General features: G+C 35.2%; 1 protein-coding gene, 1 non-coding gene and 1 pseudogene across 4 annotated transcripts; all 3 read right to left on the reverse strand.

Annotated features, from left to right (window-relative positions):
• Positions 1-12174: 12174 nt before the first annotated feature.
• On the reverse strand, positions 12175-156825 carry PPP1R12A (protein phosphatase 1 regulatory subunit 12A). Of its 3 annotated transcripts, XM_077111516.1 has the most exons (26): positions 156324-156825; positions 91467-91597; positions 74774-74892; positions 69302-69461; positions 64804-64948; positions 58777-58851; positions 58020-58108; positions 57712-57869; positions 52763-52887; positions 46140-46355; positions 44844-44938; positions 43013-43117; positions 41992-42159; positions 41434-41610; positions 36598-36688; positions 34795-34995; positions 34466-34634; positions 32489-32610; positions 29892-29957; positions 27956-27972; positions 26618-26750; positions 24568-24672; positions 19958-20005; positions 17884-17914; positions 17113-17163; positions 12175-14318 (listed from the first exon to the last, which is right to left on the reverse strand). In XM_077111516.1, the coding sequence occupies exons 1-25, from the start codon at positions 156558-156560 to the stop codon at positions 17132-17134; spliced, it is 3015 nt and encodes a 1004-aa protein (XP_076967631.1). In that variant the 5' UTR covers positions 156561-156825; the 3' UTR covers positions 12175-14318; positions 17113-17131. The 3 variants fall into 3 exon arrangements, with proteins under 3 accessions (XP_076967631.1, XP_076967630.1, XP_076967632.1); XM_077111515.1 differs by lacking the exon at positions 17884-17914; XM_077111517.1 differs by lacking the exons at positions 17884-17914; positions 41434-41610.
• A 64811-nt stretch (positions 156826-221636) lies between these two features.
• LOC143642993 (U6 spliceosomal RNA) lies at positions 221637-221743 on the reverse strand. Its single transcript, XR_013156049.1, has one exon. It is a non-coding gene; the product is annotated as a U6 spliceosomal RNA (small nuclear RNA).
• Positions 221744-230838: 9095 nt separating this feature from the next.
• On the reverse strand, positions 230839-232729 carry LOC143690232 (protein FAM114A2 pseudogene; annotated as a pseudogene).
• Positions 232730-288358: the final 55629 nt, after the last annotated feature.

Genomic DNA, 288358 nt, shown 5'->3' on the forward strand with positions numbered 1-288358 from the left:
TATGTGCTGGTTTAGGTCGCGGGGCCCTTTATGAGCACGTGCAGACCTCAGGGAGGTGAGTTGGCGTCTGTCTGCTTGGGCTGGGGGCAGATGTGGCCCAGCTGGGCAGCTCAGCAGTTGCCCAGAGCTGTGGCGGGGTGTGACTGGGGACCATACACATGTGTGGATCAGGGAGTGCCATAAACTGATGTACACATGCACAAAGATCACAGGGTGGGATGGGGGGGGTGGGCAGGGTGGAGTTGCAGGACTGTACGGGCTGGAGGCGGGTATAGTCTGGCTGTGGAGGTAAGTGTCTGCAGCCATTATGTGCTGTCCACTGCCTGCAGGGAGCAGGGACTGGGAGTTAGGGAGGAGTGGGACAAGACTGTATTTTTGCTGGAGAGGTGGGTTGGGCTGGGGCAGGCATGCACATGCTTGGGGTGGGGGATAAGGGGGGCGGGTGACGGGGTTCAGCGTGTGGGGTGTGGTGTGGGTCTTAGGTCTGCTCTGGCGAGTGTAGCATGGTTAAGGAACATGGCTTGGCTTACTTTCTAGTCCCCATCTCCCCTGTCCATGCACTCCTGAGGGCTCCGGGCTTCAGCATCATGCTGTTTGCGCCAGCCTGACTGTCTCTAGGTCTCTGATTCTGAGTTCCTCAGCTTTTGCAACCGGGCTGCCCTATGTGGTGCAGAAGAGTCTCCCAGGTGGCTTACACCCTGGAATCACCATCTCAGTCGCCCTCCCCTCCCTTCTCTGTTCCTTGGAGCAGGGTTGAACTCGATCTATCCTATTCAGCCATCTTCCCAGAACTCTTCCTGGAACCCTGTGGGTGTTAACTTTTGATTAGATGGTTTCCATGGAGATGTGTCCCCACCCATTCAAGGTGGGGTCACTTACTTGAGTCCTTTAAGAAGGAACCATTTTGGAAAAAGCTTTAGTGACACCAGAGCCCACACAGCCAGAGACCTTTGGAGATGCAGAAGGAAAATGTCCCTGGGAAAGCCTTAGGAAATGAGGAAAGCTAGCAGATGTCACCACACATCTTCCCAGCTGAAAGAGGTGTCCACAAACCAGAGACCCCAGCAGACACAAACCACGTGACTTCCCAGCTGACAGAAATGTGCTAGATGGCATCAACTTTTCTTGAGTGAAGGTAACCTCTTGTTGGTGCCTTAATTTGGACATTTTCACAGCCTTAGAACCGTAAACTTGCAACTTAATAAATTGCCTTCTAAAAAGCCATTCCATTTCTGGTATATTGCATTCCAGCAGTTTTAGCAAACTAAAACACCACTGTTCTAACTAGCTGGGATAGGTTTGCTTTTGTCAGGGGCTGACACCCCAGCACTTATTGAATTTCTCTGTGGCACACAGTGATTATGCAGCACAAACATGTGGCTGTGCCTAATTGTCTCCTCCTTATGGATAGGAGGATATGTACTGTGGGGTTCCTCTGGATGCACCCTGGTGTAGCACACACAATCCCAGTGCCCTTAAATGAGCCTGTTTTTAGAGTGAGGTGAGATAACTTCATCTCAGTTTTTGTTTACCAAGGTGATACTGACAGCCTAATTAAAATAAAAACCTTCCAAAAGTTTGTAACGATGTCCCTCAATGATACAGAGCACAGCCTCTAACACTAAATAAACTTACTATAAACAAGGTGGTGCTATAAATCCCATGGCCTTGGATATACTCACACCAGGACAAGGGGAAACGTGTGTTATTAGAAACTGTGTGCTATGTCTACATTCCAGATAAAGAAGCCAAAATAGGTAACTGTGACTCAGATCAAATGAGTGATGGTCTCAAATAAAAGCTTGGTTTACAGGATGGGGGAGCTGGTGGAAAGCACCATTAATGAGCCTTTTAGGTATTGTGGCAACTGGATTTATTCTGGTGGGTGTGGGTTCTGTCTCCAATGCTCCTTAAAATGAGAAAAACAGTCTCACACAATATTCCTCTACCTGGCCCAGGGAGTCTTGCGTAAGAAGGGACATATGAGCTTAGAACTAGTGAGGGAGTGGACTGTGATATAGTATGACCTTTACCCCCCTCAGGCATTCTTCCATATAACCTTCCAGAAGCACGCTGAGCTTTGGCCACTATAACCTTGAATGCTGCCCACCTTGAATGTATCTTGTTTTGAGAAAAGAGAACATACCAAGATGTTTTCCCAAAACTTGCAAACAAGCACCAGGCATTTAGCCACCTATGTCCTCAACCATACACCACCTGTACAGCAGTTCCCACAGGTGCTGTATACTTGAGTGAACTTCTTGTCAGTCTTGCTGTCCATCACAAGCTAGGTGTGGCTCTCTGTGTGTTCCCCTAATAAATGCTTTTGGACTCATCATCCTGGCATTTAATGCAACTGGACAGTTGACTGGTTTGAAGCAGTTCCAGCTGGGTCTTCGTCTATTTCCACTTCTGGAAGGAGTCTAGTTGCTGGTTCAGCAATTCAATAATTTGTTTCCTCCTCTTTGATCAGTCTGGTTAGACAACTGTTCAATTAATTAATATTTCAAAGAACTGAGGTTTGGTTTCATATTGATTCTATTATTTTTCTGTTGTCAACTTCATTGGTTTTCATTTTCATTTCTTTCATTCTGCTTGCTTTGGTGTCAATCTGTGTGGATCACTGATTTGAGACTTTTATTTCTAATATAAACATTTAATGCAAAAATTTCCTCTGGGAATTGTGTTAGCAGCATCTCACAAATTTTCATATTCTATGCTTTCATTTTCATTCAATTAAAATATTTTCTAATTTCCCTTGTGTATTTCTCTTTCACTCATTACTTTTAAAAAATGTTTTTATTTCTAAACATTTGGGGGGATTTTACAGATATCTTACTACCACGGATTTCTAGTTTAATTTCATTTTGATCAAAGAATATACTTTGTATGATTTTAGTCTTTTAGATTTGCTAATGTTTTGTTATGGCCCAGAATATTATGTATTTTAAGAATGTTCTATAGGTACTTGAAAAGAATGTGTATTGTTCTTCTTGGGTGGATACCTTTTTTATAGCTATCAATTAGGTCTAGTTGGCCAATAATATAGGTCTTTTATGTACCTATTGATTTTCTACTTGGTCTACTGATTACTGAGAGAGGAGTGAAGTTTCCAATATAATTATGGATTTTTCTAGTTTTCCTTTCAATTATACAATATTTTCCTCTAGGTTTTGAAGCTCTGGTGTTAGGAGTACACATATTTAGAATGACGTTTTCTTGGTTAATCTGATCCCTTTATCATTATACAATATCCATCTTTATCCCTGGTAATGTTCATTGATCTAAAGTCTACTTAGTCTGATTTTAATACAGCAACTCTAGCTTTACCTCAACTACTGTTTTCACAATATATTTATAAAGTTAAATAACTAACCCACGTTGTTAAAGTGTGTTTCTTGTTGAGAGCATATAGTTGGGTCTTGATTTTTTTAATCCAATCTGACAAACTATGTCTTTATTTGGTATGCTTGACTATATTTTGTTATTAATAATACCACTATATTAAAATCTACCATCTTGACAGTTGTTTTCTATTTGTTTCATCTGTTCTTTATTCTCTCCCCCTTTCATTTGAACTGAGTATTTTGTATAATTCCCTTTTACCTCCATTAGTTTTTTTTTATTTCATTAAAAAAAATCCTTTTAGGGTTTACAATATGTATTAATCACAGTTTATAGCCAAATAATATTATACTGCTTAATAAGTAGTCTATGAATCTTATAATATGCTACTAATTCTTCCCCTTCACTTTTTGTGTTTGTTAGCATATATCTTAGTTTAACATATATATAAACCCATAATATATTGTCCTATTTTTGCTTGCATTTCCATGTATCTTCGATTGGATCCAAATTCCTTCTGCCTGAAGAATTTCCTTAACATTTTTATGTAGTGTAATTTTCTGCTAATGAATTTCCCCAGCTTGTGTTTGAGAAAAACAAATCTCTACTTTTTACTTTCAATGCAATTTTACTGATATATTCACAAACCATATAATCATCCAATCAGTGGTTCACAGTATCATCATACAGTTGTGCATTCATCATCACAATCAACTGTTGAACATTCTCATTACCCCCCAAAAAAGGTGAGAATAAAAATAAAAAAAGAACACCTAGAATATCTCATAACTGTTATCCTCCACATTGACTGTCTTTATGTTTGTACTCACCTGCCCATACAAGTTTTTCATAATCACACTGTTGCACCGTAAAAGCTATATAGTTATACAATCATCTTCAATAAAGGCTACCAGATTACAATTCAACAGTTTCAGTTATTTCCTTCTAGCTATTCTAATACACTAAAAACTAAAAAGAAGTATCGATATAATACATAAGAATAACTTCCAAAATGACCTCTCTGCTTCATTTGAAATCTTTCTGCCACTGAAACTTATTTAATTTTCTGCCCAAATTACTCTGGGATATATCAGGGCATCACATACTTATACAAACCAACAAGAACTCACTGCCTATTCGAGGTTCCTTGTAATTATGGTTTTCTAATAAAAGTTAAATCAGATGGTGTGCTATAGCAGAAACATGTGAGGAAATAGCAGGGATCAGCAGGTCCCAAGTACAATGGATAAGCTTGCCCTTGGAAAACCAACTTCATGATCATGGTTATCTCCCCAGTCAAGTAAGTATCTCCTCCATATAAAAATAAAATAAAAAAAGATTATGAAAAATGAAATAATGTGAAAATATTATGAAAAATATTTTTGCTGTGTATTCAAAATTAATAGTTCATTTTTTTCTAGCACTGTAAAGATATCACTCCATTGTCTTTTGGCTTGCAGTTTCTACGGTTGAGTCTGCTGCATTCAGCTTTGCTCTGTATCTGTCTTGTTTTTCTCTGACTGCCTATAAGATTTTCTCTTTATCTATGGTTTTTACAGCAATTCAAATAAAGTGCATCTGGATTTTTTTTTTTTTTTTTTAATATTCCTTCTTGGGATTTCCAGAGCTTTTTGCAAGTATGATTTGCCATGTTTTAACATTTTTGGAAAATTCCCAGCCACACTATCTTCAAGCATTTCTTCAGCCCCATTTTATTTTTTTTCTTCCTGGGATTCAAATTACATGTTAGACTATGTCTCCATAGCTCTTGAATGTCTTGTCACCACCCCTCCTTTTGTTTGAGCTTTTCTATTGATCTCTCTTTAATGCCATTCTTTCTTTCATCAGCTGTGTCAAATTTACCGATGCTTCCATAGAAGGCGTTCTTTATATCTGTTAACATGTTTTCTTATTATGCCATTTCCATTTGAGTCTTTTATAGTTTGTCTCTCTGCTGAATTTTGTCATCTGTTCATGCATTTTGTTCACCTTTTTCCACTAGAGTTTTTAGCATATTCATTAAAATTATTTTAAATTTCCTAATAATTCCAACATCCGTGCCATCTCTAAATTTAATTCTATTAATTGCTTTGCTTCTTGACAACGGGTTCAAGCATTTTTTGCCATGACTTTTTTTTTTTTAATGCTTGCCACACATACTGTGTAGAATGGTAGAGATCTAGATAAATGGTATTGGTGAATGAAAACAGCACCTCTTCTGCTAGTCCTGTAGATGGTGAATCAATCTGGGCAGGAACTGAGCTGGGATTGTCTTAGTGTTGTTAAGTTTTCCTTCCATGTATTACCAGCTTTAAATTCCATTAGCCTTACCTTGTGTTTAGAGTAGAAATTGGTTTATCAGATGTTTTATACCTCACTGTTAAGTAGCCTGAACTTTTACTTTAGAAAGCTCTTAAATATCTTAGTTGGATTCTTACCTGTTTGAACGGTGGCCCTGTTTTCTGCCATAGGCAAGCTAGTGTTTTCATCTCTCTCTTTGGAGATGTCTATTTTTCCTTAAATTTCAGGCTAATTTGTTCCCCAGTGACCTCAGATTTCTGCTGAGTTCAAGAAAAGTTATGACCTTGTACATTAATTTCTTGTTTGCTGATGTGGGGTAACATTTTCCCCCATTTCTACATTTGAAGTAGAACCTAGAAGGATTTTAAATGTCATATCCATCACATTCTAAATTCTCATATGTGTTTGGATCTATTTCTAGGCTTTCTACTTTATTCCATTAATCTGTCAATCTTTTCATGTACCAATTACATGAATTGTAGTTTTATTGTAAAATTTAATATATGGGAGATCACTCAACCATCCTCATCATCCTTTAAAAAAAAAATTCTAGGATATTCTTTCTTAATTCATTTTTTTTTTGTGGGGGGTGGGGGTGGGCGGGTACATGGTCCAGGAATTGAACCTGGATTTCCCGCATGAAAAGTGGGCATTCTAACCACTGAACTACCAGTGCACCTGCTTAATTTTTGTATCTGAATTTTAGTGTAGAGATTGAATGGAACTTAAATCATGCTTAAGACAAAATTCGACAGCTCTAATTCTAAAATATTCCTCATCTCTAATTTTGTAAAAAGTTGAATAACAATGTTTTGCCTTTATCAAATCTATATTTATTCACTATAGCAAAATTAGAAAATACAGATAAGCAGAAAGAGTAAAAACTGAAATTCCACTAACCAACTACACCACCGTTAAACTTGGTCTATATCCTGTGTAAGTAGACGTATATTATATGCATATTTACATAAATGTTTCCTGGTTTATGTTTTTTTTTTTAAACTTTAACTTTTAATTTATCAAGAACATTTTACAAATATATATACTTCTAAAACAGTAATTTTGTAGAAACTTTAAGAATCCTGAGAGAAAACATCATGGGCTACTTTGAGTGTGGCTGGGGAAAGAAGACTGCCAAACTGAGCATGGCTTTAGCCTACCATTCTCTTCTAGCAGAACACTTAGCTATTTTACTTATTAGGATTCTATACAAGTTACACACTTAACACTCACTACAAGAAATGGATATAACTGAAGTCTTCTTTATACCTCTTCTTCACTCCTCAGTAACAGTCACCATCCTGAACTTGGTGCATCATTCTGCCTTTTAATATTTTTATGGTATTTTACTAGTATTTTTGCAATACTTTGTAATTTGTGTCACATACTGTATGTTTCCTTCTTCAACTACTGTTTTCATTCAAAAATTTCTTTTCTGACTTTATGTTGACATGTAGCTCTACTTCATCCTTTTTTGGCCAGGGTGGGTGGGTGGTGGTGGTAGGTACATGGTCCGGGAATCGAACCCAGGTTTCCCGCATGAAAGGTGAGCATCCTACCACTGAACCACCCTTGCATCCCATCCATTTTTACTTAAACAGAAAACTCAATACTCAATTTATTCATTTCACTGTTGATGCACCGTCCAGTTGTTTTCTACTTTTGACTGCTACAAATAACGCTATAGTGGGTATTTCAATTGATGAGTCTGCGTTTGTTTGGTGTCTCTTAAATGGGTCACAGGTGGGTGGGGGTCTACAACAGATGGAGCATTAGGCTTACCCATCTGTAGTGATCTGAAAAAAACATGTTCTTAAATCTAAACCATCACTGTGGGTGCGGGTCCATTTTAATGGGAACTTTTGATGAGAGAGAGAGAGAAAGTTCCAATGTACTGGCTGTGTACAAGTCTGGTGTGGGAAGGGCAGCTTCCCCCCTTGAGGCCTGCCAGGAAAAGCTTTGTAATTGGGCTTGTAGGATCACAAATAAGATTTTGGCTTGGAGCTGGACTCAATTATGTGACTTATCATTTCACTTTATCTTTTAATACATAAAAGTTTTAAATCTGAATATTACAAAAACAGCAATATCTTTTGTATGGTTTGATTTTTGTTTAAAATTTAGGTAAGGTTGTCTCCTACATTTTATTAAAAATTTTGAGGTTTTGCTTTTCACATTTGGCCTGGAATTTATTTCTGTGTATGGAGTAACGAAGGCATCCAACTTTAGTTTTTAAAATTTAGATATCCAGCTTTTGCAATCATTGTTTACTTAATGGTTCACTATGTTACTGTTGACACTTACCAAGTTCCCACATAAGTTTAGGTCTATTTTGGGGCTCTGCTTATTTTTCTATCCTTCAGTGAATTCCACAGTTTTAAATATTGTGTATTTTATAATGGCATTGTAATTGTAATGTATAACTTCACCTTAGTCTTCAAAATTGTCTTGGCTATTTTTTGTATTTTGCTTACTCACATAAGTTTTACATTACGGGATGCAAAATCTTAACCTCAATAAAACTACTCCCAAATTTATCTCACTTTCCATTTTTTGTTATTGTTGTTGTGGTCGCTAGTAAATAGAAATAGTTAACATTTTAAATAACCCAGTATCCTGAAACCTTGCTAAATAAATGTCTTAATTCCAGTAATTGTATTAATAAGTATTAATTAATTAGTAATTTACTATTTAATTAAGTAAATTAAATAAGTATTAATTAAAACAGTTAACTAGCCCAATACTATCATTTGTCTCTTCTAAGGCAAATACGTTTTGTATGTAACACTTACAAACTCCTGCCAAAAAAAATTTGTGCTCCTTCTCCCTATCTCTCCATTTCTAAAAATAGCAACTGGAATTTGTAAATGGGTAAGACTCACTTGAGTAGGATAGGATGTCAGTGTCTCTGGAATCCTTCAGAACAGATGTGATGACACAGTTGAAGAAAGTCCTCCAAAACTCATCTCTTATACCTTTCTCCCTTAATGTTTCCAGAGTAAAAATATTAGGTATTTATGGTTAATTGAATAATTAACTGGGTAAATTATTCCATAATTTTATTTTAATATATTCTAAGAATAAACATTATGAGATTTTTTAATACAACAGAGTTCTCTTGAAAACACCCATTACAGACATTTATCAAATGATCTCTCATTAGCAAAAATAAATTACATTCCAAAGTAGTACCTTTTTAAAAGTCATAAAATTAATAATGTAAAATAACAATAAAATAACTACATCTGTTGAGAATTTATCCACCAAGCCCCAAGAAGCACTTAAGGCACTTTATACATGTGTCATTTACCTGAAAAAATTGAGGCTGAAAGGTTAAGTAATTTGACCAATATCACACAACTATAAAGTGATATAAGCTAGAATTTATACCCAGATCTGACTGAATCCAAAGTTTTTCCCACTATGTCAAGGGTTTAAAAATGTGTCCTATAGATTGGTGCTTTCTGAATCCCCAAAAATTTTGACCCAAACTTTACTTGCTAAACTGTTTTAATGTTTAAAATTTGTACTAAAAAGTATAATCAGATATATACAAAATTGTACAGTACTAGAGAACACTTATGTACTAACTAGTACTGACAAGTTACTTCATTTTTTTGTACAGAGTTTAGACTAACTTCTCTTGCCCTGTCCTTATACTTGTTTTTCTTGTCATTGTTGCTAGTAGTAGCACACTTCAAGCCAATGTGTATTCCCTCACATAAAATAGTGTACTTACTACAGCATACGTATTGCACTTTTAATAATAAAAGCAAATGTAGGTCAGGGACATTTGCTCAGCAATGCTTTAGTCACAACTTAGGAATTGTGCAGTAACAAGTGGCATTAGTAAAGCTAATGTCTTGATACTGTGTTATTATAGCATCTTTCAGTTTTGAGTTTTTTTGGGGGGAGAGGAGTCAGATCTATGAGTTATTGTAACAATGTAAATTTTTTTGTACTGTTGTATACTGAGATTCCACACATTTTTACCAGGCATAAAAATTGTGCAGCTAAAATCAAAGCATTATTGTTTCCTATTCAAACAGGGAATATAAAAGTTTCTTGAGAATTAAGTGGTTTAAGCTCTGATTATCAATTTAAAAATCTATTTTGTAGAATGCAGGAGATTCTTATTCACATAAGTATATGTAAATCTTTTACAAACTTATGAAGGACTAATCAGAAAATCTGCATCAGAAAAATCAACTAGCTGCTTGAGCATCAGAACATTCATCAATTTAAAAGAAATCCCATTTTAGGGCAGAGTGGTGTTTAGTAATTAAAAACTCCCTAAAGAAGGGAAAATGTAGCAGGTGTGCAGTTGAGCATCTTGAGCTAGAGAAAGAATATTAGGGGAAATAAAGAAATGCCAACCACAAGTATTTTAAGCCTAAAAATATAAAATGGGCTCATATTCCATGCCAAAAAAAAACACTATCAAACTAAGTGGTATAGTGGAAAAAAACCTGGATTCAGAGTTGGGAAAAACAATGGCAACCACCACTAAGTTTGAGTCAGAGTTCTACTTTGCACCAGGCTTGGTACCTCAGCTTTTACAAATGTAAAATGGAGCCATAGTCTACTCAGTCGGTTGTAAGGTGCAAATGAGATACCTATTGAAATATACTTGTAAGAAAAACTGAGGGTGAGGAAGGGGAGAGAAGATAAATCTCTTCTCTCTTTTCCATTACCACTCTCCCAGATCTACAAGCACCAAGTATATGCCACATATACATACATATAGTTATATGTATTTATTTATATATAAATACTGAAAGACAGAGACAGAGAGACAGAGGCAGAGAGAGAGAGAGAACTATATATTACTTAGGACAGAATATAATAATACTGTTCATGCTTTCAAACTTTTCCTGTTTTTTCTTCAGCTTTACTTTAAACGCAATTCTAGTTAATTTTTGTGACCTAGGTGTTTTTTAATTTAAGTAGGGGCATGTTGGGATAGTATGACTCAAAAGATCTTATTTCTAATAAACTTTAGAAAAGTCATAATATAACTTAAAAGTTAAAGTAATACGATAGTATTCATGATTTACTTTATTTCAAAAATAAAACATTATACTCCCAGCTCTTAAGTTTTTATTTTCAATTCAGCATTTTCCAATCTGGTTATTTTAGGGACATGAAACAGCAATGTGACTTACCTAAGAGAAAAAGCCCTCGGTTGTTTACATAGTACTTAACCCGAGGGAACCTTTTCAAAACAAAAAAATCAACAAATGAATTTGGTTATTGAAAGTCATATAATAGGGACATAAGTAACTATTTAATTCTATGCCCAGTACTTTTTGAACAGTTTTTATATGCATATTACTTCTGTTGAATATGTAGGCACACAGAGGTCACACACATAGAGTGTAAAACATGGATCATCACAGAAAAGATTTTGTATCAGCCAGCAATCATCTTCACAACCAAAGATATTCATTAGCTATAATAAAGGTCTAATGAATAGTTAATGACCATTAATGGGGTTTACTCTGTATACTCCTTATAACAACAAAGTAAAGGATAATTTACAAAGCCATTACATCCTCCGGGAAATACATGGTCTTAGTTTGGAAGCAAGAACTTGACCACTGGATATCTCTTCTTCTAACAACAGACAGTAAATATTGATGTTAGGGGTCATGGCTGTCTTAAAAAGATGAGTCCAAAAAGATTAAGTTAAAAAAAAACCTTTTTAAGCAAAAGAATAAAAAAGCCTAATGATTTAGTATTCACTTTGCTTTTTACATGAATAGTGTCCTAGATCTATAGCCACTTTTCATTTGGCTTTCAAGTACTTACATATCGAACCCTTTTTTTTTTATGGAGGACAAAAACTACAGTTACAGCTATGGTTTGTGAGAATGCACAGGTAAAGTACTGGAAGTAGAAAGAAAAGAGCAAATTCAATCCCTATAATAGTTAGTCAAACATAGGCTTACTACAAGTCCCCTATCAAAGTTTCAGAATTGCAAGGGTCTTTCATTTAGTTACAGATTTGTTAGCAGACTGGTGGTTGAAAGGTTGGAGAATGACCTAATATTAAAGTGAATTTTACACTGCAATGGAATACTACCTTTACATGTGTCCTCAAGCTATATCTTGCAGCTTAGTTAAAAAAAACATAGGTTTAATTAAAACAACAGCAATAAAATATTTATGGAAATGAAATCTTGTGCTACAATGCAACCACTTTAAGGAATTCACTGTTTTTTTTTTTGATTATCACTATTTTTATCCACTTATAAAAAACTAGTTCTCAGATTCACATATAGACAGCTTTATGTAAAATATATAAACATTTGTCCAAACTGGTATACAGATTGCATAAATATGGCAATTAAATTGTATTTACAGATGTGCATGTACAATGTTGTGCAAATTATCACAAATTTACAATTTTGAAAATTACTCAAATTGGTATCCAAATAAAGCAATTAGAGAAAAAATACCCATGCAGAATTTAAATGTCTCAGAACAAAATCTAAATGCCTTCAGTAAAAGTTCACACATTTAAAATAGTTTTATTCATTTTATTTGTATATGTCAAAATACATTTTTATTTCCAAAATAGTGGGTTTTGCAACTAGTTTCATGCAGAAACAAGGTCCGCTCAATACTACCAATAAAATCAATATAGCACAGTAGCTGTTCAGTTTTAGATACAAAGAATAAATAACCTAAATACAAAACATTAAAATATTAGAAACATGTATTTAATCATTCTTCACAGGCATCCAAACATCACAAATATAATCCTTAGCATGCCTAACTGTTGTGCAACCAGAGCATGTTGCAGTCACTCAAACTGATCAATTATCTGTATATTTTACCTCCATAGAAGACCATGGAAATTCTCTGTATTCAGACCCACCATTCATACAGTTCAAATATAACCAAAAATAAAATTCCCACAACTATCCTTGTACCTTTAAAAATCAAGAATCCTGAGCTTGGTAGTAAGAGCACAACCTTATATCTTCATAAAACCAATCGAGAAAGAGGACTTAAAATCCTACTTACCAAAACAGCGTTACCCAACCCCAAAGTAATCTAAAGTAGGCAGTAGAACACAATGACCTTTTAAAATGAAGGGGTACAAATTCACATTTAATATAGTATACAATACAATCAATAATACAATTCACTACTATAAGCTTTACAATGTACAATTTATTTAAATGGCAGAACTGTTCAGTGGTTTTTAAAGAGACAGTTATGTGCCAGAAAGATGTTATATTTTTTGCATGGTTTAATGGAAATATAAAAGCTATTTGTCCAAATAAAAGCCATCTTCATTATGTACTTGGTTTTGCTTTTTAAAAAGGCCACTGAAATGTATAAAATGGTTTGAACATGATGGTGGTATCAAAGTTGATGCCTCTTCACATGGCAATAACAGTGCATTTAACAGTAACTCACAGGTTAAGTCTGCAAATGATTTCATAGCATTACTTTGGCTAGCACAACAGTTTTAGACAGCACTCAGATAAATATAGGTATGTGAAATGTGAAGCAATTACCTTATGCAACTTTAACTATAGTTGAATACTATCAAATGAAAAATAAAAATAAAATTAAAAGCACTTTACAGTAGAAACCTTTTGTAAAGATAGGCTCCATATAATGTGTAATTTTTAGTCTTTGTATCACTTTGTTAGCAAATTCTGTTTGTAACACTATTATGGAGTAGCCTACTTTGCATTAACAGACATTTGAAATAAGAAAATTGTCAAGCATGCCATGTGGTGATCTAAAAATCAAAACAATACACTTATTTATATACAGCATCACTCAGTACCTGCTAAAATGAATGTGAAGATTACAGAATCTAACATTTTATTCTACAATAATAAAAATAAAACAAAAACAAAGTGACCAATGAAGGCAGAAAATAGGACTTAAAAGAATCTAATTTCAGTTGACTTTAAAGCATTCATACAAGAAATAAATGCATATTGCACAAACAGTGACAGCAAATATTCCACCAAACAATTCAGTTCTAGGTGGAAGACAACACAGCACTAGCCTAATACATAACAATCATCTGAGAAAAGCAAGTGTTCTTTTCTGGAAATGAAAAAGCTGTGAAAACATAGAAAATTCTGCCACATGAAGAGTTACAAGAAAAAAATACAAACCCAAACTTAGATGTAAAGCAAAACAATTAAATACCAAAAAACTGGAAACTGTGGCACATCAAAAAATGTTGAATAACTGTCTTCTGTGAGAGCTGGAAGTTTTTGTTGACACAAAAGTATTTATGTACAACTAAGGCTTACTGGTCAAATTTCTGAGGCGTATCTGGCCTTGAACACTTTCCTTATATGCTGGAGCTGTAAACAAGTTTTCTCAGTCATTAAAAAAAAAAAAAAAAATCTCAGCAGCTGCATTAACATGAAACAATGGTCTTGATACAAAAAAAAAATTTTAAACAAACCCTAGATAAGAGGGCATTTGGCAGGATATTCGAAAATGACAGTCTCTAAGGAATCTTCACAGGCTTCCAGCGACTGCCAATTATGGTCCACTGGGTACTAGTATGTGCAATTCCATTACTTGCTGCTTAAAAAAAATTATTTGGAAAGTTTGCTTATAACTCTGATCAAGGCCCCATTTTCATCCTTTAGCCTCTGATTGTCTGCTTTTAGATCTGGTAACATCTACAATGGGAAAACAGAGGAGTTTATTTCAATAAAAAGATAAAGTGTTCACATATTAATGTTATATTTTCACCACAAAACACATGAACGAGCTTTGACAGTTATATATATTTCTAGTGGCTAAAACATATATCAGAACAAAAAACCCCTAATATTGTGAAGCTAATTAATTTAATAAATGACTGACTGAAAGGTTCATTCTCCCAAAGTACCAACTGAAATTTATTAAATCATTTGATTTTATGACTCACAAACACGCCATGTTAGAACAGCCAAGAAAATGAAGACTACTTTTGTTAGCATACACTCTTTAAGGGAGTTCCTGTCAGCACCTAAACCAAAACCTTTTGCTTTATATACATAAGATCTAAAACCACAGTAATTACTATTGTTTCACAAGAAAACAAGCCATTCAGAAAAGTTTTGAGGGACTGGGACTTGTGCTAAACTACTAAAATTTGGTAAAGGATTCATTTACCTTACAAAAGTTTAAGTGCCTAGGACAATGTCTGATCCAAGATGGAGCTCATTAATGATAACAAAGCAATTACTATTATTACAATAGCATAAAATAATTTATAAACCAGAGCAGTAAATCTGCATTTATGAAAATATCCAGCATAGGTAAAACAACTAGTATTTGAATCAAACAGAAAAACACACTCTCACATCCTCAAAATAAAACAACTCAATTCTCTTGATTTTATAGTATTATGGAAGAGGGGGGTAGCAACATTATAGGTTAACTGGGCTTTCTACTAAGAATGATTAAAATTATATGTGCTTTGCCTAGTTTGCTAGGAAATGGAACAGCTTATATTTTGGACGTAAAAACTTGTCTTATTTAGGTATACCAGAATCAGTTTAATTTTAGAGAAATGCAAACATAGTTTTTACTTGCTTTCCTATAGATAATATATTCCTCCCCTTAAGAATCCACACTTTCTAAAGTATCTATTCTATTCTTAGAATTTCTCAGCTTTCAAAATGTATTAGATTATCTAATTAGATAAAGCAAAACTTCTATTTGGAAAACTACCTTAAGTAAAATCCTCATCTTTAGGAGGAGTTTAATTTTATATGGAACCAATCAATTCTTATCTGTGTTCAGAATATCTGTGTTCAATTATAAAATAATCTGAAGTTCACATTAAGATACTTTATATTAAGATACCTTCAATATAAAACTGAATGAATATTAAATAAGATGGCTCTGACTGAAAATTATATTACTTTGAAAAAGATAATGCATGCTTAATTTCAACTTAAAAATGTATGTAAAAATTATATTGCTTATATTCTATTTTCTTTCCAGTAAAGAATTTTAAACAACCATATTTTAAAACCCTAAAATATTCATAGAGCCAAACATTTGCATGAGCTTTGCAACAGAACAGACAAGTCTTCTAATTCCTCATTCCCTAACTTTATTGTAGTTTATCAGATGCAATATACATTAGTGACACTTTCTAACATTTTGAGAAGCCATGCATTATTAAACAGTCATATGACAAGCTCCAGACACAATGGCATTAATTTGTAAAAGTGGGCTCAAGACACGTTTACTAATATAAAAACACCCGCCTGGCTCTACCAAGAAGAAACGATGAAACTATAAACTATAGGTTCACAGACTGCAGTTGCCTACAGAACCCTGAGCGCTTGGCTACCACTCTTGTCAAGGCCCTATTCTCAGTCAGCAGTCGCTCATTTAACTCTCTCAGTGTTTCAATTTGCCTTATTTGGTGCAGGTTCTGCAGGAATCAGAACATAAAGAAATAGGAAGAAAAATAAGAAAATTGGAAACAGTACAATAAGAATATAAAGAATCACAGGTAATGAATAAAGGAGTTTAAAAATTAAGAATTTAAAAACAATATTCAAAGAGATTTAGAAAGGTACCATGTATTTCTAAAATTCCATTTCAAACAATACATAAGCAACTAAAACCCAACAGATTTGTCCCAATCTTAAAAACCATTCAGTAGTTATGTTATTCTAATAACAAGATAAACAATTCAGTAATAAAACATTTAAATCATGAAATTATAAGTCTATGGGCACAATTTCCTAAGTATTAGTTCAGTAATTCACAAATAAACATTTTGTGCAAGGCAATGCGACAAGAGGTCATCATTTAATTATGAAATTTTTTTCTACAAATACCATTCCTTTCAACATTCATAATAAATATTTCCATAAGTAATGCAGAGGTCAATAAAATATAGCTCTGCCTGTCTGATCTTCTAATGTACTTTATTTTCAAAGGAGAATATTTTGTCTATATTGATCCCCTCACCCAACCCCATGTACTCTCCAAGGAACAGGAGTATAGAAACATGTAAAAAATGAAGAATAATTTAAAAATATATATTATTTAGCTTAGCAATTATACCTTAGTCAAGGTCTACTAGTTTGACAGCTTTTAAAAGACATGGGAAATATAGTTACTTGCAATATTTCTAAAACAGACCAACATCAAATGAACGCTAAAAAGAGAAAAGGAATGGGATGATTGGTAACCAAAACAAAATTAAAATTCCAAATCTTATATCATTATTGTGTAATTTCTTTTATACCTGAACTTTAAAAGAGCTTTATACATTATTATAAAAAATGTGAGTTTCAAATCCTCTCCAAGCTTACAGCTCACCCCAAACCAGGACTCAGGAAGAAAAACAAGCACAAAATATTTATAATTCAAAAATTATTGCATCTATAAAATGTCTTCATATTATTATAAAATTTAAGCTCATGAACAGCACCTCTCTCATAAATAGCATGATTTACTTACTTTGAGCTCTTCCTCCATCTCAGATATTCTTCTTTCTAGAGCTCTTCGTTCCTAGATCAATATAAGTTACTGGTATTAATTATGTGATTATCACATTTTAAAATATTCTTCTACATGGTGAAGTAGTGACACTTTAAAATCAAAGATCAAATCAGGAGCAGTGTAGAAAAAAGATGTGACGCCAGTGATGTGTAAAGAGCTTTCCAAAATGCTATAGAGAAATAAATATGAAGATTTGTATTTTTGTTACTTTTAATAAGTTCTTTCTTTAAAGATTTGAGTTTCTGGTAAGATACTCTAAAACATGTTCAAACTGTTATTTTATTTCAGGTATAACCTAGAGAGACAGTAAATTAATACCCAGGATTGTACAGAAAAGAAAAAAATAACTCATACAAAGATGCAATTACACTACAGTGTGAGAAGCAGAAAAGCAGAGAAGCAAACGTGCCTGAAATATGTGTACTTTAAAATCTCAAAAGGAGCTAAGAGACCCTTATCTTTTCCACCCACAATATTTACTAACCATTATTTAAGCAATAAACTTTGGTTGACACTGGGTGTAGCATTAATGCAGTGAATCTAATGGAGAAGCAACTGCAGCATTTATTTTAAACTATCTCTTTTCAAAGAGTGACAGGCAAAGGCAACATACAACACATTATTGCAGTGTACTCTTTTCTTCCCCCTTAAATAATAAGCATTCTAGGGTGTTATGCAAAAAAGCAAGCAGCAGTATTTAAGTGCTGTAAAACTTTGGTTAGGTCATACCGCCCAGAAGATACTGACTCTTGCCGGTCACCTTTCAGATACAAACCATTTAAATTTAGTTTAATCATATTGAAACTATACCCAAAACATAATTTCCCAGATTAATAATTAATGTTGATGTTTAGTAAAATAGTTCATTTACTATAAATGTTAATATTTTTAGAATTGTGGTTTTTAAAAACAGAAATCTAACTTTCGTTTCATAGTTACCATGTTATTCTAATACTGGCATGCTTAAACATTACATACACAGAAATGCTTTTATATTTCTCCTAGTTAATAACAGAACTACGACAAGTTCATATAAATCACTGCATTTTTCAACACACTAGCACATAAAGTATCAAATTTGATTCTCACAAAGTTATGAGTCTCACTTGTTTTAGGTGTCTTTTTTTAACTACTTAGTGGTAAGGCAGGACAAAAACTTTGTATCAAATTGCCTGATCCCACTGGCATAATAAAATTTTATTTGAGAGCTGTAAAAAATAAAGCCAATTTTTTATGTTGAACAATTAAAGTTATTACTAATATTTAAAAAATATGGTTAAAAGATAATACATGTAAAGTGCTTAGTTTAGTGCCTGTTTAGTATATATAAAGAATGCTAAATAAATGCTAGCAGATATTAATACCATTATCACAGGTCTATTATATTGAGTGGATTAACTATTATGTAATATATCTGCATCTGACAGGCAAAAAAGGAGAAGGCTGGATGAGAATGCCAGAATGTGAATATGTGTGCATGTATAAGTCTAGAAAAAAAGATGAAGAATAGATACCAAAATATTATTAGTTATCTCTACATGATTACTACGGATGCCTTTCATTTCTTATTTTGCTACAATTTTTATAATAAACATGCCTTACTTTCACAAGAAAAATCCATGACCATTAAGTATATTATGTTACCCATCTCAACTACTATTATGGTTAACAGAGAACTAATTTTACTAATACTTATCAGCAAAATAAAATTCATCAACAATTATAGTGTTAAAGAATGTAACAATCAACGTTATATTTAATGAAGTGATAAGTGATTCTATATTTTACCATAGTTATACTAATTTTTTATTTTCCCAAACTATAATTTTCAAAATTTGCTGAAATCATAATAAAGCTGGTAGCTACTGCAAAGCTACAATTAAGCAAATGATGCAGACATTGACAGACTATGTTTATTTTTATATTCCATATTTTTCATCACTCCTTGTCTAATGAAAAATGAAAACTGGTTATTAAATGATTTATATCAACTGCTTCTGATTACTTATTCTTTGAACCTAGATATCATAGCTACCCAGGATGTAATTTCTTCTCTAACTGAAACCCTGAAAGTCTAATCAGTGCTAAATATACTCCAAACATTCTTTTTTTGCACTTTTCTTTAATTTCTGGATCATTTATGCATTCTTGATTGCTCTGATCACACTTGTAAAGTATTTCTATGGTTACTACCAAGTCCTGAGCAATAATAGAGAGAAATGCAAGTGAATATGACATAGTCAGACATAACATAAAAAAATTTCAGAAAGACATAAAATGGTAAAATTATCACCTATAATCTTTTTCTTTGGTTTAAATTTTCCTACTATAGAAATTATTTAAACACCGAAGTAAATATAAAATGTTTTAAGTGTTAAACGTAATTTTGAAAAGGTATAATAAAAATGACTGGATGTCCCCAGAATCTTAAAAAAATTTCTTCAAGAACTAAAATGTTTTAATTTTGCAACTTAAATGCTTTTGGTATAAACCATAAAAATCAAAGCAAGATAAAATGACATTTCAAAAATATCAGATTCACTATCACAATGTATATATTTCAAGATGGCTCTAATTCATTAAAAAAATAACATGGTAAATTAAGTCTATGTAACAAGGTAATTTCATACCTAGCAAAAATCCAGACCTTTAGAAAGAAGCAAAGCTATAAAGCCTATTTCCTAATCTAATTAAAACTACCATTTATGAAAACAAAACAAAACAAAGCAACAAAAAACCTACCATGGCTTCCACAAAACAACAAAGGAGAAATGATTACTTATCCAATAAGATGGCCACTTACCCTTTTTTCCATTTCTAATAGTGACCTATCAGCAAATCTTTCTTGTCTCTGCAACATAATAAAATTATAAAAGGAATGTAAGTGCCATAAATACAGTGCGAGAGAAAAACAACATATTAATTTCCCTCTAGTGAATATTAAAATAAATCACATTATGCAGATGGAGTAATTAACATACAGGTATAAGCAAAGAAAAGAGCACAGAGGATTTGTACCGAAATAATAAGAAGTAAAAAGAAAATTTACAAACAGAATGGTCTCACCTTGTATCTTATGTTCTGTATATCAGTTTTCCTTAAATCTTTACATAGTTAATTTAGCTGGGGGTGAATGAAACCCAAAACATCCTAGTTTTTCCTCAGATACTCAAGCCCTCTCCTTTTCTGAACTGCCAGGGGGAATGGATAATCGGAATGATCAGATTGAAATGTGTTTATTACCAGCGTAAGTCACTTAGCATCCACGCAGACAGACCAGTAAAAAGTTCTTTTTGCCCTCTCCTACAGCTATTTTAAGTCTTACTTATTTTCCCTAGAGTCCTCTTTTCTAATCATTCATGCTCCAGAATGGTGAGAGGATTCATGTTTTTCACTTGTGGGAAGACCTAACTAAATAGATTTTCTTTTCCTGGTGAGCTCTCGTGTAGTCTTTTTTTTGTTTGTTGTACCAAGTGAGCTTTAAAGTTGATAAAATCCTGAAATTCGGGTTTGGCTCTGGGGAGAGAGAAAGGCTCCCTTGGCTTTAAATCACATGTTGTATCCTATTTCAGAGCTCTGCATCGGGAAGTTGTACATGAGCCTAGCTAAAAAAAAAAGTGGTATCTTAGTTCTTATTTACAGCAACCTTTGTATAATCATCTCCCCTGGGACTCCTGGTCAATATATGCTGAAAATGAATTCATCAAAAGGCTCATTCTCAAGATGCCAATCTGTTAAATAATCAATTTGACCATTTTTACCAACAAAAATGTTTTTACTAACTTTAACAGGAGTGCTCCTTTAAGGTTACTAAGCAGAAGGTAAACTTAAAATATATATATCTCACCATCAATTAATCACACTACAATGTTTAATGTGGCAATTTTTTGGCTTATAGTCACTTTTTAAAATATTTCTTTATATACGTTTTTCTTTATCTACCCTGTCTGTATTTATGTCTTAGACTATTTAGGACTTTTAATCAATTTTTCTTTTAACCTTGTACCACAATTTTTAAAAACTTTTTATTTTGAAATAATTTCAACTTACAGAACAGTTGTAAAAATAATATAAACCCCATAAAGAGTACTCCAACATATCCTTGTATGTCCCCTAGGGATCCAGATTCATCAATTTCAACATTTTGCTACATGTGCCTTATCATTTTCTCTCTATCTCTATGCATGTATTTACTGAACATTTGAGAATAGACTGCATACATCATGTTCCATGAACAAGACTTCTATGTGTATACGTCAGGATATTTACTTATGTAACTGCCTTAAATGCAGTTAAGTTCATGAAATTTAACACTGATATAAAGCCTCACAGACTATATTCCAGTTTTTCATATGTCCAATAATGTCTTTTTGAACATTTTCTCCATTATTAGATCTCATCCAGGATTATGTATTTTATTTAATTGTCACTGTCACTTTAGTTTCTCTTTCTTCCTTCCTTATATTTTAAATCTGGGAACAAATACATAACATAAACTTTTTCATCTCAACCATTCCCATGTATATCATTCAGTGGAATAATCATATTCCCAATTGTACAGTACCCTCACCATCTATTATCAGAACTTTTCTTTCATCCTAAAAAGAAAGCCTACATATTATATATTAACTTAGCATCCCCTAGTCCCCTACCCTTGGTAACCTATAATACTCAATTGTCTCTATGAGCTTGCATATTCTCTGATATTTTCTTTGTGGTTTCAATGGGGTTTAATTTTAACATCTTAAAAATCTTGTAACTATCTTGTTCAGTTTGCTATCAACTTAAGTAGCATATAATTTTTTTTTATGGCTAAAGAATATAAAACTAAAGAACTAATCATAGTCACGTATCTTTACTTCTCTATTGTTTTAAAGGTTTTATGCTTTTGTGTTCAATCTTTCCGGAAAACAACAGACTCTAATTCTTGGTAGAAATTAAATTGAGAATTTCAAATATGATGGAAGTTTCAACTAATTTTGATTTCTTTTTGATGTTTTAGAATCAAACATTAAATTAAATTAAAATTAAAATTAAATTAAAATCTATATTTTAATTACTGAAATATGAAACAATACTGATATGCCATTTGAGAATCTGCAAATGAATCAATCATACAAATTTTTAAATGACATTCAAAAACACCTGAAAGAAATCAGAAATACCTGAAACCATGTTATATTTTAGATGGAAAATCAGCAATGGGAACACTTTAGCATTTTTAGGACTCATTTGCTAATTTCTTAGGCAAAAAATCAACTTCAGCTTAGTTAATATTTTTGTTAGATATTCCAGGTAAACTGTAAAAATCACTATTACTAAATCTGGTAAACTCACCGTTTGACAAAGTAATTATTCAGAAAGCAGATTTATGATGAACTGGCCTATTTCCCTCTCTTGCAGACTGTACAGTAAGGAGGAGTGGCTAGCAAATAAACTGAGACCTCAAGATTCTTAGTATGATAGTTCCCTATTAAAAATTCCATGCAACCACAAAAATTGCCACTACTATGCACATTCATGGACAGTTATGGAAGCAATGACTAAAAAAATCAGTGGAAGGAGTCACAGTACACTTAAACTCGGAATAAATGCTATAAAGTTGTCAGAGAAATTAATGTTTATCATTCTTACATTTCTGTATACTTCTAAAATTTCAAATAGCATTTACGTAGTTTTTCTAACTTAGATATTCACTATTCACTTCAAATATTTACTCAATACTTTATACTCTGAATTATGCTTCTCACTATTAACTCAGGACACTAAGTTCTTACCAAGGGAGATGCTTACTTTTTAATCCAGTGACTTGTACCTCTGACCACAAACAACAGTAACAGAAATTCGTACTAAGGCAGCCTTCCATAGGTTATCCAGTGACCTACAAACACTAGCAGGGCTGCTTCATACATACAGAATTGTAGCTGGCTAATTTAATCAGTTTCCCCTCTCTTGATGTGTTTGAATGAGAGATAAACAGAAGAGGTACATGACAATAGAGTAGGGAGAAAAGCAGAGAAACAGAGAAGGCAGTAAGTAGAAGAGATACAGATTAGTCAAGTCATGAGTGCTATAGTAGGCAATAATGGTGCATATCTTTATTTGAAGAACTTATGACCAAGTCCCTAAGGCTGAAGCTATGTTCAGAAGGCAAGTTATGTTATTATTAGATCTGTATGCTCACTAAATAATGAAACCTGAGGGATGATGACAGGGCATTAGTTTCACCCTGAAGTTTTAGCACAGCCTCCATTATGTATAGTCCATTGCTTCATAACATAAGTGTTTAACAAAAGGAAAAGGGGCCCAGTAGAAAATACAAGTGCAACATATACAATGAATTTTAAAAATTATAAAAAAGATGTGTGTAAAAGAATGGTCAAAAGAAGTATGCTGAGTTCAAGTATAGAAGTGGAGATGTCATTTTAGATCTGTGTTTTCAAGCTGGATTACAAAATTTGTGCTACAGAAATGTGTTTATCCTAGAAAGTCCTAAGTTAAAATTAAGCGTTAGTTTTCTTAAAAATTATAGGACTCCTCAAATCCTTTAACATATAATCATACCCTGTAAAAGCCCCAAGACATAGAATATGTAGCATTTCCCATTTCTTTGATCACAAAGCTTTTGATGGGGTGAGGGTTGGAGAACGCGGGGACGTGCCTATTACTACTTTCCAGAATTAATGCACCCCATAGAAAAAGAACTTAAGATAACAATTGCTCTACAGATTCTAGATCATATGCACAAGACCTTGAGTTTTGTTTGGCTATCACAATTTTATTATCTAAAATGGTCTCCACTGGGCTATTGTATAGGTAGGAGAAAGAAGGTAAGATAAGGGGAAAGAAGGTGTTAATGATTGGGTGCACAGGTGGTTCAATGGTAGAATATTCACCTTCCATGAGGGATTCCTGGACCATATATCCCCCCAAAAAGACTTAAATTATCTTCTTCCAGTACAGCTATAGTAAGTAACTTTTACTTGATCAAACAGGAAATATTTATAATAAATAAAAATTATTATAAGGAAATTTTTGGCTAGAAAGATTCTGTATAGATGCTATTAATGCTTTGCTACATTTGGTATGGTGGAAGTAAGCATTTAAATCTTTCATGCATTACATCATAGGTATTAAAAGGCTTAAAATAACCCTTACTTTCCAATATGAGGCTATACTTTTGCATTTTTTCATTTATTTTAGATTCATTTTCCAGACCATGTACCACCAACCGCACACACATACACACCCCAACACAACCGCCTGCCAAAAATTTACTTTAGAAAAGAAGTAAATGAAGTCATCAATAAACTACATCATTTCGATTCCTTCATTTCAATGCCCCCCCTTTTTTTTTGATAGAATACATGTCAACTATTACTTTCAGCATTAATAGAAAGAAAAATTACAAACCTGGGTGGCCTTTTCCAATTGCAATTTAAGATCTGTCAGTTCCATATTAGTATCATGTAGCTGTGCCTTTAACTTTTCATTCTCAGCTAGAATTTGTTCATAAAGCTATAAAAAAAAAATAGCGTAGAACAACAAATTACTTTTTGGCTCTCCTAAAAGTTTAAGAAGGTTTGCCATAGATTCCTTTGCTATAATAAGAAAGGCTAATGTAACATACGAGCTATTAAAGAATATATTAAAAATATATTTTAATACTCTGTAATTACAAGACAGAGGCTGTTTATCATGCAGGTGTTCGTCCCACATAAACTTTTAAAAATTAGTCTCAGCATTTAAAAATTAAGACTTTACAGAATCTGACTTTCTAGGTTCTCTTTACCTGCACAGTAACTACAGGCCGGAGCTTAGGAGCCACTGTGATCTTTATATGGGGTTTGTGCACTTTTCTGCTCATCACAACACTTGTATCCTTAACTGATGGAATATCAGTTGCATTTATCACTAAACTTATACTGCTTATAGTAAAGTTAAAAGAAAAGTGAACTATTTCTTGAATCAAACCCAAGATCTTCTTTTCCAATGTTTTCTTTTCTCTCTTTGATAACTATGAAATCTACTACTGTACTTCTTTTTCTTCCCCATCTCTATTACTATCACTGTAATTCTGGCTATGATCACCTCTTATGTAGACTATCCTAATAAGCAAAATGTTTTCCCTCACCTCTCTCTAATCTGAGTTAAATTTTCAAACTTAACATTTCATACTTCTGACGTGACAACCACTCCATCACTCCTCCACAAATAAGAAATCCTTCAGTGGCTGCCACCGCTCCTAGCATGAGAGTATCTTAGATGACCTGTAAGGCCCCGCACGGTCTGGGTCTGGCCCGCACATCCAGCTGCAACCTCTGCTCTACTGGCCACACTGAAACTCAAATTCCTCCAAGACACCAAGTACTCTTCCCTTACCACGTTCATATTCTTGTACTTTACTCCATCTGAAATACTTCTTCTTTTCTGCCAGTTAACTACTAATCATCCTTCTCTTCTTGGCTCAAGCCTCACTTTCTTAGGACACTGATCTCCAGGTTTCATCACTTTCCTTTCTTATATTCTTTTTTTTTTTTTCACATGGGCAGGCACCAATAATCGAACCCAGGTCTCCAGCATGGCAAGCAAGAATTCTGCCACTGAGACACCATCGTACTACCCCTTTCTTATATTCTTTTATAATTTTTTTTTCTTTACTTCAGGATAATTGTCTGTCTCCCTCACTAGATGGAAGATGCCCATGAGAGCAGGTATAATATCTCTGCCTACCTGTCCATAAGTAGAGTCACACTGCTCAGCACAGTTCAGTGTTCAGTTCTTTACTGAATGAATGACTGAATCCTATCCTAACGTAAACCATCCCCCTTTCTTCTCTTGCTGACTGAAGACTTGGCTTGTAAGAAAGCAGGTAATCCAAATAACTGCCATATACCTGGGGACATGTACAAATACCACGAGCCTTCTCTTTCTCTACCAAACTTCATCAGATTTATTCCAAGCCTATAATATGAAGAATCACAATAGTCAGAATATTAGATTTTTCATTTTCTGGGGTTTAGTCCTTAATCACTTCCATTCTCAATTCTTAATAGCACTTGAGCTACCACAAGGCTTTCAGCTGCCTATGAAAAACTATACTCTCCTATGAAAAATGAAGTTCTCTGTTTTCTGCTTCCTATTAACAAACAGATAAACAAAAGAGTGTGGTGTATCAGCATACACACAAACCTACTGATTGCCTATTTCTAATTCAATCACTTTATGGCCTGAGACACTTAAATGTGAAGTAAGAAAGTCCTGGGTACTTTCTTCTTCCCTTTAAAAAACAATAAAACAGCTATTTATTTCTACTTACCATTACTTGCCTAAAACCGAATATGAAGAACGTTATTTCAAATATTGATTTCATTATGAGATTTTAGGCATAATATCCAAACATAAAAATCTAGACACAAAACTAACTTATTTTTAATTAAACATAACTAAATAACCCAAGTACCTTTTTAAAGTCAGTTGAATCCTCCTTTTCTAGCCTGCTACTGTAAGGTTTTCTTTCTTCTAAGTAACTGTATGATCCAGAACGACCCAGCAAGGAATCATACCGATCACTAGCTGTGGAACTGGATTCATATCTTCAAAAGATGAGTTTAAATCAAAATCTTTATTACAGGTTTTCACAACTTACATTAACATGCATCCTAGTGTATATTAACTTGATAATCCAAAACAGTAGGTAACAACCCACCTCAGCTGGTATCTATTCCATTTTTTTGGTGACAGAGAATAAATAAGCTATTTTTTATATATCTGTGGTTGTATTTTTCAAAGGTCTTTGAACATGTCAGCAAATTCTATACTCTGAGAAGTTATTTTTAATACTACTAAATTTTCATTAGTAGAGTAAGGGACTCAGAATTCCTTTATTTATAAGTCAAAACTGGTTTTGCATCTAGAGATAAAATATTTTATTTGAACAATTTGAAATTGTACACCCCCCCACACACATATTTTAACATTTCGGAAATCAGGACATGTCTTACAAATGATGGTGTTTTACAGGTTAACTGGTAGCATTTTCCTTTTTCTTTGTTGTTGGTACATAGTATAGTAATGTGTTTTAAAACTACCAGCATCTTAAGACTTGATGAGATTCAACATATACAAAGTATGAGATAATGGGTTTGTTTTAAACAGGAAGAATATTACCTTACTTGTAATTGAGAATCTCTTACTATCTGGTTCTGAATTCAAGCCACATTTTCTGATAAATACTAATGTCCTGGCATTTCAATGCAATAGAATCATCAAGCATATAAAAATGTGTTCTTGATCTCACAGGGCTCTAGTTAACAACGATGGGCAAGTGAAGTGAAACGGAGATTAGATTCAAGGATATATTGGAGCCTTCTGAAGAGATGAACAATTTTGAGCTATATGACACTTGCTTTAAAGCGCCTTGTTTACTTTTGTTTTATCTAGCAGGGCAAAGAGAGAAGATTCTGAATACCTGTCCAATAAATTTCAGGCAAGAGTGGGTTTCATCAGTACTTTAATGTTAACAATGAGATAGTATCTGTTGAGGCAACTTAGGCCTAGAAAAACGTTAAGAAAAGTTAACCACTATTGTAGAGATTCAGGAAAATAAGCATCTTTCTTGGTGATCTACTCTAATTGCTGAAATAGAAGTAAAACCTTTGACTAACAATGATTATGTCATCTAAATATCCACCGATTTTTATTACTCAAAAATCATATCAACTTACAAAATTCATGAATAACATTTTTAGCTGGGATAAAAGAGAGCTAAAGGTCAATTTAGAAAAGAAATAAAACATACCTTGAAATGGAATCCGTCTAGAATGAAAGAAAGAAAAATAAACATAGGCATACCAAATTTTGATGCTTTCATGAACCTATTAACTTATATCAACACTGGTTTCACACTATTAAACTAACTTATCTATTCACTATATATGCTTTTTAAAATATGTTGTTCTGAAGAGAAGTTCTAAAACAAAGAGCTAGCTACTGTATATTTTTGCATATATAATACCATACAATTATATTAGGCAATTTACAGACATCTGTATGAGTTCCTAACAATTTCTCATATACTAATTTTTAACCAAAAGAAAAAAATGAGACTAAGAAAAACCCACTAAGCATTAGAAAGACAAATTTTATATGAAGGAATGTCATTATTATACATTTATTTTTCATTTTTTTTGTTTTTGAGGCAATAAAATGAGGCAAACAAAAATGAAAACCTAAAACATTTTATGCATAATAGTACACACATATTTTGTTAAAAATTTATTTTCTGGAAATCCAGCTGGACATTCCTTTTAAGGTTTAGAAATTAGAGAATAAGAAATTATGATTACTATAAGCTAATTTTCTCTAACAGGTGATATGCTATGCTGAAATTCCGCTAACTGTTCTTATCTGAATAGTAAAATGATTAACAGGATAAATAGCTTTCTTGGGTTTTTTTTGGTACGTGTGTCATCTGTATCTCTTTCTCCCAAAGTATTCACTGGATTTATAATTTTCTGCAAGATAACTATTCAGAAGTGGTTTGTTAAATTCCTGAATCCAGATATTTGTTTTCTCCCATTATGGTTATATTTGAGAATACTATAAAATTAGCAGGAGTCTTTGGAACTACTTCAAGTCTATTTGGAACTAAAAATGTTTTAGTAAAGTCTATTTAAATTTCTTTTGCAAATCCAATTTTGCTCTTGCTTCCTGCATTTTAAAATTCTTTCCCCAAATAAAATATTCTTTTAATTTTTTTCTGATTTTCAAGTAATAGTAATCTTGTATAAAAGTACAATGATATTAAAAGTTTCTCTGTAATTCCCCATCCCTCCATTCTCTAGACAATCACTGATAAGTTTTGTATACATATGATATCTATGTAAACACACAAAATAACTAGCTATCCATATATATTTTGTTTATCATAATAACAATGTTATTATGATAAAGTAATTCAAATGATCTGGGATGAAACTTTATCTCCATTTTCTTTTGATTTTTATTCTTAAGACAGATAGTTTGAGCTCTGTGTCCAAGTGGATGGTATCCTTTAAAGTATTTCTGTTTTCTCTGATGGGAACAGAGGGAAAATAAGGCTAGGGAAAAGAAACTTTCACCATTTACTATCTGTATAACCTTAACTCATCCAAACTTGCCTTAGTTTGAAGGAACTCAGTTCCTTCACCAGTATTAAGATAAAAAAAAAAAATCTTTTGCAGAAGATTGCTGCGAAAATCAGTTGTGATTACGAACGTGAAAGCCCTTTGGAGACTTGAGAGTTCTAAACAAACATGAAAATTTTTAAAGAGGCCTATTGTCTGCTCTAGCACATAGCCTTGTCATTTACAGCACTAAAATCTGGGCCTGGAAGGTAATCTTTGCTTCAGTATATTCTCTAGATACATTCCTTTATTCAAGGGTAGGATTTCCTTTTTCTTTTCAACTCTGAAGATTAATTTACATACCATAAACTACATCCATTTAAAATATACAATCTGATGAATTGTGACCATTGTGTACATCCATAAAACCACCACTACAATCTCTAAAATATTTTTTAAACCCCTTTCTAGTCTATCTGTAATTCCTAGGTAACCACTAACATTATATCCCCAGCATTTAGGTACAGTGTTCAATAACCATTCTGAATGAAGAAACATAAATGAATATAATTAAATAGTAATCCTGGAAAAATACGACGATTTCAAAACACAAAAAGCAATGTTATTTACCTGAGTCTCTTTCTTATTGGATCCCTCCTCTGTATCTGATTGTTGTTCTTGTTCATTTTCATCACTCTAAAACAGATTGTCAATATATTTTAGAAAAGTAAAGGTAAATTTCAAACAGTTGATATTTAAGAAGTTCAGAGCTTTTCTAACTTAAAACGACTCTTGAGAAAAACCTACCATGAAATAGATCAAAGGAAAAATTGATTCTTAAGTAGAGTTTTTCTATTCTGTTTGGTGGAAGCCTATTTTGTCAGGTGAAGAACAACTTGGTTTATGGAACAAATTCATATTGAGGATGAGGAAGTTGGAGGCTTGACATGAGAAAGAGAGGAGAAGATATTCCACTTTATATTGTAAACAGTTGTGATACTACAACTAAACTTTTTAAATAGTCAATATAAAAGTACTTTTAGCTGCTCAATTACAATGAGGCAGCAAAAAGAACAGAAATTTTACTGTTTAAGTAAGAAAAGCTAGAGTCTATAAGCTTGGCAATATTTCTACAACAGTCCTACTATGTTTGGATGGTTCGTCTATTTAAAAACTTCTTGGGTGTTTAGAGCACATCAAACAGAAAATTAAGGTCTCAGTTGACTAAAAGTCTCCCAGACTACAGGAATATTCTACTACAAGGTCTTGAAAATCTCAACAAGATTTAAAAGGTTAAAGGAAGAGAAAAAAGAAATTTACATTCTAACATACTTGGCTCAGGATCCTTTAAGACTATCCTAGGCTTTAAACTAAATCACCCTATCATTTAGTTATTTTCAGTTGTGTGATTTTGGGAACACTACTTAAACTTTTTGAGCTATCATTTCCTCTTTCATAAAGTAGGGATAAAAACCTTACAGAATTTTTCTGAGGATTAAAGAGATTCTTTGTATAAGCTACCATTTGGTACTTAAAAAAGACAGTATCTGTTAAGAAATGGACAGGGAACATCAATAATGATGATGATAGTAATATTTATTGATATGAATTCCATGTCATGAACTGATTGCCATTACCCACTGGAATCTTATGGGAGAACAAAAGACTGGAAATATAAAAGTGTAGAATCTCTGAATTTCTGAAAGATAGTAACTAAACAAAGGAACGTAATAATATAGTAGAGAAAAGAGCTGCCTAAATCACACACTGCCCTTTCTTTGACAAGAGTCCTTGGCTCTTTTTGTATGTTGTCTGCCATAGGTTCAAACTTGTGGTTATGAAGGGGAAAGGAGACTTGTACCTTGATGGCTGATTAGAACTCAATCCAATGCTGAATCAAATTAAGAAGATGGAAATTGTCAACATGGATCTCAGGAAGGATCCTTAAAATGCTGGTAAGTGCATGACTTTAGAAAGTGGAGTTTTGAAGGGAGAACTGGTCTGAATAAAAATCGGGGAAAAAAATAAGTACTAAATGACAGAGCTTTGCCTATAAAATTCCCAACACACATCAGTTATTAAGAAGATCAAGTAATTTTAAATAATAGAGTTACTATGTTACGGTGCTAAGACAGTGGGGTTTATTTTATTGTTGTAAAAATGCTACTGGATAGTCAATTAAAATCAACTAGATATTATGGACCTTCTGACGGAAGGACACAATACTCTATCAAAAAATTCTTGAACCAGAATCTCAACAATCCTTTGGACCCAACTATCAATTTACATGAAATATTAAAAGAACAGAGGAATGTGTTAAACCACACTTTGGAGATGCAGTGACTCAATTCCTTAAAAAACAAAATGGGCACAAAGGGGAAATTTACTGACTAAAAGAGACTTTAAAGGAACAACCAATAATAATATATGGTCCTTATTTGAATCTTAATCAAAACAGCCAACTCTAAAACAACAACAAAGTCACTTATGGCATGTATGAGCCAACTGGAAATTAAAACTCTGACTGGATTATTTGTATAACAGTACTGGATAAAGTACTGTATAAATTTACTGATTAGTTTTATTATATAATTTTTAAAAAACATAACTTCAATAATTAAAAAAGGGAGTCTTTATCTTTTAGAAATAATACTGATTTACAGATGAAATGATCTTCCTAGAATTTTCTTCAAAATAATGTAGGAGTTGGGGAAGTGGATAGGAATTTAGGTGAAATGATACTTGGGGAGGCTTTTTACTATTCTGTTACTTTTGTATATGTTTGAACTTTTCTATATTATGAAGAACAATGTCAAGCACACAATCAGGGGTTAGGAAAAACTTACATTGTACAGGATTAATTATTATAATTTCATGAATAAAAAAGCACTGCTTCTATCCAGCATCCCTCGAAATGGAAATAATTCTGTTATAATAATTTTATAATGATATTAGAGTTTAGTCATTATAAAATAATCAACAGATGTATTATAAGCTGGAGCTGTTACTGTTTTTACTCCAAAATTGGAACAGAACTCCAGATTTTTAGTGACAGCAAAAACTACATAGTTGTTAACTATCACTACAAAGAAGGACTCTACTGATTTAAGTCAGACCTAGAAAACATAGTGATAGTTTAAAGAATTTGAAGTACACTAAAAGTTATACGTATTTTTGAAAACATTAAAACATTATGAAGTCATGACATTTTAATAGGATTTTCTCACATCTTGTGTCCAAAATGAAACTCCGGTAGATCTTCTTTTCTCTCTTGGTCGCCGTCGTTCTCTGATTGATTTAGGTTGTGATTTATCTTCTCCTTCTTTTTCCTCTTCTCTTTTTTCTCCCTCTGTTAAGGATTACAATGATCCACATGACTGCATTGTTTCATGATAGTGTTTTGCAAGGTAAATGTAAAATCAATCTACTTTGTGAAGGAGATTCTCTGACTGGAATTCATTTTTGCTCTTCTCAGTGCTCCTATAATCTTAAAGCCTTTCTTTTGTCACTCATATCAGAATTCCATATATATCTGTATCTCTCTATAGATACAGTCTTCAGGATCAAGATGAGAACTAATCAATCATCTTCACCTTCCTATAGTGCCTAACACAAAACTTTTATTCTAAAGACATATTTCCAACAATAATACCCAGAGTTAATATTTCAAGGGAAAAGAAAATAATTCTTAATGACAGAACAGCTAGTAGGTATCATATAAAATTATGAGTTTATGCTTCTACTACTGCCAGCAATCATTACATTTCCATTGGCTGGTATCTAAGACCAATTCCCTTTCTTTTGGAAAAAAAAAATCTGTTATTAAATATTAAATATTTAATTTAAATATAAGTAAATTATATCAGTAAATATAATTAATCAATATAATAATATTAATAATTAAATCATATTAAAAATGTTAGTCTTGAAATTTCTGTTTCCTTTCTGAGACAGTTAAAATGTCTTCAGGCTTACCTACTAGATGACTATTAGGGCCTTTGAATATGCTAAAAAGGTAGAGGTATGTAGAACAAAAACAACATTAAAAATGATTTTTAAAAAGCTATGGGTTGGGGCAGGCCACAGTGGCTCAGCAGGTAGAGCTCTTGCCTGCCATTGCCAGAGACCCAGCTTCGATTCCCAGAGCCTGCCCATGCAAAAAAAAGCTATGGATAATTAGCAAGAATCATAGCAAAATAAAACCCACAATCAGTATTAAGAGGGATTTTTAAATTGTTTTAGGAATCAGTTTAGAGCAGAGATCTCTAAACTCTCCCAAATAGCTCTTCCCATCATGCAGGTAATATAAATGGGTAAAAGGAGCCAGGAAAACATTATTCAAAATGGGGTACAATTTCCTACCATTTGGTTCCAGCCAATTGTTGACATGTGAGAATTCATAACCACTATTGCCAAATCTTCCAACTTTTTAAGAGAAGTTGGAAATCTGAGTTTTTATGTGAATAGCCCTAATTTTAAATGTTTGCTTAAAATTTTTACAAATGTTATGCTGGCCTCACACCGAGAGGTTTGAAAAATGGAAACATTTCAACGATCAAGAAAAGGCAGCTAATTAGTAATTAAGAAAAACTTTCTGATGTTCATCCTAAATAATCACTGATAATATGATTACTACTATAAGATTTAGTTTTTAAATAGAAAATGCCTAAAATCAGGAATAATTTGATTTAGTATCCATTACTGAATTAAAGCAGGAATTAATTAGAATTTAAATAAGAAATGCTAACCGTGAATATCAATTTGCCAATGTATAGCTGAGGAATCTATTTCTCAAAGAGAAAGTATAAAAATAATTTTTCTGTTAAGAACATTACATGTGTTAAGTGATTTTAATTTAAAACAATGTCATAAAAAACATTTACGATCTACCCAGTAGGCAAGAAACGGCTTAAAGCATTCAAAAAAGTACTGCACTAATAAACTGGCCCAGAAATTGTCATCCACTGGTTCTTCCATATTGATTTTTCTTTGGATGTGGACATGAAGAGTTTGTGAAATCTTAGGTTTTATGAAGATATAGGTATAAAGCCCAAATAAAAAATTTTCTATTTTTGTCTTTTACTTTTATCACTCTCAACCATCACCAGTTTAAGAGGTTCTTTCTTTTCTGCTGATCTACTAGGAAGAGCCAACTCAAATGATTATTTGAAGGAAATAGTGTTTTCAAAACTTGGTTTCCTTACCTCTTTCATTTTCTTTTGTTAATCCTCTGGAGTAAGCAGATGTTATACCTACAAGACTATTTGGCCTATTTAGTTGACTGGAAGCATAGAGTGAACTGCTCGTGGTAGGAAGCGAAGAAGATGGAGTGGTTGAACTGGAAGTTGATGCTGGTCTGTAACGCTGATAAGTCTATGAAACACCAAAATTAAAACACAATGAAAAATAAAGAGAACACTTAAATTTATTTCAAAGGAAAAGTATTTACTGCTCTAATCATGCCAAGGTAATTCAGATTTCCAGTTAAAATCCTTTCAAGTTCTTTGTAGATGGTTTCTTGGTATACTATTACCTCATCATACGTTCTGGAATATTTTTGTTTATATTCATCTTCTCTAGATGTTTCTGATTCCTTCTTTTCTTCCTGTTTTTCTTTATCCTGTTTTTCTTTTTCCTCTTTTTCTTTTTCTTCATTTTCTTGTTCTCTAGTTCGGGTAGATCGACTTCTTCCTATTGTTTTTTCAGCTTCCTGAAGATCAGTCAATGTCACTCCCTATACACGAAAAAGATACATTTCTTATGAGATGCATTAATGCTCATCCAAAGGAATATTTTAGAAGATGTAGTAAGTATAAATGTATTAAAAGTCAAATTAGCATATTTGGAATTCTTCTGCAAACTGAGAAACAGATTTTCTACCCAGCAAGTCACATTTATTCAATGAAGAATCATTGTGACCAACAGATTGATAGGTCCTGGAAAAGATAAAAATATGTGTAGGAAATCATATCTACATTAAAAAAAGTAATGATATAGCAAGGCAGATGACAGAAAAAAACACCATATGAACATATAATGTTCTCAAGAAGTTCAGAGATTGGAAGAACTAACATATATACTGTTATATATATATTGCATTATATGTATTTGTGTTCCGTATATATGTATACATTCATAATATACATATTTTGTCACTCATATAAAAACTGTTAAGGTTTAGCACAGAAGATTTCAATTAAGAAATAATACTTCAAGGTTAGGCCTTGAAGAACAGGTATGATTTCAAGAAGTAAAAGGCACAAAGGAAAATTATGTTAGCAAATACTTCAGCATGAAAGTTAAATAAGCTGAAGCCAGACTGTGGAAACTGGATGAAGAGAAAGAGACAAAGGGGTATACCAGAGACATAATTAGAATGGCAAGGAGGAGGTTAGGTGGTAATAACTAGCCTGCCTGACATTTTTCTCATTCTTGCACATTAGCTGTTTCACCTACATAACATAAGAGGTCTATTTTCCCCACCCACCCTACCTCCACATACTCATAAAACTCTTCAATAATTATTAGACATAGTTATTAACATGTGATGGTTAATTTATGTATCACATTGGCCAGGCTATGGGGTGTTTGGTCAAACACTAGTCTAGAAGTTGGTTAAAGTATTTTGTAGATAAAATTATCATTTACAATCAGTTGACTTTAAAGAAGATTACCCTCAATAATGTATGTGTGTGGGGATGGGGGGGCAGTAGTGTCATCTAATCAGTTGAAAGCCATAAGAGTGAAAAACTGAGGTTTCCAGAATATAAATTTTGCCTCAAGACTACAATATCAATTCTTGTCGCAGCTTTTTTTGTTGCTGGTCTTCCCTGTGGATTCTAGATTCGTCAGACCCCATAATCACACCTAAAATAAATCTCTTAGAATACATATATGAATAGGATGTATATGTATATACACACACATATACACAGATATCCTATTGATTCTGTTTCTCTGGAGAACTCTGATACAACATTATGTATGATTAATTCATTCTAACATTTATCAAATACTGTGTTACACTATATTAAGAATAGGGGAGTATATGTTTGGTGGATATGGGATGTCTATAAATAAAATTAATTAAAAAAAGAAGAATGGGGATACAAATTTAAATATTCAAAAAAAGGGAGAAAGCATACAGCTAATTAGAAGAAATGTAACAGTGAAGGTACAGACATATTGTTATATTCAAAATGTTAGGGAGGATTATTAAAGCAATCTTTATCTTATAAATCTACTCACACTATATACTGACATCAATATCTTCACAGAAAAGGGAAAAAGAGGCAATTTATTTTGAAGCTTTATATATTATACATATTAAACATACCTGTGTTGATCTTCTAGACTGTCTTGCTTGTCTAGATCTTGCTTTTCTTTGTGATTCAGACTCTTCATCCCTAACAGGAGTGAGGTATGATCTACAGTGATAAATAAAAATTATTAGCAGGAGATATAATATCTGTAAACGTAATTATATGTGAATGTGCACGAATGAAAAAAGTTTAGCATTTTAAATGGGTTTTAAAGTCTTCAAAAATTGATTGCAACCACTCTGAAATTCAACACGGCAATCTGACAATTTCTTTTTAGATTGGAGCTAATCATTAACATGTCATATATTTCAAGTTCTTCCTAACTACACTTTGTTTTTACCATGCAACCTAATATTAAGAAGCTACATTTTAATTTTAAAAAGAAGCTACACTATTAAGAGATAAAAGTATTTCATCAACCAGAGAGGAAATTCATTTTTTGTTGTTTTTTTAACTGAGGAAGTTTGATTTTGTCCCCAAAAGCATTAGTTAAAAATGGATATCTAATCTTGGCTTTGAAGCAACCCATCCAATGCCATTTTTTAAAGTTTGTCTTAACAAAATTTACCTATTAATCACACCCCTTTAATAGGACTATTTCTATTTATTTTTTAACTCTTACTGAAAAGGGGTTTTAAAATTCTTTTCTACCTAACAGTATTTTCAAATGTTTGAAGACAAGTATCAAATTTCTTTCTAAATCTCTTACTTTCTAGGATAAACAATTCTAGAGTCTTCAATCACTCCTCACAGCTCACTTTTTGATTCTGTGCAACGTCACTGTAGACTAAATGTAAAGCTATATAGCTAAACTGTAGAATGTCAATGTCTTCTTATAGTACAATGTCCAAGACTGAATGTAACATTCAGGCTATGGGGTGATGAATGAACATGAAGTCTGTGTATTCTCAGTATACTTTGTATTAATGATGTTTTTTAGGAGGTATCACATTCCTTAATACTTTTAATTCTCTAAAAATTCAAGTGGCTTTATACATGAACTACTTTTAAACTAGCAGCTTACTTTGGAGTAACTGATTTTCTGATATAAAGAAAAGAACTTGGCATTTATCTTTACTAAATTTCATTTTATAAATCTAAACTTATGTTCCATCCTATCAAAGGATGTACATAATTTCAAAAATGTGCTATATATGTCAAGAGTTAAATAATGGATAAAAGGGTCAAGTAGGCTAAGATAAGACCTATAACACAATAGGATGACTTCCCTCCAATAACCAATATCATTTGGGAAGTTCAATTGTTACCATTTTATCTAATTATATTACCATGTAGCTCACATTTCTCTGAGCACTTAGAGAACTTAATTATCTGTATTTTCTAGAGATGGAGAAGTTGTTTACTAAGTCTGTTAAGTTTACTAAGTTCATACCATCTGCCCCCATCCTAAATCACAAGCAATGGTCTAAATGAGTTCTTCTTTACTCACAAGCTACTTTTTAAAAAAAAGACTTGCTGTCATTAGTATTCTCAATTTGTAATTCATTTTGCTCATTAGTTTCCGTGACACTATTCATATATTCAAAACAAAATTTTGAATTTATCCTGGATTTTAGGCCTAATCTTCTATTTTCTGTATAGTTCAGAGAGTACAGTCACATCTTTAAGCACCTTTAGAATAATTTACAGTTTCTTCAGAATTCTGTTTAGAGAGACTATTCCTTTCTGGTACATAGACTGCTTGTTCCCCCCCTACATACTTCCCAACTTTTTAAAATCAGTCTCTCTAAAACTAGAATTCTTGACTCATTATTCCTAGCATAGCCCTTCTTACACAATTACCCCTTAGATGACCAGGTTACTTCCCACCAAGATTCTAGTTGCCCCAATTTCATCAACTAGCCCTTACTTACTGGGCAAAATTAGTTCCAGACTACTGGTTCTCTTTTTGCTTCTACTACTGGAGATGAACTATGAGCAAGGGAAACTAAGAAATTCTCAAGAAGGTGATTTTACTTAACTGAGACATCTAACAAACTTGCAGAGAGATGAAAATTCCATCCCTACTGTGTTCTGACTTACAGTGTTTTATGACCTGGTTTGAGAAAATATCACCTGCTTCCTCTATCTGATTGGGCAATTTATGGAATTATCTTATAAAAAGATATAACTTCTTCATTCTTTTTTTTACCTTCATCTTTATGTCCCTATTTTCTAAGCAACTCATAGTATTTTTTTTAATTAAGGACCTTTTATCAATAAATGAAGTTATTCTACAATTTTTTATTTCACTGACATTTATTGAAAAATTTATATTTATTTATTTATATTATTTATATTTTGGTTAGTTAGGCAAATTACATCTTTAAAAAACTGAATTCCTAGCCTAGGTTTTCTCACTTAGCTTTTTTCCTTCTGGAGGAAGATAAATGGGCAAATGGGAACTGGCTAAACCAAGGGAAAATCGCAGAAAATAATGGTTCTACTAAAGTAACAGTTGCATGGGAATTAACTTTACAAATATGAAATTATTAGTGAGGTACTATTTTATGGTATGAAAAAAGTATGAATAATTAGGAGTACTTAAATAATAAAAGAATTTGCTATCATGTTCTACCTACTTAAAGCTAGCTGCTCCTCTCTACTACCAACCAAAAATTAATCCACTGGAAATCCTGACCAATAAAAAAAAGGAAATCCTAATTCAATCCTGATCAACTGATAGAAGAAAGTTCAAGGACATTGTGGAATTTAATAATGTTCCATAATGTCCAAATGGACATATAAGGGTAAATTATGGTATAAAAGTACTAACTTTTTCAGCTAAAATATACTCTTAAATCATCATATATACATTTTCTTGGGCAAATTTTCAACCATATATTAAGAAACCACTGATAAAATTTAATTAAAAGATGAACCTAAGAGGCCAAAATGTATTTAAAGTTGTGAACAATTATTTCACATAGAACAAAACACAAACATTAATATCACTGCAAACATTGTTGAAACAAGGTAAGACAAACAAAAATCTCTCATATAACCACGAAAAATGTCAACAGACACATTTTTTCCTTATGATATCAGAATCTGCTCTGTACTAACAATATCTCCAAATGCTTAATTCTCAATCTTAAACGTCTTCCATGATTAATTAAAAACAATGGAAACAACTCTTCTGAACGAATGAAAAAATAAGAAAACTGAGGTTAAGAATCATAATTTGTTCTGAAACAACTGACAATTCTGGGGAGCTACACATAAGACTTTGTCACTGTAGAAATCTTAAAAAGCAGCAAACAATAGACTTAGAAACGATTCTAGAAATTATGTAGCTCGAACACCTTAATTTACAGAAGAAATTCTGACCCAGAAAGAACTTTGACCTTAGGATTTAGGTAGGGCAAGGGGTAAATAACCATCAACTCAGAACTATCTTCCCTCCATTTCTGCCCCGCTCCCTACTGTCAATAAAAACAAAACCCTCAAACTTATTTTGATTAGAAGTGAATGACAGATGTTTTAAGATATTCTAATTTTTAGACTGTATAGTCGTATTGAAAACACAATGACATAAAACTGAATTAAATTTATAAAAAAATTAAAGGAAGACTAATTAAAATATATGGCCTACACAGATATTCAAATCACAAAGTATTCACCACTTGCAGTGGCATTATAGACATATCACTAGAATTTCACTATAAAAATAGAAATGAAACAAATATTTTGACAGGAATTAAAGAAGTAGTAATAGAAAAGAAAAATAAATTGTACTTTTCTAAGTCTTAATAAAGTCAACATCGAAGATTTAGCCTTTATAACAATGACGTGAAACTTGTCATACATTTACCACCAAATATTTACTGTAAGACTGCTACTACACAGGCCATGCAATTTGCTAGGCACCAAAGACAAAGGATAAATAAGATCCTGTCTATAAATGAAAAATAAATGCCAGATATAAAACAAAGTTAATCTAGCTGGTATTTCAGTAAGTAAAATATTGGTTATGTAGCTAATTTACTTTTGTAAGAATAGAATATAAAAGTAAAGTTTACAATTAGTTTCCTAAGATTTTCTTCTTTTTCAGAAGAAAAAACTAAACTAGAGACTATGCATGATATAGCAAAAAGAACACTAGAGTAATTGCTCTCTAAACTTGAGTCTAGCCTCTGTTCTCACACTAATCACACAAAAGTGGAAAAGTCACTTAACATCCCCGGCTTTCTGTTTCCTTATTTGTAAAGCAAGGGTAACACAAAAGAAAGTGGGTAAGTTCCTTTCCATATCTATGATTCCATACCATAGGCAAGGAAAATTGAGAAATGCTCTTAAATGCATTTCAATTCACAAAACAAATTCAGACTCTTTTAAAATTCAATTAATGAACTATGTTTCAGAATTAAAAGGTGAATGTAGTCAATATACTTAAAATTGGCCTACACATATGCACAGAAACCTTTACTCACCAAAATAATTTGAAAATGAAATTCCCCAAAAACAACAGCTAGCAGTTAACATAATTTCTTAAAAATGAGAGGAAAACAACGAGAAAAATGTTTTTGATGTATCTAGTTTTCCATGTGTGTACTTGCGTGTGTTTAGGTCTTCACTGCAAAAAAAAGTTTTAGTATTATAACCACCACCAAAAATCCTAAGATGACAAAGTAACAAGACAACTGTCTGGTTCACTGCCTATTGACAAAAACATCATTTCTGTCAGAGGTGGGTTACAAAGCCTAAATGCTAGTAATTGCTAGTATAAGCCGACATTATTACTTTTATTAGTCTACTGGAGAGATGGTCAACTTAAGAACGTTAAAAAGAAAAACACTTTCATCACATGGCAAGATAGTATCAGCAGTGCTATTAGGACCTTTACACACCTGCGTCTCTCCCTGACCTCTGATGTGGAGGAGACAGTGCCAGCAGTAGTTGTAGTCAGGGTTGTGGTAGAAGCTGCAGCATTTACAACAGTTGGAGCAACAGGAATGGTCACTGCCGTAGGAACACTGTCCTTTTCTTTTTCAGTACTATCCTCAGCCCACAAACGATTTGAGGTACTATAGCATCATAAGCAGCAACACAAAAAGAGAAAAGGAAAACAGCTAAACAATGAAAGCACTTTCTAGCAGCTGAAAACATGTGACTCCAGGGATGGATTTTTTAAAACACAAGGTGAGACATCTTGCAACAATGAACCAAAAAGTTCAAAAGAGAGAAATTTACATTTTAAGCAGTCTAATTCAAGGTAAGTTCATAATTCAGGAACTTATTTTTCTCCCCAACATGCATAATCACCCCTTTTTTGGAACCAATTTTTGTTCATTAATTTTTAACAAAGTAAATGAAAAAATCCAGAGCCCCACGATCTTCTAAACAAAAACACATGCACATACATAAGCACACAGTAGACCTGAACACAAAGTGTATCAGTGACTTACCTGCTTTGAATGCCTGCTGAGGAAGAACCCGTTGTAATCTTTGTAGCAGTGCTTGTGCTGGAAAGCAGGCTTTTCTGAAGCCCAGCTGCAGAGGTAACTGTTGGTGTTGATGTGGTGCTTGGAACGCTAGAACTAATCAAATCATCTTGTCTTCTACCAAAGGAGCAACTAAAGGAAAGAGTCATATCTATATAGGATGTGTTTGCAGTGTACTATATAGTAAATGCCTATACATTTTACAGATTCACAAGGTTAGGAAAAATCTTAAACACTATGTTCCTAAATACACCACTGGCTCCAGCACCAAGAGTTGCATCTACAACTAGCCAGAGTCTAGACGAATTTGGTAGTGTATCCTTTTACCCCCCTCCTCCCGCTCTCCAAGACTCAAAGATGATCTGATACTTTGCATTATTGGAAATGTTCCAGACCATATGGTCATGCCAAATTGGACTGGAGAAAAATATTTTGGTTTGGTTTTATCTGGGAAGAGTAAGACTGATATTTCTGAAGAAAACTGTTCAAGCAGTTACAGATCCTGAGGAGTGGACCATGCCTACACTATATTTGTTTTATTCATATTTCATTCTTCTTTTGGTTGCTTTCAGTAGAAAAATAATTTATACCTTTTTTTTTCTTTTTCTCTCTTCGATATATTACCAATATTCCCAGTCAAAGCATTACGATAGCTCTAAACTTCAAGGGGAGTAAAAACCCATTCAGACAACTTATTTCGGTTGCTCTAGTCAGTGATACAAGCAATTCCTATTCAATATGCTACAGTCTAAAAGATACTTCATAATATAGGCAAGTTTAATTAAACACATAATAGAAGTAGGAGAAAATTCTCACCCATATTTAAATGTATTTGTGTCTTTAAATCAAGTTTTATTTAAAGAACAAAAGCTATAATATTTAATAAAAACAAAAGCTTACATGATATTAAATTGAGGGGTTCCTTGAAAAAAACTGCCTCACACTTTTATAAAAAAATTCATAAGTTATTTAAGAATTATATTACCTTTTATAATAAGTTGGTCCTTCATTAATTGAGCTATTCTTTTTCAGATCATCATCCCATTTTCTCCTTGTATAAGAACTACTTGTCCGCAAACTTGAAGATTCTCTGTGAAAAAAACAACCTTCAGATTCTACTAGATAACTGAAAAATAGAGGTAGGACGGCTGTACGTTAATAAACATTAGAAGTAGAAACTAGTACACCCCTTTATGAAAGCAGTTTTGAATATTTACTAAGTAAAAGTATTCCAGAATATTATACCCTAAGGTATAATTCTTAATACTGGGGGAATTAGATGGTTATAGAAGTGTTTGTTATTTATGATCACAAAATAGACAGCTTAAATGTCCATATATTGGGGGAGGTGAGATGGTTACTTTAACCTCAGAAAATCTACTCTATGGAATATTACGTATTGATAAAAACTACACTTGATTTTCTCTTTCTCAGGAATAATACCCCCCTTTTTCTTCCCCCAGTACGTATCACCCCTTAGAATGTAAGTGCCCTGAGAGTAGGGACTTTTAATTTGTTTACAGTGGTATCCTTTCCACCTATCAATTAGTGAATGGTGAAAAAATTTTAGTAAAGGAATGAATTAATGGAAAGAAATTTAAAATGAAGCTACATCTTTTTTTTTCTTTTTTTCAGGCCTTCTCTATATTGTTGAGTTGAATTTTCCCTCTTTCTCACCATTCCCCCAAGGGAATTTTTTTATTCACTGTTCAAATCACTTTGAGATTTATTAGGGCATTACTCTAGACAACCTACAAAATCTCATACCCTGCTCAAGGTTCCATGTACTTATGGTGTTCAATTAAACTGGCCATATAAGTTATATCAGGAGATGCACTAGTTAAAATATAAATTTTGTGCCAAATAAACATTTTTTGCTTTAGTCTCACACGTAAGTTAAAGTTTTAAAATACGAATGACCATCTATTTTCAATGCCCTGCAATACTGACATTTCTTTGTTCTTCCTCATACAAAAATATTTTTTAAATTGTACATTTAATCACTATCCTTTACACTCTACGCATTCCTAGATATTGTCTATCTTTCCTTCTGATTTCATTTGTGTCCCCAGCACTCCTCCCTCAATCATTCTCACATTCAGCTTCATTCAGTGTACTAACATTATTGTATTACAGTTAGGTAGTATTGTGCTATCCATTCATGAATTTTTACAACCAGTCGTTTTGTATAATCTGTATTCCTTCAGCTCCAATTACCCAATATCTACCCTATTTCTATCTCCTGATGGTCTCTGTTCTTAACTGAAATTCTCCAAGTTCATTCATTAATGTTAATGAGTTCTGCCTGCTAAATAAGCCCATTTTAAAGATAGAAAAAAATAAACTCAGAAGTTAAAAATGACTTGCCCAATGTATGACACTATTATAAGGAGATAACAATGGAAGGACATATGGGAAAAAATGTATTTACTGCAACTATGAACTACGATTAATAGTTAATATTTAAATATTCTTGCATCAATAGTAACAAATGTACCACACCAATAACTATGGGTCAATAACATGGGGGAGATAAAGAGTACTGGGAGCATTAAGGTTTTCTCTTTCCTTTTTGTTTCTTTTCTGGAGTATTGAAAATGTTCTAAAATTGATCATAGAGTTTATGCACAACTATGTGATGACACCGTGAACAGTGATTCTATTCCTTGGACGATTTCTATGCTATGTGAATATATGTCAATAAAACTAGATTTAAAAAATGACTTTTCTGTAGTTACATAATTATATAATGCTCATATATTAACTCTGATGCTAAAGAATAAAGATTTTGCAGTAAAAAACATAAAGCAAATCACCTGTTTTCTTTCTCTTCAATATCAGATGTACTTGCTAGTCGTCTTGGTATCGTAGGTGCAACATATGCAAGCCTAGTTCCTTTACTATCTTTCTCCTGCACAACAGGAAAAATATGTAAGTAAACCTGCATAATGATTATAAGCTCTGCCAAAAAAATGAAGGAAAGGTTATTTAATAATGTATAATTATACAGCTATCTAAGTTTTCTTTATAGCATTTTCATAGTTCCTAGCAAAATTTTAAAATTGATGTTCATTAACAGTCATGTATTAAAAACACTACAGGGCAGTCTGTTTCAACTAATTTCCCTTTCTTTCTCCTTTAGCCTAGTATTAGATATATTAATATAAAAAAGGAAGGAAAACTCTTCTACATTTTAATAACTTTTATAAAACTTCTATAACAGATTATTTAAAGTAATGCAATGTGTACAGGCTAAAATATCCTTTTTCCTTTCAGAAGACACAACCATTTATGTTATACAAGCTATTCACAAACTTGTATTTTATGCTTTAAAAATACATCAAAATATTCAAAACAAAAAGTTATTTCAATTATATATACATATATCCAAATCTGGTTGGCAGTGTTGTGATGATGACATTCTGATACAATCCTAGTACAAAGAATTTGGAAAACAACTGGGCAATAAGTTTATAAAAACTCAAAAACTAATAAATTTTTTGACGAGAAATCACAATTCTGAATTTCAGGTACTTGTTAATATTCCTAAATATTGAGGAAGAAAATTATATCGAAAAATAGTCCAAACATTGAAATGCCATAGAAAATAAATTATCCAAATATATAAAAGCAGTGTTGAATGAATTACGGTGTATCCTATTAGATAGAATATTAAAACTCTCAAAAATAGTTAACAGAACTACTCATTAAGACAAAGTTGTTTTTTTTTTATTTTTTAATTTTTTTACATGGGCAGGCACCAGGAATCGAACCCCGGTCCTCTGGCATGGCAGGCAAGCATTCTTGCATTCTTGCCTGCTGAGCCACCGTGGCCCACCCACAAAGTTGTTTTTAATGTGTCAGATGAAAAGAGCAGATAAACTGCAAATACCTATATGTATATATTAAAATAAATTATTTCTAAACTACTGAAAACATACTGAATTATAATAAATGAACTAAGTTGTTCCTTAATACATTCTATCGTAAATTCTAAAGTAAGATAAAATATTTCTAATTTATTATAGTCCCATAATACATATTTTAGACAAAGAGTTTTTCCTAGCACTTATAATTCTGAACAGGTACATGTGGATTATAAAACAGATTACCTTTTCTTTATTATCCAAAGAGGAGGAAAGTCGGGGACTTGAAGCTGAACGCATAACACCTGCAGTGTCTTTTTCCTTCTGAGCCTCTTTAGATGCTGTGATTTCAGCAAGTGCACCATAGCTGCCAGTCTTTCTAAGCCCTAACCTCCAAGAGGCAGGAGATTCGTCCTTTCTCTCTTCTTCTTTGGGAGAAATTTTTGTTGCTGAGGTTGGAAACTGTTTTTATTTTTTAAGATAAAGAAAAAAAGAATTATCAAGACTGATCAGTGTTTAAATTGGAAAATGACAAGTTTACAGGTAAAATGCCTAAAATTACAGTTAACAATTTCAGGAGAAAACATTTAATAATTAGGTTAATATCTTAGTCAAAAATGTAAAGATCTAAAAAAATGAAAAAAAAAAAAGAACGTACTACCTCTTCAGAAGTTAGATCTAAGAAAACACATGCCACACTTTATATCACACAAAAATTATGATGCAAATATAGAAAACAGAAACGAGCACACCATCAGGACTTTTAACCATGCATCTTTGGAACCAATATTTATATTAAACTTGTTATGTTGTAACCTAACATAAATCTTGCACATAAAAATGCCTCACCATAGATTTTTCACCCTTAATGGGCACAAGAACAATGCCAGTTTTGCGCAAGCCCTGCCTCCATGATGCAGGATCTACTGATTCCACCACAGGCATGATAGGAGCAATGAAATCATACTAAAGCCAATTAAAATAAGACAGGTAAAGAAATAAAGATGGAAAGCATGAAAAGAGAATAGGGAATTTAAGAAAAAAAACTCACACTTTTTTTATTTTAGAAAGAATTTTATAATAAATTACATTCCAATAATCAAATATAGATCCAATCTTTAAAAGTCACTGCATACAAGTTCAAGTTTTAACATGAGGTGACCTGAAAGAACCTAATAAAGAAACCTCTAAAGCAAAGCACATACAGCTTGTGAGCAAACAAACTGCGTATGAATTTTGTTTTTAGCCATTTCTACACTCTGGTTAAAATTTCTTAAATCCAAAATAATCAACAAAAAAGTAATAATTGATCTATTTTCTAATTATGACACTCAATTTAATAATATTTTTACTATCATAGTCTTAAGTATACTGTTTGATTTTCCCACCAAATATAAGTTTAACATTTCAACTAAAAGCTACTTTTATGCATAAATATTTACTCTATAAGCTCTCTCATAGCCTTAAAAATGTAACATCTGTTATCTTTAATTAGTTCATTTCATCAAGTTCATTTCCAGAGTTTAAATATTCAACCACAGTTAAATATAGAGGGGCAAATATAGCAAGAGAGTATTTGCCACAAAAACAGGGTATCAATAATTTTTAAAACTCATTCTTTCATATTTATTGCCAAAGTCTGCTATAGTTAGCTAATTAGAAGAGCTTATCAAGACACCAATGATGCTGGAGGACCACTTCATAGGCAAAATTGTTCTATCTCTGATACTTCCAGTAATTAATTCCTATTAATAGGGTCTAAGATGGACACACCCTATACAGCATTTCTCCATTTTCAAACTGTGCAATGAAGTGCTCCAAGGTACCATATCAAAATCACAGGAGTGCTATGGGATAGTTTAAGGTTTTGAAAGAGGAAAGTGATATTTGTTGGACACTGCAAACTACTGTTATTAATTTATTTGCACATAACTACTTAATACATGAAGTTGTTAGGTATTTCTTTTTGACAAGTGGCACTATGAAAATATTACTGAGACACTAGGGACTAAGAAAGTTTGGGAAACTCTGTACAATTCTATACAGGTTATTGATTTTTTAATTTAATTTATAGTCATAGTAAACTAGAATAGGCGTCACATACTTTTTCTGTAAAGGGCCAGATTATAAATAATTCAGCTTTGCAGACCACAGAGTCTCTGTTGCAACTATATACTCACCTATCTACAGTAGCTCAAAAGCAGCCATAGATGACACATATATGAATGAGACTCTGTGTTCCAATAAAACTTTATTTAGGAATACTGAAATCTGAATTTGTGTATAAAATCTTCTTCTTTTGATTACTGCCCCAACCTTTAACCTTTAAAAATGTTAAAGCCATTCTTAGCCCACAGGCTGCACAAGCCATTCTAGCCCTCCAGGCCTGCTCTAGCAAACTATATCCTTCTCACCCTCCCTAACTGGAAAATTTTTTTTTTCCTCCATGATAAAATAGCCAGATGGCAGATAACATTTCCTGACTGTTACAGTAGACATGAACATTTAACAAATGTTTACTAGTATCAGGCATTAAAACTAAGCCTGTCCTTCACATCTCATTTATTTCTTACAACCATCCCCATCCTCAAATACTCTTTCTGTTATTCTAGAGTTGAGAAAAATGAGGCAATAATATCAATTTTTAAATGGACATTTGTTGCAGTGTATTGATTAAATTAGCTCTACCCTGGCTAACATGGTTTGGATCTAAGTATTGGTTTGTGCATTTAAAAACACCTTTCAGTTTTACATGTTATATAAATGAACCCTTCTGAAATACTCAAGTATACCTTCTGCCTGAAACGGGACACTATCTTGACATTCCCACTCTTCTGACCAGCTTCTCTTGCATTTTGTTTTTCTATTTGTTTTTGTTTAGCAACTTTCCTTTTCAGTCCTGCAACAAAATTGTACTACGGATCTCTTTTCAGATCTCTTATCTTCCCTTTCCACTTTCTTCTCTTGGGGTTGGGAGTAGAGTCTTCTCTATTCACTATGGCTAATTATTAATTTTATTCAGTTTATTTTCAAATTTGCTATGCTTCAATCCAGCAGGGCTGCTATATTTTCAGTCCTGAATTCCTATTTACCTGTAAAATGCACTATCTAGAACTACAGTTGGAATCTGAAACTCATCATGTCCAAAATCAAACATCTTCTACTTTCAAACTTTCTCAGTTCCTTATTTCTATTAATGACACCAATTTATCTCTCCAAACTCCTACAGCTGAAACTTCACAGTCATGTTAGATTTCTTCTCTGCCATTTTTCCTACATCTATAAATTAGGGTGCCAATACTCTAACTCTCCTCTCCTTTTTATAAGCCCACTACTACTTTCCTGGTTTTTATTCTCATCATTTTCCTCTGGGCGACTTCAATGACTTTCTAATAAACTTTCTCTAAATCAGGCTCTCAACCTTCAAATGCACCTGTACACATATGTAAGAAAGTCATTTTATAAAGAATAATTATCTCATGGTCTTGTTCAAACATCTTCCATGATTTTCTACTTATTATCAAACTATAAAGGTGTAATCCTAGAAAAGAAGACATTCCACAATTTGGGTCTATTTTTCCTGTTTTATTTTGTATACAGGTATGCTTCAATTTAATCAAACTTGATAAATGTGTTTTTTTTTTCTGCAAAATACCCTACAGTATCTCATTTTGCTACAATTGCTTCTCTTCTCCACTTTTAACAAACTGTATGATCCATTCATCTTTCTCTCTGTCAGTTGTAATACTACCTACTAATCCTTCACGGTCCATTTCAAATGTTCTGATCCCATTACACCAAATCAATTATGATTTAGTCCACTTTTAAACCATTATGCTGCATTTATACACTTTTATTGACATACATCACATACATAACCATACTATATAGCAGTTATTTGCCAAATTATTATGGTTATTAAACTGGATTCAATCAACCAGAATTGGAAAATCCCAAATGAATTTTTAGCATCCAGTAAAATATAGTTAACACTTTGTTAGACTGTATATCTACATGGTAGGGTAGGTAATCTTTTTTTAAAGATACCAACAATACTTACTGTGATGAGAGTTATATAAACTCATCGTTAATTAGAATTTAAAAGCAAAAAATCAAAGTAATGGTTTTAGGGATAACATCATTTCCTACAAATCATAGGGCCTGGTCTCACTACTACAGAAATAGTTCTTTAATTTAGCTGGAGAGTTAAGAACTTAAGGGAAGATTATTTAAAGGGAATACAACTACATTTACCTTTCTCTAACTATCATGCATCATATAAACAATTTATATATTGTTTATGCATTGGTGAAGGAAGCTAAAGTTCTAAGAAAGTTTCTCTAAATATTAAATGCAAAGTAGTGAGTGGGAACCTAAAACTAGACAGAACTCTTAATCACAAAATCTTGTAAAACACATTTATAATTTAACACTTAGTTTAAGAAATTAATTTAACAAAATTAAAAATTTAAATGCTAACTTAAATTTAGCAAATGAAGTAGTATCAGTGAACATAAAACAAACTTTAAAAGCCATATAATACTGATAAGAAAATGCCTCAAACCATTAAAAATAGTACTTGAAGCTTTAAATACATCATAATTTAATTGTTCTTGGTAAAATTTGGTCACAAAAATTTAAGAACAATGACTTAGGCAAATTAAACAAATGATTGTCACTGTCAATTAATTATACAATCAAAAGTAATTTTGATAATTATTTTTACAAGTGGTCACTGTCCACTAAACTAATTGGGTTACAAAGTATATGCTTTCAATTAGTACAGTAGGCATAAATCAAGACGTAATTGCCATAAATCTAGAGCTATCTTGAGAAAAGTAAAATTACCACAAGAATTACATTGTAATTACCAGACTTTAATAGGAAAGGGAGCTTATGGGAACTTTGACAATTCTGTAGTCCTAATAGACAATGAATCAAAAGAACTAAAAGATGCAGGCACAAATTTAGAACTCCAGGAAGAAGTACATGGGGGTTCAAAAATTAGATAAAATTTTAGTTAAAGCAGCTCATGGTGATACCTGATGTGGCATGTTAAGTCTTTAAACTTCTGCAGAGACTGCTTTTGGAGAATTACATTTTAAAGTATATTTCACTATGATCATATGAGTATGAACTCTAATTGAACTAAAAATCTCCAGTTCCTAGAATACTGAAAGTTAAAACAATTCTTTCTTATAATTTCCTTATACTGAACTGTGTATCGATGAACTCATACATCTTTGCATCTTATGCACTGATGGAAGAAGATTTTAAAACTAAGAAATTACATTACTGCTTTCTAGGGAACAGTTCTTGGTGAATGGATTTAAAAAAAAAATTCTCTAGAATTTTAAAAAGATCCATATTTTGCCCTCTTCAAGCAAAGTCCAAAGATCAGCAAGACTAACAATGTGACAGAAACACCCTGAGGATTTTAAATCAGTCCTTAAAACCATGTAAACCAAATGATAACAAAATACACAACAAAACAATAAGTCCAAAGGCAGACGACACGACAACCAAACACAATGCGCTATCTCTGACTAGACCCTTGATTTGAAAAAACAAACAGCTAGAAAAGACTTTAATAGGAGGACAACTCGCAAAATCTGAGTATGGTCTGTATATTAGCTAACACAGATAACAGTACTGTGCCAAAGTTAAATTTCCTAAGTACATTAATTTAACATTAATTTAATGGAGAACAACGCTTTGTACTCAGAAGATTTATGCTAAAGTATTTAGCAGTGAAATATCATAACACCTGCAACCAATTCTCAAATGGTTCACAAAAAAATTTTTTAAAGAGCGTGAATGTATATATATACACAGAGAGAGGGAAATGAGTATGGTTATCAAAGATAAGTAAGGGCTGGAGAGGAGAGGCCTCTAAATGAGACCAGTAAACAAAATAAAATAACAAAACAGTCAATATTTAATTTGGCAAACAAATAACAAAAAAGTCAGTATTTAATTTGGCATAGCAGGGAAATGCAAAGTCTTTAAAAAGATTAACACACTAGAAAGAATTGCTTTGGTGGAGAACAGGAGAAAAAAAAGGACAGAGAATAAAGAAAGAGAGAAGAAGAAATGGAAATAACATGTTGAGAAGACTGTCATTAGCTAGGCTCTCTCTCTCAACCCTTACAACATTAACTTACTTTTTTCTGATTTTTTGTCAAACAAGGATGATATTAAGAAATCTGCTTAAGATCATAACAATCAGCAAGTGGTGGGGCCAGGAGCTTATCTTTAGTTTGTCTGAACTTCAGAGATCATGCTCTGGCTTCCATACCATAGCTGCATGCATAGAGCATTAAACTATGAGTTAGAAAATCTAGATTCTAATCTCCTCATGGACTTGTAGTAATTTTTGTGTCTAGATTATTTAGTTGTGAAACTATCAACATGCTCTTCCACTTAACAGAGATACAGGATATACAACCTGAATTTTTCAAAATAAAATTCAACAGAGATAAAAAATACCATGGCCATCTATTATAATACTACGAAAACTCTCATTTTTCCGCCATTTATTTTTTTCTATCTACCATAATACTCTAAATTGCAAAAAGTAAAAAAAAAAAAAAAGGAATAAAAACTGGGTCAGGGAAAATCTCAGGTAAATATATTCTTCTAAAATATATCTGGGAATACATTTTAGAATATACCAGGAATAAACTGTAAAAAATTAGAACTGTTTATAATGGCTTAGTTCGAATGGAATTTGAACAGAATGTGTTTTTTTTGGTACATGATCTGGAAATCAAACTCAGGACTCCCACACGGCAGACGAGCATTCTACCACTGAATCACCTGTGCACCCTAGAATATGTTTATTTTTAGCAAACACAATTTTGGCTTACCTTTTTAATAGGTGATGTGGGTGTTGCCTGACCAGATGAAACAGTAGGTGTTGTGACAGCTATAGGAGCTGCCTGTGTACTAGAAGTATTGGCATTAGTTACAGAAGTCGTGGGTTTTGTCTTATCTATTAAAAAACAAAACAAAAAAACCATGGAGTTAAGATTATATGTTAGTTCAGTTTCAACAGCTAGAAAAATATAATTTTTTGTTTAAGGTTGTGTTGGTTCAAAAAGTTTTTTTTCCCATTATTATCCCTTTTAATATGAATTTTTAAAGGACTTTTTAGAAATGCCTCAATATGCATGCTGAAGTAAATAACGTGAAGGACTTATAACTAGGCTTATGAGAATAAAGGCACAAGGAGAACATGGCTTCTGCACTTTTATATACAAGGAAATTAAAAATATATTAAAATTTAGAATCTGAATGCCTGAATGCATTGTAAATTTTAAAAATTATAATAGCTTTGCAATTATAAAGATAAAGGATAAAGAATTTATTATTGCTAACCCAAAACTAATAGCTAAAGGATAAAGAATTTATTATTGCTAACCCAAAACTGATAGCTTCTCTCTCTTACAGGAAATATAGAAGTGCTTTCTATCAATAATTGGTTTATATTCTTGTCAAACAATACACTTAAATGTCCAAGGAGCATTCCTTCTAACATCCTAGAAAGTCTACAGTTAACTAGACATGATAACAGCTGAATCAGGTCAAACCTCTTTTTACAATAGATCAAGAAGATTTCCAACTAGTAATAAATGACTTAGGAAAATATTTTTGAAAATATTAGAAATTCAAACTGATGCTAGAAAAATTCAGACTGCATGTGAACATATAAATCAGATTATCTTGCTAATGAGGTGAGAAAAGTAATGTGCTGAACTAAACCAAAGATTAAGAACTGGTACATTTAAAAAATTGTTTACAACCATAGCTATTCAAGTAAATGGAATGAGTTAAACTAGGTCTGATAAGCTTTTAACTCACGATTAAATAATTCTTTTCATTCAATAGCTATCAAAATTATTCAACACAGTTATGTACAAATGATGTATAAGCTTATTAGACCATCTCCCTGGAAAACAAATTCATCTAACTGTGAAGAATCATTCAACAAATATGTATTGTCTCTATATTTCAAGAACTCCTAGATACTGGGGACATAGAAGTGAATTCAAAGACAAAATACCTTAAAATAAATAATAAATAATAAACAAGACAAATTAAATAGGTAGTAAATCTAGCAGGGAAATGGCAATGAGGATAAAGAACAAAAAATTCAATTGAATAGTTTTCACTTGACTTTTTCCTATTTTCTCTTAGATTAAAAATTTTAATGAAATCTACACATCAAAGAATAGGTATATATGCACATATATAGACACTTATATTTTGTTTAAAGAATAATACAGAAACTTTTCGTGTCCACCATTCATCTTATTATGTAAACCCTATCAATACTGATCAGGCCCTTATACTGATTTGATTTAAATGAAAAATGAACATTTTAAGTCCTAGGGGAAAAAAATAACAAAAACCAAAAATATGCTTCCCCTTATCATTCCTCAACTACTCCTCAAATATACAAATCATTTGGAAAGCAATTAAAAACTTCCAGTTGTGTTCCTACTTTCATCTGGTCTATGAGAAGAGAAAGAACACTTTTTATTGTTAGAAAAACTCATTTGGTAAATAATATGTGAAGGTAAATTCAGCACAATTATTATTTCATGTTAAATAGCTTCCCTAGGAAGTAACCATTCAAAAAAATAAAAACGAATAATTTAGAAATTGTCAAATCAAGCTGTCGCTCTACAGGGAAATGGCTACTTTCTCAAGCTTGCCAAATAAAGTATGATAAAGCCTTGCTGATATTTTAAAAAAAGAATGAGAGAGAAGGAACCACATGACATTTACATGGATTAATTCTTGAGATAATCAAATTTTCCTAGCATAACTACCCACTAGGTAATGTGAAGGACAAAATTATTGTAGTATAATACACTTCAGAGTATTCATTTCAGAGGAACATTTAAAGTTAGCTCAGTGAGAATCAGAGCATAGGGTAGTTGGTATGCTTATGCTCCAAGTGGTAGACTGAATATAATTTGATAGTCATTAGTTTCATTTATAGAATAGTAATACCTAAAGAACTATCCAGAACACACAATCCAATTCTTACATTCAGGAAAACTTAAAGCAAAAGAGATAAGTAGACATGCTGGTTAGTTGCAAGACATCTAAAATCGGTCTTTCTTTTAAAATGCTCCTCAATGAGTTGTATACAAGGACCAACTAAGAAAAAAAAAATAGATAAAACAAAACAAAACTCCAAAATCTCCAAAAAAGTAGTTGTCTAGACTTCCAGTTCTTGAATTCTACTACGCAAGTAGACTTGATACACAAGTTAAGAGATCTGTCTGGGTCCTAGTTCTAGCTTTGTTGTGCACATACACGTACAATTTGATTTTCAATGATACATTTTACTGAAAACTGAGGACAAAGGATGTCTCCTGGGAATGAGATCAAGTACTAAAAAATAACTTTAAACACTTGTAAAAAATAATGGATCAATTTAAGTAACAATGACATCATTCCATTTCTTAAATAAAATGCAAAAGGGAAATAGTACAAATTTAACTGAAGTGATGATTAGGTAAGACATTGAAATTTAAATTATTAGTTTAATTTTATACAATTACTATATGAAAATTAACACTTTATTATGTTTTTAAAAACTATGCATGTTGATTCTTATAAAATTTGCTTTCCTAATTAGAAATATTTTAATTAGCATGTTATTCAAATAATATCAATTATAACATTCAATGACTACTTGTTGATTTAGCCTTCAAATTTACCTATGACTTTATCATCTAGATAAAAGATTTGGTGACTCACCTGACCAGCAATGTGACAGCAATGAAGAAAAATACATCCCTAAGTGACTAGAATCATAAACTCTTTATGTATTACATGTGTTTTATAAACTCTTTGTGTATTACAGAAAAACAATTTCCTATCTGTAGGGTTAAAAGCTTTAAAAAAATAATTCAAAATACCAGAAACAAAACTAGCCTAGTACAGTAATATGTTGCTTTTAATGGGAAGCAGAATTATCAGTATGTTCCTTGACATGTGTTTATGCAGTAAACCTTAGCTTCTCATATTCTCTGAGAGGAAATTTTCATTGAGTAAAAATAAAATGATTTGAAAGTGTTGTTGCTGTGTCTAAAGTAAATACAGGAAGTCCTCTAAATTCTAGGGCTCCACTTGAGTTTATCAATGACCATGAAATTTGTTCCTAATAAAATGAGTGACAGCTATTTCACTGATCAAAATCTTAATGAAAAAGGAATTTTTTCTTCTGATAAATGCATGGGATAAAACACCAACTTATTGGTCTCTTGTATCTTGGAGCAACTAGAGGTAAAAACCTGAAATTGTGGAATTAAAACCCATACCAAACTCTGAACTCTGTTCTACAACCAATCGTTACAATATGCTTTGAAATTTACTGATTTTTTTAATGTTATTTTTCAAAAAAAGAAAAAAAAGTCAACTGTGATGATAAATGCACAGCAATATGATGATATTGTGAATCTCTGAGTGTACACTTTGGATAAGTATATGGTATGTGAATATATAATATCTATCAATAAAAAATTTTAAAAATAGAAAATAAAACACATCAATTTACATACTTCAAAGAGAAATACTGGTACCAAATGCTGTTTAGAAGTTGAGTGGCTAGCTGATACAGACTAAGAAAATAAATGTTATTTAATAAAAGCAATTTGGTAAACAAAATCTAGGAAAACATGCAAGCCACAGGAAAAAAGGCAGAAACCATATTCTTGTTGGTAAAAAGGAAAGGGATACATTGTTATATTGACTCTGTAAAACAATTTGGCAGCAATTATAAACCTGAAAGTGTATGTAACCTTTGATTCAATAATTCAATTTCTAAATACATCCATTAGAGAATCTTATGATGATATATAAGGAAATAAACCATTAGAAAATCTCTTATAATGATATATAAGGAGATAAGTACACAATTGATCACTGTGCATTATTTGCAACAACCAAAAACTGAAAATAAGGTAAATGCTCATCAGAAGGGAAAGGCACATATTCAAAGTAATCTATAAATTACATTACAACTAAAGAGATCAAATTATGCAGATAAAGATATATAGGCATGGACAGATCTGAAACATAACTTGAATGAAAAAAGCAAGTTGCAGAACAATTCTTAAGAGTTATGAAAATAAAAACAAAAGTTATAATTACTATATATTACTTATGGAAGTACATATATCACAGAAAAGTATAAAAATAGATTGGATGATTACAGAAAAAAACTCATGCTAGTGACTGCCTTTAGGAAGAAAAAAAAGGACAGAAACTACAACTGGTGTTTAATGATGCCTACCTCAGCATACTTCCCTGTATCTTTAAAATTTCTCAAAACCAAGCAAACTTCTGCCACACCCACAGGAAAGTGTCTTGACTCAGTACCGATTTTCTAAAATTTTTTACTGTTTCTTAGGGAAGAACTCTGGAGGCTGCTAGGACTGGTTTCCTGGACTTCTAGACATCAGGGAACAGAAGGAACATTCTTGAATTGCTGGGAACCTATTTACACCCTTTCTGCACCATCCTGAGGGACTCTTAGAAACCTCTGCACCTTCTTCAAATCTAAAAATATAGGTTGGCAAAATGCAGAGATGAGCAAAAGCCTCCATGTCATAGGAGACCAATAAATCTACAACCACACCTAAGCGTCTAATTCTCACTAAAAAGTAATTTACTGGCTTTGGCAAGTATCCAAGCAAGGAGCAAATTAACCTGAAAAGCTTAAAATTTAAATCCTAATTTCATTTTACTTTACACTGTATCAAAATCCAATGAAAATCCCTTATCCTTTAACTGTTACCTGTTTCAGCTTCTGATTCTGAGTCATCTTCATCATCTTCTTCACTAGAACAGCTAGACTCATCTTTCTTTCCTTCTTCTTCTTCATCAACCTTTTCTTGCTCCAGAGATTCAATACGGGATGCATTTTTCTCTGGCTCAATAATCAGTGTCTCTTTGCTATGGGAGGAAAATAGCTTTCAAGTAATTATATATGCAAAAGGTCTAAAACAGATTAGTTTTTCACACATCAAAATTAAACAATCTTGACTATGGCCATTATGCCAACTCATTCATAACAATAAGAAATCAACTTAACATTTTACTTACTTTTTAAAGGTCTTCTGTGATTGATTATTGTCCATATTGGCTGTTGATTCAATTAGAGGAGACTTCTTATCCCGTTTTTCACTATGAAGCTTTATATAAATTTATACAAAGAAAATTAATATTAATAATCAAATAATTAAAGCCATTAATAATATTAATTAGTGAAATACAAAGTATAAAATAATGTTTAATGTTTTTCAAACACACAGAGCTAAAAGATTTAAGTTTTACCTGTGTAAAAAAGGACTTAGATGAAGAAGAAAAATTATCTGATAGCTTAAAAACTCCACAAAGGACTAACTCAGAGTTCTTAGATCCCTCCTGCTTTAGTTCCTGACTGAAAGAAGTCAGGGTCCACTAACCATTTAGGATAGCTGATGGTATTTTACTTAAAAATTTGTTTCCTACATATATAACTCCAAGAATCTAGGGCCTGCTATTAGAAATCTGAGATTTTATAGAGGTGCCAACACCTGAGAAAACGTTCACAAGAATTTACAAAAACATGCTATTCTTGGGAACATAAACATTATATAAGTATTCATTTTGTAAAGGAGAGGAAATAAAAAATGGGGATAAGCAACACGACAGACGACACATGAACAACAATCCTTTATTCTCTTTTTTTGTTATTTAGTTTGATTGTTGGGAATAATGTAAAACTAAGAAGTAGAAAACATCACAACAGTACTTTATTCAAAGTTATTAAGAGTATTTGCTAATACCGACAACATTTTTAGACAGTCATCAAACATACCAGATTTTGTTTCTTTTGCAACTCTTCTAAATATCCTAAAATGTCTTCATCTGCTACATCAAAGGCTGTTTGGCCCTAAATAGGAAACAAGGAAGATGGTGGTAATAAAAAGTCATTAAATTATAAAATGGCTTTGGTGATTTTGTATGCAGTATATATAGAAAGAAAAATTAGATAATGGTTTTTATGGTAATCATCAATAACATCATACTTATGACTCTAAGATGTACAATAAGTCCATGTAAGAGAGAAGTAGTAGAACACACCTCCCCTCATTTCTGTTTTCTAAGACAGTTTATTGAGATATAATTCACATACCACAAAAATCACCCATTTAAGGTATATAAGTAAATGGTTTTTAGTATATTCACAGTTGCATATCATCGCAATCAATTTTAGAACATTTTCATCATCTTAAAAAGAAACACTGTATCCTTTAGCAGTCACCTCCCATTCTCCCTCTATCTCCAGCTTGAGGAAACTACTAATCTATAACTACCTCTGCAGGTATGCTTAACTCAGAACATTTCATATAGACAGAACCATATAATGTGAAGTCTTTTGTGACAGGCTTGTTGCAAATAGCATTATGTTTTCAAAGTTGCAGCATGTATCACCTTTTTATTGCTGAATAATATTCCACTGCATAGATATACCATATTCATCAGCTGGTGCATTTTCATTTTTTTCGCCCCTTTTGGGGGCTATAATGAAAAATGTAGCTATCAACACTCATGCACAAGTATCGTGTAGATATCTGGTTCCATTTCTCTTGGGAACACAATTTGGAGAGGTCATGTGTTAAGTCTAGGTTTAACCTTTTGAGGCCCTTATTTCTTTTAAATACCTCCCTAAAATTTAATGCAATTCTTAACAGAGTAATAACATAAAAATATATATTTCTAAACTGCTTAAAGTCCAGCCAGTCACAGTTATGACTTAGAAAGTTTCAAAAATCAGTCCAGATGAACGTCAGCCATTTGTATTTATTGTAGAAAAGAAAATTTCAAAAAGCTATTGAGCAGAGTAATGATTTTTTTGCTGTCTGTATCAATCCTTATAAAACTGTACTGAAACAAGTCCTAAAATGCCAAAAATTCATTATTTATAATATATTCTCTTATACATTGGCCAGGAAGAAAAAACTATTTTAAAACTAGAAAAGAGATCATACAAAATTTTTTAACAGTACTTCCATACTCACAACAAATGTATAATCATGACTTCTAAAATTACACTTATTCTTCTATTTAGAAACAAACAAAATTACTGACCTCAATTTTACAATAACACGAGAATGCTGACATGTACTCAGAATTACATTCTAATCAGTGTCAGACTTTAAACTACTTAATATCTGAGCTAGTTCTTCCCTTGTTGATTAATAAAATAAAAGATATGGTCACGAAGTATAAAGAGCTACTTTATCAAGCTAGGGGAGTATGGGTATTTGAAACTTACAACATTCAAAAACATGTCTTGTATTTGTCTTTTCTTGCTAGAAAGCTTTGCCAGTAGAAATTTAAAAGAAAAGCTGTCTTCAACCCTGGACATTAAAAGGCAAAACTTAAATTCTTGAAGTATAAAATGCTCTGAAATAGAATAGCTAGCATAAAATTTTAAGGTAATTTTTGGAACAGCAATATATGCTAATTCCAGATTTGTTATATCTTTGTATAATTATTCTACAATGTTACAAATGCTGTATTTTTAAAGCACATCATGTTTAAGATTGTGTTATTAAATGAAAATAACTCACTGACTTTTAAAAATACCATTTTTAGGCATTCATCAATACTTTTTCATGAATGAAATACTTCTTGAAAATTTTATTGAATTGTAATTAAATAGTAAGCAGCACTTAAATACAATGGGGTTATTTTAATAATCAAGGAATTTTCCTTTTTAAGAATAAGAAATTGGATCCCCTTACTTATCTTTCTTTCCACTTTCTCCCTTAAAAATGAGTCTACTTTGTAAAGAGCAGCTGATAGAGAACAAAAACTAGAGAAAAATGTAGGCTATAAACAGAGAAACTGTTACTAATTTCAGAAAACCTAGACCAATTGACTTAATAACTTAACTGTGCTTTTTTTTTTGTCGGACAGCGGGGTGGGGGTGGGCAGCTGTGCATAGGCCAGGAATTGAACCTGGGTGTCCCGCGTGGCAGCTGAGCATTCTACCACTGAACCACCATAACCATGCTCTTTAAACAGTATATCACACAGTTATGAAACTAACAATTATGAAATTATCAACATTACTTGATTCTTAGCTACCATAAAGCTACTCTGCTTTAGCAGGCCCAATATGGCATATAAGTAGAATTACTCAAGGCAACCAGCAAACAACAGAGGACACACTGTTGGGATATGAGAAAGTAAGGGAATTCTATCAATCTGGAGAACTATCTTAAGAGGAAGAAAAAAAAAGATCTGTTTAAAATCAACTGAATTAATCTGTAAATTACCAGAGCCATCATTTAAATCTAACTTCAAAGTCTCTTCATTTTATTTCTCCACTTATTCTAACTGAATCATTTCTGCACAGGTATGCTCTCTCTCTTCAGTTTCACAACAACCAGTGGAACAGTGAAATAGTCAGGACAAGAACTGGCATGATTCCCCTTTTACAGAAGAGGCAACCAGGCTCTGAATAAAAACACTTGTCCAAGGTCATGCCAGATAATCAAGGGAAAATAGAAGTAGAATTTAGGTTTCCATGTCCTTTTATCTTTACAGAAAGTAAGAATAACCTCAGAAAGAATCAGAAAGAAAATTATTTGTGCCACTAATAGCACAAACAGCTCGGTTATTCATTTAAATCTTTATTATCTTAGGTATCAAGTAAGAAAACCTGTCTGCTCATCATTGCTTTAATGCATTAGAGAAAATTCTAACTAGAAAGTTAATATCGAAGGGGCAATATCTGCATACATTCTAATAAAACAATACTTTCAATAAATTAAGGAAGCAAAATAACAAGTACTTTTATATTTAAAATCTACATCACATAATTTACTTATACTGAATAAAATTGACAGCAAACGTTTTTTACTGTTTGCAAATAAGTTAAAGAAATGAGACACAGATCTTTAAATATTTGTTTTTAGTATATTTTCCTCACTTCCATGTAGAAAGACTTCCAAATTTTCTGATACAACTTTCTGTCTTTTCTAAACAGATTTTTGCAGATAATGTTTTCTAATACTAAAGAATTCATATAACTCTGATAGTACCTTAGTACCTTTCTTTCATGTCATTTAAAAAAGAACTTTAGTAAAAATTTTAACCCCCAAGATCTGAAGAAATATCGAGTGACAAGATAACAAATTCATAAGTAACATCAACAGGTAAGCCTACACGATTTATGCTAATTTGTTTTGACTGAACATGAAGCATGACACATTATTTTAAAATATCAACAACATTATCATTTCGAAATGGCCAATAAAATCAAAGACAAGCGATAGCCTAGCAAATATAGGCAAAACTATAAAATAATTGAAATTGTAAAAATAAGAGAAAAATTGTAAAAATAAAATATCATTACTATCAAATACAGAATTTCTCAAAAAAATATTAGAGTAAACCTATGACATGAGAGTCCTTAGAATGCTATATACAAAGTGAAAATTTGATATTTAAAATAATATTTTTATAACCTTAGTTTCTGAAAAATAAAACATATCAAGAAACTAAAGCTAAGAAAAAGTTGCAGGAGAATTTAGCAGAATAAAAAGACCACAATTAGAAGGACCTTAGGAAAATTACTCAACTTTTCTGATCATGTTCTCCAATCCTAAATTCAAATTAACAACTTCACAGGATTACTAAAAAGATAGCACTAGATAATACATGTGAAAATAGTTGGAAGGTAAAAGGTTCTAAGGAAAGGAATTATGAGACACAATTCTTTTAAGAACATAAAAATCCACTGAAATGATGGAATGAGGAGAAAAACATACTGTTTAATAAAATTTAGGGTAACAAGATAATCACAGTAATATAGAATCAAAAAGGTATTAAGCAAAATAATTCCTAGGTACTCTTTCTTCTAGAGCAGAATATTAAACTGTTTGGCATAGAAATTAGACAAAAAATAATCTTTCCTCATACATAATATACATTGATTATTTTAACTAGCACACTGATTGAGCATATTTAATTCTCCATGTTTAAACTAGAAGATGATATAATTCTTTTTTTGGGAAAAATGTTTCAATTAATGAAGTTTTCTCTTTTTGGCCCTTAACTGGGGGCCACTAGCTCTGAACGAACCTATTATCAGCATTGCCCAAGTGAGTGGACAAGTGGTCTTTAGGGTACACTTAAATACTGGTCTGCAGATCGGTGACAGGAATGCAGACTCAGAGATAACTCAGGAGATAACTCATGTCTACTAATTTCTTCAGAAAAATCCCAAATGCAGGGGGAATTTCTACATGGAAGGATAGGAAATAGGAATTATAAAGCTAAAATAAACTAGACTTTTACTCGAAGTTAGTATCAACATTTATTTTTCTTCTAATGGTAACCGATTACAAAACAGAAAACTGTTATAATAAAAAGCAAATGATTGGGGCAGTGCGACGGTGGCTCAGCAGGCAGAATCCTCACCTGCCATGCCAGAGACCCCGTTCGATTCCCAGTGCCCACCTATGTTAAAAAAAAAAAAAAGTTCTGACGAAAAATTTAGATTTTTATATATTTAAGTGCAAATCTATATTTATAGATGGCTTATTCTCAAATATTTTTTATCTTGACTTTCCTGAAGATTTTCACCACTTCCTATGCTTTTCTTGCCTGTACATTTCTTACACAAAATTCACTTATGAATCAATTAATGAAACACCTATCTATTTAGGGCAGAGGGCTTCTTTATCTGTTCATGCCAACAACTAAGACATGAATCTGCTCTATTAGTCTTAACCTTCAACCAACTTATTCACAGGCAAATCTTGAGCATATGTGATGTTGCAGTTACTCTCATCCCTTTGCAGCTCCCCAATGAGAAACTGCCATTTACCAGGGCAACCAGCCTCCACATATCACCCCATCCATTATAATGGACACAACAGAAATAGATAGTCCCATTTGACTAAAGATAAGATCATTTTAGGAACTTAAGTAATCTACTACATCCACCTGTGAAAAAGGCAATATACAAGGGAAATTCTATGGAAAGTAAATAGTAATTAATATCATTAGAGGAGACATGTTGACCTCTTCAATAAAGGTTGCTTAGACTTGTCTCAACATTTATTATCATGGTGGGAAGGGACTAGCAGGAGTATTGGTGATACTGGTTGACTGAATTTGAAAGGGAACAGAGAAGAAAAATCTAATCTTGAGACCCCTCAATCTTTCCATGACTTTCCGAAAAACACTTGCATGACATTCACTCCCATCCCTCCCTCTACCTAATCGGGTGATATTAAGCACATATTTACCTTGTCTGTAAAATTTTGCTTCTTAGTTCAAATCCTGTCTCCCCTCTATGAATGAACTAGGGCAAAATAAAAATTAATTCTCTATGGTCTCACCTGGCATAAAACTATGATTTCTATTATCCTCGCTTGCTATAAGACTCCAATGTCCATGCCACTTAAGATGCTACTGTAAGTAAGCTAATAAAGCTTCTCAGCTAAGAAAACTGGACTCAACCTTTTGTATGTGTTCCAACTCATACATAAAGTGATGGCAGAAAAAATTCACAATGAAATACAAATTTTTTGTAGTTTATGAATTCCTAGGCTATAATATCAATGGAAGTACCAAAATCTACTCTATAAGTTTAACATGATTATTAAAGAAGACTTCTTTCTTTTCCGAAAAAGGCCAGACTTGGTCTTCAAATAACTGATGAACAATTAACCATTAATTAGTAATAAAAATCAATTAATGATTGGCAATGTTTTTGCAGTTAGTAGCAGATAGATATATAATTTATATTCTTTTAATATTTTTGAGACTAAAACTATATTTCTAAAAACTGAAATATTTAAAATATATTTAAAAGGCCTACCACTTTGTTGACCATCTCCATATCACAAAGATTGTCCACTAAAATTCGACATGCTTCTTCTTTACCCCAATGGGCTGCAGCATGAAGAGGTGTCCAGCCATCATAATCTTTAATATTAACATCATAGCCTGCCTGTATTAAAAGTCTAAAAAAATTACAGCGAATTAGACAAATAGTAATTAAAATCTTGAAATGAGCAAACATGACCAATACTTTCATACCATGCAAACTAACCAAAATTGGCAATATATTTTGTTTCTTATTCATATCCCATCTCCCCACTACAAATGAACTAAGGCAAATAAAAATTAATTCTAAGAGAAAGGCAAAGATCTTTAGTTGCTGCATAATAATGCATTCCATTTTAATTAAATTAATTCCTATGATTATCAGTCTCATGTTTGATGGGCCATTAATTTTTGTTAATATGACCTACGATTGAAATTTCCACAGGGGAAGCCTACCATTTTTCAATGTGTGACCAAAACTGATTTACTATAGGAACTATCCTCCGTTGTCCCATATAATTATATCACCTCAGATTAAATGTGTTCTAAAAATATCTTGGGATCAAATAAGCTTATTTTTAGTGGGTTTTTTGTTGTTGTTGCCCTGTAAATGATGAACTGGTCTGTGACAGCTTACGTGAACTCCTATGATCTACCGTGGGAAATTTTCAAAGGAAAATGACAATCTGTTAGAAACAAAGCAATATGAAACAATATTTCAAGGGATAGGGTCTACTTTTCCGCAGCAGCAGAAAGCAGATAATCCAATAATCAACAAGCTAGAAAACAGGAATACTTATTAATATAAGACAAAAAGTTGCATAACTTATGTTAGTAGGCCCTCTAATTGTATATTGGCATCAATCTTTATTTTATTTAGAAAATTAACTCAGCAAAACTGGGTCCATAAATTGCACAGAGCACAGCCGCACACACACAGGCGAACACTAAGTACTTTACAACTCATGAATCCGGTTGACTTTTACCTTACTTTCCAAGATGCTGAGCTTGAGAAGGGCTTCTTTTTACCTACAGGAGGTGGTAGTGATAACTAATGTATAACCCTTCAATTATTTGTTTCAAGAACTGATCAGCTATTTCCTAACAAATTCTAAAGCAGCTGTTTCCAATCTTGGCTCTAAAACAGAACCATCTGAAGAGTTTGTTAAAAATACAGATTTCCCTGCTCCAACTCAGTCCTGCTGAATTAATCCACAAATAAGGAGATGGGCCCTGACAATATTCTTAATAAGTTCCCTGTATGATTTTTATATCATCTGCCTGTCACCTGTTTGCAGACCAATATTTAAAGGACACCAATAAAAAGAATACGGTAAGAGATACAAGTCCAGCGGTATAAGTTAAAGAAGTATCTCTAGTGACATATATATTTCTCAGAAACTTTATTAAGAGAATTCATACTGTAATATAAGATAATAAAAACACATCCTCCATTGGAAATATGAGCTATAATAATGTTAGATATCCTAAGCAACATAAGATTATAAATATTTGGGAATCTGTGTGGAAAGAGAAGAGAGAGCCGGGAAGGTAATGTCGTGCCAACCCTCCTCCACCATCCCCACCCCAAATATCTCGCTCTCTGTACATGCCAAGCCCTTCAAGGATACTTTAAAAAAATAAGACAAAGTACCTACATTTACAGAGTTTCTTAATGGAATGTAAAAGTCAAGTAAAACAGCATATACCTCTCACTGACAGGTTCTGTGACGGAGATGCTGAAAAGCATCAGAATCAAACTGAAGGGGTTTATTGGGGAAAGGAGGGTGCAGGATGGGGGGGATGGGTAAGCAGGAAGTTAACATTTGAATTAGATCTCTTATTTTTATTTATTTTTCATTTTATTCATATAGTTTTCTTAAATAATATATTCATAAGGTTCAAAAATGAAAAAAAAAGGATAACAGAATATACAGGGAAGCCACTCTCCTGCTGCTGACCTTTGGCCAATCAGTTTTCCCATTTGCCAGATAACTATATTATTAATTTTGACTGTACCCATATAGAGATTATAATGCATATACAAACAAATGCAGTTTTCTTTATTTACTTTGTAATAAATGCCAGTAATGCACACTTCTATCCTTGGTTTTGACACTTAATACATCTTAGCACTCTTTCTATATCAATATAAAAGGAGATGTTTCCTTCTTTGTTAAAAAACTGAAGGGTATTCCAGTGAAAGGAATTATTCATCCATTCTCTTACTCCTAATATAAACAATGCTGCTTGCCCTTACCTTATTCCTAAGTGGGTAGGAACATCTCTTAAAAAAAAAATTCCAACAGGTAGAATTGCTGAACTTAATTGTCATTTATATCTCCACAAGTAATGCAGGAGTGCCTTTCCCCCACACTCTTGCCAACACAGTATGCCAAATGTTCTGATCTTCCTCAATATGAATAGATAAAAAATGATAACTGTGGTGGTCTGAACTTGTATGTACCCCAGAAAAAAATGTTCTTAAATTTAATCCATTCCTGTGGGTACAACCCCACTGTAAATAGGATCTCTTCTGATGAAGTTCCTTCAGTTAAGGTATGTCTTGCCTCAATCAGGATGAGTCTTAATCCTGTTACTGGAGTCTTTTTACAACAGAATGAAATTCAGATGGTAGACAGATAGATAAGATAGAGACAGAGAGTTAGGATAAAGAGAGAGAGAGAGAGAGAGAGAGAGAAAGAGAGACAGACAGACAGACAAACAGACAGACAGACAAAGCTAGTGCATCACAGGAAGTAAAAAGCTGAGACGGAATCCAAGAGAAAGAGACCAGGAGATGCTGCCTTACCATGTGACACAGATACCAAGGATCAATGGCATCCAGCCCCAGAATGCCACAGTCTTTGGGGAGAAAGCATCGCTTTGAGGATGCCTTCATCTGGACACTTTTCTGGCCTCCAAGCCATAAACAAATAAACTCCCATTGTTTAAGCTGAATCATTTCACAGTATTTGCTTGGGCAGCCTAAGAAACTAAAACAGTAACTCATTATGGCTTTATTTGTACTTATTATGAATGAGACTGAACTTTTTTTCATAGCTTAAGAGCCTTGAAGTGAGTCAAAAGAATTCAAAGGAATTTGCCAGTTAAAGAGATGGTAGATGAAGGTGTCTAGACAGACAGAAGAGCTTGCATTCAGACATCATGACAGAACTTCCAGTAGATCTCTACAGGGAGAATAATGCATACCCAAGGAGCAAGGATGGCAGTTTTGCTTAAAAGAGCAGACAGTGGTCAGATGATAAAGGGTCTTATACACTAAGTTGAGGGCTTTAAAATTTATCCTGAACTCCACTGAGAACCTTAATGAAGGACTTAAAGAGACTGCATAACCTAATTATAAACATCAAGTGGAAGCAGTCTAGAAACCAATTTTACAATGCAATCCAGTACTAATATAATATGTTTATAGCAAAAGTTTTCAGAAACAATACTTAACGTTTACTATATGCAATATGCTTTAATATTTTTTGACATTTTCTTTCTTTCTTTTTTGTAATGCCATTTGCAACTTGCCAGTATTCACATCTCACAACCCACTAATGGGGTCTGAAAAGTTTTAGATTAGAGGGAAACAGAAGGGGGACAGGAAACTAAAAGGCAACTATTACAAAAGAAGGCTTATATTACTGAAGCAAGAGCAGGGCTAGAAAAGAGGAGGAAACTTGGAAATAGCTGACCCACTTAAACTTCTTTACTGTTTTTACTGAAGACAGGGGATAACAAGAATAGGATGATACTAGAAGCCCAAGTGAAACAAATGCAAGAAAGGTTCAGCAGAATTTATTGAGCGACAATCTTATCTACTTTCATATGCATAAAGCAGGAGTTATACACTGAAATACATTTTTCACATAGCTTCAAACACAGACACCTCTGTACTGCATTTGAGTAAATACAAAATAAATAAAAACATTTATTGTAATATAAAGGAGCTTTGTTCCAAGGAAATTTGCTTATCAAGTCCAAGTTGCTTATGGTGGCTTGATGTTTAATATGCTAACAATACTATGATTTACAATGTTCATGTGGCAGGAAGAAAATTGTATTTTATACAAATTACATGTAAAAAATTAAATACTCAGCAGGAATCAAGCTCTCAGGATATGATGATATGTTTATATTGTACTTAGTCTCAGGAATAAAAGAAAATGGCATCTTTAACTGACACTGTAAAAATTTATTAGCCTGGAATATAATATCTAGTGGTTGACAGGTACTTATTTAACTTTTTGGAAAGCTGCAACTGGAAAAAACAGAATAATCAAAATTCAAGAATGAAAAAAAGAACTTTAGATATAGTTAGTTTTCCCTTTTTCTCTGAAAAAAGACATTAAATAACCCTCTTATAAGTTGTTGCAAAATAATGTTTGCAGATATTTTAAGAAAAGGAACAATGAAGGGAAGAAAACAAATCAAGAGTAGAAGGATGACTATGTAAAAACAAAACAAAAAATCCAACTTACTTTAAGACTTCTGTATAGCCTTTTGCAGCTGCTACATGAAGTGCTGTACCTCCAGATTTTGCATGCCGGACATCATTTATATGACCACTGTTTAGCCACTGTCTTGCATCTCTAAGCATTATCCGTTCTTCTTCCTTTCTAGCTGCTTCTATATCAACCCCTGATAAAATAAAAATAATTCGCTTTATTTTTTTCTTTATAGAAAATGTTTCTTGCTATACGGGGAAATAAAATGATCTAAAACAAAAAAACAAAAGTGAAAATACATTTTTGGAAAATGAGCTGCTTACAAGCTGGTTAAGAAATGAAGGAATATTGTGGTATTTTATTATACTCATCTACTCATTATTTAGTTTTCGTCCCACAACGTTATAGTGGTTTTCTTTCTACCTTTTTTAATCATTCTTTTGGTTTCTTAAAATTTGAACGTTTTCCAAGGTATATCTTTGGTATATACCTTTTCTTTTCTTTTTAATCAATCATATATGAGTAAGTCTAACTTTCTGTTTACTGCTTTCAACAATTCTCATACTCTATTCTCATATGCAAATTTTACTGAATACTTCCACTTGAACGTGCCGTCTATATCCAAAATTCATCAAATCTCAAAACAGATTTTAGGTCTAACAGTACATTCTTCAAACTATTTGTGTTAGTTTTATAATTTTAATAATAGTTATACAGATGTTCATTCATTTAAAAGAATTTAAGTACTGTGCTAGGTTGAGGTGCTAACCGTGGGAGGAATACAAAAAAGGGACAGGATATTCTAGTTCTCACCTTCAAAGAGTTCAACATCTTGAGGAAAAAGTTAAAAGATAATACAATTCCTGCTAAATGATCTCTTGTCTTATGGTTTCAAATGCTGGCTATGTAATAAATGACACATACTGGAATGCATTTATAATTTATCTTACCCAGAAGAGTATGCGCTTATTAAAGGTAGGATATTATCTTTTTATCTTGTATCTCACTCTTTGGCAGAGTTCCTAATATAATGTAAAAGTGATCAGTAAATGTTTATTAAATGAATGATGAATTAATAAATGATTAAAAACAAAAAAATCTACATGAAAGTCGATATGTAAGCCAAATCTCTCTCCTAAAATCCAGATCCATACATCCAACTGTGTGCTCAACAGGTTTTTCCATTCATTCTTTCATTCATTCATCCATTTAATATATATTGAGTACCTACTATGTGTCAGGTATTTTATTAACGTGTCAGGTATTTTATTAATTGCTATAAGTACAAAGATATATACCAGAAGATGGTACATTTCTATGATGAAAAAACAGAGTAAAGGGACAGAGGGTAATGAGAGGAAGTTATTTTATTTCATTCAGTAAAGAACAGTTTCTTTTATAAGGTGTTATTACAACAGAGAATGAAGGAAGTTAAGAGCCATACTTTTATCTGGGAGAACATTTTGGGCAGAGGGGAAAGTGCTAGTCATTTCTGAAGTGGGACCGTGGTTAGCATATTACTCTATGTTTAGAAGGCCAGGTTGTCTGTAAAGTGGCAAAGACTTTCAGCAGGGTGACACAATCTGACTTAAGAGGATCTCCTGACTACTGCAATATTCCCGACAAGAAATCATGCTAATTTTACCTAGGATGGTAACAGTGAAGATAATAAAGTGGTTGGATTTTGGATTTTTCAAGTCACACTAACAGAATTTGCAGTATGTTTGGACATGGGGAATGTGAAAGAAAAAGAGAGAAGGATGCATTAAAGGATTTTAGCCTGAGCAACTGGAAAAATTAAATTGCCATTAACTGAGATGGGGACGATCAGTTCAGTTTTAGAAATGTGAAGTTTGAGGTGTCTAACAGACATCAAGTTGGAGAAATCAAGTAGTCAGTTGGAAATCTGAGCCTAGAGGAGAAGAAAGAGGTCAAAACAAGGGAAATAATGTAATAATATGCTATGGGTACCTCACATTCAATGCTAAAATTTTAACTAAATTTTCCCCCAGCCAATCTGCTTGCTGCCTGTCTTGTATTTCCTATATCAGTTAATAGTAACTCTCCTCACTCAGCAATCTGGGAGTTATCCTTAATTCCTCCTTTTACCTTACCCCCTCTGACAACTTTCTAGACTGTCTTCTAGATGATCCCAACCACCATTTTGGTTCATGTCTTGTATCTCATACTTTGACTACTGATCCCTTAACTCAACCAGGCACAGTCCTTTCAATTCATAACCCACAATGCAACTTTTTTAAAATATAAAATGTGATTATTGTACTTCTCTAGATAAAATTTGTCAATGGCTACCCACCTCCAATAAGACAAGTTCTTTAGAGATTGTTAATTAAGATTAAATTCTTTAGTGTAGCAGACTAAGTCTCCTATAATTTGTTCTCAATGCATTTTTTAGCCTAATCTCTAGTCTTTTTTCTCTTCTGTTACCCAGTGTTCTAACCCATCAAGATTTCCACTTAGGCACCCAACTGCACCATGCTCTGTGCCCTTGTGTAAGCTATTATCCTACCTGAATCATCATGTCTGTTTAACAAATTATCATTTGTTCTTCAAAGAAACAAATTGTTCAATACCCAACTGAAGTTCAACTTGAAAAAAGTAGCCCATAATTTAAAAATATTTTTAAAACCCCAAGGTTACTTAAGTACAGATTATAGTATCTCATTACCACATTGAAAGAAACTTGCAATAAGCTTTTCCAAATAGACTTTATAAGATCACAATCAATTATAAACACTAAATATGTGATGAATAGAACTATTATAATTTTTATAAAAATAAAATGCCACCAATTTTATATTAAAGAAATTTTACATATAAAAATTCTTTCCTTACAGAAAAATAGATAGCCAAAAGATAATCAGTCCATTTTATTTAAGATGTGTTCTAACGTCATGCATGAAGGAAATCATAAAGCCATAATTATAACATATTAAGAATAATCCTTTTACTAAATGATTTGTCTCAGACTGATCTATTTTACTTTAGCATGCTTTATTCCATGACCATATATTTTATATGTTTTATCTCTTTGCTACCCCTTCACTACTGCCTCTACCAGCTTATTTTTTATTTCAAGTTCAGAGGAAATTTGGAGTAATAAAAATGATAAAAATCAAAATACATATCTATTTTCTACTTCCGGATTTATCCCATTTTCACACTATCATTACCTAATTACAAAGCACTTATCCTCTTCTGCCTCCAAATTGTGCTCCAATTGTGCTCATATATAAACAACAAAAAAAAGTTTAAAGCATATGCAAAGAGAAAATTCTAACATTTAAGAAAATTTAAGTTTGAAAAGAATATTCTTCTCTCATAAAAAATAGAATTAAATATAACTGATTAGCATTTACAGACCATGCTTAGTACATTAAAGATTTTTTTTAAAGCTCAGTGTATTATATATTAGGAGACTGCTTTCTAATTCCAATGCAATGCCTAACTAGACAGTAACCTTGAGAAAGCCATAACTTAGTTAGATATTAGTAGAATGGGTTAAGAACACAAACACTAAACCTAGACTGGCTAGGTTTGAATCCCTTGTCTTGGAAAAGAGACTTAATCGATACTTCAATTTCTTCATTTACAAGATGAGGATAACAGGACCCTACACTATTGGGCTGTTATGAGGATTAAATTAACAAATAAACGCACAGTTAGGTCAGACCAAGTATTAAGGTGTTAATAACAAGTTACAAAGGCCTATTGTTTTGGTTCTCATTTTTGCTTTACTGTCTAACAGAAATAAAAACTTACAGTGCATTTGATTGGTCCTTAATCCACTTACTATAACTGAAAGGCCTTCAAACAATGAAAATAATAGATATGATATAATGAAGTGATAAGACTATTTACTTAACATCTGTCACTACTATTTAAAAGCAGCAATTATAAGATTGACGGGTAGCCTAAATTCTTAGGTGAGAAAAAAATGAAACAAATCTGGAATTTGGTCAGCTAACCTATAAAAGCTGATCTGGTCCCTAGCTAAATAAAGAAAACCGCATTAAAATATAAACCACAAATGCTTTTAGGTACTGTTGAATCATTACTTCTTTTGAAGGCAATGTACTTATAAGCATAACTAGTTATTGATCAAATATATCAGAATAAGAAATATTTTTGAATGAATGAATGAAAAGGCTCTACTTTGGAGGTATTAGTGCCCTCTATCATTTTTACATGGCATTCTTATAGAAAATTTATACTTTTTCCAAATAAGGTACAGTATCCTCAAGAAGTGTACTGATAAAGTCACACACACAAAAATACTAATATTTACCATCTATTACTTAAACATAAAGTTTCAAGGAATATGATATAAATCATAGGTATTCAATACACTGATGACACAATTTAATTAGAAGGAAAGTGTTGCTACACTGAAACTGTATTTAACAGGTTGAAATAATCTGAGTAACAGGTATTAAAAATCAGCAAGGTAATAATTTATGCAATAGAATATTTTAAAGTAGACACTATCAAGAAATGAATTGGCTATGTTATAAACATTGCTTTAAAATTACAAAGCATTAAAAATAGTCTTAATAAAAGGGAAATAAAGACAATGTATAATTTATTTTGACCATTTATATATAAGTATAAATAATCCCAATTCTTCTATCACATGAGGGAATTTTAGCAATCCTCTAGTTCAACTTCCACAAATGCAAGAATACTTTTAATAATTAAACTACGGTCCACAATCCACAGCCACATACCATACCATTCTTTTATTCCCCACAATAGCCTTACAGATAGGCAGTATTACCCATATTTAACAGCTTGAAATAAAGATGTCAAAAGAGGTAAATGATCTGCCCATGCCCCAGCTATTTAATTGATACAGTATATGGTAGCTCTGCCTGTGGGCTCCAGAGCTACACCACCAGGGTTCAAATTCTGACTTCATCTTCCAGTGGCCCACAATGTCTTTGTGGCCTCTGCTACTTCTGTGACCTCCTCTCTTATCAGTCTCTTCTTTGTTGCACTTGCTCCAGCCACACTAGTAGAGTTGTTGATAATCTGAACATACCAGGCACTGTCATCCTTATACACATCGCTCTCTATGCCTGGAATGCTCTTTCCTCAGAGCCACAAGGCTCATTCCTTCATTCAGAGCTCAGCTTAAATGCCTCCTTATCAGTGAGTCTTTCACTGGCAGACCTATTTAAATTTACATCATGCAACATCCATCTGGGCATTTCCAATCTCTGCTGCCTGTTTTATTTCTCTTCAAAGCTCTTATTACCATATACTTTTATGCCTGATCCTGCCATTCATAATATTTCTTTCAATTTTAAAGAGAGTTGAGAACTGTATACTTTTTCAAATGGAGTCATATGACAAACATTGTTCAGATAAACTTTTTTTTTCACTCAAATTATGACTGCACTCAATATCAATAAATACTTTTACTGAAAAAGTCAAGTATTATATTTTAAACATTTTTTTCCATTTAGGTTGCTTTTACATTACCTTGCCGATTAACTTCATTTTGAAGTAGCTCTTCCATTGCCTCCTCTTCAGCAATATCTAAAGGTGTGTCCCCTTCACTGTTGACAGCTCCTACATGTGCTCCCTGACCAATTAAAAACCTGTAAAATCAAACGGAAGATGGTTAAGGAAAGATAATATTACTGAAATAAAAGTGCTCAACCAATGGGGAAAGGTCCTATCTAAAAACAGAAATAAAAAACAAGGATAGAATATGTATTATAAAAATTTTAAAAACTACGTACAGTGGGTTTTCTTCTCTTTTTAAAATTGTTATTTTCTTATTTTTCTATAATATAGACATCTTGCTTTACTAATGCAAAAAGCATTCACTTCTTAATAATAATTAGAATATCATGCATAGGATCATTTCGCACTGCCTCCTCTAAGACTTTTCATCAAACTGATCTTCATGCTCCCAGTCCCATCCACAAGCAATAATGGTTTGCACCAGAGGGTCTCACGTTGCACCTAAGGGTCCATGAGAAACTCAACTGATGCAGGTATCTTAAAACATTGTTTACACTTATTATGATTCTGAAATGAGAATATTTATTAAATCTGCCATTAAATCTTTTTATTTAATGTGCTATTAAAGAAGCACATATAAAACTATACCACAAATATTTTTCCTCATATTTTCATAAATGAAATTCCAATATAATTGGTTTCCTTCGTATTTTGCACTTTATGTATCTAAAACAAAATTCTCAGAAAGTATTCATAGGCAAACCTGTTAAAGTGATGCAGATACAAAATAAACTTCTCTCATTGTATCAACTGCACACCTGATAGTCATCTATTTAAAATGACCAAAGTCAATTTCTAACTTAAAAATCTTTTAACAGCTCTATCATGCTAAGAGAAGACATATATGGCCCTCAACGATGTGGCCTTGCTTCTTTTTCAGCCTCTTCCCCTCTATCACACTATGCTCCAGCTATAAGGATTAGTTAGTTTCAGATTATATCATGTTCTTCTAGGCTTTCCTGGTTTTGCTTTTTCATATACAAAGGACACTTTTTCTCTACATCCCTAACCAATTTAATTCTATTCAGTATCTTTAGACCACATAAAGATATTCTCATCATAAAAGAATAAAAATTTATAAAAATCCAAAGTTAAAAACAATAACAACAAAAAGAATACCTTTATGCCTCTTCTACTACCATTTCCCCTCCTCAGAGGTAACCATTATGAACAGTATGGTAACTATCTTTCTATATTTGCTATGACTTTATATGAGCATACATATTTAGATTCAGTTTTGGAGTTCTTTTTACAAATAAAAAATAAAAAGAATTATTCTAAAGGGATTAGAAGGCAATATTTTTATTCTAGCAGCTGAAAAATATCCTGGATTCGTACTTTTATTTAATACTAACCTTCTTAATGGACATTTAAATTCCTTGCCAACACATGACATTATCAATCTTTAAAGGTTTCCCAACGTGATGTGGATAAAATACCTTATTATTGTTTTAAGTTATATTTCCTGATTACACATGAAGCTGAAAATATTTGTATGTTTATTAGAATTCATATTTCTTCTTTTGTGAACTGCTTATTTACATCCTTTTTCTCTATTTCTAATGTGTTCAATAATTCAACAAGTATTTATAGGGTGTTTAGAATGCATCTGCCACAATGTTACATGCCAGGAATATAATGGTAAGCAAAAATAAATACTACCTTTGACTTCAAAGAGCTAACCGTCTACTGAGAGCTACACATTAATTGACTAGTCATACTAATGTAAAACTATGATAAGTCCAAACAGATTATTAAGTGGTGCCTGGGAGTGAATAATAGGAAAATGAATTTAGTGAGGCCAGGAAAGGTTTCTCTGAGAACAAGGAGTCCTGAAGAATATTTAGGCACTAACAAAGAGAATGGAATGACTCTATGTTCCAGGTAAAAGACAACAAAAGGCATCAAATCCCTTTGACAAGAACTGTGTATGATTTGGCAGGAGCCCGCTTCATTTTCCAGAGAGTAACTGAAATACATTACAAATTGATCAGTCTCTACATCTTTTTTTCACTAATACCATCCTCCCCACTCCCCAAACTAAAAATAAGGTTACTGAGTATTTTATGAGGTGCTGAAATGCCAGATAAGTGTTTCAAAAGATCACTCTGTACTATATGGATAGTAAATTGGACGGAGAAAGAAGGAAAGTAGATTGAGCAGTTAGGGGCTACTATAGTACTCATGAAAACTTATGTTGAAAGTTTGAATTAGATAGAAAAAAAGGATGGATATCAGAATCTAGGAGACATGCTGATAGAATCTGAGAAGTGAAGGCAAGGAAGACTTTTAGGATAAACTGAAATCTCTGGCTTATAATGATACACAGATGATAGTGTCATTCAATGATATACAGAAAACTAGGTTATCCCCTGCCTCTAACAGATGTATTGCAAATACTTTCTCCCAATCTGCCACTGTATATTTTAACTTTTCTAATAACATTTTGTATCTTACTCAAGTTTAAAGCTTTTATGAAGTTAAATCTGCTAATCTTTTGCTTTAAGGTCTTCATCATCTAGCTAAATGCATCTACAGAGATATGTCATTTTGTATTTGAACACAAAAATGGCCATCATACCATCTTGTAGCTTGACTTTTTTTTTAGACTTCATAATATATTGTAAACATTTCTCCCTATAAATACAAAGTAATGTTTTATTTTTATGATTTTCAAGGGAGTTCTAGAGAAAATTGTGACTGAATTGAGGCAACATTTTCGTTTTCATATATTCTTTTTAAATGTAATATAAAACTAAGAACATATCCTTCCAGCTACAAATAAATAAAATGAACCAGAAGCAAATAAGATAGCAAAAGAGTAAGAAGCTATGCTATGCTCCCCGAGAATATGTAGTTATTATTCTGTCAATCAAACAGTTAAGGAATTTACATAAAAACACTTCTATTCTTCTTGAGGTATTAAAAAATCATTTATAGGATATTAAAAACTGAGAATAAAGGGAACGCCTCAGAGTGGCTCCACTGCTTGCAGCAGCAGAAGCATGGGAAGCAGAGTATGAAGGAAATACTAGGTCAAAGCCAAATGCAGACAATCCAAACTTCATATAAACAGGAAGGATGTTAATAGAAACTAACAAGGGTAAAGTTCCTGAACTGCTGGTGGAAGATCGGGCCTGGAGCAATTTCTGAGTCAAAAGTTCAGGTATGTATACATGTATAAACATATGCGTGCAATTGACGAACCTCTCTTGCATTCCCGAGCTGTCATTTACAAATATAAATATTTTCTAAAGACTTATTAGGGAAAAAAAAACCCATGGTATTCATTCTTATTTACTCTGAATAAATTAAAAAAGCTATGTAAAGGTTACCAGAGGTGAAAAAAAATCATAAACCTTTAAGTTTTTCAGATTCTGGGTTCAGCTCCCACCTCTGCCACTTGAAAACTATATGAAATTTGTTACATTAAACACTGGAAGCCTAATTAGATAAAATACGAAGTTTAAATAAATGTTCAAAAATAAAATAAGCACAGGCAAAATGATTGCACTTAGAAAGCAATGCTTAAGCTAATGGGAATCAAAACACAGGATACCTGTTGTGCATTTTACTAAAGTGACAGTTATTTATTTAGGTCTTTAATTGTACCATTTAACATTTTTTTTAACTAATACTTTCATATCACCTAGAACATAGGTATATTACAAATAGCACTGTGAAATGTGAGTTATAGAACCAACTTCTAACAATATTCTATCAAATTAGCAAGGGGGAAATATTTCCTAAATCTTGTGAAAATTTTATGAGCTGCGCAGATACAAACATGAAAAGATTTCAAAAATGATTTTTTTAAACTTTTTTTATTAATTAAAAAAATTAACAAAACATTTAGAAATCATTCCATTCTACATATATAATCAGTAATTCTTAATATCATCACATAGTTGCATATTCATCATTTCTTAGTACATTTGCATCGATTTAGAAAAATAAATAAAAAGATAACAGAAAAAGAAATAAAATGATAATAGAGAAAAAAAACTATACATACCATACCCCTTACCCCTCGCTTTCATTTACCACTATTTCAAACTGAATTTATTTTAACATTTGTTCCCCCTATTATTTATTTTTATTCTATATGTTCTACTCTTCTGTTGATATAGTAGCTAAAAGGAACATCAGACATAAGGTTTTCACATTCACAGAGTCTCATTGTGAAAGCTATATCACTGTTCAATCATCATCAAGAAACATGGCTACTGGAACACAGCACTACATTTTCAGGCAATTCCCTCCAGCCTCTCCACTACATCTTGAACAACAAGGTGATATCTACTTAATGCGTAAGAATAACCTCCAGGATAACCTCTCCACTCTGTTTGGAATCTCTCAGCCATTGACACTTTGTCTCATTTTACTCTTTCCCCTTTTGGTCAAGAAGGTTCTCTCAGTCTCTTGATGTTAATTCTCAGCTCATTCTAGGGTTTTTCTCAGTCCTTTGATGCTGAGTCTTAGCTCATTCCAGGATCTTTGTCCAATGTTGCCAGGAAGGTCCACACCCCTGGGAGTCATGTTCCACGCAGCGAGGGGGAGGGTGGTGAGACTGCTCATCATATTGGCTGGAGAGAAAGGCCACATCTGAGCAACAAAAGAGGCTCTCTTGGGGGTGACTCTTAGGCCTAAATTTGAAGTAGACTTGACCTATCTTTTGTGGGGTTAAGTTTCATGTGAACAAATTGCAAGACTGAGGGCTCAGCCTATAGCTTTGGTTGTCCACACTGCTTGTGAGAATATCAAGAATTCAACTTGGGGAAGTTGAATTTCTCCCCACTCTCACCATTCCCCAAAGGGGGCTTGCAAATACTTTTCCAGTCACTAATCAAAACATTCTGGGATTCATCGGGGGATCACTCTGGACAAACCAACAAAATCTCATGCGCTACCTGAGATTCCAAGTACTTATGACATTCAATCAAACTATCTACTCAAAAATGATTTTTAATAGTAATTATATCTTCTTTTGCCCTAGGCTTCACTTTAAGAGGAATTTTTAAAAATCTTCCTTGAAATACTGAAGTTAGAGTTAACAAATACCTGCTCTAAACTGCTGAATGATACCAAATTTCCATTTATAAACGTTTACTATTACAATGGGAGTAAAATATAAATGATTACCACACCTGTTATAAAAAAAAGGAAAACTTTTGCAAAGCCTCAATAAAAATACACTTTTCTTTAAATACCCTCAACTGATGAACAGATACACAAAATATGTAATACAATGAGATATTATTTGGAAACAGCATGTATCAGTACTTCATACATGCTGTAACACAGAGGAACCTTGAAAACATTACACTAGGTGAAAGAAACCAGACACAAAATACCATAACATATTGTATGATTCCATTTATATGAAATGTCCACAATAGCAAATCCACAGACACATAATGTAGATTAAATTAGTGGTTGCCAGTGACTAGGGGAAAGAGGAAATAGGAAGTGGCTGCTAATGGGAGTGAGGTTCTCTTTTTGGGTTGATGGAAATATTCTGAAATGAGACAGTAGTGATGATTGTACAACTTTGTGACTTTACCAAAAACTACTGAACTGTAAATTTTAACTGGGTGAACTTTATAGCATGTGAATTATATATAATGTAAAATATAATTATACTATTATTATAGTATAATATTACTATTATAAAAATTCTGTATCCTGCAATCATTTCAACACCAAAAACAGTATTTTAATTGGACACTTCAAAATCCTTTAAGTACAGGCAAAGCACCTAAAACTCCATAACATTGACAACAACAAAAAGCACCTGAAATTACTCCCTTGGTTTTTCAATTTTATTTGGAACAAGGTGTGGCATGCAAACACACTACTTCCTTCTTTATTACCTTCTATTATTCTTCTATCACTACCTTCTATTATATCAACTTTGCCTTGCAGCTAGTCAGGTAGGTACTTAAAATCTAGAAAGACGTTCATGTAAAGAAGTATACATGTTATACTTGATTGATATTCAAAAGTTTCTCATATATTATCAAAATGATTCTTCAGGCATAAATTTTCAATTTTATGTGGTTTCATATACGTTTATTATATTTATAGTGCTTAAGTATAGTTTTATTATATACCCTTTATTAAGTTTATTCACTTCAGTCAGTAGCTACTTGTGAAAACACTGGCATTTGGAGGATTTAGGGGTCTGTGGGGATAATAGCTTTCTAAAACAGATAGTCTTAGAATATCCTATACATGGGTCATTGTTAAGTATTCATGATAAATTGCTCTGCAAATTTTTTTATGAAGTATTTTAAATAATATCCAATTCTGTTTCAATATATATGTGCTAGTTAAAGGAAAACAGCATCAAGATACCATTTTATCTCTCTAGAAAATAAGGCTTTATTTAAAAAGTCACTAAATTCCTATAAAAATCTCTCCATTAAAATTTTTCTTAGTTTATTTTTTAATCAACATTTTTATTTTGAAATAACTGCACATCTACAGGCACTCTGAGGAACAACACAAAGATCCGATGTGTCCTCTATCCAGTTTTCCCCAGAGTTCTTTTGTTGGTCTTGCAAAATTGTGGTATATCACAACCAGGATCTAAGGACTCCTCACCTTCCCCTTTCTATCTATCTATCTACTCTGCTTTCTATCTCTACGAATGTGCTTATCCTAAATATTTCATATGGCTAAATCATACAATATTTGTCCTTTTGTCTCTGGCTTATTACCCTCAACATGACATCTTCAAGGTTTATCCACGCTATAGCAAGTACCAGCATTTCATTTCTTTTTATGTCAGAATAATATTCCACTGTATGAATATACCACAATTTGTTTACTGATTCAGCTATTGTATACATTTGGGTTGCTTCAACACTTTGGCTACTGTGAATAATGCTGCAATAAATATCAGGTACAAATATGTCTGAGTCCCTGCTTTCAATTCTTTACAGTATACAGCGAGCAGGGGAATTGCTGGGTAAAATGGTAATTGCATAATTAATTTCTGAGGAACTGTCAAACTTTTCCACTAATGGTTGCACCATTTTACATGCCATCAACATTGTACAAGGGTTCCTATTTCTCTGCATACTTGCCAACACTTACTATTATTTTTACAATTTTTAAATAGCCAGCCTAGTGGATGTGACGTGGTATTCCACTGTAGTTTTCATTTGCTTTTCCCTACTAGGTAATGATGTTGAACATGTCTTTGTATACACAGTGGTTATTTGAACATCTTCTTTGAGGAAATGTTATTCAAATTCTTGGTCCTCTTTTTAATTGGGTTGTTTACCTTTCTGTTGTTGATTGTAGGAGTTCTTTATATATTCTGATTATTAAACACTTGTCAGATGCATGGTTTCCAAATGTTTTTCTCTTATTCTGTAGTGGCCTTTTCAATTTCTTGATAATGTCCATTTTATCTATTCCTTCTCTTGTTATATGTGCTTTTGGTGTTAAATCTAAAAATTTATTGTCTAGGGTTCAATTCCCAGAGCCTGCCCATGCCAAAAACAAACAAAACAATGAAAATCTATTGTCTATTACAAGGTCCTGAAGACATTTCCCTATGTTTTCTTGTAATAATTAGTGCCTATCTTTACGTTTCATTTTGAATTAATTCTTGTATATGGTGAGAGGCAGTGGTCCACATTTATTCTTTTGCTTATGGATTTCCAGTTGTTTCAGGACCATTTCTTAAAAAGACTACTCTTTACTCATTAAATGGAATTAGCACCATTCTTTGAGAGTCAACTGGCCATAGATAAGTGGATCTAATTCCAGATTCTTAATTCTATTCATTGGTCTATATATCTGTCCTTATGCCAGCACCCCACTGTTTTCAGTACTATACCTTTGTAGTTAAGTTTTGAATCAGACTGTGAGTTTGCCAACTTTGTTCTCACTCTCTCTTTTTTAATTCAATACTGTTTTGGCTATTTAGAGCCCCCTACAATTCCATCTGAACTTGAGGACCAGCTCTTCTATTACTGTAGAAACATCTTTCAATCCATGAACATGGGATGCGTTTCCATTTATTTAACGCCCTTCAGCAATACTTTTTAGTTTTCAGTATGCAAGTTTTTCACTTTCTTGACCAAATTTATTCCTAGGTATTTTATTCTTTTAGATGTTGTTGTAAATGAAATGGTTTCTTGGTTTCCTTTTCAGATTGTTCATTATTGCTGGATAAATTCAACTGACTTCGGCATATTTATTTTATATCCTACAACTCTGCTGAATTTAATAGCTTTAGTAGTTTTCTTGTGGATTCTTTATATATAGGACCACGTCAACCATGAACAGGAACAATTTAGCTTCTTCCTTTCCAATAAGGATGCCTTTTATTTCTTGTTCTTTACTGACTGTTCTGTGTAGGACTTTCAGTACAATGCTGAGTAACTATGGTGACAGTGGGCATTCTTGTCTTGTTCTTGATCTTGGGGGAACACTATCAGTCTTTCAAAATTTAGTATATTTGCTGTTGGTTTTTCATATATGACTTTTATCATGTTGAGAAAGTCCTCTTCTATTTCTACTTTCTTGAGCATTTTTATCATGAAAGGAGGCTGGATTTTGTTGACTGCCATTTTGCATCATGCATTTTTTTCCTCCTTTTATTCTATTAATGTGGTATATTACACTGATTGTCTTATGCTGAACCATCCTCGCATTTCTAGAGGAAATCCCACTTGATCATGGTATACGTGCTGGTTTGAAAGTATTTATGTACCCTAGAAAAGCCATGCTTTAATCCTAATCAATCTTGTGGGAGTAACCCCTTCTTTTAATCCCTGTTCAATAATATAGGTTGGAAACTTGATTAGGTTTATCTCCATGGAAATATGACTCACCCACTTGTGGGTATTAACCTTTCATTAGATGGAGATGTGACTCCACCAATTTCAAGTAGGTCTTGATGACTTTACTGGAATCCTTTAAGAGAGGAAGCATTTCGGAAAAAGTCTGAGAATGAGGAGAGAGCTGCAGAACCATGAGGCCAAGAGTCCGCCAGCCAGAGACCTTTGGAGATGAAGGAAAACACCCCTGGGAGAGCTTCATGAAACAAGAAGCTTAGAGAGATAGCTAGTGGATGTCGCCATGTTTGCCATGTGTCTTTTCAGTTGAGAGAGAAATCCTGTATGTTACCAGCCTTCTGGAACCCAGGTATCTTTCCCTGGATGCCTTAGATTGGACATTTCTATAGCCTTGCTTTAATTTGTACATTTTCACAGTCTTAGAACTGTAAACTAGCAACTTGTTAAATTCCCCTTTTAAAATGTCATTCCATTTTTGGTGTATTGCATTCTGGCAGCTAGCAAACTAGAACAGTGTATAATCCTTTTACTATATGGTTGGATTGGGTTTGTCAATAGTTTGTTTAAATTTTTTTTTTTTTGCACTTAAATCCAAAACAGATATTGGTCTGTAATTTTCTTTCCTTGTGCTGCCTTTATTTGGCTTTGGTATAAGGGTAATGCTGGTCTCACAGAATGAGTAAGGAAGTAATTCTCCCTCTTCTATTTTTGGAAAATATTTGAACACATTGGTGTTTTTTCTTTAAATGTTTGGCAGAATGCAGCAGTGAAACCCATCTATTCCTAGACATTTTGTTTTTCAGAGATTTTAAATTACTGATCAAATCTAATTGTAATAGGTCTATTGAGATTTTCTATTTCTTCTTGCACCAGATTAGATCACTTGTATGCTTCTAGAAATCTATTAATTTCATCCAGATGTTCTAATTTGTTGGCATACAATTGTTCATAGTACCCTCTTACAGGTATTCTAAGGTTGATAGTAAATCCTTACATTCAATCCTGATTTTAGTTCTTTTTTCTTTGTCAGACTGGTTAAAGGTTTGCCAATTTTATTGATCTTTTCAAAAAACTAAATTTTGGTTTTATTGATTAGTTCTACATTTTTCTAGTTCCACTTCTGCTCTAATTTTAATTATTCTCTTCCTTCTAACTTTGGGTTTAGTTTGCTCCTCTACTTCTAGTTTATTTAGGTATGAAGTTTGGTTACTGATTTGTGATCATTCTTCTTTTTCAATGTAGGCATTTAGAACTATACATTTCCCTTGGAGCACTGCTTTAGCTATATCCCTTAAGTTTGAAAGGAGGCTGGATTTTATTTGATAGCTATATCCCTTAAGTTTGTTTTGTTTTTGTTTTTTGGGGTGGGGGAGTACATGGTCTTGGAATTGAACCTAGGTCTCCCACATGGAAGGTGGGCATTCTAACCATAGAACTACCTGTGCACCCCTCCTTAAGTTTTGACATGCTGTGTTTTCATTTTCATTTATCTCAAGATATTTCCTCTGTGTCCCATTTGTTGTTTAACAGTGTGTGTTTAATTTCTAAATACTTGCAAATTTTCTAGCTCTCTGCCTCTTACTGATTTCTAGCTTTATTCCATTATGATCTGAAAAGGTGCTTCGTATGATTTTTGGTATTTTTAAACTTATTAAAATTTGATTTGTGGTCTAAAATATGGTCTATCCTAGAAAAAGTTCTACATGCACATGAGAAGAATATATACTATCTGATGCTGTTGGATGGAGTGTTCTACATATTTCTGTAAGGTCTGACCGGTTAATAGTGTTGTTCAAGCACTCTACTTCCTTACTGGTGTTCTGTTTAGATGTTCTATAAATTATTGAAAGTGGCGTATTAAAGTCTCCAACAATTATTGTAGAGCTATCTATTTCTCTGTTCAATATTTGTCAACTTTAGCTTTATATATATTAGGGTTTACTTAGTACCTAAAGTGAACATATATGAATGATGCTTTTTCATCCAACATACCAATTTCTGCCTTTTAATAGAGGAATTTAATCCACTGACATTAATAACTGAGAAGAAAGAATTTACTTCTGCCATATAACTATTTGTTTCTTATGCATTTTATGTTTTTTGTTGTTTCTCAATTATTCAATTACTGCCTTTTTTTTGTACTTAGTTACTTTTTTGTAGTGTCCTATCTTGATTCTCTTCTTCTATTTTCTCTATATAATTTTAGTTATTTTGTTAGTGGTGGTAACCCTTGACCATCTTACTCTCAACCCACTTCGAGTACTACCAACCTAGTTTCAGTAGTATACAAACTCTCTACTCCTATATATCTCCATCTCTCCCTATTTAAAATACTTTCTTTGTCTAAGACTATATTACACATTGTATGTGCATTAAGAAATCTTAAATTTTATTTGACACATTTGTCTTTTAAGGCCTAGTGGGGGTCAGTCATAAACCAAAAGTACAATAACACAGGACATATTTTCTCATGTAGTTACCTTTTTCAAGTTCTTTATTTCTTTTTACAGCTTTGAGTTACTGTTCAGCATCCTTTTATTGCAGCCTGAAGGACTCCCTTTAGCATTTCTTGTAGAGCAGGTATTCTGGTAATGAACTCTTCCAGATTTTGTTTATCCATAAATGTCTTAATTTCTACTTTATTGAAAGATAATTTTGCCAGTTATAGAATTCTTAGTTGACAGGTTTTTTTTTTTTCTTTAAGAACTTTAAATATGCCATCACCCTGTCTTTTGTCTCTGTGGTTTCTGATAAGAAAACCCACTGTACTCTTATTGAGGATCTTTTGTGATATGACAAGTTGCTTTTTCTTTCACAGTCCTTTGTCTTTGGATTTTAACAATATCACTATAATGTGTCTTCTGGATCTCTTAAGAATTTATCCCTACTTGGAGTTTGTTGAGCTTCCTGGATGTTTATATGTATATCTTCTTAAGTTTTCTTTTTTCTTGTATGCTATATGGCGGGGTCACATTTCATTATTTTTCCATGTGCATATCCCATTAGTGCAGCACCATTTGTTGAATTTTTGTTCGTTTTTGCTTGCTTGTTTGTTTTTTTGGGGGGCAGTGCATGGACTGGGAATAGAACCCGGGTCTCCCACATGGCAGGTGAGAATTCTACCACTGAACTACCCTTGCATCCCCTCTGCCATGACTTCTTCAAATACTTTTCCTGCTCCTTCTCTTCTGTTCTTCTGGGACTCCAATGATGCCTATGCTGGTATACTTGATGGTGTCTTAAGGGCTCTCAGGGTCTGTTCATTTTTCTTCATTATTTTTTTTTTTTCTGCTCCTCACACCGGGTAATTTCAATTGTCCTGACTTCAAGTTCTCTGGTCCTCTTTTCTGCCTGTTCAAACCTGCTGCTGAATCCATCTACTGTCTCCTTTCATTTCAATTACTGAAATGTATTTTGCAGCTCCAAAATTTTAGTTCTTTTCTTTAATTTCTCTTTATTTTTTTCAGATAATGAGTTCTTAGTTTCTTTTAGTCCTTTTTTATATGGATTCCTTTAGCTCCCTGAACATATTCAAGATGGTTGAATGAAAGTCTTTTAACTTACAGTTTCAATGTATGAGCTTCTTCAAAGATGGTTTCTGGGAAGCTTTTTCATGTCTAAGGCCCATTTTCTGTTTCTTTGCGTATTTTGTAACTTTCTGTTGAGAACTAGACATTCTGAGGATTACTTTGTTATAACTCTGGAAATCTAGCTCTCTGAATCCTAGAGTTTGCTAGGGCTTTGTGGTTGTTGACTGCTGGAGCTGTCAAGTTGTAACTTTTCCAAATTACTTTTGCTCCCAAATGGGAAATAAAGAGAGAAAAAGAAAAGCAGATAATACCTCTTTAAGACTTCTCCACCACTTCAACCTGAGGGGGACTGGAACAATGGCCACCCTCAGAGCCAGGGCCTCAGTGATCTACTGACCAAAAGCAGTGATTAGACACTTACTGACAGCCTCCATACACATACAGATTTGGGAATCCTAGGTCCTTATAGTTCACCCTGGCTCCGTCAGAAGCCTGGCTGTAGTCCTCACTGCTGCCTGACATGCATTTGGGAATGGAAGGGAGGGGATGGTAGCTGCCACACATAGGTTGAAATTCACCAATATTTACCACATTTTATCAGACCCTTCTTCCAGCTCTTCCCTGTTTGCTGTATTTGTCTCCCTGTGCCACTAGACTCTAGAGTTTCAAAATAGTTGATTCAAACAGCTCCTGCCAGTTCAAGAGTTATTTTAGTGGAGGGACTGATTTCTGAAACTTCATCTTCCCACAATCCTCCAAGTATCTCACTGTGTTTTGATTTGAAGTTCCCTTCAAATCAATCCTACCATTTTCCCACAATCCTCCAAGTATCTCACTGTGTTTTGATTTGAAGTTCCCTTATGACTAACAGTGCTGATAATCTTTTACATGCACTTTTTGGCCCTCTGTAAATCTTCCTTAAAGAAATGTCTGTTTAGATCGTTGGCCCACTTTTTTTTTAATTGTTTACATCTTGAATCATGACTTGGAGGAACTGCAGGGGCAACTGCTGACCTGAGTGGTTAGAGCCCAGGGGTTTCCTCCACTCTTGTCAGTCAGGCCAGCACCCACTGCATCTTCCTAGGGCTTTCTGCCCTAGGACACCACCACACACCTCTCCCGGGCCTGGGAAGCACCTATACTGTCCATATTTCCACCAATATTGACAATACATGTATTCTCCAAGACAACAGAAACTCTCTATAGCTAAAACTGTATTTCTGAGGCCACAACAGAAAAGCTCTTCAAGTCCATATTTATGCCAACAGCCTTTTCAAAACAATCTAGGATTTTTCTACCAATTGCCTCAAAATTCTTTCAGCTTCCAACCACTACCCAATTCCTAATGCCTTTCTACACTTTTAGGTAGCTGTAATAGCAGTACCTCAGTTTCCAATACCAAAAGCTATCATCGTTTCCCAGAGCTGCTGCAACAAATACCACATAATGGACTGTCTTAAAAAATAAAACTTTATTTGCTCATGATTTTAGAGGCCAGATGTCCTATAGTTCAAAGCATCAACAAAGCTAAGCTTTCTCTTGGGGTCTGCAGCATTCTCATGAAGGCTTCCTGGAATCCTTGGAGTTCCCTGACTTGTATCTCTGACTGCACCGCATAGTAATGTCCTGTGACTTTCTCTGAATTCTGGTTCCTACTAATTTCTGGCATCTTCTCTTTCTGGTTTCTACTAACTGTGTCTGAATTTCCTTTCTTCATAAGGCCTCCAGTCATATGGATTAAGATACACTCTGGTTCAATTTGCTGTAACTTAACTAATAATAATATCTTCAAAAGGTCTTATTTACAAATGGGTTCACACACACAAGAATGTGCATTACGACTTGAACATGTCTTTTGTAGGGTACATAGTTAAACCCCAAAACTACGGTTTCTTTTATTTTTTTTCACTCTTTAGAAAATTAATTGCTGAAAGAGATTATGCACATTATTAAAAATAATAAGGCATTCAAAGGTCTGGGCTATTACCACCTTAACAACAGCTAAAATATCTTTTCTAAAAACATTTTCATTAATAAAAAAAAAGAATCTCAGGTGTCAGAAAGAACAAAAAAAAAATCATCATTCTTCTAATTTTAATTCCATTCAAAGAAACTGAATTTAAACACTTCAGTTATACCACAGCCATAAATTCAAACTGCCTACACAAAGGTAATTAAAAGCTGACAAAACTCTAAATGACCCCATCTCAAACAGGTCACTTTTTTCTGTACAAGTCCTATGAAGTATATATGTATCCTACATTCCAAACGACAAAAATAATTATCCTAGTGATAACATTCATGACTGCAGCAGACTGCTTACCCCTTTCCATACTTAATTCTGCAGTAATAAGTACAATATATCAAATACTTGCTTTTCCAAGCCTCCCTTGCTGCTAGGGCATGGGCAAATGACCAAGTCCAAGTCAGTGGAAATTCTTTATACAGGCGTCTACTGTAGGCAGCGGACTCCCTTGGAAAGGTTATAGTTCCTGATATACATAAGATGTGAAGAAGGAAATTCTCCATACACCACTTGCATTTACTTTGCTCTTCCATGTGGATACGTAAAAACACATTTCTGGAGTTGTGGAAATTATCCTGTGACCTTTAGGGGAGAAAGCTAAGAATCAAGTCAGTATCTGGGAAAGGCAGAAGACAAAAATTGAAAGACCCCAGGTTCTTGATGGCATTACTGTGCAGTTTAATAAACTTGAATGTCTTTCCTCTCAACTACATATTATCTTGCCAAACAAATGCCTTTACTCTTTAGTTCATTTTAAATTGGGTACACTGTTACTTGCAGTTAAAAGTACACCAAATTACACAATGAGTTATCAATCAAGTCCATGAGAAGAAATTATTCAGGGGGAAACACTTGCATTTTCAAACTCAGAGGCATGAATAAAAAAGGGAACAGAAAAGATAAACATCTAAAAGGGTTAGGTTTTTATTTTCCCAGAGGAGAGAAAAAAGATAATGGTCATAAAGTTAATATTGATATTTTCTGTGTGCCAAGTATTGATTGATGGATTACTTTAATTAATCCTTACAACAATCCTAAGGAATATTATTCCCATTTTACAGAGGAGAAAACTGAAACTTAGAAAATTAAGCAACTTGCCCAAGGTCGTAAGGTCATACGACTGTGACAGTGATTGAGGAGGCATTTATAAACCACATCTAATCTTTAAGCAACTAAAATTTAAGGACAGCTGAAGACAAATGCATATTATTTTTTCTACGAAGTAGAAATCCAAGCCCTCTGTTGAGCATGCAAAGTAGAGAAAAGAGGTAAAGAATTTGAGAACCATGATTAAAAGTTTGAGCAACCATTGTAGGCAATGACAAAAGTTCTCATCTTACAAATAAAGAAATCAAAGTCCAGAAAGAAGTAATAAAAAATTTATCTAAAAACGTAGTGCAGTTAGTAGTAGAGTGAGCAACAGAACTCAAGTAACTCAGATCTTCTGATTCCCAGGTCAGAACACTTTTCATTTGACTGTACACTACCTCACCTTGAAATTGATACACCTTATCTCCAAAACACATGTGGGGCAAGAAAGTGAAACTATATGTATAGAAAAGTGTGAAGCATTACTAAGAGAGATTCGCAAACTAGAATTGCTACATTCAGTAATTTATTTGTGGGATAAGCTTTAATACAGGTATATAAAACAACAAACCCATTTATAGTATGTATACACAAAATAATAAAAAGGGAAAAAAAATAATTTAATGAAAAAAAATTGTGAGACTATCTACATTCCTTGCTGAAAACTTAAAAGAATCAGATTTTCTTGAAAAGTATCTACCCACTACATATCTATATAATTATATAAAAATACATTTTTAGAAAACAATCTTAAAAAAACTAAGCAAACAGAAATACACTGACTAATAGAATGGATCATATTTTCCTTGTATCAGAGTAATACAATTTAGAATTATCATTAGTTTTCCCCAACAACTCATGATTACACAGTGATAGACTAGACTGCTAAATATTAATGCTGAATTATCTGACAATGCTCCAGCTGTCCTCAGAGGAAAGGGAGATGGAGAAAGTGCTCAGTTACTCATATAAATACAAAATGCCAAAGGCTAAAAGGAAGAAAATCTGACACCAATATTCTAAATATTTGGATTCCAATGTACCGCTCATTCTGTTTCCTGGGAAGAATAAATTTCCTAGATTATCGAGTAACATAGGAATTCACTCATTTATCTATAACAAGGATTTCTATAAAATTTTAGGTCTTGAAAATAATATATGGATAAAATACAGAACTGGCTTACTCTGCAATATCAAGATATCCACAGGAAGCAGCTGCATGTAGCGGTATCCAGCCTTCATTATCAGGTTGATTAATATTCGCTCCATTTTCTACCAGAAATTTCACCATATCAACATTGTCATCAATGCAAGCCTAAAAACAAAACAGAAAGCGTGATTAGAAAAATTTTGAATCAATACACAAATAATACACAAGAAGAAAATCCCAATTTTGTAGCTTTAAAGTATAAATATTTTCTGTAAATTAGTCTGCTGCTATCTTGATTGTACTGTCAAACAGGTCAGTTGTACTAACTGAAGTGTAAGACTCCTTGCTTAGACATTCATAAAACAATACTGTATGTATGTGACTCGATTCTTTATGGCAACCCAATTAGGAAGCAAGTACGTAATAAAACAAAAAGAATCAAACTGTTAAAATTAAGCATCAGTAACATCTCCTATAGCAGTTTCCCAAAATGTGGTACCCTAGGGTACCACAAGATCTATTTCAAGGAGTTAATGAGGTCGACATTATTTTTAAAATAATACCAAGACATTATTTCCCTCTTCAACAACACGTTTTCAACATGAGCACTGAGGGTGCAAATACTGGTGGTAAAACTGATGGTGCCTTAGCATGGATCAAGGCAGTGGCAAAAACTGTACTGTAAGTATATACCGCTAGGCAGCTATTTTTTATTTTAAGCCACTTTTACTTATAAAATGTCTTTGACAAAGCAGCAAAAATTATGAATCTAATTAAATTTTGGCCCTCTGGTTCACATCTTTTTAATATTCTATAAGATAAAATACAGACAGCATTTCTGTTGTACACCAAAGTATGATGGCTGACTTAGGAAAAGCACTTGTAAGACTAAGTTGCAAACCTAACTTGTTACTTTTTCCATGTAATACCACTGTTAACTTGTAAGAATGACAAACCATGGTTATTATAACTGGGTTCTGGCAGACATTTTCTTGAAAAAGAATGAAGTGAGTCTGTCACTTCAAGAAAAAAAAAAACTAGCAGTATTTATTGCCAATTATAATTCCAAGCTTTCAAAAGAAAAATTTACTTTAAATTTTATTCATGTAACATGGGTAAACTGCTATTTTAAATGAATGAATAAATTTAACACCTTCAGTTTTAAACTCCTCTACTGTAAATATTAATACATATAACCCACAGAAACAAAAGTTCTTTGCGGTTGTCAATTATTTTTGAGTATAAAAGATTCATGAGAACTGTAGCTTTATAGTAAATAAGAAGGGATTTTTTTTATCACTGCTTATTTTGTGTCAAATACTTTATTTTATTGATGTATGTACATTATTCTCACAAAAACCCTATTTAAAGTAATCATTATTTTCTGTAGTTGTTCCTAAACTCACCATGCATCAGCCACAGTGGGTATTTTTCTAGTCTTCGACCATGTGTCTCATGCCTTTGCCCTTGCTGTTCTCTCTGCCAGGAAGTTCTGCCCCTAGATAGAGGCATGCTGATTCCTTTTTATCAGGCATGTGTCAGCACAGATGTTTCTTCTTCAGAAAGGTCCTCCAGGATACCCTTTAAAAGTAACTCCTACTTTTCTATCACATTACTGATAATACCTATACCCACAATTACCCTATTTATATTTATTCTCTCTCTTTCTCTACTAGAATGTAAGCTCATGAGAAGTGAACTTGTCTACCTTGTTTATCACCAGAGATACAACAAGAATGGGCCTGGTACACAGAAAATTATCAATAAATATGTATTTTTCAAATTCATTTTTTACTATTCTCATGTACATACCCTTTATGCAGTCAACTGCCTCACTGTGCTCTATATTTCATGCTTTTCAGCTTTGGTGCCTTTACTTATTTTTACTTATGAAACTTCTGCTCCAAAAGACAAAGCATAGCAAATTCTTCTCATCCTTCATACCCCAAAAAATGTCGCCTTATCTAAGAAACGACCCAGCCAACTGGAAATAATCTCTTCAAAAGCAGTATTTGGACCTCTCATAATAAGCCAATATTGCCTTTGTTGTATTATGGCTACTTACATATACAGTCTTTCTAAAAGGAACCAATTTCTGAAAATGTACTATGTGACGGATACAGTATAAAGCACTTTATAGGGTGGGCCATGGTGGCTCAGCAGGCAGGAATGTTTGCCTGCGATGCCAGAGGACCAGGGTTTGATTCCCGGTGCCTGCCCATGTAAAAAAATAAAAAAGCACTTTGTATGTCCTATGAGATAGGCTGCATCCATTTACTCTCGAAGGTTTTCTGAAATTGGCAGTGCTAACTGAATATGGTTCCTGTGGAGATGCACTCACCATATATTACAAAGACTCCTGTCTAAGAATATGAAGACTGTGCCGTGCGCAAGGGTACCTGATTTGTGGGGTTAGGAAAGTGGGATGAAATCCACTCAAGGAACCAAGGAAGTCACTATTCCCTCAGAGAGGAGAGCTTTCTCTACTTGCCCTCCTCCAATTTGAGGAAAAAGGAATAAACAAGCTAATCAGGCCTGTTTCTAATCTACAATCAGATTATAATTAACATATAACTAGGAGTATAGTGGCTGATAACTGTCCTTTCCACAGTCTTTAAAAGTGTTTTAATAGATTTGATAGACCTAGAGCATTACCTTCATCCACCCTTCCTCTTACAAGAGGCTTAAAATCTGCACTTTAACACCTAGCCAGTACTTTAACCATCAACTGAGTCCCTGCTTGTTTACACTTGGGAACTGAAAGCACCTCTTTGGTAAGGTCTTCCTCGTATCACCATTCTATATATCTGCTTTATTTTTCTGCACAGCAGTCATCACCATGACATACCAGATATTTTGCTTATTTATTTGTTTATTTTCTGTTTTCCCCACTCCTGGTATAGGGGCTTCAGGAAAGCAGGAATTTTGCTGATTTCCCTGGCAACTTGAACAGTTCTTGGCATATAGTAGGAGTTCAATATATGAACGGATGAATGAGGAAGCTAAGATTCTCAAAAGATTAAGCAGCTTGAATGAATCACATAGCCAGGAAGTGATAAAGCTGGGATTCTACACAGATCTTTCTGATTCCAAAGAATAAGTTCTTTCCACACTTAACACACTACTGTCCACAGAAGTTATTCCCTATTCATCAACATCTCTCGCGCTAATTTGCAATGGTTCAACTACCACAGGATAAATTACATTTTAATCATTTAGTATTTGTTCTATAAACAAAACCAACTTTCCTTACCTATCCCAGAAAGAAAAGGAACACTCAAATGCTACTATACTAGCATTTCCCAAGGGAAAACAATAACAATTCGTTCCAAGAAAAGCACAAAGGGCAAAGTACTTTATACCTAAAGTTGAAAAGCACTCAGAATCCTAGCTTTTGGCTTAGGTTCTAGTTTCCAGTCAGCTACACAAATTTTGTAGCAGTAGACAAATAATTTAATCTTTCTGGGGTCTGGGGTCTCTGCCTTTCAAATGGAAAGAAGCTGGAAGGTTTTATATCTCTAAAAATTCCTATCATGTTTAACATTCTTATGTATCTATGATTCTACCATATGGAACAAGTTATAAGCAACCTGATGACACAATCTCAAAGTACCCAGAGCAGTAGTACCTTTTACATAGCAGATGGTAAATGAACATATAATTAACACAGATACGAGTTTTAAATATATATTGTTACGGAAAATAACTGTAGTTTTTCATGCAGTGGTGGTTAAAGAAGGAAAGGGTAAAAGAGACTTGAATAGTAAAGTTATCTAATAATAAAACAAAAAGAAGAAACATCAAAGTTCTACTGTATTAGATAGTAGTTTATAAAATTTATTTGAAATAAGCTAGTGACTCAATGACTTATAATAATATTAGGCCTATTTATAAGGTTAATCATTAATTGTCTTTAACAAATGATAGATTAAATTCTAGTCTCCTTTTCTTTCAACTTCTTATAATTTCCATATGCCAAAAAAGTATCCTGATTTCTTTCATCAACATAAAAATTCAAAAGTCTAGTGGATAAATGCATACAATACAAAAAATATGATGGCTGCTTTTAAACATGAAGAATAATGTCTAATAAATAAGAAAGGATTCTTTGTAAAAGGACATGGGAAAATGCTCACAACATATTAAATTTTAAAAATAGGATGTAAAAGTTTGCTAATACGATTTCAACTTCACTGAACAATGTACAAAAAGAGACTAGAATAATATATACTGAAGATTAACAGTCATTATCCTTGGTTGTGAAACCATGAATAATTTTTTCTTCTTCAAATCTTCCTTAATTCTCAAAAGGTCCACAACAAATAAGCAGTTTTTATATAAAAAGAAAATCTAAGGCTTGATTCATAAATGAAAATGACTGTATCTACTACACTATAGTATGGAACAATAACCAAATTGCTGGTAGAAATGTTGAAAAATCCATACAACCACTTTCGAAAACCACCTGACAGTATCTACTAAAGTTATATATATACCACATGATCCAATAATTCCATCCTTGGGTATATGACTAAGAAAATAAGTGTTTACATTCAGCAGAAGATACACAGTGTTCTAGTTTGCTAGCTGCTGGAATGTAATATACCAAAATGGAATGGCTTTTAAAGATGGGAATTTAATAAGTTGCTAGTTTACAGTTCTAAGGCCAAGATAATGTCCCAATTACAAATCTATAAAAATGTCCCATCAAAGGCATCCAGGGAAAGATACCTTGGTTCCAAGTAAGCCAATGATGTTTTGGGTTTCTCTCTCAAGTGAGAAGGCACATGGCAAACAAAGAGTTTCTCTCTCATCTGTAAAGGCACATGGTGAACACGGTCAGGGTTCTTCTCTCATCCAGAAGGACTCATAGTGAACACAGCATTATCTGCTAGCTTCTTCTCCTGGCTTCCTGTTTCATGAAGCTCCCTGGGAGACATTTTCCTTCTTCATCTCCAAAGGTCGCTGGCTGGTGGACTCGGCTTCTCATGGCTATGTCATTCTGCTCTGCTCTCTCTGAATCGCTCTCTTTCCCCAAAATGTTTCCTCTTTTATAGGACTCCAGAAATTAATCAAGACCCATCCAAATGAGTGGAGATACATCTCCATCTAATACAGCTTAACAACCACTCTTGATTAAATCACATCTCCAAGGAGATTGTCTAATTAAGATTGTCTAATTACAGATTCAAACATCGGTATTGAATAGGGATCATTCTGCCTTTATAAAATGGGATTTAGATAAAAACATGGCTTTTCTAAGGGACATACATCCTTTCAAATCAGCACACACAGAAAGATGTTTTCTGGCTTTATTCATAATAACAGTAAACAACTAAGAACAACCCAAATGCCTATTAACAACAGAATGGATAAACATATAGGCTGTGTGTGTAAATACTATTCATGTCATGGAATATAGCTTGATGAAAAAGAACATCAAACCTAAAATAACAAACTACTGCTACCTTCAACAACATGGATGAAACTCAGAGAAATAGAAATGAGTGAAAGAAGACAAACACAAAAAGGAGTTACTGTTTGCTCCCAGGCAAAACTAATTAAAAGTGATCAAGGTCAGAAGTGGTAGGAATGGTATTTAAATTCTGTGGCGGAATGATAGGAGGATCATGAAGGAGCTTTCTGAAGAGTAAGCTCCTTTCTGTTGAGAACTGAATCACATCCACCACAAAAGACATGTTCAGGTCCAAACCCCTGGTCATGTGGGTATTAACCCATTTGTAAATAAGACCTTTGAAGATGATATTATTATGTCCAAACTGAGTGAGGATGAGCATTAATCTAATATGGCTGAAGTTCTTATAAGCAAAGGAAATTGGACACAGGAGAGAAAGTTACAGACAGCAGAAAGCTGGAAGTCAATGGAATTCAGAAGAGAAAGGATAGGATATCACCATGTGACAAGAAGGTCAAGAAACCCAAGGATTTGATTGTCAGCAGCCAATACCAGAACAGCACAGACTTCAGAGAGAAAGCATCACTTTAACGATGTCTTGTGCTGATTTGAAAGGATTGTGTACCCTAGAAAAACCATGTTTTAATCCTGATCTATCTCATGGAGGCAGCTGTTTCTTTTAATCCCTATTCAGCACTGCAGGCTGTGAAGTTGATTAGATTATTTTTACAGGGATACGGCTTGTCCATTCCAGGTAAGTCTTGATTAGTCTACTGGAATCCTATTAAAGAGGAAGCATTTTAGAGAAAGAAACAAAGCCACAAGAGGAGAGCCACAAGAACCAGGAGAGCCCATGCAGTCAGAGACCTTTGGAGATGAAAGAATGTACCTCTGGGGGAGCTTCATGAAACAAGAAGCCTGGAGAGAAACCCTGAATGTCATCAGCCTTTCTTGAGTCAAGGTAAGTAACCTCTTGCTGGTGCCTTAATTTGGACATTTTTAAAAGGTTTGCTTTCATTTGGACATTTTCACAGTCTTAGATCTGTTAACTAGCAACTTATTAAATTCCCCTTTTTAAAAGCCAATCCGTTCCTGGCATATTGCATCCCAGCAGCTAGCAAACTACAACATGCCTCAATTTGGGATTTCCCCTATCCTCAAAACTGTGGGCCAATTACTATCCATTGTGTAGAACCAACCCACTATGTGTTATTTGTCATAGCAGTCTGGAAAACCAAGGACACTATCTTTCTTGGGGTGTTTTTTACCTAGGTAAAAACCTATGTAAAAATGTACTGAATTGGGAGAAATTCAACTTCCCCAAGTTGAATTCTTGATATTCTCACAAGCAGTGTGGACAACCAAAGCTATAGGCTGAGACCCCAGTCTTGGGGTTTGTTCATATGAAACTTAACCCCACAAAGGATAGGTCAAGTCTACTTAAAATTTAGGCCTAAGAGTCACCCCCAAGAGAGCGTCTTTTGTTGCTTCGATGTGGCCTCTCTCTCCAGCCAACACAACAAGCAAACTCACCACCCTCCCCGTCTACGTGGACATGACTCCCAGGGGTGTGGACCTTCCTGGCAACATGGGGCAGAAATCCTAGAATGAGCTGAGATTTAGCATCAAGGGACTGAGAAAACCTTCTCGACCAAAAGGGGGAAGAGTGAAATGAGACAAAGTGTCAATGGCTGAGAGATTCCAAACAGAGTGGAGAGGTTATCCTGCAGGTTATTCTTATGCATCAAGTAGATATCACCTTGTTATTCAAGACGTAATGGAGAGGCTGGAGGGAACTGCCTAAAAATGTAGAGCCATGTTCCAGTAGCCATGTTTCTTGAGGATGATATGATTGAATATGGCTTTCATAATGTGACTGTGTGATTGTGAAAACCTTGTGTCTGATGCTCCTTTTATCTACTTTGTCAACAAACAAGTAGAACACATGGAATAAAAATAAAAAATAAGGGGAACAAAGGTTAAAATAAATTTACTTTGAAATGCTAGTGATCAGTGAAAGCTAGGGGTAAGGGGTATGGTAGAATCTTTTTTTTTCTTTTCTGTTTTCGTTTTATTTCTTTTTCTATTGTCTCCTCATTTCTTTTTCTGAATTAATACAAATGTTCTAAGAAATGATGAATATGCAATTAAGTGATGATATTGTGAATTACTGATTATATATGTTAATGTTTTATTTGGTTTAATTTTTAATTAATAAATAAATTTTTAAAAATGCATCCAAAAAATGTACTGAATTATATACTAAAAAGTTGTGCATTTTATTGTATGTAAATTATACCTCAACTTAAAGCAGTTAAAAAATTGGGAGGTTACCATTTATTGAAAACTTATAGATCACTTCTAGTACAAAACCCCTTTATCTTCTAGTTGTTCATGTTACATCTTCCTTTAACTGCTATTTCCTGCTTCCCAGAGCACCACAAATGAAATGGATTCACTTTATTAATCAATAACCTTTGAATACAATGAAAATCTCTTTTCCAAAAATACCCACCTATTCTTTTTTTTAGGCTAAACATAATATGCTAATAACTATTTATGCCAAAGTCCTAGGACTAAAGAAAAGGAAAATTATCATATTATAATACAGGAGCCTCGTCCATTAACACATAGCAAAGAACATAAAAGGGTCATGATAGTAGTGGATAGAGAGCACTAAACTGTGATTGGGGAAACAGCAACTTTTTTCTGACTTAAGGGGCTCCATACAAGTCTCATTAATGAGTATACATTTGAGAAAGGTTACACCAGAATTCAACTAACAATTCAACTGGTAAGAAGCCAAGACTGAACCTCACTGAGCAAAGATAACATGATTAAAAATGCAAGGAATAAACAACAGCAAGATAAAGTGTGGTATACAGTATCTAAAAGCTAAAAACAGGATAATGCTATGTGGTATAAAGTCTAAACAAAACACAAGTAAAAGGTCTGAATATAATGCAAAGGTGACTGGATTTGAAACAGATCAGTGGTTTTCAACAAATTTTCTACTCCCACACATCAATGTAAATTTCTACATTCCAATCAACAACAGTGGCTCACTTCAGCAGTAGAAGGTGGGAAGAAGGTTTTAGAACTTCAGGAAGATGATGTTTACAAAAGTCATTGACACTTTAATAGAGAGGTATTTCAGAAAGTTTAACAGAAGCAATGCAATGAGGTAACAGTCTGAGCTGAACAACAACTGTTACTCAAGACGAAACGAAATTGAGAGAAACTTGGGAGAAAATGGGAAGGCTTAATGGACATGAAGGGTGAAAAGGGCAGGGATAAAACACCACAGGACTGAGGAACAAGGTGGAGAAATAAAGATGATAATGTAAGCTTTAGATATGCTGAATGTATAGGTATCTATAAACCTTCACTATGTACATCCAGTAGCCAGTTGGATATGCAACTCTGAAAAGCTACCACATGCAACACATTAATACATGATTTGCTGGCTTAAAATATTTGACTAAATTTGGTCAGTTTATTGAACCACATATGGAAAAAAACACAATGACTTTAACTATACTTCTAAGATTTATCTGAAAAAAAAATTGTATCTGACATGGTTTATCTTAAGTTTTTCTTGAATGCATAGCCAGTGCAATTATCACTAATAAATGGCTGTGTGAAGATACTTTGGTCGTTTAATTCCAGTTACAGGCAGATTTGTCAACTTCAGCTTTTAACTAATTCAATAAACTAGGTCAAGGACATGTTTTTAATGAAAAAAGGCCTAACTTAGTTAACCTCCCAGCAAGTTCATTCATGGTCAAGTCTGTCCCCACATATTAGGGGGTATATATATAGCTTGAAAAATCACTGAATTTCATTCTTAATACCGATAAAAAAAAAAAAAAAAACCAAATGTGTTAAGCCACTGTATAATTCAATCAAGTGAAATTTAAAAAATTAAAAAATCAGGAAAGCTGAAAATAAATTCTGATACATATTTCCTTTCATGAAAGTGTTTGTATTAAAAGTGCAGACTCTAGAGCCAGAAAGTCTGGGATCAATCCAGTTCTGCCACTTACTGGCTGGAGGGCGTTGGGCAAATTGCCTTTGTGACATAGTTTCCTTTGGAAAAATGAGGATAATAATATTATCAGAAGTTTACTGTAGGCTGGGTAGTTGACCAAAACAGCGGCATAAAATGCTCCAGGATGCCCTTCTCCAACAGAATCTTTGAAGAACTCGCAAAAACTGGCAGAGCCATCCACCTTGGGACTCCAGAAAACAGTTAAAAAGTTGCAGTAACTGGACAAGGGCAGAATCAAGAAAACAACAGCTTTGAAACTGGTAGTATATCAGACAAGGATTTAATTTCCTGTATATACAAAGAAATCATACAACTCAACAACAAAAGAACAAACAAACCAGTTATAAAATGGGCTAAAGATAAGAATAGGCATTTTTCTGAAGAGCAAATACAGATGGCTCAAAAGCACATGAAGAGATGCTCATTTTTACTGGCTATATGGGAAATGCAGATCAAGACTACAATGAGATACCACTTCACACCTATAAGAATGGCTGCTATTAAACAATCAAGAAACTATAAATGTTGGAAAGGATGTGGAGAAACTGGGACACTTATGCACTGCTGGTGGGAATGTACAATGGTGCAGTCACTATGGAAGACTGGCAGTTCCTTAGGAAACTAAGTATCAAGGTGTCCTATTATCCAGCAATGGCACTACTTGGTATATATCCAGAAGAGCTGAAAGCAACACTGATGTTCACAGCACACTGATGTTCACAGCAGCATTACTCAAAAATCACCAAAAGATGGAAACAAATCAAATGCTCATCAACAGACAGGTGGATCAACAAAATGTGGTATATACATACGATGGAATATTATGCAGCAGTAAGACAAAATGACATCCTGAAGCACATGACAAGATGGATGAGCCTTGAGGACATAATGCTGAGCAAAATTAGCCACAGACAAAAGGACAGATTTACTGTACAGAATACAGGGGACTTAGAGATACACAGAAGCTAGAGATGGGTGAACTGTTAGCTAATGAGATTGAACTCCAATGTAAGGGAATAGATAGGAGTGAAGGTGATTCTCTAGTAGGTCTAGAAGTAATATTACCATATTGAAGATGAACAAGATTAAAAGGGGTTGCAGAGATGTATGTGTCCCACTAACTCACACTAGAAATATGAATGAGTTCTTGTAAGAATTACTTCAAAGATTCTTGTATAAAGAGTATTTAAGTCCAGGGTACAGGAGGAAAACTGCTATTGCATGTCATGACCTATGTGCAAAAGGAAACCATCAGCACTACCACAGCAACAGCAGAGGTAAATAATGGGGTGAGGGACAAGAGTTAAGAGGAGGTTTAGATCTCCTGTTTGGTGAGGGTGTGTTTATTGGTTTTCTGTCTCTTGAAAACAATGAAATTATCTAAAATTGAGAATGTTGATGGACTGTGGACTTAGGTTCCTCTACATATGGCCCGATAAATACAGGTGGCTGAAGGATACACTGATGGAGAAGTAGAATGGTGAATGATGGTGTATACTTATGAATCAAGGCTGTGCTGCTACAAAAAGGAACACTGTGTGAGGCATGCAATGATGTGAATGAACATGTGGGATATTTGGTGAGACAAAATAAACCAGAAACAAAAAACAACAATGATAATGGTCACCTTTAGAAAATGCTTATAAGGAAACAGGGGCCTAGATTGTAAGCTTTTACAGCAGACACATTAAGTCTGGAGTGGTGATTATTATTTCTGGTTTTAGAGGGGCTGTTTTATATATATATAACCTGATATTTAGATATAAGAATGAAGCTGAACAGGTTGGAGTTAAAGTAATTCAGAACATAGGGGTAAGGAAGACAGCGTCTATATTTTAGAACCACACTCTTTGAGACCAGTGGAAGAAAAGTTTATTTTATCTAGAACTGAAAATTTCTATAGTGCATAATCTAACTCAACCTATCTGTATAGCTCATTTGAACAAATGAAACACAGAGAGCACAGAATGTGAAAGAGCTCCTTTAATCCTGTACAGATTATTGTAATGCCTGGAAACACCCTAGAGTATACTAACCAGATAATCATAAAGTATTGGCAAAGTCCCCGGGGGAGAGAAGAAAGACTATGCAACTATTAAACCTTATCATCAGGGAATGCCCTGATACTGTGTCAAACTTTAGGGACACCCCAATCAAGAGGCCATGCCCTCGATCATGAGGCTTACTCTTGTGAAACTTATGCAGGTAGTATAGAAGCTCAGACTACCAAACAGGCATGCCTAAGAGCTACTTCTGGATGATCTCTGCTGTTGCTTAGATGTGGCCTCAGTCTCTCTCTATGTCCAACTCTGCAAGTGAAATCATTTCTCTCCCCCCCTACAAGGGACATGACATCCAGTGGTTCAAGTCTCCCTAGCAACATGGGAGAGGATTCCCACGGATGAATCCAGACCTGGCACCGTGGAATCAACAATTCATCCTGACCAGAAGGGGGAAAAGAAGTGTAATTAATAAAGTATCAGTGGCAGAGAGAGTTCAAATAGAGTCGAGGCTATTCTGGAGGAAGCTCTTAGGCAAGCTTCAGGTAGACCTTGCTACCAATCACAACCTACCAACTCCTAACCAGGAGCATTCCAGCCAATCCTAAAGAACATGTAGGGCAATTTATAAGATTCCACAAGACTTCCAGCACTAGAGTAACTTGTCAGAAACCTACAAACTCCAGATGGGTCCCTGGTCCAGATAAGCTCTGGAACCTAGCCCAGTCTCTCCAGAACATCATATAGTTCCATCTCCCTACCCCATTAGAGACAGACCCTTACAATATCAAAAATTTAGAATTGCCATAGCCCAAACAATCCCATTGAGAGATATGGGAAGATCAAAGGTGATGGTGGAATTATACATAGAAGACAGGATTTAACAAATGAATATGAATGCTGAGCCATTAAATTGATATCTTTTAGCCTACAGTATTTTAGGGAAGCTAGAAGTAAAAACCTAAAATTGTGAAATTGTAACCCATGTCAAAGTCTGAAATATGTTCTGTAACTGATTGTGGTGCTACACTTGGAAATTTATAGCTTTTTTGCATATATGTTATTGTTCACCAAAAAAAGGGAAAAAAAATTGATTGTGATGAGTATTCAAGTCCACCCTTATATTCTGGAGCAGCTAGAAAGGCCAACAAAATAGACAAGACTTAGGACATATTCAACAAAGACTTAAAAAAAAAAAATAGATCTTCGATATGTTCAAGGAACCAAAGGAAAATACAGAGAAAGAACTAAAGAAAAACACAGAGAAAGAACTAAAGGATATCAGAAAAAAAATGATGAATAAGAGAATCTCAATAAAGAGATAAAAATTTTTAAAAGGAACCAAATAGACATAATGGAGATGAAGATCACAATAAATGAAATAAAAAATTCCCCAGAAGATGGGAGCTGATAAAAGTAAGAGCCAGTGTACTCAAAGACAAGATAATTGAAATAATTTCAAGCTGAAGAATACAGAGAAGAAAGAATTAAAAAAATAATGCCAGCACTATTCTGTTGTGTTTTATGGTAAGTAATTCCGTTTTCCACTTCTTACAGGTTCTAAAATACAAATGCATAAAAATATTGCTAAGTGTATGACTCCTGGATACAGAATGAATAAAGATATAATCTGTAACAAGTACAACAAAAAGGTGGGGAGACTGAGGGGTACACAAACAGTATGTGTGTGATATGCTATTAAAGTGGTACAAAATCAAGGGTGAGTCTTATAAATTTAGGGTATTAAATATTTAGCCTCATGTTAACCACAAAAATGAAAAATAAATACAGAAAGAAATGAGAAGGGACCCAAAATGGTATGTTACAAAAAAATTAATTAATCAAAATAAATTATGTAGCATGCAAAAGAAAAAAGCATAAGAAAAGACAACACATTGTATAAAAATAATTATAGCAATTTAGGTAAAAATGCAATTATAGTCAATTACCTGACTGCTTACAATTTGTGTCTAATCAAGTGTTTTAGTTTGCTGAGACTGCTGGAATGCAATACACATGAGATGGACTGGCTTTTATAAAGGGAATTTATTTAGTTACAAATTTACTATATTGTAAATGTAGTAAACCATCTGTCAGGTTTCTTGCCCTGCTTCTGGGTTCAGATGGCTTTCCCCGAGGCAGTTCCTTCCTGTAGTTCCAAACATTTGGGTCTGAGCCAGCTCTGAGTTCTAAGCTAGGCTGTGTTGAGCTACTCCTCCCTCTTCTGATCTCTCCTTTAAAGCCTCACTCATTGCAGAAGGCACACTACCCTTAGCCTACCACAGATGTAATCAGCCATAGATGAATTTTACATGCTGATAATTTAAGCCCACACAAAAGAACTGGACACCATCACCAGGCCAAGGTTCATCTGACCCTATCACATCAAGAAATAGTTATCAGTAGGTAAGTGACAAATTATCTGAGGACAAAAATTCTCTTAACACATTTCTACTTCACAGAACAATCTATTCTTGCATTCTTAGGAAGGAAAAGCTTAAGTGGTGGGGGCAGAAATTTGTAGTTATACTAGAAAATAGGCTATGACCCAACCATACAGGATAACTGTGCTGACTAGGAACACCATGTTTTAACCCTAATCCCAATTTGTAAAGGCAGCCATTTCTTCAAATCCCTATTCAGTACTGTACGTTTGAAACTTTATTAGATCATCTCCCTGGAGATGTGACTAAAACAAGAGTGGTTGTTAAACTGGATTAGGTGGAGACATATCTTCACCATTCTGGGTGGGTCTTGATTAGTTTACTGGAATCCTATAAAAGAAGAAATATTTTGGAGAAAGCAGGAGATCAGGGAAGGATGACAGAACACTACAGAATCACGAAGCAGAGAGTCCACTGGCCAGCAACTTATGAAGATGAAAAAGGAAATGCCTCCCAGGGAGCAGATGACACAGTGTTCGCCATGTGCCCTTCCAGCCGAGAGAGAAACCCTGACTGTGTTTGCCATATGCCTTTTCACTTGAGAGAGAAACCCTGAACTTCTTTGGCCTTCTTGGACCAAGGTATCGTTCCCTGGATGCCTAAGATTGGACATTTCTATAAACTTGTCTTAATTGGGACATTTTCCCGGCCTTAGGACTGTAAACTAGCAACTTATTACATTCCCCTTTTTAAAAGCCATTCCGTTTCTGGTATATTGCATTCCAGCAGCTAGCAAACTAGAACAGTGACACAGGTATCAATAAGTACTTTCAAAGAGGAACTGAATAGGAGAATGTCCAAGCAACATTTTGGTTCTATTTTAAAGAAAACAGTAGCTGGATATTTTGGAAGAATTATTATGGATTTGGATTATATAAAAGACAATGGGGCGGGCCGCGGTGGCTCAGCGGGCAAGAGTGCTTGCCTGCCATGCCGGAGGACCCCGGTTCGATTCCCGGCCCCAGCCCATGTAAAAACAAACAAACAAACAAAAAATATAATAAAAAATAAGAAAATGTTTAAGATGTTTCCCTTTCTTCCTCCCTTCCTTCCTTCTATCCTTCCTTCTCTGTCTTTCCTTCCCTTCCTCCCTCTCTCTTTAAAAAAAAAAAAAAAAAAAAAAGACAATGAATATCAAGAAAACAGAAAATGATAAGTGCTGGAGAAGACATGGAGAAAGAGGCACACTTATCCATTGCTGGTGGGAATGTAAAATGGAACAACCACTAAGGAAAGCACTTTGGCAGTTCCTCAGGAAACTAAGTACAGAAATGCCATATAATCCAGCAACCCTAGGATTGCTAGGTATCTATTCAGGGGACATGAGAGCAAGGACACAAACAGACATTTGCACACCTAGACATTATGTTTACAGCAGCATTACTTACAATTTCCAAGAGATGGAAACACCCCAAATGCCCATCAAAGATGAGTGGCTAAACAAGCTGTGGTATATACATATGATGGAATATTATGAAGCTATAAGACAGAATAAAGTCATGAAGCATGTAACAACATGGATGGATCTTGAAGATACTATGCTGAGTGAGATTAGCCAGAAACAAAAGGACAGATACTGTATGGTCTCACTGATATGAACTAATACTAATGAGTGAACTTGTAGAATTTCAGTTAAGAACACAGGTTATCAGGAGATAGAACTAGGGTAGAGATTGGGTAATTGGTGTTGAAGAGATACAGATGTACACAAGGATTGTAAAAATTCAGAAATAGGTAGCACAATAATGTAAATACACTGTATGACGCTGAATGTGAAAATGACAGAGGGAGGAGGGCTGGGGGCATGTATGAAACCAAAAGAAAAGATAGATGATAAAGACTAAGATGGTATAATTTAGGAATGCCTAAAGTGCACAATGGTATTGACTAAATATACAAATAAAAAAATGCTTTTGCATAAGGAAGAACAAAGGATGTCAGAATTGCAGGATGTTGAAAATAGATGGTCACTCATATTTTAAAACTTCAACTTCAGAGAAGAGAGGATTTAACAAATGAATCATTAAACTGATATCTCTTTTAGTCTCCAGTATCTTAAAGCAGCTGGAAGTAAAAACCTACAATTGTGAAATTGTAACCCATGTCCAACTCTGAAATCTGTTCTACACCTAATCGTGGTGCTGTGCTTTGAAATTTATTGTTTTGTATGTATTTTTTTTTTACAAAAAAAGTTTTAAAAAAAGGTCGATTGTGATGATAAAAAAATATTTACAACTTCTAGCCTCCAGTGTTCTGGAGCAGCTAGAAGGAAAAATCTGAGATGATGCTATGGAAGCTCATGACAAACTCTGAGATCTGTCCTGTAACCACTTGTTGAAGAGTGCTTTGAAAACTACTGTTTTTTTCTTTCTTCGCTTTGTATGTATGTTATATTATACAATAAAAAAAGTTAAAAAAAAAAAAAAAAAGAACCTGTATTTCATGTACTAATATTATCAGATTTGACTTTTGCCTAGGCATTTCCATCCACAGGAATCCCAAAGCCTTATATGGTCAAGACTTAGGTTTTATTCTTTCAGTGAAATGAAGGCACCACTCCAAAAAACTTTTGAGCTGGCTTTCACTTGTTCTTCAGCGTTCTCTTCTTGCCTCCCTTTATTACCACAGTGGCTAAATTACTTAAGAACCTTATGTGCACTGGGTGTCTGTCTTTCTAGTGGAAAGAATTCTTTTGTGGCAATGGTTTTATGTTAGAATGCTAAAGTTATTTTAACAAAATATTACACATTACTAGCTATATAACTTGACTCTTTAAAAAATGAAGAGTTAAAGCAGTTAACTTAAAAAGCAGTTTTAAGTAAAGCAATTTTATCTCACTAGGAGATTATATCTACATGTGGGTTCCTTAAGAAGTACATTTTCATTGATAATAATAGTAAATAGGTAATAGGAAAGGTGAAAGTGAAATTATTGATTTGGAATCTTTCCTAACCCCAAACCCCGCCATGTAAGTAAAGAATAAAGGTGAAAAACGCTAGAAAATTCAAGAGCAGCAGTGATAACAATGAAGGGCTGCTTTGGATAATGACATGTCGATTCTGGCTCAGTATTATTTCAGTGCTGGTGCATCCTCTCTCTGCTTTGAAGAGTATTTTCTGAGTGATCATGAGTATCACTTATACATATAACTCCAAGATAATTTAATATATCTAGGTGCTCTCTTGCTCCTACACATATGCTATCAACAAGCAATGCTAGATGATAATAGTCTACTAAAAGAATTTTAAAATACATCTCTTTTGCCTGAATTCCTACTGCAGTCTATTAATGACTCTAAATCTCCTACATTCTCCTTAAGATCCCACTGATATTAATTCCCTCTACTCCACAACTCCACTGAAAAATACCCAAAAGCCATATTCCCAGCTTTCAAGTAAACTATCATGGTCAATGGCAATTCTCTAAGGTTACCCATTCCTTCCACGTGAAAAGCTTTTACATCTTTCTACTTCTCTATTCTTTCCTACGAAGAAAAAATACCATCCCCAAACTGCATTTCCAATGACTTCTTACACAAATGCCATCTATTTTCCCATCTTCATGTTTCATTTTTTTTTATCCTAACTACTTACTAGTTCAATTCAATTCTTATCCTGGCATTTCTTCCAATGCCACTTCCTCCTCCTAGAATGCCCTCCCTACACTACTGCCTATATCTTCCCCCCTCCTCCACACACACATAAAAAACATTTATATCCCTCTGTATCTTAAAAACTACATAAATAGAAACATTTCCTGATGCTATCTTCCAAACATAAATTTCCCTTTCTCCCTCCCCATATTTTATTAGAAAAATGTTTAAACATACAGCAAAACTGAAAAGAATTTTACAATGAATACATGTAAACCCACCATCTAGAATTTACCATCTGCTTTATCACCTTGTCATTCTTTTACACATCCATTAATCCAGCTACTTTGGAATACCCCTAAAAAATAAAACTGTAGACCTCAGTACACTTTTCCATTAATACTTTAGTATGCACATCATTAAGAAGAGTTCAATACTGGTTTATTTTTCTTTTGATGTAACATTTACATACAATGAAATACAGAGATCTTAAATCTATAGACAGCATATAGAAGTGTCCTGTTTTTTAATCCATTCTGCCAGTCTATGTCTTTTGATTGGGGAGTTTAATCCATTAACATTTAGTGTTATTACTGAACGGGTACTTCTTTCTTCTACCATTTTGCCTTTTGGATTTTATATGTCATATCTAATTTTCCTTCTTTTTACCTTTACTCATAGTCTTCCTTTCTACACTCTTCTCCACACCTCTCTTTTCTGTCTTTTTGTATCTGTCTCTAGTGCTCCCTTTAGTATTTCTTGCAGAGCTGGTCTCTGGGTCACAAATTCTCTCAGTGATTTTTTTGTCTGAAAATGCTTTAATTTTGCCCCCATTTCTGAAGGACAAGGACAATTTTGCTGGATATAGAATTCTTGGTTGGCAGTTTTGCTCTTTTAATAATTTGAATATATTATCCCACTGTCTTCTCGCCTCCATGGTTTCTGCTGAGAGATTGACGCATAGTCTTATTGGGCTTCCCTTGTATGTGATGGATTGCTTTTCTCTTGCTGCTTTCAAGATTCTCTCTTTTTCTTTGACTTCTGACATTCTGATTAGTAAATGTCTTGGAGTATGTCTATTTGGATCTATTCTCTTTGGGGTATGCTGCACTTCTTGGATTTGTAATTTTAAGTCTTTCATAAGAGTTGGGAAATTTTTAGTGATAATTACCTCCATTAGTTTTCCTCCTCCTTTTCCCTTCTCTTCCCCTTCTGGACACCCACAACAAGTATATTCATGCGCTTCATATTGTCATTCAATTCCCTGAGTTCTTGCTCATATTTTTCCATTTTTTTCCTACATTTTCTTTTTCTTGTTGGATTTCAGATGTTCCATCCTCCAGTTCACTATCTTCTGCCTCTCAAAATCTAACATTGTAGGTTTCCATTGTTTTTTTCATCTCTTCTACTGTGCCTTTCATTCCCACAAGTTCTGTGATTTGTCTTTTCAGACTTTTGATTTCTTCTTCGTATTCATTCCTTGCCTTCTTTATATCCTCCCTCAATTCATTGATTTGGTTTTGATGAGGTTTTCTATGTCTGTTCGTATATTCTGAATTAATTGTTTCAATTCCTGTATCTCATCTGAATTTTGGTTTGTTCCTTTGACTGGGCCATATCCTCAATTTTCCTAATGTGATTTGTTATTTTTTGCTGGTGTCTAGGCATTTAATTACCTTAATTAGTTTATTCTGTAGATTGCTTTCACTTCTTTTACCTACAGTTTTCTTGTTGGATGAATTTGTTGTCTGTTCTTTGGCATTCAGTTCAGCATTTTCTGGACCTCTAGCTTAGGTTTTGTTTAACAGAGGAGAATTTTTCAGTTGTTTTCTTGTTTCTTGCCCTGCCTATATGGTGCCTTTTTCCCCCCACCCTTAGGAGGGTCTACTTAGGTATTATAGACCCCAGCCAGATTTTCCCAGACCAAACTGGCCTCCTATCAGGAGGAAAGAGTCACCTGCATCAGTTTTCCCTAAGGGTGAGACCCAGGAAGTTGAAAGACTTTCTTGTGAAGTCTCTGGACTCTGTTTTTCTTATCCTGCCCAGTATGTGGCATGTGGCGCGTATCTGCCTGCAGGTCCCACCAGCATAAGATGATGCAGTACCTTTAACTTTGGCAGACACTCCCAGCTGGGGGTGTGATGAAGACAGAGGAGAGCTTGTAGGCTAGTTTTAATGGCTTCAAATTACCAAACCCTGGTGTCTGAATTCCTTAAGGGAGGGATTCCACCTGAGCTGCACTTCACCCCTCCCCTGGGGAAGGCACAGGCTCCAGACAAGTCCTCAAAGCAGCTTGTTTCTGCCTGTGCCTGGGGCAGTTGCAGCCTGAGAAGTCCTGCTGCTGTATCCAAAGGCACTCAAGCCTTTGTAGAAACAAAGTCACAAAAACCTCTGTTTCTTTTTCTTTTTCCGTCAGCCCTGCCCCCTTGGCGCCGGGGCAAAAATGAGTGACCTCCACTTTGACCAGGTTCACTTGAGCTAGGGGCAGTATTTGCTAATTAATTCCACAATTGGCGTTTGGTTGGGCTCAGCCCCTGCTGCTGGTAAAGCCTCTTTCCTTTCCACTCTGGGAAGCAGCCTGTGGGGGAGGGGTGCCAGCCACTGCAACTTGGGGAACTCACGGTTCTGGGGCGGCTCACAGATGGTCCAGCTGGTCCAGACTGGGGTATGCTGTGTCTGGTCACTGACATTGCCCCAGGAGCTGTTCTGTACTTTTTCTGGTTATTTAGTAGCTGTTCTGGAGGACAAACTGACTCACGCATATTGCTAAGCTGCCATCTTGGCCCCTCTCTTGAGATCTTAAATCTACATTCACTGAGATTTGTTTCTGTCTGTGCCTGGGGCAGATGCATCCTGAGAAGTCCTGCTGCTGTATCCAAAGGCAGTCAAGCCTTTGTAGAAACACAGCCACAAAAACCTCTGTTTCTCTTTCTTTTTCTTTTTCCGTCAGCCCTGCCCCCTTGGCGCCAGGGCAAAAATGAACAACAAAAACATAAACCTGCATACCCCAAACATCAAGATTTAGAACATACTATCAATACAGAAAGTTCCTATTAATTCCCTTCTTCCTTCCTTCCCAATTCACAGACAATCATTGCACTGCTTTTTGGGGTTTTTTTTTGCTACCTTCAATAAGATTTGGTCATTCTAAAATTTCATGTAAATGGAATCTTACCATATGTCCTTACTTTATGAAAACCTTTTTTCTATACCATAGTTTATTTATACATTCTTCTATTGATGAACACGCCAGCTATCTCCTGTTTTCATGTATTAAGAACAGAGCTGCTGTATTTTGTGCATAAATGTTCTGTAAACCCACTTCTCTAGCAAAGGGGAAAAAAAAACACAGCTGCTATGAACATTCTGGTACACATCTTTTTACAGCATGTCTCCATTTTTCTTGGGTAAATATTAGGAATAGAATTTCTGAATGGGCATCTGCTTACTTTTATAAAATGCTGCCAACATTTTTCCCAAGTAGTGATACCAATTTACATCTCCACCAAGGATAAGAATTCCAGTTGCTCCACATCTTCACCAACATCTTGTGTTATTTATTCATTTATTTTAATTTTAGCCATTCCAATTCATGTAACATTCCCCTTTTAACATTACTGTTATTATGTATGTGGCTTTCATTTTATTTAGCATGGTATTAGTTATGTGTGGACTTGTCTTGCCTCTATTAAGACTATATACTTCTTGAAGTTATGAACTGTTTTAGTCCTATAATATTTATAGTAGAGTGTTTTGCACATGCTAGAACAATAAATAGCACTTTGACTGAATTGTTTAATTTCATTTCTTTGTTCTTCCTGCTCTGGACAAGAGAAGGAAAGAAAAAGGCCCAGAAGACTGATCTGTGAAATAAGGCTACAGATAATCAAGGGCTGGTAACCACCTCCTAATTTTATTCTATTCTTCTGCTAAAACACAAAAATACTCTTAAAATCATTTATCATGTGGCCTATTCCACTATAGTGTCATAATTAGACATATACATACAGAAACATACAGAACTAGAACATAAAATCCAAGTTACTCTACAAGGCAGGATTCTTGTCCATTTTGTTCACTGATGTATCCTAGGGCCTAGAACCGTACTTACCACAAATAGGTACAGAATTATATGTCCATAATACTGATGAACGTATCTTTCCAGATACAGATGGGCATCTCTGTTCAGGATTTTAAAATATTTTCTGAGGTGTATCTCATACAACCTGGTACAGTGATTTTCTTTGAAAATTAAAGAAAACACACTGAAATTTAAAGGAAGGAAGAGGCTCCTAAAAATCAACTCAGCAATCAATGAGATGTTACATATGATAGTTTAGTATGATTGTTTGTCTAATAATAATCTGAATTTAACCACTCATCTGGGTATCCATACACCAAATAAATCAGAAATAGCCATCTCCAAATTTCCACTTCTATTTAAAGACCTAAGAAGAAGTCACTGCAATGGGTCATTGTTTAGAGACTCCTCCATTCCTTTAAACATTTCTTGAATATACAGCAATCAACATTCTAGGTATAATACAAGGTTCTAGGGCTACAAAGACAAAATCAAGGATCTTATATTTTAGTGGAGACCATCAAATAAATAAACAATTAGAGAAGCATTATAGAAATATGCAAGAGTACAAGGACAACACACAGGAAGGGCTCTAGATCAGAACAAATTAGGATAAACGATCAGAACAAATTAGGATAAACTCCTTGGTTTAACGGCTGCTTGAGATACCTTATCATGTGGGCAAATGAACAGGTGTAATCCCTGAAGAAAAACTTTAGTAGCAATCATGCTCAAGAGCCAGCTTTCTCCAGAGAAACTTATTCCTTGTCAGAAAGAATTCTGTAGTTACTGAAAGGACCAATGACAGACATCTAGGTTGTTGACATGGCAGCTGAAGGGCATTTGGGTTGTATATAGTTCTTGGTAATTATAAAGCGCTATAAAAATTTGCATACAGGTTTTTGTATGAAAATACGTTTTCATTTTTCTTGAATATTCAGAAAAGTAAGCTTGCTTCAATTTAACTACTTCACTTTTTGCATGGCATCACTACCAAAAACAAAAAACAAAACCAAAAATAACCCAAAATGTATAGGACAAGTGCAAAGCTTCCCTAAGGCAAGAATTATCAAACAGTAATAAGAACAGTTATTAACTATTTGACACTACCAATGTTAAATGCACACATATACCAATTTAAAGAATTAAATCAAGATCCAAAGAGAGGCTACTGAAATATTTTAACTTTATCATTCAACAATTATTTACTGAGAATTCACTGTGAGCCAGGCACTGTGTTAAATGCCTGGGCTATACTGTAGACAAACAAACAAACAAATTCATATTAAGAAAAGGTATAATAAAAAAGAACAGGTGCTAACAGGGAAAGATAAGTTTGGGAGAATAAAATCTCAGTCAGTGAAGGCTTCTGTGAGGAAGCAACAAAACCTAAAAACTGAACAGGAATTAGTCAGAGGATGGTGAGGGTAAGGGACAGAGAGAATGTTCCAGGCAAAGGGAAAACATACACCAGGGGATGGAGATATTAAGAGCTTAGACTATTTAATGGTCTGAAGGAAGCATGGCTAGAACATAGATGAACAAAAGAAAGAGACTAAAAAAGCCAAGAGATCCCGAGAGATCTTGTTAAGGATTTGAGATTTATTTCCTAACAACTTAGTTGAACTTGGAGAGAGTGTCAATTGTTTTACATATGTGACAAGTCTTTTACAAGGGATATAGAAATTCAAAGCAGATTTCACTTTCAAGTCTGTAACTGTTTTCTCTGAGCTTCAACTGTTAATATCAGCACCAGTGTTAATGTAGAAAACTTTACATTTCCTCTTAAGTTTCTACTTTATGTACCACTATTTAATAAATTCAGTATTTCATCTGGTTCTTGCAATAAGTTGGTCCATTTTTTTCTAGAAAATGCTAAACTTGAAATATAGCCCCACAAATGGAAAAAATGTGGGATTATTTTAAAATTAAATTCGCTTCAAGAATTTACCTGATATAATCAGTTACCAGATGGTTTTCAAAGTGAAATATGGATACCAAACTTTCAAAGTACTTCAAGTACTCTTTTCTAAAATTCTTGTTTCCACGCTGTTCACCCCTAAGTTACTTTTAGCTGTTTCTACCTAAAAATACCCATCAAGCAGAATCTGAATTTCTGTATTTTTCTAAATACCATAATCTGGGTCTTCATTATATAAGTCTATATACCTTGCTTTCTAGTCTCACTCTAGTCTTATGCTATTTTCTATTTTCATTTACCATTTTCCCTATTACAATTAATTCTCTGAGAAAATGAAGGCAAATGTAAATATAATCATGAATTCAGTTCTTCAAAAGAACAAATGTAAAACCACACTACATACAAATATTACTATCTAACCCACTTTCTCTTCTGATAAAAAATTCTGCCTCTCCCCATACCACACGGATAATGTCTTTTTTTCCCCAGAAAATCTAATCGTTCATATTATCTACAAACAGGAAAATAATTACTTTTATGTAAAAGGTCTTCCATTTTCTTCCCAATTCTGCTGGACTAGAATAAAGCAAGATAACATTTATATGCACTGCTTCATTAAACCGAGAAAATGTTCTTTAGCCATTGCAAATCCATTCTCATTTTGTATCCCCTAAGACAGAAACTTTGTATATGTGTCCCAGTACTTGAGGAAAGTTTGTAACAGAGTAGGTATTAGCTCCCCTTGCCTTGATGGGAAGGACTGTCCTAGACACTTACACATATACCATCTCATTTACTCTTCCTGAGAACCCTGCTGTAGCATATTTTATCCTCATTTAAAAGATTCTGATGAAGAAAGGAAGAGAGGTGAAGTGGCTCATTTCTGAGGCGGAAGTTCTTCTATCTATACTTTATTGGATCTCTGTTAGCCACTTACACCAACCTACAATACCATAAATAAACATTTTATTCAGCAATCGGCTCTTTTAGTAAACCTGAAAATATCTGCAGATTTCACTTTCTCCATATTTAACTCTTTGAAAGGCAACAGCTTCAGGTGACTGGTGCTTACAAAGGCCAAAAAAGTGATCTATAATCAATAAACGTACATGTGATATAGAAGTGAAAGAGAGAGCAAGGTGGGGAAAGAACCATTTCTTAATTTTTCAAGACATGTTGAATTATCATCATTTTGCTTTAAGTGAATAATACCAAGATCAAAATTAAGCTCAAAGATAAATACAAAAACAGTTCCAAAACCAAAGACAGCAAAATTCATGCTTGAAAATCCACTTTAACATATTATACTGTAATTCATTCACACATGCCTTGGCTTACTCTTTTTCCAGGTTCCATGTTATTAAAATAACCTTTCTTTGCTAGGCTTCATCTAATTCTATTCAGATTTTACTATAGCTATTATTTTCTGGCGTGGCATACTTAAATTTTCAAACAATTTCTTAAAGATCACTCAGAAAAATTCTAATAAAATAAAACTGAAAATCCCATTAAACCTAAAGACAGCAACAATAATGACATACACTAAAGGCAACAATAAATGAAAGATGGTGCTACATGCTTAAAATGTTGTTCAAATATCCTATTCTGTAATCTTTTTTTTTTTGAAGGGGAATCATAAAGTACCTGTATATTCCAAATCTTCTTTCCTGCCATTCCTGACAATCATTTTCCAGGTTTGCATTATCGACATTTTACAAAAGAGGAAAAGGTTTGGAAGATTTACATAAGCACTAATAAATAGGACGAGGGGATTTAAACCTGAGACAGAATCAGTGTTCTTTCCTCTCCTTATAGTCCTAAATTTGCCTTCTTATTGGCTATTATAACTGTCTTTCCAACTAAATATATTTTTATTTGAATATCTGTGTTGCAAAAAGCACAAAAAGCAAAAATTTTTGTGTATTTTTTTGGTAGTTAAAACAAGAACTGCTTTATGATGTCTCATGATTTTGTATGCAGAGAATTCAGGCTAGGCTTAGGTGGTTGATTATTCTATTTCATGTGGCACTGACTGGGTCACTCAATGATATTCAGCTGGTGAGCAGTCTTGTCTAGAAAGTACAAGATGGCTTCACATTTATGCCTACTCTTCACAGGGATGTTTGGAGGCTCAGATCAACTGGGTCCTCTCCTTCTGCATGTGATCTCTCCAGCAGGATAGTTGGACTTCTAACCCACTGACAGCTCCTGTTATAAGAGCAAGTGTTCCCAGAGACAAAATGTCGAATTTGTCAACATTTGAAGAAAGAGAAACTGGCACAGCAACGCTTCTGCTGTATTTTATTGGTTAAAACAGTCAGAGAGTCCACCCAGACTCAATGGGAAGGCACATAGAACCTCACCTACAGAAACTTACCTTTTGATGGTAAGTCTTTATCCCATGACATCACAATTATATTCCTGGAATAAATTCATCTTGGTGCAAATATATTCTGTTTTTTATACTTAAGATTTAGTTTATTGATATTTATCTAGAAATCTAGCATTTACATGTTCATGAGTGAAAACAGCTTCTAATTTTCCTTTTTTTGTACTGGTCTTTGCTAGGTTTAGTTTTGAGATTATGGTATAAGTATATTTAATTATGATTTTGAAAAAAGCATTTTCTGTAGAAGAAATCACTAAAATATACTGTGAAACATATTTAATTCATACATATTTTTAAAAATTTACAGAATTCATCTGTATTTAGATGTTAAAAACTATTCATATCTCTGTACTCAACTGAGAAGGGCCTGATACAACAGCCTCTTATTTCTAGTGGGCAGTTAGACTAGTATAACCCCTTGGAAGTAATTTGGCAATACTTAAAGTAACAGTTTAAATATTCCTTTGCTTTGATTCAGAAAATTCAATTCTGAGAATATATGCTAAGGAAATAATCATAACTTCACTGAAAAGAACTCCTATGCAACAAGATGCTCATCAAAATTGTGCCGTATCAAGCAAGCAAGAAATATTTGCTAGCTGAATGAATAAATAAATGAATGAGTGAGCTAGGAATAGTGAAAACCCAAAAACAGAAATGAAATGGCTAAGAAAATTATAAGCATTCAATTAAATATTATTTAACAATAAAATTAAGAAAATCAGCTATATGGTAAGTGGTATAAAAATCTTATCTATACAATGCTCGCATGTGCATAAAAAAATGCACAAAATATACACCAACACATACCTTTGCAGGCAGAAAGAACTACAAGGCACTTTAAGAGTGTTAACATGGGGTAAAAGGACTTTGGTAACTTTTTTTTCTTTTCTTTATTAAAAAAAAATTTCTAAATTTTTTATAGGGGATTTGTATAACCCTTAATTTTTTAAAATAAAAGGCAAAAAACTTTATATTTTAGCAAATAGCAATAGAAAAAATCAACTTCTTTTTCATTGCTTATTCTATATACGACTGATTATACTTCATAAATTACCTCAGTACATTTCTAAAATTAAATTTTAAAATGTATTTCATTGATATCAAGTACAGATTAGAATCATTCCCTAGCCCCTCTCACCCAGTGGTTTCTTAGGTACATAAGTGAGAGAGAGACAGAGACAAAAAGGGAAGGAGGGGGTCAGATGAAACAGGGCCGGGTGGGAAAATGTAGCACCTTCTAGAAAGGAGCACTTAAAGAAAATTAAAATGTCTTATTGAAACTCATTTGCTCATGATTTTTAATTTACAATAACATTTTGGCTTTCAAAGACAAAAACATAAAATAAAAACTAAACTCTAGAGCTACTTCAAAATTATAGGGAAAACTTTGAGTATCCAAAGAGATTTAACTTTATACCAACAAAAAGATTATGAAGTTAAAAAAAAAACAAATTAAAACAAAAATTTTAAATCAGGTAGTACAGTTCTACTGTTGTCTACTTTCACTAATGGTGGGCTACTTTAATTTCATTACTGCATATAAAAAGTAACAAATCTATCTTTAAAAATTAGAATAAGACTTTTACTTGAGACAGTAAATTTCTGATGGATAGATTTCTTCATATAAATGGGCTTCTGTCTGGGACTGGAGATGCTTAGTTAGGATATTAACTCGTAATTGATTTTTCAGATAAGAAGATTTCTGTAAGCAATGTTAAAATTTACAATGTCTTCTTGCAGAATAAAGGGCAGAATCTCCCCTGAAAATTCACTTCTATTTAAAACAGTGTGATGATCTAAAGCATTATATTTAATCATTTCAGATCTTCAAAAGCATACTGTTTGTAACATTACAAGTCTCTATAATAACAACCATACCTAAACTAGGCTCTAGCTTTACTTTTATTCCAAAATAGGAAAGAGAGCAGTCAATAGAAAAAAAAAAACAGATGCCTTTGAATTTTTTGCTGAAAGTAGGAACTGCTTTTCTTGTAGTCTTTCGTTTTTATCTCACTGTCATCCACAGTCCTGTAAAACATAGAATTCTATACTTGGAATCAGAATATCCAATAAAAACAAACAAGCTTTTAGTAATGGAAAAAATGACTTAATACAAGAGCAGAAGCTAGTAGAAAAGCAACTGAAATTTAAATTGAAAATGAAACAGAAGCATTTCATAAGGCTTTTACACAATGTTTTCTGGTAAAATACCATTTTAAAGAACTTAAAAAATATATAAAATGCTGGGCGGGCCATGGTGGCTCAGCAGGCAGAGTTCTCACCTGCCATGCCTGAGACCCAGGTTCATTTCCTAGTGCCTGCCCATGCAAAAAAAAAAGATAAATAAAAAGCTAACATAAGTCTGTGACCTTCCAGTTCTGTTTATACTTTGGTCATTGTAGGTTCAGTTAACATTTTATCAGGTAAAAGTATTCAGAATCAAGATATGTTAATATAAAAAGTTCACCATATCCAACATTGTCATGTCTTCTCCAATAGCACCTACACTACACTCATAAATAAATTCCTGGAACAGTAAAGCATGTTAGCTGGCAAAAGGTGCTGTTACTTGGCATTCCATTTTGCATCCAGGAAATTTCTGGGAACTACCAAAACCAACTGTTTTAGGATGTGCTCTGGCCTATCTATGGTCCTATAAATAAACCCCAGGGATTCCTGAGGATACCATGGGGATAGAATCTGGTGATTACTTGAATCTCTATTATTCAAGTAATAGAGAGACAATATAGCATAGTGGCTAAGAGAATGGTCTCCAAACTGCTCAGGTACATTTGTCAGTTCTAAAACTTAAGAGTTTTTTGTGACCTTGTAGGCACAACCACACCTCATTTTCTTCATTGGTGTAATGGAAAATCATAATAGTAATACTTATAGACTTGTTCTAAGAGGATATAATTGCTTTAAAAAAATAACTTTTATATAGTACTATTATGTGTTTACTATTTATTATTTCAACCAAACAGATTTCTCTGAAGATGTAGAAATAGAATCTCAGAAGTTATCTCCTACACTTCTTATAATCTGCTGACTTAAAAGTTCTATACCCAAACCACGGCCTCTTTTTTAATGCTATATTGTTTCCACAATAAAAGGGGGAGGGATTATTTTACAAACTAACAGCAAATCATATTTATCATTTAGGGGGGAGTAAAGAGGAAAGGAGCTTATTGTGTGAGAAAATGACCTATGTGAGTTAGTATACAAAGGCCTAACTCAAATAGAATGCAAATTATAGGAATAACTTTGGCATCTATTAAAATAAACCTTTAAAAATATATTTTACATTTCCCGGAGCCTGCCCATGCCAAAAAAAAAGTATATTTTAATATAAAATGCTAAAACTTCTCTGGAAGGCAGTTTGGTGGGTCTTTAGGAAGCTAAGTATAGAATTGTCATACGATCCAGCAATCCCATTATAAGGTATATATTCAGAGGAACTGAAGGCAAGGACATAAGTGGACACTTGCACACCTTATAGCAGCATTATTTACAATTGCCAAGAGATGGAAACAGCCTAAATGTCCATCAACAGACAAACAGTTAAACAAGTTATGGTATATACATATGATGGAATATTACACAGCTGTAAGACAGAATAAAGTCATGAAGCATGTAACAATGTGGATGACCCTTGAGGACATCATGCTGAGTGAAATTAGCCAGAAACAAAAGGACAAAAACACTGTATGGTCTCACTATTATGAACTAATATTAATAAGTGAACTTTCAGAGTTGAGATTAAAAACACAGGCTATCAAGAGATAAAAAGAGGGTAGAGATTGGGCATTTGGTGCTGAAGGACTACAGAGTGAACCACAGGACTGACTGTAAAAATTCAGAAATGGATAGCGCAATAAATGGATAGCACTGAATGAGGTTGAATGTGAGTATAATTGAGGGAGAACGCTGGGGGCACATATGACATCAGAAGGAAAGATCGAGGATAAAAACTGACATGGTATAACTTAGGAATGCCTAGAGTAGACAATAAGGGTGATTAAACATATAAATAAAAAAATATTTTTGCATGAGGGAGAAATGAATGTCAATATTGTAAGGTGCTGAAAATGGATGGTATACAGGAAAAAGTACAAACAATGCAAGTCAGAGTCAACATTAACATTGTAATATGCTCCCACTAAATGTAACAAAGGCATTATGCTGAAACTAAATGTCAACAGGCAGGGGGGAATGAGGGAGGGGTATTGATTCTTTGTAGAAGAAAAGGAAATGCCTTCATACAGATTATGGTGGTGAAAGCATATCTATTTACTTAGGTTAGATTGTATGATCTGCAAATAAAATTGTTTAAAAAATGAACAGAGAGGGCCAAGGTGGCTCAGCAGGCAGAGTTTTCGCCTGCCATGCCAGAGGCCCAGGTTTGATTCCTGGTGCCTGCCCATGCAAAAAAAAAAAAAAAAAAGTCAAAAAAGAACAGAGAGAAACAAATGCTAGAGAAAATGTGGAAAAAGAGATCTAGCTATTCACTGTCGGTAGGGAAACTGAGAGGTGTAGCCCTTTGGAAGGCAGTGTGGTGGTTCCACAGGAATCTAGGGGTGGGGTTGCCATACAATCCTGCAACCGTGCTGTTCACTATGTACCTGCAGGATCTGAGTATGGGGACACGAATGGATATCTGCACACTGGTGTTCATGGCGGCAGTGTTCGGGATTCACAATAGATGGAGGCGGCCTAAAGGTACAACGACTGAGGAGTGGAAGGGGGATCTGTGGTGTATACACATTACAGACTACCTGAATGGCTGCAAGAAGGAACTAAGTCGTGAGGCTGCAACTAGGTGAATGAACCTTAAGGACTGATGTTGAATGAAATGTCAGAAACAAAATGAGAAATATTATCATGCCTTACTCATATGGACTAACTATAATAAAAAAATTAGTGAATTGAAGTCGAGACTATAGGTTATCAGGTTGGGGCCTATTGTAATGGGTCCTAGATTGTAAGCTCTTATGGCAGTCACTTATATTCAGGAGTTGTAACCGTTATTTCTAAATTCAGAGATACTGAGTTGTTTGAATATAACCTGGTCATTCCCAGAAACTTTGGGTATTTATGTGACACATGAGACTTGGAGTTAGAGCTCTGAAAATATGAAAGTCAGTACTACTCCTTACGGGAACTGTTTAAAAGGCTGAAAAAGTAATCAGACCTCAACTAGAGATATGAGTGAAGCTGATCTGGGTAGGACTGGATAGATCAGAGTACAGGGTAAAGGATGATACCATCCATATTTTAAAACTTCAATTTCTGTGTGAACCAAAGGGAGAGATGTTTATTTGGCACAAAATTTATATTTTGGGTAGCACATTACCTAATTTAACTAGTGTGCTGGTTTGAAAGTATTATGTATCCCAGAAAATCCATGTTTTAATCCTGATTCAATCTTGTGGGAGTAGCCCTTTCTTTTAATCCTGATTTAATACTGCAGGTTATAACCTTCTGATTGAATTATCTCCAGGGCGATGTGGAAAACCTAGTTGTGAGTGTAACTTTTTATTAGCTGGAGATGTGACTCAACTCATTTAGTTTACTGGAATCCTTTAAAAGCTGAAACATTTTGGAGAAACACCAGAAACCACAGAGCCGACAGAGAGACGACAGAAACTTCAGAGCACAGCTGATAACAAATGCCAACATTTGGAGAACAGCGACACAGATATCTGGAGATGCTTGGAGCCCAAAAGATGTTACCATAAAATGTTAAGAAAACCATAGCCTGGAGAGAGCCAAGGGAAGCCAAGAGATGAAAGCTAGCCCCGGAGAAGCAACGTGAGGAACTCCTACGAGGGATCAGCAGATGCCAGCCATATGACTTCCCAGAAGACAGAGCTACTCTAGATGCATCAGCCTTTCTTGAATTAAGGTATCTTTCCCTAGATGCCTTAGTTTGGATATTTTCATAGGCTCAGAGCTGTAAACTTGTAACTTATTCAATTCCCCTTTTCAAAAGCTATTCCTAGTTCTGGTATATCGCATGCCAGCAGCCTGCAAACAAACTCAACTTGTATTGTCAGTTCAGCTGAACACCATAAATAAGTACATGGAATCTTGAACAGGACATGAGACCTTGTTGGTTTGCACAGGTTAGTGTGATGCCCTGATACATACCAAAGTAATTTGCGCAGTGAATACAGAAGTATTTGCAAAGCCCCTTGTGGTACTGGGGAGAAGAGAGGAAATATTTAACTTCTCCATTTGGGAAATTCCTGATATTTTCACAAGCAGTGGGTACAACCAAATCAATAGGCTGAGCCCTGGATCTTAGGGTTCACTCCTATAAAACTTATTCCTGCAAAGAAGAGGCTAAGCCTACTTATAATTATGCCTAAGAGTCACCCTGAGAGAACCTCTTTTATTGTTTAGATGGGGCCTCTCTCTCTAAGCCAACTCAGCAGGTGAATTCATTGCCCTCCCCACTACGTGGGACATGATTCCCAGGGGTGTAAATCTTACTGGCAACATGGGACAGATCTCCCAGGATTTGCCAGGACCTGTAATTACGGGATTGAGAAAGCCTTTTTGACTAAAAGAGGGAAGAGAGAAATGAGACAAAACAAAGTTTCAGTGGCTGAGAGATTTCAGAGTCAAGAGGTTATCCTGGGGACTACTCTTATGCATTATATTGCTATCCCTTTTTAGTTTATGGTGTGTTGGAGTGGTTGGAGGGAGTACCTGAAGCTGTTGAGCTGTGTTCCAGTAGCCTTGATTCTTGAAGATGATTGTATGACGATATAGCTCATACAATCATGTGACTGTGTTGATTGTGATAACCTTTTATCTGATGCTCCTTTTATCTAGGGTGTGGACAGATGAGTAAAAAATTATGGATAAAAATAAATAATAGGGGGAATAAGGGGAAAATAAATTGGGTAGATTGAAACACATTAGTGGTCAATATTTCTTTTTCTGGAGTGATGTAAATGTTCTAAAAATGATCATGGTGATGAATACATAACTATGTGATAATATTGTAAGCCACTGATTGTACACCATGTATGGACTGTATGTGTGAAGATTTACCAATAAAATTATTTTTTAAGTATACTTTAAAATAAAATCTCCATACACTATTTCTTCAAAAAGTATTTTCTCATAAAAGCTACAAAAATTAAAATGCAGTAAATCTAGTTTCCTATGAATTTCATTCCTAATGGAAAACTGAGTTAACTATTAGAGCATACCAAAGCAAAACAAAACCCTCTAATTTCAAGGGTTATTTACAGTACATACATGAATACTAATAGTTTGATTACTTAAAAAAATGTCAGCTTAGTGTTAGGTATTAAAACAGAAAATGTAGCTAAGAAAGTTAATATTACTGATTTGAATGGGAAAATAGGAAAAAATTATTAATTACTACCTTCTTATAGTTTCTAATCTATCACTTTGTAATTTAAGACGAGCATAGAATTTTGAGGATTAAAATTATAAAATAATGATCCAAAAACAACTCCTTTTCAGTCAATAGAAAAGTTACATAATCAAATTGAGTGAGACTGAAAGGAATATTTTAATCTCTACTACTGACTATTGAAATGTTTCCAATCTATGTCCTAACCTATTTTTCACAACTACTAAATTAATCCTCCTACAGTAGACTTCAGTTAGTTCACGCCACTGTTACAAATGCTTTACCAATTTACAAATTGAGTTCACACTTACAGACTTGCTACAATACATTCTTCCAGCCTTTTTTATTTCACATACTATTATTCCCCATGTTCAAAAATCAAACCTCTTTTAGCTCAGACATACTGATTCCATTTCTATCACTTGGGTTCACAGCTTCTTCCTCATCCTCACTCACCTTTGCATTTTAAGTATTGAAAGAAATTCTGGTAGAACCTGCTTAACCTTATTTAAGGGAGTACCTCTCAAACATATGTGAACACAGCATTCCTTTTTTTTTTTTTAACCTTAGTACAACTATTAAACTACTACCATAATGTCTGGAACTGGCCTCCTGGAATTAATCCCTTTTTCTTTCCTTTCCCACGCTCCAATCCATTCTGTAGACAGAAGTGGTCTTCTAACACAACTCTGATCACATTAAGATAATTACTGCACTCCAATGGAATTCTAAGACTCTTAGTATGAAAATGGCCTTCACAAGACCCCTAGGTCCTACAATATTCAATTTCTACCTTCTTCTCTACCTCTTGTGACATCATTTTTCCCCTCACCAACTATGCTCCAGTCATACTGGCCTTCTTCCAGTTCCTCCAAAGGGCCTGGCTATGTACCCCCTCCCTGCTAGGAAGAACTTTTATATATTGTTTCCTTTACCTGTACCATCCACTCTTTACTCAGTTAGATCTACTGATTCTTCAATTTTAAGCTCAATCATCGCTTACTCAGAGATGACTTCCAAACTCTCAAAATGTTCTGCTCCCTTATAACTTTTATACTTTTCCTTTAAAATAGTTATTAACACAACTTGCATTAAAATATTTGATTATGGATCACAAGGCATTGTGTTGTTTTGCTAATTTCTGCATTCCCTAGATCCTAGAGCTGTGGCTGGCAAATACAATATGCTCAATAAATATTTGTTTTATTAACGAAACAATAATAAAGTCCAACCACCAACTAATCAGTATAAGAGAATCCCTTAGTATCTATAAACATAAACTCTAACATTTTAATAATGAGCCAATTTAACTAGGAGCCTTAACAGTCCCTTGAGAAATTTTAGCTTCAAAATAGGTTCAATCCTTAGAGTAAATGTTTTCATTGGTATTATGTCTAACCCAGCAAGAGATGGACACATTTTTAATATATCAGAGATCTCACCTAGGTCTTATACCAGCAGTGTACGACAAGCCTCATTTATCCACATCTGTATCAGTAAGGATTCTCTAAAAAAAGAGAATCAATAAGATATATATTTAAGGCAACTGTTCAATCGCCTCAACAAATGAGGTATCTCATTGTTGAAGGCATTTTCTTAGTTCAGTCTTAATATAATCAGCCATTCGGTAAATGTAATCAGCTTAACCATGAAATATCCTCACAGTGACAATCAGGCCAGTGCTTACTTGACCAAACAACTGGACACCATAACCTGGTCAAGCTGACACAGGAGCTTAACCATCACAACATCTTTCCCAGCATTTGGCCTTATTTGTCTTTTTAATTTTAGCCATTCTGGCGGCTATGTACTGATACCTTATTGTGGTCTTAATAATTCGCATTTTTCTGATGAATACTGTCATTTAGACATTTTCTTTTGTGATGTGCCTGTATTTCTTCTTATTGACTTGTAGTTAAAAACATGTTTATCTGAATATAAGCCCTATGTCAATTATATATAAGACATATATGTATATCTTCCCATTCTGAGGCCTCATCTTCTGAGCATGAAAAGTGGGTCTGGCTTGAATTGAGGAGGAAGAACCGCTCTTTAAAAAGGTAGACATGCTCTTGGACACTGCGGTTGGGAAAGAGTTGAATGGCCTTTGTATTAGTTTCCTACTGCTGATGACTGATTACAGACCAAAACAGCCCAAATGTATCATCTAACAACTCTGCAGGTTAGAAGTCTGAAATGGATCTGTGTCAGGAGGGCTGGTAACTTCTGGAGGCTCTGGGGACGCATCCTTTCCTTTCCTTTTCTAGCTTTCAGAGACTACAGACAGGTTTATAGCCCATTTCCATTTTCAAAACTAGCTCCATGGGGCCAAGTCCTTATGCTGCCCTCTCCCCAGCTCTCACTTCTGCTTCTCTCTCTTCCACTTTTTTGTTTTGATTTTTAAAAATTTTTTATTGAGAAATATCCCCACACATATAGTCCAACCATATTATACAATCAATGACTCACAATATCATCACATAGTTGTGTATTCTTCACCATGATCATTTTTAGAATATTTCCATTACTTCAGGAAAAGAAATAAGAAAAAAAAAAAAAAAGAACTCATACATCCCATACTCCTTACCCCTCACTCTTACTGATCCACAGTATTTCAATTTACCCTTTATCTTCCCCTATTATTTATTTTTTACCCTAACTTTATTTTTTTACTCACACTGATAGATTTTTTAGTAACTAAAATCCATAATTTACATTAGGGTACACTGTGTGTGTGTATAGTATTATGGGTTTTGACAAATGCATAATGCATTGTACCCATCAATAGCTTCACTACCCTAAAAATACCTTGTGCCACCTATTCATCCCTGCCCCCTAAACCTGCGGCAACCACTGATAACTTTACTGTCCTATAGCTTTGCCTTTTCTACAACGTCATATTGGAAACATACAGTATATAGCCTTTTCAGATTGGTTTCTTTAATTTAGCAGTATGCATCTGAGGTTCCTCCATGTTATTTAATGACTTGAGAGCTCATTTTTTAAAAAAAATCAGAGAATATTCCATTGTATGGTTATGCCGAAGATTATCCAATTACATATGGAAGGGCAACATGTTACTTCCAATTTGGGGTAATTATACATAAAGCTGCTATAAACATTCACATGAAAGTTTGCAGACCTGAGTTTCCACCCCCTTTAGTAAATAGCTAGGAATGCAATTGCTGGGTCCTATGATAAGCCTGTTTACCTTTATAAGAAATTGGCACAGACTTTCAAAGTCAGCAACAGGCGAGAGTTCCTGTTATTCCACATCTTCCCTAGCACTTGGTGATGGGGTTAAGTCTTTTTGGGTCTTAGCAATTCTAATAGGTGCATGTAGTACCTCAATGTTTTAATTTGCAATTCTCTAATGATTTATCCTATTTAGCATCTTTTCATATGCTTATTTACCATCTGTATATCTTTGGTGAGGAGTTTATTCAGCTCTCTTTTGCCAATTTTTTAACTGAATTGTTTTAAGGATTCTTTCTGTATGTTGGATACAAGCTCTTTATCTGATATTTGTTTCGCAAGTTTTTTCTCCTAGTCTGTGGCTTGTCTTTTCATTCTATTAACAGTATACTTCGCAGAACAGATGTTACTCATTTTAATGAAGTCTAACATTTTTTTCCTTTCATGGACCATATTTTTGAGGTTATATCTAAGAAGTCATTGTCAAACCCGAGGTCACTTAGCTTTTATCCTGCAGTATCTTACAGAAGTTTTATAGTTTCGTACTTTACATTTAGTTCTATGATCCATTTTGAGTTGAATTTTTGATGAAAGATGTAAGGTTTGTGTCTAGAGTCATTTTTTTGGCCTGTGGCCGTCCAGTTGTTTCAGTATAATTTGTCAAAAAGACCATCTATTCTACATTGAAATGCACTGGCTCCTTTGTCAAAATCGGGACCATATCTGTGTGTGGCTCTCTATTCTGTTCTACTGATCTACTGTCTATTCTTTTACCAATACAATACTAATCATGATCACTGTAACTTTTAGTAAGTCCTGAAGTCCGATTTTGTTCTTTTTCAGTATTATGTTGGCTATTCTGGTCTTTTGCCTTTCTATAAACTTTAGAATCAATTTGTCAATATCCACAGAATAACTTGCTGGAATCTTGATTGATACTGTGCTGAATCTACAATAATAAAGTTAAGAAGAACTGACAAAGTATCCTATTAGGCTATTTCCAATGGGTTTTTATTACGTAACGTGTATATGAATTCCTTCTACAATTCTACTAGTTGGTCTAACACGTGGGTGAGTATGTGGCTTTGGAAACTGCCTCCCTTCTTTGCTCTTCAAAGGCCTCAAAAAGCAAATGGTTGAGATGATGATTTTGGAGCATCTTAGGATATTTGAAAGATCCCAAGTGTACGTGCTTGCATGTTTGTATATCTATGTACAAATTTGGTAAGAATTCTATGAAAAGTATTTGGAATACAAGTTTATTTTCTTTATAGAACTTAAGATTGTTATAATGAGCCATTCCCTTGGTAGATAAGCAAAAGGGAGCTGGGACTGGTAAGATGTGGTGGAACGGCAGACATAAATACCTCTAAAACTAGAATTAGTCTTAGTTCTCAGATGTGATCTCACAGTATAGAAGAATTTTTTTTTCATCTAGCTTTAATTCAGCTTTCCACTGAATTATAGTGCTTTAAAGCCATTATACTATGCCAGACACTGGGCTTACTGTTAAACTTTCAGTTTCTCTTATGTTTGTGAAAAATGATCCTTACCAAACAATATTAATAATATCAATTATTGCTGCGCAATTCTATATTAGTAGCCATTAACTCTTCATCATATTGATAAAACCCACTATTTTATGCTATCTTTTTGAAGTTCTCTCTCAGATTCAATAGCTTCTATTAAATTAAATTCTATTAAAATGCTAAATAGGGTCAAGATTAAGACCAGGAGGACAAAGGTATCAAACCCCATCCCTATATAGAAAGTAGATAGAGAAGCTTCACGGCACCACCACCCCCAGCAGAAGCTTTGAATAACTAGCAAGAACAGCCAAAAACATCTTACTCAAAGCTTCAGAAAACAGTTAAAGGATTGCAGTGACAGGGAGAGAGTGAAATCAAGAAAAAGGCCACTTAAAAGATGCAGGCTCTTAGGGTACACATGCTGGTTCCTCCTCTATTGTTGTCACCAACAAACTTGTGCTCCTAGTATGGGTCCCTGGTCTCAGTACCTGAGGAAGAAGAGTAACCTTCATGCACATCCCAGGAATATGTATATTTGGTTCAAGATGTCTGGCAGCAGCCTGAGGGAGAGAACCAAGACACATGTTGTGAGACTGCCATCTCAGAACTTGTCTGACATGTAGAAGGCAGCTCACAGAGCTCTACTATAGAACACTAAGGGAGAGCAATCAAATCATGTCTATCTAAGACAAGGGACTGCTGGCTGCAGGACATACAGTGCAATGTCCAAGACTGAAAAGAAACTGTTTCCTAGGGAAGAGTGGACATTTGTATCTATGTAAACGGAGAATTCCTAAGGCCACAGCCCATGCCCAAGACAAGACATAGCTTCAGGAAGGATCAAGGAAGCGCTTACACCTTGGCACTGAGCTATTCTCAACATTCACTGTATGGATGAGCTCTGAAGTTAATGTAAAGACTGGGAAAGACATTTTCTTTTTTTCTTTTTTTTTTTTTTGTTAGCTCCTGACATTCAAGAAAAGCTCTGTCATATCACTACCTGGACACAAGCCTAAGGAACAGATCCCTCAGAGTCTAAATTCCACGATTAGCACATTAAAAATACTGAAATGTCCAAGTTTCAACAAGTAATTTCAAAAAACAAAGAAACAGGAAGCAATGGGCCAAGTAAAGGAATAGATTAAAGCATTAGCAACCGTCAATATGGAGGACCAGAAATGGGACAGACCAAACACTGAAAATGTGGCCCTGAATATGCTAAAAAAGTTAAAGAAAAAAAGACAAAGAACTAAAGAAAATTAGGAATACAACAGATGAAAAGAAAGAGACTATCAATAGAGAGAGAGATGGAAATTATGAAAAAATTATGAAAAAGAACTAAACAGAGCTGAAGATCATTGTAACAGAAATTAAAAATTTCCTAGAGGGCTTCAACAGCAGATTGGTGTTAGAGAAGAAAGAATCAGTTAACTTGAAAAGAGAATTGAAATCATCCAGTCTGAGGAGCAGAAAGGGGAAAGGATGAACAGAGCCAGAGGAACCTGTGAGGTATATGCATATACACTATGGGAGTCTCAGACGGAGAAGAAACGAGGAAAAGGGCAGAGAAAATAGTCAAAGAAATAATAGCTGACAACTTCCCAAATATGAATACACAAATCTAAAACATTCAACAAACTCCAAACAAGAAAAACCCAGAGACCCATGCTGCGCCAGGTTAAAATCAAACTGCTAAATTCCAAAGATATGGGCAACATCTCTCTCACAGGAGAGAAGCAGCATGTCACACACAAGGGAGCCTCAATAAGATTGAATACCAGAGAAAGCGAAAGGAGCAAGAAGCTGAAATCACCAGAACCTGGAAAAGAAAGAAAAGACCAGCAGATGTCACTGCCATGTGCCTTGCCAGATGGTAGAGAAATCAAGGATCACAGGCAGCTAGTCTTCAAGAAGCATGTTTTACCTTAATGATGCCTTGATTTGGACATTCTTAGGTCCTCAAACTAGTGTGACTTCAATGCCAACATCATGTTGCTACACTTTCATGTAATGTACCAAATCTAGTACAAATCTTGTCCAAAGGCAAGAAATTACTGATTTCATACTGCAGGGAACCACAGGATGGACTGCTATGCCCTAGTGTTCAGAAGCAACTCTTTCATCATCTTTCTCATCCAGACTGGTTTTCACTAGAATTGTGATTAATAGGAAAGGACAGAGCGAGAAAAATCCAAGCTCAGAAGTTTCAAGAATTTATTCTGCAGTAATTGCTGGTATTTTTTCTGATAAGAAGCACTTACATAATCTCATTAACTAACATCAGAAAGATGGCACATTCCACTACTGGCCAGAATCTACATGGCCCAGGACAAGAAGAACCATGGGATACAAGCAAAGGTACCAAAATCTAATTATCAACGCATTTCTCCTGGCCTCTGAGCATCTTCCTGGTATATCACCAAAACACTCTCATTGAAATTTTATGGTACTAAGTAATAGTATTTTTATATTCATCAGGATACCTTTAAACTATGGATTCCAATGAACTTCATCAAAAATGTTACCCATATTAAAGCAACCCATCTATAAGTTACTAAAATATCATTGCCACCACTTACAGGGTCATGTAAATACGACTCAGCAAACCAGAATATGGTTTTCTGCAATCAAGATGGGTACAATCTACCATTAGACTCCAAATAACCTTAGAGTGGTCACTAAGTCTCTGTATAATGCTAAATGGAGTAATGAGTTACAGATTTTATCAAAACAATAATAGTTAAAGATTTTTCTTCTTATTCTGAGCCATTCTCTATTTTACTTTCAATTTTCTGAGAGAACTATGTTGTCTGATCCTTTTTCCAAGGAATTTTTTTCAATTCTGAAGTGCTAAAATATTATTCATCAGCTGGTTATTTGATTTTTCACTGTAATTTATCGCTAATTTGTTAAGCTGTGTTTTCTGGAGACTCAAGCCCAGAAACAGCTTTCAGAGACTCTTATTTTTCATCCTTGGGGGAATCACAAATCATAGCTTTATGATTTAATATAGTATAAAGCCTCTATTTTTATAAAACTTTTGTGTATCTCTCTATATAAGAAAACTGAGATGAAAGCTTAATTCTGAAGAGGCATCATTTTGTTCTAAGCCATTAATATTAAAATCAGTACTCTTAAAAAAAAAAGCTAAGATTGAATATCAATTTCTCATTGGAAACACGAGGAAAGAAGGCAGTAGACAACATATTTAAAGTGCTAAAAACAAAAAAACTGCTAGCCAAGAAATCTATAACCAGAAAACTATCTTTGAAAAACAAGGGTGAAGAGCCACTAGAACCAACAGGGATTGGGAGAGTTAAGTGCATAATGGGTGTAGGGCTTCTATTTGGGCAGATGGGAATGTTTAAATAATAGAAGGTGGTCAGGGTACCGCAACACTGTGAATGTGACTGATTTGACTGAATGGTATTCTTTGGAGTAGCTGTGATGGGAAAGTTTATGTTGTACATATGTTTCCACATTTAAAAAGAGCAACTAAAGAGACAATGAATTAAATGCAATAAGGGATTTTGGATGCACTCTAACAAGGAAAGGGAAAGGCTCAAAACGACATTATTTTGACATACGAAAATACAGACTGTAAACTTTCTATCAGTATTAAATTTCTTCAACTTGAAGAACTTCTGGTTACATAAATGAATACATCCTTGTACTTAGGAAATGTACACAGCAAGCAGTATTAAGTGTTCAAGAAGCATGATATATTCAACTGTTAAGAAAATGAAATGATAAATGGATGGACAGATGAACTGATGGATGGATAGAACAGTTCCGCAAACATGGCAAAATGCTAAAATTGGTGGATCTGGGTATCTGTGGGTTTAGGGCATGTTGGAGTTTTCTATATGGATTTAGTATTACTTTGATAGCTGTCAAGAAAGTATGTCAAAATAAAAATTATATAAAAAATTGAATACATAGACCACTAATTTAGTGTCTCCTCTGGGTTGACAGTCAATAATCAGCAGGGTGATGTGTATGTCCATCCAGCTGCTAATCCACCTAATTCTTGTAATATTCAAACCAGAATTTTGTCACCCTAACCACAAAGATATAACAAGATTCTTTCCAAGTGCTTTATTAAAAATCAACCTACACTAGGTTTGCAACATTTCTCTCATTTAAATTTACCAACCTTGCTTAGAAGGGAAGATAAGAAAGGTCAGAATTACTTGTTTTCAGGGAACTCAAACTAGCATAAGTGAGCAACACAAAGTTTTCTAAAACAATTTAATAATGAATATTAGAATTTTGCCAGTCATTTAAACAATGTACAAGTAAACAAAAATACATGTAAATTAAATGTTCTCCCATCAAAGCCTTCCTTCTTCCTATTCTTGCTGTAATTCATTCTTTAAAAACTCTCTTTTCATTGTCTTTGAAAATGTTTTCACAAAATGCATGTAATTCTGAGCTTCAACATTTCTGATTCTATTCTGAGAGATTTGCAGATATTTTCCAACTCATTCTTAAAACAGATATTCCTTGTCAAATATTTTTGTATATTTATATAAAAGAAGGCAAAAGACCTATTGCATAAAACCTGCTTTTCTGGGTCTTTTCCTCCGCATCAATCCCATTGTAATCGTTTAAAATTCTAAAATCTAAATTTTGTCTTTAAAACTTGTTTTATCTCTCAAAAACTTTATTTGCCTTTTTGGGAATTATGCTTATCTTTTCTCTGACCTTTTTGTAGTCCACCTGTCAAAAGCTACAAAATACATCTACCTATACCCAGAATTAATTTTATATATTTTTAAACTCTCCTAGGATGTCCATCACATTGGCAATTAGTCAGATTCATCTTGTTTTTTCCTAATTGTTGTAAAAAGATTCAAAGATAACAATTCAAAATCTGCTATACTTCCCTCCCAGATATAACCACTTTTAACAGCTGGGGTATACTTCCAAGATTTATTTTCTATGCAAATAACTTTATTCCCCAAATATAATCATACCATATATACTGTTTTGCAACTAACTCTTTTCATTTAAGTGATTTTTTTAAAGCTCACAATTATATACATAATTTCATACATAATACAAACACACACATACTCCCACAACAACACTGACTGTAAATGCTCAAGGTGGGTTAAAAACGGAAAAAAGAATCCACGTAAACTTATAATTAAATATATAATAATCTTCTCCTGTTTCATTTATCCTGAAACAAGTGTAACAAAGCTTGCTCAAGGTCAAAATAACCACAAAATCCTTTTGCACAACTGCTAATTTCCTCAGTACCTATGCAACTTTAAAGAACATTAAATATGCAAAAAACCCATACTCAAAGCAATCTTAGCAATATTTTGAGGCAAGAAGAAAGAAAACAGTACAACATACTAGGCAAAAAAATATATATATCTAGGCATAGGTTTTAGTTAAAACAATGATTTCACCTTTATATTCCCTGAAAATGACACTTAAATCTAAAAACAGAGGGAAGTTAGAGATTGCTGAATGGATTATTTTATTGTACAATTCTTGGCAAAGTTCAATATGCTCTGAGAAAATGTACTCTAACCTACAATTTTAACCTATGACCTTATATTCACAACGCATTATTATAGGCAATAAAAGACGGGTAGATTGTTGCTCCTACCACTCCTTTATTTTTCTCCAGTAGTTCTGTGCTAAGCCCCTCCCACATCCCCTTAAAAGTGCATATCCCCTGCCCCACACATATAAAACATTATCATAAAAGTAAATTGATTGTACTTAGAAGCTCTTAACTAATTCTTTTGAACAGAAAAGTACAGAAAACAACCACAAAATTTTCCATGTTATTCCAGGTAGTTCACTGAAACCCCAAATTTATCTATAAATCCTCATCCTGTGCTTTTCCTGTTGCTTCACAAATTGTTCTTTATTTCGTCTTCAAAATTCCAGAAAACTAGAATGACCTTACGAGAATAGGCTAAGTCTAAGCCAAAAAAAAAACAAACTCTAAATAAGACTTTGATATATTATTTATAAATTAAGCTGCCCCTCCTTTATGCTAGTACAAAGCATCCTGTATACCCCCTTTCATGAATATTTCACACTTGATTGTAATTTCCTGTTTGTGTGTCTCCCCACAATATCATCCAAATATACTGTATACTAATCCTGACCTATATAATAAGTACACAATAAATACTTACTGAATTAATGTATGCTGTAAAAAGAACCCACATTCTATTATCCAAACCAGAAAACAAGTGCATTTCTTCGACTCCTACTCCCTCAGACCAATCCACCTCCAATTCCTACTAATTATTCTTCTTAAATATATCTTGAGTCTACTGTTCTCCAACCCCACTGCCGTTAAGCTATTTCAAGTCACGGTCATCTCTCTCATAAACTACTCTAACAATGTCCTAAACTGGTGTCCCTCCCCTTCAGCCTTGTCCTCTCTTCAGTGCATTCTTCATGCTGTAGCCCAAGTAAGTTTTCTTAAGAAGAAAATTTGATTGTCTCGTTTACATGATTAAAATCCTTTGACACTTCCATTCTCTTACAGGTCTACATATATGCTATTCCCTTTCTCTTAAATAGTTTCCCATACCCTTCCCTCAATCACAAACAGATAACTTCTTTCATCACTCAGATAGTAGCTAAACATCACATTCTCCAGAAAATCTTCTCTCCCCCCAAATCTAAATGAGATGTACTTTCACAAACTCCCACAGCACTCTATACTACTAACATTATAAAATATAATATCACTTACGTACGTTAAGTGGTATATATATCTGTATATTTATCTACATACCACAAAAAGACTAAGCTGCATTTTGGAAGGAGCCATGTACAGCTGTTTTTTATTATTAAAAGCACAGTGACCAAAGGCAAAATTAGGTTGGGTTAGGGGAATTGGCAAAAGTTAAGTATAGCCTCTATCAGTGCCTCAATTTTTAGCATTGAACACTGATAAACACATAAGTAATTTCATTTAAATATATTTGTGTTTGAGATAATTCACATTCCATATAATTTACCCACTTAAAGTATACAGAGATTCTATATTCACAGAGTTATACATCCAGCACCATCATCAATTTTAGAATTTTCTTCACTCCAAAAAGAAATGCCATATCCATTAGCAATCACTCCCTCATTTCCCCTCAACAGTCCCAGGTCCTAGCAACCACTAATCTAAATTGTGTCTATAAATTTGCCTATTTTGGACATTTCATAAATGTAATCAGACAATAAATGGTTTTTTATAACTGGCTTCTTTTATTAATCATAATATTTTCAAAGTTCATCCATTTTGTAACATATATCAGTTCACTATTCCTTTATACTGACAAATATTCAACTGCATGGAAATACCACATTTTATTTATACATTTATTAGCTGTTGGGCATTTAGGTTGTTTCCATTTTATGGCTAGAATGAATAATGCTACTATGAACATTCATATACAAATTTTTGTGTAGATACACGTTTTCATTTCTCTTTGGTTTATACCTAAGAGTGAAATTGCTAGGGCTTATACATACGCTACGTTTAACCTTCTTAGAAACTGCTGGACTATTTCCTAAAACAGTTGTACCATTTTATATTATGAGCAGCAGTGTATGAGGGTTCTAATTGGTCTACATCTTTGTTTGTTATCTGTCTTCATTGTGGTTTTGTTCCACATTTCCCTAACGACTAAGTAATTTCATTTCTGTAAACTCTATGAGGTAGTTTTGGTGTTTTTTTTTTGCTCAAAAAATGTACCCCCCTCAGCAATAAATAGTGCCTGGCACATAGTAGGTCCTTCTATTTGTTAAATGAATAAATAAAAGCTAATATGCATTTAGGAATATTTCTTTTTCAGGTGGTGATGGGGAGATTAACTTATGTAAGAAGTGAAGGTGAAAACAGAGGATGCCTGAGACCTTAGTTTGGTAAATGGAAGTTTGATGTGTTGAAAATAAGATATGGATCATTTGAGAAGATTGGGAGTCAATGAGTTTTGTTTTGGATAACCCAAAACTGAGAAGGTGGCTGGGAGATTGTGACAAACATATCCAGCAGGCTAGTAAACAAACATATCTGGCACTCAGGTGGGAAGTAAAAAAAAATGGGGAGATATTTGTAAAAAGAAAACAGCTGAGATTATGGAAGTGAATGACATGAAAAAAAAAAAGAAAGAGAGAGAGAGACATGAGAAGCTTGAAAACACTCATATTTTAAAAAAAAAGAAAGATAAATAAGAAAAACTGAAAAGAAGCTTACAGAAGATCAACCAGGAGAGGTTACATCATCAACATGGCAATGTAAGGCATCCCCTAGAAAAGTCTCTCTTCAGAATCAACTAATAAAAAAACAAATATCACTTGTTTGGAACTTTGTAGTATGATAGATAGTGACTGGAGAAGGACTCCACAAACGCTAAATTGAAGAAAGAAAAAAAAAACCACAACCACCAAAATCAGGTAGAAGAGTTACATCCCTGACATACCAGTCCTGACCCCTTCCCTTCACTTGGTCCAGAGCAGCTTAAAAGTCAGAGGCAGCACAGCTCAGGTACCTCCTGCACTCCTACAGAACCACTCACAGCAGCAAATTAGAATTCCATGCATATGCAGGCACAGGAATCCCAAGTACACACAGAATCACGGCAGAACACAAGCTGCTGAGGAGTGTGCCACATACAAAAGTGGCCCCAGGGAAGAAAAGCTACGAAGGCAGAACCATTGGCAAAAGATGCACACATTCAATCCAGTTTCCGTATACTGGAACACCTAAATGCAAAACATAGCTTTCTGGATTGACCCTCATCTGGTTCTCCAGGGCAGGATATCCTAACTGAGAAGACACCAGAGACAGAAAAGCCTAACAAAAAAAATGGGGATGGTGGTGAGGGCACTGAACAGTTCTAAAACAGGACAGGTTTCAGACCTGAAAAATGTAATGAAAAGTGGAGCACTGAATAAGGGAGAGAACTTAAACAAATCATAAGAACTGGGGAGAAAATTCTGCACAAAAACAAATGAAGAGATCAAGATGCCTAGAGAAAGAACAAAGGAAAGGAAGCTTTCTACTGGAGATCAAACAATAGCACACAAAAGGGCAATCCTTAAAATTGTACCACATATCCAAGGCAAGAATGAGATGCAGAAATACTGGGAAAATCTGAACCGTAAGCATGGGCTACTGTAAAGATTCACAATAAGATGGACCAAGCCTGAAAGAGGAATCTTAACACAAAGTCAATGAACATTAAAACCCTAGGCAAGAGGGAGAAACTGAATTTCAGAGTTAACACATCAAAACAGTAAGATGCCCAGACATCAGCAAGAATAAGAAGTCATATTAACAAACAGGAAAACATGTCTCAGTCAAGGGAACAAACTAAAACTTCAGGAGACACAGAATTTGGAAAAATGAATCAAAGATTTTTTAAAAAATCACTTAAACCAATTCAAGGAGATAAAGTAAAATAAGGATAGAGATAAACTAATGGTTGACATATAGCTACAGAATATTAAGAAAATAATGCATGAACCAAAGGAAGATTTCAAAAGTTTAAAAAGAAACATAAAAATACGGAGATGATATATTTAAGGTACTGAAAGAGAAAGACTGCCAGCCCAAACTTCTTCATCTGGAAAAAACCGTCCTTCAAAAATGAAGGAGAGTTAAAATATTCACAGATAGAATGGGGGAAAATCCAACCTTCCCAAGTTGAATTCTTGATATTCTCACAAGCAGTGTGGACAACGAAAGCTATAGGCTGAGCCCCCAGTCTTGGGGTTTGTTCATATGAAACTTAACCCCACAAAGGACAGGTCAAGCCTACCTAAAATTAGGTCTAAGGGTCACCCTCAAGAGAACCTCTTTTGTTGCTCAGATGTGGCCTCTCTCTCCAGCCAATACAACAAGAAAACTCACCACCCTCCCCCTGTCTACGTGGACACGACTCCCAGGGGTGTGGACCTTCCTGGCAATGTGGGACAGAAATTCTAGAATGAGCTGAGACTCGGCATCAAGGGATTGAGAAAAACCGTAGAATGAGCTGAGACCCAGCATCAGGAGACTGAGAAAACCTCCTCGACCAAAAGGGGGAAGAATGAAATGAGACAAACTGTCAATGGCCGAGAGATTCCAAACAGAGTCGAGAGGTTATCCTGGAGGTTATTCTTACATATTAAGTAGATATCACCTTGTTATCCAAGATGCAATGGAGAGGCTGGAGGGAACTGCCTGAAAATGTAGAGCTGTGTTCCAGTAGCCATGTTTCTTGATGATGACTGTATAATGATATAGTTTTCACAATGTGACTGTGTGATTGTGAAAACCTTGTGTCTGATGCTCCTTTAATCTACCTTGTCAACAGATGAGTAGAACATATGGAATAAAAAATAATAGGGGGAACAAAGGTTAAAATAAATTTAGTTTGAAATGCTAGTGATCAATGAAAGGGAGGGCTAAGGGATATGGTATGTATAATTTTTTTTTCTGTTTTCATTTCATTTTTCTGTTGTCTTTTTATTTCTTTTTCTGAATTGATGCAAGTGTTCTAAGAAATGATCATGATGATGAATATGCAACTATGTGATGATATTGTGAATTGCTGATTATATACGTAGAATGGAATGAGCATATGTTGGGAATGTTTGTGTTTCATTCTTGTAATTTTTTTAAAAAAAAATTAAAAATTAATAAAAAATTTTTCTTTTTAATTCACAGATAAATAGAAACTGAGAGTTCATCAACAAAAGATCTGCCATACAAGAATTGCTAAAGTGAGTTCTTAAGGTTTAAAGGAAAAAACAGGACAGCGTGGCTTGCAATAGTGTGCAGAAATAAAGATTGCCAATAAAGGTAACTAAAACAGTAAATGCAAACCAAGTAGTACTGAATCCTCAAATATAACCCTACTTTTTAATTGCTATAATAATCAGAAAAGAACTAAATAAATGTCAGTTCCTGGTAATGAATATGCAAAATATAAAGAGGTAACAAGAAACAAAAAAAATTAAAGGGGAAAATAGGGATATGTGAAGAGAGAACACGTATGCTGTTGAAGCTAAGTTGGTATACTTCCAAATTATTAGGCTATAGATGCAGACTGTGTAATATAAACCCCAGGGCAACCACAAAGAAAGCATTTTAAAAATACAGAAACAGATATGGGAAAGGGATCAGTCAGACACATCACAAAAAGATCAACTATTTAAAAAAGGAGGATGGGGGTGGGCCACGGTGGCTCAGCAGGTAAGAATGCTTGCCTGCCATGCCCGAGGACCCGGGTTCGATTCTCATGCCTGCCCATGTAAAAAAAAAAAAAAAGGATGGGCCACAGTACTAGTAGGCAGAGGTCTTGCTTGCCATGCCAGAGACCCAAGCTCGATTCCTAAGAAGAAACTGAACAACTATATGTCAAAAAATCAGGCAACTCAGATGAAATGGACACATTGCTAGAAATGTAGGAACAACCTACACTGACTCAAGAAACAGAAGATCTCAAGAGACCAATTACAAGTAAAGAGATTGAATCGGTTATCAAAAACTTTTTTTTATTTTTATTTTATTTTTTACATGGGCAGGCACCGGGAAACAAACCCGGGTCCTCTGATATGGCAGGCAAGCGTTCTTGCTGCTGAGCCACCATGGCCCGCCCGGTTATCAAAAACTTCTTAACAAAGTAAAACCCAGGGCCAGATGACTTCACAGGTGAATTCTATAAAACATTCCAAGAACAAGTAAGATCAATCCTGCTCAAACTCTTCCATAACACTGAAGAGGAAGGAACACTACTTAATTCAATTTATGAGGCAAACATCACCCTAATACCAATCCAAGACAAAGATAATAAAAAAAATTACAGATCAATTTCTCTTATGAATATAGATGCAAAAATCCTCAAGAAAATATAGCACATTGGACCCAACAACACACTAAAAGAATAACATACCATGATCAAGTGGAATAAATTCCAGGCATGCAAGGTAGTTAGTTCAACATAAGAAATATAATATGGCAATATAATACATAACACTAACAAAACCAAGAGAAAAAAACCACATGATCATCTCAATTGACAACAGAAAAGGCATTTGACAAAATCTAGCATCCTGTCTTGATAAAAACACTTAGAAAAACAGGAATAGAAGGAAACTTTCTCAGCATGATAAAGGGCATATATGAAACACCTACAGCTAACATCATACTCAATGGTGAAAGCTGGAAAGCTTTCACTCTAGATCTAGAACAAGACAAGAAGTCCACTGTCACCAATGTTATTCACTGTACTGCCAAAGCAATTAAGCAAGAAAAAGAAATAAAAGGCATCCCAGTTGGAAAAGAAGAAGTAAAACTTTCACTATTTGCAGAGGACATGATCCTATATAGTCACAGGAAGTCCCCAAAAAATCTACCACAAAGTTCTTAGCACTAATAAAAAATTGAGCAGTGGCAGAGTACAAGATCGCCATGCAAAAATCAGCAGTTTTTCTATACATTAGTAATGACTAATCTGAGGAGGACATCAAGAAGAAAATTCCATTTACAATAGCAACTAAAATAATAAAATACCTAGGAATAAATTTAACTAAGGAGGTAAAGGCCTTACACATGGAAAACTACAAAACATTGCTGAAGAAAATCAAAGAAGACTTAAATGGAAGGACACTCCGTGTTTACAGATTAGAAGACTATATATTAAAACATCAATTCCATCTAAATTGATTTAGATTCAAAGCAATCCCAATCAGAATTCCAGGAGATTATTTTGCAGAAATGGAAAAGCTAATCATCATACATATTTGGAGGGGTAAGGCTACTCAAACAGCCAAACCATTTTGAAAAAAAAAAACAAAAAACAACTACACTGGAAGACTCACACTTCCTAGATTTAAAACTTAACACAAAGCTACAGTGGTCAAAACAGCATGGTACTATCACACAGACAGACATACAGACCAATGGAATCAAACTGAGAGTTCAGAAAAAGACTTTTCCATCTATGGGCAACTCATCTTTTTAGAGCAATTTTACTGAGGTAAATTCACACAGAAACCATCTGAAGTGGCCAACTGATTTTTGACAAGTTACCAAGTCATCAATTGGGAAAGAATTGTCTCTTCAACAAATGGTGCTGGAAAACTGAATATCCATATGAAAACGAATGCAGGAGGACCCCTATCTCACACCATACACAAGAATTAACTCAAAATGGATAAAAAAACTAAATACGAGACCCAGGACTACAAAACTCCTAGAAAATGTAGGGAAGCATCTTCAGGATCTTGTGTTAAGCAATGGTTTGTTGGACTCTACACTCAATGTACAACCAGCAAAAGAAAAAAACAGATAAATGAAACCTCATCAAAATTAAAACTTTTCAGCACCAAAGGACTTTGTCATGAAAGTGAAAAGACAACCTATATAACGGGAGAAAATATTTGGAAAGTGCATATCTGATAGGGGTTTAATATTCATAATACATAAAGAAATTCTACAACAACAATAAAAATACAAACAACCTTCTCTAGTTTGCTAGCTGCCAGAATGCAATATATCAGAAATGGAATGGCTTTTGAAAAGGGGAATTTAATAAGTTACAAGTTTACAGATCTAAGGTCATGAAAATGTCCCAATTAAAGCAAGTCTATAGAAATGTTCAATCTAAGGCATCCAGGAAAAGATACCTTGATTCAAGAAGGCCAGTGAAGTTCAGGATTTCTCTCTCAAGTGGAAAGGCACACCCGATGAACATGATCAGGGTTTCTCTCCATTCTGGAAAGGCATATTGTGAACACAGCGGCATCTGCAGGCTTTCTCTCCAGGCTTCCTGTTTCATGAAGCTCCCCAGGAGGCATTTTCCCTGTTCATCTCTAAAGGTCACTGGCTGGTGGACTCTCTGCTTCATGGTTCTGCAGTGTTCTCTGCTCTCTCAGATGGCTTTCTCTCTTATTGTTCTCTAGCTTTTTCCAAAGTGCTTCTTCTTTTAAAGGATTCCGGTAAAACCAATCAAGACCCACCCGGAATGGGTGGAGACACATCTCTACCTAATCAAGTTTATGGCCCACACTTGATTGAATCACATCTCCATGGAGATGAGCTGAGTAAGGTTTCCAACATACAATAATGAATAGGGATTAGAAGAAATGGCTGCCTTTACAAAATGGGACTAGGATTAAAGCATGGCTTTTCTAGGGTATATAAATCCTTTCAAACCAGCACACAACCCAATAAAAAAAGGAAAAGACTTGAGTAGACATTTCTCAAAAGAGAATATACAAATGTTAAAAAACCACATGAAAAGATGCTCAACATTATTAGCTATTAGGGAAACGCAAATCAAAACCACAATGAGATACCATTTCACCTCACTAGGATGGCTACTATTAAAAGAACAGAAAATTACAAGTGCTGGAGAGGATGTAGAGAAATAGGGACACCCATTCATTGCTGGTGAGATTGTAAAATGGTGCAGTCAGTGTGAAAGACAGTCTGGCAGTTCTTCAGAAAGCAAAGTATAGAATTACCATATGATCCAGCAATCCGAAAAGAAATGAAAGTGTGGATTTCTACAGATATTTGCAAACCTATGTTCATAGCAGCATTATTCACAAGTAGTTAACAGACAGCAGCAACCCATATGTCCACCAACAGACGAACAGATAAACAAACACTGGTAGGCATATACAATGGAATACTGATCAACATTAAAAAGTAATGAAATTCTGACACATACATGACAAAATACATGAATTCTGAAGACATCATATTGAGTGAAATAAGCCAGACACAAAAGGACACAAATTGTATGATCTCATTGACATGAAATAATTAAATAAGCAAACTCATGGCGTTAGAATCAATATAGGTTACCAGGGGCTGGGTTGGGGTAGGGAATGGGGAGTTAATGCTTAAATTATATAGAATATTTCTATTTGGGTTTACTATAAAGCTTTGGTAACGGATGGTGGTGATGATAGCAAATACAATTTACAGCATTGAATTGTTTTTGTGAATGTGACTAGAAGGGGAACTTTTAAGTCACATATATGTTACCAGAATAAAAATTAAAGGAAAAAACATAGGACTGTACAACACAGTGAACCCTACTGCAACAATGGCCTATACTTAGCAGTATAATCATAAAAATGTTCTTTCTTGAATTATAGCAAATGTACCACACTAATGCAAGGTGTTGACAACAGGGTGGTATACGAGAACTTTGTATTTTATATATTTTATGACATTTCTGCACACCTGCAACTTCTTAAAAAAACTAATAAAAAATAAACTTACTTTAATATTTTTGTTTTCATTTTTCAAGATGCATTCTTAAATAAAAAACAAAATAGGAAAGAACAAGGTCATAAAAGGTTCAAGATATCTGTTAAGTTACCTATAACTTAAACATAGCTTTCTCAGGAAAGCTTCTGACATTTCGGGTCAAGTTCTCCTAATAAAAATTTTCATCTCACCCCGTATTTCTACTCACTTACTAAAAATTGTAATAATTTGTTCATGCTGTCTTTCCCACTAGAAAGTACACTGCAGGAAGAACCATTGTTTATTGTTTTTGGAGACAATTACAATTCCCAGCATATAATAGATGACATTTGTGATTAAATCACTGTTTTAAATGAATAATAGCATTATACATCTCTTAAAATATGCTTAACATTTTAAAATAACTTATAGACTTCACATCTTTAGAACACTAAAACTAAATCTAACATAAAGAGAATATGAAGAATTCTTTTTATCTCTTCCTGTTCCACAGCTTCTCTGAGCAAAATACAGTTAATTAGTTCTCTCTTACACACACACACACACACACACACAGATGCAAATGCGGACACAGAGTAATAAAGTGATAGGCTAGATTTTCCTATGGGACCTATAGAAGGAAGATGACATCATCACATTATGAATGTTACAGATATTATGTCAGCAGGAATACTTTCAAAGGCTTCTATTAATATTAGATTATACTAGAAACATTTGAAAATATTTTACATTTACATAAGAAAGTATTAAAACAGCAAGTTATTTTGGGCAAAGTATATAAAATTAAGGGTGGAATTTCTAAGGAACAATCCTAAGAATATAATAAGTACATAAAGATGTATGTAACGTAATATTCACCACTACCATACATAATTGGAAACGTACTCAATGTTCATCAACAGAAGACTGGGCAAATAAGTTCTGTAATGCATATGCAGACATACATACAATGGAATACTACATAGCCACTAAAAAGGAAAATGTATATCAATATTTACTAACAAATATTTCTAAAAATGTGTAATTTTAAAAATGGGCTATAAAACAGAAAAATAAGTATTATCCCATTTTTAGAAAATCATATCTGTATGGAGATAGATAAAAGAGCATTTACCAAAATTTTAAATGGAGGAAACTCCAGTCCTGGCAATTTGGACAGCATTTAATTTCTTTGTTCATATTTTTCTACTGTGCTTTAATTATTTAAATAATTACTATTCTTTACATTTTAAAGCATTTTTTGGGGAAAAATGCATATAACAGTAAATGAACATAAAATACAGCCATGTTTAAAACAAAAAAGATATGGGAGAAGGCAAAGTAAACATAAGAGTAGGAGACATTGTGAACTATTCTAGGCACTTTCATAAACACCACAAAGAAGATAAAACTACTGAGATCACAAACTTAAAGATATTTTACTGGAAAAATATGGTTCAAAGAATTAAATAGCAATAGACATGATGAAAGGAAAAATAACTTGAATATGTGTCAAAATATTTATGTAGATTCTTTTGTATACTTGGAAAAGATAGGAATTGCCCAGCACGTCATCTCTTCAAATCTTAAAAAAAAACCAAAAAACTATACAAGTCAACATATCTTTGGGAAAAATAATAGCTCAATGATATGGAAACAGCGCAATCAAAGTTATTTGTGATAAACACAAATATCCACAAGAAAGAAGATACTCAAATCACAAGCTATAACATTAACTAGTTTCATGCAAAATCTGGAACACAAAGTGCACACGAAGTTAATCATAATTCTGAAGCAGCTACTCCAGTCCATATATTGTAAAAAGAGTTAACTATGGCACAGACATTAGCCTCTTTATGATGATGGTTCCAATTAAGAATAGCTTTTTAGAAAATATCATGCAATCATTCATGGTATTAATTACCCAAGATCTACCTTATTTATCAGACACGTCTCCAAATGACTATCACTTCCAAAATTAAAAACTCTCCTCAAAGAATAAAATATTCCCAATATGAAAGATATTTAAAAGAATGCCCTGGAGCTGAAGTTTCCAACAGAAAAGCCCCAGAAATGTTCCAAGCATAAGTATGAATACTTGAATAAGTTTAAAACCATCTGAAATAATTTTGAAGGTTAGCATGTTTATTTGAAGGAGACTATGTTTATTATTATAAAGTAAAGATAATTGTGTGAGTGCGTACATATATTATCTATGTATTTAGCAGTCCGCAAAAATATACTTTCCTACATGGACACTACAGCTTAAGAGGGTATCAATTTACACAAAATTTAATCTCCTTTGGACTGTGCAAATATTCAAGAAAATAAAACTTTCTACAATTTTTTTGTTAGAAACATAAATAAACTAATAAAAAAAGTAATTTCAGCTCAAGTGAGAAATAACATTTAAGTCAAAGTTTTTAATTAGGTATGGCTCTCTCTGCATATCTTATGCAATGTACATAAGGCACTTAAAATAGATTACTGAAAAGGTGACAGCTGAGAAACGCTTTTACTTCTTTCCATGGTTTCTACTGAATGTCATTTCAAAAATGCCTATATAACACATGACAATGTGGAATGTCTCCATCCACAAAAGAGCATTCAAGCAAGCATACTTAGGGCAGTTAACACAGGCCCAAGTTTGCCTTTTTAAACTTAGCCAGAACAGTGAAAAGACAAACCAAAATACTAATGAGATCAGAAAATCCTGACATATAGGGATCCACAGTGAAAATGCTATTTAGAAAAAAAAAATTTTTTTTTTAAATTAAAACTGCTAGAAAATACACATTAGTTTTAAAGGCAAGTATGCTAAGGATTCTTTTTCTAAACTAATACCCAACGATTTGATTAAGGGAATTTATTTTAAAGTATGTTACATAAATTGAACAAAATTTTACTTGTTTTGATAATCCCAGTAAGTAATATATTTCATTACAAAAATAAATGTAAGATACGGCTAAATTTTGACCAATAATGGCCTCCCTCACATTATAAATATTTTAAGAGTAAGATGTCGGTATAAGTAAACTTCATTAGACCATTTTTAATATTTGTTAGCACTATTGTATTTATGTATAGAAATGGCATCATCCTGTTTTCTGTGAACTCTGCTTTTGACAAGATTAGTCTTTGAGTTCAATTTTTTTTTTAAAAAACACATTACTTGTGCACACTAAAAAGAAATACAGATACCAAAAGGAATTTAAAGAAAAATGAATGAAAGTTTCTAATTATTTAAAGAAAAATGATTCAAAGTTTCTACTTTAAGAGATTCACTATTTTAACAATAGTAAATAGTATACAAGTGCCAAACAGAGTTTAAACAATAAGTTAGAGAATCACCGTGTGCCCAAGTGGTCAAGTTAAGTCCACATTTTGTGCCCTGGGCTGTGCATTAAAGAATGCTTATGAAGTATAAGTATGAAAAGCAGTGGTTCCCAAAAAAAGAGCTTTAACGGATCTTCTGAATCTCTTCAGATAAATTCTTTTTGCGCCTTAATTGGGTAACCAGGTGCCAGGGCCTGGTATTCATCTTCTGGCCTGCTACCATTTACATTCCACCATACCTTAACTAAAAGACATTGGCAATCGAGTGTTGAAATCTTTTCACCTCAGCTACCCTCTCTACCTACATGAAAGAACATCTGTTGTCAATATACCAGTAATTCTACAGATTGATGTATGAGTATCAATTGTTCTCTACGTGGTTTTCTGGTTGTTGTTAAAATATTCTTATGAAATAATGACAGCAGAAGATGAGCAAGTAATTATTTTCAATAATCTTACATGGCAAAATAAAGCTCTCCCTTCTTTTAGTCAGAGAAATTTTCTTTTCATTGTGTGTGTGTGTGTGTGTGTGTGTGTGTGTGTGTGTGTGTGCATGAGCAGGGACCAGGAATTGAGCCCAGGTCTCTGGCATGGCAGGCAAGAATTCTGCCACTGAGCCACTGATACACTGCCCTTAGTCAGAGAAATTTTTTTAAAAATTTTACTGGTCCATCAAATGTACAGTTCTGGGAATCAATGATCAATGATTTAATGAGCAAGTAGTAAATCACATTTCAAATTAAAATTTAAAATAGTAATAAAAATTTATTGCCTTTTCAAGACTTGAAATACAATTTTGCTAAATTTTACAACATGATTTAAGAAATAGAATAATCTTATAAATTGGATATTCTTATTAATAAAAGGCTCCAAATTAAATCAAACATTAACATTAAAAAGTTTTCTTTCATTAATTCAGAAGTTACTCCAGATAACTTGATTAACATTTTCATGCAATGTCCAAGTCCTAATTATAAATCAATAATCATGTTACAGAATGGTGACTAAAACAAACTGTGGTGATGAATAAGAGGATGTTTTCTTTTAATTTTTAATACTCTGAATTGATCTTGCCTAGCTCTTTTCTTCAAGAATAACTGTGTGTGTGGAACAATTTCTGCAAATGAGTATGTAAAAATACCTAAAGCAGTAATGTATGCTGGTATTATGATAAAGAAAAATGAAGATATTTGAAGATTAAATTATGTCCTTAAATCAGGAGTGATTTTACTGCTACTGCTGTTATAACTTCCTTTGCAACATCCCAATGCATTTCGATCAAACGATCTGCACATAATGGCCTGCCAAAAACAATCTTGGCAGTTCCTAAAGTTTAGGACAGATTTTTAATTCGGAGACTAATTTAGATAAAATTCTACTGCATCTCGATTATGAACAAAAGGTCTTAAAAGTGTTGGCTTGTTAAAACAAAGTATATGAAGAAAATAATTATACATAAATGTACATATACACATATATATACACACATACAAATTATATTTCATTTGATTCTTTGTTGATTTGGAGGCAAAGCTCCAACAATTAATTACAAACTATACTGACTGAAAGATTTAAGAAAACCTCTTTCTCTGGACTTAACAGAAGACATCTAAGTTTGAGCTTTAGAATTAAACAGACCTGAGTTAGAATCCTGTATCTGTAATCCTGAACAAGAGAAATGTGAGAATTAAACTAGATACTGTTTGTAAAACCACTTACCATGGTGTTTCACATGTAATATCCACAGATACTCATCAATCACTTCAACAAGACAGTGATCAGCACAGCTACTACATATCTAACCTCGACTTAGAATAAACTCAAAATGACTGTTGGAGGTCTTCAACCTTTCATAGGGATGAACCAAAATGCCATTACCCCATCTTTCCAATCCCACAAACTTTTAAAGAAAGGCAGAGTGAAGTCCAGTTTTTTGTTTTTTGTTTTTGGAGACAGTTCGGCAATGAACATCAGAACTTCAGAAAGTGTCAAAAGGGGACATATTACAGTAGTAACAAACCAATGTCCTACCCCTTCCCCATAAAATGTTACCATATAGTTATTTTTTAAAAAAATTTTAATACAAGTAATTTTCTTATGTCAACAGCATTTGTAACAAATAGATGATGAAAAAAATTTCCTCTGTTCATCCAGTGCTTCTACCAGGCTAAGTTAGAAGATGCTCAGCAAACCCCTTTTGTTACTCAGATGTGGCCTATCTCTCAGTCAACACCAAGCAAACTCATCACCCTCCCCCTCTCTAGGTGGGACATGACTCCCAGGGGTGTAAACCTCTCTGGCAACGTGGGACAGAAATCCTAGAATGAGCTGGAACTCAGCATCAAGGGATTGAGAAAATCTTCTCAACAAAAAGGGGGAAGAGAGAAATGAGACAAAATAAAGTATCAGTGGCTGAGAGATTTCAAAATCAAGAGGTTATCCTGGAGGTTATTCTTAGGCATTTTATAGATAGCCCCTTTTTTAGATTAAGGTATATTAGAGAGCCTAAAGGGAAGTGCCTGAAACTGTAGAGCTGTGCTCCAGTAGTCATGTTTCTTGAAGATGAATGAATAACAACAGAGCTTTTGCAATGTGACTATGTGATTGTGAAAACCTTGTGTCTGATGCTCCTTTTACCTATGATATTGACAGACGAGTAAAAAATATGGATTAAAAATAAACAAATAATAGGAGGAATAAATGTTAAAATAAATTCAGTACACTGAAATACTAGTGAACAATGAAAGGGCGTGGTAAGGGGTATAGAAAAAAAAATAGGGGGAACAAAGGTTAAAATCTATTGAGTAGATGGTCAATGAGAGGGAGGGGTAAAGGGTATGGTATGTGTGAGCTTTTTCTTTTTTGTTTTTACTTCTTTTTCTGGAGTGATGCAAATGTTCTAAAAAATGATCATGGTGATGAATATACTACTATGTGATGATACTGTGAGTCACTGATTGTACACCATACACAGAATGTTTGTATGTTAAGAATGTTCATGTTTGTTTGTTGTTTTGGTTTGATAATACAAAATAAATTTTTTAAAAATTTAATACCAAAAAAAAAAAAAAAGGCTCAGCAACAGCTTGTAATCACACCATCGCTGTAGCACATGAAAGATGGGCTTGGTTATGACACTTCAAGTCAGACCACAAAACTATTGCCAGGAAGTCAAAGACAGCAACTGCAGAGAAGGCATAAGAGTAGCAGTGTGGACACGGGTGCCCTACCAGCACACCCCATATATGGTTAGGACTGTCCATTTACTTGCAGGAAGGAAGCCAGTCTGGAGTTGAGAGTTTTTTGTTTATGTTTTTTTTTAATGGATTTAGGATGATTTCAATAAAGAGTTCTAAATCTATCAGCATGAAGTATCACAGCTTTTCTACTGAGAAAATTACATGGAGAAGGTAATATTTCATTCTTTTTAATAACAGTTTTAATATACTTTAAGTGATCAAATATGTTCTTCCATGATCATAAGACCCCCCAACAACAACAACAAAAGCAAGCAGGTATAAATTATAAGATGTATATTCAGTTTTAAACAGATTTCTCATATACAGCATTAAAAAATCTCTAATAAGTAGCTCAATATTAGCTGTTTTTAAATAGGAAAGAGCAACATTGTGCAAATTGGGAATTGGGGGATGACCTTAAGAAGTCTATTAAGTGTATTTTTTTCTTCTTTTCCTAGCTAAATTGGTATTACATTAATATATATTATTTTAATCTCAACATATTTTAAAATTTGCACAAAAGATCCAGAACAAAGATTTCATTTCTGTTTCATAAACATATAAGCTCTCAATTCAACAAAATTTACTAAACACATTCTCTATGCAAGAACAATATTCTAAGTATCTGGATGTGAAGGTTTCAAAGATGTATCTAGCAACATTACAAATAACTATAAACCTACATAACTACGATACAAGGTAAAAGACACAATTTAAGAAATTTTTGGCTAGCACCAGTCATGGGCCCAGGCTCTCAAAATACAAAAATGGGAAGATAGGTCCTTACAATCTACCAGGGAAGACAAACTGATAAACAAATGCTATTCAGTAATGGGTGCTTTAATAGCAGCAGAGAGGCAGAAGATAAGGTACAGTGAGCACCCAGAGGAGAAAATGCCTCTGCAGCGTCATAGTACTATATAAATAAATTGGGTAGGGCCCTGAAGAATGACTAGGATTTTGTTTTTTGTTTGTTTTTCTATTTTCTTTTTTCTGTGTTTTGTTTTGTTTCTTATTTTGTTTGATTTTGTACTCTGATTATGACTAGGATTTTGACAGGCAAAGAAGGGAGGGAGGATATTCTAGGTGGTAGAAATAGCAAAAAAATAACGTAACAATCTTGTTCAAGGAGAAGCAAGTTACAAACTAAAAGATACAACATCCAAAGGAGATAGAACTAGTATAAGCTAAACGGTGAAATGCTTTAAGTCTGAACTTTAATGAGAGGAGTGATAAAGTGATATTGTTAAAAGAGTAGTCTGACAGTAAACGTACATTGGATCGGACCAGAGAGAACAGTGACAGAAAAAGCAATTATACTATTACTACACTCTAGGGATAAAATTAATAAAAGTACCAACTAGGTTGATAACGAGAATGGCAAGAAAAATAATTGATGCAAAGGTGATTGTGAAGCAAGAAAAGACTGAGTAAAAGATTAACTGAGTTCATGTAGACAGGTGAACGCATAAACAATAATCAAAATGTTTAATGCTCAATCTAGAGATGGATATCATTCATAGAAATAGGGGCATCAATGAAAGACACATTTTTCAGGTTGAATTTAAAGACATTCCTGACTATAATGTGAAACTTATAACAATTGAATTAATAATACTCAGACTTAAACAAGGATGTTAGCAAAGTATAAAAATTTAATACATATGTAAACTAACATTAAATCATAAAAATAAATTATAGAATGAGTTACTATTAAAATCTATGGTTGAGCAATAAGGATCTGAAGAAATTACACAGGTAAATACAGTTGTTATTCTATGGCAAAGGGGGTTGGCCTGTATTTTGTATATTACTACTTAGAGATATATTCTTAAATTAAAAAAATCACAATGCATTTAATAATACTTAATATGAAATTTATGCTTATATCAGTAGAAAAATGGAAATGAGGGTTTGGACCCCTAGAGAAAGTGGGAGCTGGAAATAATTTGGAAGTCACTGGCACAGAGGAAGTAGGTAAGATTTTAAGGTAAGAGCAAAAGGCTAAAGACAGAATTGACTTAAAGATCTGAAAACACTAGGAATAAATCTCATGCACACTAGTTTCAGTAAGAATCAGCAATAAGGCATTATATAGACAACCCTATTAGTCTCCTAAAATCTTTTAAAAATATGCTAAAAGATACAGATCACATATGACAACTCTACCAGGTAGCTATAAAATAAGAAATTGATTTTTTCCCACTAGTAAAATGAAAATCTGCCCCAGACTTTGGCTCTAGAAAATCAGAAATTATATCATATCCCTAACTTCAGAAGTGTTTTCTAGCTAAAGAGGCCGGGGGTGGGGGTGGGGGTGGGGGTGAGGGAGGCTGTCAAGGAATTTGACAAGAAACACTGCTTTTACTACTATATGCATAAAGTATTTTCATACAAAAAGAATAGCTAAAAATTGAATACGTCCTATAACATCTAATGGGAAAGCACACTCAACTATTTCATAAAGAAACCTTTAAATACAAACTGTTTATACTAAAAATGAAAGCAAAATATTAGCTTAAGAAATGTATTTTGGGTTGTAAGATTCCTGACACTTTTCTCATGACTATGAAATTTTAGACACTGGTTAAAACGAACAAAGCAAATATTCCCAAGATTAATGCAGAGAACAGGCATTCTACGATCTTTGGGGAGAAACTATTCAAGGACTGTTAAATAAATCAATGGATGATTTTAAGTTTTATAATTTAAATTATTAAAGCAAGCAGCATTCAAGAGATTTCTTCAAAGCTTAAAATTTTCTTCTGGTCCTTTTTTAAAGTTTTATTTATCACCTTTCACTATCGCTTGTCCTGAATTTGCCCAAAGTGAACTGTCTGTTCTCAATGCCACAAGAGAAAAAAGTACAAGAAGAATTGAGAAAATAAGAAATGCTGAGTAGAGAAAGCATAATAAAAATTTTAATACTTGATATTTTAAAAACTAGCTTCAATGACTTAAGGAATATGCAGACAAACTACAAAATTATGCAAATGGTTTATACATAAACCTGGAAACTTCTGCTTAAGTGCCTGTCAGTTAAAACAGAATACCCAGTAAACAATACACCTATATGATGCAAAACAAGTCACTGAATTCAATCAGTTAGGAAGGAATTGATAAGTCAAATAATTCTTACAACACTGTGCAATACGAGAGAAGGAAAAAGACCCTAGCAAGCCTGTTAAATATACTTTCTTCCCTACCTAAACAATTATTACACACATACCACTATTACATTAATATAAGTATTAGAAAATTTTCTTTTCCTCCAAGCCAATATAATTGGGTTCCTCCACAATAGTAAGTTTACAATTCTATTTGACAATTTTAATAAAAACATGCTGATGTAAAACAAACCATTATCCAATTATCCTGACCTCAGGCATACAATAACTGTCTTTTTAAATCAATTACTAAAATGTGTGAAGTACACTTGAAAGAAATGTGAAAAGATTCATCTTACACAAATATCATTTTGAATGCCAAAGCTTTTCATTCCCAAGTCCATGTTTTAAGAATCGAGAGTTATGCTATGCCCCAAAATAAATCTCAGAAAAATAAGTTTGCTATGCATTAAGGAAACTAAATTAACGGAATAAAGAAAGAGCTAAAGACTATGGTATATCTTACTGGGTGCCACATTCTGAATTCCAGATTTATCTGCAATTTGTCAGTCATTCCAATTCATCCAGTCAACTTTGTAAACAAAGGCTATAAGCCAAATTTGATATGAGAATTCAACTGAATAAAATTTAAGACGGTCATTATTCACTTGAGCAGGAAGCAGTAAAAGGAAAACTGCCTTCACACACCTCTCTTTTAAAAAACAGCAGGCTAATACCCATGAAATATTAGCCTTATGTTTCAGTTTCTTAAACACGATTTTGCTGCAATATTACTCAAAATAAAGCTCCGATCTTACACAAACATCCAAGGCAACTTTGAGATAGTGCACACCTCTTTGCACTGTAAGGGGAACTACTGCTGTAAAGTCGTTTTCTTTTAATCCCAAGTTGCCAACCAAGAAAATGGAAAGATGCTGTCTCGTCACCTATTACCATCACTTAAAAATTGCTTTTTATGCAGAACTCTACGTGGTTGTGTTGCTTTTGGCCTGTTAAAGGCAAAGCACATTATCTCTGGATTGCCAATAGTTTCTCCTTATTTGGCTAACATCGAGAGATCCCAATCAGACTACTATAAAACTTTAACATGCACAAAGCATCCATTTTGAGAAAAGTTGGTGAACAGTTTTCTTTTCTCCCACCCCCAAAAGAAAAAATAATCACATCTCGGTAACCAGCTCTGAATGGTGCCCGATACTTATTCTTCGTTTTCTAACCCCAGAGCAAAAAGACCTGGCGCTCCAGGTTCTCTGACATTGCGACAAACTCTTCGCCAAGAACCAGACTCCAGATAAGCCGTTACCGTCCGAAGGTGGGCAAGCACCTTAGAACACTACCTTATCTTGCCACTTCCATCCCCTCCCTTTCAGTCAGTGCTGATCGCTAATTACACCCCGCTTTCCCCTCCTAAGTGACCAAGAGAAAACAGGAAATCGTTCGCTCAGGATACTCGGCTTAGGACTCTTTATTATTATCATCATTTGTAATCAAGTTCTAAAAAGTACAACAAATCCAATGCCCACCTACAAGCCAAAGACATCCGTCCATATGCCCAAGTGTCCTTAATGTCCCTTGCACGTCGTTTCCATCAGCAGCCCCACTTTTCTCAAATATACGCCTGACACTGGGGCCCACGTTCAACCCCACTGCACCCTTCCCCGTCTAGACCCCAAATCCCAGACACAGGTTCACAAATGGCCGTGGGGCCTAAAAGCGACCAATGCCCTTTTCCCCTCGATCCCGGAAACCAGCCGGGTCCCAACCCCAACTGGTCTGAAGGGGGCCCCAAGTCCAGCTCCCTCCCTCTCTCCCTCGCGGGATGCCGCCCCCTCACCCCGCGGCAGGGACTCTCCGCCGCCCCCAGCCTCAGGAGGCCGAGAGCGAGGGGAGGCCTTGGCAGGAGGCCACAGGGTCAGGACAGCCCGAGGCGGGGCGGACAGACCTGGTGCAGGGCAGTGAGTCCGTCCACATTGGCGTAATTGATGTCGGCCCCACGGTGCAGCAGCTTGAGGACCTCGTCCGTGTCGCCGCTGGAGCAAGCGGCCAGGAAGACGGCGCCATCGTCGAACTTAACCTTGGTCTTCTGGCGCTTCACCACGGGAGGCTCGAGATCGGTCTCGGAGCCGATCCAGCGCTTCAGCTGCTCGTTCCGCTTCTGCTTCGCGTCCGCCATCTTCATCCCCTCTCCTGCCGCCGGGTCTTCTTATCGCGAGGGGGGGAAGAGGGAGGTGGAGAGGGAAGAGAGGGGAGGCTGGGGGTGTGTGACTGTTTCTATGAGTGTGGGCCAGAGGAGGGCTGGGAACCGGGAGGAGACGCTCAAGACTTCCAGTATCCCACAGAGCACTGGGGCGGCGCGCCCGGCCGAGCGGACCTCCCTTCTTACTACAGAAACCCTCCCGCCCCGGGCCTGGCCACCCGTCACCGGCGGCCACTGTAACGTAACTTCGCGAGATCCGGGCAGGGAGGCGCCCTTTGGCCAGTGCGCATGCGCCCCAGGCCTGCGCCCGCCCCAGGAAGAACGCTCCCGCGAACTGCAGCGGGGGCGGCCGGGCCACCGGAGGGAAGCGGGTGTGGCCGGGACCGCCCGGGTTGCGGGGGCTGGGAGCAACCTGGGAGGGAGGAGCTGGGGAAGGAAGGTTCTTCCCGGCTAAGGGTTCTCAGGTTTCCGGACGGCTGCAGTCGGGCTGCAAGTTCTGCAGGACAGATCTACCTCCGGGGTCACTTGCTCAAGTCATAGGGTTTTCCTATAGGCCTGCGTTAGTTCAGTGGAATGGAGGATAGTCTTGAGTTAGGTAATTCTCTTTCCAAGGCACTCAGATGAATTTGGGCATTTCAGTGTTGATAAGCACCTTTTTAAACGGGGGTCTGTTTAGCCGAGAGCTTTGGTGGTAGTTACCCAGATCTTCAGCGAAGGAGACCGCCTAGTGCCAAGGGTTGACCTGCGGTCGTTTCAGTGGCTTCCTGCCAACTCCGCTGTAAAAACTAAAACGTCTTTCCTTTTCTGCCTGTTTTGTTTTGTTATTTATTTATTTACCCTCACACTTATTTGAGTCCTCTTCTCCTTCTCTCAGTCCTTTAAGCCTGCCGGGTGCAAGGTACATGAATTTAGATCAGCCTTGTTTCTGGTCCTGACCTTTTAAGGGATTTCTGGTTTGTGCTCTGGCGCTTTGTAAGGATGGGGAAAGATGCACCTGCCTTAGGATTCACAAGAGATGTTAATATAGGCAATTAATTCATCCAACATTTATTGACTATCAACTATGAGCCAGTCATGTTCTAGGCCATTGGAGATACCACATTGAAGAGAATGACATGTTTATTTGAATCACCTCTTGAGGTCACATGCTCAAAAAAAAGCACACTGCAACTTACCATTTTCATTAACAAAGACTAACTTTGCCTTATGTGACTACACATGCCCCCGAAATTTTGTAAAAAGTACTAATATTTTATGAACCCATTTATCTGCATTTTCCACCAATTAATATTTTTCTAAACTGCCCTGTTGTTTCATCCAACTATTTTTAGAGCCCAAACAAGAAAAGCCATAAAATTTTACCATTGAGTGGAATGTCAGGGATCACCTAGACTAAGTCTCCAAAGAACTGACTGATTTGCTTGAAAACACCCAGAAGCAGCATTAGGGTTCATTCAGCAAATGCTCTGCACTTTTTCTGGGTCAGGCATTGCTCTATATTCTGGGGATGCAGTAGTGAACAATTCCGTTCTTCCTCCTCCCAGCAGATGCTCTATCCAGTAGACCACATTGCAGCCTCTTTTCTTGGGAGATAAAAACATTCAATAAAATCTAATTAGGAAACCACCTGTCTATAAGACTTGATTTTCTGAACCGCAATTACTAGAACAGTAATGGAACGCAGCTTAGGGGTTCTGAAAATATTGTGGGAATAGAAAGTGTACCATGGGTAAAATACACCATTGTGTTTGCATAAAATACAGGCAAAGAAGTTTGGTAGGAAGTTGCTGTTTCTGATTCAGGCATTTATCTCAGTATGTAAAAGTAACAAAACAAAAACCAGTTGTTTATTAATAAAACATATACAGTTAAGTAACCAGTCCCAAAGGCTACCAGTCAAAAAACAAAAGCAAAAACACGTTATTAACACATGCAAATTTAACCGTTTAGCTTTCCTTCTTCCTCAGCTATAGGAGCCAGCCAAGAAACTCTATATTGGTCTTACTGAACGTACTCTTAGACTGCCCCCTATTTTGCCCTTTTAGGGATGATTTTTTTTTTTCAATATTGTTATTGAATTAGTGATACTGTAGACCTATGGCTATTTCTGGGACTTTTTTTTTTAAAGCAGAACAAATTACTTCATATCAACTTAATAGTAAGGAGAACTTTAAAAATTGGCCAAGTATGGGTCTCTGAGGTTAAGAAATGCAAATATTTTCATTTCCTAGTGGCCTCTAAATAGATTGGGGTTCAGATATATCTTCCAGCTCCTTTAAACCAAATTAAGCCTTAAAATAGAAGTGCAAACTAAGCAAACTTATTAATTTGCTAATTGTATTTTCTTTACTATTGCTAGTAATCATGTTGGCTCTTTAATTTGCTTAATTATCAATTTAGAGAATTTTAAATTAAATCATAATTTTTTAAAAAGTGCTCACATGGCCTAGATTTTTCTGTTCTTTCTCTGATGTAGCATTATCTAAAAGTCCAGCATGATATTATACTGCAGTTACAGTCAATTTTATTCTTAGCAAAATCACTAGAGAATGTAATAATAAAGGCATAGAAGCTTATTTTATATATGTATATGTTTGTGTGTGTGGTCTTAGCTTAGTATTAACCTGAACAATGTGGAGATTTATTTCTATCAAGTTGAAAAGAATCATGAATCTGAATCTGAAAATATATTTGATCTTGTGAACATAGGAAAATAAAAAGAAAAATAAGTCATTTTTGGATTTAAAATCAACCAAAACATTCTCAGAATTAATATTTTGTTCAGTAAAAGTGACTAATTGCTATTTGATAAGAAACTTTATTTGCATGTTGAAAGAATCTAATCTCAGTTATAAAGAAAAGACAAAGACTCTTGGGATCTAAATTGTTTCTCTTTTGCCAGGCTTTACATTCTTTATAAAATAATAGTGAAAGTATATATCATTACTATAATGATACATACTAAAATTTCCCATAAACCAACTTTCTGTTCAATGTATTTTCTTTCCCATGAACTTTTATTATACCAATGGAAATATATTTTGGTGCAAAAATGGACATATTTATAAATACTTTTATATCATATATTTATATGCTCCTCATCCCTAATTTAAACCTGAGATTCTAATTTAAATGTATGCACTTGAGAATAGAACAGTCAACAAGTTACTTTGGTAAATATCTCATCTTATCTCTTCTACTCTGTAGCTCGAATAGGATTTCTTCCATTGTTTACTAATTTCTTTCCAATGTTCTGTTTAGGAATTCTGAAGAAAAATTAACAAACTGCTTATATCATAAGACATTCAACCCCACCCAGGTAGTTGACCTGAACAAACAAACCACCCAGTTTGCCTCAGACTCCATTTCTAGACCAATCCCTTGATATTCAGTGGGTGCTTCCACTACTTTGACACTCAACTTGCTTCTAACTCTTCAGGGTAAATTCTCTGCCTTACCTGTCTGTCTTCAGCCTAAGTACCTAATCCTAGCATAGTTGGTTGTGTTGAATAGTCCCACAGAATTCTTCTAGTCTTTACAAACTGGAAATCAGCAAGTGTTTGGCAACAATCCAAAGTGCAGGCATAGTACTAAAGAGATGACTCATCATCAATGCACGTGAACTAGCAAACTTTATCATGTTCAGTGTCAAAACATCATACATTCTTATAAATTAATTTAGTGTTAACCAAACTTTATCACAATTGAATAATGAACATATTATTTATTTAATGTTTTCATTAGCTTTTTTTCTTAACCTTAAATAGATTTGTTTTGAAAGAAAACGTCGTATCACTTCGATAAATGGAAAACTCATTTCCAATATACATAAATAAAAGAAAACCATAAAAATAAATAAAATGAAAAGAAATCAATATTAATTCCAGCTAGGTTGGCTATCAAAGATCTGACCCCAAGGGCTGCTCTCAATTTGTTAAAAAAAAAGTAATAAGGGATGGACATATTTGTATCAACCTGAGATTTTCTACTTCGTGTATTCAAAAAGATTAAAGAATATTTAAAAAAAGAATAATCTTTTGCTAAGTGTCCGAACCACTTGAAATTACCTCATATGCTGCCAGTCTACATGTCCCACACTTTTGGAAACACGGGCTGACTTTAAAGATTAAATGACTAATGTATACAAGAAATAAAATTTAGATTTTGTTTGTTTTCTTATGTTTGTTTCTTTTCCTTCCCTCCATTTAAACTGATAGCAACTCTGCCTTCTTGTCTTGGGGGATGTTTGTGGCAGGAAAGAAAGCAGAAGTTGCTTTCAACACACTTTCCTTCCTTGCATGAAATGGCCACCCCCAAATTTCTATTTAATAAGAAACTACATTTGCATAGCTTCATAGATCAATAAAAATAACAAAACTTTCTAAATTTGCATTTATCTTCACTTCACAAAAATATTAATTCATTGCATTATAGAGTATTACTTTTATTTGGGGTGGAGGAAATATCCCAGTGCTGCCATAGAAAAGAAGGACTTCCAAGAATAAAAAGTGATACCTAGGCTAAAAGGATGAAAGAGAAGTCTGTGCATATCTTGGGCAGTAAGAACTTGCTCCTTGATCCCTGGCAATGCCCTCAGAATATGACTGAGTCTCAAAGTGAATGGCTGAAAGATGTGTCAAAGAGGCTGAACGCCTGGACTTCCACTAGCCAAAAATGGCTGTGCCCCAAACTTGGCTGGAATATAGCAGTTTGATCTGAGATCAGACAACACATATTTGTTGACACCTGTTATATGTTGATCATTATTTTAGGTTGAAGGGATACAGGGACAAAACAGTGAAGTGCCTGCCCTCAATGAGCTTCTATTCCAGTGAGGAGGGAAGAAAATGAATACAATTTAAACGGACAAATAAATACATATACTGCTAAGTGTAGTGAAGAATAAAAAAATTAGGAGGATATGGTAGGTTAAGTTTTTGACCCCAGATAAAATATTTTCTTAATCTTTTTCCTGTGAGTGTGAATCCATTGTAAACAGGGCTTTTTGAAGAAGTTACTTTCAGTTAAGGGGTGGCCAACTGAATCAGAATGGGTCTTAATCCTGTTACTGGTGCCCTTATAAAGAGAAAGCCACAGGAAGGACCTGGAAGCCACAAGTCAGCAAGAAAAGGAGAAAAATGAGAGGACATCGCCAGGTGATGGGAAAGCTAAGGAACTCAAGTACTACTGAGTAGCCAGAACATTCCTGTCTCCAGGAAGAAACAAGCATTCTAGCATTGAGCCATTAAATTCCTATTGTTAAGCTAACCCTTTGTGGTAATTGTCATAGCAGCCAGGAAACTAAGACAGGAGAAAGAAAACAAAACATGATGTTTGAAGTTACTGACAGTTGGGGGGATGTTGAGTAAGAAAGAGGAGACTACTTTTTAAAGGTTTGAGTTGAGAGGGGAATTCAGGTTTTGTGGGGCCTGACATTTATACAATCTGGATATTCCTCTTTAAGAAAAAGGACAAGTTATAAATAAGCACAGGCCTTGGAAGGGGGCCCATGCAAGTGAGAGGCCCTGAAGCTTAAGCTTCATTAGTCTGTTCCTTCCTGGGACTAAATATTGACAAGAAACCATACAAGCTAGGATAGAAATTCCAGCTTTAACTAGTGTGCAACCATGACTGATAATCACAATAGCATTGTGTATGATCTCAGAAACTTGACACACAACCTTGGTGGAGGTTGGGAATCTGGGGGAGAACCACCAAGAAACACTAATATTGAATTCCCTCCCAGCCAGGTGGTAAGGTTGAAATAGAGTTCTTTCTAAAAAATTGCTAAAGATAACCTTTCTTGTAGAGTGTTATATGAGATGTATTCTCAGTACATATGTAAAGAGCCTTACATATACTTGGTAGGTAGCAAAGGGTTTGTCTTTGTGTCCACTGTTCCTGTAACAAATTACTACAAACTTAATGGTTTAAAACAATACCCATTTATTCTCTCACAGTTCCGCAGGTCAGGGTATCACAAAGCCATGCAAGGTGTAGGTTAGGCTAGGCTCTTATCTAGAGGTTTATGGGAAGAATCTGCTTCCACACTCATTCAAGTTGTTGACAGAATTCAGAACATTGCACATGCAAGAGCAAGATCCCCACTATCTTACTGGTTGCTGGTAAGGGGTCATGTTCAACTTGTAGAAACCTCTCTGTTCCTTACAGATCCCTTTTCATCTTCAAAGCCAACAAGGGTGTGTCAAATTGTGCTTTGAATCTTTCTGGCCACCCCTTTTGCCACCTACCTGAGAAAGCTGTATTTACAGCTAATGAGATTAGAACTGGTCCATCTGGATACTCTCCCTATCTTAACTGACTATATAACAGAGCCTAATCACAGGAGTGATATCTTATCATACTTATAGGTTCCAAGAATTAAGTCAGGACATATTTGGAGGACCATTTTAGAAATCCTGCTTAATACAGGGCCCAATAATAAGTATTTTCTTCCATCTTACATTTCATCTAACATTTCTTGATCACCTATTATAATCCAAGAATGAAGTTAAAGAACATTAGTAAAACATTGTCCTTTAAGTTAAGTAGTTTACATTTACTGGAGGAAATTGATACTGAAATAGAAAATTTTAAAACAATGATAAGAGCTAATACATACATAAAATTCCTGTTATAAGCACAGTATTAAATTTTACCTTATGGGGTAATAGTAAGGATACAGATAGGTACTGTTAAAGCACAGAAAAGTATATTTTGGGAGGTTAATAGGAGGGGCAGATAGGACTAACCTACCAAGGAAGTCTTTGAAAAGGTGATATATGGGAAGTTAACCTTAAAGAAGAGTAGAAGTTAGCTAGGCAAGGTACACAAATGATGAGGGGATTGGGGTGGGGGTGGGGGTTGGGACGGTGAGTGATAGGACACATGCCTATAGACAGGAAGAGGAACAGTCAATATCAGAGCACAAACTATCAAGAAAGTCATAGCAGAATACAAAGCTGCTCAGATAGAGAATAACCTAGTCACAGAAAGTATTATATGCAAAACAACAGAACATGATGCCTATAGTAAAAAAGATGGGGATGATTGAAGGATTTCAAAAAAGGGCCACACAAAACTATTTGGAGTAACACTGTTAACTCTAGGTAAAATGTGGAGAAGGATTATTTTATCTTTGAAAGTTTTCTCTCTTCTCCATGCTTTTATCCATTGACTCATTTCTGCCATTAGCAGACTTTATCATTGGCATAAACAGAAAATTAAGATCTTGGCTAATAAAACTTAAAAATATGATCTATCTCAATTAAAAATTCTTAAAATGTTGAAAAATCACCAATGCCATACCAACCCACTGAGACACTGATATCTTTATACTACAATGGACAATGTCTTTTCTTTCTATTTGGAAGGCTGGCTTCAGGCATGATAGCTGGAGCTGTTAAGAGAAGCTAATGAGGCGATGAGGCGTGTGTTTCTTGCTACTTCTGCTGTTAATTGTCCATTCTAATAGTGGTTGGAACTTCGGGTGTAACCTACTGTGTTCTTCCTAGTTGTGCCTCAGTCCAGTGATCTGACTAGGCTAAATGATTCCACAGTTCCTTGGGAACTTGCAGAGAACATTCATTTCCACTCTACCATCATTACTTAAAGATAATGAATAAATGAAGTCTTGGAACACCACCTTTAAGATAATAGAGACTCATGTTTAAATTTTATTAGTGAAAAAGTGAGGGAATATGTAGATAACCAGTTAACTTGTAAATTACAAGCATTTGCTTTGCTTATTTTTCACATCTCCTGCATCCTTTCACTCTTTGTTAATAATAGTACCTAAGCTTCTTCCCATTGCACAGTCAGGGACTATTGATCAAATGTCCCTGGCCAAGAGTAGATACATGAACCAATCAGGGGTCTTGGTTGAAAATAACAGGAACTGACACTGGCTATCTGTATTAGATTTCTATTGCTGTGTAACAAATTACCACAAATGTAATGAGTTAAAACACAAAAATTTAACTCAGTTTTCATGGGTTAGGAGTCCAGTACAGTTTAGTTTTTCCTCTGCTCAGGATCTTATAAGGTTGAAATCAAGGTGTCACAACTGGCTGCACCCAAATTTGAGGCTTGGGGTCCTCTTCCAAGCTAACTGGTTGTTGGCAAAATTTAGTTCCTTGTAGTTGTAGAATTGAAGTGCCTCTTTTTATTCTGACCATAGGCCAGGGTTTAGGCTCAGCGTTTAGAGACTACCCTGAAGTCCTTGGCACATAGATCCCTCCATAGGCATTTCACCACATGGTTGTTTGTGTAAAGCCAGAAGGAAAATTGACCTCCAGAAATCACCAAGTCTCCCTTTTAAGAACCTTCCCTGAGTAAGCTAGGGCCATTGAAGATAATCTTCCTTTTGACGAATTCAAAAATCAACCAATTTGTGACATTAATTACATCTGCAAACTCTCTTCTTCTTCACCATATAACATAACCTAATGAGAATGAATCCATCATATTTATAGTTCCTCATTCACTCAAGTGAAGGGGATTAAACAGGGTGTGTACAGCAAGGGCAGGAATGTTGAGGCCCATCTTAGAATTCTGCCTTCATATTCCTATTAGCGGAAAAGAAAAAATGTCAAATGATTGCAGAATTAGTGGGAAGACTGGAGAATGAACAGACAACATGAACGGAGACAAATGTAAGGCAGGCAATAATAAACATAGTCAAGATCACACCATAGGAGGACTGTTAGAACGTCCATTGTTGACTCCCCCCTACCAGCTAGTTAATTGTCATTACAACTGTGGCACCCAGACTCCACAGTGGCCTCCACTGTCCTCACCTTCTGGTATTCACACCCTTATGTGATCTTCTCACATTGTCCCGGTTTTGTTTGAAAATTTTCACAATAAAATGTTGAGAGAAAAAATAAATTGGGCTGTGATTTCTAATAGGGTTAGTAGCACTGCCCAGCTTTTGGAAATGTAGGTGGGGATATTTTTGGTTATCAAAATCACTGGGGACCACTGCTGTTATTTAGTGGGGAGGTGGGGGGGCAGGGATATTAAATACGTAGCAATGTGTGGGACACCCTGCATGACTCAAAATATTAATAGCTCCCCTGTTGATAAATATTAAAATTAAACCAATAAATAAATAAATAGCTCAAATAATAAATCCTCCCTTGATCCCATGTTGTACTCTAGTCGTATTTTTCAATTCAAAAGATGAATCCTGATAAAATAGCCGACATTTATGGTTCCCACTTCCTCATCTTCTAGTCAGAGTTCAACCCACTCCGGGGAGATCAAACACATCACTTTGCACCAGATTCCATTTACTCTCCTAAATCACTGGGTATAGCAGAGGAGACAAGATTGTGGTTCTGCAGTGAAGTACGAGGTGAAGACAGTCTCAACTGGAGCATGACAGTACAGATAGAGAGGAAGGTCCAGAAAGCACTAAAGCTTGATAACTAGCTGTATATGGGGGTAAAAATGGCAGACATTTAGGATGATTTCTGAGTAATGGAGGACATGGTTTAATTTGGCTAAAAATCCACATTTATCATACTTCTGAGTATAAGATATATTATCTTGCTCTAATGGGATGGACTGGCTTTTCAAAGCTATCAGTTCACTGGATGTATCTTTACCTATCCCTGGTAACCACAGATCAGTACATTATACTTTATTCTTGAGTAAAACTCTAGGAAAGATAATTAAACATAAAAGGAATGGAAGCTTTGAGAAGAACTTGGTCATCATTAAGACCAAGGGTCTTCATACATGAGCCATACTAAATTAAGTTAATCAGTTTGTTGGTTGTGTTACTAAGAATTCTGGGCTAAGTCAAGAAGGAGAGAGAGAGAGTCTAAGAGACTAAGTGCAGTTTATAAAATTTCTCTAAACTGGTTTGAATCGACAGGTACATGATATTCATTGGCTTTCTTAGTCTGAATACTTTTATTTTTCTAACTCTATCAGCTTTCCTTATTGCTTAAGTATTCTCCACATTATCCCAGTTCCTCTTTTTCAATTTTCTTTTCTAGTTTTAATCCCTTCATTTGCCTTTCAGTCACCAATAGAGTAACTTAGTATTTTTTCCCTGCATTTATTGGGCTTTAGATACATCTAGTTTCCCCAAACTATATAGCTTTTACTCAAATCTTCCAATACTGTTAAACCCATTGTACATATCTTTACCTCTTGGAGTCATAATCCCTGGCACTCTAGATGCACAACACATACACATACTACGTGCATAATTTAAAAATTTTTAATCCCCCAGTATATTAATTTCTTTCATTTTAATCCAATTCCAGATTCATCTTTTAAAATTTTATCTTCATTTATATGTTTACTGTTATAGATTAAATTCTATAACTATGAAATTATTTTCATGCTTTTTTAATAGTCAGTGCATGGTTAACCAAGTAGCTAAGAATAAAGGAACAGGTATATGCTCTATTCACATCTATGGTGGTAAAAATATGTATGAAAGATACCCTGAGAGGGATGAGGGTTATATTTGCTTATTGTATATACATTAGTAAGACATGAAAATACTTTGAAATTATAAATGAGAATGCCTTTATTCTTAATTACACCCAGGCAGGCAATCAGTTAAGATATTTCTGTCTAGAATATGTGGCTAATATTCATTTTTCTTTTAGCATAGATTAAAAAAAAAACCTGGAGTGGATAAGTAGTCCATTCCTCTCTTCTGTTTTCATAAAAGCCATTGCAATGTTCTAATCACTCAGACACAAGAAATGTTGGTACAGCACTAGATTAGTTCAGAGAAGAATTTAAGCTTGAAAATCTGTCTCTATAGTACTGTCCTTGTATTTTTATAGCCATTCCTGTGTTTTCACTGTGACATTCTCTCTGCCTTCTACCTCCAACACTTCCATAACAGTGCAACACTGTTCATTTTCTTTCTAGAAATAAAAGTTGACATGGGTGTAGTTTTCTATATTATAAAGATTTCTGGAATACTATCAACTTAATTCTGAAGACAAAAACCTCCTCTTGCCTAGGTAGGAAGGAAGAGGAAGACATACTAGTTTTGGGGAGTGATGGAACAGTTTTATATCTTTACTGTGGGGGTGATTACACAATGATATACATTTGTCCAGACTTGCAGAATTGTACACTGAAGAGTGAAATTCGCTATAGGTAAATTATACCTCGTTTAAAAAAGAAAAAAGTACCTAGGTTAATGTTGCAACTAGGAAAAAACTCACATGTCATATTCATAAATCATAATCATGGTCAGATGATAATTTTCCTATTCAGAAGTTACTAATATAACCTTCAATGTAACTCAGTGTTTTTGTAAGTTTTTTACTTACTTACCTCTTCAAAGCTTTGAAAGAAAACAATGAAGTCCTCAAAAGCCATCTTACATTCTTATGATTTGTTTGTCAGAAGTTTAAATTCAACCTTCAGTCTATGATATAAAATTGGTAACTATGTGTGGTAGCCAACCTCCAAGATGACCCCCAATGATTCTCAGTTTTTTCACACTGAACAGGGCTGACCTGTGTAACCTAAAGATAGTGAGGAAATGACAGAGTATGACTTCCTAACCCATGTCATAAAACCATCAGAGTTTCTGTTTTGCTGTCTTACTCACTCTGGGGAAAGTCAACTGCCATGTGATGAGGACACTCCCACCCCCATAGAAAAATCCACATGGCAAGGAACTGAAGTCACTTCCAAGATGGCTGAAACCACCATCTTGGAAGCAGATCCACCAGCCCCATTAGATCTTCAGATGACTACTGACATCTTGAATTTAGAGACTCAGAGACAGAATCAGGCAGCTAAGCCACTCTCAAAATCCTGAACCATAGACATTATGAAATAAAAATATTTATTGTTGTTTTAAGCTGCTAAGTTTTGGGATAATTTCTTATGCAGCAAGGGATAATAAAACCACCAAGATTTTATTTTTCTGAAAATTATTCAAAACTTAAATTTTGCAGGCCATACTGCATTGGTATAGGATGGCATCTGTTGGAATTTCAAGCTCAATTATATTAATTGATAAAGTGAGATATTTTCAATGTGTAGATATCATTAAACCTCATTTCTGATACATAAAAGGTGGTCAACAAATGATGGTTAGGGAAGATTCATTTTAGTCAAAGTCTGTCTGTTTGCAAGGAACTGAGAGCTAATGAAAGTAACCTAAGTAAAAACAGGATATACTGAAAAAGAACCTCATAGAATCCACATTCAGAAAGAATAGCTGGGTTCTTGAGAACTGAAAAATTCGGGTGGTATCTTTCTCCCTATTTCCCATGTTTTTTTTTTAATCTATTAATCTGCCTTTCTTATCTGTGCTTCTATTTCTCTACCTCCTCCTCCATTTTTTTCCCTTACTGTGTGTCTCTCTGTTTCTCCATATGTCAGTTTCTCCTCTCCTACACTGCTGCTTTGATTTTCTCTCCTCCTCATTTCTTATTTCCCACTTTCTATCCCTTATTTCCTCTGTCTTCCTCTCCCTCTCTTCATCATTCCATCTCCTTCCATCCCTCTTTGTCCCTCATTCCCTTGTCACCCTTCCCTCCTTCTTGCCTTCCCCTATTCCCTTTCATCCTTTTTCTCTCCTGATTCCCTCCCCCTCTTCTGTATCCCTCCCTTTCCTTTTCCATTGTTCCACCATCTATCATCATTTATTTCTTCTATGTGACTCCTTTACCTTCTGAAGGATGCGTGTTTGCTCCTCCCCTTAACTGCAGTCTGGCCCTGGGGCCAGCTCTGAGTGACACACAGGTTCAGCCTCACTCTGTTTGATTACAGTAGAGATGGCAATCTGGCTATCCATAAGTGAACTTGGCTTGTAAATGTGTTTTGCTAGATCAAATCTAGGCTTCTTTTGTGCTTTGAATTTATAATCAACAATTAATCTTTGGAGATTTCACATAAAAATACGCATTTTCAGCTTCTATTGAAAAATGGAAAGAGCTGTAAACTGTAAGCCTATATTCCCTCATGTCGGCAATGGGCTGGATTTAGAGGCTGCTTCCATCACCACAGTCCTTTCAATTCCTGCTTCTTTCTTTTAGGAGTCCTGCCTGGTACCTACAGCATATAGTTTATAACCTAGAGGCTATGTCACATCATTAAAATTCTTAAAAGAGACTCCAACGGATCCAATTCATATGTTCATGTATAAGCTGACATTGTATCAGTATGCAACCTTGACCTACGTCACTGGTCAAGGAATGAGGTGGGGTGTCATGAAAGCAGGACCATCAAAGTCTACTCCTTCAGTAGGTACCAGGAACTTGCAGGTCCCAGGGAAGGAGATGTGGACTAATAAGCATGCCTAAATATATGTACCTGATTAAAACTATTTCAAATTTAAGATATGATGAAGATTCTAAAGCCAGTTTCATAGGCCCCATCAAAGTTCTCTGAAATACAAAAACCTCAGAAATCTGGAGGTCATGAAGAATCTACGGCACTTTTGAGATTCAGGAAAAAGTCCCTGCATTTGGGTCCATGTAGTTTATGTATGGGCTCTCCTTCCGTTTTGAATCTAGGTTCTTATTCAGAGCCTATAGTGAATTAGAAGCAAAAAGTTAAAGAGGTACTGCCGAACTCAAATTCTTGGTGGCAGAAAGAGACTGATGGTCCTTAGTACATAGTAAGGGTAGGGAGAGAAAAAACAAAAACAATATAAATTAACAAAAACAACAAGATGTAACAAGAGAAGAACTGAATAAACCTAATAGCATGGACCTAATCAGTGAAAGAGCACACAGTCCTATAATAATTTTCAGCAGCCTGGGAATTATTTTGTAGATTACAGATTAGTCTAATTGTAGATGTTCATCATAATAAATATGAAGAAAATATCAAATTATATTTAGCTATTAAAAAAGGTATGAACATATTTTACAAATATTTGAAACATAAAATACATTGATGCTTAAAATGTAGGGTCTGGATAGTAATAAAATTTAGATATGAAGTATATCACATTTTTGGATGATTTTAATGAAAACTTGATTTTAGTAAATAAGGTTAAACTGTTCATCTTTTTTGTTGCTGTTAAGGAAAAACCCATAAACATAAGAAGTCCTAACTTTTGCTATGGTAGAGTCAAACTGTTTCTACTAATGTCCCTAACTATAAGTTTTAAATAACTCAAAAAGTATTGGAGATCTGTATCCAACTTCATCCTATGAAGAAGTATAAAACTGGTTCTATGAGTAAGTAAAAGACAAACTTCCTTCTGCCCATGAATGTAGGTTAGCAAGTTTTTACATTCCTTACTAGTTAATGGTAAGAATGGATCATATGTGTGTGTTTTCTTTCTCCAGTTAGCTCTGAGATCCTTGGGGGCAGACTCAATTTCTATTCTATATTGTGAATCATCTTGTCCTTCATACTGTGTGTAGAATGAATGCTTATGATCGATGAACTGACTGATACTCTCTAGTTTGTAACTGGGGCCTTATCAAATATAATAGACTTTTTTCAACTGTGCTGCATAAATGTACATTGTAATAATTTCTTAGGGCAATGTCCATAGATAAAACATCCCTTAATATCCATCAGAAAAATTTTAAGTTGTTTTTATTTCTGATTATAAAACTAATTCATTCTCATGCAAAATTGTCAGAAAATAATAACAATTTAAAGAAGTAAATAATGTCACTTGTAATTCTGTCACCCAAAAATGACTACTGCTAACATTTTAGTAAACAGTATAGCTTCCAGATTTTTTCTTTGAATACATGCATGCATACATACATAGTTTGTTGTCTTAAAAAAACAAAAATGACATCACTTTACACATATGGTTTAATAATCTACCTTCTCATTTAACCTTATATGAAGGACATCTTTCCATGTCAATGAATATAGGTCTATAGTACATAAATATCATCCCATCCACTGTATTTTATTAGTTGATCCTCTTTTGGTAATCTTTTAAAAATTTTACAAGTTTTCTATTATGAACAATGCCTACTGGAATAGCTTTGACTCATCTTTCTTTAGGACAAATTTCTGGAAATAGAATTGCATAATAAATGTTCAAGCTTAGCTTGAGATCAGTCAATACTTGTAATTGATCATCAGATGACTGATTATATGGGCACAATTTTTTGTTTAATTTGGAGTGGCTACTCTTTTAGTCATATGAAGTAAAAACGTTATGTTGTTGAGTTCTTTATCAGTAGCTCCAGTTATAAGTACTTTGAAATGGCTATTCAGTAAAAAAATTTCTGAGTATATTTGTGGTCTAAAGTTTTGAATTAATTCAATATGCTGTTAACTATCAAAGCCTTGATATCAACATCTGCCATGGGGAAATAATATACCATAGTTGTTTTTGTGGTTGATATTAGCAGCAATGTTAAGCCTTAATAACATTTCCTACTAATGATAGAGTAGTTCTTTATAACTACTGTTTGGTTAACAGATATCAGAGGAAGTGGTAAATTCATACTACAAATTAAATCCTTTTTGGTAAATCAGGGATCTTGGGCAGGTCACTAAACTTTTACCCTTCAGTGACTACCTAGTTAGTTGATTTTCAGAAAAAAAAACTGTTTGATGAATGTATAGTCAAACAAATTGATGAATAGTTGAAAGCATAATATTAAGCTGTTAATATAAATAAAGTCAATATAGCATGCAGTTTTGGAGCATGTGTGGGCTTAGATATTTGACAATGTGGGTGGGATCCCACTGTTTTCTCTTGGGCAAGTAACAACTTCCTTAAGCATTAGTTTTCTCATTTTAAAGATGGAGATGGCAATAACCCCAGAATTGTTGAAAGGTTTAAATGAGGTACCATAAGTTACCTAAAACATGGTAAGCAATAACAACAACAAAATTAAGTTCTTCCTGGTCATCGTAATGATGCTCCAGGCCCAGCTGTTACATAGTAGTAGTACCATTGAGAGACTGGAGTGTTCAACCTCAATGAGCCATTAAACTTTTATTCCATAGTCAGATAGTGCTCTGTGTGGTTTTTGTGTATAATCATGTTTTAGTTTCCTAATTGCTATAACAAATACCATACAATGGGCTGGTTTAACAACAGGAATTTATTGGCTCACTGTCTTGGTTTGAAATTGTTGTGTACCCAGAAAATACTTGTCCTTCTAATCCTGGTTCAATATTGTAGGGTCGACTCCTTTGATTAGATTGTTTCCATGGAGAGATATAATCCACTCAGTTGTGGGTGTGGCCTTTTGATTAGATGGAGGTGTGACTCCATCCATTTAAGGCATGTCTTAATTAGTTTACTGGAGTCTTTTAAAAGGGGAAACATTTTGGAGAGAGTTCAGAGCTACCAGAGAGAGAAGATGACTAGACACAGACATTTGGGGATGCAAAGCCCATGAGAAGCTAAGCAAGCCAGAACTCAGAGTTGTGTCCTCAAGGAGCTAAGTGAAGACCCACGGATACTTATACTCTCCTTGGGAGGAGACCATTGGCATCAGAAGCTGAAAGTAATGGTACTGGGAACAAAGACCAGCAGATGCCAGCTATGTGCCTTCCCCTATGACAAACATTAGCCTTTCTTGAATCAAGGTATCTTTTCCTGGATGCCTTAGTTTGGACATTTTTATGCCTTAGAACTGTAAGCTTGTAACTTAATAAATTCCCTCTTTAAAAGCTGCTCCATTTCTGGTGTATTGTTTTCTAGAAGCATTTAACAAACCAATATACCCACGGTTTCAGAAATTAGAAAGCTTGCTTCCTCCCAGGGTTGGTATCTTCTGGCTGGCTAGCAATCTTTGGGGTTCCTTGGTTTTTATTTCACATGGCAATGCACATAGCAGTGCCTTCTCCTTTCTCTTCTGGGTCCTGTTGACTTCCAGCTTCTGGCTGCTCCCTGTGGCATCTCTTTCTATGTCAAATTTCCTTTGCTTATAAGGATTTCTGCCATATTGGATTAAGGCCCACCCTCTTTCAGTTTGGGCACATCCTAACTAATAACATCTTCAAAGGTCTCATTTACAAACGAGTTCATACCCACAAGAACAGGGATTGGCACCTGGACACTCCTTTTGTGTGGGACATGATTCAATTCCAACATCATATAAATATGTGCAACCACACTAATTTTACTGATCTGGAGAAAGACTGAAATAGTGAAAAGTATGAATAACAAATTTTTAAAAAGTTAGGGTAGTTGTGTTACTTTTAAATTCATTTAGTGATAACAAGTAAACCACTAGGAGAGTTTTCAATAATTCTTTGAGAGATTCGTTTTGATAAATAGTGGGTGTTTTTCTACTTGTCAATTGCTGGTGAATTATTGTGTGGTTCTAAACTACTTGAAAGTATGTGCACGCTCTCTTAAGTAATTTAAAACAATTTTCCCCCTGAAATCTGAGTCTCTTTTTAAAAGAATCCTTTATTCATAATTAAAGGCAAAATTTGTCAACTCAGATCTTTGAAAAGTACAAGTTGATTGCTGTGATTTTCTCATTGTGTGTTTTATACGAGCTGAATAAAGGAAAAGAAATAGAAAGAAAAAAACCCTTTCTCTGAGAATATTTGAATTTAACTTTTAAACTTAACATTGAAAGCACTTTAGATTTGAACCAAAAACATTGTAAAGCAATGTATTAGAGAACCTGAGGCAACTTCAATTTAATTCCACTAATAAATATTAAGCACGTACAGAGTCCAGCATTGTGTTGCAAATACAAAAATGAGTCTAATGTAGATGTTAAAGAAGGGAATTTAAGAATAATTTAATGCAAATCCATTGTTTTGGTTTCACTAAAACTGCTGGAATGACTTTTTTAAAAGGAAATTTATTATATTACAAGTTTACAGTTCTGAGGTCATAACAATGTCCAAACTAAGGAATCCAGGTAAAGATTCCTTAACTTAAGAAAGGCCGATCAGTCCAGAACACCTCTGTCAGCTGGGAAGTCATGTGGCTGAAGTTTGCTGGTCCTTTAGCTTCTGGTTTCAAACAACTTCCCGAGGGCAATTTCTTTCTGCATCTCCAAACATCTCTCTTAAGCAACTGTCTAGCGTCTGTCTGCTCTCTCAGTTCCTGGTGTCTCTTATGGTGTCTGCGTTCCAAACATCTGTGTCTGAGTCTGCATCTGCATTTCCCAAATGTTTCTCCTTTTAAAGGACTCTAGTAAACTAATCAAGACCAATCTTGAATGAGTGGAGTCACATCTCCATCTAATCAAAATGTCACATGCACAATCCAGCACACCACATCTCCGTGGAGATAATCTAATCAAAACCCTCCACACACAACTGAGTGGTTCAATCTCTATGAAAGCAATCTAATCAATGGTCACCCTAAACATTTGGTCTTGCCTCACAAGATTGGATTAGGAAAAGGATATGGCCTTTCTGGAGTACATAACTGCTTCAAACTGGCACACCCATCAATAGACAGAAAATTTAGAGATGAATTCTCTCTCCCATAGTTAGAGATAAGTAGTAAAGTAAAGATTAGAGCACTTCCAATTTGCTATTTCTCTCATAGCCTCACACTCACTGCTCCAAGAGTTTACAAGAGGTACTTCCTAACAGTTTTATATTTCTAGAGCTCTTGTGGCTGGGTTATCCCAACAAAGAAGATCAGAAATATTTCCATGATAGCATCTCAAAATAGCAGCAGGTCACCACAACTTTGTTCCTAACTCTTGAAGAATGGAAGAAATTCTAAGTATACAACAGACACTGGACAAACAGTCTCATTCAGCAAATAACGGATGCTGGACAAACAGTCCTTCTCAACGAACATTTGAGCATTTACTATGTGCCTGGCTCTGTGCTACTGTGTTATACCCTAGGGATATAAAGAATGACCAAAAAAGTCCTTAGCTTCAAGAACTAATAGTCTAGTGTAGGAAATAAATCTCTATTAGGGTTTATATAACCCAAACCAATGCCTAGGAAAATGCATTCAAATTTTTTCTTTATTTTTATTTTTTTTTCATTATTTAAAATTTTGTTATAATGAGGATATTTTGGCAAGGGATAAATACCTAAATCTTACTTCAATACCCTTCCAAGAAATTATTGTGACAGGAATATGCAAAAGAAACAAATGGCAAAGCAAGACAAAGTTACCACTTTGGTCCTGAAACTTCAATGAAGAATATGATATATTGAATAATAGTTTTAGAGAAGTAGCCATTTTTCTAATCTAGTTGGCTTTAAATGATCTTTGATCAAAGAACCATATAATACTCAAATTCAAATTTTAGAACTTATTCTGGTCACCTAGAACAAAAATAAGTGTGAGAGAGGGTACTAGCTAATTAAGCTTTTGTCCTTTAGGGCCAACCCTATTCTTACCTCTGATGGGCTAGAAAGGAAAGAATATGACAGCCTACTTCTGACATTTTAACACTTGGAAATCCCACCCACTAGCAAACATGGCCCAATCAGTGACTTTCAATCTAATCACCTCCTCCTTTTCACCTCAGCAGTTTGATACCGTGGCATAAGAAAGACTATTTCCTCCCTAGAATGTTCTTTTTCAGTCTTATTACCAGATAATCTCCTTGAAAATGCCACTTAACTTTTATTCATAAAACCTTTCTTCTTTAATGTTAGCAGATCTGAATCAATCCTTCTCATTATATCCTTATGTCCAGTCTAAGTATTAATGGTCAATCTGAGAAGTGATGTTAAAAATGATGTTTAGGGTTAGTTTGCTTTTCTGAGTCAATAGAGGAGTTGAAAATTTCAAGCTCGAGCAGAGACCATCCATACAGAGCTTTAGATATTTTTAGATGAATCATGAGAAGTGAAACAAACATTTTAGAATGATTCCAGTTTTACAATTCTACTGTAAAACTGGTTTTTATTTTTTAAAAACTCATTAGCCTAGTTGACCTTGACATTACACAAGAAATGGACAGTGACAAAATCTAATGAATACCTTATGAGGAAGTGCAGCTACATGCAACAGAAACCAACAAAATGACAGCAGTGGATCGGAAAGCTTTGCTTTTAACCTTATCTTTCAATGAATACTAACTGAGAAATCCATAATACAAGGTGTTTACTTTTTAAAGTTTATCACTTTTTTCTTTTTTTTTCTCATGGGCAGGCACCGAGGAATTGAACCCAGGTCTCCAGCGTGGCAGGCAAGAATTCTGCCTGCTAAGCCACCATGCCCTGCCCAAGTTTATCACTTTTGAGTGATAAACATAATGCATGTCAACATTCATGCCCGGCATAACAATTGTTTATGACATACAAACATAAACAATGCATGGCACGTTCATTCATCCATTAATACAGTCACAAAAAAATATATAGAACACGAATAAATGCATGTCAACATTTTTTGCATGTCAACATTCAGTGGTCTCCTAAAAAAACACATTTTTGTTCTCCCATGAAAATAAGCATTTAATTAGGTTGTTTTGTAGATTACAATCAGCAGGAGAGTTAGTCATCTGATTTAGGTATTCAATTTTATTCCACATATATTTATTGTGTACCTCATATGTGCCAGGCCCTAAGGCAAATGCTGAGAATACAAAGATGGGTAAATCACAGTTTCACTCCCAAGGAAATCGCAGTGTATTATGCTAAATAGACAAGATAATTATTCCTTACCACCTTTTTTTTTTTTTTTTTGCATGGGCAGGCACTGGGAATTGACCCTGGGTCTCTGGCATGGCAGGTGAGAATTCTGCCACTGCACCACCATTGCCTGCCCAAAACTGATTTTTTTTTCTTTGCATGGGCAGGCACCAGGAATCAAACCTAGGTCTCTGACATGGCAGGTGAGAACTCTGCCTGCTGAGCACCGTGGCCCACCCTAGACAAGTTAATTATAATAACATATTGACAAATGCTATAGAAGCATTAGGAGTACACTGATAAAGCAAAACAGATTATGGAGGCATAATTCTTCTTGGGTGAAAGGTAGAGCAGTGCTGGAGAAAAGCAACTATTGGTATTATTGCCACTACAATACATGCTTCCAATTTCAGTTGTACCCATAGTGCTTCTTGACAATCTGGCCCACCTGCCTCTTCCATGCCCTTCAGTTACTATTCCAGAATTCACAACCCTTTGTTTAACTCAGCTCTTTTCTTGTGTTTTATCTTCCTATGCCACTTGCCCTCTTCCCCTTCAGCAAAGCACCTTGCTTTCTTGTCCAGGGCAAACTGTTCTTTCACAGGAAATCCCTCAACTTCCTGTTCTGCTTTTCCTCCCCAACACTACATTTTCAAATGAAGAGGGCTATGCCACCGGCCCAAAGCCTAGACGCATCTACCTGCGCTCTGAATTTCATCATTCTTGCTCCTGGGGGAGTTTACTGTATCAACTATTCCTTCCTTTAACTGCATTTCTGTCCTTTCCCTTTGTAGGCTTCTTCTCCTTTTTCATTCAAATATCTTCAAATATCTCACCATAGCAGTTCATTTTTGCTAGAGAGAATATATTCCAGAGATAGCATAACAGAATGCCCCAGGGTTCTTTCCTGACCAATTGAGACTTACTGTGTCACATCAGTGTTTCACATTCACATCTATGATTTTACCACCCATAGAGGGGTGTCTTCCATATGTTGCCTACCCGAACTCTGAAACTGCATGCTTCACAGAATCTCAAATGAACGTCTAAACCTCAGTTTTTCTGTGCCCGCTACCTCCTTAAATTTCTTTCTTAGTAAATGGCACCTATCCCTCTGGTTTCCATTTCCTGCTCTCCCCTTTCCCCTCCACTACAATCTTGACTTCTGCCCTCAAAATGCTTTGGAATTGATGGGATCACCAATGATTTTACTATTGACAAGTCAATCATATCTTACTTAACCTCTCTGGGTATGTGACTCAACTGACCACTTTCCCCTTGAAGTGCTTTCTTTTCTGATGTTTCTCGACTCTGTTCACTTCTGGTTTACTTGTTATTTCTGTGACTTAACCCTCTCAGTTTTCTTTCCTCATTTTCCTAATGTAGACTGCCCCTTTATATTGGTTTGTCCCAGAGTTCTGATCTTGGTTCTTTATCACCCTACGATTTCACCCTAAGCAATTTCATCTAAGCTTGTGGCATATATAATTCATTTAGCAAACATTCGTTGAGCACTTACCAAATATCAGTGAATAGAACAATGTCTTGCATTTATTGGTGTTCTATATATACATATTTTTTGTGACTGTATTAATGGATGAATGAACGTACCATGCATTGTTTATGCTAGATGATATGGACATATGTTTCAATAAGATGTTTTCTTCCTTATTCCTCAAGCAAGTCTCTGTGCAGTGGAGTCAAGTTGTTACTCCAATCTCCACTTTATTCCTGAGATACAGGCCCAAGTACTGATCTGCTTTTTTGGTATTCCCATCTATTTGCATACTGTGTACCAAGAATGTGTCCAATTCTGTTCTCCTGTGCTCCCATATTTGTTCTTCCTCCTATTTACTTGACTTGGTGACTAATGGCACCATCTATCTCCTTAGTGGTTTGAGCCAGAAACCTGTACTTCTTTAATCACCAACAGCTACCTCTACTATCTTCTCAATATCTCTCATACACCTTTCTCTCTACCCTTGCTGCCATCATCTTAGGACTCTTATTCATTATCTCTTGTTTGAATTATTGACAGTCTGGAGTCAAGTATTAAATTATTTCAATTAATTCCTCTGGTATCAAACCTTATATTTTAATATAGGAATCTTACATTGCTACTTTCTATTTTTCATATTTAGGCTTTATTCATTGACTTGTCACTTTTTTCTTTTTATTGAGATATATATTCACATACCATTAATCATCCAAACTATACAATCAGTGGTTCACTGTTTCATCATATATATAGCTGTGCATTCATCATTACATTCTATTTTTTGAAAATTTTCATTATCCCCAAATTAAAAAGGATAAAAATAAAATTAAAGGTAAAGAAGAACACCCAAAACATCCTGTATCCCCCATAGTTCCTATTGTTTCTTTTTTTTTTCCTTACTCATCAGCCCATACACTGGATAAACAGATCATCAGTCACAAGGTTTTCACAATCACATGTTCATACCTTAAAAGTTCTGTTGTCATTCAATCTTCAAGAATCAAGGCATTGGGTTACCCTTCAACAGTTTCAGACACTTCCCTCTAACTACTTCAAGACACCAAAAATTGAAAAGGGATATCCATATATTTCATAAAAATAACTTTCAGAATGACTTCTCCACTCTGAAATCTCTCAGCTGCTGAAACTCTATTTTGATACATTTCTCTTCCTCCTTCTGGTCAAAAGTCTTTCTTACTCTCATGTTGCCAGGGGCAGACTCATCCCCAGAAGTCAAGTCCCAGATTGCCAGGGAGATTTATACCCCTGGGAGTCATGTTCTGCATAGAGGGGATGGCAGAAAGTTCATCTGTGGAGTTGGCTTAGAGAGAAAGGCCACATCTAAGCAACAAAAGAGGTTCTGTGGAGGTATCTCAGGCATAATCATAAGTAGGCTTAGCTTCTCCTCTTCAGGAATGTTTCATGGGGGCAAGCACCAAGATCATGGGCCTGGCCCATCAATTTAGCAGTCCCCAGTGCTTGCAAGAATAGCAGGTCTTTCCTAGGTATTTCCACCTTTTCCCCCAGTCTCTCAAAGGGACTTTGCAAACACCTTTTAATCTGTTGCCCAAATTACTCTGGTATGAAGGGACATCACACTAACTTATATAAACCAACTCCCTATTGCAATTATGGTGTTCAAATAAGCTGATCATACAAGTTAAATTAGATAGTGTTACAGAAAAATACAAATTTTGTATCAAATAAACATCTCTTCCTTTGCGCTCACACAGAAGTGGAAGTTTTAAAATACAGTCAATATCATCCTTTACTTTTTCATCTGATTTACCTCAGTCCTACACAGATCAGCTTCATTCATATCTCTAATTGAAGTCTGATCACTTTTTCAGTATTTGTAACAGTTGCTGTATGGAATAATCCTGATTTTTGTAGCTGCAGAACTCTAGCTCTGAATCTCAGGTGTCACATAGATACCCGAAGTTCCAAGGAACAAAGAGCTCGGCATCTCAGAATTTAGAACTAACAGTTACAACTCCAGAATAGATGTGACTGCTATAAGGGGTTACCAATCCAGGAACCTTTACAATAGACCTTCACCTAGTAACTTATGCTCTCAAATTCAATTCTCATATTTTGCACATTATAGTTCATCCATATTAGTGAGATTTTATAACATTTATCTTTTCATTTATGGCTTTATTCACTCAACATCTTGTCCTCAAGTTTCATTCACCTTGTTGCATGCCTCATGACTTCATTCTTTCTCACAGCCACTCAATAGTCCATTGTATGTGTACACTAGGGTTCCTCCTTCCATTCCTCAGTTGATAGTTTGCCATGTGCTAGTTTGAAGCTGTTATGTTCTTCAGAAAAGCCTTGTTCCTCTAATTCGGATTCAATATTGTAGGGTGGAAGTCTTGGTTACATTGTCTCCCATGGAGATGTGATGATCCAATTGTGGATGTCATCTTTTGATTATATGGTGATGTGACTGCATCTACGTAAGGTTGGTCTTGACTAATTTACTGGTTTCCTTTAAAAGGCGAAACATTTTGGAGTTGCTTCAGAGCCAACAGAGATGAAGACATTTCAAGATGCTTGGAGTGCTGACAGAGAGAGCAGATGCCTAGGCATGGATATTTGGAAATGCAGAACCTAGCAGATGTCACCATGTGCCTTCTCATGAGATGCTAAGCAAGTGAGAACCCAGTTTTGCCCTGGAGGAGCTAAGAGAAGGACCACAGATGCTTAGGGAGGAAACCACTGGCATCAGGAGCTGGAAGCAACAGAATGGGAACAAGGACCAGCAGATGCCAGCCTCATGCCTTCCCATATGCTAGACATCAGCCTTTCTTGAGTCAAGGTATCTTTTCCTGTATGCCTTAGTTGGACATTTTTATGGCCTTAGAAATATAAACTTGTAACTTAATAAATTCCCTTTTATTCCCTTTTATTTTATTATTTATTAAAGCCATTCCATTTCTGGTATATTGCTTTCCAGCAACATTTAGCCAAATTAGTTCAGATTTCAGTACCAGAGAACTGGGGTACTGCAGTTTACAAACCCCCAGCATGTTGGAACAGCTTTATAAATGAATAAGGGGAATATTCTGGAAGAATTGTGAGATGGTGAATAGGAAAGACCTGGATTGCTTTGTAAAGACTGTTTGTAGTAATGTGGACTCGAAAGGTACTTTTGATAAGGTCTTAGAAAGAAATTATGCATGTGCTATTGCAAACGGGAAGAAAGGTGATCCTTGTTTTAAAGAGGCAGAGAATTTAGCAAAATTATATGCTGATGTTGGATGGAAGGCAGAATTTAAAAGTGGTGAACTAGCTAAAGAGATTCTCAAAATAAATGTGAAAATGCAGCTGTTTTCTCCTTGCAGCTTAAAGTAAAATGCAACAGGAAAGAGATAAGTTGAGAACTGAACTCTTGGGTACAAAGAAAACAGAAATTGATGGTTCTTTTTGGAAAATTCTGGGCTTCCAGAAAGTGAGAACCCAGTGAATAGGGCCCCACGTGCAGAATTAACCAAACATGGAAACAGTCAGCCAGTACAGGACAAGTGAGAATGGAAGATGGACTTGTCCAGAAAGAGCTGTGTACAGTCCTGTTGTCTGATGGCTATGATCCCTGTATACTGAACGTAAAACAAACAAATTTCTTGTGAGATCTGTATGAATGGAACCACTTCTGGTCTAGACTAAAAGGTACAAAAAAGGGACAGATTGAAGGTAAAATCACTTCAAAGACAGATTCATGGAAGGTAGGGTCTGAAGCCAAGAAATCTTGAGCCAGAAGACTGGACCCACCCATCCACATGGGAAGAGTGAGTGTGCCCTACACGCAAAGGGCAAGCCTTCTAACTCAATTTTCAGGAAGAGTTTCAATGTCACAGGCCTCAGAGTGGGTAGAGCATATAAACTAAGGATTGGGGGGAACCTGGTGTTTGTCCCTTTGTTCTGGAGAGGTTGAGCATGTGCCCTGGAGATTGCAGAGGGTGCTGCCACAATGCTTGGAGAGGGTGGAGCCGAGAGAAAGGTGGTCCACTTAATGCACCTCAATGTTGCAACTCTCATCCCAGTATTTGGAGATAACAGGGGTGCTGTATAAGACCTTAGAGAGGATGGGACTGCTGCTTTCTAAAGCCCTAAGGATAAATGACTCTCAGACACTGAAATCTAATGGAGGTTGCCCTGCAGGTGTTTGGAATTGTTTTGGTCTGGTGACTCCTGTTTTCCTTTCAATTTCTCCCTATGGCAATGCAAATATGTATCCTATGACTGCCCCTCCTTTGTATATTGGAAGCAGGAAACTTGTTCTGAGTTTCACAGTTCCATAGCAAGAGGAGAATTTTTTGCCTTAGAACAGACCATGCCTGTAACTGAGTTTGATGAGACCGTACTGCTTTTCTTTTGTATTGTATTTGTATTGTTACTGAAATGGTTTAAGAATTTTGTGATATTGTGATGGAATGAATGTATTTTGTATATGGAAAGAATATGTCTTTTGGGGGTTCAGAGGATGGAATGTGTTAGTTTGAAGCTGTTATGTACCCCAGAAAATCTAGGTTCCTCTAATCTTTATTCAATATTGTGGGGTAGAACTCTTGGTTACATTGTTTCTGTGGATGTGAGACACCCAATTGTGGGTCTGACTTTTTGATTAGATGGTGATTTGACTCCACCCATTTAAGTGGGTCTTGACTGGTTTATTGGAGTCCTTTAAAAGGGAAACATCTTAGAGTTGCTTCAGAACTGACAGAGATGCAGACATTTGAACCAACTGAGTGTGCAGATGTTAGTGAGATTTTATAACATTTATCTTTTCATTTATGGCTTTATTCACTCAACATCTTGTCCTCAAGTTTCATTCACCTTGTTGCATGCCTCATGCAACATATTTGACATGGATGTTTGGAGATACAAAACAAAGCAGACATTGCTATGTACCTTCACACGAGACACTAAGCAATCCAGAACTCAGAGTTTTGCCCTGGAGGAACTAAAAATGAAGGCCCAGAGATGCATAGAGAGGAAACTGCTGCAATCAGTTTCTGATTGCACTGGGAGCAATGGAACAGGAACAAGGACCAGCAGGCACCAGCCATGTTTCTTCCTATGTGACAGACATTGGCTTTTCTTGAATCAAGGTGTCTTTCCCTGGATGCCTTAGTTTGGACATCTTTATGGTTTTAGAACTGTGAACTTGTAACTTGATAAAGTCCATTTTTAAGAGCCATTCCATTTCTGGTACATTACATTCCAGCAGTGTTTAGCAAACTAAACAGGCCACTTCCATCCATAGCAAATCACAAACTCTACTGGTGTAAACACCAGCATGCAAATGTCCATTTGTGTCCCAGCTCTCAGTCCCTCCAAGTATACACCTAACTTCTGGGTTGCAGGATCACATGACACCCCAACCCTAGCTTTCTGGGGAGCCACCATACTCCAGAAGGTCTGCACCACTCTCCTACCAACAGTAACTAGATAAATCTCTCTCTCCACATTTTCTCTGACACTTCTATCTCCTGTTCAATTTTAAACAGTTTTATTTATACATCATTGACTTATCACTTTTAATGATGAAAAAATTTAGCTTTTTTTCTTCTTTCCCATACCCACTACACAAGGCATTATTTCTGAACATAAAATCAATATCATTATATCATTATTTTGATTAGGTCAATGTGGTAGTTAGATTCAGTTGTCAACTTGGCCAGGTGAAAGCACCTAGTTCTGTTGCTGTGGACATGAGCCAATGGTAGGTGCATCTCATCTGTTGCTAATTACATCCGCAGTCGGTTAGGAGGCGTGTCTGCTGCAATGAGTGATGTTTAACTTAATTGGCTGGTGCTTAAATGAGAGAACGCAATGTAGCACAGTCTAGCAGCTCAGCATTCCTCATCACAGCACTTGCAGCTCAGCCCAGGCCTTTGGAGAAGTCACCCCGGGGAAAGTTGTTGGAACCCAGGGGCCTGGAGAGAAGACCAGCAGAGACCATCCTGTGCCTTCCACGTAAGAAAAGAGCCTCAGTGGAAAGTTAGCTGCCTTTCCTCTGAAGAACCAACAAAATAAATCCCCTTTTATTAAAAGCCAATCCATCTCTGGTGTGTTGCATTCCGGCAGCTAGCAAACTAGAACAGTCAATATTCTTTAATTGCATTATATTGACTATGAAAATGCCAGTCACAGCTGAGTCATAGTAATATCTATTATTACATTTATTTTCCTGCAAAACTTTTTCCTCTGGCTCTTTAGTTTTCTACTAAATTGAACCTGATGAAATTGCCATTTTTGTAAGACCAAAGAAGTTAAATACTGGCATTATGTAGTACAAGCTAGCATGTCTTTTTTACAAATTCAAACCCAACTCTCCTTATTACCCCGTACAGTACTTTCATAGAATGAAGCATTCTATCATTTTCAATTTCTTGATATCTGCTGATGAATCAAGTGCTTTTTCATTTGTATTTCTGAAGAAATCTCATGTGGAACCTTCTCACTTGCTTCATTCTAGGTAGGCTGCTTGATATATATCTTATATCCTATGGCTTCCTACTTCTTGGTTTATTCCATCATTTTAGAGGATCACTTCTTCTGCTAGCTTCCTAAGGAAAAATATGTGGAATATAAAGTTTTGAGAACTTGTCTATTTAAAAGTACCTTTATTCTATCCTCACAATTGATTATTTGGCATGGTATATAATTCTAGATTGGATAGCATTTTCTTTACAATTTTGAAAGCATTCATGCAATGTTTTCTAAATTTCAGGTTGCTATGGAGAAGTCTAATGACATTCTGCTTCTTGATCCTTTGTTTCTAGCCATATTTCACCCCCTCTAGAAACTTTAATTTTACCTACTATTCTGAAATTTCATGATGTTGTGTCTTGATAGGTGTCTATTTTAATCCACTGGGGTGAGTATTTAGACAACATTTTCAGTCTCACTGATCTGGCTTGAGTCATGTGCTCACCCTTAAACAGGTTGTGGTGGACAGGAAGAGCTCATGCTCTGATTGGCTAGTTCTAGGTAATTTGTTCACCCCTGGAGCTGATGAGGGGGTGGAAGCACATGGACTAACCATGTAGAGGGGCAGCTTCCCAAGGAAAAGCAGGTGCTGTTGCTAAAAGAAGCATTTTATTAGTAAATAAAACTCATATTAGAAAGATACAGCACATATTCTGAGAACAATAAGCTTCATTCAGAGAACCAACAAATCTTTACTAGAAATTCTGAAAGTAAAAATAATTACTACATTTACACATACGTATTCCATAAATAAAAAATTCACCCCAAGGATTTATTATCTCCATTTTATAGACACATTTAGCTTAGTGGGACAGTACATGAGCCAAATGCTTAGGAAAGCAGGATGCCTGGTGAGTATCATGATAAAAAGCATTTATTGAAAATCTCTGTAGACAGATACTTGAAACAGTAGTGAACAATCACATAAATGACATAATTTAGTACACATTAAATGTAAGCCAATATAAAGTGCCTTTTATGAAGAGTTGCCAGATAAAATTCAGGATGCCCCATTAATTTGAATCATCAGATAAACAATAAATCATCTTTCACGTGTAACTATGTCCCAAATATTGCATGGGACATAATTACACTAAATAATGATTTTTTATTTATCTGAAATTTAAATTTATATTGGTACTCTGTATTTTTATTTGTGAAATCTGGCAACTCTACTACCACGACAAATTGGATTAATTTCATTAGGAGCACAAGGAAGATGATCAGAAGTTCTATGCTTGTGGAGGTAAAAACTGGAAGGAATTTGTTGCCAACTGTTTAGGCCACATTTCCTTTAAATGAATTAAAATGCAATGAACTCAATTCAATTTGAGCAAAATTTATTGAGTATCTCCAATCCTAAGGGAGAGCTTGGTGCTGGATACACAAACATAAATACATTGTGCTCTCAAGAGTCTCAGAATTCATGTAAAGATGATTTCAGATCTATAGAGGTGGTTGTTCCAGAAATAGAGGGTGACAAAGGGAAAGCAAGAGCATGATCATCAAGCAAATGGAGATTTAAGCAATTGTGGCTGTGAAGAAATATATTGACTGGATAAGTGATGTAAGATATGATGAGAGGGTAGAAATATCACTTTAAGAATATATAGGGGGTTCTAGTCAACCAAGATAGCAGTGTAAGATGTTCTGGAGTGCATTTTACCCACAAAATCTTTGAAGAACTAGCAAAACCCAGCAGAGTCATCTTCTTTGAAATTTCAGAAAATAATTTAAGAGGTTCAATAAATGGGAAACTGCCAAATGAAGAAAAGGCAGCTTCAAAAATGGTAGGAGAAACTCTTAATGTGCAGGTTCCTCATCCAGCCTCCCTGGCATGGTATGGAGCCAGCCTCGACTTCCATTGTGGGTCCCTGGTCCTGTGCTGGAGGGAGCAGAGTACCCCCGATGCATACACTGGGGTGCCAGTATATCAGTGCCTATCTCTTGGGTGGGAGCGTGAAAGACTGAACCAGGAAAGCCATCTTGGACTGGTTCTTCCAGAATTTTCCTGTAGGCAAAAGCAACTAGCAGACAATGAAAGCAATGAAATAAATAATTAAGTCAAAGCAGACTTGGGCAAATGATTACCTGCTTTAAGTCATACAACAGAGCACCCAGGATGGGAAGCAAGTTTATTTTCTGTAAAGTTAATTTCTGTAAATACAGGGATTCCTAAGGCCAAGAGCAAGCACAAGCCCCAGGACCAGGCACAGGCTCAGAAAAAACGAGAAGAAATGGCACTTTACATTCACCTCAGGCAGATGGTCCTAATAGGAAGACTAACTGGTAAAGGAGAGTACTAGTCAATGCAGAGTCAGAGTTCAAAGATGGGGACAGGTGTTTTTTGAATTGGTTTGTTTATGTTAGCTCCCATCATTCAAGGAAATCTCTGTCATATCACTGATTGGACACAAATTCAAAGAGCAGATAGCTCAGGGGCTTAATTCCAGATATAACACTTAAAAATATGAAAGTGTACAGAGTGTAGCAAAAGATTACAAGAGAAACAAAGAAATGGAGATTGATGGCCCATCCAAAGGGACAAGAGGAAAATCCAGAAACCATCAACAAAAAAGACCAGACCTTGCCATGTGGGAGACCTGGGTTTGGTTCCGGGCCCATGCACTTCCCAAACAAACAAGCAAACAAACAAATGAAAATTCAGCAAATGCTACTGCTAAAATAGGGGGATATTCACATGGAAAAAGAATAAAATGTGACCCCCATCATACAGCATACAAAAAAAAAAAAACAAAAGACCAGACTTTGGATATATTGGACAAAGACTTAAAAAAAAAAGATCTTCAGTGTGCTGAAGGAGATAAAGGTAACACACAGAGAAAAGCCTAAGGGATATAAGGAAAACAATGAAAGAAAAACATGAGAATCTCAAAAAAAGAGATAGAAAATTTAAAAAGGAACCAAACAGAAATTCAGAGTTAAGATTAAAATAACTGAGATGAAAAATTCACTAGAAAATTTCAACAGTAGATTGCAGCTGACTGAAGAAATAATCAATGAATTTAAAGACAAGATAATTGAGATGATTCAGGCAATGGAACAGAAAGAAGGAATAGAAAAGAAAAGCAAACAGAGTCCAAGAGACCTATGGGACACCATCAAGCTTACCAATACACACATTATGGGAGTCCTAGAAGAAGAAAGAGAAAAAGGGGCAGAAGGAATATTCAAAATATAATGGCAGAATACTTCCCACATTTAATGAAGACATGAAAATGCACATTAAAGCAGCCCAGCATACCCTAAGTAGGAGAAACTCAAAGTGAACAATGCCCATTCATATAGTAGTTAAACTGTCGAATGCCAATGACAAGCAGAGATTTCAGAAAGTTGCAAGAAAAAGGCAATATGTCTCGTACAAAGGAGTCCCAATAAAATTAGGTGCTGATTTTTAAAAAATATTTTTATTCTACACAACAAATAAACATACAAGCATTCTTGACATACAAACAGTCTATACATGGTGTACAATCAATGGCTCACAACATCATCACGTAGTTGTGTATTTGTCGCCATGATCTTTTTTTTTGAACATTCACATCTCTTCAGCAAAAGAAATAAAAAAGAAAAAAGAAGAAACTCATATATGCTATGCCCTTTACTTCTCCCTCTCATGACCACTAGTATTTCAATCTACTCAATTTACTTTAACCTTTGTTCCCCCTATTATTTGTTTATTTTTGTCCATATTTTTTATTCATCTGTCCATACTGTAGATAGAAGGAGCATCAGTCACAAGATTTTCACAATTACACAGTCACATTGCAAAAGCTCTATCATTATACAATCATCTTCAAGAAACATGGCTACTGGAACACAGTTCTACAGTTTCAGGTTAAGTGCTGATTTTACATCAGAAAGCATGGAGGCAAGAAGGCAGTGGGATGAAATATTTAATGTGCTGATTGAAAACAATTGCCTACTAAGAATTTCGTATCCAGTGAGACTGTTTTAAAAAAAATAAGGGATAGATTAAGAAAATTCCAGACAAATAAAAGTTGACAAAGTTCATCATCATTAGACCAGCCCTATAAGTAATGCTAATGGCAGTGCTTCAAACTGAAAGGAAAGACATGAGGCAGTGGATCGAAGTGACAGAAAGAAATAAAGGCCTCTTGTAAAAGTAACAATATGGCTTATTGTTCTATTATACTGTACTTTTTTGGAATGTAAAACCACTTTTTACTTCTCACAGGTTCTAAAATGTAAATGCATAAAAGTATTGTTAAATCTATAGTTTTGGATATAATTTATAACAAGTACAAAACCAGGTGGGGGGATGGAGGGGTATAGGAACAGCATTTGTGTTTGCTATTGAAGTCAAGTTGGTGTCAAATCAAATGTGATTGTTATAGATATTGGATGTTAAATTTAAGCCCCATAGTAACCACAAAGAGAATATATGAAAAATATGTACAGAAAGAAATGAGAAGGGCCTCAAATAGTAAACAAACAAAAAAATAAAATAAATATGAAAGTAGGCATAATGGAAGAATTGAGGAAGAAAAATGTCACAAGACTTACAAAGATTAGTTACCAAAATTGCAGAAGAAAGTCCTGCATTATCATTAGTGACTTTAAATGAAAATGGATTAAACACTCCAGTTAAAAGACAGACATTGGTAGAATGGATAAAAAGCATGACCCAACTGTATACTGTCACAAGCAATTCCTCTTACATTTAAAGAAACAAGTAGGTTGAAAGTAAGAGGATGGACAATATATACCAGGTAAATAGAAACAAAGAGATTTAGGGCTTCTATATTAATATCAGATAAAATAGACAATTACAAATTGTTATGAGGGACAAAGAAGGTCACTCTACACTGATCAGGGGGTCAATTCAACAAGAAGACATAATAATTATAAAAGTATATACCTAATGACACCTAATGATAGAGCCCCCAAATATATGAAGCAAATATTGACAGATTTGAAAGAAGAAATGGATGATTTTACATTAATAGTCGGAGACTTTAATACACCACTCTCAGTAACAGAACATCTAGTCAGAAGATCAATAAAGAAGTACAGGATTTGAATGATACATTAAACTAACTAGAACTAACAGATAAATATATATATATAGATTTATATTTATATATATTCTGCAGCTGTTCACCCAACATCTACATAATAAACATTTTTCTCTAGTGCACATGTAACATTCTCCAAAACATGCCATATGTTAGCTCACAAAACAAGTCTTGATAAATTAAAAAATATTAAAATCATGTAATGTATCTTTTCCAACCACAATGGAATTAAGCTAGAAATCAATAACAGAGAGAGTACTGGAAAATTCACAAATACTTTGAAATTAAATCAATCTTAAACAACCAGTGGGTCAAAGAGGAAATCACAAGAAAAATTAGGAAATGTCTTAAAGTGAATGAAAACAAAAACACAACATACCAAAACTTATGGGATGCAGCAAAGACACTGCTGAGAGGGAAATATGTAGTTCTAAAGGCAAATCAGAGACCTAACTTCACAACTGAAGGATCTAGAAAAAGATGAGCAAACTAAACCAAAGAGCAGAAGTAAGGAAATCACAAATATTAGAGGAAAAATAAATTAAATAGAGAGAATCAACAAAATCAAAAGTTGGTTCTTTGAAAAGGTCAATAAAACTAACAAAACTTCAGCTAAACTAAGACAAAAGAGGGGATACAAATAAATAAAATCAGAAATGAATAGTGGGACATTACTACTGATTCCAAAGAAATAAAATAGATTATACTATGAACAACTAACTACACCAACAAATCAGAGAACCTACATGAAGAGAACAAATTCCTAGAAACATAAACAGCCTATACTGACTAAGAAGAAATAGAAGATCTCAACAGACGAGTAACAAGTAAAAAAATTGAATCAAAGTTATTAAAAACCTCCTTATAAAGAAAAGCCCAGGACCTGATAGCATCACTCATGGATTTTACCAAACATTTCAAGAATTAATACCAAACCTTACCACACTTTTCCAAAAATGTGAAGAGGAGGGAGCACCGCCTAACTCATTTTATGAGGTCAACATCATCCTGCTAGCAAAGCCAGATAAAGATGCCACAAGAAATGAATATTACAGACAAATATATCTTATGAATATTGATATTAAAATCCTCAGCAAAATATTAGCAAACGAACCAAACAGCACATTCAAAGAATTATACAATGTGATTAAGCGGGATTTATCTCAGGTATGTGAGGGGGTTTCAACATAGGAAAATTTACTAATGCAATATCTTGCATTAATAGAATGACAAACAAAAGCCATATAATCATTTCAATGCAGAAAAGGAATTTGACAAAATCCAGCATCTTGTCTTGATAAAAATACATAGAAAAATAGGGATGGAAGGAAACTCTTCAACTTGAAAATGGGCATATATGAAAACCCACAGTTAGCATAGTCAGTGGTGAAAGACTGAAAGTGTTCCCTCTAAAAACGGGAGCAAGATCTGTATGTGCACTGTCATCACCATTATCCAACTTAATACTGGAAGTTCTAGCCAGATCAATCAGGCATGAAAAAGGGCAAAAGTCATCCCCCAATCAGAAAGAAAGAAGTAAAAATTTCATCATATGCACTGATGCTATATACCCTGAAGAATCCACCACAAAGCTCCTACAGTGTATAAATTCAACAAAGTGGCAGGGTACACCATCAACACGTAAAAACCAATAGTATTTCTCTACATGAGGAATGAATAATCTGAGGAGGACATAAAGAAACACATTCCTTCTACAATAGCAACTAAATAATCAAATATCTAGAAACTAATTTAACGAGGGATATAAAGGACTTATACAAAGAAAATTACAAAATAACAGAATATTGTTAAAAGAAATCGAAGATCTAAATAAATGGAAGCACATTTTGTGTTCATGGATTGAAAACTAGATGTCTGTATGCAAAAGAATGAAGGTGGATCTTATCTTAAACCATATTCAACAATTAACTGAAAATGGATCAAAGATCTAAATATAAGAATCAAAACTATAAAACTCCTAACAGTAAACACAGGGTAGCATCTTCAGGATTTGTGTTAGGCAATGGTTTCTCAGACTTTAGAATGGAAGAAGGAAATATAATTTTTTATTCCAAGCAGAAAAGTGTAAATGGTTTCATTGAAACTGAAAAAAAAAGATTACTGAAGAATTTCCTATATGTAACACCAGACCCCAATCTGGTGACCTCAAGACTATACTATAACATTATATGACTACCAATTTTAAACATGAAAATTGCACAGGCAGTACTTAAGGAAATATTTGCTCCTTTAGTTTCTCAAACTTTTGACTCACAACTCACATCAAGAAATTAATTTTACATCATATTTAGTCACTCTTACATATGTATTCTAAAATGATTTGCATGGGATGATCTTTACCTTATTATCTGAGTTGCACTGTGATACTTTTTATTTCATTCTATTCTATTTCATTTAAAAAACTACTGTTTACTACACCCTGAACTGATTTCACAACCCACTGATAACATTACCAACCTTAGTACTGTGGATTGTGTAAAGTGTGATGACTATCAAGTATTGTATATACAATTCCTACTATGAAAACTCTGATACCAGCATTTAGGTATGATGTAGTTGCTTCACAGGTTAGTCTTGTCTTGCCAATGAGATTAGGGAAGGACAACTTCTTTTTGTGTTAGGAAGAGCTATTCTGTTTTCTCCCACAATGTCTACTTCAAGGTAAAGGCTCAATTAAAACTTGTTGCTTTGATTAGAACAGTTTATTACAATTATTGATATGTAAATTATTGATTAGTAAACATATCTGATTATCAGAATTTGCTAGAAAGCTTTTAAAAACACAAAATCTTATTCAGGAAATTATATTTACATTTTCCCTTTCATCCAACAATCCTATCTCTAGGAATCCAACAGAGGATTAATTTTTAAAATACCCTCTAAAGTTGAAAACAGAAATATAACTTATTATGTATCGAATTGCTAACATAACCACACAAAGAAAAAATTATTTGAAGTAATGTTGAAAGTAATACTCCGTGCATCTCTAAGGACTAAAAGAGCTACAAAAAGCCTAAATATCACTCAATGATTTTATTGTGAGTAGCAATATTGGTATTACAATTTTAACCATTACTGCATATTTTTGGAAAAGCAAATAAGTAGATGTTTTAGGAGACAAGATTTTCAGTGTAAGAACAGGATACAAAAATATGAAATCAAGAAAATTAAGCAAAATTCCTGTAATGTTAAGCTTCAATTGGAAATATATGAATAAATTCATAATTTAAATATATATATATGTCCTAGCTCAGTTTACTAAATGAGTCTAGAGCTTGCAATATTTTGTTATGCCATAAACAAAAAGTCCTTGAACAGAAGAGCCAGCTTGAAGCAGCTTCCACTGACCAAATTTGGGACAACTTAAGCATTCCAAAATAATATCTAAATTATTGTAAGCCATTGAATAAATAAATTCAGGAATCCTTTATTGTTTTCTCCTTCTCCTTTGGTCTTTATCCTTTTCCTCCCCCTCTCCCTGGCAGCCGCTACCTCGAACTCCTCCTCTTCTTCCTCCACCTCCTCCTCTTCCTCTCCTTCTCTTCCTCCTCTCCTCCTTCTCCTCTCCTTCTTCTCCTCTCCTTCTCCTTCTCCTTCTCCTTCCTTCTCCTTCTTCAAGATAAATAGATAGACAGAGACAGAGAATGCGGCAGACAGACAAGAGACAGAGAGAGAAACTCATTTGCCACTATTTGAGATCACGTATATATCAACATCTTACTTTGAAAATAGGTAATACATTATTTACCGAACTATTGAAACCAATAGTAAGGGGAAGCTTGCTTTACAAAATAATGCCAGCTCACTGATATGCAAAAAATAGAATGAGGAAAAAAAAAAAAAAAAAAAAAGATCATTTTGGGACCCTTAATGAAATAATTGATTCAGGCAAAGACCAATTGATGCCAAAATCATTAACTGAGAGGCTGATGGGAGAAAGCTGTTCGTACAGAGTCAGAGTATCACTTCACAAATTACTTGCTAATTACAAAGGGGTGAAACCTTACCTTTGCAATGGAGAGACCTGATCACTTAGCACAGTGATCAAGCCTAATGTCCTAAGAAACAAGCTAAAATTCTGTGGTTTATGGTATGGTCACAGTATTATAATATTACCTATGAAGCATTAATGCCAAAAAACTTTAATCTAAATTGAACCAAGCTGTTTGACCTAATTCCTAGTATACAGGAAAATAAAAAGGGGGATAAAAAAGTAAAATTACCCCCAGAGGAGATGGATCAAATGCCGAAAGACAATTTCTGTATATAGCTAGCAAAGGGTTTAATCAGAGAAGCCTGAAGGACCTTTTAGTTTTGAAGGTAAATAAGAAGGGGTTGCTTCCCTCAGCTTTTATCCAAAGCCATAGCCTGCAAAGATTGTATGCTAATAGTACTGGTACAGTCCCTCCCAAATATAAAGGAATATTCTCATGTTATGGAAAAGAACAACTTCAACTTCAGTATGAGAAGGCAATTTAAATTTGAGAAGCATTGATCTCTACCAGGAATTGAAGACTTTTTTTCTAAATAAAAGAAGAAACTGTTTTTGTCTGAAAATGGGCATTTTGATTGCTTGATTTCACTGATACTTTTTTGCTGTTTGCTACATTAAGTTCTCATTGCATGTGCACCTGCCGTCTTTGCAATGAAAGTAATTTAATTCCTAATATTGATTTTTAAAAATGCTCTTCTTTAGACTTCTCACTGGAGCATTTCTTGTGGATGTTGCTACATAGCTTGCTATGATATTTTGGACTTGGTGAATGGCATTTAAAATTACTTTTCTCTATTATATTCTAGCTTAGGTAAAATAACAGAGTAGCATATGATTCATTACTTTCATACAGAATGCAGAGAGTATAGACTAAGGGCTCTCCCTGATTTAGAGAAGAATGCATTAGAGATGGAAGAACAGCTGTGTCCTATTTTTGAGAGAGGAGAAAATTCAGGCTCATCTTTTCTGGAGCTGCCAGGCAGCATAGCTTCTGAGCAGAACTGCGCTGTTTTGCCCTGGGCAATTCCACCTTTGCTGATCCCAGAGACAACCTCCAGTTTGCCTCTCTTAGGTCAATCATTTTCTCATCCCCTACCGGTTAGCACATACCATTACTATTAAATGATAACTGAATAGATTTTCATGTATAGTTTGAAGAAATCAATTTGGTTATAGTCTCACTACATTTATGGCAAAAGATAGAGAAAAGTGAATGCTACATATATGAACAGAGCACCTTATAGGCCCATAATAGTGGGTCCATATGGTCTAAGAAAACAGTGCTCAATGTGTAGTCTCTGGACTAATAGCATCAGCATCACCCTGGGACTTGTTAAAAATGTAAATTTTTGGTGCACAGCCCAGACTTACTGAATGAGAAATTCTGGGGCTAAACTCTCCAGGTAATTCTGTTGCACACTAAAATTTGAGAACCACTCCAAGTCATGAGATTTCTTTTTTCCCTTTATTAACCCAGCATCTTCTATGGACTATGCTGTGTAATGAGTACTTATAACATAATCTCTATCCTTAAGGTGATAATATGGCATATAGAGAGAACAGAGTTTATATATAAAACTATAACAGGCACTTATAATCTGTCTTCTCAATTTCTGGGTGTCCCCAGGTTAAGAGTAGGTAAAACATGTTAGTCAATGGTAAGGAGTCCGACTAGACATGTGTATTTGTATAAAAAAAAAGAGTAGTTCCTGATGTGGTTTAAACCAGTATGTGAGTTTTCAGATAGTGAGAGTGTATCAAACAGACCCTGTTCTATTCTATATGGAGAAAGAATAACTAATAGTGGGCATTGAAAAATGGAGCAATAGTAGGAAGCTGGGATGATCTGGTTTGAAGAGAAAATTAAATTATACATTGTCTGTGTAAACATATCTGTTTGTAGTCTGTTGACTCGGATGGTCAGGGTTCTAAGTCACATTTCAGTTCCCTAAATGACTCCTATTCTCTGGACACAATCTGAATCCCAACTCACAATCCCAAGTCATCAAAAACAGAGGTAATAGGGGGTGCAAGGGTAGTTCAATGGTAGAATTCTTGCTTGCCTTGTGGGAGACCCAGGTTCAAGTCCTGGTCCACACACTTCCCAAAAAACAAACAAACAAGCGAAAGCACACAAACAAACCAACAAAAAACTTCCACAAATGATGCTGCAATAACGGATACGCACATGGGAAAATAATGAAATGTGACCCCATCATACAGCATAAAAAAAAAAAAGAAAAGAAAAGAGGTAATAGGTGGTTGGAGAAGGATTGCAGATCATTAAACAATCATTTCTATTCCTGGGCCAATAACTTAAAACCACTGAAGGTGAGTGGTAACACCACCTTTGTAGAAAGTAGCAGATAATAAATGTGGTGGCTTGAGTTATGTATTGCAAATTTAGACATGTTCATGGTCTTATTTCACATTTCTGTGGGTGTGAACCCATTGTAAATAGGATCTTTTAAGGATGTTATTTTAGTTAAAGTATGACCCAACTGAATGAGGTTGGGACTTACTCCAAATTACTGGAGTCTTCATAAGAAGAATGAAATTCAAACATAGAAAAAAAGCCACAGGGAGGAACTGGAAGTTAATGGAACCAAGAATATCAAATGATGGGAAACCCAAGGAACCCAAGGACTGTAGGTCAACTAGAAAGCTACTGACCCTGGGAAGAAGTAAACCTTTTGGCCTTTGAAACCCTGAGCTAATAAATTCCTATTGTTAAGTCAGCCCCATTGTATGGTATTTTTTCTTAGCAGCCTGGGAAACTAAGACAAAACCGTAAATTTCTCAAATTCTTTCCCAAACCTTTCATTGGTACAAATAAAATTTGGGGGGGGGGCAAATTAATATAATTACTACGATTTATTGAAAACATTTCATGTGGCAGGCACACTTCTAAACGCCACATATGTTTCCCCACAGTAATTGTATTCTGCTAGAATTAGACAATTCCTTTTTGAAAAACAGCAAAACAAAACAAAAATATCCCTTAAAAAGGGACAATAGTTATAGCATCTAAAAAAATGTAGAAATACAAATAGTTACTTTTACCCTTTTAAAATTATGAAATTTATGTTTTCAAATGAACTTGCTGGCAAAGAGGAGTAAACAGGCATATTTAAAAGAAGAATCTTTATTAAAATCAGAACTATCAGATGCATTTTTACTTTATAGCATATACCTATAAACACATTATGCAATGTCTTTTGTCTGAATAGTTAAAGCAGGTCACATATCGCAATCGAAACAAAGATAAACACATGGTAACCTAGAAACATGATTTAAAATTTCATTATCTTACATAATCAAATAATCATTCAGGTAGGTGAGCCAAAATGATCACATAGAACTAACTTATTAATGCATAAATTCAGAAGAAATTTCATTGTTTGTGGTAGAATCCCATTCCACTGTCTACTTGGAGTTTTTTATTGATTATATTTATGTGAGGTTAGACTGCTATGGTAGACTTTCCAAACTGGTGCCTGAAAATCCTCTGACCTTCTCCAGAATGGGAATGTAAAAAAGGCTACCTATAATTATAATTGAGGAAGACAACCCAAGTTTGGAATGTTTTCTGCCATCTTTGCAGATGATGCAGATATAGTATGCATATTACTGAATCTCAGGCCATTGCATCTGTAAATTGCTGATGAAAGTACATAATGTAGTCTAATTGAAAGAGTCAAATAAAATAGAATTTTCTCTCCTGATTCATTTGCACTGTAAGCATTAAGACAAATCTTTTCACACAGCGCCATCAAGTGAGGCACGATAAATGATCTTTTGGGCTTGGCCATGTGATTTCAGGGACAAGATAGGATCAATAAATACTTCAATAAATAAATGTACAGACCCATGTTTGGGTCCTTACTTTAAGACTACCTTGATTCAGGGTGGTATCCTCATACCTGGGTCTGCTGCCTGTTTGTAGTGGGAATTTGTTGTAAGAACAGAGACAGGATTCTAATTCAGATCTCTCTAACTCAAAAGCCCATGTTGTGGCAGAAGAAATCAAGTCATGGTAGAAGTATAGTGAACAGTAACATTTAAGACATAAATCTACATCTAAATCCAAGTTGAGCACATACTAGAATAGAGTACTTAGAACCATAATACCTCATCAGTGGGCTGAAAAGAAACAAAGAAACAAAAAGTTCAAAGATTGGAGGTTTAAGTTAATACCCAGGTAATATTCTGGGAGATATTTTAAAAAACATTGTTCTAACAAGAGTATTTCAGGACTCTCATAAGCAAAGAGTAAAAATGATCAATTTATGCACCTTGCCTACAAAATATGTTTGTAAAAACCAGAGAAATTAATGTTGTATAGCAGTGCTTTTCAAATATGCCTCTGCTTCAGCAAAACTTAGAAGTACTTGTTAAAAACGCCAAGCAATTCCTAGTCCTTGTGATAAGATTTTGAATGCGAAAATCTAGGCTTTGAGTCCTGAAATTTGTGTTTTCAGAAACTGTTCTGGTAATTTGCATACTCAGGAAGGTTTGGGAAACACTGCTGAAAATTACTGCTGTTGGCTTGTATTTGAAGTAATTCTAACAGATTGTTGTGAGCTTCCCTAATCAAGCACAGCTTTCTCAGTCCAAATGGTCCCAGAAACTGAAGATATTGATATAGAAGGCCCTGAGCCGATGGTAAGCAAGCCTCTTGGTGCTAAGATACAAGCAATGTTGGGTTCTGGAATAATCTTTTTTCCTTAAACCACTTGGCACTTGTCTGCCTACCGAGGAGCTCCAGCCACACCACCCCAATCATTACCAAGTGGGCTTAGTCCATATGAATGAACATATCTTCCAGGCCCTTAGTTCACATCCCAGCTTTCCATTTGAGCCTTGACCTCAGCACTGTGGGGGCCTATGACCTCTTCCTTTCCCTGAAGGAACAGGTCCTGTTCCTGTGCCCAAAGATTTTCTCTGAGATTCTGCTCCAAGTCGGATGGACTCTCTCCAAACATTTTCCATCAATAGAACGAAGAGGTCCACAACCATATACTTACGGGAGTTGTCTACAGCTTATAAATTCTATCCTTATACCACTATTTTAATCAAGATTCTTTGAGTTTATAAGTTCCAGCCCTATGTCACTATTTTAATCAGGATTCTTTCAGTTGCAATAGAAATTATTCATACTGCTTTGATTAAAAAAAGGTAGTTTATTGGCTTATATAACTGACAAGTAGTGTAATAGGTAAATCTCCAGACAGGGTGGCAGCCAGTATGAGAAATCTTTTCTCTTTAGAGAAGCAGGAGATGGAGAATATCAGGTCAACTTTGGGAGCAGGGATGAGGGCCAGCAGCATCCTGGAAGCCTGGGTTGGCCAGGCTGTTTGCTCATAGGGGTCAAAGTAGAAATATACTACTAGAAGCACTGCATAAGAACTGCCACATTTAGATTTGGTCCAAACTGAGTCACTAGTGAGAAGTGGGGAGGTCTAGATTCAAAGCCCAACAGGATGGAAAAGGGCACTTGAGAAAGAAAGTTCCAAGTAAGTAGTGATAAGTAGGGCATAGAAATATTCCAAAGGCTAGGAAGGTGATCTTATTTCACTCCTGTGGTTTTGGGCAGAGAAGTACTAAATCACTAAAGAGTAACAGAATGGCTGATTCTTGGGCTGTAGATTGCCCAAGATCTTAGGATTTGATATCTACTTTTGCTTGACACTGCTTACCTCCCCATCTCCTCATCTGCTGACTTTTTTTCCTGTCTAGATTCATTCATTTAATCAATGACTATCTATTGAATGCCTATTAAGCCCTGAACAAAACAAAATTGCTGTCCTCATGAGTTTACATTTTAGTGGAGGAAGACAGGTGATAAACATAGAAAAAGCTTTCATAAAATGATAGGTTCTATGAAGAAAAATAGGACAGTGTACATGGAATAGCAAATGATGGGACAGGTGATTTTAGTTCTCAAGATAGAGTGGGAATCTGAGTTAGGCCATGCAGAAATCTAAGGGACAAGCTTTGCAGGCAGAGAGGGATCAACATATGTAGAGGAGAATGTAGGGAGTGTTTGATGCACAGAAGCAGGACAGAGCAAGGAATGAGAAGGTTTCAGGAAAAGAGGTCAGAGGGGGTAGAAAGAGACCCGGTGATGAAGATCTTCTGGATTTTGATGATACTTGTTATTCTCACCCAGTTCCAAAATGCCAGTGATTTCTGTTCAAGGTTCAGACGGTTGAGAAGGAATGAATCAGAAGTAGGACTTTGAAAGCTCAGGGAGTGGGCAAAGCAGATGAGATAACAACGCTCAGGCTCGGATCAAACTCACATCCCGCTCTGTAACCACACCCTGCTTGGATTTCATTTCTGTCTTTGAACTGGAATTTGAAATGAGAGCAGAATGGGAGTGGAGGGTCAAACAGCCTCCCTGTAAGAATTCTGTTCTGATCCCTTTCCATTCTGCGCCTGAGCAGAAAAAAAAAAGATGTGGGCACAAGTAGGTGTGATATCAGAGAAGAGTTATGCAGCTGATACTCTGTTTGAAAGGAATTCCAAGGTTCATCCCTGTTCTAAAGCACCAATGGATAGTTCCACCAATAAAAAGATGACACTGCAACATTATCCTGGCTTTCTCCTCATTTTGTCAGGAAGTACATTTGTATAACTCCATATAACTTGAAGATATAAAATGTCGAACAGAACATCTTATATAATATGATCTCTGAAACTGTCCTTACCTTATAAATGAAGTAAACCTTTCTGAAAGTATTGGGTAATTTATTCTTCTTAGAAAATTCTTCAGTAGTAGCATTAAGTCATCGGCCTAAAGTGATTTCTTTTCTTCTCTAATTTCTTTATTGAATGGAAATTTGCTCTATAATGAGAAAAATAAACTTTCTTAAAATAAGCAAGATGGCATCAATATTCTGTATGGCAAACATCAGATACTAAAACTGGACAAAAGTGAATAAAAAAATTCAGGTTAGAGTTGGCAGAACAGAAATACAGAATAAAATAGAACAGAATAAAATATTTTAAGGGCTTGAAGAAAACTTAGGTATTCTTTTAGCTCTTCCTTGAAATTTTTAGCAAGAGAAAATTAAATTTGGAGAAGTTTAACTTAAGTTTGAAGTTTATCTTCTAAATTGTACATGAACATTTAATTAATTTGATTTCTTTGCTTTAACTTTTAGTTTTACTGGGATTCTTGTAAGAATTGTCATTTTTTAAATGGTTGTACTAATGTAGATGCCTATGAAATTTATGGATGAAGGTTCCTCCCGTGGGGTTGGTGATGGCATTTTGAGGAGAGTGAGCCAGCCACTTCTTTCATCTATCTATGTCTATATCTATTTTAAAATTGTAATCCAAAGATTACATTTAATAAAAAAAGTGTATTTTATATTGGCAGCCAATACACAAAGCTTCATACACACACACACAACTAAAACAAAAGGGCAATGGCCATGATCTTGACCTCAAATAACTTTATAATTCTAGATTTCAATAGCCAAAGAGAGTTAGGGAAATTAAGAGAGAGCAAAGTTCTTTACTGTATTCACAATGTGAATCAGTGGCCAGCCCAAAGTTCAGTTAGAACTTTCAACATACTTTGAAGACTTCAATCCTGCCTAATATATTAAAGTACTCATGATTCCTATAGATGTTAATGATTTTGAATGGCTCTATAGCTTAAATACTTCAGAATATACATCGTTGTTTTCTAACTCCTTATCATTAGGCAAACAGTAATGTGTTGAAACTTAACAGTAAGGGACAGCTTTCGGTTTGCCAACCCAGCATCCATGGGCTCTTCTTTTGGTAAAACAGTAACTCGAATTTCCTCTTGGGTACTATCTACCCCATTTCTGCCCTCAGTTCTTGCAGTGTAAGTGGAAAGGAGAGGACTAATACTCAACACTGTCAGGACCAGTGGGATGCTGGATTTTGCAGTATGTTCCTCCCCACTGCTGATTGCACTTGAACCACAAAGCATATTCAACCACACCCTGGCCTTCTACTTCAATATTGAGTAGAGGCAGGAAGTCTGTGATGCATCATCATTTTTTGCTCCTGAATTGTTTGATACCTGGGGTATGAGTAGTTGTCTATAATTTGCCTAATAGTCCCTGCAATTCTGAAGTTTTGCTTTACTCTTACTTGGTCCTAGAGACTTACGCCAGACCTGAATCAATTGTCGGCTTTTGCTAAGACTTATTAGTTCCCTTAGCTTTTCTGTAGGCTACTGGGGACCGAACTGTAATCCTCAGGGATCTCACAATTAGGAGTGTTCCCATCTTCTTGTAAGGCAAGAAGGGACTGCTTTCTTAGGCTACCCCCTGTTGTTTGTTTTAATGTTTCAGATACCAAGTATTGTCACCTTATGGGATCTTCACCCAGCATCTCTGGCTGACTTGGTTAAAAGTGTCTGCCACGGTCCCATGGAGCACACCCACTGTGCTAGCCAACCCCTCCCCCCACCCCCGCAGTTAACTCTACCACATCTGGTAGATATTCAGGATATATGATACTAAATATTCGTAATTGCCTCTATGGTCAACATAATTCTTGCTCAGGAAATAGTTGTTGAATAAACATGTTCATTTGAAAATTAGTATCAGTTGTCATTTTGTTTGGAAGTTAGATTGATTCACAAAATGTACCTTGGTAACAGTTGTAAGTAAGAAAAACTTGGGAACAATGAATCCATTTCATCAGAATTCATTATAAAATAAATAGAGTGTCAAAAGGTCAAGTTCAGGGGATGTTTATTCAACTGCAACACTCAGTTTAATGTTTATAATACAACTTTTGGCTATGTTCCATCTAATTTCATATGGCTTTTAAATATATATATTTTATTATAATATGAAAACTTTCATAGAGACAACTAAGAAAACAGGAAGGAAAAAAGAAAGGAAGGAAGGGACAAGGAAAGGAAGAAAGAAAGAAAAAAGAAAAGGAAAGAAAGTAAAGGAAAGGAAGAAAGGAAAGGAAAGGTTGCATTCTTTTATAGTCAGATGTCCTTAGGTCTATTTTATTTATTAGGAAACTTTACTTTGAAGACACTAGAAATTAGTTTTAATTAATATTAGGATGTGCCAAATTTCAGTTGACAAAACAACACCCTGGTAATAGAAAAAAAATAGATTAATCTGCTTCCTAAGGAAATGAATTAGATTTGGAATGTGGAGACTAAAAGTCCATTACATTAAGTTAAACGTAAATTAACTCATAAAAACAAACTGGTTATATTTCCCTGAAAATACACGTCAGATTGAAAATCCTCTAAAAATTCCTTTGTGAGCTTGGGTATTCAATAATTTAAAAAACACAATTGAAACATTTATTAGGCCCTTCTTACAGATAAGCTTATTCAAACGCCTACAGAGATGTTTTCCCCTGTGTCTGGTTGGAGAATAGCAGAATATAAATTTTATCTCTGAAGGGACAAATACAGAAAGAAAACATTAGTCTAGCAATTATAGTCCTCTAGAATTGCTTTAAATGAAGCATTATGGGCTATTTGCATTTTTGTCAATTAAGCACCAGAAAATTGAAACTAGCTTTCAAGAAATTTCCTGTCTAGGTACACAGGCTGACATGCAAGCAAATAATTAAGATATAATGGTAATGGCAAGAGCACAGTGGAATGAGGGACAAACTATCTGTGAAGGCTTTATTGTGTAAGTGATGTTTGAACACAGGATAATAAGAATTTGCTGGAAGAAGAGGAAAACAAAGACTTTGCAGGAATAGTTAGAGCAAAGGCATCAAGCTGTGGAAGTGCAGGGTACGCTGAAGGAGACAGTGACTGGCCTGGTGTGGCTCACCAGGCCAGTGATTGGACAAGGAGTTGTTGGAATGAAGTGGCTAGAAAGGTAGATTGGAACCAAATCTGAGAGGCTTTATATGACTCTCAGAGAATTGTGAACCTGATCTTAGGCGTCATCAGAGGTTTTTAATAGGTAGGTAGCATGGGTTTAGGCAGCAATCTGCCTTCTAGGCTAAACTACCTGAGACACCTAGCCCGGGCCCAGTTAGAATAACTGGCCTCTGGGTCATTGCCACCTCTTGCTCATGCTCCTTCCCAACCTCAGCTAAGCAATGCATTCACGTGTCCCTTTTATCTCACTACCATTCCTCACAAACAACAAACAAAACAATAAGAGATTTCATTCTATATATATAATCAGTAATTCTTAATATCATCACGTAGTTGCATATTCATCATTTCTTAGACATTTGCACCAATTTAGAAAAAGAAATAAAAAGACAATAGAAAAAGAATTAAAACAATAATAGAGAAAAAAAGTTATACATACCATACCCCTTACCCCTCGCTTTCATTTACCACTAGCATTTCAAACTAAATTTATTTTAACATTTGTTCCCCCTATTATTTATTTATATTCCATATATTCTACTCTTTTGTTGATATGGTAGATAAAGGGAGCATCACTCACAAGGTTTTCACATTCACAGAGTCTTATTGTGAAAGCTGTATCATTGTTCAATCATCATCAAGAAACATGGCTACTGGAACACAGCTCTACATTTTCAGGCATTTCCCTCCAGCCTCTCCACTACATTTGAAACAACAAGGTGATATCTACTTAATGCGTAAGAATAACCTCCAGGATAACCTCTCAACTCTGTTTGGAATCTCTCAGCCACTGACATTTTGTCTCATTTTACTCTTCCCCCTTTTGGTCTTGCTTTAGGTGTAAGGTCTATAAAACTGCTTCCAATTATAAGATTTATCTTATATCTCCCTACATTTTCCTCTAACTGTTTTGTGGTCTTAGACCTAATGTTTAGATCTTTGATCCATTTTGAGTTAACTTTTGTATAGGGTGTGAGATACGGGTCCTCTTTCATTCTTTTGCATATGGATATCCAGTTCTCTAGGCACCATTTATTGAAGAGACTGTTCTGTCCCAGGTGAGTTGGCTTGACTGCCTTATCAAAGATCAAATGTCCATAGATGAGAGGGTCTATATCTGAGCACTCTATTTGATTCCATTGGTCAATATATCTATCTTTATGCCAGTATCATGCTGTTTTGACCACTGTGGCTTCATAATATGCCTTAAAGTCAGGCAGTGTGAGACCTCCAGCTTCATTTTTATCCCTCAAGATACTTTTAGGAATTCGGGGCACCCTGCCCTTCCAGATAAATTTGCTTATTGGTTTTTCTATTTCTGAAAAGTAAGTTGTTGGGATTTTGATTGGTATTGCGTTGAATCTGTAAATCAATTTAGTTAGAATTGACATCTTAACTTTATTTAGTCTTCCAATCCATGAGTATGGTATGCCCTTCCATCTATTTAGGTCTTCTGTGATTTCTTTTAACAGTTTCTTGTACTTTTCTTTGTATAGGTCTTTTGTATCTTTAGTTAACTTTATTCCTAAGTATTTTGTTCTTTTAGTTGCAATTGTAAATGGAATTCGTTTCTTGATTTCCCCCTCAGATTTTTCATTACTAGTGTATAGAAACACTACAGATTTTTGAAAGTTGATCTTGCAACCTGCCACTTTGCTGTATTCATTTATTAGCTCTAGTAGTTTTGCTGTGGATTTTTCAGGGTTTTCGACATATAGTATCATATCATCTGCAAACAGTGATAGTTTTACTTCTTTACTTCTTCCTTTCCAATTTTGATGCCTTGTATTTCTTTTTCTTGTCTAATTCCTCTGGCTAGAACTTCCAACACAATGTTGAATAACAGTGGTGATAGTGGACATCCTTGTCTTGTTCCTGATCTTACGGGGGAAAGTTTTCAGTTTTTCTCCATAGAGGATGATATTAGCTGTGGGTTTTTCATATATTCCCTTTATCATTTTAAGGAAGTTCCCTTGCATTCCTATCCTTTGAAGTGTTTTCAACAGGAAAGATGTTGAATTTTGTCAAATGCCTTCTCTGCATCAATTGAGATGATCATGTGATTTTTCTGCTTTGATTTGTTGATATGGTGTATTACATTAATTGATTTTCTTATGTTGAACCATCCTTGCATACCTGGGATGAATCCTACTTGGTCATGATGTATAATTCTTTTAATGTGTTACTGAATTCAATTTGCTAGAATTTTGTTGAGGATTTTTGCATCTATATTCATTAGAGAGATTGGTCTGTAGTTTTCTTTTTTTTGTAATATCTTTGCCTGGTTTTGGTATGAGGGTGATGTTGGCTTCATAGAACGAATTAGGTAGCTTTCCCTCCACTTCAATTTTTTTGAAAAGTTTGAGCAGAGTTGGTACTAATTCTTTCTGGAATGTTTGGTAGATTCACATGTGAAGCCATCTGGTCCTGGACTTTTCTTTTTGGGAAGCTTTTTAATGACTGATTCAATTTCTTTACTTGAGATTGGTTTGTTGAGGTCCTCTATTTATTCTTGATTCAAAGTTGGTTGCTCATGCCTTTCTAGGAAGTTGTCCATTTCATCTATATTGTTGTATTTATTAGCATAAAGTTGTTCACAGTATCCTGTTATTACCTCCTTTATTTCTGTGGGGTCAGTGGTTATGTCTCCTCTTCCATTTCTGATCTTATTTATTTGGGTCCTCTCTCTTCTTCTTTTTGTCAATCTTGCTAAGGGCCCATCAATCTTATTGATTTTCTCATAGAACCAACTTCTGGTTTTATTGATTTTTTTCAGTTGATTTCATGTTCTCAATTTCATTTATTTCTGCTCTAATCTTGTTATTTCTTTCCTTCTGCTTGCTTTGGGGTTAGTTTGCTGTTCTTTCTCCAGTTCTTCCAAATGGACAGTTAATTCCTGAATTTTTGCCCTTTCTTCTTTTTTGATATAGGCATTTAGGGCAATAAATTTCCCTCTTAACACTGCCTTTGCTGCATCCCATAAGTTTTGATATGTTGTGTTTTCATTTTCATTTGCCTCAAGATATTTACTGATTTCTCTTGTAATTTCTTCCTTGACCCACTGGTTGTTTAAGAGTGTGTTGTTGAGCCTCCACATATTTGTGAATTTTCTGGTGCTCTGCCTATTATTGATTTCCAACTTCATTCCTTTATGATCTTAGAAAGTGTTGTGTATGATTTCAATCTTTTTAAATTTGTTGAGATTTGCTTTGTGACCTAGCATATGGTCCATCTTTGAGAATGATCCATGAGCACTTGAGAAAAAGGTGTATCCTGCTGTTGTGGGATGTAATGTCCTATAAATGTCTGTTAAGTCTAGCTCATTTATAGTAATATTCAGATTCTCTATTTCTTTATTGATCCTCTGTCTAGATATTCTGTCCATTGATGAGAGTGGTGAATTGAAGTCTCTAACTATTATGGTATATGAGTCTATTTCCCTTTTCAGTGTTTGCAGTGTATTCCTCATGTATTTTGGGGCATTCTGGTTCAGTGCATAAATATTTATGATTGTTATGTCTTCATCTTGAATTGTTCCTTTTATTAGTACATGGTATCCTTCTTTGTCTCTTTTAACTGTTTTACATTTGAAGTCTAATTTGTTGGATATTAGTATAGCTACTCCTGCTCTTTTCTGGTTGTTATTTGCATGAAATATCTTTTCCCAACCTTTCAGTTTCAACCTATGTTTATCTTTGGGTCTAAGAAGTGTTTCCTGTAGACAGCATATAGAAGGATCCTGATTTTTAATCCATTCTGCCAGTCTATGTCTTTTGATTGGGGAGTTCAGTTCATTAACATTTAGTGTTATTACTGTATGGGTAGTACTTCCTTCTACCATTTTGCCTTTTGTATTTTATATGTCATATCTAATATTCCTTCTTTCTGCACTCTTCACCACACCTCTTTCTTCTGTCTTTTCATATCTGTCTCTAGTGCTCCCTTTAGTATTTCTTGCAGAGCTGGTCTCTTGGTCACAAATTCTCTCAGTGACTTTTTCTCTGAGAATGTTTTAATTTCTCCCTCATTTTTGAAGGACAATTTTGCTGGATATAGAATTCTTGGATAGCAGTTTTTCTCTTTTAGTAATTTGAATGTATCCCACTGTCTTCTAGCTTCCATGGTTTCTGCTGAGAAATCTACACATAGTCTTATTGGGTTTCCCTTGTATGTGATGGATTGTTTTTCTCTTGCTGCTTTCAAGATCCTTTCTTTCTCTTTGACCTCTGACATTCTAACTAGTAAGTGTCTTGGAGAACGCCTATTTGGATCTATTCTCTTTGGGGTGTGCTGCACTTCTTGGATTTGTAATTTTAGGTCTTTCATAAGAGTTGGGAAATTTTCAGTGATAATTGCTTCCATTAGTTTTTCTCCTCCTTTTCCCTTCTCTTCTCCTTCTGGGACACCTACAACACGTATATTTGTGTGCTTCATATTATCATTCAATTCTCTGAGTCCCTGCTCATATTTTTCCATTCTTTTCCCTATAGTTTCTTTTTCTTTTTGGAGTTCAGATGTTCCATCCTCCAGTTCACTAATCCTAACCTCTGTCTCTTGAAATCTACCATTGTAGGTTTCCATTGTTTTTTTCATCTCTTCTACTGTACCTTTCATTCCCATAAGTTCTGTTATTTGTTTTTTCAGACTTTCCATTTCTTCTTTTTGTTCATTCCTCGCCTTATTCATATCCTCCCTCAATTCATTGATTTGGTTTTTGATGAGGTTTTCTATGTCTGTTCGTATATTCTGAATTAATTGTTTCAACTCCTGTATCTCATTTGAACTATTTGTTTGTTCCTTTGACTGGGCCATATCTTCAATTTTCCTCGTGTGATTTGTTATTTTTTGGTGGCATCTAGACATTTAATTACCTTAATTAGTTTATTCTGGTGATTGCTTTCACTTCTCTTACCTAGGGTTTTCTTGCTAGATGAGTTTGTTGTCTATCTGTTCTTTGACCTTCAGTTCAGCTTTTTCTGGACCTCTAGCTTAGGTTTTGTTTAACAGAGGATAATTTTTCAGTTCTTGTTTTCTTGTTTCTTGCCCTGCTTGTAAGGTTCCTTTTTCCTCCCCATCCTTAGGAGGGTCTACATAAGTAATATAGACTCCAGCCAGGTTTTCCCGGACTAAACTGGACTCCTATCAGGGGGAAGGAGTCACCTGCATCAGTTTTCCCTAAGGGTGAGACCCAGCAGGTTAAAAGACTTTCCTGTGAAGTCTCTGGGCTCTGTTTTTCTTATCCTGCCCAGTATGTGGTGCTTGTTTGCCTGTGGGTCCCACCAGCAAAAGATGTTGTGGCACCTTTAATTTTGGAAGGCTCTCCCTGCTGGGGGCATGGTGGAGACAGACGAGAGGTTGTAGGCTGGTTTTAATGGCTTCAAATTTCTAAGCCCTAGGTTCTGAATTCCTTGAGAGAGGGATTTCAGCTGAGTTGGGCTTCACCCCTCCCCTGGGGAAGGCACAGGTGGGAGACAGCCCTGAAAGCAGTCCGTTTCTGCCTATGCCTGGGGCAGTTGCAGCCTGAGTAGTCCCGCTGCTGAATCCAGAGGCAGCCAAGCCTCCATAGAGACAGCCACAAAAACCTCCGTTTCATCCCCTTTTCCTCTTTTTCAGTTAGCCTAATAAATGACCTCTGCCTTGACCAGGTTTGCCTGATTGGGAGCCTGTTTTTAATAGTCAGAATTTGTTAATTAATGCCACAATTGGTGTTTGGTTGAACTCAGTCCCTGCTATTGTTAGAGTGTCTTTCCTTCCCCTCTGGGAAGCTGCCTGTGGGGGAGGGGCGCCGGGCACCAGCTGCTGTGGCTTGGGGAACTCACGGTTCTGGGGAGACTTTCTGCTGGTCCAGCTGGTCCAGACTGGGGTATGCTGTGTGTCTGGTCACTACCGTGGCTCCAGGAGCTATTCTGTACTGTTTCTGGTTATTTAGTAGTTGTTCTGGAGGACGAACTAAAACGTGCAACTTGCTAAGCCACCATCTTGGCCCTTCCTCTCCCTCACAAACTTTTATAGCTTCCTTAAATCTTTACCAATTGCCGACACCCTCCCCCTTTCTTCTGTGAAGCAACTGGTGATTGCATTTACTTCCCAGGCTGTATTTGATCCCTGGAACAGCCATGTATTTTATCCTTACTTTGGTTTGCTAAAGCTGCTGAAATGCAATATACTACTTTCGCATTTGGGGGCTGGCTTTTACAATGGGGATTTATTAATTTAAAATTTACGGTTCTTAGGACATGAAATGTCCAAGTCAAGGCATCAACAGGACAATATAAAAGACAGACTGCCAGCATTTGGGGCTCCTCTGTCACATGACAAGTTATGCTGCGACATCGGCAGGTCCTTTTCACTTGGGTTTCATTGCTTTAAGCATTGCTTTATGGCTTCAATGGCTTCTCAACTTTTCTGGGGATTTTTGATGTGAGTTTATCAGTTTTTTTAAAAAAATAAACATTAATGATACTTTCATAGGTCATAATAAAAATGAATTACTAGAAAAAAATTAAAAATCATACATGCAAAATATAAGTTCAAATTACTTTATCAAATTGCTACAAAAATTTCAAAATACTTAATCTTAGTTTCTGTATTATCTCCTGGAGGCTGGGTGTTAAACAGTTCGCAGACCAGGAATTGTCCGTAAACTACACATTGCGTAGTGCTAGAAAGGAAGACAGACAGAGATAAAATATTAGCACAAATACTTTTCCTAGATCAAATTTTACTAAGAGCTATGATTAAAAAATCATAAATTCAGTCAGAATTAGCTGCAGGAGAGAGCAAGATAGGATTTTATGAAGAGATGACTAAATGGGAGTTATCCCGATAGAGTGTATTTTTTGCTAGAGTATGATAATGTAAGAGAGCATTCAGGGGGCTGGATCTACAGGTGCAAACACTTTGAGATGGTGTTTGAAACTGTATTAACACTTTATTTAGATTTCTCATTTAATATTCTCGATAATCCTTTAAGGTCTTTATCAGCTTGGCCCTTTTGCCACTTTTCACTGATGATTTCCAATCTCAGTTAAGCAATATATTAGCATGCTTCTTTTATCATCTATTTTATAAATTAGAAACTTGAGGAATAAAGATATGAAATAACTTATTTCTAAAAAATTATTTAGTTAACCAATAAAGAAGTAGAGTTGAAATTGGGTTGCAAGACTATTTGATGACACAGTTTTTATTTTTACTCACTGTACTATGCTATCATTTTAAATCCTAATAACCCATGATTTCAACCTTGTACACATTGGCCTCCAGTTCTCAACAATCCTAAGGAGTTACCCAAAGTACATTGCCTTTCTTAGCAAGAGTAGAGTCTGTAATTATTATCACTGTGAAAATGGATGGAGAATCAGAGTATCAAATGCAGGCACCAAAGCCATTTGTCATACCTCTAGAAAGAGAGGGATGTGGCTTGTACTAGAACTAAGTTCTTTTATAAATAATAGAAACTCCAAATAATACATGTTAAAAGACTGAAATTTGCTTCTTGGTATGTAAAAGTCCACAGACTGGACTATTCCTTCAAGTCATCAGGACCCCAGACTCCTGTCTTGGCTGTTCTGTCATCCATAGGAAGCCATTTAATGATCCAAGATGGCAGCTTAGGCTTCAACATCACATTTATATTCAACCTGTAAAAGTAGGAAAGGAAGAAGACCATGTCTCTTTCCTTGGAGGATACTTTCTATATGGTATAAGAAAAACTCTGCCTATATTAGTCATACTTAGCTTCAAGGGAGGATGGGAAGCTTTATGTCCAGATATGTTGAAAGAAGAAAGAATAGATCTATATTGGGTGACAGCAAGCACTGTCTGCCGTCTGGTCTAGGATTGTGTTTCAAATCAGCTATGCTTATTAGTTCCTCTGACCTATTGTATTGCAATGTTTGATACTTTCTGGAAAACTACATAGCCAGGTATATCACCTGATTTAAACTGGTACAGAGATATAGCAATTCCTGGAAGTTTCTAACAACCCATTACTATAGTGTGGTAGGAAAACATAATTGGAATTAGATTGTGGTTGTGTAACTTACTGATGTGATTTTGAGATAGTAAACTTCTCTGACTCTCAATTTTTTCAATTGTAACTTGAGGATAATAAAATCTACCCCATATGATTCTTGAATGGATTAGGTAGAATAGTGTATATGTGAAAACACCTGACAGAAATAAGGTACTCTATAATGCTTGTTTGTTACGAATCTAGGAAGGACAAGAAAAGACAGAAGGTAAGAGAAAAAAGGAGGAATGGAGAGAACATGCCTTTCTGGATTTATCAGGCTAGTTCAAAGAAAAGCTTACTTGAGTAAGATGGGTATTTTTTTTTCAGTGTCCTATTGAACAACTGCATTAGTTTCCAATACATACAATGTGTTGGCTTGACAACTGGAATTGATTGAATCAAAGTTTCAGAGGCTAGAAGGCTTGCTTCCTCTCTGGGTCAACATCCTGTGGCTGGCTGGCAAACTTTGTGGTTCCTGGCTTTTTTTCATATGGCAATGAACATGATGATGTCTTCTTTCTCCTCCAAGTTCTGTTGACTTTTGGCTTCTGGCTGGTCCTTGTTTTTTTTTTTTTTTTTTTCTCTTCTCTTACTTGTTAGGACTGCAGCCATATTGGGTTAAGGCCTACCCTCAATCAGTTTGGGCACCCCTTAGTTAATGCCATCCTCAAAGGTCCTGTTGACAGATGAATTCACACCCAGGGGACAGGTGTTGGGACCCGAACGTGACTTTTGTGGGGACATGATTCAATCCCCAATAGAAAGTATTTACTTTTGAGAAAATACTGATGTATTTCCTTTCAGCAATTCTTTCAATTTGATATACACCCCTCCTACACAAGTTGAGGGATAATTCTCAGCCAGTCAAGTCAGAAAATAATCACTGAACAGATAATCTCACATGTGTTAATCAAGTGGCAGCTATTACTATTGAAGTGCACTCAGAGGAAGAGTCCAAATGACTCCTTTAGCTATGTATGTGTTATGTATACACTTTTTCCAATAGAAATTTCTAACAGAGTCTGCTTCAGAGTCCAACTCCCCCCACTCCCACCTTTTCTATGTGCTCTAATTTTTAGCTTAGGTAATGCTACCCACTCAAAGCCTGCATTTCTAAGCCTTCCTTGCAGCTACTTATGGTCACGAGATCAAGCATTGACTAATGGATATGAGCATAAATAATGCGTGCAACTTCTGGGTCATGTCCTTAAAAGGAAGAGGCATATCTTCCCCTTCATCTCTTTTATTCTTCTTGCTTCCTGAGATGTGGATTGGTAGTGTGCTTTCTTTGGTGAGGACAGCAGAGTAACAATATAGCAGGAGTCTGGATCCCCAATGCCATGGGGTTGCCATCTCAACTCAGTTCTGCTGAAATTTGGATTGTCACATGAAAAATAAGCTATTTTGTTTTTTATTAGGATACCTAAGTGTGGGCATTGGCTGAGTGATCATGTGGTGGATACATGAATAGTTATTGTAACCTGGAAATCTAGCTACCATTATTATACAGTGGAAAAATGTTTGGAAAGCTACTATTGGCAGTAACTTGCAGAGTAGACCAAATACCATGGAGACCATAGTTCTAGGAAAAAAGTAAAAAAAAAAAAAAAATCAGAATGTATTGGCTGCTTCTTTGCTTTCAGCAAAGTTTTCAGGAGCAAAATGGACTCACACTGTACTAAGCGTATTTGTAAACAGAGATAGAATAATATACAGCTTTTCAAAGAGAGGCTCTCTCCACCTATAGTCAGCATTATAAATTGACTAAGAGTTGAGTTATTTGGGGCCTCTGGGGGTGGAAAGTGATAGTTGGAGAATATCTTACCCTAGTTGAGCTCAGAAATCTACTCTTTATTTTTAGTTCCCAGGACATTAACCAGACCTTCTTAGTTCTGTTTATAGGAATAAAAGAACAGAATAGCATCAAGAACATCCCATGGCCCAGTGCATCAGTGACTTCGCCCTCAAAAGACAAAAGTTTGAAGAGTCATGAAGACCCTGAATGTCAATATCTAAAGCTAATTACAGATGCTAGAACAAGACATGCTTGAAACAACACAAGATGAGACATTTGCCTGTGCCCTCTCACAATAACCCAACATCATTTCTAATCTGACAAGAATGTATCATGTGGACATTACTTAATTTTTGACCCTTATTCCCTTTCACTTACCTATAAAAACCATAACCCACGTCCTCACTTTGAGCTGATTTTGGGAAGATTCGTCCAGTTGCTTGCAAAGTACACTTGCAATAAATGGCCTTCATTTATTCTAAACACCGAGAGACATGTTTCTCTTTTTAGAGCCAGGTTTGGTGGACCCTTCTAGGCAAGTGCCATGCTTGTGATGACAATTTGGTGACCACAAGGGACCCTCATGCTGCTGTGAGATGCAGCTCTGAATTGTGTATCATCAGCCATGTGAGCTCCCCCAATTCCTCAACGCCATGCCCAGCAGCTGCCCAGGGATTTCCCTGAAGAACTGAGGCTGGAGATTCTGGGAGAATCTGGGACTAGGTGCGGTCATGTGATGGTAATTTTAAAATTAAGACTTCCCCTGTGCTAGGTAAGTGTAAGGTGTTTTCTCTTCTGATCAGTGTTGATTTTCACTTTGTCAGTCTTTTGTGCTGTGTTTACTTTCCCTTTGCCAGTATACTTGTGAGAAGGAGACTGGTGAATTGGCCTAGGCTCATTAATGCAGACTCAGGTTTGAGCTCCACTATCTGTGAGTTCAGATTTACGGTTCCCCATTGGTTTTGTATTTTGTAGTTTTGAATTGGGGAAACCATTTGGTATTGAGGAGCACCTTGTTTGCATGTCTTGTTTTCATGGTTTTTCTTTTTGCTTTTAAATTGGAGAACATGTTCTTTGAAAAACTCCTTGTTTGCTTGTCTTATCTTTGTGGTTTTTCTTTGCTTTTAAGTTGGAAAATCTGTTGACTTTGAAAAAAACTCCTGTCTTGATGTTTTCATGATTTTTTTTTAGTGTTACCTTGCCATGGGAAACTCTCAAGATGTGCCGGCTATGTCTCCATTGGGTTGTCTTTTGAATAATTGGTCTAAATTTGGAGGGGATTTTCTCTTGTAATACTGCCTGTCAATGGTATAAATTGGACATGGTGCAAAGTAGCCTAATAATGAAACTTTAAATTTTAGTACTATCTTGCAATTAAATCTATTTTGTAAATGAAATCATAAATGAGATGAGGTACCTTATATTCAAGTTAAAAAAAATTATATAATAATCATGAAACTTTGAAAAAGTACAAAATCTTATTAAAAATTGTAAATTACTGCTCTAAAAATGCATTGACTGAAGTGTTTTTAAGTATTTGACATTATTCTGACAAGTTTGATTTTGATGGTAATTGTATGTGGTGAGATGTTTGCTTGAAGACAGTTTCCAAAATCATTTTGGTAACTTAAGTATGAAGGATATAAAGGGGATGTTTTTATTGAAGGAAAAAGAAGGTAGTTTTTCTTGGGATAAAATAAATAGTTGTTACAGAATGAGGAAAAAGTAGGACAAAACCTAAATGGATATAGTAAGTCACAGAAGGTTCGTGGAAAAGAAAATTATGGTCAAAGTTAAGAAAGATTTGGTGGGTCTAACTATAAAAATTCTAAAACAAATTTAGTAGCAAATATTATACAGGGCAAAACTAAAATTTGGTTTTCTCTCTGTTAAAGTGACAAAAGTTTATTGGATTATTGGTCTGTTTTTAGTAAATGTTTTAAGATATTTTATTTTGAATAATCAGTGTAAAAAACAGAAAGTCTGTGCTTTATCAGAATAACTTATATTTTATGTTGACTTTATCATGTCCTTGGTTAAGAAAAACAAGTGGTTAAGTTGTCTCACTTTTAAAAGAACTAAGTCTTTGCCTTAGCTTTAATTAAATAAAGAACCAAATACTGTTTCAAATCGACAACTTTTAACATTTTGCTTTCTCAAGGTCAAACCCTGAAGGATATCTTTTTATTCCAAACATTTGCAAAAGATTTGTTCTTACACCTTGTAAAAATGAAGCGCTAAAAATGACAAAGTTCATTTGATTTGTTTTAAGTTTTGTAAGAAATGGCTAGAAAAATATTATAAAATTTAGTAAGGTTGTTCCAATCTTCTGTTAATTACTGAGCTGCATAATATTAGACGACAATATAATGCTGCTAGTCTAGGAAATTTCTGTTCCCTAAAAAACTGTGAAAAATAAATTAAACCTCTGTTTTAACTAAACTGCCTGCATGCTTAAACCAGGCTCCCAGTTCTGTGCATGTTGTCTCCCCATTTGAGTTAATAGCTAGCCCCCTTTCTGTGGTCCCTGAAATTACATGTCTGTGTTGATTTGAAAGGATTATATGTCCTAGAAAAGTCATGTTTTAATCCCGATCCATTTTGTGGAGGCAGCCATTTCTTTTAACCCCTATTCAGCAGTGTAATTTGGAAACTTGATTAGATTATCTCCACAGAGATGTGACGCATGTGACTCACCCAATTGTGGGTTTTAACCACTGATTTGAGGGAGATGTGACTCCACCCATTCCAGGTGGGTCTTAATTAGTTTACTGGAAGCCTTTTAAAAGAGGCAAAATTTTGGAAAAAGCTTCAGAGTCACAAGAAGCATGAGAGACCACAGAGTCAGAGACCTTTGGAGAGGAAGAAGAAAAATGTCCCCAGGGAGCTTCATGAAAAGAGAAGCTTGGAGAGAAAGCTAGCAGACATTGCCATGTTCACCATGCGCCTTTACAGTAGACAGAGAAATCCTGAACGTCATCAGCCTTCTTGAACCAAGGTATCTTTCCATGGATGCCTTAGATTGGACATTTCTATAGCCTTGCTATAATTTGGACAATTAATTTGGAAAATTAATTTAATTTTTATGGCTTCAGAACTGTAAACTTGCAACTTAATAAATTCCCCCTTTTAAAAGCCATTCTGTTTCTGGTATATCACATTCTGGCAGCTAATAAACTAGAACAGTATCAGACACATCACCAGGACATGCTCCAGAAGCAAATGGGAACATACTGTAACTGAAAACACCTTGTTTCTATGGACAGCTGTAGTGCTGCCTGCCGAAAAAGCGCCATCACTTGAGCTCTTCTGTGGACACTGCCTCCAGACTGGCTCTGTTGCATAGTGTCAGAGGGTGCTATGAATCAGGCTGATAGAACCCTGGAAACTGCCATCTGTTTTCCAAAGATCAATGATGCTGCACTATGTAAACTGTAGAAAGAACATACCTCCAGGAGCTATAATTGACAGAATAATGTAATTAAAACCTAAAAAGATGCAATTGGCACTGAAGCCTGCTTCTATGATGAACAGCACATATAATATTGTACGGCTAACAACCACTGCAGCTCAAGGAAGAACTTGTGCATTTATTAGTATTAAGTGCTGTATCTATAAATATAATACTATCTCCTCTGTACTAGATGATGTGCAAAGTAATATTGAGCATGTTAAAAATCTTAGCAGCAGCTCACTTTCTGAGTAATTAATGAACTTGCCTGTGAAATACAGAACAGCTATCTTAAATACTGCCTTTATTTTACTTGCCATATGTTTGTCTTATTGTTGCCTATAATGTCTTTGTAAATTTATGCCTAGCGCAGCCTCCAAAATAATATGGAAGTTTCCTTCACCCGTGATCAGCAGGAAGTAACTACAGAAAAATAAGTCCTTCACCCATTTTCCTTATATGAAAAATGCTAACAAAATACAGCTTCTTAAGAATATGAAGAATAAAAATACAAGGGTGGAAAGTGATGGCTGGAAAAATATGCCTACCCTAGCTGAGCTGAGCAATCTACTCTTTATTCTTAGTTCCCAGGACATTAACCAGACCTTCTCAGTTCTGCTGTAGGAATAAAATAACAGAATAGCATCAAGAGTATTCTGTGGCTGAGTGAGTCAGTGACTTCCTCCTCAAAAGACAGAAGTTTGAAAGGAATCATGAAGATCCAGCATATAAGAGCTTGCACATCAATATCTAAAGCTAATCACTGATCTTAGAACAAGACTTGCTTGAAACAATACAGGACGAGACATTTGCCCATGTGCTCCTCACAAAGATTCAACATCATTGTTGATCTGACAAGGATGCATCATGTAGATATTACTTAATTTTTGATCCCTACCCCCTTTCCTTTACCTACGAAAACCCTAACACACATCCCCACTTTGAACTGAGAAGATTTATCCAGTTCCTTGCAAAGTGTACTTGAAATAAATCACCCTACTCTGAGAGACATGTTTCTCCTTTGTAGCACTAGGTCAGGCAGGCCCTTCTAAAGAAAATGCTGTGCTTTTGCAGTAAAAGATAAAACTGCTTTTGTGTGCCAAACTGAAGCAAAGGTAAGAGGTGACTCTGAGCAGTACCAGTGGCAAGAAGATGGTTTTAACTCATTAATCTGTACCACCCCTTTCTTAAGAAAACTCAAAAATAATGATGTATTTCCCAATATTTTTTATTCAATGTTCAATAAAATATCCTTAGAAAAATTTTTAAGAAGTTTATTTGTTTACAATATAAGTAAAAAGATCATGCTTGCTAAGCAAAGGTAGCTTTAATTAATGTAGCTAGATTTAACTAAGTTAGCCCAGAGATCATATAACTTTAAGGGGATCATTTTACAGACATTAAACTTTCATGTTTATTCTTTCTAAAGATTGATCTGCCTGAGAAATTCCCCATGATCACGGATCATTGTACGTCTTCTTTGCGGCCATTCCTTTCATAACTGTTCTACTTGATTAAAAAAGGCCCACTACCTCTGCTGCATTTCTAGTCTTCCCACACTGCAATGTGCAGTAATTTATGTTGTTTTCTATAATTGAGCACTACTGCTAATTCAGATGACTTTTAATGAAATGGAGTATTGTGGTCATAGGAAAAAGTTTAATTTCAATTTATATACGTAGTTGTATTGCAAATAAATATGATGTAGGTGATCGACATAAGACCTGCAAGCATAAAACATATTACATTGGGATACAGTTATGTGAAGTGTTTTGCTAGAAACAAACATGAAGGAAGTGAAAAAGAAATGTGAACTCAGGAAGAAATAACAACTGCTAAAGAAGACATTTTTCACATGTTTTAAAAATGAATGATGGTGGTGTCAAAACACTCTATTATTTACATTCTTTTTGACACATACCAGACTGATATAACCATTTTATTTTTAAAATATCAAAATGTATAATATGCTAGAATTGTATAATTTGCTACTATTTAAACTTATGGTGAGAAATTTTTATATTTAAATCTTCAAATACTTGAGGGGCTTCTTAGTATTTAAACATTAATTGTTTACTCAAGCAAAAATTATTTCAGACCACACTTCCAACTTCCCACCGCAACTGCATCACTATGGGTAACCTCTTCCTATATATATAATTATGGAACTCTGTTGCATCTGAGCAAATAATTCCTTCCTTTAGAACTACTGATGGCTCCTGCATAGTTGTATATTATCTATAGGAGCCAGATGAAATCAGCAGAAGTTATGCCTGCATAAAGTGTAGAGGAGGTTAAGCTTCAGACTTAGGTGTAATGGATGGGCCTCTCAGTGTAAGTATAAACAGTAACAGTAGGCTATTTGAGGTGAAGGAACATACATGGACACAATAACAATGTATGTCTATCTATTTTTTTCTTTTGATGAGGTTTCCTTTTCTTTCTGAAATGGCTGAAAATATACTTTCTCATTTTTCCCATAGTTGATATTGTCACATGGAGATAACCTTGCTGAAAAAATGTTACTCTGCATGCTTTTCTTGTATCCAAAGCAAATACTAGTTTCCAGTCCTTTGTGTTTTTTCAAATAGTCTGCTAGAGTTCCCAGTTATGAACTGCATTCATTCTGCTATAGCTAGAAGGCTTGGCAACTGTTATCTAATTAAACATTGTATACCTTATTAGGTTTGTTACTTTTTTTTTTTAAACAAAAGAGATTGGGAAAAACAAGTTAATGGAATGTTTTATAAAACACTTTCGCTTGATTTTCTAATAAGAAAGAAAGCATTGGACCAGTATTAGTGTTCTGATCACCTTTTTAAAAATGAGAATGGGGACTGAATCTCATTTTTAATAAAATTTCAATTTCTCTTTAACAGAATTTTCCTCTTTGTTGTAGTTCATATTAATAGTTCTTATGAAAGCCAACTGTGAAAAAGACTAAGAAGGCATAGTATAATTTGTTTACTAAATGGAATATATTGATTTAACATATTTCCACTAATTTGTCCTATTGAAATAAGAGGAATACAACTTGGCATTAATTTTTCTTGTGAAATTGGCTACTCAAAGGGGAATCTGCCCAGCCAAATTTATCCGGGAACATCCCATTATGCTACAGGTATGGCTCCCTCCCCTAATAATCTTATTTTTATTAAAACACCCACCTGTACAGTACTTAATTGACTGAACCACAGATTAAAGATTGGTACAGAGGTCTGATAGAAAGGTCTTGCTTATTCTAAGAACTGGGGATGGACAGGACAGAGGAGGGAAACATACCTCTGCCATTTAAATCATTCTCTTAGTTTGGTGGGAAGGGAAGAGGAGGGGTCAAGCTCATATACCTCAAATGATACCCAAAGTTGCTGGTAAAGTTTTTCAAATTATTACAATAACTTTATGCTAATATATTCAAATCTGAAAAGAAGACCATGAGCAGGTAAGTGATTTTTTTCAAACAGTTCAGGAAGATAAACAGTGAAACCTACTTCCCAACCCTGCCTCTCAGTTTTCTCTCTCTAGAGACAGCAGTTTCTTGTTTAAGAGTCATGAAGCCTCTACCACACTGGGGCAATCCGCACCGACACTGAGGATGTAGGCCTTCAACCTAGTAAGAGGCAGTGAGGTGAGCTTGGAAGAGCAGAGAACTTGGACTTGGAGTTCTGGGTCAAATGCCTTCCTAAATTTCAGCGGCTTACTACACTCAAGATTTTGCATGCACTCTCTTGGTGAGTATTACAACAGTCCATTTTACAGACAAGAGCTCCGAAGCTAAGAGGTTTATAATTTGCCTGGTGGTGCTGGGGGAGGGGTGGGTCACACAGCTAGAAGGAACTAACATTTTGAATTCAGATCTGATGTTACATTCTAAAGCACAGCTCTCAAACACTAGATTTGAAGTACTAATCACTCAGTTACTGGACGGTTTTGGGAAAATCACTTAACCACTTTATTTCTTGGGCGTCCATAACATTTTACGGAAATCACTTGTTCAATGTCTTTTTTTCCCATCTTAATAAGTTCTGTCATGACATGTCTGAACTTATTTTCCACTGAAGATGTTGCCTCTTACAGTCTGGTCAGACAGCGTGCACCCAACCAGTTGACCTCCCGCAATGGGGTTTGGGTAGAAAATCCAGGAAAGGTTAAGCCTGGTAAATGTTGTAACTCCTCACTATACTAATTTCACTAGGTACTTAATGTTTTTTTTTCTGGTGGCCTGGGATGGCCCGCAGAGTCCAGGGTGGGGGACGGAGTGTGGGGAAGAAAAGCCGAGTGCTTAAGGCTGCAGGACCCCCAGCTGGTAGGTCACCCACCCCTGAACATTAAGGAACAGGACCAAAATATGGAGCGTGTCAATGAATTTGCGTGTCATCGTTGTGCAGGGGCCATGCCAATCTTCTCTGCATGTTCCAATTTTAGTATATGTGCTGCTGAAGTGAGCACACTAGGTACTTACTTTTAATAGCTTTTTAAAGTTAAGACTTGTATATGTTCAATGCAGATCAGAAAATCATTTTTAGAAAATATAAATATCATCTGTAATTACATGAACCAAGGAGGGGAGGGGTAGAAACCTTCATTAGCTTTCTCTGATCCCAACTGCACACACACAATATTATTATCCATTGTCTTCCCATTTTCCCTTTGTAAACTGGGCCTAATTATTATTACGTATAGGCTTCAGGGAGGTAACTGTGAAGATTTGGGGGCTGCACAGTGCCAGGCACACACTGGGTTATTTTCCTTTCCTAGCTACATGAAAGGAAAAAGATGGTGGCATTGCAGGGATTTAGATGGGGCCCAGGGTCAGTTGTGTTCTACCACACACTGCTTCAAGACTCACCCATCTACTCTGCAGTGTTGACCGTAGAGTCACAGAGAACCTTCTGATTGGAGCAGGACTCCCTGTGACTGCTCCCTCCAGGAGAGACCACTATATAAAGCACCCACATGTCTGATCTCTGTGGCCATTCTAATTCTCACTGGAAACAAATATATTGACCTCCTATTAATTTACAGTCTCTTGAGCTCATTTACTAGGGTTAGCCCTCTGCAGATGAACATTCTGAAGCTTTCAGAAGCTTGGGTTTCCATTTTTGCAAAGCCGAAGTTTCACCAATTGGAACACTATATTACTTACATTTAAGCGTGTAGGAACAGCAGGGTTGTTACTTTTCATAGTCTTAGTGATTTGCACTTTTGGTACCACCCTTTGACCTAATTTGGGATGATACTGTGTAGGAACCCATTATAGGCTGCTTTTATCAGCGCTCATCCATTACTGGTCTTAGCTGAAGTCTTGTCAGGATTCCTAATTTCAGACTCTTCAGCTTCTTGGGCTATGTTTCTAGCTCCTATCCTCTACAGCCTTTTTGCATCATCTTTCCTCCAATTCTATTAGGGGCTCTAGTCATTGGAAATAACACCAATTGGGTTGCCACTCTTGACCTTTCAGCATGAAATTAAGAACACACTCAAGTGAGTCATTACCCTTTTCCATTTTATTACCGTCAACAATATCTCATTTTCCAAGGCTGCAGTAATGTCATGATTTAAAACCATGACCAAATCACTAATTAAGTTCTTTGCTTGGCTTTATTTACTTTTTATTAACCTTATTAAGACATGAATTAAGAATTTGGAGTCAAACCTCTTTTACTTGTTAATTGTTCGATTTAGCTTGCTAGTCAATTAATTAATAACCCAAGTGAATGCAGATTTTGATAAATATTTAAGAAAATGAAAAATATCAAAATGATTTATGAAGTTACTTGTATTTGATGCATGCCAAGTTCTACATAAAGACCTTGTTTCTTATCTTTAGAAGTTTGTAATCACAGGTGGTATAATAAGAATGTCTAAACTTTTATATATTAATAAAAATATCATCATTCTGTGGTAAAATGTAACAATGCTCTAGAACGTAGACTTTGGAAAAATGTCCTTTAATATATTAAAAACTAAAAAGATCCTGAGATAGGGTTTTGTTTGATGATGTGAATTAGAATTACATAATGATGAATGAATATGTATGTATGTACATTGAGCTATGTATCCATGCTTTATATAGCTTATATTGGTATTACACATGCCCTTTAATAATAACATCTACTGAATATTTACTGTGTGTTTGGTAGAATGCTAAATGCTTTAAATGTATTACTTATATAATTATTATGATAGTATGGGTTAGGTGCTATTTTTATCCTGATTTATGGATGAGGAAATGAGGCTTAGAAGGATGAGGTAATTTGACCAAGATTACATGGTGATAATTAATTCCTAGGTTTCTCAGACCCTCAGACAGAGGTCAAGCTGACCCCAAAGCCCTCACAGAACATTGTCCACAACAGAATCCTGACTATCAAATATAAGCAAACTCAGCATTGGTACAGCTGCTGTATTCAGAGGCAGATGACTTAGGGTCATGTTTCTCAGATCCTGATGTATCTTTCTTCAAATTTTCCCTCTAGTTCTTTCACGTCCTGGGCCAGGATTGTTCCTCACCATCTTGCAATGCATTACCTAAATCTGTATTTCTCACATTGTGGTCTATTGCCTGCTCATAGCAGATTCACTTGAGATATTTGGGCTCTTTCACAAACCTACTGAATCTTAATCTCTAGGGGTAAGATCTGGGATCTGGGAATCTGCATACCAATGATTCTTATGCACACTAAAAATTTAGACCCCTTGGTAATTGTTAAATTTTATTACACTTAACTCATCCTACACAATACTCGAGGGGTAAGGGATAAGAGTGGGGACAAGATTAGGTTGGGGGGGAGTGTTAGATAATACATAGTAATACCCAGATTTCTCATGTTCATTTAAAAATTAACCAGATTCAAATTCAAGCAGGTAATAGCTATATAAAGAAGTAATATTTTAGTTGAACACCAAAAGACATTGAGTATACACTGTTGTTTGTACAGTTTTTAACTCAAATAATAAAAACCAGCTGAAGACACATAATAATAGTGTGGATGGCAATTTCTCCCCCCAACAAGGTCATTTGAATGTAGAAAGTTAGACATTTTTTTCACGTTGGAGAATTAATTTCCTTCATTAAAATTATAGGAAATGCAGCACTTTTCAGAATTTTAGAACAAATTTTGTGCTATTGCCATTAATCCTGCTCTGGGCACTAGGCTATCTTTTTGTCAAGTGAAATATCTACCAGGTACCCTCCTCGTCTGACTGAAGGGATGGAGCCCAAATCTTAAACCTAAAAGGAAAGATGTTCCATTTGCCGAGAAATATTGTCAGTTTTCAGACATTCAGAAATAGTTGGGGGTTCCTAAGGTAAACAAATAATGATATACTTGTAATCTTACCATTATGTGTCTTCTAAAAAGTTTTATGATTTTGTCTTTAAGTTTTTAATCGATCTGAATTTGATTTTGTACCCAATTTCATTTTATCCCATTTGGATCACCAATTTTTGTAGTACCTTTTGTTAAATAGTTCATCATTTCACATGTTCTTGTAAAGCCTGCCCTGCCATACATTAAAAATCCTTATCTATGTGGTATTGATTGTAATCCCTTGACTGACTGGTCTATTTGTCTCTTTCTGTGCCCATATCTCACTGTATTTATTACTACTGCATTATGATAAGTCTCCAAGTTTGGTAGGCATATCTCCTTGATTTTATTCTTCTAAAAGATGTTTTTGGCTCTAGGTGACTCTTTTTTTCTCCCATATAAATTTTAGAGTCATCTTGCCTGATACCATCAATAATTCATTTTGAATTTTAATTGCAACAGCTTTTACTTCATAAACCAGTTTGAAGTGACTGACATTTTTATGAAAGGTCATTTTCTCTTGTAAAGTTTTTATTGTGAAAAATTACCCATCACCTAACTTCAACAACTGTCAACATCTTGACAATTTTGCTTCATCTATCCTCCAGTTGCTTTTACTGGAGTATTTCAAAGCAAATCCAAGGATAAGTCATTTCAACACTTCTTATTTTTAGTTTATTTTTTATTAGAAAAGTTGTAGGTTTATGGAAAAATCATGTATGAAATACAGGATTCCTAAATACCATCCTACCACCAACACCTTGCATTCATATGGAACATTTGTTCCAACTGATAATAGCACATTTTTATTTTATAACTGTACTTTCTTTCCCAGTTGATTTGTTTTTTCCACCTTGTCAAAAATCAGTTGGTCATAAGTCTGGAGGTTGGTTTCTGAGCTCTTATTTGATTTTACTGTCAATATATTGGTTCTTGTTGTTTTGATTTCTGCAGCTTTGCAATAGTTTAGGATTATTCTTCTTTTTCAAAATGGCTTTAGCTATCCAGGGCCCTTTACCCTTCCATATAAATTTGATGATTGGCTTTTCTATTTCTGCAAAGAAAGTTGTTAGAATTTTGATTGGGATTGCATTGAATGTATAAATTGCCTTGGGCAGTGTTGACATCTTAGCAATATTGTCTTCTAATACATGAACATAGATAACCTTCCATTTATTTAAGTCTTCTTTAATCTCTTTTAGCAATTTTTTTGTGGTTTTTTCTGTACAAGTCCTTTACATCCTTGGTGAGGCATATTCCTAGGTATCTGATTTTTTGTTGCTATTATGAATTAACTTTTTATGTCTTCTTTCAATTGATAATTTTTTATGCATAGAAGCACTACTGATTTGGGGGTATTGGTCTTGTGCCCTGTCACTTTGCTGAATTCATTTATTAAGTCTACAAGCTCTGTTGTGGATTTTTCAGGATTCTGTATACAGGATAATACATAACAGTGGTGACGGCAGGTATGCTTGTCTTGCTCCTGATCTCAGAGGGAAAGCTTTCGATCTTTCACCATAAAGTATGATCTTAGCTGTGGGCTTTTCATATATGCCTTTTATCTTTTTGAGGAAGTTTCCTTCTTTTCCTAGTGTTCAAAGATTTTTACTAAGAAAGTGTGCTGTATTTTGTCAAATGAAATGATCATGTTTTTTTTCCTCTTCATGCTGTTCATGTGGTGTATTAATTAATTGATTTTCTTATTTTGAAACAAACTTCTATAGCAAGATAAATCCATACTGATCATGGTGAAAGATAATTATTTTAATATGCTGTTGGATTTATTTTGCTAGTATTTTGTTGAGGATTTTTGCATCTATATTCATAAGAGATATTGGTCTGCAGTTTTCTTTTCTTGTGGTATCTGTATCTTGCTTGGTATGAGGGTGATGCTGGCCGCATAGAATGAGGTAGGGAGTATTCCCGACTCTTCAAAATTTTTTGGAAGACTTTGGGCAGGTTAGAGTTATATTTTCTTGGAATGTTTGGTAGGATTTCCCCATGAAGCCTTCTGATCCTGGGATTTCTTGGTTGGGAGGTTTTTGATTAGTGATTCAAGTTAGTAATTGGTTTGTTCAAATCTTCTATTTGTTTTTTAGTCTATGTAGGTAGTTTATGTGTTTCTAAGAGTTTGTCCATTTCATCTAGATTATCTGATTTATTGCCACACAATGTTTCGTAGTATTCACTTATAGTCCTTTTAATTTCAGCGGGGTTGGTAGTAGTGTTCTCTTTTCATTTCTGATTTTTGTTATTTGTATCCTCTCTCTTTTTCTTAGTCGGTCTAGCCAAAGGTTTGTAGATTTTATTGTTCTTCTCAAAGAATCAACTTTTGGTTATGTTGATCTCTCTATTGTTTTCTGTTTCATTTATTTCCACTCTAATTTTCATTATTTCCTTTCTTCTACTTGCCTTGGGTTTAGTTGGCTCTTATTTTTCTAGTTCTTTCAGTTTTGAGCTTAGGTCTCTGATTTGAAACCTTTCTTCTTTTTTAATGTAAGCATTTAGAGCTATCAATTCCCCTCTCAACCTTGCCTTCTCTGTATCCCATATATTTCGGTATGTTGTATTTTCATTTTCATTTGCTTCAAAATGTTTCCTCATTTTGCTTCTGGTTTCTTCTTTAACCCATAAGTTGTTTAAGATTATGTTGCTTAATTTCCACATTTGCGAATTTTCCATTTCTCCCTGTTACTGATTTCTAGTTTCATTCAGTTGTGACTGGAGAATATATATTGTATAGTTTCAATATTTCAAATTTTTTGAGACTTGTTTTGTGAGCAAACATATGCTCTATCCTAGAGAATGATCCCAGTGCACTTGAAAAGAATGTGTTTTCTGTTTCTGTTGGGTGCAGTGTTCTGTATATGTGTTAGGTCTAAATATGTGTTAGTTGGTTAGTGCATCATTCAAGTCCTGTACTTCCTTCTTGATCTCCTGGCTAGATGTTCTATCCATTCTTGAGAGTGGTACATTAAGGTCTCCTGCTTCCTGTTTAATTGTACCCTTTATCAGTATATAATAGTCATCTTTGTCCTTCATAACTGTTTTTGGTTTAAAGTCCGTTTTATCCATTATTAGTACAGGCACCTCTTTTGACTACTGCATAGTGTACTTTTTTCATCCTTCCACCCTCAACCTTCTTATATTTTTGTAGTTAAAGTGAATTTCTTGCAGACAGCATGTAGTTGGGTCATGCTTTTTTATCCATTCTGCCAATCTCTGCCTTTGAAGTGGAAAGTTTAATTTATTTACATTTGAAGTCACCACTGAATACAAGACTTTCTTTTGCCATTACGCCACTCAGCCTTTGTAAGTCATCTTTTTAGTCTCTCATTTCTGTTAAAGCCCACTTTTATATTTACTTACTTTTTTGTGTATTTTACTATGTTGCATGCCTTTCACTTCTATCTGGATACATTTTTTTTCCTTTATTTTCTTTGCGGTTACCATGGGGTTAAAATTTAACATCCTAAATACATAATAATCATATTTGGTTTGATATCAGTTTATCTTTAATAGCACACACATATACTTTTCCTATATCCCTCTAATCCCCACCATTTTTTTGTACTTGTAACTGCATATATCTTTGTTCCAAAACCTAGATTTATCATTAATTTTTATGCATTTGCATTTTAGTCCTGTAAGAAGAAGTGGAGTTACTTACCAAACAATATAATACAATAATATTGGCACTTATAATTACCTAAATGATTATCCTTACCACAAGTCTTTATTTCTTTATGGTGCTTTGAGCTACTGTCTAATGTCCTTTCCTTTCAGCCTGAAGAATTCCTTTTAGCACTGCTTGCAGGGCAGGTCTAGTGGTGATGAACTCTTGTTAGTTTTGTTTCTCTGAGAGTGTCTTAATCTCTCAATTATTTTTGAAAGAGAATGTCACTGGATATGAAATTCTTGGCTGGCAGTTGTTTTCTTTCATCACTTTAAGTACTTCAAACCACTGCCTTCCTGCCTCCATTGTTTCTGGTGAGATATAGGAACTCAATCTATTTGGAACTCCCTTATATATAACACTGCTTTTTTCTTGCAGCTTTCAGAGCTCTCTCCTTGTTCTTTGTTAATGGCAATGTAATCAACATATGACAGGGTATAATTTTGTTCATTTTCATATTGTTTAATGTTCTCTGAGCTTCTTGGATGTGCATATACATTTCTTTGGCTATGTTTGTGAAATTCTCTGTCATTATTTCTTTGACTATTCCTATGCTCCTTTCTCTTCTTTCATCACTCCTTTAATGTGTATATTGGTGTGCTTAATGGTGTCCCATGCCTATCTTAGGCTATTTTTTCTTCTAATATTCCTTTTTTCTTTTTTCCTCTCAGCCTGATTCATTTGCCTAACTCCTTTTGCCTTTGAGTTCAATGATACTCTCTTTATTCTGCCAGCTCCAATCTGTTCTTGAAACCAACCTGAGCATTTTTCATTTAGTCATGTCATCTTCTACTCTAGTTGAAGTATCTCTGCTTGTTTCCTTTTCAAACTTTCTAACTCTTTCTTGGACTTTCATATGGTTCATCCATTGTTTTCTTAATATCCTCTAGTTTGTTTTCTGTACTTTCTTTCATCTCCTTAAGTATCTTTTAAGGTCCTTTTTTGAAAAGGCTTTGTTCAGTGTGCCCACATTCTTGCTTCTTCATTTATGTTTTCTATATTTTTATTTTTATTCTTTTCCTTTGTATAGGCCATCATTTCCAATTGTGCTGTTTGTTATTCTTTTATTGCATACTATATATTTTAATATTTTAAAATGTTAACTCCCAGGGATTTATTCCCTGGGGATGACTGTGTCTTGGTTTTGTAACTAGCTGGTGATAAGACAGAAATTATCTTGACCATCGGCCTGTCAGGAACATCTGCCGAAGGCAAATGCAGTTAGCAGGGTTTTCTCTGTCTTTCTGGACCCACTGTCTTGTCCTGGGGTTGTGGAGAGCACTTTCCCATTAAGTCTTTCCCAACCAAAATGGCCAGGGACCTATAAAGGCTCTGTTGAACGACTGCAAAGTGCTCTGGTGAGGAGATTAGGAAGGGCTCCAAAATCTTCCCCAATGGCTCTCCAAAGCTGAGCTTTCCTGGCCTGCCCATCAAATGTGGCCTTTCAGCTAATTCTCCCCTACAGCCATGAGGAAGCACTGCATCTTTAAATTTCCACCACCTCTGCCCTTGTCCTGGAAGAGATGAAACATTCATTGCTGCCACCTTTGTCCAGGGTAGGTTGAAACATTTCCTGCCCTCAGAGCTGGAAAGTAGTAATCCAAATTAGCTAATCAAAAGCTATGATCAGTGATCTGCTGTGCCCACCCCTAATCTTGGCAAAGAGGATTTTTTTTTAATGATTATTAAATTTTATTTTTAAGGTTTTAGAAGATGAGTGGCTCAAAAAAGTGACCTGAATCATTAAAACAAGAAAGTTGGAAAACTTTTTACAAATTTTTACAAAGAGTGGACAGTATCTTACTAGTCTCTTAAGTTGTTAAAGAGAGCAAAAGAAGGTCTAAGATCTTAAGGATAAAAGCTGTATCTTAAAACATGCTGAAGAATACATTAAAACAAACAAAAAAGATGGAGAAAAATATGTATCGCATATTATAGATTAAATCCTGTCATAAATAAACATCATTTCTATAGGAGTCTACAGTCAACTTCATCAACATTTGAACAATAAAACCCCCATTACAAAAAAGAACTTTAACACTCCTTTGGAGTTGGCTGTTATTGAAGAATTTATCCTGCATATAGGGTATGCATGAAAAACACTCTGGAGAGATGCTCAGAATATTTGTAAACATGAAACCATTCCTCTACACTGTACTCACTGGTCTTGAATCCAGCTAAGTGTGGGCCAGGTATAACTTGAGCCCATCATTCTGGGGCTGGGGTGAAGAAGCAATTTGAAGCTAAAGGGCACTGTGCTATAGTTAATTCATGTGACTGCCAAGTATAATAGACACAACTTTCTCCCTAATGCCGTATATTTCCGGGGAAATAGCAGATGCAATTTCCTAACCATTTCCAAGAATTCATGGGATAAAGAGTTATCATCACAGTTTATACATACTCAGTTTTGTTAAAGCCATAGATTTTATTCTAGAAAGGAGAAAATACACAGCATTAATAGACAAAGCATATGATTTCTGGAATACTAAAATTAAGTTCTTTCTTTCTTGGATAACAATTATATACATGGGTAAGAATTATATCCATGGCAAAATTATTAGTGTTTGCATCATGTCAAAAACAGACCAGTATTTTTGCCTGAGTGTCCCTTAACTTTTATCTAGCACTATTATTTTTGGACTTTCTACAAAAGTTACTTTTCAAATAGTTTATTAACTATAATAATTGGGAGCAGTAATGTGAGGATCTGAATACTTCATTCAGACAAGCAGTGAAGGCAACAAACTTTTTCTTTAAACGCTCTGATGCCTGAATTTTTAGATGCTAAAATAGCCCATTCTCCTCATTTCTGCAGGGGAACCCCAAAGAAAGTGGTATTTTGTGGCCAACACCACAACATCCAGATTGAATCTTTCTGTTCTTCAAAGTTCAAATAAAAGCCTCTGGACCTGTAGCTCATGCTTGTGGTAACTAAGTCTTGTTCTCAATGAGAGAGATCTCCAGCACAGGTAAGAGTAGCTGAAAGGCATCCTGGATGTAGGAAGCACTGTTTGAGGCCTCTAGAAATACCGCAGTGATTAACAGGTTGAGGATGTCTGCCTTTTCTTTGACCCCAGCAGTTGTTAGGTAGGTGGTGAACTCTTTAGATAGAGAAGACAACTCTTTACACAGCATAATTGTCATCTGAGAAAGGGTTCTGCTCCTTTCTATGGCTGTCGCTTCCTGCTTCCCTCCATGTAGAACCAACGCTGCTGTTTTATGGAACAGTTCAATGGAGCAGGCATTCAGTTCTGCTAGGCTCTGGATTGCAAATGCATGAATATCCTTCAATGAATTTTTATTGACTTGCTCAGTACACTCTCCTAACTGCTTTTCTCCTTCTTCTTCTGCTGATGGCTTGGTTAGAGATGTCCTGATCCATTCATAGGTGTTATTTCTTGCCCTGGTCAGCTTCTCTGGTTTGGAGGATATGTGCAGCTGGGAAAACAGCTCGGTTATTTCTCTGGTAAAGTCTTCATCCCCTTTTCTCTCTTCTTCCTCTTCCTCACAGAACTCTCCTAGGGAAAACGCTTCTTTGAGTTGCTCCAATTCAAGTTTTAGATTCTCTAATTCTTTTCCACTCAGAGAATTAAGGACAGATTTTATCTTTATTTCACTTTCTTGGGAAAACATCTCCAGAGCTTCTAGATGTGAAAGGCCTTGAAATTCATCAAAGAGTAGCCCATAATGAGTTTTCTTTTCTGTTTCCATGGTAACCACATTGGCGGTCCATAGCTCTTCTTTCTCCTTTGCTTCACGTAAAACCTGAGACAGAGTAGAATTCCGGTTCATCAGACCCTTGGTTTTTTTAAATCCAGGATCCCCTTCTGCTATTACATCCATTGTCTTTTTTCCAATGAATTCTAAGGCATCCAAACCCCCACTGATGACGCTCTTTCCTGTGCTCTGAACTGCAGTAGAAATGGTTGAGAATATACCAAATGGCCCAGCCACTGGGGAGTTTTCATTCTCTTTGGCATTTGAGTCTCCTGTTGCATATTGGACTTGACTTGAAGTTTCACTGGGATTAGGGATGCCAAGGGAAGTCTCTGCCTTCTCAATGACATTTGAAATACCTTGTCCTACTGTGGCTACTGTAGCTGAGGCTGAAGAGAGTAAAGACTTGCCCCAGCTGCCCCAATAGCCCCATCCAGTCTGAGGTACATCTTTGGAAACAGTCTCCTGAACAGGGGGAACTTCTGAAGTCTTCAGATCAATGGGAGGTTTGGCCTCTGGTCTCTTCCGAGTGGATGCAAGACAGTCTGATTTACTCTCTGGATTGATGCTTTGGTCAACAGACTCAGAATTCTTGGCTGACTCACAGTTCCCATCTTCAAAGATGGGGTCTGCTTCAGTTATCGCTGGAGTATTGGTATCATCTTTATATGACATGATTAGAACAATGCCGAGGTGGCAGCTGCCCTCACCGCCGCTGCCACCGCTGCGCCGCTCCTGCTGCCCAAAGAGGATTTTTATGACACTTTCTGTCACCAGCAGCTGGCCATGGAGTGGACCCCATGGTGGCCTGCTGCAAGAGTGGGGAATAGACACCAGTAGCTGCCATGTGGCGAGAGCAATTTACAGTTCTTTACCATACTTTTCTGTCTCTTCCTCCAGCTCTTCCCTGGGTGCTCTAGAGTGTTCTTCTTGTGCATGGAATTTCAAAATAGTTGTTTCAGACAGTTTCTGCCTGTTTTATAGTTGTTTTGTTGGGAGAACTGAGTCCTAGAGGTCCCTACACTGCCATTTTCCTTGTCATTTCAACTCTAAATATGTACCTCAAAAAAAAAAAGACTTTTGTAGCATTATCAGTTTTGATTAATTATAAATAATTTTTATTATGATATAATATTCTGCTCACATTCAAATTTCCCCAGTTGTCTAAAATTATCTTTTAAGAGTTGATTTGAATTAGGATACCACAAAGGTATATTTACTTTATGTAGTCAAGATTTCTTTTTAATCTAGAGCAGATTTTCTTCTTTTGTTTCTCATTTTATTGACTTGCTGAAGGAACTGGGTCAAGTGTCCTAAGGAATTCTGGATTTGACAGATGTCTTTTTTGTTGTGCCATTTAATTTGTATCTCTATATTCAGTATTTCTTTCCTATAGACTGTAAAAACTTAGAAATAGGTCTGAATTATTTTGGCAAGGGTAGGTCCTAGATAAATCTGAATATTTCTTACACATATAATATTTCCTATAACATCCCATCAGAAGACATATAATGTTTGGTTTTGTCCGTTTTAGTCTATTAAGATTGCCCTATGATGGGCCACAGTGGCTCAGCAGGTAAGAGCGCTTGCCTGCCCCATGCCCGAGGACCCAGGTTTGATTCCTGGTGCCTGCCCGTGTAAAAAAAAAAAAAGAAAATATTGCCCTATGGTAAAGGATGATATTTTAAAACATCAACTTCTGTGTGAGACCAAGGGGAGCAATGTTTATTTGGAACAAAATTTATATTTTGGGTAGTGCATTGTTTAATTTAACTTGTATGGTCTGTTTACTTGAATATCATATTACATGGAATCTTGAGGGCATGAAATCTTGTTGGTTTGCACACGTTAGTGTGATGCTCCAATATATTCTAGAGTAATGGGCAGAGAATTTTAAAAAAGTATTGCAAAGTCCCCCTGGAGGACTGAGAAGAAAGAAGGAAATATTCAAATTCCCCATCTGAAGAATTCCTGATATTCTTGTAAGCAGTGGGGACAACCAATTCAATAAGCTGAGCCTTCTATCTTGAGGTTTGACCCTACGAAGCTTATTCTTACAAAGAAGAAGCTAAGCCTACTTAGAATTAGGCCCAAGAGTCACCCCCAGTGAACCTCTTTTGTTGCTCAGATGTGGCCTCTCTCTCTAAGCTAACTTGGCAGGTAAACTCACTGCCCTCCCCCCTATGTGGGACATGACTCCCAAGGGTGTAAATCTCCCTGGTAATGTGGGACAGAACTCATGGTATGAGCTGGGACCTGGCATCATGGGATTGAAAAAGCCTTCTTAACCAAAAGGGGAAAGAGAGAAATGAGACAAAATAAAGCTTCAGTGGCTGAGAAATTTCAAACAGAATTAAGAGGTTATCCTGGAGGTTATTCTTATGCATTATATAGATATCCATTTTTAGTTTATTATACATTGGAGTAGCTAGAGGGAAGTACTTGAAACTGTTGAACTGTTCCAGGAACTTGATTCCTGAAGAAGATTATATAACTATTTAACTTTTACAGTGTGACTGTGTGATTGAGAAAACCTTGTGTCTGATGCCCCCTTTTATCCAGGGTATGGGCAGATGAGTGAAAAATAAGGAAAAATAAATAGATAAAGAATAGGGGAGAGATAAGAGTAGATTGAAATACTAGTGGTCAATGAGAGGGAGGGGTAAGGGGAATGGGATGTAGGAGTTTTTTTCTTTTTTCTTTTTATCTCTTTTTCTGGAGTGATGCAAATGTTCTAAAAATGATCATGGTGATGAATATACAACTATGTGATGATATTGTGAGCCACTGATTGTATATTGTGGATGGACCATATGTGTGTGAAGATTTTCAATAAAAATATTTTTTTAAAAAGTTTGACCTATGAGTTCAAGTGGTGACTGTCTGATCTCTTCATTTCATAGTTTCCTATCAATCATTAATCTGATGACATTGTCATCCATTGATGAATAAGTTAGTTCATTGAGTTTGAGAATGGCAGTTTTCCAATTCTATTAATTTATGGGCTGATATTTTTGAAGAATAGTAGAACCAGGCTTCATCTGCAAGGATATTTAGTTACTCTGAAATTCAATTCATACCAAAAAGGCAGAATAAATGCTTAATTTGTTTTCTTTTAGTGTCAATTTTCACAGTCATGGTGATCTAGCATCTTTTCCTGGTATCCAATGAGTTTTGTTTCATTTTACCTTTTTGAGCTTCATTATATATTCATGGCTTCTCACATATCCATATGTTTTAATAAATTTCAGTCCTAATTCTTTTTGATGCTTAAATTGTCCCATCTTTGATTAGTGGGGACCTCTTTTAGCATGCTCTCATGTCTCTGGAACTAACCTGATTACCCTTTGATAACTTCTTTGTTTTTTGGCATAAAAAGATACCTAAGACACAGAACCAGCCATTTCTTCAAGGATTTCTGATTTATTTTGTGGGGATGGTACTTAGAGAACTAGAATGGGATAACATTGCTTCTAGACCTTTTTGATGGACAGAAATAAGAAATATGTATTTATAAAATTAAAAAATTATTACTTAAAGAATGTCATATAAGTTTAATGCAGTTTTTCTTTGTACAGGTAGACTGTTTCTGAACTTCTCATGTCATAGTGGGAAGCATTAAATTCCTGATTTTAACAGAATAATATTAAAAATGGCTTAGCTGATTTAATTAAAAGTAGAATTATTAGTTCATAACTTGGACACAGAATTAAAAGTGTACAGATACCCCTCTATTAATAAATACAGATAAATTATTTGTAAGAATATGCAATCATTACCTAATTTGTCAACTGAAATTGATAACTGATGATTATAGTTACTTTATTTAGTGATAGGGAAAAGCCAGCCTTTTCTTCAATGATTTTCCCTAACCGATGACTTCTCTGAAGTTACTGGTGAATGTGTGCCCTTGAACTTCCCACCACAGTGCCTTGCTTTTTTGAAGGTTTTAAAATAAACATTTATTTTTTTCACACTTTTAAGTTAATTGGGCAATGTAGAAAATTGAAATACACAAGAAGCAGAAAACACAAAAGTCATCCAGAACCACAAGCAGTTTATAGTTTGATATAGCCTTCTAGATCCTCCATGTGTATGCAAAAACTCAGCATACATTTTTATGTGGTTGAGATCACACAGGATGTATTATACTTTTTCATGAATATTTGCCAGTTCAAAGTCCCAAAGCCATGAGTATTGTGATAATCAAGAATACATGACACCAACTCAATAAGTGGAAAATACGTTGTGTTAGTTCGTCAGCTGTGGAAATGTGTTATACCAGAACTGAAACAGCTTTTAAAGGGAAATTTATTAAGGTACAACTTTACAATTCTAAGCCTATAAAAATGTCCAAACTAAGGCATGCAGGGAAAGATACCTTAACTCAGGAAGGCCTATGGGTCAGGAACACCTCTGTCACCTGGGGAGTCATGTGGCTGGCGTCTGCTGGTCCCTTGCTCCTGGGCTCTGTTCCTTTCAGCCTCTGATCCTATAGGGTTCCTCACTTTGCCTCTCCAGGGCTGGTTTTCATTTCTTGGTTTCCCTTGGCTCTCTCTAGGTCCTGGCTTACTTATCATGTCATGGCAACATTTTATGTGCTCCAAGCATCTCCAAACATCTGTGTCTCTGTTCTCCAAGTATCAGCATCTGTGTCAGCTCTGTTGTGAAGTTTCTGTCAGCTCTATTGTTTCTGACTCTTTCCAAAATGTTTCCTCTTTTAAAGGATTCCAGTAAACTAATCAAGCCCCACCTGACATGGGGGGGGTCACATCTTTTTATAATTAACAGTCACAACCACAGTTGGGCAGGCCAAATCTCCATGGAGATAACCTAATCAAAAGTTCCTGCCTTACAGTATTGAATTAGGATTAAAAGAAACAGCTGCCTGCACAAGATTGAGTCTGGATTAAACCATGGCTTTTCTGGGGTACATAATATTTTCAAACTGGCACATATGTATTTCTGCCTTTCTTGGGGACAAACATTTTATAAAAGACAAAAAATGGCAACAGGCCTCTATAGATATTAGAGAGTTACAAATACTGAATTCCTTAATATTAATTTAAAATGAGACACAAAGTAAGAGTACAATAAAGTATAATGTATCTAAGAGAATTCATTATCAGATCTATATTGAAATATTAGGAAGGAGGTATATTTCCATTGAGTTATTTAACAATGTTTTCCTAAGGAATAGCCAAGAGAGAACACATAAAATGGTTATACAAAAATGGAATATGTCTGCATAGATCCCTCCGCCTGCACTTCCTTCTGCCCCTCTCAGGCAACCATTAATGAACAAGTCTTGATGCATACTACTCAGTGGTGGTTTAAAAATTCCATGTCAAGGATGCCTCTTTTTGAAAAAAACTTTAATGCAATTTTATTGATATATATTATACATTCACATACCATATAATCATCTAAAGTGTATTATCAATGGCTCACAGTATCATACAGCTGTGCATTCATCATCACAACTGATTTTTGAACATTTTCATTACTCCAAAAAATATATAAGAATGAAATTAAAAGTATAAAAGAACACCCCCAAAATCCCACACCCCTGAACCACCATTATTTATATATTTTTCATCTTTATTTTCTTACGCATCTGTCCATACACTGAATAAAGGGAGCGTCAGTCATAAAGTTTTCACAATCTCATGGTCACACCTAAAAGCTATATAGTTATATAATCATCTTCAAGAATCAAGGTTATTTGATTACAGTTCAGCATTATCAGTTATTTCCCCTCTAGCTACTCCAATACAACAAAAACTGAAAAAGGATATCTATATACTGCATAAAAATAACCTCCAGTACTTTCAAATCTATTTGAAATCTCTCAGCCACTGAATCTTTATTTTGCTTCATTTCTCTTCCTCCTTTTGGCAAAGAAGGCTTTCTCAATCCCATCATGACAGGGTCAGGCTCATCCCTGGAGGACATGACACACATTGCCAGGGAGATTTACACCCCTGGGGGTCTATCCCATGTAGCGGTGGAGGTTAGTGAGTTTACCTATGGAGTTGGCTTAGAAAGAGAGGCCACATTGGAGCAGCAAAAGAGGTTTTCTGGGGGTGACATTCATGACTGTTAGACGTAATTACAAGTAGGCTTAGCTTCTCTTCTGCAAGAATAAGTTTCATAAGGGCAAGCCCCAGGATCACAGGCTTGATCCATCAACGTGGCAGTCCCCAATGCATGGAAGAATATCAGTTCTTCCCCAGGTGGGGAAGTTAAGTATTTCCATATTTTCCTCCAGCTTCTCAAGGGGACTTCACAAATACTTTTTTAATCTTCTGCCGAGATTACTCTGGGATATATTGGGGTATCACACTAACCTGTACAAACCATCAAGATCTCACTTCCTATTCAAGGTTCCATATAATTATGGTGTTCAAATAAGCTGACCATACAAGTTATATTAGATATTGTGCTATGAAAATATGAATTTTGCACCAAATAAACACAAAGATGCTTCTTTTCTATTAATTTAACAAAAAGATATTTATAAATTCATTAGCTCTACTTTTTATCATGCATTTTCACCTCAAAATATCTTAAAAGCTTAGATGTTGCGAAAGAAAGGATGAAACTTATTTGCAGTAAACACAGATATTTTACAAAAAAATGCATATAGAACTATGGTTATAATCTAAAACTGTCTCCTAGATATAGAGATACTAGCAAAGAGCCCTTCCTCCTCCTTATCCTCTCTCCTCCACCCCTTCCTCCTCCTCCTCTTCTCCCACCTTCTCCTCCTTCTCTCCCCCTCCTCCTCCTTCTCTTTTCTTTCTTCCTCTTTCACCACTTCACTGACTCAGTTCAGAAACATCTCTAGCTCCATGAGGTGGGTTAACAAAGGTCATACTCTTAGAAGACAGTACTTCCCATAAACTCACACAGGACATATAGAGATTATATAGGGATTATTTTACTACCTTTATTTTTAATATACCTTGGACATTAAGACTTGTCCTTTAATATGCAGCAATAACTAAAATGCCTATATAGAACAATGGTCAGACAATCTGAACTTGTCTAACAACTCATCGGCAAAGAACCCTTCCCTTTGCACTTCCTTTCCTACTCTACCACAACCCCTCAGCATACTGCACCAAGACATCTAGTTTAACAATGCTGTTCCCCCAATACTTAGCCATTCCTTTGTAATAAGAGAAAAAAAATATTTAAAAAGTTACTTTATACTCCCTAACATTTTGTATACTTCTAAGCATCTAAGAAGACTAGATGTTTCAAATAAGGACTTAAGTTTGTCCTCTCACTTCCATCACCCCCGTTTTGCATCTGCAATGCTTAAAAGTGATTTTAACAATTTTTTTCAAGTAAAATTCCATTGTTTTCTGAATAAAGTCTTTCTATACATTTTAATACAGAATGTACAAGATATATTAGTTTACTAACGCTACTTCTGTCATATCTGGTAACTTTTTAACATTTAGAAAGGCTAGATAATATAAAATTAGGACTCATTTGCCCATTATACATACAGTATATACACAGTAAAGTAAAAAAAAAATGCACAGAACATAGAGGATGATGGCTTATCTTGCCAAACTATAGACTTACTGGCATAGAGGCCTTGACACTTCCTTCTCTCTCTTCCCTGAAATAGCACAAACATATATACTTAGCTGTGGAGATTGTTTGACCATTCCATTTTCAAAATATATTCCATATGTAGCTTAACAAAACAATATTTACAAAGTGTGTTATTTTACTACTTCTACTTTTTTTTTGCATGGGCAGTCTCCAGGAATCGAAACTACCTCTACTTTTAACATACTTTGCACACTTCTAAACATCTGGAAAGACTTGATGTTTCAAATGAGAATTTAAGTTTGTTCACTATTTACAGGGTAGTGTTGAATGAACTACACACATTTAACAATGGTTATATCTGAAAGTGTCTTCTAAATAGAAACATTCTGGTCTAGAGCCCTTCATTTCTCTCAATTCCTTCTCTCCGTCATAAACCCTGTGGATGAGCTACAGGCACATGTATCACTTAAATGTCATTTTACAATTTCAGTTCCAAAAGTTATTATTGAAAGGATTTCTATGAATTTTAACACAAAATGTACTAAATGTGTTAGTTTATGAACTCTACTTTTGTCATACACTGGTAATCTCTTCAATTAGATATTAAAGAGACTAGATACATAAAATTAGGACTCATTTGTCCTGTATATACACAATATTATTGTACAGAAAAGTTAAATGAATGCACACAACATACAGGGCAACAGATGATCAGAAAATTTCTTGTACACACTAGCAAAACACCTTTTGCAATTTCTTCCCTCCCATCTCCCTCAAAGCATGAGTAAGTACATGAGTACAGTGTTCAGAGATGGTTTAACCATTCCATTCCCAAAGACAATATTTGCAAATGATTTTTTAAAGGTACTGTCATGGTCAGGTTCATATGTTAACTTGGCCAAGTGATGGTACCTGTTTGTCTGATTGGGCAAGTGGTGGCCTGTCATTGCAGTGAAGACATTTCATAGAATTAAATCATGATCTCGTCAGCTGCATCCACAGCTGATTCCATTTGTAATCGGCCAAGGGGAGTGTCTTCTGCAGTGAGTGATGCTTAATCTAATCACTGGAAGCCTTTTAAGGAGGATTCAGAAGAGACAGGCTCTATTCCTGCTTCTGCTGGTGAGCCTCTCCCGTGGAGTTCGTCCAGACCCTCCATTGGAACCGTCATCTTCACAGCTTGCCCTGCAGATTTTGGACTCTGCGTTCCCACAGTTACATGAGACACTTTAATAAATTTTATATTTACAAGTGTTTCCTGTTGATTCTGTTTCTCTAGAGAGCCCTAACTAATACAGTTACTTATAGGTTATCCTACTAACTGTATTTTTTTAAGCTTTTTATTATTAAGGTGAAATTCACATGATATAAAATTAACCATTTTACTTTTATTGTGGTAGCATATATACAACACAAAATTTCCCATTTTATCTGCTTTCTTGTGTAAAATTCAGTGATATTAATTATATATACAATATGGTGCTACCATCACCACCATCCATTTCAAAAACTTTTTTCATCATGCCAAATAGAAACTTGGTCCCATTAAATATAACCATTTAAAGTGAACAAGTCAGTGGCATTTAACCTGTTGAGAATGCTGTGCAATCACATGACTTCTATCTAATTCCAAATATCTTCATCATCCCAAAAGAACACCCCATGCTCATTAAGCAGTCACTCTCCATTCCTTTCTCCCCCAATACCCTTACTCCCTTTATTTTTAAACATATAAAGCACTTTTAAACATTTAGAAAGGCTAGATATTTCAAATAAGAACCTATTTGTCCACTAATACATAGTATTGTTAGATAAAACTGCATGTACCAAACAATGGTTATCATCTGAGCATCTCCTAAACATGACCATCTTGGCCTCGAAGCATTCCCTTCTCGTTTCCTTTCTCCACCATCAGTTCACTGGATAAGTACAGGCAAGTGTAGTGCTTAGATATGGTTGAACAAATTCATACCCAAGAGTTTTATTTACAGAAAACTAGCTTTCCAATGAATTTTAACACAAAAGAACAAAACATAATTTTATTAGCCCTACTTTGTTATACACCGGAAATCTCTTTAACCTATCTAAAGATTAGATGTTGTTGGGCCTCGGTGGCTCAGCAGGCAAGGACGCTTGCCTGCCATGCCAGAGGACCTGGGTTCACTTCCCCATGTCTGCCCATGGTTAAAAAGAAAGAAAGAAAGATTAGATGTTGCAAAATTAGGACTCATTTGTCCATTATATACATCATATATATACAGCCAAACAAAATGCACAAAACCTAAAGTTTTATCTGAACACACTAGCATATTATCCTTTGCAATTGCTTCCCTCCCACCCCCAAACCTCTGAACGAGTAGGCATGCTGCTCAGAGAGATGGTTTAACAATCCCATTTCCAAAAGGCACTATTCTTATGAATTTGAGCAAAAGTATATTTCAAAGTAATAGTTTACTACTTCTACTTTTAACATAGCTCAGGCATTTCCAAACATCTAGCAAACTAGATGTTTCCAGGGATCCGCTCAATCTCCAGGCCGGGTAAGGCCTTCGCCCGTGGTGTTGGACCAGGTCCTGGAGCTGCCGGACTCTGTGGTCTGAAGAGATGGCCGAGCTAGAGTCCAGCAGACTCGCCTTCTGGGCCCTTCAGTCCCACAAGCACCCTCCACGGCCTTTGGGAAGCCTTCCTTCCTCTGTCCCCGCCACGCCCGCGGCCCCGCAGGTTTGCGCAGGGTTTTGCCATCATCTCCTGGGCGCCAGGGAGGGCAGGTTCCGCCGCTGCCTCAGGGCCTGGAGCCGGCCAGTGGGCAGCCACGGTGGGGACTCTCGGTGTCCGCAGGGCAGGGCCCGCAGGCTGTCCCGGGACCCCGCGCACCCTGAGCCCCAGGGCGCGGAGAACGCAGGCCTCGCTCCTCTTCTCCGCTCTCTCTGCAGAGAGCCCCATCATAGGGCTTTGATAATGGTAAAGCACATTTTAGGAACTAGAAACCCACCTCCCATACCATCTTCACTCATATGCCCCATTCCACCCATGGCAAGGCCATGTCTTCTTTAGGAATCCCCGTTACTACAGCTTCTACTGTGGTTAACAAAGAAGCCACAGCGCCGTCCAGCAGAGCGGTTCTTGTCGTCAGGACTGGGTGGGTGATTCCTGCTGTCCACCGCAGAGACTCTCCAAGCATAGCATCTAATCAACGTGAAGGGCTTTCCATATTTGTCTTAACTATCAATAATCTTTCTACATCTACACTCTTAGTAATGTTTATTGCAGGAATTATGCATGTTTTTAATGATTTCTATACGATTTAAAATTTTTTTAATTAGATGGAATCAGTGTATCCAAAATCAATGAACTGTATTTCAAAAGTTTTGAAATAAGTATTTTTTGTAATCATTCAGTTCTTAGTATTTTCTAACCTCCATTTTTTTTATGATGAATTGTTAAAATGTGTGTCTTTGCATCTTTAAATGTACAATGTTTTCTAGTTATTTCTTTGTCATTTTTTTCTAATTTAGTTGTATTAAGATCAGAGAACAGGTTTTATTGATAGTGAGTGGTCTTTTGACATTTGTGAAGGCTAATTTTAAGAAATAACATCTGATCAATTTTCATAAGTATTTGAGTACATAAAAATTTGAATTCTTCTATTGTTAGATATAATGTTCTAGTTTTGTATGCATTAGGGAAATCTTGTCAATTTTGCTTTTAATATTACCTCTGTGTTGACCCAGTTTTTCATGTGTGTGAAAAGTCTCTCACTGTGATAGTGGGTTAATGATTTCTTCTTTAATCGTGACGATTTTTGCTTCATCTACTTCAAACCTATGTTATTGATTACATGGGAACTTAAAATTGCTGTATTTTATGGTACATTAAATCTTTTGTCATTGTGGAGTAGTGTTCTTGATTAGTAGTGTTTTCTGCTTTGTTTTGTTTTTGCTTAACGTGTCTATTTTGACTACATTAACTTTCCTTTGGATAGTATTTTCATGATGTACTTTTCATTCTTTGATTTTTAATATTTTTTCAACTTCTTTGTAATTGCAATCGTTTGTAATTTCCACCTCTTCTGTCTAAATTAAAAGCTCTAGATTATACCCTTCTAAGTAAAGAAGGGAAGATAATTCTCAGGGTGGAGAAACTCAGCCTATACCACTTTCATTCGCATGATCCTCTCTTCCTCCCCACCTCCTGCCAGCTATTCCCAGGGCACAGTTCCTTTAAAAAATCTGTTTCTTTAAGCTGTAATTATAAACTGTGGGGGTCAAGGAGAAGAGTAGAGGAGTATGAATAAGGGTGAAGATATGAAAGAAAGGAATGCTCAAGGGGTTATTCCCACCCCCAGCGGAATGCCCAAGCTACTCTGATATTGCTCTCCCCTCCTAATTGGTTCTGAGCTGCACTTGTTTTACTTTGATAAAGAGATGGCAATGACATTTCTGGGCAGTGCTTTGGGAAATAAATGGGCACCATTAGAATGCTCCTTGCCAGCATCCCTCCTGACATTGCATCTCAGTCTTCTTTTGCATTAGGTTACTGTCCTACCCTCATCTCCCTTCTCCATTACATCAGCCCCTTGACTGTTCTACTTAAAAGCTTCCCATACTTTTGCTATGAGGATTTGAGATTCTTCAGCTTCTATCTCACTTCTGTGGTATCTTCTGAGTTTCAGAGGTTGTCCCCGGTTTTGCTAATTTGGTTTCTTATCTGGGACACCTAGTAGATTATTTGTAAAACAAAGAAGCTATTTACTCTGTGAGTAATTATTTTCTAAAGTGTTTTTCTTAATTCCGATGGTTATCAAAGTTGTCCACCTTTTTTTTTTTTCCTCTTTTACTGGACATATGGTTGGATTGCATTTCAATACCCCCTTGCTTGAATTCATTGTAGCCGTGTAATTCGCTTTGAACAACGAATGGTGAGCAGAAGTTTTTACGTCACTCTTGGTTAGAAGTCCCAAGATTCAGTGCATGATTGGCCCTTCTCTCTTTTACCCTCTGCTAGGATGATCAGCCTCACTCTGCTTCAAGAGCAGCAAACTTTTCCTGTGAAGAGCCAGATGATAAATATTTTGCACTTTGGGAGCTATATGGTTTCTGTTGCAACTGCCTAACTCTGACATCGTAGCACAAAAGTAGGCACAGGCAATACGTAAATGACTAAGCATGACAATATTGGAGTAAAACTTGATTTCTGGACCACTGAAATTTGAATTACATGCAATTTTCATATGTTGCAAAATATGATTCTTCCTCAAAAATTTTTTCCAACTATTTAAAGATGTAAAAACCATTCTTAGCACCTGAGTCACACAAAGGAGGCAGACCAGATTTGGCCTGCGGGTCATAAATAATGCAGAATAAAGACCTCCACTGGTTTCTTGAAGGATACCCAGTGTGAGTGCAAATAAAACTTATTTTAAGTTACTAAATTTGTTTTAAAAATTACAGCACAGTCTAGCCCAATCTGAAACACTAATTCTGCCAATTTCAATGATAAGGCAGTAGTGAATAACTAGAAGATAAAAGCTGATAGAAGGAAAGAGAGAAAAGAAAGCTGAGAAAGGACTAGGAGTTTGAAGTGAAAGTTCAAGGTTCCCTTAAAATTCTGACATTTATTTCTTTTCTTCTTGACCTCACAGCTGTAGATCCTTGTCACCTGCTTATTTAACACATTTAATAATGTATTATCTACCCTTTCCAGGATGCTGCAATCTTGATTATTTCAAATAAGAAACATGGAAGTATTTTAAACAAGATCTGAAAACTGCGTCAGAAAGTCAGGAAGGCCAAAATAAGGAGCTCTGTTAAGAGGCATTCCATCAACAAAAATATCTCTTCTCTCCTCTGCCATGGCAACTCCAAAATAGTAAAGAATATGTGATTTGCAGGATCCTTATTTGAACCAGGATGCTGAGAATCAGGCAGGCAACAAATGTCTACTTTGGTGGCAAGAAGGGGCAGATTTTGAAAGGAGATTGTACTGATTCTGTAGCATTTGTTGAGCTTTCCCAGTTGTTAGTGGCAGAATTCCAGAGACACTCAGTATATCCACTCTCCATGGCTTAAAACTGTATATTCACCTTGTGTGTCTTTGTAAATGTTAGAGCCCTGTTTCTAACACAGTTGATGTGTGTTAAATAATCTTTTTCTTTGGACATGCCAGAGCAGGAGAGAGGAGAGATGTTTGCGGTGATAAAGGTTGCACTTGTCAGAGCCTCTTGCCCTAGAAATGTTGGTGGGGAAACAATCCTTATTTGATCATTTTTAGGATGTGAGAGAGATGAAAATAAGTTGTGTGCAGAGTCTGTAACTCCCTCAGGGCAGCTGAGTGGGAGAGAGAGGCTCTTTGAAAAACCTACAGTTTATTCTTACACAACAATGTAGCCTCTAAGAAGTTGATTCGGAGAAAGTTCAGAAATGAAAAGCATTATTGTGTGAAGTTTGAAATCTCAAGAACAAAAAAAAGGTGTCCTGCAAAAGTTTCAGACTTTGCTTTTTGCCTTGGAAATCCTCTGGGCTACAATAATATGATCTGTTTAAAATATGGCACTTAAATATTTAAATGTAGCAGGCCCTATGTGTTTAATTTCTTTGTTTAACTGGTGCATAGTTTCCCAACTATGTAGTGACTGGTGTAAAGTGTGAGGCTGTTCTATATTTATGTGGTTCAGCCTTCCAGAATATTGGATACTTGCCTTAAATATGTACAGTATCATTCCTTTGCAGCAGTGTTGACAATGCCCAAATATATTAATATTGCATCCCCACAGTCCACTTTCTTGAAATACGGTTAACAAGGAAGCAAGTAAATTAAATTTATCAAGTAGTTTACAAGAAAATGCTGGAGCTTCAGAGAAATACAAAATAAAATTCCCACTCACTATGTAGAAAGTCAGATGCCTAATAAATCTTTTATTTATTTATATTTTAAACAATTATGTTTTTAATACATGGATTTTTTGCTCAAGGTCGATGTATATTCTGATGGAGTTACAGCCATTCAATAGCATGATAAATAGTAATGCAGTAAGATTTTTTTTTGCATGGGCAGGCACTGGGAATCGAACCCAAGTCTCCAGCATGGCAGGCGAGAACTCTGCCACTGAGCCACCGTGGACTGCCCATGAATTTTGAAAACATAATTATTTAGCTGCTTTTCTATCAAAAGCAATAGAAAAAGGTTTTGAAGAAAAAAACACAGTGTAAAGTTACTTTCCAGTGAATAGTTTTACACAGAAATGGATCTGCCTCCTAACAAAGGTTTGACTTGAGTGTGAAACTGTAAAAATGTACAATGTTCTGAAGTGTAGAAAAGTGAATACGGATGTCAAAGTTCTGGTCCTCTGTGGACACATGGGACATCTCTCAGGGAGGGCTTTGAGTGGAGTGAGGTCAGTGACAAGTACTTGTCGTTGAAGAAGTCATAGATTGATGAGTGAGCAGAGGATACTAAAGGATTCGCTTTCTACCAATCAGCCTTTTGTGATCTCTTGGAAGGGGGCACATGTTTCAGAAAAAAGTAGTTCCCACACTTGGGAATTGTGAACCAGGGCAAAAACAACTGAAAAGATGTAGAGAAACAGGCCGTGAGACAAAAGAAAGCTAAGGAGGATTTCTTTTATAAATCAGGTACTGGATTCCATAATGCACAACGTTCAAAAGCAAACATGATTTTATATGACACAGATGTTCCCAAGATATAAAGCATTTTTAGAGTTTCAAGAGTTCTTGGGAGGCTGAATGAACTCCTTTGGTTCATATAATATTCATATGCTATGATATAATTAATTTTGTGTATTCTATAGAAGCCCATTAATCCACAATGTTCTTTACAGCTTCTTAGAAGACTTTATCAACCCTAGAAAAATCTTTTCTTTTTCTTAAAAGACTATTTTTTTTATTGTTATTGCCATTAGTCTAATTTTAGAGAAGATAAGAGAGGGTTGGAAAAAGCATCAATGATTTAGGCATGTCCCCAAAGATGAGAGATCACTAATGGTTAGAGAATGAACTGATCGTAAGGAAAATCAATTAGCTTTTACATAAGCTTTTTGATTGTTTTACCTGGCTACAAGTCCCACCATAGTCTTATACACAAAAAATATTTGAATAAAGAGATCAAGAAACTAGATTTTAAGATCATAGAATCTCTCTGAGTGTTGTGGTTTGGAGTTATGTGCCCCAGAAAAACATGTTCTTAACCTTAATCCATTCCTGTGGGTGTGAATCCATTGTTAACAGGAACTTTTGATGAGGTTACTCAGTCAGGATGGTTCTTAATCCTATTAGTGGAGACTTTATAGAGAAAGCCACAGAGAAAGGTCACAGGAGGTAGCCAGAAGCTGAAAGTCAACAGAACCTTGAAGAAAAATGAGAAGATGCCATCATATGCATTGTTGTGTGATGGAAAAGCCAAGGAACCCTAAGATGCCAACTCCAGGAGGAAGCAAGTCTTCCAGCCTCTGAAACCATGAGCCAATAAATTCCTGTTATTAAGCAAACTTACTGTATGTATTTGTTCTAACAGATAAGAAACTAAAACACTGAGATCTCTTAGTCTCTCTGCTTATACATTCCCTACAGCCAGTGCTACTTCACTGGTCTTGTACTTCACTGAGCCCTGGAGTTTCTAAGTCTCTGAGATTTGTTGACTCCAAACCTTCTCATTCTTCATTTGCCACTTTCCCCTCTCCTAAACCCTGGATTTCTCTGTGAGTAATGTCAGGAAAAAGGGCTCCTCTAGGGGCTGAGTCAAGTTTTTTTCCTCCATTCTGCGAATCTCTTCTTCATCCCTTAGCCATTATCTTTCTCAGATCTGACCTTCAATGAGAACCATAAACACTGCCTCTGATAATCTGATCTCTCAAAGATATTATTTATTGCAAATTTTATGCCCTGAGTTTTTTTTTTTTAACCACTTTTGAAGTTTTAAAGTTTAGGTCCTAGAAATTCAAAAGTCAACAATGTTGACACTTTTGTTCTTTATTCTAAACTGTCTAAACTACTGCTTAAGTGGGAGGCCATTAAATTAAAACTTAAATGCATATATTACATATTTTTCAAGAAATCTCCCTCTCTCTCCATCCAATTTAGATACTTATACACTTATTTTTTAAAAATCCATATACCTAACAGTATTTAAACAGGCATGAACTGAAAATGAGGTGGAGTCATGAATGGCAATGAGAGGGGATGAGGAGCAAGTCAGAACAATTTTAAAGCTGCTCAATGACCTCTCGGTTCTGGTTCATAGATAACCCCTGTGGCCACGAATGGAGGCAATTCGAAGTGGCGAAATGTAGGGAATGGACAGGAGTGCTGGCTACAGAGCTGGTCTACAAATGTCTGGTGGGGCCTACTGGATCCAGATGTTATCTACAGCAATACTGGAAAAAGGTTCTTTTTTTAAACATGGGCAGGCACCGGGAACCTAACCCGGGTCTCTGGCACAGTAGGTGAGAACTTACACTGAGCCACCATTGCCCACCCAAAAAGAGGCTCATTTTCAAAACTTCAGAATTTTATAATGACAACAAAATAGATTGAGAATGACTGAAACCCACGCTGAAGTTTAGGTTACATTCAGTTTACATAGACTAAGAATGGCATGGCAGAGAGAGTATGAACATGAACCCTAATGCCCAACAACTTGAGGTACAAATTGGCTTTATCATTTACCAGCTTTTAACCCATAGGAAATTCTTTAGCTTCCTTGAATATATGTTTCTTCATCTGCAAAGTGGGGATATATTATAACAGCCACACAATAAGGTTGTTGTCAGGATCCAAAGTATGAATCTTAAATACTTGAGCAAGTGATCAAGAAAATTTAGCTCAGTGATATTATAGTATCATTATACTATTATTATTATCATTATAATTTTTATATGATATACTATGTGTCCACAACATTAACTTCTAACCCTTCTCACTAGAATACTGGCAAAATCCTTAAGGAGATGTAAGTAAGTGAAATGAGTTAATTTTTTTTCTCTGTTCTTTTCTAAACATTTTCCCTTGATTCTCGATTGTTCACTAACTCTTTTCTGTGTATCATGATAATTCATCTTCTGATCCAGTCTGTGTCTCAGTGGTTACTTCCCATTGTCAGGGATAACCCCATCTCCATCTTACTTACAGGGGATTATCTATCAGGCTTTCTATCATCACCTGCTCAGATTTCATCCTTTTGATTGTAGGTCAGCATCAATTGCTCATCTGTCACGCTCTTCCTATTGCACAGATGCTGTAACTTATGGAGATCTGAGCTCCTTCATTCAACAGTATTTATTGAGCTGGTCTTTGTCCCACGTGCTTTGGGATAGGATTGCTGCGCTCATGGAACTTTCAGAGTTGAACAGGCTCTGTAAGATGCCTGCTACTGTTGCTCCTTTCCTTGGAGATTGCCTCTCTCAGGGTGCTTTTCTGCTCACTCACCCTCCTTGTTCTGCATATTTTCTGATACGAGGAAGTGGGAGAGATTCCCTACTCACTGGCATTGAGGTGGGAAAAAAGAAATTTCCAGTCTCTACTTCTGCAGTTGTCACTCATTCTATATTTCCTGTTGTTGCATTGCAGCGTTTTGCCTCCTTGGCTCCACGACAACTGAAGCCTTCTCACTTTTGTCATTTCTGGCCCAATTTTTGAGGTCTCCAGTGGAACATTGGACTTCTCTAAGTCTGTATAGTGTATCAAAAACAAAAGATATGGACATATACAGACTTGGTGTAGTAGAATGGGATTTGATTTGGGAGCCAGATAAACCATGCTTACATTCCTAAATTTTTAGTTTACTAGCTGTATGTCTTTTGGTAGCATTATTCTATATAGATTCAGGCTCCTATTTCCTCAACTATGAAAAAGGCCTTGGGGCGGGCCACGGTGGCTCAGCAGGCAGAGTTCTCACCTGCCATGCCGGAGACCTGGGTTCGATTCCTGGTGCCTGCCCATGCAAATAAATAAACAAATAAGTAAAACCCATTTTTTTAAAAAAGACCTGGAATGATTGCTGTAAGAAGCAGAATTTGATGACTATAAAGTTCCTGGTGCAGTGTCTGATGTTTGGCACTAAAAAAATGGCAATTCATATTATATCTGTGCAATTGATTCGATCATTTGTGTTCTGATGCTATATACGTCTGTCGATGTTTATTGATTATCTGCCAGGCAATTTCTCGGCATGAATAGGAGATAAAGAGAAGATACCCAGATGATGTAATCCTTTGTGTCAGAGAAAACCAGGAGGAAAGGGGGAAAGAAACCAGGAACAAGATAAGAGAACAAGGGAGAGTTATATTTTAGTCAGGGGATGTTTTTTGCTCTAAAGCTTAAAAGCTCAGTTAAGCTAGCTTATATTGAGACAAGTTTATTATAAGGATTCTAGGATATCTTAAAGGATTTACACTCAGAAAATACACCTGCACTTCCTGAAGAAATAGAAAGTTGTCAGTGAGCAAGAAAGTTTTGTCCCCTCTCATGTCCTTGGTCTTGTTTTTGCTTCCTCTTATACACATCTCAAGTCTCATGTCTCATGTTTCAGAACATCTATTATTTTGCCTTCTTCTCTCTGAAATCTGATTCTCTCTGTTTCCTAATCAGCAGTTATACCTAAATGGCCACCTTAAGTCCTGAGACTACAGTATCTTTTTAACTCTAGCTCACTCCCAGTGAGGCTTAGTCCAAGTTCTAGACAGGAAGGATCCGATTGGATCAGCCCAAAGGTCAGATGTCCACCTCTGATCCAGGCAGCTGTTAGCCAAGGATGAATAAGGTCATGTGATATAAACAGCTGGGACCATGGATAGACGAGGGCATCAGCTAGGCAGGCACCCTAAAATGTGTCGATGACAAGCCGTAAACAGAATACCCCTGGGTGGTTATAATTCACAGTGTGGTTGCTGAGGAACTGTTTTGGAAAACAGCTTATGGCCAAGGCAAAAATTCCAAACAAAAGAGGAAGACACACACACACACACACACACACACACACACACACACACACACACACACACACACACACACACAGAAGACAAGTTCCCATTATAGGAACAAAGCCTAAACAGGAAGGAAACTAATCTTGCCTATACCCAAAATGAGACTAAGAACAGTAGTTTGTCTTATGATTGGAATATGGAAATTGTCTGGACTATTGAGAAACCGGCAGAGCACAGGACCTAGAGGAGAACGTTTTGAGGGGCAGCAGGGTCCTTTGTAGGGATTACTTAGAGAAACTTCAACTCACACATGTCTCTGCAATGGGCTTCCTCTTCCAGGGCCCAGATAATTCACACTCTCTAGACTTTTATGTGAATCACAATGAGAATGAATAGTAAAAACAAAAGGAAGTTAATAAAAATAAAGAAATGAGAAAGAGAGATATTCATCATTTAATGCTTTAAACTTAGGCCAAACTAAGTACTGGGAAACTGCTTTAGTAATCTTTAAAATACTTATACTATAAATTCCCATCCAATATGTTATGTTATCTGTGTCCTTGGATTGTGTATGTTTGCCAGAAATGAGAGTGGGAAAAAGAGGAATTTCGAGAGAAGAACCAGAAGGGAAGAGTATGGGTTCAGGGAAGCTGGAAGAATTAGGAAAGAATACATATAAACTCTAGCAATTGATGAGTTGGATGTCCAAAAATTCAAGTGAAATTTAAAAATATATGCTGTTGCAAGAAAGTATTAGCAGTGATTAATCCTGGGAAGTAGAACTGAATGAACTTGAGGAGTGGGTAGGAAGAGGTATATTACTTTTTATTTTATGTTGCTTTACAGTGTCTGAATTTAAAAAATAACTTTGTAAGAAATGAAAAAATTATCTATGTTAAAAATGCAAAAAATATATTAATAGAAAATGAATATTTACAATTTGGTTGGGTTATTAGTTTTTTGTGTAAGTGAATTTGTTTTAGTAAGTGAAGTTTATCCGTTTTCATTAGCAATTTTAAGTGAAAATATCTCCATGGCACGTGTTGCTCCCTTGCCTTCTTAAAAAGAGAATATTTTGATGACTCAGGAATGTGATGATCAGATTGGTAGAAACTCAGAAAAAAGGCTACAAAGTTCAGTACTTTTAGTTTTATGTGAATCTTTAACCTAAAATAGAAATACAGCCTAATGCTCTATTGGAACACAGTTATTCTTGGAGAGCACAGTACGTGGGTCCAGGGTTCTGAAAGGATTATGGAAAACAAAGAAAAAAAGTCTGTTAAGTAATAGTAACCTCATCAAGGCCAACTGCTGTTAAGTATTTTAATATTAAATTGAGAAAAAGATGATACTGTTTTACTGTTCTTATAATCATGGCAATGTTTTGTAAAAATGGCTAGGAACCAAATCAAACCCAATGTGTTGCTTAGCAACAATGAGAAACAAACACTTTACTTGTTTCTTAAGCTAACTGACATTAAAACACTATCAAAGAGTCCTAAAAATACCTGCCGTAGAGTTCAATTCCCAGTTAATCTCTTTAGTTCTCAAACATGCTTTCTTTTCCATTAGAACATGTGACACTAAAATTCCTAAGATGCACTTTAGTAATTACATCAGTAATTCATCGACTTTCTTTTTTTCTTTATGTCTTTAAAGAAGTATGGCTGATACATAAGTTCCTTTTAGCATAGCACTCTGAAAGGACAAATCAAGTACTTATGAACATAGATGCTCAGGAAAACTTTTCTTTTGGTTTAGAAAACAATGGTAAGGGAGATATATAGCTGTAAAGTTTTGGTGCTGCAGATATGTGCAGAGAGAAAGGAGTTGTTGCAGGCTGTCTTTGACAAGTGAATTCACATCAACTGGGCCTTTATCCTCCAGGCACGTGACTTGTGTAGGAGCAGGTTGTCTGTTCATAGCTCTGTCATTTGTGCTGTGTCACTGGAGCAGGATTATGAGGAGTTATATCTTCTAGATCAGGGCCTTGCCTGAATAAGACGCCTAGAAATCACCCAAGCAAAGAGAGGGTTCTGTGACTCTCTGAAAGGGAGCTTAGTTTATACCTGGCTATGAGACATTTTAGCCACTTGCTCTCTTTTGAAAATACATTTTAAAAAATATTGAATATTCTAACAAGAACGAAATATCTTTAGTCTCATTTGCCTGGAGGCAAAATCAGGTGAAGATGTAACATAGATAGAAAAATAAACGCTGTTTATTTAAATTCAGAGAAACAATAATAATGATGCTAGCAAATATTTGTTAAGCATTTATTATGTGCTAAATGCTAGGTAAATGCCTTATGTTAATCTTTATTACCATACTATGAAATCAGGTAGTTAATACTATCCATTTTAAATAGATGTGGAAACTAATGGATAGAAAGTTTAGGTCTTGCCCAAGGTCACATACGGAATGTGGCGGAACCAATTTTAAACCTAAGCCTATCCTAATACCAAAGTTCTTATTATTGATCATGAGAGTACATTTAAGTGCTTATTTATTATTCAGTTTTAGCTAAGTGGTCTATGTTAATAGTTTTTTCTTCTCTTTTGAAGTTTTATTAACTTTGCCAGATAATCAAGGGAATAACAAACTAGACTATTTGCTTTTTACTGAATTTGATAGTTTAAAAAGGCTATAATCAATAAATCGTAAAAGAAATCATGTCGTCTTACACATGTGTGCTTTATATCAACTCACCTTAGTTTCCTATTGTTATATAATTTTGTGGAATTTTATTTGCCTGGAACTTATCTCAAACCTATATATAAGTGCTCAATGAACAATTGTTGAGTGAATCCAATTTATAGGTAGATTTTAATAGCAGTTTATTTTCATGATGAGGTCTTTAGATGTGTGTTGACATTATCAAAGTTTAGAAGTGGTAGCTACATGAAAGCACTATGAACCACTCTAACAGCTAATGCTACTGTAGTCTTTCGTAGGTGCCACGTGCTATTTTAAGTGCTTTAAATATTTTCATCTAATCCTCACAAAACTGTATGCGATGGGTACTAGTATCCCTATTTCACAGATAAAGAGGCTGAGGAAGAAGAGGTTAAGGAATTTGCCAAATTCAAATAGCTAGTAGAGGCACAATTAGAAGCCAAGCTGTCTGGCTCCAGAGGCTTAACATCTATAGTTTACAGCCTTGACTGAGTCAAAGGGAAAATAAACGTGTAGTATCAGCTTGGCTGATAAGTATGAAGTTGCCTTTCTCTTTATCTTCCCTCCAACCAACCTCACTTCCTGCTCCATGCTTCACCTACTATTATTGCTCAGCTCCAAGGAGAAAAATATTCCTAGGATGACCAAATAATTTATTACATAGTGACCCTTTCGAGAGTAGAAACTGATTCTAATTGGAAGGAATGCTATGACAGCATAAAACCCAATCTGCCTTGGAAACTGGAATTCTGAATCACCATATTGTGAATTTTTTTTTTTTTTTTTTGGTGTCTGGAATTATTTGAAATAAGCAGCAGGAAATGGATGTACCAAGTGTTTTTTTTAATTAAAAAAAATTTTTTTGCCTTTATTTTATTACTCATCTACCCATACACTGGATAAAGGGACTTGTCAGTCACAAGGGTTTTTATAATCGCATGGTCACATGATAAAAGCTATATAGTTATACAATCATTATCAAAGATCAATGCTACTGGATTACAGTTCAACAACGTTAGGTATTTCTTTCTAGGTATTCAAATACACTAGAAACTAAAAATAGATACCTATATAATGAGTAAGTAGTCATAATCCTTTGTTAGAACTTAGTTTCTTAGTTACTCCTCCTCTCTCTCATTTGATTATTCTCTCAATCTTCAAGGATATCTGGGCATTGACCATTTTAGCTGCTGCAAAGGGGTGTTTAATTTTTGGAGTAGAGGAATGAAACTGGTTGCTGAATTTGGAGAGACTGGTACCTCTGGGTTTCAGGGTTTCTCTGGCATAAGAACAATCTGGAGGGTTTAAGCTTCTAAAATAATAAACTTACTAAGAAAAACTTCTATATAATTTCAGATAGAGCCCAGGGTATTTTACAGGGTTTTTAGGAATACTGTTGGTTGAGACTTGGCATACTATGGCAATTTGTAATATCTGACTGAAGCTTGCATAAGAGCAACCTCCAAAATGACCTCTCGGCTCTATTTGAAATCTTTTAGCCACTGAAACTTTATTTTGTTTCATTTCTTTTCCTCATTTTTGTCTAGAAGGCATTCTCAATCCCACAATGTCAGGGCCAGGCTCATCCCTGGGAAACAGGTTCCATGTTGTCAGGGAGATTTACACCCCTGAGAGTTATGTTCCACATAGAGAGTTTATTTGCAGAGTTGGCTGAGAGAGAGAGGGGCCACATCTGAGCAACGAAAGAGGCTCTCTCAGGGAGTGACTCAGGCATAATATATGTAGGCTTAGCTTTGTCATTTCAAAAATAAGTTTCGTAAGAGCAAGCCTCAAGATTGAGGGTTTGGGTTATTAAATTGGGAGTCCATAATGCTAGAGAGAAGATCAGGAATTCCCCAGGTGGGGAAGTTTAATATTTCTATATTTTTTCCCAGTCCCTCAAGGGCACCCTGCAAATACTTTTAAAATTTCTGCCCCAAATACTCTGGAATGTATTGGGATATTACATTAACCTGTATAGGTTAGCAAGGTCTCATTCCCTCTAGGTTCCATGTAATTATGTTGTTCAAATAAACTGACCAGCCAGGTTAAATTAGATAGTATGCTACAGAAAATTTAAATTTTGGACCAAATAAACATCTCTTCCTTTGGTCTCACACAGAAGTTGAAATTTTAAAATATAGAAAATGTCATCCTTTTCCTTATATTCTGATTTCCCTTAGTCCTACTCAGGTCCATTTCATTCACATCTCTAATTGTAGTCTGGTCTCTTTTCCAGCTTCTGTACCAGCTGCTGCATGGGGTAATGCTGACTCTCAGAGCTGCAGAACTCTAGCTCTGAGTCTCAGGTGTCACACAGATACCCAAAGTTCCAGGAAACCACTGGGTTGTACACAAAGAGCACAGAATTTAGAAATAACGGTTAAAACTCAGGAATAGATGTGACTGCTATAAGAGCTTACAATCTAGGACATTTTACAACGTGTCTTATTGAACGCGCTATACTCTTTAATAATCAATTGCCCAAACTCTGCCTGCTTTCCATCCACTGACAACTCATGTTCTCGGATTCAGTTCTCAGAGATTGCTCATTATGGTTACTTCACATTAGTGAGACCATACAGTATTTGTTCCTTCATTTCTGGCTTGTTTCACTCAACATAATGTCCTCAAGGTTCATTTACCTAGTTGCATGTCTTGCAACTTCATTCCTTTTGCAGCCACTCAATATTCTGTCATATGTTTACAACACAGTTCGCCTTCTGGTTATCAGTCGATGTACCCTTGGCCACCTCCATTCACTGCAAATCGTGAGTAATGCCACCATAAACACCAGTTCACAAAAGTCTGTTTGTATCCCTGCTTTCAGTTCTTCCAAGTATATACCCAATAACAAGGTTGCAGGATCATATGGCAACCCTAAACCTAGCCTACTGTAGAGCCACCACACTGCCCTACAGCGAGGCTGTACCACTCTACTTCCCTACCAACAGTGAATAGATACACCTCTCTCTCCAAATCTTCTCCAGTACTTGTATTTTTCTGTGTCTTTTTGTTGTTGTTTTCTGATGTATACGTCATACAACCCATTCTAAATGTACTATCAATGGTTCCTGGTATAATCATATAGTTATGCATTTGCCACCACAATCTATATAAGAACATTCCTCTTCTTTGACAAGAAAGAAGAAGAAGAAAAAATAAAAGAACAGCAACAAGTAGAAGAATAATCCATGCCCCTCCCTTATATCCCTCTTTTATGGAATATTTAGCTTTGGGGTATTATCTTTGTTACAATTAATGAAAGAATATTACAATATTACCATTAACTATAGATACTAGTTTGAATTGATTGCATTTTTTCCATATACATCACATTTTCAACACCTTGCAATGGTGACTTTCATTTGCTCTCCTTCATGTAGAAACTTTCTTGTATTTGTACATTTAATCAACATCATTGTCCACTCTAGGATTCACTTAGTTATACAGTCACAGTTTATACATTTGTCATTCTTTCTGGTGTCATACATGACCTAGCTTTCCTCTTACAACCATACTCATACTCAGTTTTGTTCATCATCCTTAAAATACTTAAAATGGCACATGATATTGTGCCATTCATTTCTGAATCTTTACAATCTATTCAGTTGAACATTCTGTAGTCCTTTAGCATCAAATACCCAATCTCTACCCTTTTTCTATCTCCTGATAACCTGTGTTCTCAAATTTAACTCTCAGCGTTTGCTCATTATAGTTAGTTCACATTAGAGAGACCATACAGTATTTGTCTTTTTGTTTCTGGCTCATTCACACCACATAATGTCCTCAAGGTTCATCCATTTGTTGCATGCATCATGACTTTATTCCATCTTACAGCTGTGAAATATTTCATTGTGTGTGTGTATATATATATATATATATATATATATATATATATATCACAGTTTGTTTGGCCACTTGTCTGTTGATGGACCTTTGGGCTGTTTCCATCTCTAGGCAATTGTGAATAATCCTGCTATAAACATCAGTGTGTAAATGTCTGTTCATGTCCCTGTTTTCACTTCCTCTGAATACATACCTAGTAATGGGATTTCAGAACCATACGGCAATTCTATACTTAACTTCCTGAGAAACTGCCAAACTGCATTCCAGAGCAGTTGCAACATTCTATGTTCCCACCAACATAATAACCAACAGAATAAGTATACCTCTTTCTCACGTCTTCTCCAGCATTTGTAGTTTTCTAGTTTGTTTTTTGATAATGACCATTCCAGTACGTATAAGATTATATCAGTTGTGGTTTTGGTTTGCATTTCCCTCATAGCTAGTGATGTTGAGGATATTTTCATGCTTTTTTGAGTCATTTTTATTTCCTCTTTGGAAAGGTGTCTATTCATGTCTTTTGTCCATTTTAAAATTGGATTGTTTGTCTTTTCGTTGTTGAGTTGAAGGATCTCTTTACATATTCTGGATATTAAATGCTTATTTGATATGTGATTTCCAAATACTGTCTTCCATTTCATAGGCTGTTTTTTTATTCTCTGACAAAGTCCTTTGATGCACAAAAGTGTTCAGTTTTGAGGATACCCCATTTATCTATTTTTTCTTTCATTGCTCATGCTTTGGGTATAAGGCCTAGGAAACTACCTCCTAGAACAAGGTCTTTAAGATATTTTGCTACATTTTCTTCTGAAAGTTTTATTTTTTTTAGCTCTTATATTTAGGTCTTTGATCTATTTTGAGTTAATTTTTGTATACAGTGTGAGATAGGGGTCCTCTTTCCTTCTTTTACATATGGATATCCAGTTTGCCAAACACCGTTTATTGAAGAGGTTGCTCTGTCCCAGTTGAGTTGGCTTGACCACCTTATCAAAGATCAATTGTCCATAGATGGGAGGGTCTGCTTCTAAACACTCAATTTGATTCAGTTGGCCAGTATATCTATCTATATGCCAGTACCATGTTGTTTTGACTACTGTAGCTTTGTTATATTCTTTAAAGTCAGGTAATCTGAGACCTCCCACTTCGTTCCTCTTTCTCAAGACATTTTTAGCTATTCAGGGCACTCTATTCTTCCAAATAAATTTGATTACTGGTATTTCTATTTCTGCAAGTAAGTTGTTGGGATTGCAATTGGTATCATATTGAATCTAAAAATCAGTTTGGGTAGAATTGACATCAACTATATTTAGTCTTCCAATTCATGAACATGGAATGTCTTTCCATTTATTTAGGCCTTCCTTGATTTCTAATAGCTATGTTTTGTAGTTTTTTGTGTACCTATCTTTTATGTCATTAGTTAGATTTATTCCTAAATATTTGATTGTTTTGGTTGCTATTGTAAATGGGATTTTTTTTTCTTAATTTTCTTCTCATGTTGCTCCATACTAGTGTATAGAAATGCTGTTGAGTTTTGCATATTGATCTTGTACCCTGCCACTTTGCTGTACTCGTTTATTAATACCAGCAGCTTTGCCTTAGATTTTTCAGGATTTTTTTTACATATAGGATCATGCCATCTACAAACAGTGAAAATTATGTCTTCCTTTCCATTTTGGATGCTTTTTATTTCCTTTTCTGGCCTAATTGCTCTAATTAGAACTTTCAGCACAATATTAAATAACAATGGTCACAGTGGGTATCCATATCTTCTTCTTGAGCTTGCAGAGAAAGGTCTCAGTTTTTCCCCATTGAATATGATGTTGGCTGAGGGTTTTTCATGTAATTCCTTCATCATGTTGAGGAAGTTTCCTTCTAGTCCAATCCTTTGAAGTGTCTTTATCAAGAAAGGATGCTGAATTTTGTCAAATTCCTTTTCTGCATCAATTGAGATATCATGTGACTTTCTCCATTGATTTATTGATCTAGTGTGTTGCATTAATTGATTTTCTTCTGTTGAAACAGTCTTGCGTGTTTGGAATAAAACCCACTTGGTCATGGTTCAAAATTCTTTTAATGTGCTACTGGATTCCATTTACAAGTGTGTTTTTTTTTGGATTCTCACATCTATATTCCTTAAAGAGATTGGCCTGTAATTTTCTTTTCTTGTAATAACTTTGTCTGGTTTTGGTATTAAAGTGATGTTAGCCTCATAGAATGAGTTAGGTGGTTTTCCTTCTGCTTCAATTTTTGGAAGAGTTTGAGCAGGATTGGTATTAATTCTTTCTTGAATGCTTAGTAGAATTCACACGTGAAGCCACTGTTTCTGGAATTTTCTTTTTTGTGCAGGTTTTGCTGATTGATTCATTCTCTTGTGATTGTTTTATTAAGGCCTTCTATTACTTCTTGACTCAATGTCAGTTGTTTATGCTTTCTAGGAAGTTGTTCATTCCATTTGAGTTGTCTAGTTTGTTAGTATATAGTTGCTCATAGTCTCCTCTCATTATCTTCTTAATTTCTGTGGGGTCAGTAGTTATGTCCCATTTCTGATTTTATTTATTTGCTTCCTATCTGTTTTTTCTTGTTAGCCTAGCTTATTCTACATCAATTTTATTAATTTTTTCAAAGAACCAACTTCTGGTTTTGTTGATTTTCTCTATTGCTTTTATGTCCTCAGTTTCATTTATTTCTGCTCCAATCTTCGTTATTTCCTTCCTTTTGTTTGCTTCGAGGTTCGTTTGCTGTTCTTTAGCTTGTTCCTCCAAGTGAGCAGTTAATTCCTTGATTTTTTTCTTTCTTCCTTTTTAATCTAGGTGTTTAGGGCAATAAATTTCCCTCTCAGCACCACCTTTGCTGCATCTCATAGGTTTTGATATGCTGTGTACTCATTTTCACTTGCGTTGACATATTTACTGGTTTCTCTTGTTATTTATTCCTTGACCCACTGGTTGTTTAAGAGTATGTTGTTTAGCCTACATACATTTGTGAATTTTCCAGGCTTCAACTGTTATTGATTTCCAGTTTCAGTCCCTTACGATCCAAGAAAGTGTTTTGCATAATTTCATTCTTTTTAAATTTATTCAGATCTGCTTTGTGACCAAATATGTGGTCTATCTAGGAGAATGATCCATGAGTGGTTGAGAAAATGTACATCCTGCTGTTATAGTGTGCAATGTTCAGTAAATGTCTGTAAGTATAGTTCATTTATTATACTATTCAAGATCTCTGTTTTCTTATTGATTCTCTGACTAGATGTTCTGTCCATTGAAGAGAGTGGTGTACTGAAGTCTCCAACTATTATTGGAGAGGTGCCTACTTTTTCAGTGTTGCCAGTGTTTGCCTCATGCATTTTGGGCACTCCGGCTTGGTGTATAAGTATTCATGATTGTTATATCTTCTTGATGAATTGTCTCATTAATTAATACATAGTGTCCTTCTTTGTTTCTTTTAATTATTTTACATTTGAAGTCTAATTTGTCTGGTATTAGTACAGCTACCCCCACTATTTTCTGATTGTTGTGTGCATCAAATATCTTTTTCCAACCTTTCACCTTCAACCATTTTTGACCTAGAGTCTTAAGTGAGTTTTTTATTGACAGTATATAGATGGGTCCTGTTTTTGAATCCATTCTTCCAGCCCATGTCTTTTGATTTGGGTGTTTAATTCATTAACATTTAATATATTACTGTAAACGTGACACTTTTTTCCTACATTTTGTCTTTTGGATTATATATATCATATTTTATTTTTCCTCCTTCTTTTTACCCTTACTGATAATCTTCATTTGTACACTCTTCTCCAATCCTCTCTTTCTTGTCTTTTCCTGTCTGCCTGTAGTGCTCCCTTTAGTATTTCTTGTAGAGCAGGTCTCTTGTTCACAAATCTCTCAGTGACTGTTTGTCACCAAGTACTTTAAACCCAGCCTCATTTTTGAAGGACAGTTTTGCTGGATATAGAATTCTTGGTTGGCAGCTCTTCTCTTTCAGCACACCTGTGCTTTCTTGCATCCATGGTTTCTGCTGAGAGAGCCACACATAGTCTTATTGAGATTCCTTTGTATCTCTTGCTGCATTCAGAATTCTCTGTCATTGACATTTGACAATCTGTTTAGTAAGTGTCTTGGACTATTTGGATCTAGTATGTTTGGGGTATGCTGGGCTTCTTGGATTGTAATTTCATGTATGTCTTAAGAGTTGGGAAATTTTCAGTGATTATTTTCTCCATTATTCTTTCTGGCTCTTTTCCTTTTTCTTCTTCTTCTGGACACCCATAACACATATATTCATATGCTTCGTTTTGTCATTCAATTCCCTGACACCCTGATCACATTTACATTCTTTTTCCTCTGTTTTTTGTGTGTAGGATTTCAAATATCCTGTCCTCTAGTTCATTAATCCTTTCTTCTGCCTCTTCAAATCTGCTGCTGTATGTCTCCATTGTGTTTTCCAGCTATTCTATTATGGCTTTCATTCTCATAAGTTCTGTCATTTGGTTTTGCAAGCTTTTGAGTTCTTCTATATGGCCACCAGTATTTTCTTTATATCTTTATATCTTTTGCTGTATTTTCCTTCAACTTATTAAATTGATTTAGATTTACTAAACTTATTTAATTCGTTATTTCAACTACTGGATGTCATTTGAAGTGTTAGTTTCTTCTTTTGACACGGCCATATCTTGTGCTTCCTAGCATGACTTGAGATTTTTTGTTGTGTCTAGGCATCTGATTTCCTTGATCAGTTTATTCTAGAGGTCATTTCATGTCTTTTACCTAAAGTTTTCTTGTTCATTCATTTTGTTCTCTTTCTGTTCTTTAACTTTCAATTCAACTTATTCTAGACCTTTGGTATAACTTCTGTTTAACTGATCAGAATTTTTCAACCCTTGCTTTTTTGGATCTTGCCCTTGCTGTATTGAAATTTTTTGAGAAGGGTTCCCCCAGATAGGATTGACCCCAATCAGATTTTCCCAGACAGGGCAATCCAGGACTCAGGAAGAGGGTGTAATCAGAATCAAGATTCCCTGGGGATGAGCCCCAGCAGGGTGCCTGGCATCCCTGTGAAGCCTCCTAATTCTGTGCTTTTCCTGTTCTGTCCAGCAGATGGTTTTTATCAGCCCACTCTTCCCCACTGGTGTAAAGTGCTATGGTGCCTTTAATTCTCAACATACCCTGTCCCAGCCTGACACATGGTTGAGACAGAGGCTAAGGCAGAATGTGGGTTTCAACTCCTTCTGTTTTCCAGTTCCTGAGATCTGAATTTTCTGAATAACAGTCACTGTCTGTGCTGACTTTGCCCCACTTCTGTCTTTTTGAGGGTGGAGCCACTCTTCATCCCCCTGTTCCCTGCAGGCTGGAAAATTTGCAAACCTCTCAAACAGCCCCTTACCAGAAATGTATTCGTGCAGATTGGAGTCTGTTTTTTGTAGAACTGCTGATACATCCCAGCCCCTGGGGTTTGAATTCTCTAAATGTTAGCTGTCACATATGCTGCCCTGCTTCCTCCTTTTCTTGGGAGAAGATATGCCCTTTAGGGAATTATCTCCTGCTCCTGACTAGTTACTTTGTCTCTAGTACATACCTTAACTCCGCCCTTGCTTGGGGCAGGGCTGACAGCTGAGAATGCCTCCTGCTTTCTTTAATGGATTGCTAAAAAGTAAAAAAAGAAAAAAAATAATAATCCTTTTCAGAGCCAGTCCCTTGCCCCCTGGGTTCAACAATCAAGAGCTGGCGTTGGTACCTGTCTCTGTGTGCCTCTTTCCTTGGAGCACAGTCCTTTTCCAGTATTCTGAGCTCAGCCGATTCCAAAAAGCCTCTGTTTTATTTCCTCATCTCCAACTCCTCTCTGCCAAGGAAAAACCTACAGATTTCTTTCATATATTTATCACTACTCAGAGCTTGCATACAGCAGTATGAATTTGTTAATCAAATCTGCAATCGGAGCTTGGTTAAGTTCTCTGTCATTTGCTCTAATAGAGAGTGCTTCTTTTTCTCATAGGAAAAGTCTCCAAAACAGCGTGCCATGCCAGTGGGAGAGAGGTACCAGCCTCCACACATGGAGGACTTACAGCTCTGTGCCATGATCTTGGCCCTTCCACCCATTCCAGGTTGGTGTGTGATGTGTTTCTGGGCATGGAAGTCCCCCCAAAAGTTGCTTCAGACAGTTTCTGCCTATTTACTAGCTGTCTTAGAGGGTGAACTAAATTTCTCACCTCCTTATACTACCATCTTTCCTTGCCCCTCCACCAAGTTTTATCAGCTCCTATTGAAGGATATTAAATTGTTTCCAAGAGCTTGAAACTAGAAAATAAAGCTGCAAAATATAACCTTATACCTTTGTATTCCACACTAACCTATGAGTAAATCCTTAGGAAAATCCTTTCTAGGTTAAAGAGTTTGCATGTTTGTAGCTTTAATGACATTGGCAAATTATACTCAAAAGAAGTCGTGCTGATATCCACCCTTGCCAACAATGCATGAGAGTGCCTGTTCCCACTGTACATAACCCAAAGACTATGCAATAAAACTTTTGGATCTTTGCCTATCTGTTAGGTGAAACATGATATTTTGATGTGGAGTTTATTTGGCTTTCTCTCATTTTTACTTTCTTTTCTATGAACTGTCTATTTGTACTCCCCCCCCCCCCTTGTTTTTTTATCCTTTTTGGTGTGATTTTGTGTTTGATTTGGTTAAGCTCTTTTTTATGTATTTCTGGGAAATTATGTCCTTTGGGATACTTGTTGAAAATATATATTTCCAGTTTGTCATTTGTCTTTCATTCTGCTTAAGGTGGTCTTTGCTATGCAGAAATTTTTACTCTGCATAGGTGAATTTACCTTTTGTATTATACTTTCGGGTTTTGAGTTATATTGAGAAAATCTACCACACACTAAGTGCATATTTTAAAATAGCACACATGGTTTCTTATACAAGTTTTTATGTTTTACTTATATTTTTATAATTAATCCAACTGATATTTATTGTGTGTAAAGGTACTAAGATAAAATAAACATGTTTCACAGATAGCTACCCAGTTTATCAGCATCATTTATTAACCCATCAGTTTGTAATGCCGCTTTCCTTATGTCCTAAATTCTGGTATATATTTGATTCCAATTCTGGGCTTTCCGTATTATTGCACTGATCTTTGTTTAGTCATGCATATATATGGATAATTTTAATTATGTAACATTATAATATTTTTAAAATATCTAATAAGAATAGTCCTTCTACTTCATAACTCTTTGAGAATTGTCCTTGCTCTTCTTGCATGCTTATTTTATATATGAACTTTGGAATCAGATTGCCCGTTTGAAAAAAAATCCTATAGTTGCTATAATAAGATAATGTTAGTTTTATAAATTATGGTAGAGAATTGATAGTCTTTTTATACCATATATTCTTATCAGAGAATGTGATATACCTTCCCGCAGTCCAAGTTGTCTTGTACTCTTCCTTGGTGTGTTAAAAATTTCCTCATGTGGATCTTGAACATTGTACGTTAGGTTAATTCCTTGGAATTTTATCTTGTGTTGTTGCTATTATAAGTGGTATTTCATTTCATTATATTTTCTAGCATGTTTTTGAATGGCTATGTGAAAGTTTTCTCTTAACAAATGTGGCTTACACATACACACACAGCTCAAACCATACATAAAACAAATAAACCACCCCTTCCAAAGATGCTGACTATCCAGATAAACAGATAAATAAAATATATAAGGATCTAACATGAAAATCATTATACATGTATTCTATTTGCATATTTCTTTAAGCTATCATCAACTTCCCTTCCATTTGCATTGTGAATTGTCTCCAATTCATTAGGAAGAAAATTTTTTTTTATCTAGTTGGCAAAGTCAAGAAAATGCCAATTAAAATTTATTTCCATCTCTTTTGCTTTTACCTCCTCTCCCTCAGCAGCATAAAGGTATGTCAGTGACATCATCAGGGACCTTCCAAATTCTTTCAGAAAAGAAAAGAAGAGAAGAGGAAAGGAAAGGAAAGGAAAAGGAAAGAAAAGAAAGAAGAAAATGAACTATACAAAATCTACTGGTGCTTTTAGATCCAGAGGATAATTTGGGGAATAGTTTTTTTGTGTGATATAATCTTGGATTTAGATCACGTTTAGTTAATTTATCCTATAACTATAAAAAGAGAAGCATCTTTCCTTTTGGTAACAAATATAATTTACCTCATATACTTCTGTCGTCATTATAGGGAAATAAGAACAGGAGTGTGTTTAAAACACATGACTCCCTCTTACCCACAGTTATTCTGCTTACTGACACTATTTTGCCATTCTCTTCCGTTATCCCTGCTGGACCCACAAGGCTGATTTATGAATTTTTTTCTGCCTTTCTTGGTGACGGTGCTGAAGTTGCTACCAGAAGTAGAGGTGTTGACACATCGGTGACGTGCACAGGACTGTCAGCTGGCAGGAGTCTATTGCTTTTTTATTTTTCCTAGCTGAAGCTGGCCTTGCTTGATTTTTGCTCCAAATGAGGTTTATAAATATGTGAGGAAAATCTTTTCAGCAAGAAAAGACAAAATCATATCAAGAGTTTCCCCTGCTATCCAAAAACTTTTGTTATGATTTTGTGCCTGAAGATAATTTTAGAAAACTGCCTCTGTGTTGTGAGAACACAGATTTGTCCCTGCTTCTAGACAGCCCAAAGTGTTCAAGATGAGGGCTTTTCTAAACAGTTGGCTTAATGTGAGGATGATTTTGAGTGTTTGGAAATTCCACGCTGGATGTGCAGAGGGAAAAGCGTCACTATGTTAGGAGGTGAACATTTCTGTTTGGACTGAATGCACACTATCCATGTCTTGCAAAGGAAGCATTAGCTGTGATGGTAAGGAATGCAGTTAGAGTGTGCTTTTCTAGCAAATTATGCCAAGGACAGCCTTGGAAGTCAGACAGACAGACAGAGCTCGGTGGAAACCCTGGCTTTACAAGTTACAAAGGGCATGACCTTGGGGACATCCCTTAATATGTCTAGGTCTCACTGCCAATATCTCCACTGTATTTGTGTGGTGTATGTCTGTAGTGAGTAAATGAAAATTCTGTAGAATTAGCTAAGATAGATAACCAAATGGTTAAAAATAGTAGGTATTATTTTAAGTTTTCTAAAAACATGGCTGCTGTAAAAGTGTAGCAGAAACATTAGAAAGGCTGGAACATGTTAAGTGCCATCACAGAATCAGAGCTCAATGGAAATTTAATTCAGTTATGTAATGACACTGAGCTCTAAATTATATAAAGACAGAATTGTGTAGGAATCACCTCCTTTGGAGCAAAAGCTTTGAGCCAGCTGTGAATCAAAGGAGAAGAATGTCAACAATGACAGTCTTTCTAAAAGTACTGTTGCCATAAAATAAAACAAAATTCACATTTATAGTGTGGCAAGGAAGGTTGGCTGGGCATTGTTTCAACATAAATTTAATAAGTGTTTGAAAAATATTCAGAAAACGTATGCTCTACTGTCATCTTCCCCAAGGAGATGATCTTATAAAGAACTTAAGATATTTGTACATAAAGCAATAGGATCCAGACTTACCTGAATTGAAATGAAGTAAGTTCTGAAATACGTTTTGAATGTAAAAGGTTTCAAAGTTAAATAGAGAGATCATATTCAGACATTGTTGTCAGAATCTATTGTTCCTGTTTGCTTTGGACCATTGTCCCCCTTCCTTCCTACTTATTTTGGGGCATAGCTCTTCTCCCACTTCAACTACATGGTTCTAGAAGAGACTATTAGTCATGGTTTCCTGACTTGCTATTTATTGCACCCCCTGAAGCCTGCACCCATCCACTGATGGACAAGTGACCCAGGTTTTACTTGCATATTACCCTATTGCTCATGCAAATTGGTAATAAAGTGAGAGAAGGACTCAAGCCAGGGTAAATCTAGTCCTTTCCTGAGTATTTTTGAACTGAAATTAGGGAAGGCTTTTTTATTTTTCTTTCTGTTTTTGATGGCCAATCTAGTAAAATGTGAGCATAGAGGTAATAACAGATGTAGTTCCAGCCTCATTGAGAAGATCTGCTTGTGAGAATGATGTCAATGGTCAGAGAGAAGCAGAAGCATTAAAGAGAGAAAGAAAGAAAGAGTGGAAAGAATGGAAGGCCCTGATTCCAGTTGTTGCTGACTTTGACTTTTGTGTTGGGTTCCCCTCACTCTCAGACACAGTCCTAAATTTAGTGATGCCATCCCGTAAGGCATTGCTTGCTTCACTTGCCTAATTTAGTCACCAGGATAATGACTATATGACCCATTTAAATCTGAGCCAGATCCCTCTCCATGACAACTTCCAAAGGAATCTCTTGAAATCAGAACTATAAAAGAATTAGTTGAAAAGATCCCAAATACATCAACAAATTGAATTTTTTTCTGATTGCTGAAGTAATTGTATTTTTTCTAATACTACAAACAACAAACATGCAAACATTCGATTCAAATTGAATTTGTATAGCTGATCATACAATCTTTCTTTATATTTAGTAGAGCAGTCCTGATTTCACTACTTACTAGCTTTATGATTTGGGATAGTGGCTGAATTTTGCTATATTTGTTTACACAGTTGTAAAATGGGCATAATAATACTTTTTTCCTTATGTAAGAGTTAGTATCTGTGAATGGTTAAGAACATAATCTCTCGTAGAAAGACTTCCCAGGGCTAAATCCTACCTCTACAATTCACTTGTTTGTGATTTTTGGGCAAGTTACTTAATCTTTAGGTGCTTTAGTATCTTTACTCGTAAAATAGTAATGATAGTAGTATTTACCTTACAAGGTTGTTATGCATATTCATTGAGTTAATATATTTATATGTTATTTAAAGCTGTTAACATAGCCAGTACTATATAAGTGTTAGTAATTATTGGAGTTACCTTTTTCAGTTTTAATAGGGATCAAATAGAATCCTTACCACAATGCCTTGTTTTTTTTTTGGGTGCATGGTCTGGGAATCGAATCTGGGTCTCCTACATGAAAGGTGAGCATTCTACCACTGAACCACCTGTGCACCCCCACGATGCCTTCTTCATGGCAAGTGCTCAGTAAATGTTTACTACTGCAGCTATTGGTATTTGCGTCTAATTCCACTTCCACACACAGAATTGACACACTGCTGTCAGATTAATTTTATTAAAGTAACACTATTATCACGTTATATTCATGACAAAACACCTTCAGTGGCTGACCATTACCTGTGGATAGTCGCCTTCTTTAGACCATCCTATCCTCATCATTCTAATTCCCCACCCCCACACCAGGATTACTTTACATGGTCCTTTTGCCTAGTAAAAAGATCTTCTCATCACTCGGTATGTGTCAAGAATTGGTAAGGGCCTGAGTTTTTAGCTCACTTGCAAGCTAATAAGTTAGCTTGCCATGGTTTCATGGATGCTGGCAGAAGACACGAGATGACTGGATCATTACTCACAACACAACAAATAGAATGAGCTTGATGTTTGCCTTTGTTACTCTTATCCCTTAAGCTCCATGGTGGGAGGGATGTGGAAGGGTCCATGTGGATGCTACGTACGCTGAGGTAACCCAAGTTTAGGGAACACAATATTCTTTGATAATAAATCAAAACTCAAAGAATGGTAATATCATAAAGGTTAGCTGCAATGTAGAATCTGAAACCATATCTGTTCTTCTGTTACATTAAAATACATTAGTCTTGAACTTTGAATGAATCTTTTACTCATGTATGATTTTGTAACAGCATATATAGATCATTTGGGAGGTATTTGTTTCCTGAGTTATGTAGATTTTCCAAAGGTTAAAATATTTCATTATATAATATTAAAAAAATCACATTTATTAATATCATCACTAAAGCAGTCAGGATCACTGTGTCAGAAACAAGATTTCCAACACTCTAATTTTCATAATATTCTAATTAGCATCAATACTCTCATTTTCTAGTGTTTCATGAAAATAGTGCCTAGTTCTGCTTGCAAGTCAAACATTCAAATGATTGCTTGCCTTTGAGACAAACATTGTTTTCAGTATACATTAGAGTGGTTTGTTGCATCCTTTCCATTTTATCTCACAGAATTTTAAAAGAATGGGCATGCAAGTGGCCCAGCCCCAGTCAAGATGGTGGTGTGAGATGCTCCATACCCCTACAGAGTCTTTGAACAACGAGCAATAACCGGCAGGAACACCTAAAGGCTCCAGAAAACAATTAAACAATTGCAGTAAGCAGGTGAGCACAAAATCAAGGAAAAGGCATCTGAAAAGGCTAAGATCTCGTGGTGTCCTGGCCGGGTCCTCCCCCATGTCTCTGTCTCAGTGCAGAGAGAGCCTGCTACAGTATGGACCTGGGGGTCCTGGTTTGGAGGGAGCAGAGTAACCTTCTGCACTTATTGGGAGCACGTATGCCTGGGTCCACATGCACAGGAATGGATTAACTTCAGGACATGCCTTTCTGGGGTGTACACAGCTTCAAACCATCACAGTCTTATTACAATGGTCCCGTTACAATTTTGTGAAACTGTCCTGAGGTCTCACTTTTTTGAATAGCCGTATTCTGCTTATGATCACAGTCATATTATTAACCTTTCTCTTAATGCCAAAATTACTCATTACATAGAAGATCTGATCATCAAGTAGGATACCAGATGACTCAAGGTTTCATCATTTGAACTCATATTAAAACTATGAGGACAAAACAGGGTTTATCTGTCAAGTAGCTCTGCAGCAGTGATTTTTGCTTCTCAGTATTACTGTACAGGGAAAATATAAATTTAAAATACTGGTTTTCTTTCCACTTGAGCCTGTGGTTATAAATTACGCTTGATAGAAAATGATCCTGTTCTCATAAAAATTTCCCAATCAGAAGATGATTACAGCATACTCCACATTTTCTGGGTTCCTAAAACCAACGGAGTCCATTGACTTCTCAGATTAAATTTCCCAGATTATTATATTAATGTTGCCATTTCCCTGCTCAAAACTTTCTATGGAGGCATATTCAAGACTCTAATCTGGCCAAATCCCTCTTTCTGAACTCCCTCTGCATGAACCCTGTACTATAATCACACTAGCCTATTTTCTTTTCTCACGAATGCTATAGAACTACATTCTCTTGCTCCTATTACCCCCTTAGAATAGAATGCACTTCACATCTCTGCTTATGCACAGCCTCTCCATCTGTTTCATCCCAATTTTATGTATTTCTTCCACAATGGAATTTTAAAAAACTTCTCTTCTGAGTTTAGAACACTATAATTTGATAATTAATATAATGTAATTTAATATAATAATATAGTATAATAATATAATATAATATAATATAATATAATATAATATAATATAATATAATATAATATAATTAATATAAAAATCCTTACCTAGCCAGGATAGAGTAGCTAAAATTTTGAATATAGTTAGAAACTTTGATAAAACTGAATATTCCAAGCACCTATTTGATGTTGTGTTTTGTGACTTAAAGAGGCCATGGGAATTTTTATTATGTAAGGATAATAAATAGATTTAGTTTAGTATTTGCATTACCATGCATAGAATTACTTCTTAAACTGTATACAGCATTGTTTTGTATATTGTAAAACTTTATATAGATGATAATATACTGCATATGATTTTTGATAACCTATTTTTTTCACTGATAAAGTTTTAAATTTTATTTATGTTCTTAAATGTAGTTCTTGTTAATTTATTTAAAATATTATATAGTACTACAATCTGTGAAAATACCGTAATTTAATCATTCATGATTTCCTGAATGTCGAGTTAGATAGTTTCCGTTTTGTTTTGCTACTAAAAACATCACAAAAAGCCTCGTACATTACCTTGTGTACATATTTGGGTGTTTCTCTAGAGGGCCTATAGGAGTAGAATTACTGAGTTAAAAGAAATGATCATCTTCAAGTTTACCAGATGTTGCTAAACGCTGTCTAAAGTAGTCATAATAATTTATATTTTCAGCAGCAGTGTTTGAAAGTTACTTTTATTCCATTTTTATCAACACTTATAATCTCTTATTTTTGTCCATCTCATTAGGTAAAAAAGGACAACAGTTTGGTTTTAACGTTTCTTCACTTGATTACTTATAATACTGTACATATTTTCACCTCTTTTTTTTGACTGGTTCATTGATCTGTGAATGATTTATTAATATCTTTTTCTAATTCTTTAATGAGTTGTTAGTAATTTATTATTGAATTACAGGTATATTCAAAATAATTTTAGAAATTATTTTGTCACTGAAGTACATTGCATATATACTAGAATGTTAAAGTTAATTTTCATTAGAACCCTAAGGTGATATCAAAAATAAAAATGGATGGTGAGACTGACACCAGAAAATTTGTCAAAGGAAGTATCAACTATAATTTCCTGCTTCTTAAAACATTCATTATCAAAAAAAAAAAAAAAAAAAAGAGAAGGGATAATTGGAGATGAAGGGATACAGACTGTACAACGGGACTGGATATAAAAACTCAGAAATGGACAGCACAATACTACCCAATTGTAATGCAATTATGTTAAAACACTGAATGAAGCTGCATGTGAGGTATAGGTTTTTTGTTTTTGTTTTTTTTGGTTTTTTTTTCTTTCTATTATTGTTTTAATTCTTATTCTGTTGTCTTTTTATTTCTTTTTCTAAATCGATGCAAATGTACTAAGAAATGATGAATATGCAACTATGTGATGTTATTAAGAATTACTGATTGTACATGTAGATTGGAATGATTTCTAATTGTTTTGTTAATTCTTTTTTTAATTAATAAAAAAAAACCAACAAATTTAAAAAAAAAAAACATTCATTATCTAAAAGGGACAGAAGTTCAGGTTTCTGGTGATTGAACAAAAATTATTTGAATTTATCAGAAGTAGCTTATGCTCCATGTTTTAAAGGAGGAAGGTTACAAGATGCTGTCCCTTATATCTTAAATCAAGAGAAAGGAACCTCAATAGAATTACCACGGAGCTTGATACATATGCATTGTAATTGGAAAGATGCTGAGTAGTAGTGTTAGACACCTGATGGAAAATCTAAATCGGTGTGACACGGACTGGCTAGCTGTGATTGATGAGCAAAGGAGAGATGGGGGCTTTGGGATTGGCCACACTTCTTAAGTGGACCAGATATGGACCAGATATGGGCCAGTGTGAGAGAACCAAAGGGAAGTTATTTTAGATTAGATTTAATATGGCTCCGTGGAAAGATGTTTGGAGCCTCAGCAGACACACACTTAAGCAGCACAAGATTCTTAAGGACTGCAGAAGGAATAAAGTGATCAGCTGAGTAAAAGATTCATTCCCTATGTCAGAGTTGCTACAGGGAGGTTCCCATTGCTTAAAAATCTCCAAGGGGTCTTTAAAAAAATGTGTTCCAAGAAGTGTCAGAAGTAATCATTGGCTGGGACCAGAGAAAGGCCAGCTTCTAACAACAGTGTTTCCTACGTAGTAATGTTTCTGCTTCCCATGTCTTGCCACCTTCCCTTTCACTCCAAAGTGGGAAAAATCAGAAAGAGCAGATAATGAATGAAGGACAATGTGAAGGAATGAGAGTGAAGAAGCCGCCAGCATCATCTTCTTCCCTGGTGGCAGGCTGCTTCTTGTGGGTAGAGGGAGCAGCTGTAACCTTGAAGAAAGTTAGAAACTTTGATAAAACTCAGTATTTGAAATATTGAATTGAGGAGGTGTTTTGTGACTTAAGGAATCACAGAAAATTTTATTACTTGAGTAAAAAAAAAGTTACCAATTGATATATGTGAACTCTGTATTTTTTTTTTTTTTTTTTGCACGGGTGGGCACTGGGAAACTGTATTTTATGCATTATTTTTCTGTACACTTAAAACTTGTCTATGTAAAAAAGTAGTTGCAAGAATCTGAAGTGTTCATTCAGGGACAAGGAACAAACTTTCACAATGAAAAAATTTTGAAGGGGCAGAGGAAGACAAAAATAGGGTGCATTTGACTACTTGTGGTGGTTCAACTTGTTTACGCAAGTATCTTTTTCCTAATCCCTGGCTTATTTTTGACTTTTGTTTATGGTGTGTTTAAGGTTGATAAATAGAAATTTTATATTTGACTGTAATGATAATTATTAAACTTTTTCTTTATTGCAAGAATTTTTGTGCCCTTATAAAGAAATCTTTCCCTACCTGGGTATACAAAAATCACCTTGCTGTGTTACTTCAAATGTTTAAAATTTTACCTTTCACAGATTCAGTTTAATCCATACCAATTATTTTTAGGTGTGGTATTAGATAAAGACATAATTTATTTTTTTCCATATGATAAGCAATAGTCTCTTTATCATGATTGAATAGACCATATATTTATTTTCTAATTTCTAATATTGTTTCTATTATGTATCTAGTTTTCCATGTGTGAGAGCCTTTGTTTCTGGATTTTCTATTTCTGTTCCATTGGCTTATTTGTCTGTCCCTGTGCAAATATCATTAAGCCTAGTTGCTAATATGGTTATCTTCCCTACCACATTTTTTTTTTTTGACACGGGCAGGCTTTGGGAATTGAACCTGGGTTTCCAGCATTGCAGATGAGAATTCTGACACTGAGTCACCATTGCCCACCCTACCATGTTCTTTTTAAAAGTTATCTTGGCAATTCTTAGCTCTTTGATTTTCTATATGAATTTTAGGACTAGGCTCTCAAGCTGCACGCACAAAAAATTTTATTGGAACTGCAATGATATTATAAGTTTACCTAGAGAGAAGTGACCTTGACCAGAATATTAAGAATTATCATTTATGAACATGGTATAACTCTCCATTTGTTAAAAGCTACTTTTCTTCATGAAGTTCTTACATATTTTTTGTTACATTTATTCCCAGATATTTTCTAGAATTTGTTATGAATGGAATCTTTTTCTTGTCAAATTTTCTAGTGAATTATCACTGGCATTTAGGAATATGCCACCGAATTTTGTACGTGACTCTTTTATCCATAAGTCCGTTGACTCTTTAAATTCTAGTAGCTTTATACAAAGGTTTTTGAATTTGCTGTGTAGACAGCAAAAAATGACAGGTCTTTTCTTTCCAGTTTTTTTATGAAATGCTTATTGGCTTGCATTTACTAGAGCTTTCACTGAAATGATTAGGATACCTGGCATCCTTGTCTTTTCCCTGACGTTTAAGAGAATGCTTTCCAAGTTTTACCATTAAACTACTTGCTGAATAACTGTATATGTGAGTCAGCATTCTCGTTAAGTGGCTAAAAGCTTGAACTCTGGAGCCAATCTGCCTGGGTTCAAATTCCAGCTCTGCTACTTACTGCTGAATTAACTCTGGCTTGATTTCCTTGTGTGTAAGATAAGGAATGATGGCGCTTATTTCAAAGGGTTGTTCTGGAGATTAAATGAGTTAATACTTATAAAGTGCTTAAAATTATGCCACATAGCAAGTTTTATGGAGGTGTTTCACTTGAAATTTCTCATTCAATGTATTTCTTTAAATAATATTCTTATATTGAACAAGCTTTGAATTCCTACGGTAAGCCATATTTGATTATAGTCTTTAAAAATACACACTTCATTTTCATTTCTGTTCAACATTGTATTAGAAGCTCTAGTCAGGGCAATTAATCAAGAATAAGAAATGAAAGACAGGAACAAAGATAGGAACAAAGGAAGTGCAAAACTTTTACACTGAAAGCTACAAAACAGTTTTGAAAGAAGTTAAAGAAAATCTAAATAAATGGAAAGACATCCAGTTTTTATAAATTGGAAGACTTAATATTGTTAAGATGGCAAAAATCCCCACATTGATCTACAAATTCAACACAATGCTTACTAAAATTCCAGCTGTCCTTTTTTGAAGAAATTGACAAGCAGATCCTAAAAACCAAATGTAAATGCCAGGGTCCCAGAGTAGCTAAAATCATCTTGAAATGGAAGAACAAAGTTTGGGGACTCACTTTTCCTGATTTCAAAACTTACTTCAAAGTTACAGCAATCAAAAGAATATGGCACTTACTAAATTGGCATATAGATTCAATGCAATACTAATTAAAATCCCCAAAACTTGCTTTTCAGAAATAGAAAAACCAATAACCAAATTTATATGGAAGGGCAGGGTGCCCCAAATAGCTAAAAATATCCTGAGAAAGAAAAATGAAGTCGAAGTCTCACACTGCCTGACTTTAAGGTGTATTATGAAATTAAAGCATGGTACTGGCATAAAGATAGATATACTGACCAATGGAACTGAATAGAGTGTTCAGATATAGACCCTCTCATCTATGGACATTTGATCTTTGATAAGGCAGTCAAGCCAACTCACTTGGGGCAGAACAGTCTCTTCAATAAATGGTGCCTAGAGAACTGGATACCCACATGCAAAAGAATGAAAGAGGATCCATATCTCACACCCTATACAAAAATTAACTTAAAATGGATCAAAGACCTAAACATTAGATCTAAGACCATAAAACGTTTAGAAGAAAATATGGGGAAATATCTTATAAATCGTATAATAGGAGGCGGCTTCCTAGAGCCTACACCCAAAGCACCAACATTGAAGAAATAAATAAATGAGAACTCCTCAAAATGAAAAACTTTTGTGCATAAAAGAACTTTATCAAGAGAGTAAAAAGACAGCCTACAGAATGGGAGACAATATTTGGAAATGATATATCAGATGAAGGTCTACTATCCAGAATATATAAAGAGATTGTTCAACTCAACAACAAAAAGACAAACAATCCAATTACAAAATGGGTAAAAGACATGAACAGACACTTCTCAGAAGAGGAAATACAAATGGCCAAAAGACACATGAAAAGATGCTCAACTTCCCTGGCTATTAGGGAAATGCAAATCAAAACCACAATGAGATATTATCTCTCACTCACCAGAATGGCCGTTATCAATAAAACAGAAAATGACAAGTGCTGGAGAGGATGTGGAGAAAGAGGCATACTTATCCACTGTTGGTGGGAATGTCAAATGGTGCAACCACTGTGGAAGGCAGTTTGGTGGGTCCTCAGGAAGCTAAGTTTAGAATTGCAGTTTATGATCCAGCAATATCATTGCTAGGCATCTACTCAGAGGACATGAGGACAAGGGCACAAACAGACATTTGCACACCAATGTTTGTAGCAGCATTGCTTATAATTGCCAAGAGATGGAAACAAGCAAAATGTCCATCAACGGATGGGTGGCTTAACAAGCTGTGGTATGTACATACAATGGAATATTATGCAGCTGTAAGACAGAATAAAGTTATAGAGTATGTAACAATATGGATGGTCCTTGAAGACATTATGCTGAGTGAGATTAGCCTGTAACAAAAGGACAAATACTGTATGGTCTCACTGATATGAACTAACATTAGTGAATGATTTTGGAGAATTTCAGTTAAGAACAGAGGTCATCAGGATATAGAACTAGAGTAGATATTGGGTAGTTGGAGCTGAAGGGATACAGATTGTGCAACAGGACTGATTATAAAAATTCAGAGATGGATAGCACAATACTAACTAATTGTAATACAATAATGTGAGTATGCTGAATGAAGCTGAATGTGAGAATGATAGAGGGAAGAGGCCTGGGGGCACAAATAAAATCAGAATTAAAGATAGGCGATAAAGACTGAGATGGTATAATCTAGGAATGCCTAGAGTGTACAATGATAGTGACTAAATGTACAAATGAAAAAATAATTTTGCATGAGGTGGGACAAAGGACTGTCAATATTGCAGGGTGTTGAAAATAGATGGTAATTCATATTTTATAACTTTAACTTATGTGAGAGACTAAAGCAAAAAATATTTATTTGGAACAAAATTTATATTTTAACTAGTGCTTTTCCTAATATAATTTATGTGGACAGTTCAACTGAACACCATAAGTACATGGAATTGTGAGTAGGGCATGAGATTTTGGAGGCTTGTTCAGAGTGATGCCCTGATAAATCACTCTGGAGTGATTTGAACAGTAAATAAAAAAGTATTTGCAAAGTCCCCTTGGGGGAATGGCAAGAAAGGGGGAAGATTCAACTTCCTTATATGGAGAATTCCTGATACTCTCATAAGTAGTAGGGACAACCAAAGCAATAGGCCAAGCCCTCAATCTTGGGGTTTGTTTATATGAAACTTAACCTCACAAAGGATAGGATAAGCCTACTTAAAATTAGGCCTAAGAGTCACATCCAGAGAACCTCTTTTGTTGCTCAGATACGGCCTTTCTCTCTCAGCCAACACCAAGCAAACTCACTGCTCTTCTTCTTGCTACATGGGACATGACTCACAGGGTGTAAACTTCCCTGGCAATATGGGACAGAAATCCTAGAATGAGCTGGGACTCAGAATCAAGATATTGAGAAAACCTTCTCAACCAAAAGTGGAAAGAGAGAAATGAGACAAAATAAAGTGTCAATGGCTAAGAGATTTCAAACAGAGTCAAGAGGTTATCCTGGAGGCACATTATATAGATATCACCATTTTAGTTAAGGTAAAATGGAGAGGCTGGAGGGAACTGCCTGAAAATGTAGTTCTGTGTTCCAGTAGCCATGTTTCTTGATGATGATTGTATAATGATATAGCTTTCACAATGTAACTGTGTGATTGTGAAAATCTTGTGTCTGATGCTCCTTTTATCTATGGTATGGACAGATGAATAAAACATACGGATTAAAAATAAAAAAAAATAGGGGGAATAAATGTTAAAATAAATTTAGTAGATTGAAATGCTCATGATCAATGAAAGGGAGTGGAAAAGGTATTGAAAAAAATAGGGGAAACAAAGGCTAAAATATATTGGGTAGATGGAAATACTAGCAGTCTATGAAAGAGAGGGGGAAGGGGTATGGTATGTATGAGTTTTTTTCTTTTTTCTTTTTATTTCTTTTTCTGAATTGATGAAAATGTTCTAAGAAATGACCATGGTGATGATATTGTGAGTTACTGATTATATACCAAAAATGGAATGATCATATGATCATCTGATCATATGATCATATGATAAGAATGTTTGTACATTTGAAAAAAAAAGAGTATGGTACTAGATGCAAATGTTCTAAAATGATCATGGTGATAAATGCACAATTATGTGATGATACTGTGAGCCATTGATTATATACAATTGATGGACTGTATGTGTGTAAAGGTTTCTCAGTAAAAAGAAAAAGAAGGATTACTGGCAGTGCATGCAAACTCAAAAGCAGAATTGCTTATTGTGATCACCAATTCCAATTTAACAGATTACACTAAAAGCATTTTATAAATATGTGTTTTCTACCTAAACATGAAAGCAAAACAATACAGTTATAAGAAATTAACTAAAAAAGAGTTACATCTCATTAACAGGGAAATTTCCTACAAATAACCACGTTATTTGTAGGAAAATATTCGTTTATGAGGGTGGAGGTTTATTTTAAGAGTATGCTGTCATATTAACATGTTAATTCCAAAAGTGTACCCTACTCCTTGATTTATCACATGATAGTCTTAACATTTTCTGTTTATATTCACAGGAAAATGAGATAATAATGAAAACAGATTTTGTTAATGAGAACTAAATAAAAATTTATTAAGGAAAAATACTACCTGTTTATTGGGCACCAATAGTATTAGTCATTTTTAACAAGTGAAGAATTTGTAAAGTTTAAAATAACAGATGAGAAGAATGTTTCCAAGAAGAAATTGTAACTCAGAAATAGTTTTATAGTTGATGGTCTGAAGGAAGTTTCATAAGCTCTCTTTTTTCCTAACTCAGAAAAGCATATGTCAAATTTGTGGAAAATGTCTTTAGATAAGAATTTTATCCACTATAATATAACCTGTATAAAGCAAAAGAATATGTGTAATTATAGTGAATAATAGAGTTTTGCCCCCATTATCTGATGTTTGCCAAACATGAATAAAAGATAAACTAATCAAATTTAAAAAAATAACAAAAAGAGTATAGTGCTGGCATAAGGATAGATATACAGATCAATAGAATAGAGTTGAGAGTCTCGACATAAACCCTCACATAAAGCCAGTTGATTTTCAATAAGGGTGACAGGATAACGTCATAGGAAAGAAGTAGTCTTTTTCAACAAATCATGCTGGGACAGCTGAATATCCACACTGAAAGAATGACATTGGATACTACCTTACAACACATACACAAATTAATGCAAAAATGATCAAAGATCTAAATGTAAGAGCTAAAACTATACAACTCTTAGAATAAAACATAGGAATAAATCTTTGTGACCTTGTGTTAAGGCAACAGTTTCTTGGTACTCAAAGTGCAAGAAATGAAAGAACAAACATAAATTAGGCTGCATCAAATTAAAAACTTTTGTGCTTTAAGGGACACTATCAAGAAGGTGAAAAAACAACTCACAGAATGGGAATAAATATTTCAAATCCTGTATCTCATAAGGGACTAGTATCCAGAATGCATGAAGAACTCTCACAACTCAACAATAAAAGGACAAATAACCCAATTAAAAATGGGCAAAGGCTTTATACAAATGGCCAACAAGCACATGAAAAAGTTATCAATATCATTAGTCATTAGGTAAATGCAAATCAAACCCACAAAATATTATTTCACACTAGGATGGCTATAATATAAAAAAGATGGGCGGGCCGCGGTGGCTCAGCGGGCAAAGTGCTTGCCTGCTATGCCGGAGGACCTCGGTTCGATTCCCGGCCCCACCCCATGTAACAAAAACGGAGAAAACAGAATACAATAAAAACAAGAAAATGTTTAAAAATGTTTCCCTTTCCTCCTTCCTTCCTTCCTTCTCTCTGTCTTTCCTTTAAAAAAAAAAAAAAAAAAAAAAAAAAAAAAAAAAAAAAAAAAAAGACAGGCAATAACAAGTGGGTGAAAATGGGGAGAAGTTGGAATGCTCATCTATTTCTGTTGGGATTGTTAAATGGTGCAGTCACTTAAAACATGGAGTTACCATATGACCCAGCAACTTCATTCCCCAGTATATATCCAAGAAAATTGAAAACATGTTCCCACAAAATCGTGTACACAAATGTTCATAACAGCATTATTCATTACAGCCCACAAGTAGAAACAACCTATATATCCGTTAATTGATGAATGGATAAACAAAATGTGTCATACACATATAATGGAATATTATTCAGCAGTAAATGTGGATGACTCTTGAAAACATTATGCTAAGTGAAATAAGCCAGTCACAAAAGATCACATATGATGCCATTCATATTAAATATCCCGAATAGGCAAATCCATAGAGACAGAAAGTAGATCAATGGTTACTAGGAGCTGGAGGGGAGGGGATAGAGAGTGACTGCTCTTGGATACAGAGTTTCTTATTGGGGTAATGAAAATGCGCAACTCCATGCATACACTAAAAACCGCTGAGTTGTACACTTCAAAAGGGCGAATTTTATGGAACATAAATTGTATGTCCCCTAAAATGTTAAAAAATTGCATCATTGAATTTAACTTTCAAGGATTTCACATATTATTCTGTAGATAATTCTTTAGATATCTATTCTTTACTACTTTTATTTAGCTTTGGTATCTGAATCCTAATAATCTGCCTTCTCCAAATGTTATGGGTCAGCTCTTCCTATAGCTATCCAGGTCTAACTCCACTTTTGCACTAATTATTAATCCCTCTTGCCTACATAAGAACAGAAGTCTAGCAAATTCTTCTTTTCTTTCCTACAATTGCAATTTTTCTGCTCTATTTTAGTAATCAAAAGTGATGTATCTCTTATGGTGAAAACACCCTCTCTTGACCCCACATTCTCTTCCAGCTACTTCTGTATTGAGCTTTATGACAGCAAAATTATTGAAAAATGTCTTATAATCACCAGCTTACTTCTTTTCCTCTAATTCTCTTTTGGATCTAATTTAATTACGTTTTTGTCTTCATTTCCCTAGTAAAGCCACTGGTTAACTTCCTGTTGTTAAATTCTACTGATTAGTTTCTCTGTTACCAACTGATTTGAACAATGACTTAACAAAATGGAAAACTCCCTTCTTGAAACATTTTATTCAATTTATTTCTGGGATGCCACTTTCTTGGTTCTTCCATTTTTGTCACTAGTTCTTCTAAGTCTTTATTGCTGGTACGTCTTGCATTAGTTTTATATTGCTATGTAAGGAATTACATAAATTTAGCAGCTTAAAACATCACCCGTTCAATTATCTCACAGTTTCCGTGAGTCAGGAGTCCGGCATAGCTCAGCTGGGCTTTTGGCTGCAATCAACATGTGGGCTAGACTGCATTCCCATCTGGAAACCTGCTTGGAGAAGATTCCTCTTCCATAGTTATTCAGGTTGTTGGTATGATCATTCCTGTGGCTGTATGATTGAGAGCCCTGGTTATTTTGTTTTCTTTTTTTGCTGGCTGTCAGCTGTGACTGTTCTCAGTAAGCAGAGATGCCCCACAATTACTTCTCCCAATCTTTAGGGGTATTTGGGCTATACCCATTCTAACTTTTTCACGTTGGAAAGGGGTGTTGACAATATGTGATGGGGGATGGAACTAGTTGATGTACTTGGAGAGGCTGGCCTCCCTGAGTTTCAGGACTTATCTGGCCTAGGAACCATCTGGAGGTTGTAGGTTTCTGGAAATTAATCTTAGTGCGTGAAACTTTTGTAGAATCTCAGATAGAGCCCTAGTTGTTCTTTAGGTTTAACAGGAATGGTGTTGGTTGGGGTTTGGCAAACCATGGCAATTAGTAATATCTGGCTGAAACTTGCATAAGAGGGGCCTCCAGAATAGCCTCTTGACTCTATTTGAACTCTCTTAGCCACTGACACCTTATTTTGCCACATTTCTTTCCCCCCTTTTGATGAAGAAGGCATTGTTGATCTCACAGTGCCAGGACCAAGTTCATCCCTGGGATTCATGTTTCATGTTTCAGGGAAACTTTCACCCCTGGATGTTACCTCCCCCTTAGGAGGGGAAGGCAATGATTTTCCTTGCAGAGTTGGCCTAGCCCATTTTTAGGAACTTTCTCCCTTTTCTTTTGATTTGTGCCCTGAGAGGTGATTTGAATGCATTGTCTCAATAGGTTCCATTACCCTTGACTTCCTGCTGGAGGTTGGGAAGAGAGAAGGCTGAGGCATTTGTTTACTTAGCCTCTTCACTGGTGGTTTGCCTCCCTTGAGTGAAGGTTGTAGTTTTTGTCACAGGTCCTTCTCTGTTCAATCACTTCTTCTGGATTCCCAATAACTCCTCCATCCCCTTACCCCTTTAGGCTGGTCAATGTTGGGGTAGTGCTTTATGCTTTATTTTTTTACCCTAAACTTTACTGCATCATTTAAATAGACCCATTATTAAATTCTTCTCAAATTGCATGGTTCCTGTGTGCTTCTAGGTCTATAAATCTAATTTTCTAAATAAATCTAAATCTATAAATTTACATGCTCTCCCTCACTGATCTCATTTAGTCTCCTGGATTTAAATACCATGTATCACTGATGACTTCTCAATTTTTAGCTATTGACTACCCCTTTCCCCCAGGATTCCTACTTGAAATTTCCCCTTGGATATTTTCTATACATCACAAACTCCAGCATGTTCTAACTCTGATTCTTCTAACCTCAAACCTGATTTCGCCTCACAGTTTCTAATCTCAGTAACTGACAATATTATTCTTCCAGGTATAAAGGCCAAAAACCCTGGAGTAGTTTTTGAATTCGCTCTTTTTTTCACACTCCCATTGGAATCAACAGCTATCCTCTTGTCTCTGTCTTCGTTAATGACTTTTCACCATGTCCAGTACTTCAACCCTGGTCCAGGCTATCATCATATCTGACCTAGATTCTTTGAATGGGCTTCTAACTGGTCTCTTGGCCTCTTTCCGTGCTACTCACACCTTATCCCAGTCCTTTCTCAACATAGGGATCTTTTCAATATGTAAATTACATCATGTCTCTCTTGTTTCTTCAAACCTTCATAACAGCTTCCACCTCACTCAGAGTTAAAATGACCTCAAAGGCTCTCAATGGGCTGATCCTTTGCTACAATCCTGACCTTTTCCCTTACTGTCTATCTTCCTTCCCACGCCTTTTATTCTTGCTGTTTCTTGAACACATCATGCATGCTCTTGCCTTAGGGCCTTTGAACTTCCCGTGCCATCTGTCTGGGACACTCGTGCCCCATGTATGTACAAGGCTGGCTCCTTCAGATATTACCTTCTCACTAGGTCGTCTCTGACACTCTCTATAAAATAGCATCCTTCTGTCCTCTTCAATGCTCTTCTTAGCACTTTGACCCTTTGACATATTATATATTCACTTGCTTATTTGTGATTTGTTTCCCACACTCTTCTCTCTCCCTAACTAGGATGTCAATAGGGCAGGGACTTGTTTTTTTCACTATTTTTGCCCCAACATCTAGAATCCTACCTGGCATGTAGTAGCTGCTTATTCAAAAAATGAATACATGATTGAGAAAGAAAAAGTTTATATAATGGAAATATTATTGATTGCTTACAGGTTTGGAAAACAATATCTATACAATCTGTGTTTGTTTTGGGGCTCCTCATCCATAGCCATACTGGGGATAGTGCAGATCTATATTTGGAGATGGAGAGTGTTTGGCTCAAATCCCATCTTGAGGCTTGTTTTAGTTTCCAAGCAGCTCAAAGCATATACCATGAAATGGATTGATTTAAACAATGGAAATTTTTTTGTTCATGGTTTTGAGGTTGGGAAAATATCCAAATCAAGACATCATCAAAGAGATGCTTTCTTCCCAAAGACCAGCTCCTCAATCATCCTGGACTCCTCTGTCACATGGCGAGGCACGTGGCAGTGCCTGCCGTTCTTCCCTTCTCTGGGCTTCATTGATTTCAGCTTCTTGTTTCCATGGCTTTCTCTCTGTGTCTGAATTTCATTCTTTTATAAAGGACTCGAGTAATAGGATTAAGACCCATCCTTAATGAGGTGGGATACCTTAACTGAGGCAACCTCATCAAAAGGTCCTACTTATGATGGATTTTCACCCACTAGAATTGATTAGATTTAACAATACGTTTTTCTGGGGGGTACATACAGCTTCAAAGCACCACAAGACTCTTGTTTTTCTCATCTTTTCTGTCTCAGTGCTTCCTAGTAAACCATAGTCCCTAGTTGCAATTGTGTTGCTTTTTAACTTACTACATGTTATGGAAGTTTCAAACCAGCTGAAGCTTTGGACAGGGTATTTGGTAACCAGAACTATCTGCTTAAACCTCATTCACTTCATTGCCTTTCTATTCTGGTTTTGGTCCACAGAGGTGTTTATTTCACTTTTGTACCCAGTGACTGTCATAATGTTTTTATCTTTTTATGTATTTCCGATCATTGCTGAGTGTTTGGAACAGAGAGGGTGTGAAAACTTATGAATTCAGTAAACCATCTTGATTGGAAATCCCTACACACTTCTAAACTATGTTTGAATTCTTGCCAAATTTAGAATTCAGAAGACAGCAAATAAAAATTCATATTTACAGCTTAACTTGACAATTTGTAACATCTGGCAATCCTAGGCCTGCATTTCTGCATGTGACAGTTGACTGGTGGTATATAACCACTGAGGCCCTTCAGTGAGGCTTGTACTGTACAAGTTGCCAAGTCCTCACTATATTTTTCTTGAACTTGACAGAAATGACTTCACTCTTTTGCTTTATCTGCTTATATTCCTGTAAGTATTTTAATTTGTGACCTCTATCTTAGAGTATATGATGAGCTAAAGCATCAGGTAATTTAATATAAGGCTAAAAAACACCCATATAAAAACTGGCCCTTATTTTGAATAATATATGAGAAGTAGACATACACACACACACACACACACACACACACACACACATATATATATATATATAGAGAGAGAGAGAGAGAGAGCATTCTTTGTTTTATTTTCCTATGCAAGTTTTTTTCCTATCTCCTTGGACCCCAAAGTAACCTACCATACCTACCTGTTTTTCCATTTTAGGCCAGATCTCTGTCCTCAGATAATTTTTTCAATGTAAAAGGCAGACAAAAACTTTGTATCAGGGAATATTCTGTAATTACACAGTAACACATCACTGAAAATATAATGGGTTTACTCTTTGCTCAAGCTAAAATCTTTCAAATTCATCAAGAAAGAACTTACCCATTTGATGATACTTCCTTCCTAAATTGAAGTATGTTGTATGAGAAACAGTCTTCACATATGTAAGAACCTAGGTAATCAGTTCCATCTGAAATATATTCTCCCCAGAACAACCCATAGGTGTTTGCAGGCATTCCTATACTTCTTGAAGTTCGGATGTCTGGTTTACACCAAATAGTGACTTCTCTCCAAAATTGTACTGGTTTGGGCAAAATCAAACATTTGAATTCTTGGGGTGGTTTGGTTCCTAAGAATGAGCTTTTGCCTTGTTTGTGGGACACCAGGATGAATTGATCCCAATATTGCCCTACTAGTAGGTCATGGTACCAGAAATGACAGCATCAGACACAAAGTTTTCACAATCACACAGTCACACTGTGAAAGCTATATCATTATACAATCATCATCAAGAAACATGGCTACTGGAACACAGCTCTACATTTTCAGGCAGTTCCCTCCTGCTTGTCCATTACATCTTGGATAACAAGGTGATATCTACTTACTGCATAAGAATAACCTCCAAGATAACCTCTTGACTCTGTTTGGAATCTCTCAGCCATTGATACTTTGTCTCATTTCCCTCTTCCCCCTTTTGGTGGAGAAGGTTTTCTCAATCCCTTGATGCTGGGTCTCAGCTCATTCTGGAGTTTTTCTCAATCGGTTAATGCTGAGTCTCAGCTCATTCTAGGATTTCTGTCCCATGTTGCCAGGAAGGTCCACATCCCTGGGAGTCATGTCCCACATAGACATGGAGAGGGTGGTGAGTTTGCTTGTTGTGTTGGTGGAGAGAGAGGCCACATCTGAATAACAAAAGAGGCTCTCTTGGGGGTGACCTTAGGCCTAATTTTAAGTAGGCTTGACCTATATTTGTGAGGTTAAGTTTCATATGAACAAACCTCAAGACTGGAGGCTCAGCCTATAGCTTTGGTTGTCCATACTGTTTGTAAGAATATCAAGGGCTCAACTTGGGGAGGTTGAATTTTCCCCCATTCTCACCCTTCTCCGAAGAGGACTTTGCAAATACTTTTCCATTCACTGATCAAATCAGTCTGGGATTCATCAGGGCATCACTCTGGACAAACCAACAAAATCTCATGTCCTACTCAAGGTTCCATGTACTTATAGTGTTCAGTTAAGCTGTCTACATAAGTTATATTAGGAAATGCCATAGTCAAAATATAAATTTGTACCAAATGAACATTTTTTGCTTTAGTCTCACACATAAGTTGAAATTTTAAAATATTAATTACTATCTATTTTCAACACACTGCAGTAATGACATTAGTTTGTTCTTCCTCATGTAAAAACATTTTTAAAATTTGCACATTTAGTCACTATCATTGTACACGCTAGGCATTCCTAGTTTATACCATCTCAATCTTTATTGTCTATCTTTCTTTGTGATTTCATTTATGCCCCCAGCCCTCCTCCCTCTATCATTCTCATATTCAGCTTCATTCAGTGTTTTAACATAATTGTATTACAGTTAGGTAGTATTGTGCTGTCCATTTCTGAGTTTTTATATTCAGTCCTGTTGCACAGTCTGTATCCCTTCAGCTCCAGTTACCCAATATCTTACCCTATTTCTATCTCCTGATGGTCTCTGTTACCAACGAAATATTCCAAGTTTATTCACTAATGTCAGTTCATATCAGTGAGACCATACAGTATTTGACCTTTTGTTTCTGGCTAATCTCACTCAGCATAAGGTCCTTAAGGTCCATCCATGTTGTTACATACTTCATAACTTTATTCTGTCTTACAGCTGCATAATATTCCATCGTATGTATATGCCACAGTTTGTTTAGCCACCCATCCGTTGATGGACATTTTGGCTGCTTCTATCTCTTGGTAATTGTAAATAATGCTGCTGTAAACATTGGTGTACAAATGTCCATTTGTGTCCTTGCCCTCATGTCCTTTGAGTAGAGACAGCATATAGATGGGTCCTGTTTTTTAATCCATTCTGCCAGTCTATGTCTTTTGATTGGGGAGTTTAATCCATTAACATTTAGTGTTATTACTGCATGGGTAGTACTTTCTTCTACCATTTTGCCTTTTGGATTTTATATGTCATATCTAATTTTCCTTGTTTTTACCTTTACTCATAGTCTTCCTTTCTATACTCTTCTCCACACCTCTCTTTTCTGTCTTTTCATATCTGTCTCTATTGCTCCCTTCAGTATTTCTTGCAGAGCTGGTCTCTTGGTCACAAATTCTCTCAGTGATTTTTTGTTTGAAAATGT

Source organism: Tamandua tetradactyla, chromosome 7 (genome assembly GCF_023851605.1).
Source record: "Tamandua tetradactyla isolate mTamTet1 chromosome 7, mTamTet1.pri, whole genome shotgun sequence".
Classification (NCBI taxonomy): Eukaryota; Metazoa; Chordata; class Mammalia; order Pilosa; family Myrmecophagidae; genus Tamandua; species Tamandua tetradactyla.

Coding starts and splice junctions, on each gene's coding strand:
- PPP1R12A (XM_077111515.1), bottom strand. CDS start 156,560: ATGAAGATGGCGGACGCGAAGCAGAAGCGGAACGAGCAGCTGAAGCGC. Junction 24,673..26,617: donor ATTCAACTGACTTTAAAAAG/GTACTTGGGTTA, acceptor TTTTTTTTATAG/CTTTATGAACAAATTCTAGC. Junction 14,319..17,112: donor AGATGGAGGAAGAGCTCAAA/GTAAGTAAATCA, acceptor TTCCCATTGTAG/ATGTTACCAGATCTAAAAGC.